This window comes from Panthera leo, chromosome B1 (assembly GCF_018350215.1).
Source record: "Panthera leo isolate Ple1 chromosome B1, P.leo_Ple1_pat1.1, whole genome shotgun sequence".
Taxonomy (NCBI): Eukaryota; Metazoa; Chordata; class Mammalia; order Carnivora; family Felidae; genus Panthera; species Panthera leo.
The window spans coordinates 171,221,175-171,490,452 of NC_056682.1; the positions used below are offsets into that span (position 1 = coordinate 171,221,175).

At 38.4% G+C, this 269,278-nt stretch overlaps 2 protein-coding genes, 1 long non-coding RNA gene and 1 pseudogene across 25 annotated transcripts; 2 read left to right on the forward strand and 2 right to left on the reverse strand.

Moving 5' to 3' along the window:
• Positions 1-41,438: 41,438 nt before the first annotated feature.
• Positions 41,439-43,863, reverse strand: RHOH (ras homolog family member H). Its single transcript, XM_042936568.1, has one exon. The coding sequence runs from the start codon at positions 43,860-43,862 to the stop codon at positions 43,287-43,289; it is 576 nt and encodes a 191-aa protein (XP_042792502.1). The 5' UTR covers position 43,863; the 3' UTR covers positions 41,439-43,286.
• A 538-nt stretch (positions 43,864-44,401) lies between these two features.
• Positions 44,402-198,610, reverse strand: N4BP2 (NEDD4 binding protein 2). Of its 23 annotated transcripts, none has more exons than XM_042936550.1 (21): positions 198,508-198,605; positions 190,196-190,292; positions 175,567-175,649; positions 173,825-173,874; positions 173,532-173,683; positions 171,744-171,773; positions 168,548-169,688; positions 167,842-167,966; positions 160,896-160,984; positions 155,753-155,829; positions 151,232-151,387; positions 147,267-149,656; positions 146,580-146,665; positions 146,015-146,060; positions 144,300-144,496; positions 141,422-141,540; positions 137,024-137,162; positions 131,234-131,422; positions 129,870-130,038; positions 122,429-122,552; positions 91,647-91,858 (listed from the first exon to the last, which is right to left on the reverse strand). In XM_042936550.1, exons 5-21 carry the CDS (start codon positions 173,641-173,643, stop codon positions 91,681-91,683), a joined length of 5,367 nt encoding a protein of 1,788 aa, XP_042792484.1. In that variant the 5' UTR covers positions 173,644-173,683; positions 173,825-173,874; positions 175,567-175,649; positions 190,196-190,292; positions 198,508-198,605; the 3' UTR covers positions 91,647-91,680. The 23 variants fall into 23 exon arrangements, with proteins under 23 accessions (XP_042792493.1, XP_042792477.1, XP_042792478.1 ...); XM_042936558.1 differs by adding an exon at positions 121,113-121,188 and having other exon boundaries at positions 91,778-91,858; positions 173,532-173,874; XM_042936556.1 differs by adding an exon at positions 121,105-121,188 and having other exon boundaries at positions 91,804-91,858; positions 173,532-173,874.
• LOC122218300 lies at positions 44,430-47,872 on the forward strand. The gene is made up of 3 exons (XR_006201981.1): positions 44,430-44,511; positions 44,636-44,819; positions 47,689-47,872. It is a non-coding gene; the product is annotated as an uncharacterized LOC122218300 (long non-coding RNA).
• LOC122218824 lies at positions 139,405-139,499 on the forward strand (annotated as a pseudogene).
• Positions 198,611-269,278: the final 70,668 nt, after the last annotated feature.

Here is a 269,278-nt window from a genome sequence, read left to right on the forward strand (position 1 = left end):
AAGAGTTCTCACCAGAGCTAGGATTTGAGCCAAGTTCTGTTTGACTTAAAAGGCTATAGCCCTTGTTTTCTCCCAGGAGCAGGGAGGCAGAGACCTCCTAAGCTGAAGAAGAGGAGGAATAAGAGTGAAGAGTCCCAATCTCACTTGAAATCCTCCTTTCAGCTCTCCTTCACTTATCCCCATTTCTTCTTTGCTTTCAGTTCTACGAAAGTCTCCTTCTCACTCACCAAGGCAGAACATTCCAGAACGCATCCCTCATAAATAAAGACTGCCAATTCTTCATGAGGAATAAAATGTCTTTTGGAATTTTTTTTTTTTTTTTTTTTTTTTTTTTATCATTTCTAAAATGATGATAAAGAAATTCAGCTGTTTGTAGCTCTGGACACACTGGTAGGGAAGAAGAACTCAAGTCTGTGGAAGGGTCTCACAACACCCCTGTGGGAGGCTGCGGAGCGTGTCCTTGTCACATTGAGCCCAAAGCAGTTCGTACCTGAGAATTACCTAAAGTGGCTACTCACACCTGAGAATTGTGGTGACAGGTGTGGCGGAAGACAAATCCCTAGACTCTGCCACTTACCAGCTGTGTGACCTTGGGCAAGGCCCCGATTGTCTCTGATAAGAGAGGAGAAATTCGGGTCTCAAAGGGTTATGTAGCTTTAAGTGGGGACCCTACCAGTTAGTATGAAAACACTCCATTATCACTGTTAGTATTTTAAATTGCTGTGAAAGTAAAAAGGGCTTTCATGTTCAGAACCCAGTTAGCTTGAAGTAAATTGTAGCACTTAGAGCAAATATTGCCTTTTCTTCTCGGAAACTTCACAGAAAGAAAGAAAGAAAGAACGAAAGAAAGAAAGGGAGAAAGGAAGGAAGGAAGAAAGAAAGAGGAAGGAAGGAAGAAAGAAAAGGTGAGTTGAAAGAGCAATTCCTAAAGCAGAAAAAAAAATTGTTAAATTTGGAAATATCCCGGACCCCACAGTCTCACTTTAGACCTTGTTTCCTCTTTCCTTAATATCCTAGTCCAATATGCGTGACCTTTTGCCTCTGCCCCAGGGCCTCACAGACAGAAGGGACAGGACAAACAGGACATGACTTTGCCCAAATTAGTTTCACTTTCTCCAAACCAGGCCATGGCCACAGCCAGGGAGAACTGTTTTTCACTAGTACCTCATTACATCTTTTTGTCTTCCTTCTCCTCTGGAGAGGACACTCATTCTGTAGAAAAAGCTTGGCTGACCAAGGGGAGAGAACATCATTCTTATCACAGCCTAACTGTAGATATCGAGACCCTAGCCTGTCCCCCGCCCCCACCACAAATATGTAACCGTCTACATCTCAAACACCCTCCCTGTTTCTGAGGGTTTCATCTGTCTAATTGGTTCGATGTTGAGGGAGTTTGGAGCTGTCAGGCACTTGTCAATGGCTGAAGGAGAAAGAAATACATAAAAAGATTTGTTAATAGTCACTTTGTGCCAAACAGAACTCACATTTGTCTTCTGTCTAAAAAGCCGGAAGGAAAATAATAAAAAAAAATTAAAAAATGAAAAGCGGGTCGTCATCGACTTTGAATGTGGTTTCATTGATGCTGTTAGAAAATATTTTACCTCTAAATGAAAATAAAGATGAACTGCCTCTCTGAGGAGGCAGAAGTTAAGTGATAATAGAAAGAAAAGAAAAGTTGGTATAATTTTGTGTGAGGTTTGGTGACATTCAGTGTCCCAGAACAGTGCTTTGGGAATCATCTTCCCTTTTGATCTTGCGGTATGAATGGGCATAGAGGCCAACTATCTAAAGAATCACCTGGGTACATGTGGCAGAACAAAAGAATCTGCCAGGAAGGGGAAAAGCACACATATACAAATAAGCAGAAACATTAACTCCAGTCTGGCTAACTATTAATTTATAATTTCTTCTTCACTCCATAGCATACCAACTAATCACTCAGCAAGGTAAAAAGCGTAGTAAAATTTATTTTTCAGATTTGTCTCACCTTGCTGCCGGCTCAGCCCTCCCAATACACATCTGCCAACTGCCTCTTCCACGACCCCTTCTCCCCCAGGGACCAGGGAGTTGTGCTCATCTTGATTTCTTCTGTAAGCTGTGGGGCCTTAGGATGATCCGATGCAGGTATATAGTCTTTTCAACATCTCTCTCTTCCACTTTCTTTTCTTGCTTTCCTGCATCCATTTTCTGCATCCTCCTCACCCAGATACTTCCATCCCTGGCAGTTTTGTCTGTGATCTCACTTGCCTCCTCCTTCTGATTAGGCCAGTCTTCGAGCATCCATGAGGCTGCATGATATGGAATGAACGTAGATCACCAGAATGTCAAAATCCTGGCTTTTTACCTCCTAGCTGTGTGATCTTTGTCCAGTTACTTAACATACCCGCTTCAAGAAACCAGCAGCTATAATACTACCTCGGAGGAATTTTGAGACGGTGGAATGAGAAAATGTACGTCATGATTATGGCACATTAAACAGCATGGTTTTTTCTTGTATCCCCCCGCAAATAGTCCTGGTTTAATGGATTCTTTGTCACAGGTTACACTAAATAGTCTAGCACGATTATTACTCAGGTTTCATTCAATGTTTTCATTCATCATTCTAGGGAACACAGTAACATTCATTTTTGTCACCTGCCTCTGGGGAGGTAGTGACATCTTTTTTTGGTCATAGATCAATTTCCATAACTGGCCCTTTACCTTCACATAGTGCAGCAGGCTCTGCTCAGTTTGCAACTGTGAAAATCCTCAATGGTTTCACGCTTAGCCCTGGGAAACCTCTGATGGCCCCCTGGGACCCAGAACAGTACCAAACGAGAAGTTTCTACTTCTCTTCCGCTCACAGGGCACTGCCCAGAAAAGGTGGGAGGGCTGCCTGCTCAAGTGTGGCCTTCAAAGACAAGGTGGAGATGAAAAAGAAGTGAGAATGTGGCACAGTAGCCTGTGAACCCGCGACATGTAGCTGTGGGGGAACAGTGGCCCCGAAGGAGCCATTTGCACAAACCAGTTCACGACCGGAAAATGGAACCACCCGCAAACAGAGCCTGTTAAGACAGGGACAGGGTTTTCCGTACTGCTTTTACCCTAGAGAGGATTATGCCTCATCTCAGCTCTCAGTGCAATTTGTTTTGATGCTGCTCACACAGGTTCCTTTTAGGAGGAAAAAATTGCAAAATCACTAATTTTCTTTTCGTTTACACCTCAGTTCCAATTAAGTCCGAGGCCAGACTCAATTGCAAATGGGTATGTATTAGTTAAGATACAGTTAAGGCTGCTGTGTAAAAGGGACACGAAAAGTGGAATTTTATTTTTCTGGTGTAACAGTCTGAGCATAAGCTTTTCAGAGCTGGTACGTGTGCTTTGGTGTTGGACCCCCAGTTTCCTCCTATCTTTTTGCTTTGCTGTTCTCAATATATATGGCTTCCATCTTGTGGTGTCAGATGGCTGCTGTGGCTCCCACCATCACATCCACATTCCAGCTGGCAAGAAGAAGGAAAGAAAGAAGGGAGGGCATCTTGCTTTCTTTTAAAAGAAGTCTGGGGGGCGTCTGGGTGGCTCAGTCAGTTGAGCGTCCGACTTCGGCTCAGGTCATGATCTCACGGTTCGTGAGTTCGAGCCCCGCGTCGGGCTCTGTGCTGACAGCTCGGAGCCTGGAGCCTGTTTCAGATTCTGTGTCTCCCTCTCTCTCTCTGACCCTCCCCCGTTCATGCTCTGTCTCTCTCTGTCTCAAAAATAAATAAAAACGTTAAAAAAAAATAAAAAATAAAAGAAGTCTGGAAGTTCCAAACATCAATTCTGCTTTCATACCATTGGCCAGAACTTAGCAACATGAGCACACTAGCTGCAAGCTGCAAGGAAGACTGGGAAATGTAGTCCTAGATGGGCAACCATGAGTCCAGCTAAAACATTGCTACAGAAGAAGGGTAGAATGTGATATGGGGGCACACTTACCACTCTGCCCAAAGGACCAAGCCAGTGTATAAATAAGTGAAGCCTGCTGGGTACAAGGACATCTGCATATTTTATGTGGGTAGTGAAGCCTACAGGTGGAGCAAACAGGAAAGCCCCACTTTGAGGGGTAGTCGACCTCACCCTACATCATATTGTCATGCTGAAATTCAGGCTCAATGTTCCAGATCTTCTGGCTTTTGAGACCAAAAATAATTTTTTTTTAATATGATATCTCCCAATTTTAAAATGTTGGTTCAATAATATTTTTAACATTGTATGAGCTGAACATACCTGTAGATTGACATTTGGGCCCCTGGGTTAGATTCAATTTGCATGAAAATATCAACTGTGCTTAACTCTCTGACTGAAATGCTAAACCTTAGAAACCCAAAATTAGAGCTAAAAGGCAAATAGGGTTAGTAAAAAAAAAAATGTGATCAAGACAAACTCTACAAAAGTAAATAATTTCTTGGTTTGTTAGCTGGGCATTGAAACAAAAAAATCGTAAGTTGGCCATGAATTTCTTTCATCCTTCAAATATCATATTTCACTTTTAGGTGTGAAGTAATTTCAATCTCTCTCTGGTTTGCAATGACCGGGTACTTAACTAGATAAATGAATTGGAGGAAACTCTCAGGTTGCATTTTTCACATGCAAGATGGAAATGATAGGCATAGCAGCCATGAATGTGCCACTCAGATATCCTCTGGTGGGGAGACCCTTCTAGATCTGCCACCACGTCCACATGAAGACCACATTTCCCGTGAGTTTCTTCCAACCAATGACAGAGTGCAGCAAAGGGATGTCTCCAACGGTCGACTTTGGCTCCCAGACTCCTCAGTGGCTTGTCACTGTACTGCAGTCTGAGGCTTCTCCAACCCTAGCCTCCTTCCTGTTACAGGTGTTAGGACTTCTCTCCCCTTTCCCCTGCTCTCTGGTCCTTTCTCCTTCACAGGTTTTCCCCTTCGTAAGTCCCGTGCTCATCTAATCCCACTTTGACATCTGCTTCAAAGCAGACATGAACCAACACATGATGCTAATGATAACAGAAATTACAGGAGTGGTTATATCTCACTGTGTTAGGTGCCAGGCACGGCACTTACATGGCGTGTAAGGGGGCAGGGGGGTGAGGGGAGGGGCAGACAGGTGAAGGGTAATAAGAGGTACAAACTTCCAGAAAAAATAATAATGGCTAACCTTATTGAGTATGTTCTAGGACCATGCATTACACATGCAAGCTTACGTACGTTGTCTTCACAAAAATCCCAAGGTGGGTAGTGAACGGCCATTCTCCTGATTTTGCAGAGGCGGAACGAAGTTAAATCACTTGCTCTGGGTCAAGTATCCAGTGGTAGATGGCGATTTAAACCCACGTCCGTTCATCTGACTCCAAAACCCAGTTGTTCACGTGTCAGGTGTTTGGGTATTCCCTCTCAATTTCTCTCATAGCCTAAGATCACCATATACTACCCTCATGACTTACATGATTGATGAAGAGCACCTGTGCAATTATTTACTTCATATTTTTCTTTATCATTTTAAAAACTTGAGGATATTTATTTCAAAAGAATAAATGGCAAACAGCTATCCCTGCCGAAAATGAATCCTAAAAATAATCACAGTATAAATGAAACAATAATGTCAAATTTGAGCTAGACAACATAGCATTTAAGTAGACACCACATCTAACTAAGGACTCAAAGTCTGAGATCTGCGCTCATTTTGTTGTTGCTGGGGTTTTTTAAGGGTAGATTAGTAAGTGTTAGATGGTAAGTACTGGCATCAAATGAAGATTTTTTTTTCTTGACAAAACCAGGAAGATTGGAAAAACTAAAAAGGGACTGATTTTCCCAGTCCGTGACTCAATGCTCTTTGATGCTGCATCCGCATCTCTGTAAAATCCTCTTGGGTGGTAGGATTTGGGAAATGATGATCGACAGAATGTGGAGAATGCTCATCTGGATGAGAAAAGCAATTTTATACTATGGTCCTGTGCCCCTAAAAGAAAAGAAAATCAATTCCGTTACTCGTTAGCCTCCGCAGGTTCTCAGTGCTCACGATTATACCCTCTGGTTTATCTGGAGGGTGCGATTTTTCAAAAGTGAAACAAACCGGAGCCTGCAGCATGAGTGAACCCTGCTTTTTGGGCAGGTGTATCCGGTAGAGAAACAAAACACCAGTCTGTGGTTAGGCTGTCTAGTGTGCTGGAGTTCAACACATTCACAAATCAGCCTGCCTGGGAGGGGCCCGAACCACACAGAGCGAGAACACGGGGCCTGTGTAAAAACCTCCCAGCCTCTCTGGGTACAGAAGACAGTGCTGGCCCAGAGCTGAGCCACGTGGACGGTAAAGGGCAGGCCGCAACCCTTGCCACCTCGAGTGGGGCCTTCCAGCCACAGCCCCCGTGTCACTCATGGATGAAGTCGTGTTGCAGAGGGACCACGTCACCTTCCTGCAGCGCAAGCCCTCACCAAGAGAGCATTCCCCACCCCCCAGAGTTTAACGCAGACGCACCAGCATCTGGCCACACTGTGAACTGGATAGAGCTTTGAACACAGCAAGGAGACGGACAGGGCTTGCCACCAGTCCTCCTTTTGGACTCTGGGTTCCTGGATCACTTTTTGCTAGGTGTCATTTGTATTTGGTTTGGTAACTGGCAAATTTAGTTGGACCTGGAAGTAGAGAAAAGACTGGGACGCCACCGTAGAGAAGTGTCACAGAATCCCAGCCTTGTACCCGTTCTGCAGATGGGAACACAGAGTCACTAGAAACTGAAATGAGTGGCTTGAATGCTGAGGTTGGACAGTGGGTCTGTGGCAGATTCCTCATTCTGTGCTTTGTTAGCCCTCTGGATCTTTAGTATATATATATATATATATATATATATATATATTTTTTTTTTTTTTTTTTTTTTTTTTTTTTTAATTAATCCTCATCCTAGAAGACAAAGTAGAGGACGGGGAGGAGGAATAAGTAACATTGTTGAATGCTAAACCCTTAAATGCCTCCTCCTATTAAATGCTAAAACCCCTATGGTGTGTGTGTGTGTGTGTGTGTGTATGCATATATATTTCCCTCTCTACCAAAGAGAAAATTAGAAACACAGAGGTTAATTGCCAAAGATTACCCAAATCTGACCACTGTTTTCTGTAAAGTAAGGATAAAAATCATGTTTATCATTTAAATTTGGAAAAGCAGTTAAATGAGGTTATTCAGGTAACATGCTTTGCATAGTGCCCAGCATAAAGGAAGAGCTCAATAAATGTTGAGTATTATTAGCAACATAATTGTGGCCCAAAGGATTGATCCACTTCCTCTTTACTTCTGTAATGGCTATCCTCTTTCCAGTTACTACCTACCGTTTACCTAAGCAGAGCCTTCCATTTCATGCAAATCACTCCATGCAGCTGTTCTGGGGAGGGGAAATTCACAAAACAGAGAAGAACACGTCCATCCTCCTCATACAGGATTTCCCCTTTCGAGCTGCATGCAGGGGATCATGGCAGGCCCACCAAGCACTTCCAGAACCATGTAGGATTTTTAAAAAATTTTTTTATGCTTATTTATTTTTGAGAGAGAGAGGGAGACAGTACGAGCAGGGGAGGGGCAGAGAGAGGGAGACACAGAATCTGAAACAGGCTCCAGGCTCTGAGCTCTCAGCACAGAGCCCAACACGGGGCGCGAACTCACAGACCGCAAGATCATGACCTGAGCCCAAGTGGGACACTTAACCAACTGAGCCACCCAGGCATCCTCCATCAAGGATTTTTATTGATTAATTAATTAATTAATTAATTTTATTTTTTTCCCATCAAGGATTTTTTGAAGGCAGTGACAAAATCCAGGAGAAAGATGGCATCACAGAGCTGTTTGTCAGAAGAGGTAACGTACCCAAATGGGGGCCACTGCAAACAAGATGCCCATGATCTATGTGTGCCCAGGACATTTCAGAGAATGAGTTCACTGTGTGGAGTGAACTGAGGAATGACCATTCCTTGATGAGAACCATAAAGTTTGCAAAATGTTTTAAAACACGCCTGTGAATTCTTTGACACCCCTCTCACATCAAGAGGTGGAGTCTAATCCCCTTACCCTTGAATATGGGCTGGACCCAGCGACACTACGTGACTTCCAGGGCTGTGTTATAAAGGGTGTTTTGGGGGCGCCTGGGTGGTGCAGTCGGTTAAGCCTCCGACTTCGGCCAGGTCACGATCTCGCGGTCCGTGAGTTCGAGCCCCGCGTCGGGCTCTGGGCTGATGGCTCGGAGCCTGGAGCCTGTTTCCGATTCTGTGTCTCCCTCTCTCTCTGCCCCTCCCCCGTTCATGCTCTGTCTCTCTCTGTCCCAAAAATAAATAAAAAACATTGAAAAAAAAAATTAAAAAAAAAATAAAAAAAAAAATAATAAAGGGTGTTTTGGCCTGGCTCTCTGTCGGGATGCTTGCTCTTCAAACCCAGCTGTCATGCCAGGAGGAAGCCCAGTGACAATGGAGAGGACAGGTACAGGTGTTGTGGTCCTCAGCTCCAGTTGAAGTCCCAGAGAACAAACAGCCTTTGAGATGACTTCAGCCCCAGTCACCATCCATCTGCAAACTGGTGAGAGGCTCCAAGTGAGAACGACCTCCTGAGCCCAGGCAACAAGTAACGATTGTTGTGTTATGCCACTGAGTTTGGAGTGATTCGTTATACTGCAATAAATAATGGGACACTACAATATATTTCACAAAGTTCTGCCTCTGGGTCACTGTTGGCTACTGTGAGCTTTATGTTCCTATTGATTTTAGTTTCTTAGAAACTATTAGTTTAGCACTTATTTTCATGATGCACAATACTTTGGGTTAGGTACTTATCAAATAGTTTCACAATCCACAGTAATCATTCTTATCAATTTATTTCAAAATAACTCTGTAATAAGAACTAGAAATATGAGTCACTTTATATGTTCTCCTGAGGGAGAAGCAGGTAGGAAGCCTTTCCTTGGAATAAACCTGAGAAGAGTTTTTTTTTTAGCTCCCTAAGCCATCAAAAGTGGGAAAGCTTTAGAATGAATTGATCCTTGAAGCCTTCTTTGAAGCAGGACTGGAGCCAACAGAGAATCAGAGCCCTGATCCCTACGTAGCCCCAGCAGGTCGAGCTGTGAAATAATAATGCCGAGGTTTTCTGCAAACCATCAGCCACTGTTGAGTGTTTTCTAGGAGTTACTTTGTTGTCTACACCTGTGGATATAAAACTTCCAACCCTCAGCACCTACAACATAAATGGGTATCTATATAAATATTAATACATATAAATATAAGCCCATATACACACAGGGCCACACTATTTTACCTATTATGTATCTTGAACAAATTACTTAACCTCACTATCTCAGTTTTTTCTGTCTAAAATGGAAATAATAATACTTTCCTCATAGGATTATTGAAAAGTAAATGACTAGAGTGAAGCATGCTCAATGAGTATTGGTAATTATAATAATCCATACATATGCATAACACACATAGAAAAGAGATGGGAGACACTGCACCGAAGAGTTACTATAGTTATCTCTGTGCCGTAGGATTATGGATTCTTTTTATTTTCTTTTTTAAAGTTTATTTGTTTATTTTGAGAGACAGAGAGCACAAGTGGGGGGAGGGGCAGAGAGAGAGGGAGAGACAGTATCCCAAGCAGGCTCCGCACTGTCAGTGTAGAGCCCAGTGTGGGGCTCGAACTCATGAACCATGAGATCATGACCTGAGCTGAAGTCCGATGCTTTAACCTACTGAGCTGCCTAGGTGCCCCTTTATTTTCTTTCTTTTCGTCTTACATGTTTTGAAAACATCCTACGTTTCATTAGCTTTGCCATTAATTTTTTCAAAACATCATTTCAGTAGAAACTATTTTTTTTAAATGAAGGTGGTTACTAGATGATAAGATTATGGATAACTTTTTTAATGTTTTAAATTTATTTTCAGTGTTTCAATTTTCACAAATTGACTTAGTGGAATTTTTAGGTCTAGGCACATGAGGGTGGAGTATGTATTCAGGCTCAACCATGTGGTACAGACTCAAGGTTCATAGAGCTTCGGTAGACTGTTAGATGGAGATCATCAGAGATTTCTTCAGTCATGGCCAGCTTCTCGGGGATGGTGGAGCTCAAGGTAGAAACAGGAGAACGGGGGACCTTTTCCAGAGGACCAGTTCTATTCAGGTCTCATACAGATACAAACTACACACACACACACACACACACACCCTGTTTTGAGCTCCAACTACACCAAGTGCTGAAGGAAACAATCCCTGTTTTCAAGAGTTTATTGACTAATGGGGGAAGTACACACATAAACAAGTAATCTTTCAATTTAACACCGCAAACACTAACATAGCTACGAGCACAGGTTTTGCTGGAAACGCAGGAAAACACGTTAGCCCACCCTGGGGTTCAGATCAACTTGTTAGAAGTCAAGTTTCTTGAGCAAAGGCTTGAGGAATGTCTTAATTCATGCTGCTATAGCAAAACGCCACAGACTGGGTGGCTTGAACAACAGATATTTATTTTTCACGGTTCTGAAAACTGGAAAGTCCAAGGCTAAGTTGCCAGCAGATTCAGTGTCCCGGGAGAGCCCCTCTTCCTGGCTTGCACACAGCTGCCTTCTCCCCACCAAGGAGAGAGAGAGGGCTCTGGTCTGTTTCTCTTCTTCTAAGGGCTCTAATCCCATCATTGGGGGCTCTACCCTCATGATCTCATCCAAAGCTAATCGATTCCCAAAGGCCCCACTTTCAAATACACTGAGGATTATGGCTTTAAGTATATGAATTTGGAGGGAACGGTGACATTCGGTAGCAAGGAAAGAGTCAATCCCAGAGATAGCAAGATGGTGTTCCCAGAGGCAGGAACAGCATAAACAAACAAGCAAAGTGTCAAAGGACATTGGTATGTGCAATAAACTACAAGCAGTTTGGTATTACCAAATAAATACTCTTTTTTTTAAGTGTTTATTTGCTTTTGATACAGACAGAGAGCAAGCAGGAGAGGGGCAGAGAGAAGGAGACAGAGAATCTGAAGCAGGCTCAGCACTGACAGCAGCCAGCCCAATGTGGAGTTCGAACTCACCAACCAGGAGATCATGACCTGAGCCGAAGTCAGATGCTCAACTGACTGAGCCACTCAGGCACCTCAATAAGTACTCTTCAAACTCTCCCTGCCCCACCTCACACACAGATCCTTTCTTCAAAAAAAAAAAAAAAAAAAAAAAAAAAAAAAATCATACGTGGGAGCCCAGGAGATAAAATTGACAAAATTAGGTTGGTTGTGTAGGGCCTGTGATGGATACCTCTCCCCAGAGGTGGTCCCTGAAGCATGTTCTCATAAGGCCTAAGGCTCCAAAGGGGTGGGAGATAGGGCTGGAGATCCTGTAGCAGAGACAGAGAGTGTGACTCTGTTACAGGAACTGGTTGGGACCAGATCTCCGATGGCCTGATTTACTCAGCCTTTGTAGGAATGCAGTGTGGCACCGCTGAGGGTTTTTCCTCTGAGGAGTGTGTGTTCAGAGTTGTACTTTGGAAAAAAGAGTGGCATTATATGAAGGAAGTGCCTTAATCTGGAGGAAAGGTCATAAAGGCTTGAACTAAGGCAGAGGCCATGGCAAGAGGAGGGTAGTCATTGGAGAACTTCACAAATACTATTTTTCAGAAGATTGTTTTCCCCTGGGATCTCTCATAGAAGGAGGTTTGGATGTCTAATGTGGATGTCAGCCCCTATCAGCAATCTCATGGCCCATAATTCATACCAACCTCTTTCCAGCAGCCATTTGCCCATGTGATGCCAATAGCCCAGCTGAAAAGATTCCTGTTTTGAACACAAGGACAAAGAGGTATGTAGCTGTAGTGGTGAATTTTGTGTCAACTTGGGCAGGCCAGTATCTAGAGGCATCCAGATATTTAGTCAAACACTAGTCTGGATGTTGCTGTGAGGTATTTTTCAGATGAGATTAACTTTTAAAACAGTGGACTTGAGGAAAACATTACCCCTCATAACGTGGTGGGCCTCATACAATCAGTTGAGGGCCTTAGAGAAAAAAGAATGACTCCCCCAAGGAAGAGGGAGTTCTGCCTGCAGTTTGCCACTTTTTCCTGGATCCTCAACCTACCTGACCATACTGCAGATTTTGGACTTGCCAGACTCAACAATTGCATGAGCCAATTCCTTAAAATAAATCTCTCTCCATATCCATATCCATATCCATATCCATATCCATATCCATATCCGTATCTATCTACTATCTATCTATCTATCTATCTATCTATCTATTAATCCATCTATCTCTATTGGTTCTATTTCTCGGAAGAACCCTGACAAATACAGTGGCTTACCCCATTGTCCAGATGGAGGCAGGAACAAAATGCTGATGTGTAACCTTTTACCAGTTCAGCTTCACCACCCTTCCTTCCACAATAGTGAGTTTGGAAGGTGGAGCAAGTCATGCTCTTACTCAATGTTCCTAAAGCAGAGCTCTGATCACATCACCAGCCTGCTTAAAATCTTTGTAGCTTTCCAATAAAGCCCCAATTACATGGTCTAATGGTCAGAGGTCTCTGTGCCCTAGATTCAATCTCCATTCCTTGTCTTACCTCTCATGCTTGATAAGTTGATTATAATGCACCAGAATTCACTCATTTCCTCCTAATAAGATTGTACATCCACGTCCTTTGTCTTATGACTTGTAGTCCCCCCCACAGGAGGAATACAGAGTCCTGCTCCACTTACTTTTGGGTTTGTCCACATAACTTGTTTTGCCCAATGAAATGTAATCAGACATGACAAATACCCATCCTGGCAGGAACTTTAAATGCTTGTGTGATTTGGCTGAACTGAGGGTAGATAGCCCCTAGGAAGGTGGGGAAGAAGAGTGTGAAACTCTCTCACGAAGATCGTTTTGCTTTTCAAGTAATAAGAATAACAGCTGCTCCTTCTAAAACTTTGTTGGAAGTCCAGATTTTACACTCTGATGTAGTGTGACATTGTTTTATTTTAAGCTTGGGAAGTCTATGTTTCTTGAAGGTTTGTAAAGTCACTTATGATTTGGGATGTTTACATTATAGACCAATAGATTTCTTTGCATCTTCACTCAGTGTTATTGGGGAAAATCCCTTAAAATGATGCCTTGTTTTATTTTTACTGTGTAGCAGGGTAGGAAAAAACATCTTAACACAGGACACCAACTCCCAATTTGAATATATAATGTCTTTGTTTAGGGCAATAGTTTCATAGGTCATTTGGGATGGAAAGGGAGACCCAGAGACATGGGAGAACAGGTGGGGGGGGGATGAGACAGCAAAAATGTTCTGCTTTAGAAATAAATAAGAAGGGGGGGGAAATGGGGAAGGCAGAGAGAGAAAGAGATTAGAGATTAAAGGATAGTGGAAAGAAAGAAGAGAGAGAAGGAGATTAAGCAAAAATCAAGAGGCTGGAACCCAGATTGGCTGAAGCAGAGACCTCCAGTCTCCAAAAACCTGTTCTCCATTTCTTGCGTAGTAATAGAGTTCCAGCTGGGCAGTTGACAGCCTGTTAGAGACTACATTTCCCAGGCTCCATTTGCAGCGAGTATGATCACATGACTATGTCTTGCCAATGAAATGAGAAGCAAGCACTTGCTTACAAAGAAATCCTTAGCCTCCATTTCCTCTTCTTCTCTGTGTCCAATGGGCTACTTGTGGATGTGGTTTAACTCAGCTTTGACCATGCAGATGAGGACACAGCCATCCCCAGGGCATTAGCAAAGCAACAAGATAGAAGGCACTCTGGTTGGAGCGACAGTAGAGAGCAAAGATGCCCTTCATCCTGGATTGTTCCTCCTCTGGGCTAAAGGAAGAGTCTCATCGTTTCAGCAGCTAAGCCTAAACCTTAACTGATACATTGGCAAAATCACTAGGGGACTTAAAAAAAAAATCACTAGGGCACTTTTGAAAAATAGAGATAACTATTATTCAGTTTTTTTAATTTGCATTTTTTCTGTGTTCTAAACCCTCCATCTTTTGACTTTTGGCAAAATGTGTTACACACTCACTGTGTGAGTGAGAGACTTGGTAGAAATCATGGAGAGTAACCAGGTCCCATAGCTGAGTGACAGAGCACAGACAAGAGCGAGAACATCTGCAAGATGGTCCATAGACTGAAATAACCCCACAGAAGTAGGAGCTCTGAGCTAAAGATCAACATAAAAATGTAAGCTCATTTGAACTCACAGACATCTCAGGGAGGATATGGATATGGATATGGATATGGATATGGATATGGATATGGATATGGAATGGAAGGATGTTTCAGTGCAATCTAGATCTTGGGGGCCAGGATAATTCCAGTGAACACCTGGACCAAAACAGTGATTGATCCAAGAAGGCAGGAATATGTAGTGATTAAGAATATAGATTATAGGGGCACTTGGATGGCTCAGTTGGTTAAGCCTCCAACTCTTGATTTCAGTTCAGATCATGATTTCATGGTTCGTGGGATCTAGCCCGCCCCTCCCCTGCTAGTGCTTATGCTTTCTCCCTCTCTCAAAATAAATAAATAAACATTTTTTAAGAAAAAGGAATATAGATTCTAGAGTCTGGCATCATGTACTCCAATTTTTTAAATTTAATTTATTTTTTTTAGAGAGAGAGGGAGTGGAGGAAGGACAGAGAGAATCTTTAGCAGGCTTCACATCCAGTGCAGAGCCCCATGTGGGACTTGATCTCACAACCATGAGATCATGATCTGAACTGAAATCAAGAGTTGGAGGCCTAACCAACTGAGCCACCCAGGTGCTCCATGTGTTCCAATTTCTACTCTACCATCTACAACTATATGACTTGACAGAAGTTACTTATAGTAATAACTACCTCATAGTGTTATCATAGGGAATTAAAAGGAATATTGCATATAAAGCATGCAGCAGATTGTGTGACATATGATGAGTAGTCAATACATACTAACTTTTATTATTAATATATTTTTTTCACAATATTAATATAAGACTCTATTATTCAAGTCTGACAGGCAAAGCATTAACTTTGAGACTCCTTTGGCAAAGTCACAGGCTCAAATGTTTCGGACTTGACCTGAGGAAAGTGGGTGGGAGAAGGGTGTCCCTCCAGCATTCAAGGTGTGTAGCACCAAGTATCAGTAGCTCCATCGTTCAGATGAGAAAACAGAGAAGTTGAGAACAGTCCTTCATTTGAGTTCAAAGGCATTTTAGCAAAGCCCAGGCTGAGAAAATAAGAACACTTTTCTTGTAGTTTCAGCTCCCCTGGAGCCTGCCCTGTACCCCGTCTTCCTTCCCACTGTGTCCCCCTTTCAGAAAGCCACCTACCATCACTCAGGAACTCAGGCAGGAAAGCCACAGTCATTCTGTACTTCCTGTTTTCCCTCACCCCCTACTTCTAATCAGTACTCACAGGGTGTCTGTTTTGTCTCCGGAATTGCTCTCAAATCCATCCACTTCTTTCTACTGGCTCTGCCACCAGCCTACTTCCCACTCACCACAGCTTCTTCAGTGCTGTCCACACTTGCTCTCTTCCTTTTCCTCTCCTATTGGCAGCCATAGAGATTTTTAAAAACCCCAATATAATTACTCCTGTCCCTGTTTCCCGTTGGCTTCCCATTGCCCCAGGATGAGGTTCAACCAGCCTACCGTTTGTGTCAGCTTATAACATGCCTGCAGCTCTCTCAAAGCTCAAACCACCAAACAGTTTTTTCTGTTTCTAGAGCAGGGCTCCCAGCCTTTGAATGCTGTTTCTTCTGCCCAAGACAGTTTCCTTCTCCACCTCCCTTCATCTAACTCATTCACCAAAAAACATTTTTATCAGGCTACTATATACCAAGCCCTGTCCTATGTCTTAGCGGTAAATAACATTTTTTGTACTATGAACCCTATCAGCAATCTGGTGAAACCTATGGGCCGCTTTCTCAGGCTAATGTTTTTTGGTTTTGCTTGTTTTGTTTGTTTTTAGGGATGATGATATTGTATTTAAATGTCACTTTATATCAATTGTTTCCCTATTTCACTTGGAGCTCCCCACAAGCCTATGGTTAGATAAGGTAAATATTATTGTACCCCTTCTTTTCCCGAACATATTACAAACAAGGTTGAAAAGAATATTACAGTGAACACTGGTACAATAGGCAGAATATGCCCACCCCCAAAGATGTTTAGCCACTAGAACCTGTGAATATGCCATGTTATATGGCAGAAAGACTTTACAAACAGAATTAAGGACTTTCATATAGGCAGATTGTCCCGATGGGAAGATTATCCTGGATTATTCAGGTGAGTCTAATATAATCACATAGGCCCTTAACAGTGGAAGAGGAAGGAAGGCAGCAGAGTTAGAGAGGTAAATGGAAGAAGAGATTTGAAACCTGGAGGGACCTGACCCCCCACTGCTGGCTGTGAAGATGGAGAAGAGAGCTGCTATAGTTGAATTGTGTCCCAGGCTGACACTTTTTAAATGCATAAAATAAATATGGAAGATTATAAAAGAAATTAAATGTATTGAAATAGTTACCAAAATCTTTTTAAATTGTGATATAGTAACATGTCTGTTTATTATTGCATTAAGTAAAAAAATCTAGCAGTGGGCCTAAGTAATACTATAACTTCCTGTTAGTGAGCAGCACAAATGATATTTCTTTTTTTCTAATTTTTTTAATGCCTATTTATATTTGAGAGAGAGAGAGCGCGTGTGCAAGTGGGGGAGGGGCAAAGAGAGATGGAGACAGAATCTGAAGTAGGCTCCAAGCTCTGAGCTGTCAGTACAGAGCTTGACGTGAGGCTCAAACTCACAAGACTTGAAATCGTGACCTGAGCCTAAGTCAGATGCTTAACCGACTGAGCCACCCAGGCACCCCACAAATTATATTTCAAGATATCTGCAAAAGGATAGTGTGTGACAAAGTCTCAAGTACAGTTCATACCACTGTGGTTTGTTGCTTACACTCACAGTGGAAGGAAATGTTAAATTTCAGTTAGGTGTTAGTGAAAATCAAGGTGTCATTTTTTTCTATCCAAATTCATAGAGCGCAAATTCTATCCACAGACTCCAGAGGGTCCCCAAGATCACGTTAAATCTGGGGGATATAGTAGGAAACACAGGAGCTTACGTTCTACTTGGGGGAGGCTTCAGATTGTTGTTGAGTTGTTTAAAGACAATAAAATAATTTCAGATTATAATGAATTGTTTAAGGAAAACAATAAAGTGATAGAGATTAACTAGCAATTAGGGTGGTTGATGAGAGTGATTGGAAAAGGCCTTCCTTTTCAGCTGAACCCCAAAGGAAGAAAAGCAGCTGATCTCATGAGAATCCAGGGAAGAGTTCCACAAAGAAAGCAGACAGTGAGAGGCCGCCGGCTTGGCAGCTAAGGAGATGAAGGCAGAGGGGCATGCACACATCAGTCTTACAGGCCAGCTTAGGAAGTCCTTGAGCCCCCGCTTCAATCCCTCCCTTGAAAATCAAGATGGCACTGAGACCAGCATCTGGGAGTTATTCCAGGAGCCCTTGAGATAACTTGAGTAGAAGGACCTGGTGGACCAGCACAACCTGGAAGCTTCCCACAGGCCCCACATTTTCTCAGTCCTGTGAGTGCCTGCAGTTGGGGTCCCCATTGCTCTGAGAGGTTGGTTAGATCATGTGCTCAAGGTCCCGTAGGTGGTTTATGATGAAGCTGGGATTCAGATGAAGCTATCCGACCTTTTTCTACCTTCTGTCTATGGAGAAAGACTAAGTTCTTTCATAGCCACCTCCCCAGTGGCTCCCAAGATGCACCTGTCTGTGATCTTCCCCCACTCCTCCGCCCTTGCCAAGCAGCATCTCCCAGGAGGAGAAATTAAAAATCCAAATGCAGCAGCTAAAAGCTGCCAGACCTGAGGGAAGCCACTTAGCCCTAATTTCCTCACTGTTAAAACCAGCATAACCATGGCAACCCACTGCAGGGTTTTTATTAAAGAGTCTAACCGTGAAAATCAGCCTACGTCAATGTGAGGAAGAATGGTGCTTCATTCTCTCCATGCACCCATCAGCCACAGCACCCTGGGTGCTAAAAGCATGCCCCCCTGCAGAGGGGGTGCCCAACCCACTGGGGCTTCCCATCCTTTTGTAAGAGCAAAAGCCCCAATGAGCACTTCCCAAGAGAAGTTTCTCTCCCAAAGTAGATAAGGGTCCAAATAAGGGTCAGGCGTGTGCTGTATTCACCTTCCTAAACATCCCAAATGCAGCCTGGTAGCTAGCTGTCCGGTTTCAAGAAGGTGAGAAAAAAAGGGAGAGAATCAAGCAGAGAGAGAGTGAGGATTAAGTCAAACTTCCTCTGTTTTCATTCTCTTGTTTTCCTCTCTCTTTTGTCATTTCTCCAACAACTTGACCTCAGAGCCTTCCTCTCATGATACGTCTTGAGATCTCTTTCTGCTTGGTGTTTTGGCCTAAAGTGCTTGGAAAACACGTTCTTCTTGCTTCATCCAGGTGTGTCAGGACAGTGGGAACCCTGTCCCCACCTGCTGCCTCTGGGACGAGAAAAGACATCAGCAGCTCTGTGCCCTAGTTTGTTTTTAAGGTCTTCATCCAATTCAGTGAGACCTTGCTGGACTGGGGAATGTTCCAGTGCCCTGGAACACTGGAGGACAAGTGCATTCCATGCACCTTGGGCAACCTAGTTTACACCAATAGGTGCATCTTCTCATCCCTTTTATTTCACTGTCATCAGCAAGCCAGGGAGTGCCCCAGAAATGACAGAGGTGAACTTTTTACTGAGTCTTCATACGGCCCACCCATGTACTAAGTTCATTACCTCATTTAAATTTAATTTCATTATGAGGTGGGTACTATTATTATCTCATCCAGGACAGACAGCCGATATTAGAAAGTTTAATAACTTGGGGCGCCTGGGTGGCTCAATCGGTTAAGCGTCCTACTCTTGATCTCCGCTCAGGTCATGATCTCACGATTTTGTGAGTTCGAGCCCCACATCAGGCTCTGTGCTGACAGCATGGAGGCTGCCTGGGATTCTCTCTCACCTGTCTCTCTGCCCCTCCTCAAATCGTGCTGTACCCCCCCCCCAATAAATATTTTTTAAAAAGGAAGTTTAATAGTTTGCCCAACGTCACTCAGGATTTTAAACTCAGATCATCTGACTCCATGGTTTTTATTTCCCCAGATATCGTTCCCTGGTCAAAGAATGGGACTAGATCATTACATGGTGATCAGACCAAAGCTTACTTTGGACCTAGCATTGATATGTCAACCCTAGATGACATGGGTAATGTTGTGTCATGGGGACTCTTACACATATACTGTAAAATGGTCACAGATACCTTGGTGAATGGAAAATATTAACTGCCCCTTAGCTTGCTACAGCACCTCATGGAAATGAAGGCTGTGACTGACTCATACGTACTGGAGATACCTAATGGTGGCAGCAGTCTCCTCTTTTGATGTGGCTTTCCTCTCAAACTTATCTTGCCAAACTGCTAGAGAGACATAAAATTCCTTTCATGGACTAGATTTCTACTCATCTTGGCTGTAGCACACAGGGAGGAGGGAAAGCAAAGAAAATTTCAAAAGAGAGCAAGTGGGTGAGTTTGTAGCTGTAGCTCACAAGGAAGCTGGGCTTCCCCAACCCGCACAACCTGACAATCTGCCTCTTATGTTCAACAGATGGAAAATATGTGAGGAGTTGAATGGTTCCCCTCAAGCTGTCTTCACAACACAACAGACCCTGAGCCCTACCAGGAAAAAAAGAAACACTATGAAATAAGAAATTTGTCAGAGTTTGCTTTCTCGGCCTCTCACTGAGGACCTCGGGACCTGAAGTTTTCCTCAGCCTTGGGCCCTTGGCTGCTCACTTCCCTCTCTTGGCTTCCTGTTTCCCTCAGAGATGGCAGCTCCCCATTCCCAACTCCCACCCCAGGGCAGGGATGCAGCGTCCCTTTCTGTTGTTTCCTCTGTACTCAGCACAGCACCCACCACCTAGTAGGCGCCCAGGACCCTTTTGGTGCGTAAACTCCTGAAATTCTGAGACCCAGAATGCAGCCTAAGGAGTCCTTTGAAATCAAACCCATTTTCTCCTGGGAAACATAGGCCCCCAGCTTAAGAAAGTGCAGGTGCTGTAATGTGGGAACAGAAGCTACAGTCTGATCAGAGAAGATGATATTGAGAGAGAGGTTCCTGAAAGAAAATGTAGGTGTCAAAATATAATGGGGAATTTTGTAATGTGATAGAATGTCTTGCTTCACATTATCAACACCAGCTTTTACTTGGGTTAAGAACATGTCTGTCTCCTTTGTTTAACTATGAGACATACACCCCCATTTAGGCACACTCAGACTCAAGCCTGAGTTCTGGGAGGCAGCGTGTCGAGGTCAGGTACTCACAGCACTGTGTGTGTATGCGTGTGTATGTGTACAGAAGGCTGTATGTATGCATATGTGTATACTCTAATCATAATCACAGCACTGTTGAGGCCGCTGAGGCTGTTCGACAATAAGTAACATTTCTCTTCCATAACCAGGCTCTGAACAAAGTTAAGAAATAAAGTAGAAGAGAAAGCCAGAGGCAAAGAGTTCACCTTTATTACTGATAAAGCTAGATAGGAAGACATAGGTTGATATGAGAGCTAAGTGAGCTTGCTTCCTGAAGTCCAGAATCAGGTATGTTTCCTATCCTTTCTCAGCAGTGCTCACCATGGGCAGGGGGTGAGAAAGGCCAGCACGGAAAGGCCTGCTCTGGCAGGACTTCTGGCATGAAATATCAGTGAAGAACATGCTGTCCTTGGTGAGGCCTGGCCCCAAAAGAATAGAGAGAGACCCGGAGTTACACTGATCAAGTTTTCTTCACAGGAAGGGAGCATCAGGAGTGGGCAAGAAGTGTTCCCCACTAAGAAGCATCTGTAGCTTTTTATCACATGAGCTAAATGGTTTTTTACATTTTGTCTCCCACTCGGGACCATAAGCCCCTTAAGGGAAGGGATCACGTTTGATTTATCTTCCTTTGTGGAAGCCTTATACTTAGAAGGCACACAAATGTTTGCTGATCGAATAAGGACCTGGAGTCCAAATAGCCCTATGTGCAAATTTCCTTTTCATCCAATTATTGTGGAACCTGAGCAGATTTCTTACCCAGAAGTTGCAAACTGATGGCCCACATACTACTATGTCTAACAGCTTAGACATGAGTTGTTTGGCCCATACAGTATTGGTCCACCAGTGTCTTAAAAGTTCATAAATTATAGTGAACAATACTTAAAACTCAGGAGATTTCATATAGACAGCTGGATTTCTGGCTTCTCCTAAAAACTTGGAAGACTTGATGTGGTAGATTGATTGCAAAAATGGCCTCAATTCTTCACCCCTCCTCTTGTCTACACACTTTTCAGTGTCACTTTTAGTTCTTCCCATAAAGAGCTGGAGTCTATCCCTACACTTTGTCTCTGGATTAGCCTTGTGACTTACCTTGGTCATAGAATATAGCAGAAATGACAGTGTACCAGTTCTGAGTTTGGACCTAAAAGGACCTGTTTACTGCTTTTTCTTGGAAACCTGCTAAGACCACACGTGAACAAGCTTGGGCCAGCCTAGTGGAGTATGAGCAATCATACTGAACAAAGACAAGTTGTCTCAGTTGCTCCAGCGAAGACCCAAGAATGGAGACAGCCTATCCAAGGTCAGCAAAGCCAGCCCACAGCTAACCCTCCAGCTGACTGATATACATGAGTGACCCCAGCCAAGACTAGAAGAACCACCCACCTGATCCATAGACTGTGGACAATAATAAATGCTTATTATTTTAAGGTACAGAGTTTTGGAGTCCTTTGTTATGTAGCAATAGCTAACTGGTATACCCGGCCACATTGGGCCTGTTGTCCCTCACGGCAACATTTGACTGGGGTGAGCAAGCCCTTGAATGAAGCACGAGTTTTGCAGCTCCCCACTGTTCCTGCCACTGTTCTTTACTGTCTCTCTGACCCAGTAGCTGAGTGATAGATGACATTAATTATCATTCTTGAGGGGTTGTTTTTCTCATAATTGTGATAAGAGCAAACTAACATAGTTCCTACAATCATGACTATCAATAGAGATGGAGAGAGCTATATATTCTAAGCAAAATGAGAGAACAGAGAACAAAATATCCACCAACTCCATATATGAACCTCTCAGTGTAAGCCCTTCTTAACCCCTCTTGGCCTCTGTGTTCTCTGTTAAATGGAATTAAGTACTCTTGCCTCAGAGGATTCTTTAAGAATTGAGTTCAGTTTAGCAGAACAGTATAGTGGTTTAGTGCATAAACTCTGGAACTATATTGCCAGGGTTTAAATCCCAGATTTCCCACTTACTAACTAAATCCTTGCATAGTGCCCAGATGGATGCAAAATACTTCTGACAGATACAGATAAAGTTACTTTAGTCCCTTTCCCCTGTAAAAATTATGTCTAATCTGTACATTGTTCTAGAAAGTTCCTACCAAAGAAAGCCAATTATAAAGGAGATTTTTACTTTAGAACTACCCTGAGAACTGATAGGGACCAAAACAATGTCAATTTGTGGAGTACTAAATAACAACTTTTGTCAGAATTATGAAATATTTATGTCTTTTGATCAAAGTATAAACTCCTTCTGAAAATATCCCAGAGAAATATAATGTAAAGACAAAAACACTTAGATATTTACAGCATCCATTTATGCAATGGAGTATTTAGCCACAGAATAAATATCACCATGGGAAAACATGGAAATTTGTTCAGAAAATTATGTTAAGTAAAAAATATATGTACAAAAAATAGTATATACACATTAATTACAACTCTACAAAAATATAACTATACATTGAAAATAACTGGAAAAGAATATCGGATAAGTGCCATCCCATGTTCATAAGATTTTAACAATAATTAATCATTTTAATTACTTGTTAAAAATTAGCAAGTATACTATAATTTTTAATTTTGGAAAATGTAGATCTTTATACTACACTGTCATAAAAACTGTAAGTATTTGTAAGCCATTACTCAAGATGAAGCATAATATATTATTATATTAGTATTTATCAACAAATTTAAATGATTGTTGGTAGACATAAGAACAAGTTATTATATAAGCAAATAATTTTGTTTTCTTAAAACCTGCAATCTGAATGCTTAGACTCAGGGTATTTCCCTTACTCCTACTCCCAAACCCACACTCATCCCTCATCGTTAAAAACCAAACAGAACAAAACACAATGCCAACACTTCTAGCTCCAGATCAGATTGTATCAGGGGAAATAAACACAGGTTTCATCCTTGCCCCTTACTCTGCAGTGAGGGCAGGATGGTGTGTTCACCCAACCAGGCAGAACAGGATAACCCCAGTTGTCCTGGTTCTGAGTTGTGGGATAGAATATTCACAGCCAGCGTGTCTAGTCACAGTCAGCTCCCAGCATATCCCACACTGGCTCATGTGGAAAGGAAGATCTCCCTCTTTCTGGATGCTACCATTGAGTAGAAGCCCCTCCATCCACTCTGAAATTCTTCCAAAGGAGGTTTAGAATGCTTTTGTGGTTTAACATTATTAACTAATGGAGAAAGGAGCTACTGACTAAAGACAGCTTCATTGACGAGCTTAGTGGGACTCAGTTCTCGTCCTATATCTTGCCAGTTGCATATGAACTCTGGTTTCCCTACCTGTAAAAGAGGTTGATTTTTTTTTGCCCTTTGCTACTTCACAGGTGGTGGAAGTGATGGTGGGGAGAGAGGCTAATGAATGCCTACTATGTCCCAGAGCCTATGCTAAGCTCTTAACACTCATTATCTCACTTAATCCCCACAAAAACCCTTAAGAAATGTATTTGCATAACCCCAATTTATATTTGAAAAAAGAACAGGGATTCTGAGAAGCTACATAATTTGCCTTTTGTCAATAAGCTAACAAATAGCCATGAGAGAACTTAAACTCAGATCTGATGATGCTAAAACCTGGCTTTTAACTTCTATACCATATGCCCTTGATGTAAATTTATAAAACATCAGACTCATAAATATGGAGAACTGGTGAGTGCCAAAAGGGTGTTGGGTGGGGGATGAACAAAATAAATGAAGGGGATTAAGAGGTACAAACTTACAGTTATGAAATACAGAAGTCACAGGGCCATCTGGGTGGCTCAGTCGGTTAAGTGTCCAACTCTTGATTTTGTCTCAGGTCATGATCTCACACGATTCATGGGACTGAGTCCCACATCAGGTTCTGCACTGACAGGGGGGAGCCTGCTTGGGATTCTCTCTCTTCCTCTCTCTCTGCCACTCCACTGCTCTCTCTCTCTCTCTCTCTCAAAATAAATAAATAAACTTGAAAAAATACAGAAGTCACAGAGATGGAAAGTCCAGCATAAAGAATATAGCCAATGATATTGTAATAACATCGTATGGTGATTATACTTAATTGTGGTGAGTTTTGAATTGTGTATAGAATTGTTGCATTGGGGGCACCTGGGTGGCTTTGTTGGTTAAGCACCTGACTCTTGATTTTGGCTCAGGTCCTGAACTCAGGGTGGTGAGATCAAGTCCTGTGTGGAGCTCCAAGTTGATAGCATGCAACCTGCTTGAGAATCTCTCTCTCTCTCTCTCTCTCTCTCTCTCTCTCTCTCTCTGTCTCTGCGCCTCCTCACTCATTCTCTCTAAATAAACAAACAAATAAATAAACTTTTAAAAATCTTTAAAAATAAAGAATTATTGAATCAATATTGTACAACTGAAACTAATATCACATCGTATATCAACTATACTTCAATAGTAAAAATTTAAATATCATAGAATATCATGTTAAATATTCAAAAAGCCTAGAAGAAACATATTAGAAGAGCAATGAAAACACAGTTTCATGTTATTATCCTTTGAATGTAGTATTGGGCTCCAAAATAAACTTCACTTCTGAAATCTTCTTTCTTTCTTGTGGAGAAGAAAAACAAAAAAGGCTTAAAAAAAAATAACTGTTCTTGGGGCACCTGGATGGCTCAGTCGTTTGAATGCCCGACTTCAGCTCAGGTCATGATCTTGCGGTTTGTGAGTTCAAGCCCCCATCCGGCTTGCTGCTGTCAGCGTGGAGCCTGCTTTTGGATCTTCCGTCTCCCTCTTTCTGCCCTCCCCTCCGACTTGTGCTCTCTCAAAACTAAGTAAACATTAAAAAAAAAAAAAAAGTAGTTCTCAACCCATGCAGTGGTATGATACCAGTTCAGAGCACCAGAAGGGACCTTCACCATTATGGAGACCATCACTTTACAATTGAAGACACTGCGGCTGGGAGAGCAGAGGGTCACGGCAAGGCCACATGGGGCTCCAGTTCAAGCCCAATTTTGCCTCACTCAGTTCTTCCCTGGCCCCTTCCACAGAGCTTTAATCTCTGTTCAGATAGTTCTTGGAAGCACTAAAAAATTCACCTGTCCTCTCTCCCTCCTGGTTACCCTCCCTTTCCCCCCCTACCCACCACCAACCACATCCTCAGGCCCTCGGTCATCTCAAGCCGTCTGTACTCACCGGGCTGCCTGTTTTCACAGAGCTCTGCAGGCAGGTGCAGGAAGGGCTGCAGGTGCGAGCTTTGATTACATGGTGAGAGACTCCCCCAGACCCCAGTTATTCTTAGCTCCCCACACTCAAGGCAGTCTTATCACTTTGCCACAGAGCGCTCCCCCCATATGAAGAGAACCACATCTCCAGCCTTTGCATAGATTCATGCAGTAGCAAAGGACAGAACTATAATTGAATAAAAATAGACATCTATGGAAATATAGCTGAAGAAGGCCCCATTCTTTAGCATTTCAGCTAGACCCAAATGGAAAATCCTCTATGGAACACACTCTAGTCAAGCTTTTGCCAACACCCTTTGGATGAAACTGCTCTTAATAAGGTCACTACTACATTAATACATCCAATGGACAATTGTCAGTTCTTTTCCACTCGAATATCAGTAGCATTTGAAACAACTGAAGAAGGATCAGTACCCAGATAATTATGTCATTTGTCTGAGAGATTCATCAATGCCCTAATGACAAAGGTTTGGTAGTTAACGCCAAAGTAGACCAGCATTCTTTGAACCTGTTGAATATATATTTGTGGTTTTTTAAAAATTTTCTTTTGTGTTTATTTATTTCTGAGAGAGAGAGAGAGAGAGAGAGAGAGAGAGAGAGAGAGTGTGAGCGGGGGAGGAGCAGGGAGAGAGGGAAACATAGAATCCGAAGCAGGCTCCAGGCTCCGAGCTGTCAGCACAGACCCTGATGTTGGGCTCATACTCACAAACCATAAGATCATGACCTGAGTCAGTGTTGGATGCTCAACTGACTGAGCCACCTGGGCACCCATGTGTTTTAAAGTTAACTGTGTATAGATTCCTCTATGAAATTGGTTCTGTTCCTCTCAACTTACCTTTTTTTAAAAAATAAAATTTTTTTTTAAGTGATCCCTACACCCAACGTGAGGCTTGAACTCACAACCCTGAGATCAAGAGTTGCACACTCTACCAAGTGAGCCAGACAGGTACCTCTCAGCTTAGCTTTTTTATTGTCTTTAGTAAGTACCAAATCTATCAAATCTGTATAAATCTGTTAGAAAGCTGTTAGCCCTAAGAGGATGTAATATTATCAACTGCTGTCCACATCCCTGCCACTTGGTGGGTCCACTATGCAGCAGGAATTGCATAATCTAGTGGTTAAGGTTACAGCCTTGCTGGAGCGTTTTGGCACTTCACTGCCCAGGCTCAAATTCTGGCTCTGAGGTTTCCAGCTTAGAAAACAAGAGAAATAGAAGACATGCAAAGCTATCAGGAGCAGTCGTGTAAGTTTCTCATTGCATGAAAGTGCTCAGCCGAGTGAGGAAAGGCTGCAATTCTGCCCGTGCAGCTCTCACCAAGCCCTGTGTCCAAGGCAGGGTTACGTCCACCTGAAGGAAGGCACTCTGCTTGCAGAAGTGTGTGCCCAAGACATGCGTCTTTTCAGAGCGAGTGACTTTTTCTAATTTGCACAAAGACGCCAAATGGCCTCACATCAGCCCTGAAACTGGGTTCTCTAGAGGCAACTCTGAAATTGAGCCTCTGCCTTCAATATAATTTGGTCATGAGATCAGTTAGATGCAGAACCCCAATGCCTAGAACACCACTTGGCACATAGCACTCAATAACTATTTGTCGAGTAAATGAATATAAAGCAATCTGAGATCAAGATATAAATGTTGCATGTTATGGAATATAGCAGTGTTTCTCAAAATGTGGTCTAGGAAACCCGGGAGCTTTCCAAGGCACTTTCAGGGGACCAGGAGGTCAAAACTGTTTTCACAGCCAAAGCATAAGAGACTGTTAAAAACTGAGAACAAACTGAGGGTTGATGGGGGGTGGGAGGGAGGGGAGGGTGGGTGATGGGTATTGAGGAGGGCACCTTTTGGGATGAGCACTGGGTGTTGTATGGAAACCAGTTTGACAATAAATTTCATATATTAAAAAAAAACTGTTTTCATAATACTACTAAAGCCTTACTTGCCTATTTCACACATTCTTTACAAGTGTACAGAGTTCACCGATATGGTTTCAGACCATATGCATATAGTGCATCCAAAGTTACACATTGCAAATTGCACCAGCTGCAAATTGAATGCAGAAGCTGATACGAAATCTAGTCAAGTTAGACATTAGAGCCATTTTCAAAACGGTAAAACAATGGTACTCTCCTCATTACAATTTTTTTTAGGAAAATATAGTGAGTTTTCATTTAAGAATGTGTCGTTTACAAAGTTAACATTTAATGTATATGTTATTTTTACTTTGAATGAATTAATAAATGTTTTGTCATTTATCCATTATAATTTTAATTTGTTAATATTAATAGCTACCACTCACATCAACAAAAACTCTTTTGGGTTTTCAATGATTTTTAAGAGTGTAAAATGGTCCCAAGGCCAGAAAATTTGAGAACTGCAGATATGAAGCAAACTAGATTATCAGAATCACTTGAGGAAATTTGTGAAAATACAGATTCTAGGCTCCAGCCTCCTAGATTCTGATTCAGCTAAGTTGGGAAAGAGCTCTAGGAATCTGTATTTTGTAAGAACTTCCCTGGTAATTGTGATCACTGTCACCGGTGGAAATAATACACATAATAGAAGTTCGGGGAAATACGGCCCCTTGGCTGGGTCTGTGCAACAGTTGTCAGAAAAGGCTCCAGTTATCCATCAAACATTTATCTAGCACACATCAGATTCCAGGCAACATTGGGAACATTGGCCGGACACAGGTCCTGTCCTGAAGAAACTCATGAACCAGTGGGGGAGACAGGGCAGGGAGGAGTCCCGGCACACAATCATGGAGTTTATGATGGAGCTAATGGGGTACTGTGACAGGAACACAGAGGCAAAGCACTCCACTTCAGAGAGCTAACCTTCCATGTTGGAAAGGTTCTGGAAAACTGGGGGGAAAGGGTGAAAAGGATCTAGATTATGAGTGATGATCTGGAGGCAGATGGTGATGATGCCAATGTGGTGGGGCAGGAAGTTGACCAGCATGGCTGGCTTGAGGGCTAATTAAAGAACAGAGCAAGATGAGATCAGAGAGTTTGGTTGGGCCAGACAATGGAGAAGGTTAACCCCAATTTGCTGCTTGGAGTCTGGTGAGAGATGACGCAAGACAGGCTTTAGGATTACAACTCTGGTGACATCATGGAGGGTGAGGGACTGGAGAATGGCATGCCTGCTAGTTGACAATTAGAATAATGTGATTCCGGGGCCATCCAAGCCAGGCAGGAAAATAAGCAACAGTGCTCATGACCATGGTCCCAAAGAAATTAGATAATTCGCTGAAAATCAGACAGTGGAATGAAGTTCAATAAACCCTCCCTGAACGTTCTCTGCCCTTTTAGTTTGGATTTCATGAATCATTTTATAACAGCAGCTCTTGAAATTTTAGGGTCATGGACTCTTTTTCAAATCTGATGAAAGCGTTAGACATTCTCCACGTAGAAAAAAATGAAATAAAGCAAAAAATTGCGTGTGACTAAGCAGGATTTTCTCCACTCTCATGTTTTTTTACCTTCTCGTTTTCTCCTTCTTTCTAAAAATAGGTGTCATTTGGTAAGAGGAAAAAAAGAATGCTTTCAGCAGAATAAGGCACTAGAGCTTTCCTCAAAGAGGCAGTGAACAGTAGCAGCAGGAAGCAAGGGGTAGAAATTCCACTCTGAAGTCCAGGAAGCTTCCTCCTGGGGAGCCCAAAGGAAGCAATCCAGGGGGAAACAGGGATAGAGTCCAAGCTTGGTGGAAGAGGAGGGGCTGAACAAGGTCATGCAGTGTTTGACCAATGGCTCAATGGAGAAAGTGAAGAGCCATACTCAATGAGTAGGAGTGGTTGCCTAGAAATAAGGCTTTCTTTCTGGAAATGCACTCTACCTTTACACCCACCAGATATTGTAACCATTACCAAGTGCAGGTTTTGGTTTCACTTATCTCAGTTCCTTGTGACCCCTCACCTTCCACACCACTGGGACTGGTCTTCCCACCATCAGGGCTGCTCGTCACAGTTGTGAAGGCTGTTCACTGAACAAGGCTCTAGGCAAAGGAGATAGGAGAGACAGAAACCAGCCTGTGCTGAGCTTGCCGGGCTCTGTGGGTTGGCACGGGTCCATGTGCACCCAGAGCAAGAGCTGTTTCTAATTCTCACAAGGGTGTCCTGCAGGCTATCAGCACTTTCTATTCTTCTGCTTCCTCCTCTTCCCTTTACTGTAGAGGCCATGGCAGAGAACTGTTAGTTATTGTCTCCACAATATAATGTGAGCTGGAAGCACAGACTCCCTTCTCCCCTCCTCCTTCTCCTTACTCTGCTCCTCCATCCCTCCCTTACCTGTCTCCCAGAGCCTCTTACACATGGACTTCACTTGCTCAAGAAAGTAGATTGAGGTAGAAGGAGAAAAATGACTCACTACTTGACAAGTGTGTTTCCACCAAGCACAGAAAGAAGAAAATCGACCCAGACAGACTACAGCAGCCTCCCTCCTCCCCTTGGCCAAAGCCTTGAGCTAAGAGAAGAGTTGTGAAAAAAAGGCAGCCCATAAATGGTACCTGAGTAACAGCCACAGAATTGAAACCACAGAAGAGCTCTGTGTTCTCCCACTGCTGTGGGGTGAACAGACTTGGCTGGGTTCCAGATCACACACCTGCTGTGGCCCAGGCTCTGGGGTAAGTTTCTTGGCTGGAATCAGCCCCAAGCTCAGCATAGCTTAATTCCCTCCCCTCTACCTTGGGGGAGGGGAGCTTTGAAAGTGTGGGAAATGCAAATGTCTCCACATGCAAGCCCAGATGACTTACCCACTTCAGGCAGCCCTTTCCTCCTCCCAGGGGACTAGGCTCCTGCTGCCACAGATGGTCCCTTTCCTGAGGCCCATAGTGGCTCTGCTCCTCCTCCTCTCATTCCTGTGGGAGCAAGCCAAGACCCGGAGCTTGATTTGGAGCCAAGAAGTAACCTGGTCTTACAAAGCTTTTCACTTCAAGCCTTGACCAAGGTCCATAGTCATCATCATAATAACGGTGAGCATTTATGGTGCACATATTACGTACCAAGCCTTTTCCTTTCCATTCCATACCTCACCTAGTTTACAGCCATCTCCTGAGGAATTATTCTTTCCATTTCATAGATGAGAAAACTGAGACTCAGAAATATTGTAAAGTTTGCAAGGGTCACTAGCTCCCACACACTCTACCAATCCAACCAAAATGGGACCTCCTCCTTCCTCTTTAGATATAGACATCTGTCAAACTGTATTGCAGCCTTTCTCCAAAGGTCGGGGCCATTTCAAAGATCTACACTTGATAAAATGGCCAGATAACCATTATTAGACTAGACACAAAGAAAAGAATGTCTGGTTAAAAGTCAACTAGACTGTTGTCTGACAGTCAACTGGGGATGGAAGGGGAGGGTATACAAGGGTGACTGGTTTCTCAGAACAAGTCAATTCCATTAGAACTCCATCAGAAAATTGCATAAGTGTTTTATCATGAGTATCGATTTTCTTTCCAGGAGGAGGCTTTGAATTACATCACACACAGAAAGGGTCTTGGACATGGTCTGGGACAATTTTTCTTTCAATGCTCTTATGGTGAACATCACATTATATTGATGTGGTACATGACTGCTGCAATCTAATTATGTAGTAATAACACATAAGCATGATGTCACAGTAATTTCAAAAAAGCATCAACCTGTGTGCCTGGCTTATAACTGGCACTTACTGAATGTTTATTCAGAGAATGAATAAGTGAAAGAATGAACTTTTGCAAACAGAGAATAAATTAGTGAACTAAATCAACCCTGCTCAAAGTGTAATCCAAAGACCAGGCAGGGTAGGTCTACAAACTACTACCAGACCATGGCCAGATAAGCACAGAAATCCAGATGACATATTCATGGGGTATCTGGGTGGCTCAGTCCATTAAGCCTCTGACTCTTGGTTTTGGCTCAGTCCATGATCTTAAGGTTTGTGGGATTGAGCCCCACATCAAGCCCCACGTTGAGCCACATGCTGACAGCATGTAGCCTGCTTGGGATTCTCTTTCTCTCTCTCTCTCTCTCTCTCTCTGTGTCCCCCCCCCCATTTGTGCCCACATTCTCTCTCTCTCTCTCAAAATAGATAAATAAACTTAAAAAAAAAAAGAAAGAGGACATATTTGAAGTTTTTTTTAGCAACTGGATAATGTCTATTGAATCTAATAATAAAAAATGGGACTTACATTTTATATGTCCCTTTATGTTTCATTTTTTCCTATTAATTCTTTGTCTTTTCTTCTAGGAATTCAATGTGCTTTTAAACATTATTGGTCTGCAAAGATTGGAAGTTTAAAAAATAGTAATAGAGATCTTTTACTACAGCAGTTTAATCAGACGATCACAGACAGACCCGTTGGAAAAGCCAGATGACTCTATCACATGATAAGTTTCATTCTGAAAAAAATACCCTGGCAGAGAAAGAGACCGTGAGTCTGCCTTACACAAACCTTCAGCCAATGAGGTCTAACATCAGCCTTAACTAAGATGACTAGTCATTTTTCGGAGGGAGAGAAATAGAAGTGTCCATTCTACCTCCTCAACTACAGCTTCTTAGAGCCATGCCATAGCATGGCGACTCAGCAGCGATCACTGTCTCCTCCTTACCCTACCCCCAAACTTCAGACCCAACCAGGGAGAATCAGAGACATTAGCATCAAAGCAGAGCAAAATCTGAGACTCTGTGTTGTGGCAGGATGGGGGTTTTCTTCCTCCACCCCACCTCCCTCTTTTCCTTCCTCTCTAGTCCCCCTCCAGCCCTTCCTGGGCAGAAGTCTGGTAAAATAGAGGAAAGTGACCATGAAAGCCTGACAATGTATACAGGTTCTGTCTGATGGGTGTCAATACTAACAATAGAAATGTGTGTTTGTTTCATAGCTCTTCTGCTTTGAAGGGGTTAAGCCACCTCCAGAGAGCTTCTACATGGATCTCAGCCCTGTGGGAAGGGCAAAGAAGATATAAAAAATTGAGGGACACTGGGAGGAAAATACAGGAGAAAAGACCAGAGAGAGAAGAACTGGATGGATGGCTGTTAATAACAAGACTGTGATGAACTAGACAGGTGACTCTCTAGGAAAGAAATCTCTGGAATTCACATTGGTCATACCAAGACTTTTCTTTTTGGTTCCAGATGTTCCCATAGGCCTTTCCAGTTATGTGACCTAAGAGCTAGAGTGTGGAACCACTGTTGAAAGTGAGGTGGTCGGGAGATGGGCTTGAGCCAGATGCCTGGACTGAAGCTTAACTCAGTGTCTGACCTTGGGTAAGTTTCCTTATCTGTAAAATGGAGATAATAACAGTGACTTTATCTTGGTTATTTACAAGTAAATAAATTAATATATGTAAAGCACATAGGGCTGGATATATCTGTGGTTGTTACTACGGCATTACCCCCCCCCCAACACACACACACATACTCACACACTCTTACCTTTCCAGTGCAAAGTTCAAAAGACGACCACAGATGCAATGAACAAGCATGTGGTAATAGGTTCCTCGGAAAAATCTGGGATAGTTACCACACTGCCTTTATACACAACGTAGGAGTATGTATATTCATTAGTATGCTGACACTGAAAGCTGTTTGCAATATAGTAAGTGCAAAAAAAGCAGATTGGAAATCCGATTATACCATACAATCCTTGTATGGTAAAAATACACACATATGTGTGTAAGAAAAATTCTGGAAGGATAAATATAAAAGATGATGTAATGCTGATTATCCGAGTGATTTTTATTATTGCCTTTTTGCTTTGCTGGTTTTTTTTAATCTTTTCAACAGTAGGCATACATTTGTGGGGGAATTTATATAATATTCATATAGAATGTATATAATAATATTTTTTTACGTTTATTTTTATTTGTTTGGAGAGAGATAGAGAGACAGCAGGGGAGGGGCAGAGAAAGAGAGAAGGGGAGAGAGAATCCCAAGTAGGCTCCATGCTGTCAGCACAGAGTCCAATGCAGGGTTCCGACTCAGGAACCATGACATCATGACCTGAGCTGAAGTCAAGAGATGCTTAACTGACTGAGCCACCCAGATGCCCCTATAATAATCTTTATATATATTCCATTATATCTAAATAGATAGATAGATAAATAGATGTAAAGAATTTGTTTCCTTTATGTTCCTTTAACCTGCCCCAGCCAGCAGGCTGGCTTGCAGATTGCCCTTCTGAGCATTTGCATAGAGGGTTGGGAGAACACCTTCAGGTTTCCCCTGAATCCTTCAAGCTTCAGCCCTGAATTGTGGGCCTGTATTTCTGGCTATTGATCTTGTTAATAACAAGCAAGACAGTGCTGCTGGCAGGTTGTTGTGTCTTGCGTCTTCCTGCTTTTTTGTTGCTGGTTTCATGGAGGTGGGGAGGCTCTCTGTCTCTGACCTTTTCTTTTTTTTTTTTAATCACCTGTCAATGCCCCTGACATTTAAAATAAAGGGTAAATCTTTAAATGTCCATAATTGCGACCTGAAACAAATAGACAGAGTCCATAGCTCAAAGGTAGAGGCTGGAAGGTCGGAGGCCTGACAGAAGAGGCACAAGCTCCCAGGACCAAGTACTCAAGCCCCAACTTTGCCTGAAACAAGCTGTATATTCTTGGACAACTAGGAGAGTCAGTCTCCTCATCTGTAAAGTGATGAAGTTGGGCTCACTCCTCCCTGACATCCCTTTCAACTCCAAAAGTGTGAGTCTGATAATATAACAATAGTAATACTATATAACATATTATAAATATTACATAAATAGTATAATATATACTATATAATAACATATATTATATTATATATTATATATTAATATATTATATATTATATGTATTTTATGTACACACACACACACACACACACATGTAAGGCCCGGACACATCCTCACCTTCCTGGGCCTCATCTCTCTCAGTCTACTTCACAGAGTCACCTTGAGCCCCAGATGAAAGCCTGCTAGAGTGGAAAATGGGAAGTTTGTGCCAAGAGATCTAAGTACAATTCCGATTCTGCCAAGCATCAGTTAAGTGTGTGTAGATGAGGCATTAGCTTTCCCAAACCTTAGCTTCTTTGTCTGTAAAATGAGCCCAGCAATAACCCACGGCATTGCTGTGAGGTCATGCGAGACAATGTCCACAAGGTACTTAATAACCTATAAAGTGCTAGGTAAATACTGGTGATTATTACTGTTAAGATATGGGAAAGCAGCCTGGACGCCTTTTAAGAGCTACGTGAATGAATCTGTGAGATAATGGCAGTGAGGACTGACCCACTCAAGGAATGGAATTCAGTCTCCTATGGCCATGGCACCGTTCCAGATGCTGGAGCACTCAGGGATGGGAGGCGGGTACCCGGCTGCAGAGAGAAAATGACGAAGGGGAGGAGGAGGAAGAGAAGAGAAAGGGGATGTATTCTACAAGTACATCTGAACAGTGATTACTGGGACTCTGCGAAACCTTTTTTGAAAAACACGTTCAGTCAAAACCCTCAGTGAATCTCCAGTTCTCTGAGACCACAGCTCTACCATCTGACAACTGTCGTGGGTTAACTCCGGTGAGTCACTTGTAAATTGTACCCTTGCCTGTTTGCATCAGTGTAATAGCTCCACAGGCAGGTTGGGGCACCTGACTCTGTTCTTTCTAAAAGGGCAATCACGCGCGGCTGTATCAGCAGATGGGCTCCGGTGTGCTGGGACCTTGCTGCTTCTCAGGCCCATGCTGCGTGTACATGCAGATTCTTGGAATCGCTCCAAAGGGCCCCGCAGGAAGGCTCTGGGCTCTACTTTGAGTCCTATCTGCACCCTGCGGTCTAGTCATTTCCTTCCTTGTTTTCAGGATCTGTGGGAAACTTCTTGCCTGTGTAAGCCCCAACACTACCCTGCTTCTGTAAATCATGTCATTTTCCGTTCCAGCCTATGTGCCAATCCAGCCCTTGGAACAGTCCTAACCCAACAGGCGATGGTCTGGAATCCCCAGTGAAGTCAGTCACTTCTGAAGAAAGCTGGGTAGTGAACACTGATTATTGTGAAAAGCATGTGCGTCCCTTTCTTGGGGACAGCAGAGAAAAAGTGAAGTCTGCTTCCTTTTTCAGAGGAGTCGTTTATCGTTAAATAATGTGGTATGCCTACATCATCCTGGCTTCTTCTCGATTAAAAACATAGACTACTGAATATTCTCTCTCCCTTTTCCTAATTTATTTTATATATAGCACCGATCACCCATCCAATTTATCTGGTTTGTTTACATAATAATTATCCACACATACACACCTATCCCTACCCAGCTAGATTCTAAACTCCACAAAAGCAGGAACAGTGGTGCAGTCGTGGTGCTAAGAAGGTCATGGTCCAATGGGAGGTTGGAAACATAAACATGTAATTATGAAACATGGTGACTCCAGTGATGGAGGTGTGCTTGGCCGTTACCTCCTTTAGTGACTGAGTCCACCACTTCCTGTGAATCGCCCCCAACAGAGAGCCTAAGGAGTTTAGTAAATGCTGAATGAATAAATAAATGAAGAGAGATCTGTTTCCACTTGGGGAACTGAGCTTCTGTTGATCCCTTCTGTAAGACTCGAAAGGCACCTGCTTTGTGTTGAGAAATAATACTACAAATTATTAAGTACCGGAAACCCGGATTGAAAAGCAAACTTACAAAAAGTAAACAGGTGAAAAAACAAACAAAACAAAACAAACTCTCTACTCATGAAGCTTAGAAAAAGAGTACCCAAAAGGGTGGTAGGAAGAGTGAGGTGATCTGGTGGTCTGGGTTTGCCACCAATTTGTGGAGCTTTGGCAAATCACTTAACCGTCCCAAGATCTTAGTGTCTTCATCCGCAAAACAGCAGCGTCGTCCCAGCTCTAAAGTATATAATGTGACAGTTAAATGATGCAGCTGCCCTTCGCTGAGCATTTACTATGTGCCAGACATTGTACAGCCTTTACCCATATTTTTTTTTAGTAATGTTTTGTTTATTTAAGTAATCTCTAGGCCCCATGTGGGGCTCATACTCACAACCCCAAGATAAAGAGTCGGATGCTCTTCTGACTAAGCCAGCCAGGTGCCCTCAGCCTTTACCTATATTTATTCCTTTAATCCTCCCTACCTTAAGATACTATTGTCTCCATTTTACAGATGAGGAAACTGATGTCCAGACAAGTTAGTTAACTTGCAGGTGGCTGGGAAGCTGGTGAGTGGCAGAACTGGAATTCAAGTACAAGCAATTTGTAGAATCTGAACTTTTAAAAAACTTTTTAAAAATTATTTTTGAAGTTTATTTATTTATTTTGAGAGACAGAGATCACAAGCAGGGGAGGGGCAGAAAAAGAGGGGGAGAGAAGATCATAAGCAGGTTCTACGCTGTCAGCATGGAGCCCAACATGGGGCTCGAACCCACAAACCGTGAGATCATGACCTGAGCCAAAACCTAGAGTTGGATATTCAACTGACTGAGCCACCCAGGCACCCCTAAAAAACTTTTTAAATTATGAATAATATCAGGCACACAAAACAGTGTGTAAAACACATAAGAATATTTTTTGAAGATTAAATAAAAGAAAAAATTTAATGATCACTCATGTACCAACTTCTCAAACTTAAGAAATGGAACATTACTAATGCCTGTGACACTCCTGGATGATGCTGCTCAACTGTATTTCCTACCCTTCCCAGAAGAGGTAACCACTTATTTAAATGCTGTGTTAATCATTCCCACGCTTTAAATTTTTTTTCACTTTAAAGATTATACTGTTAAGTTTTGCTTGCATTTGAATTCCACTAAATGGAATCATATTGTATATATTATTTTGCTGCTTGCTTTTTTTCAACATTCATCAATATTGATGAACTGATGAATTTCTATATTCATCAATATTGATATATACGCCTACAGTTCATTCATTTTTATTGTTGCATAGTATTCTGTGTGTGATATACCAAAATTTTATTTAGCCACTTTCTGTTGATGACATTGGGTTATTTCTAGTTTTTGTTATTACCTACAGTGATGCTAAGAACATTCTCATACATGCTTCCTGGGAAATCTAAGCATGTGTATTTTTAGGGCATGGAATTTCTGGGTCAAGGATACAGGCTATGCATCACTACTGAGTGTTGCCAAATGTTATACCAATTGACACCCCCACAAACATCATATAAGATTTCCAATAGTTTCATATCCCTGCCAGGCTTAATACTGATACTTTTCAGTTATTTGTCAATGTAGTGGTATGAAAATGATATCTCAATGTGGATTTTGTTTTCATTTCCCTGACTACTCATGAAACTTAACACCTTTTCTATTGTTTATTGGTCATATCATGCATGTTTCCTCTTCTGAGAAATGCCCATTTTTACATTAGGCTGTTTTTCTTATTGATTTGTAGTAGTTTTTTATATATTGTGGATAATAGCAGAGCTTCTTAAATGTAAATATGTCATTAGAAGACACACAATCCTTGAACATTGCTATCTCAAAACTATTCTTTTGCTTATTCAGATTAGTCAACATACTTTTTGTTTCTCTTTCAAGCAAATAGATGTTGAGAGTGATATTTCCTGGGCTTTGAGGCTTACGACAGGGCAGTTAGCCAGCTACCAAATCCATACCCTTCAGTAGAGGTTTCAGTACTCTATGTTAGAACATACAGATGACTTAAAATTTAGTGAGTGTATATTAGAATCCCACAGGAAACCAAATTTATCCCAGGTCATTCAGATGAAGAAACTTGAATGAGGCATAACTTGCAGGTCTGAGTTAAGAGAACATAATGGACAAGGTTGCTGCATCCTCAAACTAGCACCAGCAGGAAGCCATTACTTCCTTTAGGGCTGAGAGGCAAAGTGAGGAAATGTTGTCTTGGAGCCCACTGAAAGCTGGAAATGTGGAGGAGAGGCTGCCCAGAGCTGTAGCCATGAAAGGACTCACAGCTATTGACAGATAAGCGTCACCAAAGCTGGAAAGGAGCAGGGGAAAGAAAACATCCAACCACTTTTTCCTCCTATCCTCTGAGTTCCAACCAGAGTCTCCCGTTGGCCACATCCAAGTGGAAGCCAGTCAGGAAGAGGTCCTGGGTTATAAAGTCCACAGGGTTAGCCTTCAGGCTCAGAGGAGGGCAACAAGAATGGAAAATGGAACTGGGGGGAGTAAAGACAGCCAGCAGCGGCCACCAGGACAGTGGGATATAAACCACCTGAGACTTTGTCACAGGAAAAATGACAAAAGGAAGCTCACACAGAAAGGCAGCAGAGTCCTAATCATCAGTGTGCCCCTACAGTGCGTAACAGGGATCATTCTCACTGTCTTAGCTAAATTAACAAGTGTAATGGACATTAAATACAGTTTATCATAACTGGTTGAGTTTAACACAGTAAAATTACATGGTAAAACTGAGACATTTTGAAAAGTAACTGTACGAGGGAAATGTCTCCATATATCTGTCTGAGCCTCAGGTTCTTGTCAACAGAAAGAGAATAATACCTAATATGAGCATTGGATGAGGATTAAATGAGACGATGCATGTAAAGTTCCTAGCTCAGGGCCTGGAACCAGTAGGCATTCAAATGTAGTTTGTTGCTTTTATCATCGTGTGTCATTTACTCTTCTTGCTCTAGTTAACATTGCTACAAATGGCTCCTAATTCTGCATAGCTATCCCATCATGTGACCCACTATTGACAAGTTCTAGAATATTCTAACCTGATCTAGAATATTCAGCCTATGTATCTACATAGGAATCCACCAAAAACATAATGACACCACCATGTGAACAATAGTTTACAACATAAAGCACTTCCACAATCACTGCTGTGTTAGTTCTTAAAGTAACCCAGGAATAAATATCTTTTTTAAGACAAGGAAACTGAGACTGAAAGACACATGATGCAGACTTTCTAACTCCAAAATAAGTCTGGCTTCTTACTCCCTCCAAATGGCTCTTTATCTACCATTAAGTATTAAGTTCCATGTTAGGATATATTTTAGAATCAACCAAAAAAGTTAATGTGGACTTTAGGTTGAATCAAGTACTTTTAATGAACTTATATCACAAGTAAATTCTAGCGTTCATTTGATCTTTAATGGTGAAAAGCTACTCAACATCTTGATGTTTTACTGTAGTAGCAGGAGAGATACAGCCTGAGCAAAAATAAGGCCCTACCCTTGAGTTGTTCTGATGTGACTCAACCAATAGGGTTGTCTTCTTGGCAGTGAGGATGAATACTCACTGATACCCTGTCCCCTATGTCCTATCATAACCCTACAGATCTCATGCTGGATAGATGCCCTTCCTTGGTACCAAATCCTTAAAAGGAAAGAACCAGGCTTTCCAAATTAACGATGAAATTATCCTTAAAAACCAAGAATTGGAGCAGGGACCTTTTTGCGAATGACGGTGCTCTGTGACTTTGGGGGATCTCGTTCTCATTAGCAGAAAGAAAGATAAAACGGGAGGAGTAAGATCAGATTGGAATATTTTATTAAAAAGAATTTTTAAAATATAAGCCACTAGACTGGTGGGGGTGGGGTCTACAAGGCTGCCTGAGATCGGATGTGGCAAAACCATACATACAACTGGGCTGCTCTGAGAGGAAGTGGAGCACAGTGGTTTTGAGCAGAGCTTTGGAGTCATACAGACCTGCTCAAGACTCCTGGTGTTGGCGCTCACCTGCGGTCTGACCTAAGATTTGTCACATCAGCAGGCTGAGCCTGGTTCCTCGTGCAAGATGTACTTACTAGTGTGCTTACTAGTGTCGACATCTACACACACCATGTGGTAAGATAATGCACACTCAAGTGTTTAGCGCAGTGCCTGGACATCCGGGCACTCAGTGAACTTTAACCATTAGGATGCTTTGGGCTTTCTCATTGCTCAGCCTCAGTTCATCACACTAGATTCTGCTGCCCCATTCAGATAGTCAGTATTAAGTAAGACCGAATGGGATGAATTACTCAAGCACTCAAATCAATTCTTTAATATAAACAAGAGCATACTTAATGTTGCTACTTAGAATAGCTAAGGATCAACATACAATAGTCTACCAAATGGTACCATGAGTTTTGAAATGCAAGAAACATATGCCTAAGTCTAGGCAGGCAAAACAAATATACACACACATAGAACATACACCGCATGGACTCCAACAAAATGACCTATTTTCATTTCTTACCCCCTAGGCTAGCAAGGATCTGCTTCCTTCTCATAACCACCTTGCACCATAGCAACCCAATTCTTGTCTCTCTTTCCAAGTCAGCTCAACACAACCTTGTTTAGCGACGGTTCCTCCCCTGTGCTGGGCCCTGGGGATACTAAGATGCAGAGGAGTTCCCTCTGCCTTCAAGAACTCACAGTCTAGCAGGGAAGACAGACACTAATTGGCCTCAAGTTCTGCCAGGTCTCTGGGGAGGGCTTATACATGGATTCCTGTTCTCAAGTGTGAGCATACCCAGAGGGAGCCTTTGAGCTTGGTTCCTGCCAATAGGCAGAGGGCTTATTATCCGTGCATGTGCCCGGGTGAAGGCAAAGCCATTTGAGTGCCATCTCTGACTTTCCCTTCTTCCTCCCCTTCCACCGTGGAATCACCTCCTCTTCCTTCACTTTGCATCAGGTACCTGGGCCCTCCCGTTTTCAGACAACCCTCCCACCTCCCTTCGACAAGAAAAAAATGAAAAGCCTGGGGACAGCCAATCTTAGGGAGTAGAAATTCATTCCTGCTAACATGTTAAATACCCCTTTACCCTAAAGCCTGTCTCTGAAAAAACACCTGAATGAGTGATTTTAAACTGTTTGTATGTTGGAGGTGCCTGGGTGGCTCAGTTGGTTAAGTATCTGACTCTTGATTTCAGCTTAGGTCATGATCAGCTCAGTCATGATCAGGTTGTGAGACCGAACCAGCATCAGGCTCTGCACTGAGCATGGAGCCTGCTTGGGATTCTCTCTCTCCTTCTCTCTCTCTCTAAAAAAAAATAAAAAATAAAAAATACTGTTTGTATGTTGGAGGAGAGGGTCAGAATCAACAGGGAAATCAGAGGTGAGCTGTGCTCGTCTTCCCTGCCTAGTCAGCTTTCAAGCACTCCAACCCTCTGGACACACAGTGCAGAGAGCTGGATATAGGTGCTCTCAAGCCAGGCACACGGGAGACACAGAGGTGAGGATAAGCCACAGGACTGGGGGACTGGGGATGTCTGGGTGAAGGCAGACCGGGGAACTCCGGTCTCCAGAGACTAAACTCCAGGTCCTGGGCCTTTCCTGGATGTGAATGAGAGAAGAGAAGGAGAAAGGAATCTGGGGACAAGCACAAACCTGATTTTGGTACTGAGCATAGCCGCAGAGGACTGAGCACATAAGGAAACCAGAAGGTTAGGTTGGGTATGCCAATATAAGTTAATCATAGTCATTTATGTCAACTCTCTTACCGTTTGTATGCAGTGGCCATGCTGTATTAAAACAATGGTGTACTTTAACAAACGTGGTTAGGTGAGCAAATGATATACCTGGGTGTCTGCAGTCACAAGTTCTCTCTCAAGTTACGTAGACCTCTATTCCCAACTTCAACAGCTGAATGAGATCATTGCTTTTAAGCCATTAGATAGAATGGGGAGTGGGGGCGGGGTGGGGAAGTATCCTCCTGTATTCAGTACTTCCCCTGATAACTTTTTATTATCGTAACAACTGCTGTGCAGTTTGTCTGTTCCCTATGCTTGGATTCTGCAAATTTTTTTTTTCACACGGGTGCTTCATATTCATGAAATAGTAAAAATTATAAGTTCCTCCATTTTTCCCCTTACCTACATGCACATATAGGTCAACACCTTCCCAATTGCTTGGATTGGGTCCTAAAATTAATACATGATGTTGCCATGCCACCTCAGGTTAGCACTCAAATAACGAATTTGCAAAATTACCATCACACAGAAATTTGGGCCTGCTCTTCTTCCCAAGACCTACAGCCAGCTAGGAACTGTGGTGTTGGAAGAAGCAGGTACCAGTTCCTGAAACGAAAGTGTGATTTCCTCACTTCTGCTCCATGTGAGCCGTCTGATTCCCTACCTGGAAGGTTTTCCTCCCACCTATTTTGGCAAATGAGGGAGGAATGCTTAGTGCATAACTGGAGTTCTTTGGGTGAAAGGTAGTGTCATAAATAAGAAATGCTTTTTTATATAATTACAGAGAAATCGAGTGACAGCTACTGCAAATGTTAATTTTTAATTAGACAGCATTGAAGAATCTTGTTATTGAACTGTATTTTATACACAACGGAGAGTAACAGGTGGATGGAAAATTAATCGCAAGGATAAGGCTATGGTCACTTCAAAATTTGATTACCTGGTAATATCCAGCAGGCAAGTGGTGTTAACAAAATTACTACTTCAGGTGAAAACACTACAGACCTTTGGCAGAGCCCCATAGGGTTACAATTGTGTGTGGGAGCACGTAGGGAAAGACTTTCCAAATGTAAAAACTAATTATATACAAGAGATATACATTTTACTATTATTTAAATAGAATGTGTCTTTAAATATGGAATTCTTTGAAAAACTCACTTCATTGTCCAAAATTATGGAGGCTATTTTGGCTTTTTAATCGAAGATAGAGTCTTCATTATAGGTCCTTCTATTTGGACTGGGCAAGCGGTCCATTTCTAGAGTGTATTTCATAAAAACAGCCAGTGGCCAAGTCTCATCAACAACTGTATCCGAAAGGAGGTGCTGTGCAGTATGTATCTAGAAAGAGCATCAGTTCTTGCCAGCTTGTCCGCTCTCCCTGTCCCTTTAGTCTTTGGGGTGAGTAAATGAGTGTGGGCGAAGTCTCCGGGAAGTTAGAAAATCTTGCACTCGTTAATGGAGAAGAACCTCCTTCTGTTGCGTCTCCTGGCTTGGTTGACAGCAGTTCGGACGGCACACTCAAATACCTGCTGAACCCCTCGGTTGCTAAGGGCTGAGCACTCTAGATAGCCCTTTGCTCTCACTTCCTGGGCCAGTTTCTTTCCTTCTATGGCACTGACGCAGGAGGCCCTGTGGGGCCCCATCTCGCGCTGGTCAGTCTGAGTAGCCACCACCAGCACAGGTGTGCAGGGCAAGTTGCTCCTGATTTCACCAATCCACTTGTTCTTCAGGTTCAGGAAAGAGGTATGGTTGGCTACAGAATAGCACATCAGCACCACGTCTGCCTGCTGGTAGGACAGGGGACGGATGCTTCTGAAGGCATCGTTGCCCGCCGTGTCCCAAAGGCCCAGGCTTATCTGGATGCCATCCATGAAGACGTCCACACCTGTGTTCTCATACACCGTGGGCTTGTAGGCCTCCGGGAAGGTCTCTGAAGTGAAGCGCACCAGCAGAGAAGTTTTCCCCACAGCAGAATCTCCCACCAACACACACTTGATGGAACTCAGCATCTTCCCAGCCTGGATTCTGGGTTACAAGTTCAGAATCCCAAGTAAAAGGGCCCTCAGTGGGTTGCTGAAGCAAATGCCATTCAACACAAGGAATGGAAACCAGATGGGGTTTCTCAGGACCCCTGACAGCAATTCTCCTCGTCCATCTAAGGGAGACACAATCTACGTTGAAAACCTTCAACGGCTAGTCTTCAACTGCAACAGAGAAAACAAGGGGAGGGGGGTGATGGTGGAGGGAATTGAGTCTTTCTTTTTCCCTTTTCAATGACGGGGAACTTCCTCATTGGCAAACTGATTAAACACGCCCACCTCCGTGTAGCCAGTCCAACCCACTGTCCACTCACTCTTCCCTTTGGCAAGAAAAGCTGGGCACATACCCCAGCACAGACACCCACAACCCCGCCCAGTAAGAAGCAGAAGCTGATTTTATCTCTAAATCAGGCTAATGATAAAAATACCAGCAACTGCTCTGATATCAACACGAAAAAGACCTCAATAGCAACCTGATGTGTGAATGTGGCGTCTTCAAACAGCTCTCTCTTGGCTTCTGCTCCAAGAAGTGGAGAAGGCAGCAGACAGCAGCTTCAGTTTCTAACGGACCCCAGCCACTTCGGGAACTGCAAGAAAGAGAAATGTAATGAGTGACGATGTAGGCACTTCTCTTCATTTATTGATTAATCAGCCAGTCCTTGGTTTACGTGGGAATTCATGCTGAGGTCAGAGAAAAGAAATCCACCAGAACTCTAAAATTTTGCTGTGGTTTTTCTTTTCAGGTTTTGTCAAAAACTGGCTACAGATGTAATAGAGAGAGCACTGTCCTTGGCGTTTTCTGCATCTGAAATCAAGCTCCGTAACCAATACGACGACATAGCTTTGAGCATGTGACTTCATCTCCAAGCCTCTGTGTACACATCTGCAAGAATGCGATAAACTGAGGAACCACTTCTCAGAGATGTGGTGAGGATTAAATTAGTTCTTTCTTTCCAACGTTTCGAAACAGCTATGTATGCACCAGGAACACCACTGGGCCCTAGTCATATAAAATAACTGGCTTAAAAGCAAACATATTCAGTGCCTGTCTCTTAAACAGGACTGTACAAATATGACAGCATCTGAATTTCAAGAAAGGGTCAAATAAATTCTCATTCACTGCAGGTGTAAGAGCTCCAGACAATGAGATCAGCTTTGGAGACGGTGTCCCTTCCGCTCAGGGACATCATCACAGGACAGACCAGCTTCAGACGAAGGAAAAATCTTTCAGACCAAAATTCAGAGTAAAGGTTATTAATGCAATATGGGCTTATAACCTCCCCCACAGGCTGTCTTCCTGACTTGTTATATGTAAAGCAATGTAAAACAGACCCATAGGTCTGCTTCAAAACGTAACTTTTTTTCTTAATTTTTTTTTTACATTTATTTATTTTTGAGAAACAGAGTGAGACAAAGCTTGAGCGGGGGAGGGGCAGAGAGAGAAGGAGACACAGAATCTGAAGCAGGCTCCAGGCTCTGAGCAAGCAGTCAGCACGGAGCCTGATGCGGGGCTCGAACCCACGAACTGTGAGATCATGACCTGAGCCAAAGTCGGACGCTCAAATGACTGAGCCACCCAGGCGCCCCAAAACATAATTTTTTAAAAAATCACTCCTCTAAATCCTGACATTCCCTTCCGGGAAATTTTTGTTCTTATCAACCCGTAGTTTCTGTTTGTTTAATTAGACGTAACAGCATTTGCAAATAAGTTAATCAAATACATAATTCACATGATTTTCGCATTTTCATTTTTTTAACGATATGTGAGCTGGGTGACCTTGGCCAAATTACTTAACCTCTCAGAGTCCTGGTTTCTTCATAAAAATGAGAATAAGAAAATTACCTCTTCATGAAATTATTGTGAGTATGCAGCTTGTGGAGAGGCTGTCTTAGCATAGAACCTGGCATGTGGGACCTATAGGGAACCATCATGTTATGTATTTCCACTACAATTTATTTAAAATGCCAAATATTGAATGTCTGTGGCATGGGGGCTGGGATGTCAAATGTTCAGCTGGACTCTGTCTGAAGACTCACACTGGGTCACTCATGCACTATGGTCCTTGACCTCTTCGTCACCAGACCTTTGAGCAAAGTCTCCCCTGGGGGGCTCTGTCAGGTCTCAGACCTTAGCTCTTTAGAACTCTAGATGACTTAAATATACGCGTTTGTGATCCTCTCGTTACTTGGTCCAGAGCCAAGACCTTTTAAGACATTTTTGAGTTTCATTTTGATGCCAATGAGGAACTAGGAAAAATGTGCATGTGTCAGGCTTTTGGTTATTAGATAAAATCTTTCTGATAGATTGATTGAGTAAAAGCCAAATTTCCTAAGTAAGTATCTGCAAAAATAAGTAGATGAGGCGAAATTGTTGAGAACACCACTTTAAAGTTGGGTGGATCTGGAGTTGAATCCGAGCTCCCAACTGACCACCCATGCAACAACCTTAGCAGAGTTTCTTAATGTCCCTCAGCCTCCATTTCCTCCTCTGAAAATTGTTGTAATAATATCTACATCATGGGGTTGCTGAAAGAATTAAGTGCGCTTAGATGTATACACTCCTTAGCACAGAGCAGGACTCCTGGGTGGAGGGTGAGGTATGACTCCGGATTTTGACTCAGGTCATGATATCACAGTTTATGAGATCGAGCCCCACCTTGGGCTTTGTGCTAATTGCAAGGAACCTGTTGGGATTCTCTCTTTCCCTCTCTCTCTGCTCCTCCCCTACTTGAGCTTTCTCTCTCTCTCTCTCTCAAAATAAATAAATAAGCATTTGAAAGAATCCTTAGCAAATGTAAACATATTATTTGTACATAGTCAACACATAGCAAACATACAATAAGTAGTCCTTACTAATAATAGCATTGTTAAATAATAATTACTAAATGTAATGCTAAACAAATGTTAATAATAAGTGAGGAATTTCAAGTGGCACTATAGAGTTTTCTCTGCCAAACAGTGCCCTGTGTATCTTATACCAAGCCATCGTGACCAAAAAGAGGGGGATTTCTTCTTGTAGCATGAAAACAAAAATATCATGTAAACAAAGAAATTTCTGCCTAAGCTGTTCCACCTAGCAAGCGTCAAAGAGTCAGTGACCTTCATTCTTAGCCAGTTCTAACACCCCGAGGCACATCAAATCAGTTCTCAGGGCCTCAGTTTCCCAAATTATAAAGTAATTTGACAAAATTAGCTTTCTCTGTGGTTCTATTAAAATGGAGGCCACGAGGGAAAATGTTATTACCTGCCTCGGTGAAAACAAGAACGTAAACCTCTGTATTACTCCATAGCAGTAAAGGCAGATGATAAACTTTGATGACACACGTAGCCTTCAGCAGATGGCTAAATATGGAGCTGGGAGAGGGGAGGGGAGGGGCTCCAGTCCATGTTAGAGCAATACCCTATATAGACATGAGAGATCATCTCCAGTCGGCGTGTCACATGTACCCACAAAAGAGCCGTTGTGGGTCCCATAGTCAGTGTGGAAGGCTGATGGGCTTGATTTCAGTGGAATTCCTCCCTTTAGGAGAAACTAATGGACCTGTAGGTGAAAAATAGATGTGGGTTTCAGTGGTACTGCACAAGTGGCCAACCGGCAGGGATGACCCACTTATGTGTCTCTCCACACAGAAGAGTAACTGAGAGCGAATTCAGATGGCATCCTGAGTAACGCCACCAAGTGACCCTTTGAGGACTTAAGTCACACTGGAATCCACGACCTTTTAATCTCAGAAGCTCTCAGTTCTCAGTAACTTGATTTTTGCCCCCTTTCTCTTTTTTTTCACCATTTTCACAGAAAGTACACCTTCCACAGGCCCGGATGTTCACACATACAGAGCAAAGAGGGGAGTGAGGCTTCCCCTCGCAAGGGCAACAGTGGAAGGATCTTCTGTCTACTGCAGCAAAAGAACAAAAGCAGACGAGAAGGAGGGCATAGGGACGAGGTGTCCTAATTTGCCTCATCTCCCGGAAAGCTGAGGGACATCCAGTAGGAAATCCTGGTTTCACTTGGGCCTCAATTCCCCATCCCAACTAATGGGTACCTACTCTCCCTTACTGACCTTTCTTCAGACAAACTCAGTGCGTCTCTATTTGCCTGCGAAGACCTGCCCTTCACTCACCCCCCAGCTCCCACCTCTTCTTAAAAACGGTTTCTGATGATCTGACCTACTGCTGGATCAGGCGTTCCCCTCTGTCTTGTCATAATCTGTCCCCATGAACCTCTCACGTAATCTTCATCACACCCCGATAAAGAAGTTGGTCCTCTTACGCTTATCCTCCTCTATAAAACCAGAATAAGATCTGCCTGACCTTCCCTGCAGGAAGCTGATATGCGTCAGGTGGAAATTATAACAACACAGCAACAATTCGTGCTTGTACTTCTACACAACTGTGCATTTAGAAGTCTTCTCTCCTTTATTCTGTGAGACAGCCCCTTAGAACAACAGAGCACTAGATAAAACTAAGGTGAAATCAGGACCACTATTAACTAATGCCAAGTTCTAGGTTATCTGGGCTTGGATTGAGGCGGCTTACTTCAAAATGCTGATGGAATCATCAACTATCTTTTTTGCCAAATGTGAACCAGGGCTGCCATCAGCCAAGAATGGCCTGTCGATTACAGAGAATACGTCTAAATGTCATCCTCCTCAAAAGAGCTTTGGGCAAAGGAACTGCTCTAGCGGCAGCCAATTCATTCATTAAGGAAATTGATTCTACCACGAATCTAACACACTTAGGTGATTAAGAAAGCATCATGTTCTTCAGCAACACATCTCCTGCCAGGGCCTTCCATCAGCGGCCCCTCCACTGCCTAGCAGGGACACCACAGCAAGAACAGGCCTTGCCCTGTATGGGTGAACCCACGGAGAGCTCCTCATCTGGCAACGGAGCTGCGTGCTTCATTTCCTTTCTTTTCCTTGGCAGCGGTGGGGGATGGGGGGCTCAATTCAAAAAATCTTAAGCAACTTAATAGAAAAAAAAGTGTAATTATCTCTAAGTTTTATCACTCCAAATTCTTACTCATTGTCTAATAAATATACACTCGTATCTATGTCTTCTAAACATTTTCTCAGATTGTTTTAAAATGCTGATTTTCAATATAGTCTACACACTTGCCAGGTTTTAGCTAAATTGCTTCCCATTGTTTCAACAATTCCTAATTGCACTGCCATTCTCCGTTGTTAGCAGAGCCTTTGAGTTAGTTCCCCAGTATTTCACTATAACTCACATCTGTGCTTTTTTTTTTTTTTTTAATGTTTATTTATTTGAGAGAGAGAGAGAGAGAGTGCAAGCAGGGCAGGGGCAGAGAGAGAGGGAGACACAGAATCTGAAACAGGCTCCAGGCTCCAAGCTGGCAGTACAGAGCCCCATGAGGGGCTCGAACCCACTAGCTGTGGGTCATGACCCAAGCCGAAGTCGGACATTTAACATACTGAGCCACCCAGGTGCCCCACATCTGTCCTATTTTACATATAAAAAGTATATATGCACATATACATATACATAAGTTACTTTTACGTGGGATGATTTCTTAGGGGATATATTCACAAACATGGTATTACTGGGTCATTGGGTCATTTCGTGGCTTTTATTTACATTATTGAACATCTTTCAGGGACCGTACCAAGCAATTTGTATTATTGATTAGTTGTTTTATTCATTTAAAAAATTTTTGTTTGGGGTTTCCTGGGTGGCAGGCACCATAGTACGTCCCAAGAGCACCCCGGTAAACAAGATCGGTGCTGTCTGCACAGAGATTCACGTTTCACAACCGTAGAGACTTGCCCACAGCCACACAGCAAGCACACGGCAGAGGCAAAGTGAGCCCTAGCTAGAGTCTGACTCCAAGCCACAGCAGCTCCACGTGTCACCCTTCACCCATAATTCCGACCAGCCTGAGCCAAAGGATCTCAGATAAAACTATGCTTTCTACAAAACCCAGTTTCAAGACACTTGTCTTTAGCCACCTCTTCCAATCAGATCCCTATTCTCATCCTACAAATGAACCAGTTTGGTATTTTACAAGTGTGCTGTGTTTTGATGTGGAAGCTAGTTGCCCAAGTGTGTTCACTTTGTGAAAATTCATCAAGCTGTAGATCTACAATGTGTTCATTTCTCTGTATGTAGGTTAAACTTCAAGAAAAAGTATATTTTAAAATAAGGTCACTGCCTTTGCAATGAACATCTTTTCAAGTAGTATTTTATCTTAAGTCTTATCTTGCGAGAGTTCGTTCGTTTCACTCATTCTCAACCCTGCATTAGTAATTCCCCTTGGCATGTTTCTAATTGTTACAAATAATGATTAAATTCCCCTTAAAAATCACAGAAGAAAATCGTTTTTTTTTTTTTTAAGATTTCATTTTTAAGTAATCTCTACACCCAATGTAGGCTCAAACTTACAACCTCGAGATCAAGAATTGCATGCTCTACCGACTAAGCCAGCCAGGCACGCCTCGGTTTATTTTGATACAAAGATCATCTGTCTCAAATGGATTTTTTTCTGAAACTTTGCTTACAAGATGCTGGTTTGCAAGGTTTTTTTTTAAAGCTTACTTATTTATTTTGAGAGAAAGAAAGAGAGAGCAAGGGAGGGGCAGAGAGAAGGAGAGAGAGAATCTCAAGCAGACTCTGCACTGTCAACATGGAACCCAATGTGGGGCTCTATCCCATGAACCACGAGATCATAACCTGAGCCAAAATCAGGAGTCAGACGCTTAACTGACTAAGCCACCACCCAGGCACCTGGTTTGCAACTTTTAACACTTGTTCTCCAAAGTCAAGTTTCTAAGCAGTATTTACGTGTCTAAGCCTAAACCCTATTCCATCTCACCATAACTGAGTTAAAATGGAGCACCATCAAGCACTAAGACTTCCCATTATCTCAGTGCCCTGAGCCTCAAAGCCAAGAGCCAAGAGCCCTGCTCCTCTGACCCTCAGGCCAAGCAGGGAGCATGGCACCCTTCCTCTCCTCTGTTCCAGCCACCCTGCCCAGACTGGTCTCTTCCATCCCCAGGAGCACAATAATCAGATTGCCACCACTGGTCTAGAGTTCTCAGCTTGATCCAAGTAAAGCACAAGGCCAGCCAGCCAGCCAGCTGCCCGGAGCACCATTAGGGAACACCAGAACCTCATCTCAAAACTACAGAGGTGGGAAAATGTAGTTAATGGCTTTTCTCAAAGTAATAGAAGGCATATTCTGAAAAACTGCTTGGAACTCGGTGTGCAATCCACATGGGGCACACTCAAAGAAGGTCACATGCTCTCCTAATGTCTAAGGAACCGTTTACCAAAGGACTCCTATTTTCTCAATTGGGCATGCATGTTTGGGGCCCAGTTTGAATTGTTTGAGGAAAGAGTGAGCAAAGAGGCAGATACATGCATATGTAACCACCCTATGATGTGATGTTGCCTTCAAACAAGACTGTCAAACTATGGCTCCCCTGCAGGTCAAACCCACCATCTGTTTTTGTATGACCCATGAATTAAGAATGGTTTTTACATTTTTTAACGATTAAAAAAAATCAAAAGATTATTTCATGACATGTGAAAATTATATGAAAATCAAACTTCAGTGTCCATAAATAACATTTTATTGGAACACAGTCATGCTCTTTCATTTATGTATGGTCTATGACTGCTCTCTTGCTACAACATAAAGTTGCAACAGAGACCTTATGGCTCACAAGGCCTAAATTATTTACTATTCGGTCCTTTACAGAAAAAGTTTGACAACCTTTGCTATAAAGAGAGGCAGTTCAGAGTTAAGAAAAGAGCAAGACAAGTAAGAAGAAGAAGAAGAAGAAGACTCTGGGGTCAGGCAAGCTTGAGTTTGGCTCCAACATCTGAAACTTACTGTGTGGCTTAGGGGAAATTACTTAATTTCTCTGAGCTTTAGTTCCTTTCTCAATAGAGGCAGTATAGCATAATGACTAAGAGTATGGATTTGGGAAACATATTGCCTCCCGGCTCCACTATCTACTGGCTGTGTGATCTCCTGAAAGTTACTTAATCCCTCTAAGCCTTAGTTTCTTCAGTTGTAAATAGGCAACAGTGAGAGTATCTACCTAACAAAGGTTGTTGTATGGGATTAAATGGGTTAGTGAAGGCAAAGCACACAACGTGGTACCTGGCACAGAGTGAGTACTATAGAAGTATCTACTGTTATAGTTATTGACCTAGGAGGGTTGTTGTAAGATTATTATAACTAGTATACATCATGAGCCTAAAACATTGCCTGGAACAAAATAAGCACTCACAAATAGTAACTGCTGTGATGATGTTGATATGAACCAGTTCTATAAAACCCGGAAGAAGGAGCAATTAATTCTCTGGAGGTGGGAGAAAAGAGTGGTGAGAAAGAAACCCTATGTTTCAAAGGTGACATCTGATGTGTAGGATGAATAAGATTTTGACAAAGAAGAAGAAAGGGCATGGGAAGGAGGGAGGGAAGCACGTACAAAGGCCCAGCAGCATGAAAGTACATGTCTGGTTTGGGGAAGTGGAAAGTAGTTCCAGGAGGCTGCCCTGTGGGTTGCTAGGTGGGGAGAGAGGAGAGGACAGCAGAGGGAATTATGGGAAATGCTCCTGTATTTGTTTTCATATAATCCAAAATTGTTTCAGGCCTGTCAGCACCAACAGCATGTACTATGAGCTCTATAGCCAACTAAAATCCCTGGGGCTTTTTGCACATATACTCTTACTAATCCATTCTCTTTTGATTTAAATAGTACCTATTCACTAGACTTCGAGTACCCATTACGTGTCGGGCATTGTGCCATCCAATGGGGCAGATTCTAAATTGAATAACACACATCCCTTGCCCTCACAAAACTTAGAATCTAAATTAGGCAGTACAAGCCATAAACCTCAACAGTGCCTAAAGAAGGGCCAGATGCCAACAAAGGAAAAAGTGCTGCTTACAATGGGCAGGAATCCAGAAAGGCTTTGTAGAGGCCAGGATATTAGAACATGACCCTTAAAACAATTGAGTTGAGATGCACAAAGATGAAAGAGAAAGAGAAACATGACCAGTGAAAGAAAGAAACTTCGGGCATGTAGAGCTAGGAGGCCAGAAAGGAGGAGAGACACCCCAGCACATCCCTGAGGCAGAACTGACACACCCAGGCCCACAGTGAGAAGACTCCGAAGCCCCAGGCCTGGGGGCCTGGGGGCCTGGGAGGAAGCCATTGGCAAACAGGTCTCTGAGACCAGGAAGAGTTCGGTATTTCAGATGACGGTGCCTGCTGATAAGCCAGAGAGATTTCCAGAGAGCCCAGGGGGCTGTGGCCACATCACAAGGGATGAGAACGACTGGGAAGGGAACAAGTGATGGCAGAAGAATAGTTCTTACACTTCCATGAACTTTGGGGTGAAATATTCAGTTACACACATGTTCTTGTCTACGTAGTTTATAATGGGGGAGAATTATGTAGGAACAGGCGGTTCTTGGATGAATAAGCTAATTCATCAATATCCTTTAAAATAGCAGTGCGCAAGTATGTTGACTGGCCAAGGAAAAGTCTTCCTAAGTTGAATGGGGTGGGGGGGGGGGGAGAAGCAGATTTAAAAACGGTATATACAGCATGATCCCACAGGTATGAAAATTCCAGAACACTATATAACAACATGGTAAGGTAGATTGTCTGCAGTCTTAGGATTGTAGGACTCTCATTTTCTGGTCCTTGTTTATGTGCACCGTAAAACATTTCCACAATATGCTTCTGTTACTTGAGCAATTTTGAAGTGTTTTGTATGTATGACTTTGGTGTTTGTTTGTTTGTTAAGTTTATTTATTTATTCTGAGATAGAGGTAGAGAGAGAGAGAGGGAGAAAATTAATCTCAAACAGGCTCCACACTATCAGCACAGAACCCGACACAGGGCTCTATCTCACAGACTGTGAGATCATGACCTAAACCTAAATCAAGAGTCAGATGCTTAACTGACTGAGCCACCTAGGCGCCCCTATATGGTTTTCTTTTTTAAATTTGGCTTGGAAGGGAAAGAAAAGGCTGATCTGAGTTCCCTTGAGGCTATAGAGAATTTCTCTGGGTCCCCATCAGCGTCCAAAGACAAAACTTTTCTTTATCTAGACAGTTTAAATTGTTGAACATTACTTCTAGGAATGGCTTCTGGTTCCTTTTTAAAGGTCTATCTTGGAGAGAAGACAAGCAAAACTGAGTAATTTAACCTTCTCTTACTGTCTCAAGCCTATCTCTCTTCTTCTTGCTCACAAGAGTTTTTAAGTCCTTTTTTCTGTTTTTTATATGTTCAAAGAAGTTTGAATATGGCCTGGGTATTAGAGGACATTAAGGAACTACTGCTAATTTTGTTAGGTGATAATCATATTGTGGTCATACATATTTTTAAAGTCCTTATCTGACAGGTGAATTGAATATGTTGTCTGGGATTTTAGACTATTCCATAAAAGACAACAACAACAAGAAGTAAGGATGATGGATGAAATAAGAGTGGGAAAATGTTGACAGCTGTTGAATGATGGTTACATGGCAGGTGTGTTAGTCTATTTTCTCTACTTTAATGTATTTTCAAAAATTTTATGATGGAAGTTTTAAACGGTGGAATCTTTTATTTTCTATAGCATTTTGTCCAAGCTGTAGTTTTATTCTCATCTTTAGTTACAGAGAAAATGCAAAAAAAGTATCACCCAAAATTAAAAAGTACAGTTTATGCTACAATGGCTTTTTCAAGTATTTTAAAGAATGTTGGTGCATCGAATAACAAGTGACCTAAAGGTAGACAGAGCAAAGGCTTGGAGCCCGCCTCCCTTTAGGATGGATCTAGAGGAGGAAAAGCCATGGCCCTGGATTAGGATTCCCAGGCAAGTCTTTAAAAGAAAAACGTTAGCTTCAAGTACAAGCTCTACCTGCATCTCAATATATCATCATCTGTCCCTGAGAAGTAAGGGCAACTTCTGGAAAATACACTACCCAAAGGATACTCTTGAAGTTACTTTGAGATTACCTGAAGTCTTAACTTTCTAAACAGCGTAATTACAGTCTCCGACTTCCTTTGGTCTTCCTTACCCCAATTCTGCAGAATTAGCTCTTTGCAAAAAAGCAAAAAAGTCATAATGAAAATTTGAAAGAAACTCAAGAGTGAAAATGTATTACCCACACAAAACCAGATCCCAAACCAAAGTGACTCTGAGAGTCAGGGAGACCGTCTGCCCTGGGAGTCTTTTTTGTCTGCAAAGGTGAGGGGGCAGGCAATGGGAAGTTTATGCTTTAGGATGTTATGTTCTCCCCTTGGACCTAAGTAGCTCTCTTTCGGATGTTTACTTACTGTGAAAATATGAATTCTGCATGACATCTGGATAGACCTCCGCCAAGCCCAAGACCTCCCAGCTCTAAAGCAGCATCTATGGTGAAGAAAACCATCACACCCCAGGGTTTCCCCAGCACCCCAGTGCTGGCACCTCCACTACCGTAACTGAACACACATAGCCAAGCCATGGGTGGTGACCAGCAGCTCTCTTTTTCTTTGCTGATCCAATCAGACTGGAGATGGCCTCACTCTAACTTCTCTCCTCATTTTTTCTGGATCCTTTCTGTAGGCCGTTTTTTTGTTTTGTTTTGTTTTCTGAGTAGTACATACACGTTCTAGAACATTTCAAAATACTGAATAATCTAAAAGACCCAAAGGAGAAAAGGAAAAAAACCAACTGCCAACTAGAACCAAAAGCTACACGATATTAGCGTACCTTTTCCTGTTTCTTTTTTTCAGTGCATCTTTTTTTTTCTTCTGAAACTAATGCCATACTTTATATGGAGCTTAGTATCTTGCTTTTTAAATTTAATATCTACATCATAAATATTTCCTGTATCATTAAGATTCTCCAAACATATTCTAATGACTACATAATGTTTCATTATATGAATGTAGCATTGCTTATTTAATCAATTGTCTGTTGTTAGACGTTTAAACTGCTTCTGATTTTTACTGTAATAACACTGGGTGAACATTCTAAAAATAAATTTGTATAAATACACAATTATTTCTTTAGTATAAATAGATATGAGTGCAACTACTGAAACGAAAGAGAGAAAAAATCAGCCAATGAAACTCCATAAGCAGTGTATGAGAGTATTCATTTCATCACACTACCAACTGCCACTGGGCAGAGCATTGCCCGATTTGATTTGTTCTCATTTGCATTTCATATATGACCAGTAAAAATAAAAATTCGCTCATGTGTTTGTCGACCACTTCTACTTTTTCTTCTAGAAGTCGTCTGTTTTACCAACTTCTCTAGCAAGGTAGCCATTATTTCTTAACAATGTCTTAATATCTCTTTAGATATTAATCCTTTTGATTAAGTAAGCTTGCAAACTTTTTAAAATATATTTTGTGCCCATGTATTCTGGGAATTCCCCTAAATTCCTGGCACTCCCCCATCATTGGGTAACCACTAAACAAAATGTAAAGTAACATATCCCCTGATGGATAAAGAAACTTAGCATGATTAGATGCTCAAAAGGTCATCTAGTTCAACCCACTCATTTCCCCCATGAGGAAGCCAAGGCTGAGAACAGTGGTTTAGCCCCTGGTGGCTGACTCGAGGCCCGGAAATTTGGATCAGCTGACTCAGCACTGTTTCAGTTCACACATATATATGATGTCTGCATTTTACAGCCCATACTTAATTTCCTTAATATTAAAAAAAACTTTTTAATGTTTATTTTTGAGAGACAGAGACACAGAGCACAAGGGGCAGAGAGAGAGACACACACACAGAATCTGAAACAGGCTCCAGGCTCTGAGCTGTTAGCACAGAGCCCAATGTGGGACTTGAACCCAGGAACTGTGAAATCATGACCTGAGCGGAAGTCGGAAGCTTAACGGACAGAGACACTAATGCACCCCAGTATTTTAAATGCAAAGTGCATATAGACGGCTTATAGGTAGATATTCCAAATCAGTGGCTTTTTACTCAACAAATAGCTCCCGGTTTTAATATAAACATCCTTTTTAAACAGATGTTCCCCTTCTCATTAACTTCCTTCGAGATAGATCATCTCTCTTTAGGGGCAACCACTAATTCTAATTCTCTAGAATTAGGATAAACCCTTAACTTACAAATTGCTAAAACTATAAAAGAAGTCAAGGTATTTTGTTCTGAGTATTTAGCCAAGAGCATGGAATGAAGTGAAGATGATTTAGTTTCAGGTTCAACAGAAGAAATTGCTGATTTTTAATTGTTTGCAAAGAGGTGAGATTGCAGTCAGGGTCTCAGATTCTCATCCCCATTGCTGATTAGCAGTATCCTTAGGCAAATCGCATAACCAGAAGAACAAAATATGGATGTTGATGCATAGTTCCTAGGATTTTTAAGGTGATTAAAAAGAATCTATCAAGGGGCGCCTGGGTGGCGCAGTCGGTTAAGCGTCCGACTTCAGCCAGGTCACGATCTCGCGGTCTGTGAGTTCGAGCCCCGCGTCAGGCTCTGGGCTGATGGCTCGGAGCCTGGAGCCTGTTTCCGATTCTGTGTCTCCCTCTCTCTCTGCCCCTCCCCCGTTCATGCTCTCTCTCTGTCCCAAAAATAAAAAGAATCTATCTCCCGTGCTTAGTGGGGTGTCTGACTCTTTGTAGAAAAGGATACCAATAAATACTCATGTGGTACTTAACAACAGCCAGACACTATTTGACATGCTTTATGAAAATTAGCCCATCAATCATGAAACACTATATGGTTAATACCTTTGTTCTCACATTTTACAGCTGGGGAAACCAAGGCACAGAGAAATAAAGTAATTTGCCCAAGACGACAAGCTAGTAAGGAGGGCTGCAGGCACTGGAACCTGGTGGTCTGGCCCCTGAGCCCACTCATAGTGCTGTGTACTTCCCCTCCCACTGCGTCTAATTTGGGGTAAGCCTACCTACCACTGCAATTTTGATGAAACAAAGCAATCTTCTATGGTCTGAATGTTTGTGCCTCCCTATAACTCTTATACTGAAATCTAAACCCCAAGGTGATGGTATTAGGAAGTAGAGACTTTGGAGGTGATAGGTCATGAGGTTGGAGCCCTCATGAATGGATTAATGCCCTTATAAAAGAGACCCCAGAGAGTTCCCTCACCCTTCCACCATGTGAGGACACAGTGAGACGGTGCTCTCTATGAGCCAGGAAGCAGGACCTCACCAGACACCAAGCCTGCTACCACCAGGATCTTGGACTTCCAGGCCTCCAAAACTGCAAGAAATAAAATACTGCGGTATTTTGTCACAGCAGCCTAAACAGACTAAGACATAATCCTAAAATAAAGGTAAAAGAGGAGGAGAAAGAGCTGGCAAAACACTTTTCAGCTGGTAAATGATTTCTTTCTTACTACAATCCTGATTTCTAACAACATTTGAAAGATTTCTCCCTTAAGCGGGCATTCTCACCATTGGGAGGTGTGCCAAAGAGTGATACCTTTGTGGAGGACGACCTGACAGGATCCAGTGCCTGCTCAAGCTATTCGTCATGTGAGGCTGATCCCTTTTTAACCTCTCTAGTCTATATGACAAAATTGGTGTCAGTAATAATGTGTAAGAGTTAGGAACATCATTATTTTCTTGATCCATTCTTCAGCTTTAACACAAGTAACAATTCAAAGAAAAACCTATTTCAATTTTTAAATTATTCAAATGCAGTGAAGTGTTTCATGTATGAAGAAAAACTTGCATTTATTTTTTTAAATAATATTTTTTATTATTTGTTTATTATTATTTATTTATTTATTATTATTTATTATTTATTTATTTATTTTTATTATAAATAAATATATAAATATATTTTTAATATTTATATATTTATATATTTTTATATATTTTTATATATTTATATTTATATTTTATATATATATTTTATATTTTATATATATTATATATATATTTTATATATATTATATATATTTTATATTTATATTTTATATATATTTTTATATATATTTATATATATAAATATATATTTATAATATTTATATATTTAATATATTAAAAATAAATATAATTATTTATTATTATTATTTAATATTTTATTATTTATTATTTATTATTTTATTATTTATTTATTTTTGAGAGAGAGAGAAAGAGAGAGAGAGAGTGAGCAGGAGAGGGGCAGAGAGAGAGAGAGAGAGAGAGAGACTCCCAAGCAGGCTCCGTGCTGTCAGCACAGAGCCTGGTGCAGGGTTCAGTCCTACAAACCATGAGATCAGGACCAGAGCCGAAATCAAGAGTTGGACGTTTAACTTACTGAGCCACCCAGATGCCCCTAAAACTTGCACTTCTTGATCAAAAATATTATACTTTGCAGTTTGTGCTCTGCCTCACTGCTTTAAATTTAAACACAAAACTCCAAGAGGTCACATAGAATGACACAATTGAAGTAAGCCAAGTACTATTTCAGAGTCTCTGTAATCATTGTGCAATCATTCTTTATTCCTCATCTACTATGTAAACTCAGGATTACGTACTACCATAAAAGTGAGAATCGCAATCTGCCTAATGGACTCCATACACACCCCTAAGAACTTACTCTGACTCTATCACTGCCAGCGCATCATGATAATTAAGTTCAGAGCTACACTGGTTTTATTGCTGTTTTTAAATTCTCTACAGGTGATGATCTCCCTTATTACCTGCCCCTGGGGTAGACCCCTTCCACCACCCTGCCTTTGGTATGCCCTGCCACTGGCGACCAAAATTTTAAACACATATACCTTTGAACCTGGCAATTCCAATTCTTTGAATACACTATCCTGTTGTACCTATACAAGTAGTCAAGACGTATGTGCAAGAACTTGCATTGATGCATTATTCATAACAGCAAGAAAAGAACTGGGAATAACTGAACAGTCAATCAAAAGGCAGTGGTTAAGTTAATTCTGCCATATCCATGCAGCGCAATCCAATACAGCATTAAAAAGAATTAGGTCATCCTGTATGTATTGAGAAGGAGGCCTATGATACGTTCGTAACTGAAAAAAGCAAACAGTTGAATAATTTGGTAAAGGGTCCCATTTATGCAGAAAAGTAAATGTACAAGCTTGTTCTGGTGCCCCTAAATGCCCAGAATGCTCAGAGGGGCATTGGTCTAGGCAGCGACAAGGTATCTGTGCAACAAGGAGCAAACCCCGGCTTGCCATGAATTCTCAGCTCCTGTTATACATGACCCTCCATAGACAAAGAGCAGCTATTCCTTAATTATCTAAGGGAGAAAAGGAACAAAGAGGAATAACCTAAGAACACAAGTTTGTATAGCTTTTCCAAAGTGTTTTAAATCCCCTTTTGTAATACAGATGCATGCACTTTTATATGAATTATGCTGCAGACATAATATATAATAGCAGGATTAAATATCCCCCTAGATGCTCAAGTTCTGATCAAGGACTTACAGACAATGGGAGAAACAAGCTTATAATGACCCTGAAACTGTCAGGATACTCCAGAGCAAAATTCTTTTTCACCTGTTCAATTCATCACTTATGCATATATAATGTTCTATTAACATTAAGTTCCAAATTCACAGAAGTCTGAAAAAAATGACAGGATATCTGCCTTTAATTGCCTTTAAACTGGCTACTTTTAAAGAGCCTACTGGGGCCAAAGATAATAAAGAAAATGTTAATATCGTTTAGGCCTAGAGGTTTTTTTAAAAAAACTTTTTTCTTACTTAGTTAATAACGTCTCTGACCCTCCCTTTTTTTTTCTCTATAGAAGAAATGACTTCATGGAAAAAAGTAATGTGTTAGCCATGCAAAGGCAGCATGCTATGGCTGTGCTTCATCATACTAAGGTCCCATAAAACTGAGACCTTAGAGAATAAAATCCTACATTAGAGAGAAAAGAAGCAACATCCTGCATACAAACGACCTCATGCTCAGCTTCATCCCACAGAAAAATTAAAACTTAAGTGGACAAGTGCTATAATAAAGGTAAATTCAAAATGCCAAGAGAGACTGAGGACAGAGCACTTACATCCTCGAGGGTGGTGGGGATGGAGGGAATGGAGAGGAGTGACATTTGAAATGGTCTTGGAGGAGGCAAAGAAAATAGGATGGGAAGACCTGAACCACACAGAGGAAGTAGCTGTTGCCCAGTTATGCATGTGGGAAAGGTCTGTGCGTTTGGAGTGTAGACAGTTGACTTTTGTGGCTGAAACACAGGTGGGAGGTGAGGTGAGGAGGGACCCTGGGGCCAATTTACTCCACATTAAGTATAAAATAACCTCCATCCAGCCGTCTCTCTCTCATTACCTTTTTCCTTGTCACCATCACCATGTCCCCTAGCCATTTCTGTAATCTCTCCAGACTATGTAGCATCCCCCAAACTCTTCCTGCCTTCCCTGCCTCAATAACCTTAAGCACCCTGTTCTCATCTCCTAAAATATGATCTCTCCTGTTCTGACTTTTCCTGGTCAAGTTCTACCTGACCCAGAGCCCAGCTCAAATGCCACCTCTCCATAAAGGCTTCCAGAAACTCCCACTAAGCATTAGCTTTTCCCTTATTTGAGCTCACATGTCATCTTTAAATGTGTTTACATTTTACTTTTTTGAACAGTTAATACATGCCTGTAGTAAAATTCAAAGAGTACAAAAGTGAAAAATATGTCTCCCTCCTATGCCTGCCCTCCATGGCCCTGGGCCATTTTCCCAGAGGCAACCAGTGTATTACGTTTCTCGTGCATTTTTCCAAAACTATTAAATTACGACAGGTATTCACCTGCACACATGCATGAATGCATATGTGTAATTATTCTATAGACACATTCTTTTTTTAATATGCAAACTACAGTCTACTATACTATACTCCCTGCTGCTCTTCTCACCCAATAATATATCATGAAACTTTGTCCTTATCAGCAGGTTTTGAGTTGCCTGATTCTAAATACCTTTAGTAGAGGACTAAGCAGTTCTTCCTCAGCTATGGATCAATCTGAAGACATAAGTGTATACTAAATATAAATGGAGAATCAGTGTGGGGACTTAGACTTTTTCTCACTGTGTTGTATGTAGAGGCTGCTTGCAGCAGACAGAGCCCTGGACTATGAGTCAGGCTCAAATCCTGGCTGTACCACTAACTATGTGACCTTGCTCACACCAGCTAGCATCTCCAGACTTCAACTTCTTTCATCTGTAAAATTAGGCATTGGACTTAAAATGGGCCTCACCATGGGGCGCCTGGGTGGCGCAGTCGGTTAAGCGTCCGACTTCAGCCAGGTCACGATCTCGCGGTCCGTGAGTTCGAGCCCCGCATCAGGCTCTGGGCTGATGGCTCGGAGCCTGGAGCCTGTTTCCCATTCTGTGTCTCCCTCTCTCTCTGCCCCTCCCCCGTTCATGCTCTGTCTCTCTCTGTCCCAAAAATAAATAAAAAACGTTGAAAAAAAAAAAATAAAAAAAAAAAAAAAAAAAAAAAAAAAAAAAAATGGGCCTCACCAGTACTCATATTTCACGTTTCTATGAAAGCACTGATAACATATGGTGCTTGGAGAGCAGATGTTACCAGAGAAGAAGACAAAGGGGCAGATAGCTCAAAGTTCTTGCCATGATGATCTTTCCCTGTTCCCAGGATTTTCCTTTTACGTTGCTTTGCTCGTCCTTCCTCCTCTACCCTCCAACCTTGGCCCAGAGGCATGCATGCTCATAAGGCCTCTCAGCATGGGCACATCAGCCAAGCTAAGCACAAAGGGCCCCAATTATCTGATTTCAGGACCGTGTTCAGCAGCAACTATCTTGGATTTACACAAAATACAAACAGAATTTGAACCTCTTTTCCTGGAAATATGTCTCAGGAAAATTTAGAGTTCACTGGCCTAGTTTGTGACAGAGAGAACTTGCAAACACTGAGTGCCTTAGAGAGTTTTCAGAGACTGGAGAGAGCACCCAGACCATTTACAGACCTCAGCAGCAGAACAACTAGGTGTCCAGGGTGGCCAAAGGCCCAAAGGTGAGGGTCATTTGAGCCCCCCAAAACTCCCTCAGTTCTCTAAGTTATCCTCAGGGCTTTCCTGAACGAAACAAAAACAAAATGTCCCTCCCAAATGTGCATACCAAGGACAAAAATTCTCAAGCCTTATAAAAGCATTGCCTAGAACCTTAAAACAATCAAACCCTGAGGACCAGATGTCCATGGAGGAGCAACTAGTACAAGTCCTAGCAGGGAGAGAGTTGCTGGAAAATCATCTGCTCTTGGCAAGGGACTTGCAGCTCTTTCTAGATCATCCATGGTTCCTACCTGGAGTTCGATGTTCACCCTTTGTGACAACTCTCGTGTCTGTACACATTTATCATCGACGTCTTTGAAACCAAAAGGCATGATCCTAAATCTGTTTCTAGCAGCAGGGACTTTCAGAAAACACACTGATTTCTTATTTCTGCTCATTTTTGCCCTCATTTGTCTCTACTTGTTAAATATATGACAACTTGTCACATAGAATAACTTACCAAAGGGGGAGGGGAAAGGCATACATTCTTATGATCGAGTTCCTTACTATTTTAGAAAAATACTTAATATAGAAAAAGGCATATGACAATATTGTTACGTTTTTTAAAAAGTAAGTTCAAAACACTATGTGTAGCATGACCTTGATTTTTCAATAAAAATAGAATGAAAAGTAATTAACTATATCAAGATGTTAACAATATTCTTATTGGTGCAATTATAGATTTTTTTCCCTTTTTTTGTGCTTATCTGTAGTTTCCAAATTTCCTTCATAAACATATATTGCTTCTGTCACAACAACAAGGAGGTGTAAAATTAGCTCATGATCCTTTGTAGAAGAAAATATAAATGTGTCCTGCAGTTCCTTCCTGGGTAGAAGTAGCATTTGCTAGTATCACTGGATAGTCACTTTTAAGAAAGTGTGGCACAGGAGCCCTGCATCCTGGGTCAGGATCAACCTTGGATTAATGAAATGATCAAAATACAGAAAGTCAATTAGCCAAGATTTTCTCTCTCGACAGTGCACATATGGGCACTGCCTAAGTACAATTCTCAAACATGCTTGTTTTCTGTTTCCATGGATGACCAACCATTTTCTTTCTGATTACTATCTCTTCATATAAATCCAGCTTCTTAGGAGATGATCCTCTAGTCACCTTCATGTACTAGGTTACCCTAGTCTTGTCTTAGTAGTACAAACCCACCTGAAATTAGTTTCAAGAGACAATAGTAAGACACCGAAAGGAACCACTCTGGAAATCATCATTCGCCATCCTTTTTAAATCCGTAATCCCAAAGTCAACTGAAATGCACCAGAAGGTAATCCCCTAACCTCATTTCCATCTTCCTCTAACCACCTCTTCTCTTGCACATTATGTGATATCTTGTAACACAAATAGTATGCAGACATCCATCAGAAAGCTTCCTTCTACTTTATCACCCTACAAGTGCTTACCTGGTAAGAATACATTTGAAAATCTCCCAGTGAACTCTTCAGGGTTCCATATCCCATGAAGCTTTACTAGACTGTCCCAAGGGGTGTATGTGTGTGTATGTGTGTGTGTGTGTGTGTGTGTAATCAGGAATCAAGAAGGAGACTCACACTCGCTATTTTTCTAAAATATGATCCCAAGAAACTTCACTACCATAGAGTCAACCATCAGTGGATAAACCATGTACCCCTCCTTTTTGTATCACTGGGCATATAATGAGATGAGGGCTCCCCTTATCTATCACATGAAAAGTTTGTATCTCATCTTATCTCTTTAATGATATTCTCCTGCCTGAATTCCAGTGTCACTGTTACTCATGCACAGAACTGAGTATTCTGGATGCTTCATTTTGAAGGACTGTAGTTCAGAAGCATCTGATAAGATCCCCAGAGCACAACTTTCAATCTGGGAGACTGAAGACACAGCTCAGGGGAACCTTTCCCACAGGAAGATGGCAAAGAAAGTAGCTCCCCAATCTATAGCAGCAGCTGTCATCCCTGCTGATAAGAATTCCCTGCAAAAACATCAACCCTCAGGATTTCCAGCAAGCTGGCACAGGAGGCATCCAGCATGTTCTCTTCAAGGAACAGTCTTACCAGAAGGTACTTACCTACTTGGGGTGGCATGACATCAGGGTGATGAGAAGTCCCCTCCCTACTGAAACATCTCTCCCACCATTGGAATAACCCTTTCTTTAGAAGCTTGGTGCTTTGGTAAAATGTGAATATCCTTGGAAGGTAAAGCCCTTTTTACCATTTCCACATTTATATGAATGTGTTTCCAGTCTCATTGTCTCCTCAAAGCCAGTTTTGATTGGAAGAAGAGGAAGTTTTACAAGACACAAAAACTGCATATAAAGAAAGGTAAGACATTGGAAGATACATATTATTGGGCATAAATCCCATTTTTTGGGTCTTACCCATCTAAGTCTGGACACCTCCTACATTAGAATAACACTGGTGGCTTACTAGTTTTCTATATTGTCAGTGGATGGGTAATCTGAAGGGTCATTGATCTGAATTCTCAATAATATCATTCATGTGTTCATTCCTCTAATATGTACTGCCCTCCAACTGTGTGCTGGGCACCATACTAGATGTTACACAGGGAACAACATGTGCTGAGGAATTCTAATCCATCCCAAAGTCAAGTGTCCAATGTATGGAAGAGGATCACCTGAAATAATAATACTGATCATGAGTAAGGTGTTAAGGAAGCATTTGGTGTTTATTTGCTGTGTTTGTTATCCACCCACAACTCTGTAACATACCATTAGCCCTGAGACTTGTCATTATTCACAATTGGTAGAGAAAGCAATCAAGGTGCAGGGAGATAAGGTCAGTGATCCCCATATTTGATCAAAATCACAATTACCCTGAGAGGTTGTTTTAAATGTTTCTCTCGGACCTTCATGAGGATATTCTCATTCAGTAGGTCTGGGAAGAACCGGAGAAACTATTTTTAAAGCCCTAGATGACTCAGAAGCACAGTCAGATTGGAGAAATGCTGTACCACAGCTAAACACAGCTTCCTCAGATCACTAGCTTTTCATTTGACCTTCACAATCTAGGAAGTAAGGATTATTATGTTATTATCTCCAGTTTACATATGAATCAGCTTCAACACACAAAACACAATCAACCCAAAAGACAAAATCCCTCTCCATTTTCTTTCTTTTTCATCTATTATAAACAAAGCAATAGAACTATCATAATTGGCCATCTTATAAGCAATCATTTATGACATCCCTATTTACAAAACCTCTTTTGGTTTTTCCATCTACATAAGAGCAATATAACAACTTACTGTCAGCCTAATAGAATTACCCCAATACATCAACCAATGTGTTTCTTCATCAGTTCATTTGTGTGACTAAAAATAATGAATATTAAAGATACTTCAGGGGCGCCTGGGTGGCTCAGTTGGTTAAGCGTCTGACTTCGGCTCAGGTCATGATCTCACGGTCCGGGAGTTCAAGCCCCGCATCGGGCTCTGTGCTAACAGCTCAGAGCCTGGAGCCTGTTTCAGATTCTGTGTCTCCCTCTCTCTCTGCCCCTCCCCTGTTCATGCTCTGTCTCTCTTTGTCTCAAAAATAAATAAACGTTAAAAAAAATTTTTTAAAAAAAGATACTTCAGAGACATAATACCTGTATAATGGATGAACTCTGTTTGCCTACTGAATTAAATAAACCAATTGTTAAAAGGTATTTTTAAGACAATCAGGGAAATATGATTATAAATTGGGTTTTAGAAAATTCCAAAGGATTACTACTAATTTTGTTAGGTGGGATAATGACAGCATTGTAGTGTAAGAAAATACTCTTGATTTTAGAGATGCATACCATAGGTGGGGAAAGTGACATGATGTCTGAGATTTACTTTAAACTATATCAGCAAACAGGGGAAAGAGGATGAAACAAATATGGCAGTATCTTAACAATTGTTGAATTTGGGTGATTGGCATAGGGACTCTTAGATGTATTTAAATTTTTATAATAAAATAGTATAACTTAAAAAAAAATTTCTTCATTCCCCTAATGTGCCATTTTTCCCTCCAAAAGGTAAAGTCTCAATGCCTATTAAAACATCTTCTCAGGGGTGCCTGGGTGGTTCAGTCAGTTAGATGCTTAACTCCAACTGACTGAGATCATGACCTCATAATTTAAGGGTTCAAGCCCCAAGTCAGGCTCTGTGCTGATAGTGTGGAACCTGCTTGGGATTCTTTCTCTCCCCCACCCCACCACTGCCCCTCCCCTGCTTGCACATGCCTGCATACACATATGGGCTCTCTCTCAAAAATAAATAAACTTTAAAAAATAACATTTAAAAAAATCTTTTTTAAAAATTTATTTATTTTGAGAGAGAGAAAGCGTGAGCAGGGGAGAAGCAGAGAGAGAGGAAGAGAGGGAAAGAATCCCAAGAGAGGGGGAATCCCAAGAATCCCTCTGCCAGCACAGAGCCCGCTGGGCGGCTTGAACTCACAAACCGTGAGATCACGACCTTAACAGAAATCAAGAGTTGGTGGCCCAACCGACAGTCACCCAGGTGCCCCCCAAACTAACATTATTAAGAAAAAAAAATCTTGCCAATAAGCATAATTATGTATCAGATATCCCCTGCACATCTATTTTTTTCTCATTTGTTCTCTAAACAGGTATGGTTTTTATTTGGTTTAAGTGATGGGGTCATGGAGCTTCTAGCTCCTAAGTAAGGCCTTTAGATTTTTCCTTATGAATGGATCCCAATGATGCTGGGTATACTTATGTTAAAACACAAATACAGTGGGTTTTAGAACAGGAGGAAACAGAATTGCCAACTGCTTATTGGCTCTCATTTTATTTATTGATATTTATCGATTATATCTATTATTCAACCAAGTTTTATTTATTGTTTCCTGGATGCACAGCACTACACCAGACACTGTAGGAGTTTCCTTGATGTCTCGTGGAGACAGGATTCAGGTGCTTGAGTCAGGAAACAAGTAAAGACATCACATACACCAAATTATTTAATTAGGCACACCCCAGAAAGACACAGACCAGAAACACAATAGGATTCAAACACGTGTGGGCTGGGGGCACTGTCAAGAACCAGGGTGGGGGGTGCTGAACTTAAATGAGGCTGTGAAGGGAAGGGTTTGAAAAAGTTGGAGAGGGAGGGAAAGGCCTTCCAAGCAAGTCGAACCCCCTCAGGACTCCCAGAGGAAGGGACTTCGAATAGAGTCTTGAGGGAAAAGGAGTTTGATGGGTAACAAGAGAGGGAACCACATGTGCAAAAACACAGATGAGTGAGGGGCCCTGGGTGGCTTAGTCAGTTAAGCATCCAACTTCGGTTCAGGTCATGATCTCGTGGTTTGTGGGCTCCAGCCCCGTGTCGGGCTCTGTGCTGACAGCTAAGAGCCTAGAGCCTGCTTTGGATTCTGTGTCTCCCTCTCTCTCTGCCCCACCCCCACTTGCACTCTGTGTGTTTCTCTCTCAAGAATGAATAGACATTTAAAAAAAATTTTTTTTTTTTTAAAACACAGATGAGTGAGACCAAAGATGTGTTTAGGGACCAAGCAGATCAATGTGCAGGGACGTTGAGATAATAGTTGAGAAAGTGGCAGGAAATGAGAATGAGAAGGCGGACCTCATTCCTGTAAGGAATTAGAAGCTGCTGAAGGCTGCTGGGTAAGGAGATATGTTCAAATTAATGTTTGGGGGTAACTGGTCCAGCTGTAAAACATATGTTAGGTTTCATTCAATCTACAAAATACATGTATTGAGGGCCCGGTGTATTAATATACAAAGATGAATAAGACAGTTCCTACTCTTAAGAAATTCACAGTTCAGGGGCGTCTGGGTGGCTCAGTTGGTTAAGTGCCCAACTCTTGATTTCAGCTCAGGTCATGATCTCACAGTTCATCTGTTCGAGCCCCATGTTGGACCCTGTGCTGACAGTGCAGAGCCTGCTTGGGGTTTTCTCTCTTCTTCTGTGCCCCACACTCTCAAAATAAATATTTTTTTAAAAAGGGAATTCACAGTTTAATTACAAGGTGGTGTAAGTTGTTCATTATTTTAATTTATGACGTTGTCTGTGGCAGGCATTGTTAGTTTTCTATTCAATATCTATACCTTTCTTTTTCATTAGTAATAGAATCCAATTTTATTTGTAAGACTATGTGCAAAGCCTCAGGAATGGATCATTTTTGGTCTAGGCCAGTATTTCTCAACCTTTTTTTCATGATCATTCCCCAGAGCATTTTTAGACACTTTTTTCCTAATCGCCTCACCCATGAAATTTTAATACCATGTATATGTCTGTTTATGTATTATATGTATATTGGTGTATATCTGTATATCTTTATACATAAAAAGAGTAAGATTTTTCTCTTCCTCTTCTTTCCACCAAAAAGTCTTATCTTCCACTTTAGGGATGATATCATTAGCACCACCCTATCCCACCCTTACCCTTTCCCCCACCCCCCAACCTGTCCCTCCCTCCCCATTATGAATGCATGGTCTAAGGCAATGAAAACAATTCTATTTCCTGTTTCTCCACCTGCCTCGAAGTTGGGCTGGCCATGTAACCCGGTTCTGGCAATAACACAGAAGGATACCTATTTGAGAGGTCTCTGAACTACTTTTTACTCTCTTAGAACAAGAGATAGCCACTGCCAAGTTAGCTTCCTTTCATCTCCACCCAGCCCTAAACCTCTGGATGGATGACGAATACACAGGGCTCAAAGCGGCAGCAAGGATCTGCATCCATGATGGAAGAGAAGAGAACTGCAGAGACAGTGACACTGAGCCACTGAGCCATTGAGCCCGTGACAGAGAGAGAGACATCTAGACTTCTTGTTATATGGGAGAAATTAATCAGGATTGTTTTTAAGTCACTGTTAGTCAGGTATTGTATAACTTGCAGCTGAAATCATTACTAAGGACAATAGCTGTCCTCACAAGACCATGACTTATTGTTAAACCAAAGCCACAGACAATCACAGACAAAAACAAATGAAAAATGTAATTAAGAATATTACACAAATCAAACACAAAACCTGGCTCATGTTTAAAAGGAAAATTCTCTTTCTTTGCTAAATTAATCAACTTTGAAATAATGTAAAAATATTTCAAGTAATATTTGGCATTTAAAACAAATAAACTTTTATTAGATATATTATTGTGTAGAAAATGGCCATGGAAGGCAACAAGGTAATTTTCTTATACCAGAATGAATACATCTATGATTTGCCTAGTAGGTATGCCTTTCAAGATATTTAAAAGTCAATTATTTCTAAATATTTAGATGCATTAGGAAAATGTGCTTCTTAAAGGATACCTTTGGGAATCTTCTCACATAAAAATTTTTAAGTAGTCATCTGTATTCATCAATTAAATGTTTTATACTTTGCTTAAATTATTCTAGCTAAAGTTCATTCTCTTATTTTAAAACACAAACCACTCACAAACCCATTTAATAACTCCAACATCTCTCTTTAAAAGTGATTTTCTATAGCTTATCAAGTTTCAAGATAGAAGAGACTTGAGATCCCTCTAAGTCTAAAGATCCTCTAAATCTTAAAAGATAGAATGTAATTATAGGCTTAGGGCTCTCAAAGCATTGAGTTGCCTTCAAAATGTCAAAATAATTTTCATATCAAAATCATTTTACTAGTTTCATTATTAATATAATACCACAAATTGACTCTATTTTAATAAGGAATTTGGGCCTTTTATTATAAAAATAATACGTACTAATTATAGAAACTACAAGAAAAATGAAAAACATTTTAAAATTATATGTAATCTTACCATACACTAGATGACAATTTTTAACATATTGGCTTATTTTCACATTCTGAATTCATGTATAAAAACTATATATAGGCCTTGTTAAACAAAAATATATACTATATCCTCTAATTTTTTACTTGTCATTATTCTTCAAAAAATATTTTAGGGGTGCCTGGGTACTCAGACAATTAAGTGTCCAACTCTTGATTTTGGCTCAGGTAATGATCTCAGAGTTTGTGGGATCAAGCCCTTCATCAGGCTTTGCAGTGACAGCACAGAGCCTGCTTGGGATTATCTCTCTCCTTCTCTCTCTATCCCTCCCCCACCCACATCCATACTCTCTCTCTTTCTCAAAATAAACTTTAAAAAAAATTTTAATAAATATTTAATAGGCTTAAATATAATTTATTTCTGTTGGACATTTAAATTGATTTTTAGGTTCCTCTATTGTAAAAAAAAAACACTTTGTGTTGAAAAGCTTTTATTTTATAATAAAATACTTACTGTTTTCTTAGGGATAATTCTCAGAAGGGGTAAAAGGCTATAGACATTTTGAAGCTATTCATTCCTACTGCCCAGTTACTTGCCATTTTTCTGAAAAAAGACCTTTCTATAGCCGTCTAAAATAACTCAAAATAATAATTTAGAACAGAGCCTACTAAATGGTGAGAAGAAAGGATCATTCTACTCTTTTCCCTGACCAGTTGGTGATATTGTTTATAAATTGTATTTTGTTCAATATTTTATAGGAAAAGAGAAAACTTGATAATAATTTAGAAGTTCCTGATCGAACTCAAAAAGAGTTTGTAAAGGCAACTAAATTTGTTTTTGTTATTTATCCTGCATTTTACCTTAGTAATTTATTTGTTAAACATCAAGTATTTAAGAATTGTTAAACATTCTCAAAACCGGCAAAAGAAAGAAAAGTAATCAGTTAGCAGATAAAATAATGAGTTACGTACCTGTTGAGAAATAAAACCAGTCATGATCAAATATATAAAGGAAGGAGCACTAACATTTAAATTCCAAGTAGCATGAATAAATGTAGGAAAAAGTTTAAAATATGATCATTTCAGCACTCCAAAGAAAGGACTAGCTAACCAGGGAAGCTTTAAAATAATATAACTTCAAAAAAATTAAAATAAAATAACTTCGTAAGTTTGGCTGGTCACAGTTCAAAAACAAAATTAAGCATAAACTAAAGCTGAAAGTGCTGGTGATTTTTTTCTTATGAATACAATTGCACAATCTAGTTTCTAAACTGAAAACCACAGGAGGCTAGCCCCTGTTGGAAGAGAAATTTTTATCTTTCCTTCCATATATATGTGTGTTGGGTCTTTCCTGGATGACATACATGTCAGACGGGTAGCCCTTGGGGAAATCCGAAACTACTGGTTTGGGTTTTGAACTTCTGATCCAAGTTTTACATAGAACTCCCCTGCCGGTCTCTTGCAAAAACCATCCATGTGTTCTTATGGCTCTAAAATTTAATAGAAACATTGCCACAATTCACATTTAGAAATTGCCTTTCCTGAGACAGAGAGGATGGAAACAAAGAAAAGACAGCTATAGGACTCAGCAAAGATACCCTAGTTACTTGCCCTTCATTAATTCAAATGATCCATTTAAGCATCAGCTGTATTCCTATTACACTAGGTATACAATGTTTACACTAGGTAAATGCTTCCTATACACTAGGAAGCGATGTTCACTTTTGAGCTTCTTTCTACATATTGTGCACGTTTTGGAGGGAAAGCACTAGCATGATGGCATTTTTAAAATGTAAAAACTAAATTAAATGCTTACAAGTAAAGCATATACACATATATTTAAAGTAAAAGTTATATGCCACATTTGCTATAATGAACATTATTACCATTATATTTTTTTTTTAATTTTTTTTAATGTTTATTTATTTTGGACAGAGAGAGAGACAGAGCATGAGCGGGGGAGGGACAGAGAGAGTGGGAGACACAGAATCCGAAGCAGGCTCTAGGCTCTGAGCTGTCAGCACAGAGCCTGACGCGGGGCTCGAACTCACAGACCGTGAGATCATGACCCGAGCCGAAGTCGGATGCTCAACCGACTGAGCCACCCAGGTGCCCCCCATTATATTTTAAAGCCCACATTACTACAGATACTTCTCTGATATTACCAGACATTCTGTGTGTAGGGATAGAGTGACAATATTATTCTAGAAGATGTAGGAAATTGTGGTACTGTCAACATGTAAGATTTTTCTGCCTTTTCCCCTCCTATTTCCTGTATGTACATCCAACACCCTCTTCTACTCCCTTATCACAAGCAGAAGAAGAGGGAGAGACTACTGATATAAATTTCGGCCAGTTGCTGACCAAAGATATTGGAGCTTAAAGAAAAATCAGGTTTTATCCGAAATAAGTATGCCAAAGGGAATTTCTAAATCCTTTAAAGGTTTTTGTAGTTGATGGCAATGGTTTTACATCATTTAAATTTGAATTCAAATATATGGCTTTCCTTTTCCTTGTTACAAGGAACAATCACAGACATTCTTATACTTCTCGATCATGGTTGAGGTCATTTTCAGTTGGAACAAAGACAGAAAAAAATTTCTGTGGCAGCTGAGAAGAAGGTTCACATTCGGATTTATGTGTTCAGGAGGGCTTAAGGAGACGACAGCTGGAATACCAATGGGGAAAGCAAGGGAAGAGTAGGGGTCCTGCTGCAAAGAATGGATCCTCTGAAAGAAAGCAAAAGCATCAAGGAAGACATGTGTGCCAGTCAGTTCCCTGCATCAGCAACTAGGTTGCTAGGCATGCGGACATAGCAGTGAGAGCAGTCTCCAGGAGACAGGAGAGGTAGAGCGTTTGCTATAAGCCTTTGGCGTACATGACTATTTCTGTCTTGAGGGCTGTAACTGAGTATTCCATGATGCAGTATTATTATTAAAATGCATTAAATGTACTAAATTACAGTAAATTGACTACATTGACTACATTGAATTGAAATTGGCAGGAGACCCAGTCATGGGTGTACAATACTTAAACTGGTTGTAGACGTTGAATTGCACTAATTACTTGAATATATTTGTCATAGATTTTCTTTTTCTACCTGGAAAAAGATGAATAATCCTTACACTATGCTAGACCAAGAGAAGTCTGACTCTATTTCACAATTAATCTAGCCAATTGCACATACTTTTCCTCTGGACGGTTGAAGATGGTGTGCGTTTTCGCTCCCCGTCCTGTATCTGCCCACTCTACGAACATGACACAATAACATGGTCTTATCGCTTTCAGCAGAATTGGCTAATTTAAACAGTTGGGTTTCGGGTAAATCTCCAGACCCTGCCTGAGCCTCTATCACAGTCCAAGCGGACAAGAGATTAACAAAGGCACGACCTTTCCTCCGAAAACACCCAGTTCCCCAAATTGCAAGTGAGGTACCCACTAACAAAAGACAGCCAACTGGGCTTCTGTGGTTTAAGGCTGTACAGGAAAAGGACTTATCTCCAAAGTCATCAGGGCCCAGATGTTCAGCTTCAGATAGGAAAACCTACATTTTACACTCGGAACCAAGCATATTACACACTCGCTACTGCCTTTCACCCCAAAAAACAGCCTGACTGGGCATCCAGTATTCACTGAGGGGCATCAGTTGGCCCCACACCAGTAACCATACTCTGGAGTTGGCCATATCAGTATTTACAACCGGCCTGCAGTTCTTGTACTGTGAAAGGAAACACGTGACTATAAACAAGTATTAAAGTAGAATTTTGAGAGACTGCTTTCCCAAATGGGAACTAACTCTGGCTTCACTTAAGAGAATGCAGCATTAAGGGCTTAGAACAGGAGTCATATATACTCTCCAGCCGCACACGTTTACTCAAGCTGAGGATTCAGTACTATAAAACTACACCCATCTCTGCCATCTTGCCCTCATTTTATCGATCAACTGGAGAGTCAGCATTTCTCTTTGGCAGCTAAATCCAGCATCAGCAATAATCAGAACTTTCTCAACCTCTGCAGGGCCTCCTCTACTGTACTGACAACCTCAGAGGCAAGAGTTCTTAATATGAGGACTCTGGACTACTAGGAGGCCATGGGTGGGTTTTAGAGGGCCCCCAAATCCTCTAAAATTATATGGCAAATGTACACGTTCCTGTATTTCTGTGCTTTTTCTCAAGAAGGCTTTTGGTTCTCAACAGATTCTCAAAGGAATTTGTGAGCAAAAAAATGATTAGGAAACACTGCTCTGAAGTGTAAGCCAATCAGTCCATGAAAAAACCCTGTTAAGTGGGGAATAGGATAGTTGGCAGGTGCACCCTTACACATCCAATAGACCCTGAGTTGTGCCTCCAGTGCTAAGAAGAGTTGTGATTTATTCTTGGTTTATCCTGCTATGTCCCAAGAGACTAGTGACCCTGGTGATAGGGAATGTGAAACATTTTTAAAGTAAAAGAATCACCTTCGGTATACAGAGGGGGCACGTGGCTCACTCAATAGGTTAAGCGTCTGACTTTGGCTCAGGTCATGACCTTGCTGTTCTGGAGTTCGAGTCCCGGTCGGGCTCTGTGCTGACAGCTCAGAGCCTGTAGCCTATTTCAGATTCTGTGTCTCGCTCTCTCTGCCCCTCTCCAACTCACGCTCTCTCTCTCTCTCTCTCTCTTTCAAAAATAAATAAGCATTTAAAAAAATTTTTAAGTTGGAAGAACTCAAGATATTAAAGGCTATTTGAGAGCTTCCTACAATCACTAAAGTCCTTCTAAAGCCAGGTGAAACAGATAATCTCAGTACCATAGCTCCTGTCCCTGTAATATCATTTACTTTTAATATGTTTATTTTGTGATATGTTGTTGTTAATGGCACATGTCTAAGTGTTATTACTATTTTGAGTGATAAAGTCCTATATATAGAGTACTACATTGCATCAAAAATCAGACTTTCTTTCTTTCTTTAATGTAATGTTATCATACACTGGGGCCCAAAATATTTTCCGGACACAGCCCCACTTATTCTACTCACGTTTATTCTTAGTTACCACCTTCCAGTGGTCTGAAATCGAATGTTTGTGGGTCCTAGACTCTCCCTATGACCATTCCTCTCTGTACCACCTGCTTGTAGTTCTCTTGTTCACAGCTGCTTCCAGTTGGTCCAAATGCCTGACAAAAATCGTTTCACAGTGGAAGGGAATTCGGTGGTACAAACTGTATTTCTTTAAGGAGTAGCATAAGTACACCTCCTGTTTTTAGTTTGTTTCTACAGATTCAATACAATAACTTGTCTCTTCTGGGCTTTCTCTGTTGTCATACCCCTTTATGTCATAAGCCCTTAGATCCTAAGCCTCAAGGTAATAGCCTCACCGCCCCCCCAACATACATACACACACACACACACGCACACACACACACATTGGTATACATTCCCTCGGCCAATCCAAACTATTACCTTTAATCTGGCAGTGTTGTTCAAAGTATGATCTGCAGACCATTTGTGTCAGAAGCTTTATGGCGTGGTAAGACTTGTTAAAAATGCATATTCCTGCCAACCCCAGACCAACTGAATCAGAATCCATGGAGGTGGAACCTAGGAAGTTGCATTTGTTAACATGACCCCCACATCCATCCAAGTGACCCTTAAATGAACTACAATTTGAGAACCCACGATTTAGAAGAATCATTTCCTCTCTGACTGGAGTGCTCTTGTTTTCAGATCTACACAGAACTGTTTTCACATCCATCATGTTCATCTCTGAAATCAGCATCTCCCTGTCTTTTCCTAAGAAATGCCCTCTCCTCTCTCTCTGGCCTTTGCCAGTTGGGTTTTTTTCCTCTGGGTTATTTCTCAGCTTCTGCAGTCTATGTTAGCAAGTCTTTAGTACCCATCCAGTCATTCCTTCCTCCTTCATGAGCTGCCCCAAAGAAACACCCTTAGGGGCGCCTGGGTGGCTCAGTCTGTTAAGCATCTGACTTCAGCTCAGGTCACGATCTCATGGTTCGTGGGTTCAAGTCCTGTGCTGGGCTCTGTGCTGACAGTGCAGAGGCTGGAGTCTGCTTTGGATTCTGTCTCTCTCTCTCTCTCTGCCCCTTCCCTACTTGCATGCTCTCTCTCTCTCTCTCTCCCTCTCAAAAATAAATAAACATTAAAAAAATTTTAAATAAAAAAAAAGAAAGCCCTTTAGCATCTACCACTCCAGACTGCCTCATCCAAACTCCCTTTACAATACCCTGCCCAGAGAATCATAGTACACATCTGCATGTCAAAGCCAAACCTCATCTGGTCCACAAAACTGCTCAGCCTTCCAGTTAAATGTTAAAACTACTTAAGATCACTTACTTACAGGCTTTCTCCACATTTTTAAAATGCACACACATCACGACTCCAATAAACAAAATAAAAACAAAATTCTATCATTTCACCATACTAACACACCAAATGCTTGCACTGTTTTACACTCACATTTAATCTTCATTCGTAACAAAATCAGAATGTAAGTGAGATTTTTCATCCTGTTTTTTTTAGTCCTGTTTTTCTAATTTAACACTATACCAATATATTTTCATATAACTACCATAGGTATTACCTTTAATGACTACAAAGTATTCCATGGGGTTAACGCTACCAGAACCATTATTGCTTAGTTAGGTTATTTTCTGATTCTGCTGTTATAAATGGTAATACAGTGAATGTGTTCCTGCATGTTATTTTTTCCTTCTTTGAATTATTTATTTAGAATAAATTCCCAGGGATAGAATTAAGAGATCAAAGTGTATGCGCGTTTTAATGGCTCTTGACACATTGCCAAGTTGCCATATTTGTATTTTACACAGTTCCTTGATGGCATGCTGATAAAATGTTTAACAGCCTCTCCTCAAAAAAAAAAAGTATAGGGAGCCTGATTTACGGTGCTCGCCAATTTTCATGGTGTAAATATTCCTACCATGGCCAGTTTCAAGCTACAAACTTGATGCAGAGTTGGAAAGAGATCCTCAGTAGCACACTATTATTGAAATAAGTTCAAGGACATAAATAATAGTAAAATGTAGTAAATAAAAAGGAAGTAATGAGTTTTGAGTATTTATTGCCTTTATTTTTAACATAACTTGTTTAACTGTGAGTTATAGAATTTAATTTTTCCTGGTGTCTGTGTTCAACAACTGGCTTGCAAAATTTCTGGAAATATTACAGGCAGCTCTTGCAAACAAATGCAGGCAGGCTCCCGCACACAGCTACAAATATCTCACTTGATATTTTGTAAGAGCATGGCTTTTTCTTTTCATCGAAGCCATTGAAAATTCACCCTATTCCCATCTGTTGTCACAAACAATAACCATGCTTTTAGGTTAGCAAGTTATGCAAATATATGATGAATAAAGCATAATGCAAAAAAAAAAAAAAAATAGAGCAGGAGGTCTATCTGAGTCAATTAATTCCACCCACCCTCCCCCAATTGGGACAATACTCTCTTTGTGGACTCATTTACTAGTGTTTTTTCACGGGGTCACCTATAGCAACTACTCAATTATTTATTAACTCGAACAATGACTGACTAGATGACTATACTCAGTTCTCATGGCAAATGTGATGAGAACCATACTGCATGTTACTTAACCACTCTCTTCCTTGGTTTTCTTTTCTACGAAATGGGGAAGAGGTCATTGCTGACTACAGTTTTACAAGAAACTAAATGTAGAGATAAGAAGACTCCAATTTATGCTCTAAGAAGCAATTGAGCGTTCTGTAATACTTTGAAATTTTCTTCCAAACGTAATTCATTAGCGTTGTTTTACTGGAAAAGAGAAATGGAAGAATGATTTGGCACTTTCTCCCTTGAAAGCAAATTCCTTTCTTTGGGCTTTCCCTGAGTAATAATGAACAGCCTCCATGTGTATTTAACACTATAGAATTTTGAAAGTGGCACCCTACCACTTGAGCGTTAAAAATGTAAATATGGTTGATGAAAACTCTAAACATGCTCACACCTTTAACTCTGTCAACCCATCCCCAGGAATTCTCCTAAGAAATAAATTCAAAACAACAGAAATTACTTGTGTCGAGATTAATCACAACAGTGGGAGGATCATTTTGCACCATTTCAGCACTTACGTAACTTACCATCTTGGTGCCTGGTGCCCCAGTAGAAGAGTTCTGGATTAATGATTCTCAGATGCTCACCTATAGAGCAACTGCCTCCAGGCCACCTGGGGGAAAGGGTTTGTATTGATTATCACACAGATTCCTGGACTAAATCTCAGGGCTTCTATGTGATACCTGGGAAGTGCTAGTTTTTTAAAAACTCCCCAAGTGGTTTTGATGTCCAGCCAGCTTTAGGAACTATAATTCCAGGCCAGAACCAAACAAATCACATTATCTCTGAACAACTGTCCACATCCAGGGAACAGTACATCTTCTTAAGCAAAATACCAAGAGGTTGCTTGGGACTTCAAGCAGCTGTTTGAGTCAAATGATTTAAAAGCCACGTAGGAGGAGCCTTTGTTTCTGGCACGAACCTGCCTCTATTCACCCTTTCCATCTCAGATGCCCTCCTTTGCACTCCCCATCCCAGCACCCACCACTGTCATGCTCCCCTTTCGCACCCTATCGTGACTTGGGCCCACCCCTTTGCATACACAAAACCCCAAATCTTCCTCCCTTTTGTTATTAGTGGGGCTCTAGAAGGGAAACAATATTACTATTTGACCAAGGTAATCTGCACATATAATTGAGAAATCCCTTGCATAATGAACATATTGGCCATATTTGCATTTTTTAAAAGGGGGCTTACTAACCTCCCCCCCCCAAAAAAAAACTCTCTAGTTTGGAGAGTGGAACGAGCAAGCAAGACGTTTTTCAATCTTAGCTTTCACCCACACCCAAGCATCTAGAATCCAGATAAGTGCTTTGGGTACTCCTTGTCAAAATGGTCACAACGTTTGAATAGAAATGGTTTTTGGCTATGTCTTGCTAGCACTAAAATTAGAATACAATAAAATTAAAAATAATTTAATTTAAGCTGGCCAAGGAAGGAGAGTCACTCTCTGCCTCTAATGCCAAACACCTCTAAAATTCCACCCAAAGCATTCAGGAAGCAACATCAGCCACAGATGCCCACAAATAACACAGCAGTCACTCAGATAGTTGTCCTATAAGTCTGACAATCAGATATGGAACGGCTTAAAAGATCAGTTTCTGGGGCACCTGGGTGGCTCAGTCGGTTGAGCATCCGACCTAGGCTCAGGTTCATGATCTCACGGTCTGCGGGTTCAAGCCCCGCATCAGGCTCTGTGCTGACAGCTCAGAGCCTGGAGCCTGCTTCGGATTCTGTGTCTCCCTCTCTCTCTGCCCCTCCCCAGTGCTCACACTCTGTCTCTCTCTGTCTTTCAAAAATAAATGAAAACATCAAAAATTTTTTTTTAAAAATCAGTTTCAAATCTTGTTTTCCTTTTTTCATATATATTATTGCTATAAAACAGACTACCCCATGCCTATTCCATACTTGGTGCTCAAAAGATATTAATTTCCAGCCTTCACCCATCAGCCCCATTTTCCTTTGAAAGGAGCACCGGCATTAAAAGAGTTACTTTGCAGTTATCTCGTTCCCAGCCAGACACCATATCATCTTCACTCTCGTGTCCCCAGCCAAGTCTTAGTAACAATCATAATAGCTACATTTCTTCAGAGTTTATTTTATGCCAGGCACTAAGCTAAATGCTGCACACATTTATATTTCATTTTTATCCTTACAACAACTCTGACATAGGTATTTTCAGTTATTGGAGCTACTTTACAGATTTTTGTTTTTAATCTGAGGATTGAAGAAGTGAAGTAAGGTGTCCTAGGTTCCCACAGCTCAGAAGCAATAACACCAGGTTCAGCACAAGATAATCTGGCTCCAAAAGTCTGGATTCTTATTCACCATACTGTAGTTTTGCTATTATATGGATGCAAATATTTCACACTTCAGAAGAAAAAAAAAAGTGCTCCAAATCATTAGGACAAAAACACCAGCAGATCCATAGCATCTCAGTCAGACATGTGAAGGAAGTAACACATATTTCATGGAGTTTTTGGGTTGGCTTTTGAAGACTATAGGCTTGCTTGGTCAACCAAATCATTCTCCTAAGAGGAAGGCCACTTTAATACTTGATGATTGACCTGTAGTAACCAGAAATGGAGGTCTTACAGGATCCCTGAGCCACACAAACCTTTCCTAGCATAAATGGTATGGTAAAGGAAGACAGTAAAAGGAAGGCAAGTAGAAGATAAAAAGTAGTCCCAAAATGAAAAGACTCAGGGATCTCTGGGCTCCCACTCACCTGGAATTCTGTGAGTGCTATGAAAGCTCAGAAAAGGAGCCTAATGGCATAAGAAGACTAGAAAACTATTGAATGGAGTCAGTTCTGTTCAGCAGCCTCTCAAGGTCCTCTATAACTTGTCTACACCTGAATTTTCCAAGCTTATTTCCTGCCAATATGTAAAACAAATTTTCCTCTTTTGAGGGCCAGTCTCCTCAACTGGACTGCTCATCTCGTCAGTCTCACCTCTGTGCCTTTGCCCACACAATCCTCCCATGTGAATTAGCCTCCACATTCTCCATCTACTCAAATCTCATGTTTTTCCAAAGCCATGTCTTCCAGACCATTCTCGCTTACCCTCAAACCCCCTTTCTTGGAACTCTTATAACTTACCACCCATGTAACCCCAGTCATCACTCAATTCCCCTCTGAATTTTACCTCTTGCCATGACTACTAGATTATATGTTCCTTTGGATAGAGACTTCCTTATATTTTTCTTATATCCTCCACAGCACCAGCTCGGAACCAATAAATGATTATTGACTAGTTGTTGCTTGCTTGAATATTTCAATGGCAACTTTCATTTAGTGAAGTACCTTAAACTAGTGATTTCTCTACCTTCATTTAGCTATAACCCAGGCTATTGATGGTACCTCATAGCATGTCCCCAAATCAAACCACCTCAAAAGCTAAATTTAATTTAATTCAATTTAATTTAAAAATAAATACTTATGGCTTCATATACCACTTGTAGGAAGAGGACTCAAGCATTGGCAATAGGTGAAACAGACAAGCTAGAAATTCCAGCTCCAAATCCACATCATCTGGATTTGGGTTGGTTTCTTTTTTGATTTAGAACGTTTTAAAGCTCTTATTTATACAACTGAGAGGATCTTTAAGTTTACTTATCAAACATAGGGTGATATTTCAACTACCCAAATATTTGAACTCAGTCATAGTCAATAATAAACATATGAATTCTCTAAGAGAATATCTGAATAACCAAAAACCAACTATTATAACTTGTAAAGTTTCAAAAATGATATGCATCTTTTTAGGATGGTGCGTGGCGGGGCGGGGGGATTGGATACCAGGGCAAGTCCCCGTTCCCCTATAATATGGTACCATACTTTACAACTATAGAAAAAGATAATTACTGTGTTTAGCCTAGAGTAAAGCTAAATACATTGGAGAGATTTCTTTTGACACCGAGGAACTATTTTTAAAGAAGCAAAAGTCTTACCTGTTGTAGAATGCCAAAGAAATTTCTTTACACCAAAATGACGGACTCCGGAAGTTAATTTGTTCAGTGCAGGTAAGTAAAAGCAAAAGCTGCCCAAGCGCTGTTATAAATTCCTCTGGGATCAACTTTTCCTTCCTCCCCAAGGATATAGCTGATTCACACTGGAAGAACCAAAACTATAAGAGTTGAGCTGATAGAGAATCCAACCCAAGATGGTTGGGTTTAATGTGCGTGGTGACTGAGGTGGCAGGAACAATCCGAATGTGACAATAGAGATTAGCAAGTTCCTGTGCATAAGTCAATTTCCTGTAGCTGGCTCCTCTGAAGAGGGGATTTCATTTGTGTGGGTTTATGAGCGTGTGTGTGTGTGTGTGCGCGCGCGCGCGTGCGCGCGTGCGCGCACATGCATTTCTCTCCATGACAATATGAAAACTTTCCCAGATAAGAGGCTTTTCCATTTCCCACCAACACAACACCTACGTAAAACTGAGGAAAGGAAGAGTGAAAAACCAAGATGATTCCTTAAGGAAATGAAATAAAGCAGAAGAAAGGAGAAAACAAATGTCCACTCCTCTAACCGGTCTTAGTTAATTTAAGCTTAGGAAAAAAGTACCTTAGAACATAAACGTCAACTTGGTGAACATACTAACTGTGGAGGGAAAACAGTAGGTGGATGGTTTGCTTTGATTTATTAATAACTATCAAATAATAATTTAGAAAGAACTGACTCAGCCATATCGAAAGCTCAAGCAGCCCCACAATGAATTTATCCTTTTTTGGACCAGCACCTGTGTTATGAGGTAGGTGACTGAGTTGTTTTCAGACTCCTCACAGTTTCATTATCTGCCTCCAAACACAAATTTACTTGTTTTGTCCTTCTGTGCAATCCAGGTGTTGAGACCATCTGCATTTAGATTATGGTGAAGTTGCCTAGACCAACAAATTTAACTTTCATGATGTGCTCACGATCCCCCATGCCTCCAGTCTCTGGATAGTCATAAATGCTACTGCCCAGGGTGAAATCTTGGTCAGAATATCTACATGCCATAAAGATAAAGTCAACTCCATTCAAGTCAACAAATAGCTATGGAGCCCCGCTATGTGTAAGATTCAGTGCCGGGTGCTGGAGTAGGGTGGGAACACAAAGATGAACAAGTTGGAATCTCTCACTCACAATGGTCAAAATCAAATAAAGGAGGACACAGACATAAAAGAGATGCTCCAAATGAGGATTTATTTATAGATCTCACTTGAAAAAATCCTGGCACACAGGGGTCAGGGAAGAGGAAAGTGTGTGGAACCATTTTGGCAGTAAAATAGCCACTGAGCATCAATATGGATTCTCTCATAATATTCCAGGGAGCCTCACTGGCTTCCAGGAGGCCCCACAGAACAGTAGTATTATTTGAGGGTCATCCTCATCACTGTAGACTCAGAATCCTGTTATGCACCTGACACTGTACAAAGACCAAGAAGAAAAGCACAAAGACCAAGACAGATATATTTTCTGTCCTCACAGCACCTATGTCTTAATTGAGGGGTGGAGGATGAGGGACAAAAACATTCAAATATATGCAACAGTTACAAATTGTAGTGATTATTACAAAGGAATCAGGGAAGAAGGTGAGCTGGAGAGCGTGACAATGTCTGTGTCCTAGAGGTGGCCAAGGAGGGCCTCTGTAAGAAGCTAACATTTAAGCTGAGACCTACAGCCGTGATTCTCCGTCCTGGCTAAAAATTAGAATCATCTGAGAAGCTTTTAAAAAATACCAGTACCTAGGCTCCACCCCTGGAGATTTCAGTTTAATTTGTCTCATTTGGATCCTGGGTATTAATAAGACACACACACACACACACACACACACACACACACACACCCTCAATCATTCTAATGTGCCGCTACTGCTCTAATGATGAGAAAGAGGGGTGTGGAGAGAAAAGGAGGAAGGACATTCCGAGCAGAGATAATTTATATGTCCAAAGTCCCTGATGAAGGAAAGAGTTTGCTGTGTTCAAGGGAGTGGAAGAGGATTAATATGTCTAGTGTTCAGCAGTGGCAGGAATAAACAGTGCAAGACGGGCATTCTCAGAGAGGGACACTAAGCCCATAAGAGACCCTTACATGAACGTAAGTGTCCATTTATTAATGTGCACTAAGAACTCAATCTGCCGGGTGAGATCCTTGAGCTCTCTGATGAGTATATTATCTCCTTCTAGAAAATTCTCCGTGGAAAGCCAGATCACCGCCATGATATTATTAGATAAGTAGAATATATAACTTGTGGATACCTTAGTTACTTACCTCTGGTTTTGTTCATCGAAAGATTTAGGGCAGCTTATAAGGATACATATACCTTAGCAAGATAAAACCAATTGAAAATAAGAAATGAAAAGATGAGGCCAAGAAAAATGAAGACAAAGATTCTAAAACCAGAGGTGAGGTTGATACAGAAACGATATGCCATGTGGTGCTAAGCTTTTAAGCAACCATATGAAATAACAAATTCTTCCACATAAAAAATTGAGTGCCCCTCAATAAAAATGACTATTTCTGAGACTAAAGAGAAACGCAGCCCCTGAATTCTCATAGAGAGGACATAATGGCTGAAATGAAACACCGTCTTTACGCTAAACACAGCCAATGACAAGTTTTGCAAGGTGGTTCCTTACATTGCTTCTCGGTGCAGGCTGATTTCATCTCCTGAAACACTTGACTAAAAGCAATCCCAGGGTGCAAGTAGGGGAGGGTGTGCCGGAAGGGGGTGGTTAATACAGGGTGCACTATCCCCGGGCACTGCTATGAGGTGCCAAATTAGTGCAGAGATGAAGATCAATTTCAGATTTCCTTCAGAAAATTGGGGATAGAAGAGTTTTCTCATCCAAGCTTCTAAAAGAATCGGGGCAGCAGTGACTTCAAAATTGGTCATACTTGCAGCAAGAGACCTAGGGGTTTTCTGTGTCCCCATTTCCTTTGAGAAAGTGGAGGAGTCGGGCAGGGACAGTGGCCTGCATGGACAACCCCCCTCCACCTGCAGGAGAAGGTGAGGCAAGACTCTGCCCTTTGAGACACAAAGCAAGAGGTGCCATAAGCATGAGGCCTCAGGCCTTGTGCATTTTTCCACAAAAGGGCACGCATACTCCCAGGGTCAGGCCACGTGGGGTGTGTCTGCGGGTCCAAGCACTCCCGTCGAATCCTGGACGGTGCTGGGAAGGGCATTGCTGGGTCTGGCTGCAAGACTGCCCTTTCCCGCTTGGCTCCCTGGCTGACCCCTCTTCTTCTGATGGACTGGCTCACTCTGTGTGTGTAATTTGTCGTTTCCGGTGTTCTCATATAGGCGTTGTGCTTCCTCCTGTTCTTGACGTGAGAAACAGTTTCTCCTAATGTCTCTCCCACACCTCTAATCTTCACATAGAGTTTAATCCCAGACGGTATTTTCGTGGTAAGGGTGGGAGGGGGTTGGGGAGAGCTATCTAACTTTCTTCCTTTCCTAGATATCTCTCTTTTTGTTCTGTCCCAATCTCTCTTTTTCTCTCTTTCTCCCCCTCATTCTGTTAATAGACAGGGATACTGTTGGGGGTGGAAGCAAATGACTTAAAATACACATATATACCACACATCCACAGACACACACACATCCAAACCTCTCAGGGCGTCAGTTCTGATGACTTGGGCCCAAGGTGGGGGAAATCCTGGGGAATTCAGCTATGGGTATGGGCCTCCTAGCAGGGAACAGACCCTATTATAAGCCATATTCCAGGAACTCACCTCCCATGAGCTCCCATACCACCCATGTTGACATTGCCAGAGCCCTCACCAACAGTCTTATAAAGTCTAGTACTGAGGCCCTTGAGCCCTATGGCCTGGCCTTGTGCACTGGTGTATCTTAGGCACTGAAAAGTCATGCAAGAACCATTTGCTGAACAATAGACTGATTCTCTCATCTAATCCTCACGATGACTCTATGTGGTAAACATTTTAAAATATGTTTTACAGACAAGGAGACCTCAGCTGGCTAAATGAAACTCTATGGCCTATGAAAAGGTGACAAAAGTTTTACCCCATCCAGGTGTCCTGGCTCTTTACGCCAATAGAGAGAGCTGGGCCACTGAGGGGAGGGAGATTCAGCCAGAGCCCCCAGGCCACGGGTCCATTTTTCCTCTTTTGGGTACCCCTCCTCTGAGATTCCCAGGCAAACACAATCCGCTTAAGGTCAAGACTTGCTTTCTCAAAACACCTTCATTTGAAATGCCCTCTGATATGGCAGAAGAATAGTTTATTTTCTCTTTAACAGTCTCCTAAGAACAAAGGCCTCTTTTATTGAGGATTTTTAAATAATAAGACAAATGTCTGTATACCCTGAACTCAGGCATAAGTGGTATTTTTGCCCATTGCAAACACGTTTTGCCATTTATTCCCAAGAGGACTCTTAATGACAATGGTAATCGTAATGTATAGTAAAATCTTGGAGACCTTGCGATATCAATCATTTACTAAATTATTTCTGCCCTTGGTTAGTAAGATGCCTCTCCTTCTTCTTACTATTAGCTTATTAACTGAAATGATTTAGATGTAGTGGGTAGCTTTTAATGTTTACACAGACCCTCATCTGTGATATGCCACCTAATAAGATAAAATATTTCAGTGGGTTCTGAAGATGGATATAGGTACTAAAACCTTGTCTGAATGCTTTGAAACCCAGGGCATTGGTCATACTGTAATTATTTTTACCCAGCTCCCCACTGCGTGATAACTGTATTAAACCAAAACACGTATCCTTCTGATTGAGAGATTTCATGATGGGGATTGCAAAATGTTAGCCCTTCATAAAATAAAGAGGTTAATTCTGATGTATAATACATCAGTGTAAAATACATTCATAGAAAATACCCTTTAAAATTCTACATATTAAAATATCTTAGGAACGCCACAGGCTAGAAATCACATGAACAATTTCTTCCTTGCACATTTTAACTCGTTATAAACAACAGCCACCTTAACCAGATAAGAATATCGTTTCAAACATCTTCTAGCTTCTCTCTTATTGCCATAACCATAAAGACTATCATTTCCCCGCCGTTCTTCCCATCATCTATCTTCTCTTTAACTGTTTTAATGCAACATGCTGCTTTTTGTGTTAGTGAATATTAGGTTCTCCGGATTCTCAACTGCCATTTTTATCCTGGTCTGTTTGCCCTGTGTAACTGTGTTTATCTAGCAAACATTTACATCCTGGTTCTTTTTATTGCAAAGCCATAATTCATAACAATGCAGGGTCTTGTTGCAGAAGATGATAGCACCCAAAGTAATCATTCAAGCTGTGGCTCTAAAGTTATGGTACTTTTTTTTTTTTTTAACTGTTGGAACAGAGCTAATGTAGTCAAATGACCATTATCCTGCAAAGCAGTCACTTGGTAGTTGATGCACTTTTCCGACATTGCAGGCATTAGTCAAAGCGCTTTTAGAAACGTTTACAATATCCTCCTGACACGGTTTAACAAACTACAAAAGAAAACCAAAATCACTACCCTCTGTTCACAACGTGTTTTTAACTCCAAATATAATCTGGCTTGGTCACCCACCTTATCCACTGGCTGAAGCTCCAAAGGGCTGTCTCCCAAAATCAAATCCACCTGAAAAGGACAAAGATTTGCTATCATTGAAGAAACTTAAAAGAATGTGCCTCGGGTTCAGAGCAAATCCAGAAGAGGAGCTTGAGACATGATGTAAGAGCAGTGTCTTTGGGTCAAGTGCATAAACTCCCATGGGACCCCTGCAAAGGGCGCAACATTCACTCTGATGCAGAAATTCTGGTTTGTTTAAAAAAGAGGAAGAAGGCCATCACTGCTTCTTCTCACATTCATATTTTACTCGTTGCCTTGATAGGGATCTTCAGTTTGGGCACAAACATCACAGGGTAACTGCAACTCAGCACACCTGCTCGGAGCGGGGGTTGCAAACGTTTCAGTTATAAAACAGAGACCAGTGAGTGCTAACTTGCCATCTCTTCAAAATAACAGATCTCCTGCACAGTTCTGGAGGGAACAGGTTGAAGTCTGTACCCAAAGGTAATCTGACATTTTGGAGAAAGTATAAATTTGAATTAAGACAAAGAAAGATTCAAATTCCATCTCCATTTAATTGCAAGGATACGGCCCTAGTTGTCCCAACTGGAAAATAGATATAATAAGAACTATCTTGGAAGGATTTTTATAAAAAAGCTGTAAAGTCCTTGAAATGTAGGAGACACAAATTAACATGGTAGCTATTATTTTTTTTAAAATTTTTTTAACGTTTATTTATTTTTGAGACAGAGAGAGACAGAGCATGAACGGGGGAGGGTCAGAGAGAGGGAGACACAGAATCGGAAGCAGGTTCCAGGCTCTGAGCCATCAGCCCAGAGCCCGTCGCGGGGCTTGAACTCACGGAGTGCGAGATCATGACCTGAGCTGAAGTGGGATGCTTAACTGACTGAGCCACCCAGGCGCCTCAACATGGTGGCTATTATTAGCCACTCTTGTTTTGGACTTTTGCCTTCTGGAATTTTTTCCTCCATCTCTATCCCCTCTTTGAATAACAAGTGTTAATTTTCATAATTTGAGAAGCTTTGCCAGTGCCCAAATTCTGATTGAATAAAGTCATACAAGCTTACACATCATGGATAGGATTCTAATATCATGTGTTTATTGTCTCAACAGTTTAAAAGGATCTAGAATTTTTTAAAAGTAATCTCTGCTCCCAACGTGGGGCTCCCAAGATCGAGTCACATGCTCTACCAGCTGAGCCAATCAGGTGCCCCAAGGATGTAGAAATTTTAAAATCAAGTTGTTAATGGTGCTTTATTTTTTATGTGTAATCAAAACAATCACAGAATCTTCAGACATGCCTTCTGAGGTCATCTGTTCATCCACTACACTGTTCACTCACCTAAGATAAGTGAAATTTTTCCTTTCTTGTCTCATTCAACAAATATTTATTGAACACTAGCTATAATATTCATTAAGCACTGTGCTAGGCCCTCAGAAGACAGCAGGGAACAATAACAACCACAAAAATAGCCTGGTCTTATGAGTTTGCATCTACTGGAGAGACAAGCAATGAACATAATTTAGTAATATAGTATGTTACAGTGTGCTAATTACTAAGAAGAAAAAGCAGGAAAGAGGGATAGAAAGCTTGGGCAAGATGCATATTCAAATAGGAAGGTTAAGAAAGACCTCAGCCAGAAGAAGAGGGAGGTAAAGTCTGTTTTTTAAAATATCCAATAGTGATTTTAATGTTTAATGGTCCTTAACATCAGCATACGTCCTCAGGTTTGATGAGACTTTGCCTTCTGCTCACCGTTGGAAGACTTGCTTCCTCATGTGCCCACTTTGGCAAGGGGGATCTGACTGCCCAGCTCTGGGAGACAGCCCTCCCAGACTGGAAGGGAGGACTTGTGGGTACTCTCCTCTCAGCTCCAACCCTCCACTTTGCTTACTTCTCCTCCTTTCTGCCCTGAGTCTCTCCTCTGAATCCTTGTAAGTCATTTTGTGATGGACTGCTGACATCTAGAGAGAAATATGACCAAAGCCAAACACCTAGTAGAAAAATCCAAGGTGGTAGGAGCTTTTTAAGACAGTGTCACAAAGCTGCCTTGTCCTTCAGCTTGCTATTCTCTGCTCCCATGACCTTTTTAACCAACTCATAATAATAATAATGATGGTCACACTGACCCACCATTTATTGAGCATTTAACATGTGCCAGTTAAGCACTTTATACACATTTTTTTTTTTTTTACTTAATCATCCCAACAAGTATGAGGTAGGTACCATCATTATCCCCATTTGCAGAGGAGGAAACCAAGGCACAGAAAGCTTAAGTATCTGGTTCAAGATTGCTCAGGCAATAAATGGCATGGCCTGATTCTATAAACCATTTTTGCAATGGTAGCCAGTTGAATTTTGCCAATATCTTTAGTACCCTTATCGACAGTATACAGCTATATCATTTAAATGTTGGTTATTAGGAAGGTCTCCCATTCCAGGCGGATATGCCAATCTCCCAGCCTATTTGCCTGAATTTCACATGGCTTACTGAAGAAGACAGATTTTCTTTTTTTTTTTTTATTTTTTTTTAATGTTTATTTATTTTTGACAGAGAGAGAGAGAGACAGAGCGTGAGCGGGGGAAGGGCAGAGAGACAGGGAGACACAGCATCCGAAGCAGGCTCCAGGCTCTGAGCCCGACGCGGGGCTCAAACTTACAGACCACAAGATCATGACCTGAGCTGAAGTTGGACACTCAACCGACTGAGCCACCCAGGCGCCCCAAGAAGACTGATTTTCAAAAGTCATCATTATTCTCATCCCCCCCAAAAAATATCTGAAATATTTTCCTTCACCCTCTCCCTGTGCCTTGTGCTCTTAAAGAATGGTTGTTTCCTTTGTCTTTTTTTTCTAAGATGCCTCTCATTTCCTCTTAGTGTATGGCATGAATGCTAGACATAGTCATTTTTAGATGCTATTTTTATTAGCTATTACCACTATACAAGTAGGCCAGAGGAATTTCAGCCACTATTGAATAATGGTACTGACAATGTGAAGGACAAGTGTAAAAATGGCTCCATATGCACTACTGAATACAGTTCTGGAAGCTGTTAACAGATATATACTGATTTATAGAAGAGGCACATTACTGTCTTCTGAAAATTACACAAAACTAGAATTGATAGGGCTTATCAGTTCATAATTTGATCAGGTGGCTCTCTTAAATGAATAAAATGGATCGTACAGGAACAAATAACAAACACAAGGAATTCAGGGCATGTTATGGGTTGAAAATAAAATGACCAGTGGTATTTTAATTACATAGAGCAGTTTAAAATTTTGTTTGCACAAATGCCCAGTTTGTGTGTAGATTTGGCTTTAGATGAATGTAATTTCATGTTTTCCGTTTTCCTTTTTGTTTTAAGATTCTATGCACACATTAGGGCACGTAGGTGGTTCAGTCGGTGAGCCTCCAACTCTTGACTTCGGCTTGGGTCATGATCCCAAGACCATGGGATCAAGCCCCACTTCCAGCTCCACACTGAGCACGGAGCCTGCTTAGGATTCTCTCTCTCCCCCTCTCCCCTGCTTATGCTCTCTCTCTAAAATAAAAATTAAAAAAAAAAAAAAAAAGATTCCATTCACACATTAAAAATGGTTGAAAAAAATCAGCTGGGGACCTCCTTAACCTCACCAGAAAGTAGCATATTCCTTAAACTGGTGTTTATTTCAACAAAAAAATGTTACATTTGATCTGTTAGCAAATCTGGAATAATTTGGCCAGAGCTTTGGGAAGCCAGATTCAGACTAACATTCCATCTTCCTTACCAATTAACTACTTGTCTTAGAAATATCCACTGCTCAAATGATAAATGTTGAGTCAACTAAGCAAAATTGTGAATTCCATTCACTTTACTACTGATGCAACATTCATGGACAGAACAAGCTCGAAACATCTGTGTGAATGTTTGTACTTATTTATAAAGTGCAATTTGGTCTGTAGATTAAAAAAAAAAAAAAAAAAAAAAGAACATCATGTCATCCAGCTGAGACTTGACACCAGTTGGCCTTGCTTATCAGGAAAAATAGTTATGGGCACAACGAAAGAGACAGGTGTGGGCACTAGAAGCATCAAGTTTCTTCTGGGAGGTCCTGAGGTCATTTCTTTGCTACTAGCGGCTCCATCTGAAGAAGCAGGCCATTTCAGGTCACTGTAAATCAAAAAATATTTAATGATACGGGAAAGTGCTCACAATATACTGTTAAGTGAAGAAAGTACAATACAAAACTTGAATTTGAATTCAACTATTATAGATGCACCTACAAGTGTTAATAGAGGTAACCTCCGGGTGACAGGACACAAGTGATTTTTACATTTTCCTCTTTCCTTTTCTGTATATCCCAAATTTTCTATATTTATGAATAGTATTTATATAAACCAGATAGAAAACTACTGCTGTTGTTTTTATCTGCATTGAGCAAGTCTACCTAAGTTTTCTTCATAAAACCTTGTCACTGCTTCAGCTGCAATGTGTTTTGCATAATAACCAGTGATTTTATAGCAGTTGATTCTCAGAGAACAATTACGGAACCACAGTTGAACCTTGCAAAGTCATCTTCCTCATCACTCAGACTCTATAGTCTTAGACGATTCCAACCAGATGCAAATTCCACTTCCTTGTAGTCTCCAAAAACAAGGGATTCCAGAGGTTTTTGCACTTACGCCCTTAGATGTTCTGTCTTAAATTTCCTTTAAAATGGAAACCGTGGCTGGGAAAGATATCCTAAGCTATCAAATAGCTTTATCTTCTCACGGGAAAGATAAAGGCATACTCAGAAATAAAAGAACAAGGTTTCCGGGAAACTTATGCAGTGTCTGAGCTCAAAAAGAAAGAGGTAGTGGGAAATGCTTGATGCTTTATTAGAGGAAAACATGTTTGTGACAAGTGCAGTCAACGATTGCAAAAGTTGGTTTCAAGTTAAACCTGCTACTTTCTTCCTATTATTAGTATTATTACCTAAATTATTATTGCTGTGCAGTGTTTTAATCATTTAGGAGAAAAGGGAGTAATTTTGTAAATTCTCCTTAATGAGCACTTTCTGTTTAAATGATACTGAAAATTATACATAAAATTTCAAGATTAATCATAAACACCTATTCTTTTTACTTTTTTAACCACAAAAACCTTTTAAAAAGCAAAATTTCTATTAAAACATTTCATAGTAAAAATTTTGAGTTTTCATGTGTTTATCAAAAACAAAATGGTTTACACTAAAATGTTAACATAATTTCTTTCCTCTGGATGATTGGATTATAAAGGATTTTCTTTTCTCCTTTTTTACTTTCCTGTCTACATATTTTTTTAATTTTATCATAGGACTACTTATTGATTTTATTGTAAGAAGAATCAAATATTATTATAAAAGTAAAAAAATGGTTTTTATAATTTTGAGCAAACCTATCTCGATGGTATTTATTTTTTTCCCGTGGTGTTTATTATTCAAAATATAAAGTAAGATTGTTTTTGTTCTCTGTAATTCCTTTCTTTTAAATTAATCTTCTAAATATAAAATAATGAGGCTGTTTTTAATGCTTTGGAAGGAAAACACTAAGTTACAAACTTTTCTTTTAACTTTGAATTTTTATCTTTCAGATTAATTTACAATTTACAAAATACTTGTGTGTATATTATCATTTTTGATCCTCAAAAGATCACTGTAAAATAGCAAAAACCAGTATTATTATTCTCACAACCTCATTTTATATGTAACTGAAGCTCAGAAAGGTTAAGCAACTTATATAAAGCCACACAGCCAGTGAGTGAGAGAACTCTCTAGATCAATTAACTTCTACAGCATTTTCTCCTTCAGATAACAAATTACATTTCAAACTGATTCATTAACACAGTAAAAGGTATACATAGAAGAGAGACATGTAAAAAATCAAGAAAATCTGTTGTTTTAAAAGGATCATAGATTTGTTAATATAAAAAGATACAAAACTAAAGTATCTGTACAATTAAATCCTAATTTTATATGAAAAAATATATTCATGTCTAAAAGGATCGAAAATAATTACATCAAATAATAGTGATTGTCTCTGGTCAAATTGAAGATAATTTTTTCACTTATTTAATAATTCTTTCATTTTGGGTACTCTGCAAATTTTTAACAATCAGAGTTAATTCTATAATCAGAAAGATAAACATTACAAGCTGTTGTTAATAAAGTAATATAAACATACACTTTATTCTCATTAGTGATTGTCTAATGGAATTGGTTTCACTTCCATTTTTGCTTTGCAGCAAATTTTTTATTAAAAAGAAAAGACAGATGTGGTTTCAACGTAAAAAAAAAAAAAAAGTGATGGGAAATCACAGCACTGTATTCTGAGGGCTTGGCTCTCTATTCTAACCCATTTAGCAATACAGGGCAAGTTTCGAGAATGTTACCTGAAAAACTATTTCTGTGGCTTTCCTTGTCTCCACTACAAGTCCCAGTGTTAACTGTTAGCTTGGATGCCTACCTGCCCAACAGCTATTTCCTCTTCCTTGCTAAAAGAACCTCTATTTGGGAATGGGCAAAGTGTCCCAAATCAAGGGATGAATCATGACGTCCAGTCAAAGACGGTGAAAGAAAATCTTTTAGTTCCTGGCTTCCCAGCTTCCCTTGCAGCTCTGGGTAGCCATGTGACCCAGTTCTACCCAATAAAATATTTGGGAAAGTCTTCTTGAGTGCTCCTGGGAAAGATGTTCCTTTCCAGTTAGATCATAGAGACGTGGTCAGAAAGCGCATGCCTTCCTTTCATGTTTGGGTGTTGTCATAGGAGAATACTCTCTTCTGAGAGCTACAGCAGCCATCTTAGGACAAGTAGGAAAGCCAAGAAAACTACAGAGACACAGAACCAGAACATTGTTGACCCACTCATCACCTCTTAACTTTTATTATGTGAGAAAATTATCTGCCTGCATTACTTGCAACTGAATGTCCTCTAATGATGTAGTAACACGTAACAAAAATTTGAAGTTGAAGCTATCAACATCTTACAAAATGTAAAAGAAATTAGCAAATGCCCAGCCTAAATGGCCAACAGTGTAAAGTGTCATACAGAAATGGCTAGGTAGACACAATATTATATGTCAAATAGATCTCAATAAAGCTGGAAAATAAAAAGAAATGATTAGATTATTTTACTGGGATATTATACAGTTACTTTAAAATAATATTTAGGAAGACAGTGTGGCCACATGAGATTCTCATAGTCTAGGATTATGCGAAAATAAAAGAAAAAAGAAAAACAACTTGGGATTATAAACGCACAATGATTACAACAACGTTTTCAAAGACTGTGAGGAAATAAACCCAAACCATTAACAGGAATTGTCTTGGGGAGATAGGGTGCCAATAAATTGTTTTTATCCATTCCTCTATTTTCTAAATATTGGACCTCATAGGTTACAATTTTTACATTAAAAAATATTAAATAACTCATATAGACATGCAATATAAATCCTTGGAAGAATTAATATCAAATATAAGAATATGCTTGGCTCCCTACTGCCAGACTCAAACTTCCCAGCTTGACTTTCAAAGCCCTTCCAAACATGGCTCCTGCTTACCCTGCTAGCCCTGTCCGCCACCACATGTCCAGTTCCAGCCACACTGAGCACTCTCGTGTGCCTCTGTGCATGTTCTTGCCTCAGCCTGAAAAGCCTTTCCTTGTGTGCAAGATAAACATTGGTAGTTGTGCCAAGACTGCTGGTTATTCCCCCAAATCCCTTTCCTGAGTAATAGAAAATAATTTTCAACTGAACACACTGCAGTCCAGGATAAAGGCTATATGTCCCAGCCTTCCTTTCAACCGAATATAGTCCTATGGCTTTGTTCTGGCTACTGAGGTGTGGGCAGCCTTTAGGCAACCTCCAGGAATGTCCTTATTAGGAAAAGGTACTCTCTTCTTCATTCTTTCCTTCTTAGATACTGAAGTTTGAACAGCCAACTTGGACCATGAGATGAAAGCCATGAGATGAACTTGGAGGAACAAGATAGAAGGAAGCTGGGTCTCTGATGGTCAGTCACTGCCACACCAGCCGTGGGGCACCTATCTCTGGATCTCATCCGCATAAGAAGAGAGACGGACTCCTATCTTGCACACCCACTATTGTTTTAGGGTTTTCTGTCCTACATAATTTAAAACTAATGCTAATTGACATATTAATTTATGAGATAAGCTACTGGCAAAAATGTTTTTAGAAGAGGGATGACAATAATATCACTGAATTGCTATCCAGAAGAAATGAGCAGAAAGTTGGGAGTTTGGGGCTGGCATGCAAAGGAAAACAGAAAGGTTGAAGAGAGAAGGTGCTAGCAATATGGTGAGAAGCCACAGCCACCAATGACTATTTGGGGAGGAGAAGGGGGCTAAGATTTGACCAAACAAGTTTTAAGAATAAAGATAATTAATATTAAATATTAATTCACCTATTGTACTCTGCTGCAATGTAATTCCCTGATGTTACTAAATTCCCAGTAAAAATCTAATATACACAATAGCCTGGCATGAGCAGGTTTTTAAAAAAATCAAGGGGAAAGGGTCAAGGCAGAGTAAAAAAACAGCCTAAATGAAACTCCAAAAGGCTGTACATTCAGTGGAAGCTGAAAACAGAGCTTATAATAAGCAAAAGCTTCCTCAAATCCCCAGAAAAGTAGGTAGAAATGCTGTATTTCTCAATATGGAACAAGTTTTAGAAGCAATATTGTACATATATTAGCATGTTTTATGTTATATATATATATATATTGCATATCATTTTTCTTTATACCAGAAATAGAGTCATGCTAGACATATTGTTTTGCAACTTACTTGTGTTTTAACCAATCAATATGTCTGGGACATCTTTACAAGTAAATTAACTTTGTCCTTTAAGAAACAGCATAGTATTCCATTATATGGAAGTACCATAATCATTTTAGTCCATACTGATGCAAATTCACTTTTTTGATATTGCAAATACCAATGTGGTACTGCAAATTGGTATTTATACTTGTGTAAACCAATGTAACACTTGCATGCAATTGTGCATTAGCAATTAAATATTCCTGGAATGACAGGAAGAGAGACTTTGCAAAGTTTCAGAGTAGATATATTTTTTATTGTGGTAGCTCTTATCACACTGCATTCCGGAGAAGACTCCAAGTGATGTATGAGTGCCTATTTGCCTATACACACTAGATGCTATAAGTCTTTTTCCTTTTTGCCAGCTGAAAAGTGCTATCATGTTATTTGGTGAGATTTAACATCTTTTCACATATTTACTGGTCATCTGTATTGTTTCCCTGAGATGCAGATTTATATCTTGTGCCTATTTTTTCTATTAAATTATTTATTTATTTTTTTCATACTTATTTAGAAAAATGTTTATATATTAAAGTTATCAATAACTGGTCTTATATATTTAACAAAAGTATCTCTTGGTCTGTCATTTGTCTTTTAATTTCATCTATGTTGTCTTTTGTCATGCACAAGATTTTAATTTTGGAAATTACTTAGATTTTGCCACTCCAAAGTGTAAACAATATTTTCCAAGCTATCATTCTATCAAAATTATATGGAAATGATGTAATAATTAAGAGTACAATCTCTAGCACCGAACTGCCTGCGTTTAAATCTTAATTATGCTGTATAGCTTCAGGAAAGCTATTTAACTTCTAAGTGCCTTGGTTTCCTCAAATATTAAATGGGGATAAGAATAATATCTATTCCCAGAAGGCAGTTGGGAGGATTAAATGAGTTAGTACATACTAGGTGTTCAGAATACTCCTTGCAACACAGAAAGTTTCAATAACCATTAGCTACAGTTATTTTGCTGTGTCTTAATGACAGTAGGTTTCCAAAGTGTTTTAATATCTGAAATAGCCCACAAATAAACACTCAAGAAATGCATCCAATCCCAATAATGGCCTTAACCTTTCTGCCACCTGCCAGAAAAATGAAACTCAGCACCTGAAGACAGAAAACTGAAGGCTGCAAATAAGAAAGGCAGGGTGCCACAGAGCAAATTAAATAGAAGTACCAGCTGCAAAACTCAACAAGCTATAAGGAAATGGGAGAACATAAGGTAGTAATTATGTTTCATCTGTGAGTCTTCCCCTGACAGGGCTCTCAAACAACAGCTGCACAAACATGTCTCATCCTTTCTGACACAAATGTGCCGTTCACATTCAAAGGAAACTCATTTCCTATACATTGAACCTACTATACATTTAGTAAGTCTCAGGGACTGCCTTGTGTTCAGACCTTTCAAAAGCTTTGTTTAGTCTTGGGCAACTTTATGTTGTTATTTAGAGAGCCTGATCATTGTCCTGTCAGCATTGTGGCTGGAAGACGAAGATTGTTCGTTGTTTTCACGACGATAAAGTGTGCCCACATTTTGTTAATAATCACTGGAATCTCCAGAAAGGCACATGTTGCCCAAGTACCGCTAGTTCTTATTATACTTCTTGAATCTCTTCCATATCTGTGAGTACCTTTTTTGTGCCTAAAGCTGAATGGTGTTTTCTTAATGAGTCTACAAGAGTCTTCTCCATGATATTTACATATAGCTGAAGCAACAGCTTTTGGTTTTACTGACCAACTCTTGTTATATTTGTATTTATTTCTGATTTTTGTCTATTTCATTTGTAATGATACAGGCAACAGAAAGGTAAAGACTACTTTTGAATTTCAGTACTTATTTCTGAGCAAGCAATTCATCCCCCTGTTACTTTCTTTGATTTACTCTTGTTTGTTTTCTGGTTGCTCAAGTGAAATGCTCAGTCTTTTTCTTTTCAGTTGCTCTCATTTCGTAATAGAGGCACTTGGTGATAGCAATTTTATTTGAATTTCAAAGGACAGAGTGATCCAGGAGACATCTAGGCTACAAATGATTTATAAAAATAGAGTTGCTCTCTCAAAAAAGGCCTGTGTGCCAGATGAGTGCCGAGAAAATGGTAGAACATTAGAACCGGGAGCAGCCTCAACAAGAGCCTAAGTCCTAAGCGCTACAAACGGGGACTCTGATCACAGGCAATGAGATAATCTGTCTGATATCAAAAAGTCACATATCCTCACACTGACCTGTGCTCTTGTTGAGCAAGAAGTCTTAAAAAGCCAAGCCAAGTCACCTCTTTCCTTCCCTTCCTTCCCTCTGCATGATACCAGATCACCTTCTATCGCATGAAGAACCCAGTTGACTCTTTCATCATCAACCCACATTCAAAATACTGTGCAAATTCTGTTTTCAAAGTTGAGCTTCAGCCAGATACTGCCCCGGGCTTCTCTCTCCCCTCCAGATTAGAAACTGGAGGAAACTTGTGGAAGGCAGAAGAATAAAGTTGGCTGCTTTGACTGTGAATTCTACATGCAAACACTGGGAGCTTAGATGATTAAGTTAACTCAGTGAAAAAAAGATATGTCACAATTATTTGGGCCTCTGTCATGGTTCTACCCTTCTCACATTTTCTCCCACTCGCCACAGAGTGACCTCATTGCCTTAATCCTGCAGATCTTCTCCCCCTCCTCCTTCTCCTTCTCCTTCTCCTTTCTTCTTCTTCTTCTTCTTCTTCTTCTTCTTCTTCTTCTTCTTCTTCTTCTTTTCTTCTTCTTCTTCTTCTTCTTCTTCTTCTTCTTCTTCTTCTTCTTCTTCTTCATCTTCTTTTTTAATGTTTATTTATTTTTGAGAGGTGGAGGGGAGGCAGAGAGAGAGGGAGATACAGAATCTGAAGCAGGCCTCAGGCTCTGAGCTGTCAGCACTGAGCCTGATGCAGGGCTCTAACCCACAAACGGTGAGATCATGACCTGAGCTGAGGTTGAATGCTTAACCGACTGAGCCACCCAGTCACCCCAATCCTGCAGTTCTTAACCAAAGTTGGGGGAGACAGGGGTATGCCTGACAGAATCACCTCGGAAGTTATTTTGTTGAAATTATATACTCTCTGCTCCTTGAATCATAAACAAGGATCTAATCAAAGAAGAGGGGAGATAACAAAAGATGAAAAGGAATCTAGGAATCTAGTTTGGAAATAATTAGAAATTAGGACAGATGTTCATCACAGTATCAGTGATGAAAACTGATCAACGTGAATGTAAGACGACAGGAAAATAAATTACATTATAGTAATCCACATTATGGAGTATGTTTATAACTATTGTAACTAATATTTTCAATAACATGAGAAAAGACACATGGTTTAACTTTCATTGCAAAGTGCAGGATACAAAAATATATATAAAATATGATTCTAACTATTTATATGTTTAATGTGTATATGTAGCAAAAAGTTTGGACAGGAAGACACCAAAATGCTAGGAGATTTTTGTTTTGAATGGGATTAATGGAGAATTTTAAAATTCTTTTCTCTTTATAAATGTTTTTGTGTTTTCACTATTTTTCTCACAAACATTATTGCATTTATAATCAGAAACAAATCAAGAAAGGTTTATAGGTAAGAACTTCAAATATGTACCTTCTATATCTTATAATCAGTTCTGCAGAAAGAAAAGAAATAAGGAAGATGGGGAAGGGAGGAGAAAGTTCTAACTCAGAGAAAAGGAAGTATTGGTTTACCAATACTGGTGATATTCAAAATACTTATTGAGAGTCTGGCCGAGGCTCCACGCAATGAGAACACAGGATGCCTGTAGCTAACTGGTTCACTCACACCATGTATTCTCACTGAACGTCAGCTTTTCAGGCTCACTTTACAAGGGAAGGTGTTAGGAATATCCTGACCACTACTCTGAGGATTTGAATCTGTGCATGGTCTCCTTGCACAGAACAGGTCTCCCTCCATCTCCCTCTGTCAAAACTCTGTTTAGGAGTTTCCTCTTTCCTGGCTGTCCCAGCCAAAATAAGCTTCCTCTGCTTCCTGGTAGCCTTTTCCCCTATATCTCTAATGTAGTACTCATCATAAATGCTGCCTCATACTATAGCAATCATGTGTCCTACTGTCTTTTCTGCTATTCTGCAAGTCCTTGAGGGCAGGGGCTATATCCCCATAGTACCTAACATGGGAGAAGTCACATCTGAGTCCTCATACAACTATATAAAAAGCAGGCTCCTTGACATCATGGTGTACCTTCCAGAAAGTCCATGGGATTAAGGTAGCCAATCGCCTTTTGCAACTTTGGATGAAGGTTTGTTCACATCCAGGATCTGAGCAATTTACTGAGATGGAAACACAGACACGTTTCCTAAACCAGCCCCTCTGAGATGAGGGAAGTTGGCCTGACTGGAAGAGAAGCCTCTACTGATGGTGAAAGTAGAACCAGATATAGGTGGGGTCCCTCCTTTATTCTGGGGTAGGGGGAGACTAGGGGAGCAAATAGGCAACATCAAGGAGGCGTCACCTGGACATACTCTGAGATACCTCTACAGGGAATACTGGGTGGTGCTTTTGCAAAATGACTAAAAAGTTCTCAGCTTTGGAACATCATAGATTTGATATAATCATTCACTCAGTCAACAAACATTAATACTACATGGTTAGACCTTGTGCTGGATATTGGGTGGTTATAATATATGATAATACATGCTGTTGGGAAGGGTACATGAAATGACACTCACAGATTTAAACACACACAGCTGAGTGAACTGATTTATACCCACTGTATTGATTTACTAGGGCTGCTCTAACAAAGTACCACAGACTGGGTGGTTTAAAAAAAATTTTTTTTAACATTTATTTATTTTGACAGAGAGAGAGAGAGAGAGAGAGAGAGAGAGAGAATGAGCAGGGTAAGGGCAGAGAGAGAGGGAGACACAGAATCCAAAGCAGGCTCCAGATTCTGAGCTGTTAGCACAGAGCCTGACGCGGGACTCAAACCTACGAACCGTAGGTTGTACACTTAGCCGACTGAGCCACCCAGGCGCCCCCAGACTGAGTGGTTTAAACAACAGAAATTTATTGTCTCCATTCTGGAGGCTAGAAGTCCTGAGATCAAGGAAGGTATCTAGGGTTGTTTCCTTCCGCAGGCTGTGAGAGAGGGATCTGTTCCAGGCCCCTCTCTTCTTAGCTTGTGGATGGTATCTTCATCCTGAGTCTCTTCACATTGTCTTCCCTCTATGCACAGCTCTGTGTCCAAATTTCCCTTTTTGATAAGGACACCAGTGTATTAGGTTAGGATCCATTCCCTCTGTAAAGATGGTATCTCCAAGTAAGATCACATTCTGAGGTACTAGGAATTAGGTCTTAAACATATGAATTTTGAAAGGATACAGTTCAACCCATAATACCCACCTAACAGATAATTCAAAGCTAAACCTATATGTCATCAGACAGCCTTGAACAGCTTCTCTGGCCATGTTGCATGAGGACTATCACTCAGCACCATCCCTGGGAGCAAAGATATCAGAGACACCAATCACAGCAACAATAGGTAACGTACAAGATGGCACTCTCCTCCTTCCAAGGAGATTGGCAGCCTTCTCCTTGAGCTTGGCTCCTGTTTTCCTGTCTCGTTCCTGGCAGCAGGTTTAGTCCAACAACAAACAATATGATAGCATGTCCTGGCACTTCACTTTGGAGGGCTTTTGCCAAGGGCAAAAGACAGCCTGAGAAAAGGAGAAGCCCAGTCCTTTAAATACGCAACCCAGCAAGATAGGCTAAACATACCTAAATGCCTCTCTCAACCCCCCACATATCTGGTAAAATCACTAAGTTCGACACCACCAAATAAAATGACAATCTGCTTTTCTGAAATATTAAACCTGAATTCTCAAATACCAAAAAATATTTAAACCTCTCAACTGTAAACATGTGAAAAATATATTTTATATCACTTGTTCCCTAGTTTCAATCACTTTCCAATACACCAAAGAGGAACTAAAGTAGAAAAGACATCACTGAACAAAATGAGGATACTTTAAATCAGATGTACTGTCTTAAATGGCTCATGACACATTAACTCAATCACTTAAGTTAATGCATAACTTGGTATAGCTATTGAACAGGAAATTATCTCATTTGGTAGCATCTGGTCAAAAAGATACAGCTGAAAAAATATATATAGTCAACAATTTCCAGAGGCACCTGGATGGCTCAGTCAGGTAAGCATCCAACTTTGGCTCAGGTCATGATCTCGCGATTCGTGAGTTTGAGCCCCACATTCGGCTCTGTACTGACAGCTCAAAGCCTGGAGCCTGCTTCTGATTCTGTGTCTCCCTCTCTCTCTGTCCCTCCCCACTCACACTCTGTCTGTCTCTCTGTCTCAAAAATAAAGAAACGTTTAAAAAAAAAATTTCCTATAGAGCACAAAAACAGATGAGGTCTGCTGAGCTCATGTTCATATCCTTACTAGAAGTTCACCTGGTTCATTTTCTGTTTTATTTGTGATCTTTAAATATATTACCACAGTGAACACTTATGTTGGCATGGTATGTGTGTTCAGTGAGTAAGTAGGCAAAAATAAATTAATAAATTAATTAATTAATTAATAATTTAAGGTTATGATTGAGGGTGGATTAAAGACTCCAAGAAATCCAGTTATTAAAATTTGGTATGAAAAAGATACAGGAGTTCCCTTTAAACCTCAAATGTATCTGGTTAGTATTCTGAATCTCCTCAGAAGTATGAACCAAATGAAAAATGCTTAAAACATTAACTACCAGTGTGCTCTTGATAAGTTGTAAAGGATTCATGGGCTAATTTCTGACCTCTAGTGGTAAATAGGATTCTCAAATATATTATACTCCATCCTGAATTACTGCTACCATTATGGAGAGAATCCATCTATAAAGTATTAAAAGGAAGACAGTCACCCACAATTTCAGAGGGCACTCATTAATTAATTAATGTATATATAACATTTATTATTTCATTAATTATATCTAGTGTGTGTGTGTGTGTGTGTGTGTGTATACACATATATACACACTGAGTTTATTGTTTGTTTAACAACAGTATATCATGGAATGCTCTTGAAGTTAACTGGTATAGATCTGTGGCAAATTGTACTTTCCAAAAATAGCCACAACAATATACCCTGTCCCACATGCTGTTCCAGAACGTGGCCACTCTCCCACAAAAATGTGGAGTCAAAAAAATAAAAAATAAAATAAAATAAAAATATGGAGTCTATTTCCCTCCTCTTGAACTTTGGTGAGCCTGTGACTATCTTGACAAATAGAATGTGGCAGAAGTGATGCTATCTGACTTCTAAGACTTGGTTAGTAAAGATGATATAGCTTTAACCTATTTCTCTTTCTTCTTCTCCTCCCTCTCCCCCCTCCCTTCTTCTTCCCCTTTCTCTTTTCCTCCTCTTCCTTCTTGCTCACTCCTCCTCCTCTTCCTCCCTCCCTCTCTCAGCTACCATGTTATGAGGACGCCCAAGTTACACTGGGAGCCCATGTTCTAGTAGACGGCTCTAGTTAAGGTCTCAGCCAACAAGCCAGACTGCCATACATGTAAGTGAATGAGCCTCCAGATAATTCCAGATCTCTTCCATGAAGCACACTTCTGCTTTCCACATGAGGCCTCAGACACCACGGAGATTGGACAAACCATCCCCATGGTTTCTCTCTACTCTGCCTCATCCAAATCCCTGACCCACAGAATGCATGAGCATAATAAAATTCTTGTTTTACGTCAGTAAGTTTGGGGGAAACTTTGTTACAATAGATTACTGGAACAGAATTGACTTGTCCTTTCTAGTAGCTGTATAGTGTTTTACAGCATGGCTATAATGCTGCTTGTTTTATCCTTACATTTGCAAAGGTATTCACTTTGTTTCCAATTTTTCCTACTACAAGCATTACTACAATAACTATCTTTGAATATATATCTTGAGAATTGTAGAGCAGAATTGCCACGTATTTTTATTTTTACTAGTTTTTTACCCTCTGGTTCATAAGGGGTTTATTTGGAGGGGGGGGGGCTCTTGATTCATTTATTTTTGCTACTATTTTCTACATTTCGTTAATATAAGACTTTTTTTTATTAATTTTTCTCTTCTGTCTTTTATGATTATTTTTCTAATTTATTAAGATGAACACGGGTTCTTATATTTTTCATCTTTGCTTACAGCTTTCATGGGTCTTGTAGGTTTGGTTATGCTGGGTTTTCCTTTTTTTGCTTTAAAGAGCTTACAATTTCAATTTCAGTTTCTAATTTGATCAAGAAATTATTTCAGAGGGTAGTTTTAAGTTTCAAATAATTGGTTAAATTATCTTTTAAAAATTTGTTTCTAATTTCATTAATTTTCTTCTAATTTCATCAGATAATGTCACCTGTAGAAGTCTCTACTTTTAAATTTTTAGTGTGTGTGTGTAAAAGTTTATGATTGGTTTTGTAAGAAGTCAATGGCCATTTGGAAATACATATTAATCTTTGTTTAAAGAATGTAAGATTCTCTATATATTTACTAAAGTTACATGTGTTGATTATATGCCTTTGTATATTTCTTAATTTTTTGTCTACTAGATCTACTTCTGAAAACAGTATAGTACAAATCCACTCTAATTTCATTTTTATGAAATTATCTTTACATTACTAACATTTTGGTTTACATATATTTAGCAATTATGTTGTTTGATGCATATCTTCATATGCTATGTCCTTCATAGGAAATGTTCTTCCTGTTCATTAATAGTTCCACCCGTCTGGTGTTAATATTGCCTCTCCTAGTTTTATTTACTTGCATTTGTGTGGTATTCCTTTTCCAATTTCTGTATTTTAGAACATTTCTTTATTATGTTAAGTGTTCCCTATGGACAACATATAGCTAGGTTTGCTTTTAATCTAATATGACAGTCTCTGTCTTTTGATACGAAAACTGTGCTCATTTGCATTTAATAAAATCTCTGACATTCTTGATTTTATTCCTTCTCTCTTGCTTTTGCTTACTATTGAACTATAATAACTATACTATTGAACTATAAATTTCCCTATTGCCTTAGTTTATATTTACTAGTATGATCAAGTTATAATTCATTGGGGCACCTGGGTGCTTCAGTCAGTTAAGCATCCGACTTCATCTCAGGTCATGATCCCACGGTTCGTGGGATCTCACGGTCCGCGTCGGGCTCTGTGTTGACAGCTCAGAGCCTGGAGCCTGCTTCAGATTGTGTGTTTCCCTCTCCCTCTACCTCTCCCCCATTTGCACTCTCTCTCTCTCTCTCTCTCAAAAATAAACAATAAAAAAATTTAAAAATTTTTAAAAAGCTATAATTTATTCTTTTTCCCCTTATTAATTTCAAAATGATATCATACTTTCCTATTCCATTAGTAGTTATCTTCCTTTTTATTCTCTGAAAAGATACAATTTCCCCATCATGTCAGTCTATCTCTGGATACTTTCCCTCCACTTTAGTAAGATAATACTTCTATAATGCTTTTGCTTTCCACTCTCCTTCTCCCAACCTTACCTTTTGGGTTTTGGTGAAAATTTTTACAACTTTTGCTTCCAGGCTTTTATTAGTGGAGTCCCATTTATCTTAAGAGTCTTTATTTAACACATATAATACATAGTCCCAGTCATTCCATTATTATCCATGTATATTGCAAGGCTCAGTGTTCACTCACCACTTTTTCCTCTCTACTTCACCTTCTCTTTCTTGGGATCTCTATTCTCATTAATTTGTTGTTTAGTTACAGCTCTTTTTTCACAGTTTCCTTGGGTGGGGGTTGAGGATATATTCTTGGAATCATTACATTTCTGCGTTCCTTTCCCCTTGGCAAGTGAATGGTGCTAGGCTGGAAAGATACCAACCTCTTGGGTTACATTCCTTTTCTCTTAATAGGGATAGACATTATTCCACGGTCTGATGCTAGTCTGACTCTTTTCCCTTTGTAAATAATTTCTTCTTTCTGTCTAGAAACTTACAAGATTTTTCTCTTCAACTGTGGGAATCAGGAATTCTGTCAGAATATGTTTAAGTGTGGGGCACCTGGGTGGCTCAGTGGGTTAAGCATCTGACTTTGGCTCAGGTCATGATCTCACAGTTTGTGTTGACAGCTCAAGCCTGGAGCCTGCTTTGGATTCTGGGTGTCCCTCTCCCTCTCTGCCCCTGGCCTGCTCATGCTCTCTTTAAAAATATTTTTTTAAAAATTTAAAAATTTTTTTTTTCAAAGAATATGTTTAAGTGTGTGCCCTTGGCACTTTCAATGGCAAAAACAAGTCTTCATTCGGCTCAGGAAAATTTGCATCTATTAAATTTTGTTTTTCCCTTGTCATTTACTCTGGAACTCCTATTAGATCTCTAGATTTGTCCTCTTTCTTCCAGCAGCTAAAGAAACCATTTAAGAATTTGAAAGGTATATTAATGTCTTTCCTAATAATACTGGATCATCATCGACATCGGCTAAACTATCTGATTATAACATCTGGTACTAGAATGCAACCTAAAGTGAAATATAATAATATGCATATCATTTGCACACTAGATAATCCACTCTATCAAGCTTGGCTTTTTGTACTGTATTTTAAAATATGCATCTATTAATTGAATTATGCCTATTTTAAAAAATATTTTATGTCTATTTATTTTTGAGAGAGAGGGAGAAACAGAGCGTGAGCAGGGGAGGGGCAGAGAGAGAGGGAGACACAGAATCCGAAGCAGGCTCCAGGCTCTGAGCTGTCAGCACAGAGCCCGACACGGGGCTCGAACCCACGAACCGCAAGATCATGACCTGAGCCAAAGTCGGACGCTCAGCCGACTGAGCCACCCAGGTGCCCCTGAAAAATATTTAAAAAGCAATATATACACAGGTTTTGTTTTTTTTTTTAATCTGTTCGGGTAATGAAAGTAAAATCTCCCTCTCCTATCTCTGACTCCCCAGGCCCACTCCTAAGGTAACCTGCTCTTCACACTTCCTCACAAAACCTTTCAGAAATTCTTCATGTATAACAGGGACAAAAATTATTGCTGTGGAAGTATCCATAACTTCTTTCCATCCTCCTACCTACCAGAAAAAAAATTTTGACATTTGCACCCTGATGCCTTCCCACCTCCCATTGCCTCATTACACAGATGGGATAAATAGGATCGGGGGACTTATAAATGAAGAAGCAAAGAAGTTGGAGATTTACATCCAAAAAGCGCAGGCTTACTCACTACAGGGAGAAAAAAAAGAAAAAAGAAATGGAAAGAAAGGTAGAGAGGTGGTAGATGAGGCCTAGCACTGGCAAAGATGAGAGAGGATTTTGGTAAAAGGGGGAAACAGAGGCTTTGGGGTATCTATAGGATATGAGAGGGTGGGAGACAGAAAGACTGTGGAAATGCAGACTTAAAGAGATGTTTGTGAAAGTTATGTTTTATATAATTTATGTTGTATAAAATACAAGTGTTTCATATAAGTTTTTTGATGTGTGTGTGTGTGTGTGTGTGTGTGTGTGTGTTTAGAAAGAGATGTATAGTATATAGGTAGATGTATCTACATGTATCTTTAAAAAAATTTTTTTTTACTGTTTTTTAAGTAAGCTCTACATCCAATGTGAGGCTTAAACTCACGACCCTGAGATCAAGAGTCACATGCTCCACTGACTGAGCCAGCCAGGCACCACTATATATATCCTTTTTGAAAAACACAAAAATGTAAATACACTTTTGCACCTTACTTCTTTTCCCCTTAAATATATAGACAGATTTATTTATATCCTGCCTACTTCCTAAAAAGATGTGATTAGCTTACAATAAAAATTTTTAACATGACTCCAAGAACAAGAACCAAAAAGTAAAAAGGCCACAAGAGAAACTATATTCAGAAATTCTAGCTAATAGTTTCATTTCATGAATGTCAGAAAAAGTTAATGTTACTTTAAAAATAGGAATCCTAAGTAGCCAATTTTTTGAAAGAAATTAATTTTACCTAAGAAAAGACTGAACAATGAAAAGAAACACTTAGCCCAGATCCTAAAAAGACAGTGAGAGCTTCCTGCTACACAACCCCATCCATTTCAGAATCTTAGCAAAGAGATTCAGGCAAGGGCCATCAATTCTCAATTGTTTATACAAACAGAGATATACAAGCCAAGATAATCAAAAATAGTGGATAACTTTTAAAGTATATTTCATTGGTTTTTATATATCCAGATGGGTAAATGATCAGGAAAGAAGTGGCTTCTAACAAAACAATGAAATCCTACTGCAAATTGTTTCAGAAAGACCTGGGAAAGTATTCATTTCCCATAATCCTCTCAGCTCCTCCTGATGACCCCATCCATCTCTTCCCTCCAATATGTGCAAAACAGTAGATTAAAGCAAAATAATCCTTATAAATCTTTCCTCGAAGTGGAGCTGTGTTGAGTCAGATCCTATCAGTGTGAAGGATGGGGACCATGCAAATAAAGAAAACATGTTTTAATCCATCCATACTTTAGGCAGATGGCTTTCAATCTTCCCTTCCACTTCATTGCCTGTCACCTTCCTGTCCTAGTATGTACACAAAATAGATGATCCGGAAATTTGATATCACTTCTGTGACCTTCTCCACTCTGATAATCATCATCTCCATGCTCAGCCACAAATCAAACTATGTTGGGAACAAATATCCACACCCTAATATCTTGAACTCTGGTATTCTTTCCCTTCCTACAACCTCCTTCTACCTTCCCTCTCCCCAGCACTTTCTGAATCTTTTACCTCCATGATACCTTCACTATTCACCTCCATTTCCTCAATCTATCAGCCCCTCTAGATTCCACTTGACTCCTTACCCAGTCTGTACCTCACAATCAACCATTTCAACTTTATACATACAGCACCCTCAATTCCTTCTCCCTTCCTTTCCACACTGACTCCCTGCCATACCTGTTTGACAATCACTAACCTTGCATAACCCAACTGGTGTCTCTGTTTCTCCTCCCTTCTGAAAATTGTTGGAGAAAAATCACTTGATACAATAAACAAGTACCAGGTGTTTAGGATGTGCAGCTCTCGATCTAAAACCTGGCTCTGCTATTTACTAGCTGGGAAAGTTTGGGCAGGCAACGTAATCTCTCTGAGCATCTGTTTCCTTATCCATAGAAAGGGGTATATCCATTAGGACACTTGCAGCTGTAACAGAAAATCCAATTAAAAGTAGCTTACTGTCTCCTTTAATAAGATGGCTAAAAATCAGTTCCAGGGTTAATTCAGTGACTCAACGATGTCATCAGGAACAAAGATTCTTTCCTCTTTCTGCTCCACCATCCTTAGCACATTGACTTGGGCCTTACGTGTATTTCTTCATGTTACAACATCAGTGACTGCAATTCCAGGCATCACATACAGACACCAAGTCTTGCTGAAGAAGAGTGCACTTCCTCCCATGTGCCTTGCTGTAATAGTGAAGAAAATCTTTCTAGAATCTTTCTAGAATTCTCCTTAGGTTCCTTTGTCTTGGTCATATATCCACCCTTTAGCCAATCATTGGCAAAGGGAAATGGGATTACCATGATTGCCTTTTTGACCAATCATAATTCACTTTCTGGGGCTAGAGAGGAGGCAAGCTTTCCTAAGCACATTGCCACTGGATACCTAAACAAAAAAAAGCATGATAATAAGAATATGTGTTGCATAGGCCAACAACCTCTGTCATTTGTGCAATAATACCTACTCCACAGGGTGGTTATAAGATTATATTGGATACATTCGCTAAGTACCTAGTGGTGCCTGGCACATGAGAGACATGATGATTTTTAAAGACATCCACAAATTGTTTAATATTCTTTCCCTCAAAAAGTAGAACTAATCCCCCCTACCCTTGAAAGTAGACTGCACTTAGCGACTGGGTTCTAACAAATAGAATTTGGCAAAAATAGTGGTGTAAGATTTCCAACACTAGGTCCAACCCTAGGACACTCAAGCAGCCTATGGAGAAACCCACACAGGAAGAAACTGAAGATAACCAACAACCAGAACCAATTTACAAGCCATGTGAATGAGCCATCACCATGGAAGTGAGTTTCTCAGGCCCAGTCAAGCCTTCAACAGACAGATGCCCTGAGTCACATCTCGGCTACAACCTCATGAGAGACTTCAGCCCAGAATGACCCCAGCTAGGCCACTCCAAGAATCCTGGGAAACTGAGAATAATCATTTTTGTTGTTTTAAGCCACAAAATTTTGAAATGATTTTTTAACGTATCAATAGGTGCTTAATACAGATTTTGGTAGCAAAGAGGGGTTCTGCTATAACAAAAAAGTTTTAATGCAAGAGTAGCTTTGTAACTTGGCAGTGGACAGAAGCTGGAAGAACTTTGAGGAGATAATTAGTGAAGGCTTAAAGGGCCTTGAAGAGACTGCCAGTGAGGGCAGTAAGGTTCATTAGTTTACTGTGACAGACCAGGTAAAATGTATCTTGGTTTTCTCCTTGATAAATTTTAAGTCTGACCATTGCTGAGAGCTAATAAGCATCACTAAATGCACAGGCTTTGGAGCCTGATTGCCTTGATTTGAATCCTGGTTCCATCATGTCATTATATATATATATATATATATATATATATATATATATATATATATATGGTGCCTCAATGTCCCTTGATGGATTTTGATGAGGATCACCTAAGTTGCTGCATGTAAACTAAAAAATGTGCAGGTTTCTTTCTGTGTCCCTGGCAGACTTGATTACAGTTGAGGACCTGCAAAACAGGATTGGGGTAGAAACCAAGGAACATTAGAGTAGCCAAAAAAGAATAAAATTTTTGTGATGGGTTATCCTGCCAGAGTAGCATTTCTTTCTTCTTCTTCTTCTTTTTTTTTTTTTTTTTTTTTTTTAACATTTATTTATGAGACAGAGAGAGAGCATGAACAGGGGAGGGTCAGAGAAAGAGGGAGACACAGAATCTGAAACAGGCTCCAGGCTCTGAGTTGTCAGCACAGAGCCCGACGTGGGGCTTGAACCCACTGACCGCAAGATCATGACCTGAGCCGAAGTCGGACGCTCAACCGACTGAGCCACCCAGGTGCCCCCAGAGTAGCATTTCTTAAGGTGTGGCCCACCTGCATTAGAACCATTGGAGTATTTATTGAAAATATGGGGCCCTACCTTCTGAGATTGATTTAGGAAGTTTAAAGCAAGGCAGAAATCTGTATTTTCACTGAGCCCTTTGTGGATGATTCTTATGTACACTAAAGTTTGAAAGCCATTACCCTAAGGAATGGAAGTCCAAGTAAAAAGCATAAAGGTTCATCTCCTTGACCCTACTGTTTTATCTTAAAAATGAATGCAAAATTTCCCATTCTTATCCACAATTTATCCATTTTGTTTTAATAATATACAAATAAGGTACATTAAATAATAATGTGCATAATTTGTCACTGAATACAATCAATGCTCCTGAAAATAGGCTATGTTTATCCTGAACCTGTGGTAACCCCTGGCATACACTTACCCCAGCTGACATACAAGGGTTTCGTGATAACTGTATTAACCCATTTTATTTCTAGTGCCTGATTTGACAAGTACCATCAGCGTTGTAAATATGGACGTTTGATAATTGATCCTCTGGCTCCAGTTTCTTCTAATGAGGCTTTTTGTGCTGTAGAGACTGGGAAGTCTAGAGCTACATTTCCTAGACCCCTTTGGCAGGTAAAATCTGGATACAAAATAATTTGCAGCAATTAGATATACTCATGAAATGTGGGAGGCAGAAGTAAGTAAGAAGTGAGGCATCTATCCACTGCTACGTCTCATTCTGATAAAAAGTCAAGTCACGGTGAGGTCAGGGTTTTAAGCAAGTTTTCTGGTGTGTAGCCACCAGCTCTGAGTATGCTGAGAGTGGTGGTACTGGTGCCATGGTGGCCTTTCAATTACGGCAGACGTGGCAGGCAGTTAATTGCACAGTGTTCTGGAAGTCATTCCCTAAGCCAAGTCTAGAATTCATTTCTCTAGCTCTTCTACCAACTTTTTAAAAACTTTTTATTGGGGCACCTGGGTGGCTCAGTTGGTTAAGCGTTGAACTTTGGCTCAGGTCATGAACTCACAGTTCGTGAGTTCAAGCCCTGCATCAGGCTCTCCTGCTTCAGATCCTCTGTCCCCCTCTCTCTCTGCCCCTCCCCCACTCACAGACCCACAGTCTCTCAAAAATAAACATTAAAAGATAACTAAAATAAATAAAATACTTTTTATTATTGAGTTTTGAATATATGTTAAAAGTAGAACCGCAGACTAATAAACTCCAACTTCTTCAACATTAACCAACTTAGGCCAATCTTCTAAGTACCTTCCACCCACTTCATCTTATTTTCAAGTAAGTCCTAGATACCACATCATTTTATGTATTTCAACATAAAAAATATAATCACTGAGATAATAGAAAACATATTGGTCTCTGCCCCCAGTTCCTGGCACAGAGCTCCTGAAACCCTTTTAATAATTTAAGTGATAAAAACACTAGGAGCATCTCTTGTTCTAATACTTGTCTCTGACTCCATTCCTGACATAGGGCTCCTAAAACCCCTATTTCTGAGTGATAAGAGCACTAGGAACATTTATTCTACTGAGGTGACTCTGGGGTAGGATCCTGGATAGGGGTCGGTCACCAGAAAGACCAAACCATGATCAGAAGCTTGGAATTTTCAGTCCCAGCCCTCATCCTTAGAGACAGGAGAGGGGGTGGAAATGGGAGTTAATAACTGATCATGCTTACATGAGAAAGTCTCCACAAAATTCCAATATTGGAGAGATTTCAGGTAGATGAATACATTCAAACAAGGAGGGTGATGCACCCCAACTCCATGGGGACAGAAGCTCCTACACTCAGGACCCTTCCAGAACTCACCTTATGTATCTCTTCATCTGGCTGTTCACCTGTCTCCTTTATCATATCCTTTAATAAACTAGTAAACATAAGGAACTGTTACCCTGAATTCTGTAAGCCACTTTAGCAAATTTATAAAACTGTGAGGAGGTTATGGGGACCCCCGATTAATAGCCAAGTCAGACAGAAGTTGAGGGTAACCTAGGGACCTACTACCTGTGACTAGCACCTGAAGTGGGGGAGACAGTCTTGTGGGACTGAACCCTTAATTTGTAGAATCTGATGTTATCTCTGGGTAGATAGTGTAAGAATTAATTGAACTGTAGACACCCAACTTGTGTCACAGAGAATTGCTTGGTATGGGGAAAAAACTCCAATGTTTGGTGACCAGAAAGGTGTTTTGTGTGAATTATAAAGAGACACGGAAAAGAAACACACAGGAGGAAGGATTGGGTTTTTCTCTATACAAGAGAGAAAAAGGTAGGAGGGGGAGAAACTGGGTTTTCCTAATATGACCACAATATCATCATCCAATAAATAAGTAAATAAATAAATCTTTTAATATAATTAAGTGTCCAGTGTTCACATTGCCGATCGTCGTGTTACTGTCATAAAAAAAAAAACTTAGTTTTTTGGCTGAACAAATAAAGTCCACAAATTGGTTGATATGCCTCTTCCGTCTTAATAGTATAGGTTCCCTTTCCATCTGTGTTTTTGTTTTCCTTGGCAATTTACTTGAAGAAACTGTGTTGTAAGAGCATCCCACAGTCTGTATTTGGTGGTTACATCCCATGGTGTTGGCATATTCCTCTGTTCTCTGTAATTCATATAAGTTGGTTGTTAGGTCTACAGGCTTGATCAGATGTAGGTTCAACTGGTTTTGATTCCACTGATTTTTGAGTACCCAATTCTATATATTAGATCCTTTTCTGGGATATAGAAACTACCAAAAAAAAAAACCCAAAGCATTATATTGTGCATTCAGGCAGATAGACAACTACAAGGCATACCTCATTTCATTGCATTTTGTTTTATTGCACTTCACAGATTGTATTTTTTACAAAATGAAGGTTTGTGCCAACTCTGCATCAGGCAAGTCTATTGGTGCCATTTTTCCAACAGCATTTGTTCATTTCGTATCTGTCGCATTTTGGCAATTCTTCTAATATTTCAAGTTTTTGCATTATTATTATTATATTTGTTATGGTGGTCTGTGATCAGTGATCTTTGATGTTACTATTGTAATTGTTTGGTTTGGGGGGGGCACAGACTGTGCTTGGTAAATGTTGTATGTGTTCTGACTGTCCCCACTGGCTGCTCCCCTCTCTCTTTCCCTCTCCTTGGGCCTCTCTATTCTGAGACACAATAATATCAAAATTAGGCCAATTAATAACCCTACAATGGCCTCTAAGTGTTTAAGTGAAGGGAAGAGTCACATATGTCACCTTAAATCAAAAACTAAAAATGATTAGATTTAGTGAGGAAGACCTGTCGAAAGCCAAGAAAGGCCGAAAGCTGGACCTCTTGTGACAGTTAGCCACGTTGTGAATGCAAAGGAAAAGTTGTTGAAGGAAATTAAAAGTGCTACTTCAGTGAACATATGAATAAGATAGTGAAACAGCCTTATCGCTGACACAGAGAAAGTTTCAGTGGTCCAGATAGAAGATCAAACCAACCACATAATTCCCTTAAGCAAAGCCCAATCCAGAACAAGATCCCAAATCTCTTCACTACTGTTAAAGCTGAGAGAGGTGAGGAAGCTGCAGAATAAAAGTATGGAGGTGGCAGAGACTGGTTCGTGAGGTTTAGGGAAAGAAGCCACCACCGTAACATCAAAGTGCAAGGTGAAGCAGCACGGGCTGATGTTGGAGAAGTTGTAGCAAATTATCCAGAAGATCCAGTTGAGATCAATAACAAAGGTGGCTACACTAAACAGATTTTTGATATAGATGAAACAGGCTTCTAACTGCTAATGTAGCTGGTGTCTTTAAGATGAGGCTCATTTACCATTCCAAAAACCCTAGAGCCCTTAACAATTATGCTAAATCTATTCTCCCTATGCTCGATACAAGGAACAAAGCCAGAATGACAGCACAGCTCTTATAACATGGTTTACTGACCTACTGCTCCGAAAATAAAAGATTCCTTTCAAAATATGACTACTCATCAACAATACCTTGTCACCCAAGAGTTCTGATGGAGATATACAAGATTATTGTTGTTTTCATGTCTGCTCACACAACATCCATTCTGCAACCCATGGATCAAGGAGTCATTTTGACTTTCCAGTCTTATTATTTAAAAAATGTATTTCATAAGGCTATAGCTGCCATAGATAGTAATTGCTCTGACGGATATGAAAGCCTTCTGGAAAGGAGTCACCATTCTCAATGCCATTAAGAACATTCCTGATTCATGAGCAGAGGTCAAAATATCAATGTTAACAGGAGTTGGGAGGTAATTCCAACCCTCATGGATGACGTGGAGTTACTCAAGACTTCAGTGGAAGAAGTAACCGCAGATGTGGATGAAATACAAGAGAACTAGAATTAGAAGTGGAACCTGAAGATGTGACTGAATTGCTGCAATCTCACAAAACTTTCACAGATGAGAAATTGCTTCTTACAGATGAGCAAAGAAAGTGGTTTCTTTAGATGGAAACTACTCCTGGCGAAGAAGCTGTGAAGACTGTTGAAATGACAACAAAGGATTTGCACTATCAAAAAAAAAAATTCATTGATAAAGCAGTGGCAGAGTTTGAGAGGATGGACTCCAATTCTGAAAAATCAGCTGTGGGTAAAATGCTATCCAACAGGATCACATGCTACAAAGAAATCATCACAAAATAAGAGTCAATCGATGTAGCAAACTTTGTTTTTGTCTCATTTTAAATTTTGCTACAACCACTCCAACCTTCAGCAACCACCATCCTGATCAGCCATGTTGGTTAGTGGTATCATTTGAATACTTAAGTTAAAATGCATACAACTGTGATTTCCTTTTTATTATTCCTAGCACAGAGTAATCATCAACAAAGATATGTTGACAGAATCCATCAAGAACTAATTTTCACATTATTTACATTCAGTGATGAAAAATGTGGCAGAAACTGCTATTAATTCCCCTAATATACATGCTCTTTCCTCCAAGAGAATGTCCATGTTTTAGTTGAACATACAGTACACTGAAATAAAGATAATTTTCCAGCTCTCTTGCAGCTAGATGTGACCACATGACTAAGTTCCAGCCAATAAGATATAAGTGGAAGTGTTGAATGCCAACTTCCAAATATCTTCTATTAAAAAAAAAAAAAAAAAAATTGCTGGCACTTGCCCATTGCTCCTTTCTTTTTTGTCCTTCCTCACAACAGAATGCAGGTTTGATTATTAGAGCTCTAGCTACCCACCCTGGTTTAGGAAATGAAGGCCACAGCTTGGGTATGATAAGGGTAGTAAGCTAAAAATTAAAGGATCCTAGATCTCCAAAAAATTCATGGAAATGAGCACACCCATCAGACCTTGAGTTTGTATTATATTAAGAGAGAAATAAACTTTTATTTTTGTCCCTGGAAAACCCATGATACCAGCTTCCTTTAGATATAGGAGGAAGGCAGATTTGTAAGTAGCAGTTTTTCATAGACTTATACAGTAGAGCCACATATCTCTCTCTTTTACTTGGCGGTCATGGAATATTATTTTTAAGTAATTATTCTTACTTGTATGAAAAAAGTAGTTGTTCTTAGTAGAAGTTGGAGAACCTAGGTTGCAGTCTTACCTCTGCCACTAACTAGGCAAATGAGTCGACTTCTCTAAGCCTCTGTAAGATAACTATGTAGTAAGATTCTCTTGAGTCTTAAAATATAACATACATGGAAGTGCTTCATAGCATAAATAACTATGCACAGAGAGTTGATGAGAATTATAAGACACCTGTAGAGAGAAGCTCTGTCTCAGATTGTATCCCCAGTGACAAGTGCTTAACTAATATTTGTTAAATAAAAAATTTTAAGTCGATGCTAACTGAGTGAATTATTCTGCTGTGGGCTGAATAAAGTTCAAAGGTCTTTAATATTAATTAAAGTATTACTTGAGTTCTTTAGAGCCACTATTCTTAATTTTGCCATCAAAAAGATAATTTATCTGGTTCAAAAGTGGACCCCTATTTGCTATAGCAAAGAATAAAAGCTGTGGTACAGAAATAAAAATTTTATGACCCTTTTCTTTCCCTTGAAATTACAAAGTTACACATAAAGATATATTTTAATATTTAAACCACTAACCCTACCACATCAAATGAAGGATTTCCTCACAGTGGACTGTGGCTAAAGTATTTTATTAAATTAAGTATGTAATCTGCAAATGGTTTCATAAGAAATTTTAAAAGCAAAGTTATAAAACATTTTCAATAAAAAAGTACAGAGTTAACAGCAAAATTACATTTTCTTTATAGTACAAATAAAAACATCTCATTTCTGATATACTGTCTGAAAATTTTATAATATATTCTCCAACTGATAGCTGCAATATTGTATTTTAATGAGAAGTTTCATGGTTAAATCAATCATTTGTTAATAACAGGTTCATCATTTGGACCATAAAAGTCAACTGCTCAACTTTAAGGAAAATAATAAAATTTGTCGTTCTATAATGTTAAGTTATAAAAGGCTCTTCGGGATGTACATGTCTTCCAGCCTTGTTTCTCTACTAAATTCTATAAAGAGGCTTTAATAATACTGTAAACTTGAATTACATTTTAAAAATAAGCACCATTAACATACATTCTACATAAATTCACTTAACCTTTTAAATGACACTTCTTTTTGGCCACACAAACATTTAAATTTGTTTTCTTTACCATGTAAATAAAAATAAGCAATATTTAACCACTACACAGAAAATTATCAAACTTCACCTCATTGCACAATGGAAAAGCACTTAGGAAAGCACTTGGAAAAAACAGCACACATTATTTTTGTGTCTTTTTTATACATTTTGTCATTTTCTTAAATTGAGAGCAGTTAAAACATTGTCAGAGCAATTTCCTGAGTCTCAAAGTTTCCGATTTCCAGCTCAGAAATAACCAATCTCGCTGTTACATATGTCCTCTTTCTAAGCACACAAAATACTTGAATTTAAAAAGAAAAAGACTGAAATAAGGACTGGAAACAACCCAACAGAATTATTTAAACTTTCTTCTCAAAATGTATTGAATAAACAAGACACTTTAAAGTATAAGTCAGAATTTCTACTACATAATATGCCACATACTTAAGGCCATAGAATTGCAAATAGTATGGAAACACTAATAAATTGAAAAAAACCTCAACTTGAAAATAATATGAGTTATATGAACAGCCAATAAACCTAAGACAACATGCTTCCATAACTCATGTTGAAGTAAGGAAGTGGATGAATTGAAAACACTGTTGAAGAGTTTCCTAAGTCTAACCCCTCGTTCCCTGTGGTTTCCACATTAGTTCTCTTTTTTCTCCTGGTAGACACAGATGAGAGACTAGTGAAAAGACAGAACAGTTACTAAAACCTTCCAAACTACAGAAGTGTTGTACTTTTAAAATATTAATACATTTGCAAAGAGCCATTCTAATTAGACCTGTATTATTAGCACTAATATACCAATACCTGAAGATGTTGATAATCCACACACTCTCCTTACTTTTGACACACAGGGCTTGGAAAAGAGCAAGAGAAAAATTTGATAATCCCCAAACTATGTTTACCTTTGGCATATAGGATTTAGAAATGGGCAAAACAAGAAAGGAGAAACTACAAAATTTTTCTTTCATAATTATGTGTTGTTTAAACTATGCTAGACAGTGAGGTGGGAGGCAGTTTAGGATTAAAACAACTTCATAAAAGCACATATCATGCTCAAAATTTGCCTACATACTTATGAATGATATGACGAAGAAAAAATACCTCAGATTTACCAAAATAAAGTCTAACATTAAAGTTGATACAGCAGAAAACATAGCTTCTTTCATTTGGTTTCTGCCCACAAAACACTTCATCCCTTGTTCTTTTTGACTGCTCCCACACTAATCATAATTACAATAATACTGAAATAAATCTAGCTGAAGTGCTCAAAAGCAATGCTTTTTTAAACTGGGTGAGGAAATATAAAATCATGGAAAATGAGTATGCAGCTGCACACCCTCAAGTAACCCCAGGTTTTAGTACTATTATTCACATTTCTTAAATCATATTAATTTATACATAAAAACATTTTACTTCATTAACAGTTGTAGTTTTATAGTAAGTTCTTGAAACGAATTGCTTTATTTTTAATGTATACAACTCCTCTAGACATTACAAAAAACATATGCTAAACTGGTGGCATTTTTTCTTTTTTAAACAAATTATTACAACCATGAGAAAATATTTCAATACCACTCACTAATCATTTCTAAATAATAAACATTTTATTTTCGTGGAAATAAATTTAATGATACAGGTCTTCTTTTAAAAGCATGCTTTCGTGATATGCAAAAATGTGTTTTTGAGTTTTATTTTCATTAAAATGTCTGTTCTTTTGAGAAACCATTCTGTAGTTCAGGATTCTTTCAGTAATAGCTCAACCCTATAATTCCTGATCCAAATGATGTTTAAGCTTATCAAAATCCAACACAACTGTTTGTTAAATTACATATGTTGGAAATATTCTCCATATCCAAAGACAAATTTATTTAAGCCATTGTTTTATACTGAAAAACTACACTTTACCACATTAAACGTGTATAAATGAAATTTACATTTTATAGTTGACATACTAACAGGACTTTTTAGCTCACACAAAACAAGGTCAATGAAAGTTTCCTTTCAGAAAGTTGGCTCTTTTTTAAAAAAACAAAGGTAAAAAACTTTTAAATTGTAAGGATTCCTTTAAAGATTATATCAAAAATGTCTTCTACATTTAAGTTAATAGGCTCTTGACCCACTACTGTTTAGAAATTATATGACTCAAATATAAAATATAGCTCTTTAGTACTGTCTTAAATACCACTTACACAGACAGCTCTAGAAGCAGTTCTATTAAGACACTGATACTTGTAGATATCTAACAATTTCATCTTCTCTAAAAACTTTACTGCCTACAGAAGGCATAAAACTGCAATATAATCTCAGGCTCCAACTTTCCTCCTAGAAAATGCACACATACAGAACAAACGAACAAAAGGTAAGAGATCAAGATCATATACAAAACAGAAGAAAGTACAAACAGCATGTCTTTCTTCCTGCAGGATATGGCAAAACGAAATGATTTTTTGTATTTAGCTTTGATATCAAAAAGCATTCAAGTGCTTTTGTTACATTTCCTTTCTTTCATTACTACTACCACTACTTCTCCTTCTTTTAATACAAGCCTTTGATGGGCATGAACCAGGCCTCAAAGCACTATAAATGCCTCTCAAAGATGCCTTTTGGATTTTACTAAATGTTAACAACAATTAACACAAAGGTAACATTTTCTCTCTGAAAAAGAATCAGAGCACTTCAAACTTTAAAACCACAGCTGATAATTTTCTTGGACACTTTATAATCAATAAAAATTCTCTTCAGTATTTTTAACAGACAACGTATTTGGCATTTGATTCAGTAAAAAATTAAACTTCTCTTGAATTCTGAAAAACATCATTATAATGTTTTTGTTATAATTGGACATTTCTAATAAAATACATGTGTACAGTAAAATTGACTAAATTACTGTAAATAAAACTAACCTACAAACCTTCACACTTCTAAGTCAAGGATGTTTATTTTACTTTAGCATGACTTTCAAGCACCCTGGTTTAATTTCAGAGAACCTATAGAAATGAGAAAACAGTTATTTTAGGTAAAAATTTCAAACTGGTTAAGGAATATATCATGTAATCAATTCCAAATATCTACGCTAAATGAAATAGTTACTATCAAAGTACTCTCCTTTATTATTAAGTCAGTATCCAGGACTGATATCTATGCTTATGTACTTTTAATCCGTTGTAAAAATAAACAATCCTAAAGCTAGAGGGATAACTCCTAACTTAGTAGTTATTTAAGATTTTTCAAAAATCTCAAGCCTGAACTCAACTTTCATGAAGAACAGCATGGTGTGTGAAGGATAAGATGATGTCTGTTACATTATTTCTATGCATTAAGTCGGTACTAAAAAGAAATCTCTAACATAAGTCTGATTCATCAGGCCATGAAATGCTTCCAAGTGCCTCAGTGTGAAATTTAAAAAACACTAGTCTCTACAATAGATCATTAATCCCAACATGATAATGCTCCAGCCCAACTACTCCTTTTGTAAGAGTAACTCTAAAACTTCATCTGTTTTTGTGCTCAGAATTAATGCTACTATTTTCTATAATGTAGCCAAACAACATTTTATTACATGGCATAAACAAAATATGCCACACTAACTAAAACTAGAGCTAGGGGGAGGTAGGTACCTAATGGTATACATCCTCAGTGAATCTATCCATCAACAGATCTTTCTTCTTAGACTTCTCTTGTCATTTTCTGTTACTGAATAATAATCACTTAAAAAAAAGTTCATTTCATGTTTGTCACAGCTAAGATTATTAATGGCATTTAATTTATGAAGATGTGTAAATTCTTACTGACTGGTGTATTTCTGCTAAAGTTTAAACAAATCCCTTATAACCACATTTCAGCAGAAATTCCTTCCAAAATCCACAAATACGTATATCCTTTCAAATAAATAATTAGCAACCTTAGATGATGATACACATAATCTAACTATCTTGAATAATACATTATCAAAGAAACACAATCATATTACTTTCTGTTAGATTTTAAATTTATGAGACAGTTTTGTCAGATGATTACTTCAAAAACAAAATATATTTTTCCTTCATTTCTGGTTTTCTGAATATCATTAAGACCAGCAGGAAAAGTTATAATTTAAGCATGAATTTGTGGCTAATATCAGATGGTTAAATTTAGTTAACTATTCTAATAACTCATTTGAGCATACTATTAGTGTTTATTATCTGTATATGGACATTGCCATTATCAATAACAGAAATCTCTACTCACCTGAAGCTATGGCTTGTGAGGTATTTAATGACGGCTGGTTTGATGCGAGCAACTCCTCCTTGGCTGTGGTTTCCTCTCCCCGTAATCACAGAGAGATAGGACTTACCACCATTCTGCTTAAATTCTGTTACAACAGGAATTGGACCAGTTAAAATTCATTTGTCTTACATTCTCAATAGAAAACAAGCTTTAACTACTCAAATACATATAAAATTACTTTCATGGGGATTTACAGATTTATAACTTTAAAAAGCACCAAAATTGATGTTTTAAAATGGATATTTCATCTACATTGTTTAAGTATGGAAGTCTCAAAGCAATTCATCTGCCTAAACATAAGTGAAATTTCTTCCCCTGTGGGGAGGGAGATTTCTATGTGCTACCAGAATTTCTCTCTAAAATAATGATAATGACAACAGTAATATTAATGCCATCTAACAATTATTACATAGTTGGAGTCAGGAATTTCTTTAAGCTACTTATATTTATTAACTAAGAATCTTCACAATGACTCTTTTAATTAAATACTCTGAAGCCAGCCAGCCAGCTTTGGTCTGATTAGGAGCTCTGCCACCAAATGACTGGGCAGTATGACCATGGACAAGTTACTTGCCTATCTGTGCCTGTTTCCTTATCAGTAAAATGGGATCTAAAGCAACTACTTTATAGGATATCACCCTTCAGGAATCGCTATTAGCAAATCCACTAATTACAGCATGGACTATAGTCTTATTGTTAAAGATAGACAATTGTTAAGAAACTCTTCCAAAGGCACCTGCCTGGCTCAGTCGGAAGAGCATGCAACTCTCAATCTCAGGGTCATGAGTTTGAGCCCCACATTGGGTGTAGAGATTACTAAAAAATAAATAAATAAAACTTTAAAAAAAAAAAAAAAAGAAGAAGAAGAAAAGAAGAAACTCTTCCAAAGAGATGATTTTTAAATATCAAATGAATCTAGGCCTCTTACAAGAATGTAGCTCTTGCTTTGGATATGATCTTGTGAAAATTAAGTACATAAACCCTGAAAGTCAATAACTGCTGCAATAAAATAACAAAAACTCTGTTAATAATAAGAGTTGATTTAATTAACTAAATATCTTCTTCCTTTGTGATAAATAGCACAAGTTTTGATCATTAGCATAAAATACATACATATACATATATATATATAATATAAATATTCTATATTCTGCTCACTAAGTTGCCCTAAGACTCCAGCAGATCCACAAACAGTTTTTCGAGTGTCACATCTCCAAGGCAATATTTGGCCTGGAATTTTAAGAGGGTATGTTGCTTATATTTCTAATTCCTTCTTTGCTTAAGATCTCCATTTCTACACTAGTCCATTACCCATTATTTCAAGCAATATTTTGTTCAAAATTCAACTCTTCCTGGGTGCTGGCTACACAGGGTATTCACTTTGTAAAAAAGTTTTTATGCTATATAATTATTACCTGTACATTGTTCTTTATAGATGTGACATTACAAAGTTTACTTAAAAGAAACCTTACATATCTTAACTATCCATAAGTCACTCTCATCATTCCTTCACCGCTGCTCCCCTTATCAGGGCAGTCATGTGTAACACCTCGTTTTTATTTATATATTTTTAATGTTTATTTATTTTGAGAGAAAGTGTGAGAGAGAGAGGGGCAGAGAGACAGGGAGAGAGAGAATCCCAAGCAGGCCCCATACAGTCAACACAGAGCCAGATGCAGGGCTCACTCCCTTGAACCATGAGATCATTTACCTGAGCCAAAATCAAGAGTCAGACGCTCAACCAACTGAGCCACCCAAGCACCCCATAACACTTCATTTTTAAATTCTCTGCTCTGAAAATGTTCAACCGTTGAATCACATGCTTCAAATAAAGTAGGTGTTCAAAGGATGTTTGTTGCATGAATTCAGGTATATGTTTAGGTCCCCAAATTTCAGGCTATTCCTGTCACTTATCACCTTTAAAAAAAACTACTTAACTCATTTTTAAGCCTATCTCAAATTTCTTACCATTTCTACTGTAAATATTTCATTATATATTTCAAAAAGGACTCTTACAAAATAAAAAGAACCACGATACTACCATCACATCTTAAAAACAGTTCCTTAATATCATGTTTCTAAAAATGGCTGAAAGTCTCCCTCAAAAAAATGGTTTTACAGTGACTTACTTAAATCAGGGTTGAAACAAGACCACACATTGCATTTGGTTGATATATCTCTGAAGTAACTTTTAATCTAAATGTTCCCCCTCCCCCTGGGCTTTTCTCTACAACTGGTTGAAAAACTTGGATCATTTATCCTAGATTTTCACAGTCTAAATATTGTTGATTATATCCCCATGGTGCCATTTAACCTGTTCCTCTGTTCCCTGTAAATCCCTATAAAGTAGTAAAAACATCATTGGTGGTAGTGATGTATATTCCAATCAGAAGGCACTTAAGGGTCAGATATCTTTTTTGTTGTTGTTCATCCCCAAGTTTGACAATCATCTTTTATAACTAAAAGCAGTGGAGGGCAGAATCACAGATTCATTTCTATTCAACAATACTACCATCTAGTGGTGACTAACAGTACCTACAGACTACCACAGGTGTCAACATGCACAACAGTGGGCCTGGCTTCAGAAAGGATTTGTATATTGGGTCTGACCAAGCATCACCTTATACAAGTTATTTAGCTCTTTTTTTTCTTGTAATTTTTTTAATTGAGATATAATTCATAAAACATAAAATTCATGATTTTAAAATGTATAATTCAGTGGATTTTAGTATATCAAAACACTGTTCAACTATCAATACTAATTCCAGAACACTCCGTTGTCTCAGAAAGAAATTCTGTACTTGTTAGCAGTTACTCCCCATTCCCTACTTTCTAGCCACAGTAACCACTAATATACTTTGTTTCTATTGGTTTGTCTATTGTGAACATTTCATATAAATGGGAACCATATAATAAAGTGGCCCTTTTGTACCTGGCTTCTTTCACAAAGCATGTTTACAAGGTTCATCCATGTTGTAGCATGTATCACTACCTGACTCCTTTTTGTGGCTGAATAATATTCCATTGTATGGATATACCAAATTTTGTTTGTCCTTTCATCAGTTGATGGACATCTGGTTGTTTCCATTTTTCGGCTATTATGAACATTCATGTACAAGTCTGCGTGTGGATGAATTGTGTTTTCAATTTTCTTGTATACATAACTAGAACTGCTAGGTCATATGGTAACTCTGTGTTTAATCTTTTGAGGAATGCCAACCTTTTCCACTGTGGCTGTACCATTTAATACTCCCACTAGCAATATAAAGGGTTCCAATTCTCCACATCCTTACCAACACTTATTATTTTCCATTTTACTAAACTTTTCAAATTATTAATTTCCTCATATATGAAATGAAAGGAATGCTTACCCTTTATTCAATCATTTATTTAAAAGTTGCTGTTGGGTGTTGAATGAAAGGTTCTATAAACAATGATGACTCAATAATCATTGCTGACTCAATTCCTGGCCATAAAGACAGATTTTAATCTTCAACTATATAATAAGCTTTTTATAAATACTGTGATACACAGGAGTACTGCAAGAGGCTATTAATGGGAAGCCTAGATGGCAAGAAATGACAGTGTAGATAAAACAGAAAGAGGAGCAAAACATAAGATGAGAATAGGGAGGCAGGCAAGGAACAGATTACATAGGGATTTAGGAGTTTATGCTAAATGAAACATGGCAACCTATACTTTCTTATCACGGTGCTTATTATTATGTAACTATTTGCTCACTGTCACCTACCCTACTAGACACCAAACCCCATAAAAATAAGGACTGTGTATCTTTTTCACTGCTTTATTCTTGATACCTAGAATATACAATAATCAAATTTTTATTGAGTAAATGATGTATTCACCCTCTATAGACAGAATATTCTCTTATAATACTTCTACGTAAGTTTTTTCCTCCAGACTAAATAATATATTTAAAATGCTCTTAAATTTTCTCTTTTCAAATCTTTATTATTGTTTTCTAGATTTTCTCAAAGATTTCCAAAATTCTATTTAAAAAACAACTAGAGGAGGAGAATTCTTTACTTTACCAAAGAATGTCTAATAGACATAGTACAAACACAAATTCTAAAACACCATTATCCAACCACCAATATAATAATTCATTCAGTCAAGCATCATCAATGGAGGCTAAAATTACTAGGTGAAATATTGCAAGAGAATAGTTATTCACATAGTTGCAAAGTATCAATTGCCAAAAAATTACTAGTTAATTATAAAGAAAGAAAAGATACATTTACATTGAGAAACCTAACAGAGTCCCACCTCAGCTAAGAAATCAAACTTAACATCATCAATAATGGGGCAATCTGACCATATTATGTCTCCTGATATGTGCACCAAGGATGACTAACATCACCTATGCAGCATTTTTTACCAAAAAAAAAAAAAAAAATCTTTAACTAAATCTAATCACAAGGAAACAATCAGAGAAATTATAATTGTAGGTCAATCTACCAAAGGCTTGGAGTCTTCAAAAATGTCAATAACACAGAAGAAAAAAATAGGCTGAGGAACTATTTATATATATATATTTTAAGTAATCTCTACATCCAATGTGGAGCCCAAATTCACAACCCTGAGATCAAGGGTCACACTCTACAACTGAGCCAGCCAGGCATCCCGGAACTATTTCTACATTCTGAAGGCTATAGCCATGGGACAGTCAACTGGAGAATGTGATGTCTGACTGGATCCTGAGTTGAGAGGGAAAAAATGGCACAGCTAAACAAGACATTTCCATACACTGGAGAAATGTGAATGTGGCCTGTATACCAGACAATATTATAACAATGTTAAATATCTTAAAAGTGACAATGGTACTGCAATTATGTAGAATGGATTTGTTTCCGAGAGATAAACATGCTGAGGTATATAGAGGGAAGGTACCACAATGTTTAACATTTTATTTCCAAATGGTTCAGCAAGGGGCTCCTGGGTGGCTCAGTTGGTTAAGCGTCCGACTTCAGCTCAGGTCATGATCTCACAGTCCGTGAGTTCGAGCCCCGCATCGGGCTCTGTACTGACAGCTCAGAGCCTGGAGCCTGCTTCAGATTCTGTGTCTCCCTCTCTCTCTGCCCCTCTCCTGTTCATGCTCTGTCTCTCTCTGTCTCAAAAATAAATAAAAACATTAAAAAAATTTTTTTTCAAATGGTTCAGCAAAAAGCAATTTTAAAGACATTAGGCAATATGGCCAAATGTTAACAACTGATCGATCTAGGTAAAAGATATATGAATTTTTATTATACAATTACTTCAACTCCTCTACGGGTTCTTAATTTTTCAGTATAAAAAGCCAGGAAAGAAGACAGCAGTGAGAGTACACATGCTGATATGTTGATATTGTGACATAACTACATGCCTGTGAGTAAAGAAATGGATACATTATGACATGACACTTGAATACTGTACAGCAGTTACAGAAAAAAAATCAGACCATCAACATAAGTGTATCTTGAAAACTGTACTGGGTGAAAACAAATGGCTTGGTTGAAAAGTATAGTGTGAAATCATGTACATTCATTTTTTTAAATGCACAAAAGAAATACTACAGACTGATTATTGATGAAAATACATATACTAAAGTACTTATTTTTAAAAACTAGTTAGGAACCAACCTGAAAGATGTTGATTTCCACTAGAAAGAGAAGGAAGAAAGAGAAAACGATTGGGAAGAATAGGGGTGCCTGGCTGACTCAGTCGGTAGAGCATTCAACTCTTGATCTCAGGGTTGTGGGTCCAAACCCCACGTTGGGTATACAGATTACTTAAAAAAATAAAATCTTAAAAAAAAAGTCTGGGAAGAACACAAAGGGGAGAATAAAAATAAAATATGAAGTATATATGGTAAAATATTATCACTCACTTAGATTCATGGGTACGCAAGTGTTTTATTACATTATTGCAAGTATTTCAACATGGTGTTCATGGTAAACGGATCAGTTTTCAACCTCTGCATCAGTCATATTTAATCAAGTATTTAATTAATTATAAATAATACATGTTGAATTGATAAACCTATATAAAGTATAGTTTAAAGCTTTCATATATATATTAACCAGAACAATACAACTATTAATAACAGGCAGGATTATGGAGCTACAGGGTCACAGCTGAAGCATGGGACTCCATGTCTCCACAATAAAATGGAAGATAAAGGCAAGTTGAGAATTCAAAACTACTCTAGTAGTGGTAAAGGAGATGACTTCTAGTATTAGAGCATGGGGGAACTAAAACAGACTGAACTTAGTTCTAAGTGCTACCATCTGATAATGAAAAAGAAACAAGATACGTTAATGTATATGAAGTACATGATACTGCATGGAAAAAGATCCTTATCCAAAGCCCTGGGAAGAGGTAGAATTTAGAGAAGAAGCAGGTAGTGTCCTTTCCATGACCTGCAAAGACATATACAAGCAGAAAGGGAGAGAGAGGGAGCACTTCCGTAATGCAAACACTCAGAAAGTCTGCCTTTTGTGATAATTCTGTAAAAATCTTCACACCTTATTTATTTCTGCATTTTATTAAATATCTACTGAACAAGTGACATCTAACATCTATTAGCTTTAATAAATGTCTACTGAATAAAGATGTATGATATTCCTGAAAAGTCTCATTTATAAGTCACAGAAGATTTCCAGATTATACCATGCTCTCCCTTTATTTTTTTTTTTCAAATTTTTATTTAAATTCTAGTTAGTAAACATATCGTGTAATATCGGTTTCAGGAGTAGAATTCAGTGATTCATCACTTACATATAACCCCCAGTGCTCATCACAAGTACCCTCCTTAATGCCCATCACCCATTTAGCCCATCCTCTGCCCACCTTCCCTCCATCAACCCTTGGTTTGTTCTCTACACCATGCCCTCTCTTTAATAAATACAACAAGAGAATACAAATATAACTAAAATAGGAAAATAAAGGGGCACCTGGGTGGCTCAGTCGGTTAAGCATCCGACTTCGGCTCAGGTCATGATCTCACGGTCTGTGAGTTCGAGCCCCGCGTCGGGCTCTGTGCTGACCGCTCAGAGCCTGGAGCCTATTTCAAATTCTGTGTCTCCCTCTCTCTCTGACCCTCCCCCGTTCATGCTCTGTCTCTCTCTGTCTCAAAAATAAATAAACGTTAAAAAAAATTTTTTTTTAATAAAAAATAAATAAAATAGGAAAATAAAAACAAAATGTTAATGACCAGGCTAATGAGGATTCTTTTCCAAGAACGTCCCCTTGAAGAATGTGAAGAATGAACCTAATACAAACATCTATAAATGTGACACAGATATCCTGAGCCTGAAAATTCACATTCTCCTGAATTGGTAAATTTACCAATATAAGCAAAAACATATCTTCTACTGATAATTTGTCATTACCACAGTCCTACCTTCAGTTTTCTGCTGTAAAACTGTCATCAAATGTTCTATAGCTTCATCCACATGCAGCCCATGGAGGTCTAAAACGTTCTGTGGCAGCAAGGAGGCATTGACTTTCTCAAAGATCTCCACGGCAGCAAGGTGATTGGCTTCTTTCATCTTCTGCTCATGGAGACTACCCTTTAATTATAAAAAGATCACCAGTAAACACTTTTGATATTTGCTACTTAGAAGGCAACGAAGAAACAAAAATTGTCCCAAATAAAATGTAGAACAAAAAAGGGAACAGCAAATCTAAAATTTTAAATAATGCAATGGGCTAATATGCAAGAATGCACCACAGTTTAGGTGAATTTCAGTGAATTAATAACATATTTCTTACAATATTAAATCATCATTTCTAACATATTTCCTGATCCAAAAATCATAGATGAGGAAAACTTAAATAAACCCTTCTCAAGAAGGAATCCATTAGTTTATCCTTTGATAATCCTGGCCTCATCCCTTTCAACACCCTGTGGTTACCCCTGAAGCCATCTCTCAAGGTTTGTTATTGGGACTCACGCGGTTATACCAGTTTGATGTCTTTCTTTACACAATCACAAAAAGTAAGCCATATGGAACCACAAAGCTAAAAAGGAAATCAGACAGGTTTCTTGTAATACCATGTCCAATAAGCCTGAGTAGAAATTTTACTTCCCTGAAAGATATTAATATAATTTTCTTTTTCAGACCATAAAAGTGATACATTACTGGGATGCCTGGATGGCTCAGTCGGTTAAGTGTCCAACTTCAGCTCAGGTCATGAGCTCATGGTCCGCGGGTTCAAGCCCCGCATCAGGCTCTGTGCTGACAGGTCAGAGCCTGGAGCCTGCTTCAGATTCTGTGTCTCCCTCTCTCTGTCCCTCCCCTGCTCGCTTTCTCTGTCTCTCAAAAATAAATAAAAATTAAAAAAAAATTTTTTTAAGTGATAACATTACTAAAAATTCAAACATGATAGAAAGCACAAGGTCTCTGTAATTCCACCCTGAGGTGGTCAATATTAACATTCTGCTGTCTTTCCTTCAGAAAACCTGTATCTGTTTAGAAGTAGTACTGAATGACAGAATTTAACCCAGAAGAAAATATGGACTGTCAGAATAAAAATTCATGTAAGTCATAAATGCAAAAGGAACCATAGAAATTGAGCATTTCAAAGGAGACATAATTCTCAGAACCATACATTTCTTATATATCAGGATACCTTATGTCACCTATATAATCTACATTCCCCAGAATAACTTGATCTAGTCACAATACGAGTATCACCTGCTTTAAGATTATTCAGACATCGTAAGGGACAAAGAAAGAAACAGTAATCAGTTTTCCTCTTTACCTGCTGGGCATAAAACGTGGCAACGTGTTTTTTCCCCATCCGATAAGCTTCTTTTGCTTTGCTGTAGCATTCCATTCTCTTCTGCTGATGAAGGAAAGCCTCTGCCCTGTAGTCATTATACTCTGGATACTCAAAATCCTGGAAAGATGGTTCACTTGGTATATCTTCAGTCTCTTTCGATTTCTTGGCCTGTAAGATGTTACACAATGAGTAAAATACAAAGAAAGTAGAAAAATACAGGCTTTACCTTCAGAAAATGTATGTGAAAATTGGGCTCTACTATTTTTTTTTAAGATTTTAATTTTAAGTAATCTCTATACCCAAAGTGGGGCTCTAACCCACAACTCTGAGATCAAGAGTCACATGCTCTACTAACTGAGCCAGCCAGGCGCCCCTCTATCATTTTTTGTCTTTCTTCTCAGAAAACAGACTCTCCCCAGAGTCTAGCTAGTAAGTCATGCATTTCGTGGCTATCATTTTTTCATGCTATAGGGTACCTCTCCTTTAACCACTCTTATCTTAGAAGATGTTGAAAAGTTCTCTAAAATTATCAAAATATAATTAGGTCACAAAATCAAGCCAAAAGAGAAAACACACACTATTCAAAGAATAACACTCATTTATCAAATGCAAAATTTACCAAATTCTAGTTTGCAAACCCATTCAAAAAGTCTAATCATTGAAGGTAGTAATGGCATATTTCAATTTATGTGTTTTAAAAAACAATCAATAAAATAATTAAATAGTATTCTTTTTAAAACAGAAGGGCATATAGAGTGACCATAGCTAACAGTAAAAATTATAAGTAGGTTTATGGGGCAGGTCACTACCAACTAGCCACTATGGTAGTGTTGACTTCTGAGCCTTTTGAAAAATCATCTATCAAGTAATTGTCATCCAAAATACACCCTTAAATTATACAAGCAAAAGTAACTCTAAAACACAAAGTACTGAAAATAATTATGCCTCAAATACTCCCCACCAAATAGAAAATTGCATGTTTCTGAAGATGTGTCTAAAATATCAAAAGTCAGTGTTTAAAAAACAGCAAAATATAGTGACTTCTATGTCCAGTTTGGTTTTTCATTTATCACATACTTTAAAGTGCTATTTGCAGACAACTGCTCACAAACGGGATCTATGTTTAGATCCCTGTTAATGGATTTTTTTTAAATCTTAAAAGAATTCCAAGTATCAGGTGCCATACGAAGTAATTTAATGAACATTTTATATAAACTCAATCCCAAAATCCCCCCAAAAAATATAATCTTCAATATCTTAAACAAATCATGCTTTTCTGATATAACTGAAAGTAAATTAAATGGTATAGGCTGTTAAATTTCTAAAAACTGAAAATTGTCATTAAATTAGAAATATTATCAAAGATTATAATTATAAGGTACTGTACAATCTTTAAGAAAATGCCACTTTAATTTTTTAAGGTAATATCATTTAATATATATTAAATATTACATTTAAATTATATGTATATATTATATAATACACATATTACCAATTGACCATTTTTTCAAATTTCCTGCCTGTGAGTAGAGTCAGAAGTCACAAAAGGTTGGGGGGGGGGGGGCGGGGAGAACTGGTCTAAAATATAGTAATTGATTGTATACTCTTTTTACTCATTACACTTTGCTTATTTAGCCCCTAGAATTCTAGAGGTTTAAAACAAGTTAAAGAATAAAGATATCATCATCCTCCAACTCATTACCGAAGTCAAAAATCTGTAAATACACAGTTGATTTACTTTTGCAACAAATACCCAACTTATTTTATGAAAGAACACAAGGCTCTCTCTCACATCAGAATATTCATAGGACCTACACACATCCTTTTGTCCCTCTTGCCCGTACTTAATCACAAGCTTGTTTCATATTAATGTTTAAATATTCCATGAGTAGATGGCTTGAATCTCTGGTAAAAATCAAACATTTTAAAGGAGGGGTTAATAAAAATGCTTTCCATAACTTTTGAAAAGCCACGTCTCTGTTGGTGTTCATACAAAAAAATGCAAATCACATTTGGTTCTCTGGGAAGAGACCCTTTATTTCTTATTCTTTTAAAAAGAAAAAAAAAACAGTATATAATGAGAGATACTTTCTCAAATAGCTACCCTTTTTCAAAATAAAACTATGATTTTTTTATATCCACTTTATACTGATATGGTTTATTATAACCTCACTAACAAGGGCCAAGTGAAATATATGCTTCCTAAGAATTCACCTCATTAGTGCCACTTATGTACTACAATACCAAAACCATCTCCCATGGTTAACAAACTTATAAATTTTATTAAAGGGTAAAAGGAAAAATAGTAGTATTAATAAAACACAGTTTTAAATGCTAGTTCCTTGAAAATAGATAAGCCAAAATATTACTGATACCAGGATACTCCCCTTTAGTATCTGTGGTCCCTTCAGGTCCTAGGATATCAAAGACAGAGTATTCTGCTCACAAATGTTAAAATATTTTTATCAGCATTATGATGCCTGCCTATATTTTGTGAAAAAAAGCTAAGAATAATCCTCAGAATAACTTAAAGTCTACCTTTTGGCCAATGTCTACATAACTCACAAAATCTACTTTTCTTATTTGAACATCTGCCATTTTGAGCAGGCACACCTTCTTCTCATCACCTCCTCTATCACCATAATGACCCAAAGTGCCTTGCTCTATTATCAGGTGAAAGAAGAAATAATCTTCATTCCCACTTGGCCTTGACAGTCTCATCATCAACTTGTATCCTCTCTGCATCTTATGAAATACTATACCTATCTATCCATGATGAACACAGGCATATTTAGCACTAACAGATCACATGAATACAAAAATTAACTGAATCCTATATATCAATAAAGTGATGGTGATATATTGAACACAAGTTATCCCTGGTGGTCTTAATTAATAAGAATAACAGATGATAAAAAAAAAAAGCCTGAAGCTAACACAAAATTTATATACAAAATCAATTATATTTCTATGCACTTATAATGTTCAATCCAAAAATAAAATTAAGAAAACAACTTAATTTATAACTGCATCAAAAAGAATAAACTTAGAAATAAATTTAACAAAACACATGCAAAATTTACACTCAAAACTACAATACAATGTTGAAGAAATTAAGACCTAAGTAAATTGAAAGATACTCCATGTTCATGGATTGAACACAATATTGTTAAGATGGCAACACACCTCAAGTTAATCTACAGACTCAATACATTTCACATAAAAATTCCAGCTGGCTCAGTTGGAAGAGCATGCTCTTGATAAGAGGGTCATAAATTCAAGCCCCATATTGGGTGTAGAGATTACTAAAAATAAATAAATAAATAAACTAAAAAAAAACAAAAACAAAAAAACAAAACAAAACAAAACCTCTTTGCAGAAAATGGCAAGTTGAGAACTACAAAGGGACCAGAAGAGGCAAAACAATCTTGAGAAAAGAACACAGTTGGAAACTCACATTTCCTTATTTATTTTTTTTTTAATTTTTTTTTTTTTAACGTTTATTTTTGAGACAGAGAGAGACAGAGCATGAACGGGGGAGGGTCGGAGAGAGAGGGAGACACAGAATCGGAAGCAGGCTCCAGGCTCTGGGCCATCATCAGCCCAGAGCCCGACGCGGGGCTCGAACTCACGGACCGTGAGATCGTGACCTGAGCTGCAGTCGGACGCTTAACCGACTGAGCCACCCAGGCGCCCCTCATTTCCCTATTTAAATCTTAACTACTAACCTACAGTAATCAAGGCAGTGTGAAACTGGTATGATGACAGACATACAGATCAATGGAACAGAAATGACGGTCTAGCAATAAACTTATAGTCAATTCATTTTCAACTAGGATGCTAAGAAAACTAAATGGGGCAAGAACAATCTTTGCTACAAGCGGTGCTGTGACAACTGGATATCCGCATGCAAAAGAATGAACTTGGATACCTATCTACATACACCATATACAAAATTAACTCAGGGCAGCCTGGGTGGTTCAGTTGGTTAAGTATTCGACTTCGGCTCAGGTCATGATCTCACAGTTCGTGAGTTCAAGCTCCACATCAGGCTCTGTGCTGACAGCTCAGAGCCTGGAGCCTGCTTCAGAATCTGTGTGTGTGTGTGTGTGTCTCTCTCTCTCTGCCCCTCCCCTGCTCACGCTCAGTCTCTCTCTCTCTTTCTCTCCCTCCCTCCCCTCTCAAAAATAGACATTAAAAGAAATTTTTTTTAAAGAATTAACTCAAAATGGATCAAAGATCTAAACATGACAAGCACTAAAACTATAAAACTGTATTTTAGAAGAAAATATAAAAACAAACACAAAAAAATTACTATATAACATGAAAAACAAAAACACTTCATGACCTTGGATTAGGCAATGGTTTCTTAAATATGACACCAAAAGTACAAGCAACAAAAGAAAAAAAGATAAACTGCACATCATCAAAATTAAAACTCTTGTGCTTTAAATAAAAGACACCATCAAGAGCAAAAAGACAACACTCAACATGGGAGAAATTTTACAAATCATATGTCTGGTAAGGGACTCGTATCTAGAATATATAAAGAACTCATACAACTCAAAAATAAAAAAAACTTTTTTTAATGGGCAAGGAATATAAATAGACATTTCTTCAAAGAAGATATACAAATGTCCAATAAGCACATGAGAAAGTGTTCAACATCACTAGTCTTCTCTGAAGACTAGTGCAGATCAAAATGACAAGAAGATTCTTTATTAACCATTTCTTTTATTTCCTGTTTTCTGATGCTTTGACATCCAGGGCCTTGCTAACCCCTAGAGAGGCAGTACCCCCAACCCTGGGGTTAGCCAATTCTGAGAGATAGCAAACAATTCATCTGCTAGCATACCTTACATATGTAAACCCACCAACCTAGAGTTCATACCCTCAACTACTTCCTTTATGGGGTTCTCAACCTCAGGGTCACCATCCACATTGTCTAATCACCCATGCCAGATACCAGAACACCAGGGACAGTCCCTACTCCCCAGAGCCCGCTGAAACTGTTCAAACTAGCCAATCTTAAACCTGTTTACCCTGCCTCACCTATTCCTCCCCACAGAAACGACAAAAAAGGCTCTTGCCCACATTTCCACTCTGCTCCCTGTCTCCTGACTGACCCTGGTTCTTCTCCAGGTGGCCCTGGATGGCAGGCCATGCCTACTGTTTCTAGAGATCTGTGAGTATAATAAATTTCTTCCTTCATAACATTTCCATGTCTAGGTATCTTACCATATCTGATTAAAACAAATCCCATGTACCCTTAGGACAACTTCACAGCCACTAAGATGGCTATAATAAAAAAGACAGATATTAACAAGTGTCAGAGATGATGTGGGTAAATTGTAACCCTCATACATTGCTGGTGGGAACATAAAATGGTAGAGCCACTTTGGATAAAAATTTGGCAGATTCTCAAATAGTTAAAATTTTCTGCCTAGATATTTAACATATTTACATCCTAAAACCCACCATAGTACCACCCCACCATTATTCAATTAAGCCCCATATGCTACTGTGTAGAGTCTATACAGAAAGTTATAGAAATTCAAGTGCTTACCATATACAATGACATTGAATAAAAAATCATAATCGGCTACAAATTCATTATTTTGAACAGATATCCCACCTAAATGAAATATGCTACTGGTGGTTAAATTTCCAATCTAGTTAAAATGTGAGAAATAATCATTAAATTACATCAACAAACCAATTACATTTTCATATGAATTTATTTATAATAAAAAATAAGTAACTCTATACCTTTTTCTCCTTAGACTTCTGTGTAGCATGAGAAGTGACATTCTCATTTTGATGAACAAACTCTTGCGCTACAACTGTTTTCACAGGGTCTCCTTCAAGAACACAGTTTAGAAACTGGACTGTGTGTTCTAATGAATAGCTGTAGAGAGTTATAAATATGATGTCAATAAAAAAAAGTTATATGAAACATTAACATAAGCAACACTTCAAACATTTTAAAATATGAAAAATTGGCTCATTTCTAAGTTTTAAACACTAACTTTATGTATCTCAAAGACTCAAGAGTGATAAGAAGGAAAAAATAAGCCCCCCAAAACTAATTTCTGTAAATTAATACCAAATGGTAACATATTGATAATTAATTCACTGTCTGATCTTTTATTACAGATTGATTATCCACAGCAAATCTTACTTTCATTTTATCACCTATACTTCTTAGGTCCCTTGCTGGATTCACACATGGTTTCAGTTTCCTTCAAACATCAAACACAGACAAAAGATCTTTAAACTGCCATTTTTATTGTGTCAAATTTTACTTTTTACTTAAACCGTAAGGGTCTAGTCAGAGAAACTCTAAGCAGGGACACAGAAAGGAAAAAGTAAAACACTATCCTACCTCTCACCCCTAATTATTCATGCATATTTTCACAGTGATTCTATATTGCAGGCAGTATCAAATTCTACAAATTGACAAAGACTTGAAACACTCATGTTCCAATATCTAAAGAAACTCATTTCAAAGCAAATTATAAATGATTTTATACTGCTCATTATTTCAGGCTATATGCCTCTGATCTCTTCCAATGACCAGGTAATTAAGAGCTGACAAGAAAGGAATATTTGTGAAATGTGATAGTTCCCCTAAGTAGTGTGACATGTTGTTCTTCTTCAATTTAGTGAAGACAACCTTTGATGGAGAACCATTTTAGACTACCAATTCCACTTTAGCCCTGATCTTGCTGCCTCAGATATGCTCAACAAAACAAACAGAGGTTCCTAGGGGTAGAAGCTACCAGCAACTATCCACATCCTAAATAGCCCTTAAAATTACGGGCTTGTTTACTCATGGGGCTGGAAGGCAGTATCTTCCATTAGTGATGCTAGAGGAGTATGGCCCTGGAACATTGTACTGTAGGCATATTCTCAGTAACTGAACCCACTTACCCTTCTTACCAGGATGATGGTGAAGCTACTGCTAACTGAAAAAATTATACAGCTGCTGGAAAACAAATGGAGGCAATTGACCATCTACCCTGATGGGCCGGACTAACCCATCACTCTGGGCATCCCCAGGAAGGACTCACTCCGTCCCCCTTACCTTGTCTGGGGACCCACAATTCTAGGTTTTTTACAACTGGCCTTCTTGCCCCAGGTCCCTATAAAGGAGAGTTGCCATATACCAGTGCCACTCCCCTAATCCCCATGTCCACCCCGCACCCCACCCCCTGGGGAGATTTTAATACATAACTCTAAGAAAACAGCAAGTTAGGTAGCAAAAATAAATAGGGAAATTGTGGATTGGAATAATGACATTAAAAACTTGATTTAAGTGACATGTTTAGAACTCTACATACTCAGCAGAGAATATTCTTTTTCAAAAGCACTTTCATGTAATATTTATAAAAACTGATCATGTATTAAACCACAAAGAAAATCTTAAATTTCAAAAAGAACTCTTCCAGGCCACATTCTTGTACCTCAATAAAACAAAACAAAATAAGCAATAACCCTCACCCCACTCACCACCAAAGCCATTAAACCATTTAGAAAATTAAAAAGCCTTGGGTAAATGAGAAAATCAATCTGAATTAGAGATTATTTTTAAAATAATAAAAATGAAAATACTACATATCAAAATCAAAGTATTACATATATATCGAAGACATGATAGAAAGAAAAAATTAATGCCCTTAAGTGTATTTGTTATTAAAGACTGAAAGGAAACAAAGTAGCCAAAAAGTTGAAAATACATCAACAAATTTAATTTAAGAGAAAGGAATTATCAAAAATAGAAAGGAATTGCCAAAAATTAAAAACAAAAATAAATGATTAGAAATATAAAATAGACTTTGATCAATAAAAGAAGAGCTTGTTCTTTAAAAGGATCAATCTGGTGCTCGCTCCAGCAGCACATATACTAACATTAGAAAGATACAGAGAGGGCGCCTGGGTGGCGCAGTCGGTTAAGCGTCCGACTTCAGCCAGGTCACGATCTCGCGGTCCGTGAGTTCGAGCCCCGCGTCAGGCTCTGGGCTGATGGCTCGGAGCCTGGAGCCTGTTTCCGATTCTGTGTCTCCCTCTCTCTCTGCCCCTCCCCCGTTCATGCTCTGTCTCTCTCTGTCCCAAAAATAAAAAAAAACGTTGAAAAAAAAAAAAAAAAATTTAAAAAAAAAAAAAAAAAAGAAAGATACAGAGAAGATTTGCATGTCCCCTGCACAAGGGTAACATGCAAATTCGTAAAAGGGCCAATCTGATAAAGAGCAAAAACAGAACACAGAAAAATAAAAACATTAGGAAAAGAAAAAGGAATACAATCAAATACACAACAGTGTTTTTAATTATCAAAGAATATTACCTATAACTTAACAATAATAAGATTGAAAACTAAGGTAAAACTGATTTTCTAACAAAATACCAGAACAGACTCATGAAAAAAGCAATCTGAATAAAGCAATAATCTTAAGATAGTGAAAGATTCTGAAGACCTTCTCTCTGAAAAGGTACAACTCCAGAACCTTCAAAGTACTAATTTACTTAAACTTTCTAGAGCATACAGAAAAACAGCAGTCTTTCCAGATTATTTTATTAAGTCTAATACTAAATAAAACTCTGAAACCAAAATATGCCAAAGAAAACACAAGAACAGAAAATCACAGACCAATCTCATTTAATTGCTGGTGCAAAAATCCTGAAATCAATTCTTAAACTGCATTTAAAGAAAAAAAATCAAAAATAAAAATCTGAAGCTAAAATAGGTTTTATTCTAGAAATCTATTGTGATTGAAATACACTAATAAACTACAGAAAAATCCATATTAGATTCTCAGTTATAAAAAGGCATCTATTCAAAACATCTCTTGCCAAAATACAAATTTAAGAAATATACTAAGGGGCGCCTGGGTGGCTCAGTCGGTTAAGCGGCCGACTTCAGCTCAGGTCACAATCTCGTTGTCCGTGAGTTCGAGCCCCGCATCAGGCTCTGGGCTGATGGCTCAGAGCCTGGAGCCTGCTTCCAATTCTGTGTCTCCCTCTCTCTCTGCCCCTCCCCCGTTCATGCTCTGTCTCTCTCTGTCTCAAAAATAAATAAACGTTAAAAAAAAAATTAAAAAAAAAAAAAGAAATATATTAAGATTGAAATATATATTATTCAAACCAGAAGTATTCCTAACATGCCAAACATCAAACATTGTGTGTAACACTACAATAATTAAAACAATATGGTGGAAACCCAGGACCAAACGAAGAGCTCAACAGAACTGAAAAGTCTTTAAAGGAAAATGTATATTTTGGAATTTAGCAAATAATAGTGGTTGTATTTTATATCAGTGGGTGAAGATAATCTATTCATCCAGTTGCTTATTTGGAAAAACAATTAAGTTAAATCTCTACCTCATACCATACACATAAAATTTAGAGGACTTTGAAAACTTAAAACTCCTGGATAAATGGGAAATGCTAGATTATTTAAAACTTTTTAACTATTAAAAACACTGAAGAAAATATTTTTATAATATTGGGGAAGGACAGACTTCCTAAAATGACATTAAACTCGGAAACAATAAAGGAAATGATTTTCTGATAAAACATATGAATTAAAACATGTATATGCCCAAAGTGACTATATGCCAGGTTAAGAGCTAAGTATCAGAGTAAAATAATAATTATAATCTATAGAAACAAAGATAACTACATATAACATATAAAATGAGCTCTCACAAATGAAGAAATACAAAGAACCAAATGGAAAACAGGCAAAGGTAAGCAATAAATAGAAAAATAAATTAATGGAAAAGGTTCAACCTTCCTAGTAATCCACAAAATTAAAATTTAAACAACAATGAAATATTTTACCCATCACGATCCCAAAACTTTTAGAGATTATTAATATCCAGGGTGGATTACACTATCAGTACATATAACACAGAAAGCCTTTATCCAAAAAAAAAAAAAAAAAAAAAAAAAAAATTTGGCTTACACATACAAAACACACACACATTAGTATATATATGAGAAAAAAACTGAGGCCTATAAACCAATTTCCAAAACCTGCTCACTTTCTGCATTATGTACATTGCATTTAATTGTTTATAATATACTGATTACTTGTTATCAGAAAAATTAAAATGATACACTTTCAATGACATCACAATAGAAATTATAGATAATCCTATCACTCACTTGTGGTCCTTGAAAATGTCCACCAGAAAATTTTGGTTAATAGCTGGAAATATCTTAAAAAGCTGCTTCTCCTTTAGTTTAGTGGCACAATCTTTTTCAAACATAAGTGCCTCCCTTTTCTAAAACAAACAAAAAAGACAAAAATCATCCTTCAGATGGAATTTATAACACTAATCATGCTGATCCAAAAGCATGGTTATTTTGTTGCAAAAAGATTAATCATTTAAAAGCAATCACAGACTTTCTTCACTGATTAAAGACTGAAATTAGTAATATAAGTATTCTTGCACTATTTATTTATATCCCATTTTTTGCAAAGTATTTGAAGCTGTTCTTTGATATACACACACAATCACACAAGTACATATACGTGTGCAAGTGTATATAAATATATACATACTCTCACATAACATACCCAGCATATTCAGACATATTATATAAAACAGATGAAGATATATGTACACATATATAAACAGGATATAAATAAATGAAGAAGTCAGAGAGTAAAGTAAGAATATAGGATAAAGCTAGCAAATAAAATTAGTATATAAATGCATGCCATAAAATCCTGTACAATTGCTAAAGATGGGCCACAAATTCAGTTCTGAGCTTCTTAGTGGCCAAAGCAAAGGGGGAAACAAAGATTCTCAGTGTCCATAAAATAAAAACAAACCAGTTGCTCAGGAGAAGTACAGCTTTTTCTGGTACTGAGACCTGAGAGAAATTTCTCCCATGGGTCCTCATAAAAGGGACACTGTGTGATGCTGTGAACAACGTCCTCAAAAACATATTCTCCTCAATGGGCAGAAACTACAATGTACAAATAAGTTGCAAATTCAGGTTGACAGAAAATCTTAAAATTCACAATTTTAAAAATTTTCACAAACATATTTACTCCAAAATAACTGTATGAGACCTGTCACTAATTGTTGTTTTCTCACAAGTTATAATTGGATCCATTTAAATTGCCAAACTAAGGAACTTTCTTAAAAATGTGCTTTTTAAATTCTAACCTAGGAATATGGTAAACATTCTTAAAGTGATTTCTAACTCTGAGACAATTTGTTGACGTTGTGATGTAGGTACAGAATATTTTTGTTTGCTAGCAAGATGCTAATATCTGAAAAATAACTTCCTATAAAATTTCAAAGGTGACTCTGAAAATATAAAAATTGTAATAATCTAGGACAACCTTAACATATTTAGGTCATTTATAACACCAAACAACAATAAAAGAGGATTCACAACAGGTGACAATCTGACCAGTAAAAGGGACTGGTAAAGCTGAACACATCACACATCACAAGAGTAACGGAAACAAGCCACCTCAAGAATTAAAAATATTTCATGTTTTATTTAAGATACACATTATAATCTGAATTTACTAAAAAATTCAGTGATCAGATTTACTAGCACCCTACCAGGTCACAGAGTTTCTAAACTACAAATTCTAAGGTCTCATCAATGAACTGAAAACTCATGACCTTATTCTACTCATATATTATGCCTAATGTTTATTTTATATTCTTTGCTTAAAAAAATACAAAGTGTATTTCTGCTTTGGAGATGAAGAGTGAAAAGAAAGCATTAAGTAAGAAATTCTCTTACTGAGGCTCTACCTAAGGAGAAGTATCCTTGGGACCAAATAAGCTCAGCTTCTATTTACCCAACCCATAGAAAGATAAGCAAAATTCACTGATAGAAAAAAGAAAAATGCATTAAGTTGGGAAGTGAAGGTACTCATTTGTTCACTATTACACTGAGAAATTAATTAAAAGACAGATTAGAACCATAGTTTCAGCATTAAAAATGGAGTTTCAGGTAAAGGTGTCACACTATTTGGGCATAAGTTATAAGATTTCCTTATTTTTAAGAAAATACATTTCTCCAATTTATTACATATATAAATGAAGAGGATATTTGAAAGAACATTACAAGACGTTACCAAAGAGACTGCTTCTTGGACTATGTAAACATGCAACAATGGTAACAAATTTCCAATTTAATTCACAAAATAACTGGGAAAAATAAATACGAAGGTAGAAGAATCCCATCATTCTTCCTATGCCCCAATTCTATGTATTTCAGCCAAATATAAAGGTGCTCCTTTTGAAGAGTCAAATGAGTAAGAAAGTAAGTAAAATGTTTTAGATACATCTAAGAATTATTTCTTTACTTTGAGAACTGGACTAAATAACCTCTAAGTTCTTTTCCTTTTTGATTTTGAAATTTTCTAATACTAATTTTCAGAATTCCAAAAAAGGCTGAGAAGAAATGCAAAAGAAACCAAATTCACTTATGGCCTCGTAAAATCTGATATGCTGAATAAGGAACAAAAATAAAATTCAAAATAAAGTTTCTGTTTGAACTTGTTTGACTGAAAGTTAGAAAGAGTATTCAATTTCTTAATTCAAATTCATAAGTTTCTAAAATGACTCTCTAAAAAATTTTGTTTTGAAGTTGGGATAGTTCTTTAATAGCAAGACAAACATTTCTTTTTACTGATTTATGAATAAAATTATCTTTAAATGAAAGATTTCTTTCTTGTTTTTCTAAAATTAAAGAATTATAGAAGTAAATACTAAAAGCCAAAAAAATGCAGCTTAATCACCTGCAAAATTAAATCTAAAATAACAGTTTCATACAGACAGGCTTTTTTTTTTTTTTTTTTATAGAATATCAACTAATCTCCCAAAGGCAAAAACCTCCAGCTTCAAACTTCAAAACAATTTTCAATTTTAACATTAACTTCAATCAGGTTAAATACAGATTCCAGACTAGAAAATTCAGAATTAAATGAAAATCACAAAGTAAACATACAATCAACCTAGAGTCAGAGACAAAGGCTTAATGGTTAAGGCTTAATACTAACTCATACCAAATCATGTTTTTCCTGTAAGGCAATTTCTTCTGACATTATTTCTCTGAGTGACACTTTTTTAGTTTGAGTGTTCCAATGATCCAATAAGGGTAGCATTTCAGGTGCTGCTAAAGTCTTCAGTAATTTTTTGCCTGTTCTCTGAGATGACTTTTGTTCAGGATTATCAAGACCAATACTCCCAACCAGGGAAGGATCTACAAAAGCAGTATAAATAGTGTCAGACCCTCAACAATAAATATACAAATTAAGCATTACTCATTCTGTTACAACTACCTCAGAAAGACCAAAGAAACATGATTTTTTATTTCTAGCTTATATAACATAACTCTGAGGTTTCAAAATAGATAGTCACATAATTGCAAACGAGACATATGTATAAATGTAGAAACGTTTCAAATGAGCAAGGATGTGGGTATCATTGTAAATCAACTCAATAGTTTCTACTTTTTCTAATATTTATTTTGAGAGAGAGAGAGTGACAGAGAGAGAGAGAGAGAGAGAGAGCACAAGAGCGAGTGTGTGCAGGCTGGGGGAGAGGGGCAGAGAGAGAGAGGAGAAAGAATCCCAAGCAGGCTCCGTGCTGTCAGCATGGAGCCCGACAAAGGGCTCAATCCCAAGAACCGGGAGATCATGATCTGAGCTGAAATCAAGATCAAACCAACTGAGCTACCCAAGTGCCCCCCCGCCCCCAACTCCTTTTTTTTTTTTTTTTTTTTTTTAATCACATCAACACAGAAAAAATGACACACACATACATTGGTAAACAAAGGGAGTTGTAGCCCGGTGGTAGTGACCAGCTAGAGTAGCTCTGGTCAGCTCTGCTCAGCCACTCCAAGGACTGAAAGGACCAATATTCTGGCAAACCTGCAACCCACTAGAGGCACACAACAAATAAATACTGAACAAATGATATATTCAACACAAGGAAGAAACTGAACATTCTAAGAAGTTCACAATAACAAGATTTAATGTATAATATTTCAGCATCTCTAAGGGTAGCAGCATATTTTATACATTCCTTTGCTTTCCCAGAGAATAAAGAAACAGCAGATACTGCCATCCACATAAACTCTGATACCCTTCCAGTACCTCTAGCTCTCAAATAGCTTTAGCTCTTGAAGCTACAACTAAAGAACACCCAAAGAATCTTCAACCTGGAGTCCTAGTGTGAGGCGTATAAAAGAGGCATCTGAAGGAAACGTGCACAAAAGTAGGCCCGTTAACAGGTCCGCCACCCTGCACTAATCACTGACAACACTACCTAAGAAGTTGTCTGGAATCAAATATTGTCAATTTGGCAGATGTTACAAAAGCAGGCTGACTTTTGTGCTCTAATAATATTAACATCAGTAAAAATTTTGAATAACCAAGTAACAACTGAATGATGCTCTCAATCAAACACATGAACATGTTAGTGCTCTCGAACCAGAACAAAATCTTAAACAGGCAATACCCTGACTATACGTATTAGAGCACACCACAGGTGGTCCACTGCACTCATGAAAGTTAATTACAGGTGCTTTTTAGTTCTTCTAGCTTTATTTTATTTCAATATTAAATGTTAAATATTTTAAAAGAACTTTAATTTCAAATCAAAATTCCTGGGTAACACATTTTGTGGAAGTATATTTAATAATGCATTAAAATTCGTACACATACACCAAGTTTCAACATCATGACAAGAACATTAGAAGTAAAAGTATGTGTTTTACCTCGCATAAACTTGCCAGAGGATACTTCTTCTTGTCTTTGTCGCTCCTAAACACAAATGCAGGACAGGGGATTGGCAAAGGAGGGTGCATTATAAAATAAGATTATATTATTTTTCTCTAGAAATCACTTCTCCTTGTAAAACTATCAATTGTCCTTGCCAAATCTAAGTAAAACAATAAAATTAGATATGATTATGAAGTAGGACTATATTAATATATTTTTGCCACTTACAGAGCTCTTAGGCTGGTTTTGTTTTGGTTTTTTTTTAGCAGTTTTTGAAATTTAATCAATCAGTGCTACAAGTCTTTAGAGTAAAAACTATTTATGACTTTTTCTCTTAAAAAAAGTCAACAATCATATTGAGCTCCATCATTAGTTATATAATTTGGCCCATCTGGAAATAACCAAAAATACTAGAAAGAGGAAAAATATCAGTAACCTATTTACTGATAAAAATTCATTCTCTCTCAAAGTCAAAATTCAATAGAAATCTTTCATACAACAGATTCTATTAAGAGCAAAGTGAACACAAAAGGAGCTCTTTATAAAAAGAAGCCTACCAACCATTACAGATTCTTTCCATTTCTCATGAATCACTTTAGCCAGATTCAGATCTATATGAACCACACAATCCTCAACTGTTAGAGACCCTTGTGAGGAGGAAAAAAAGAAAAGAAAATATGATCATTACTCATTATACATTTTGAGAAAACATACTCAACCACCTTATTCATCATAAAACTAATTCATATTATTACTAACCTGTATTTCTAGTTCTAAAGCTCCTAGAATAATTTTTTTATGTGCTATGTCACTGTTTTCACACTTCTTGGTGGGTGCAATTATACAATGCTTCATATATTTAAGTTATTCCTGTCCATCAGTTTACCTGAATATATTTAAGATATTCATTTCCATTACTCGAGACTTTTCAAGAAGTGTGTTCTAAGAAATTAGTCTTGCCTTAAGTATATCTGGAGTAGCACCACAGATTCAAAAAGGTTCAACTGTGCAAATAAGTATGAGGTAAATACCCAGAAAACTTTCAACATATGCATGGGATGAACACAAACTCCATATAAATACTCTCTATTTCTTTAAATTACATTTTTTTGAAATACTCTATAAACAAATGTGTCAAAAATAAGGTATATTTCAGTTAACATAGAACATAATTTCAAAATGGAGATAGAACCCTGAATCTGTTTCTATTCACACAAAGATACATATTTAGGTAATCTTTTTCTTTACCTGAATCAATACCAACAGGGCCAAATAATTCATTGAGCTGAAAAGCCAGCTCAGGAGGTAATGCCAATTCCAAACAGTCTATGGTCAGAGATTTGGCCATCATTGGCATGGGATTCAACATCTCAGTTTTATCTTCTTCACTAACTCCAGCTGACAAAGTACTCTCAGCCATTAGAATTTTTTCCATTTCCTGTTCATCTTCATTCATAAATTCTTCAGTGTTTGGAAATTTCACATAAGTCTTAGGAAGATTTTCATTTTTCTTTATTTCAAAAGAGTCAGTAAAATCAACTTCTTCATTTAACTCCAGATTTGAAGTGCTCGATACAGAGTTTAAAACATCAGACAAATTCAAAGAAGAATGTATACTGTCTCCAATCTCTGTGACTTCTAGGTTCTTCTCCATGTCCCTCACATCTTTAGCAGTAGTAGCTTTTAGAGTCCCTGGAAAAGGCTGCTTAATGTTATATAAACCTGGAAGTTCTGCCTGACTACCAGGAAGTACTTCATTAGTATTCTTTAGATCTGTAGTGGCATTAGGAAATAAATCTGTTATGAATCCTGGTTTTTCAGTAGTGATAGCTCTTATTTCTGCCTGCTCTGAGTCTCCCTTTTCTGAATCACAGGTAGACTGCACATTAGTGTTACTGACAACAGTGCCATGGCCAAATTCTGGCACAGAAGAAATAGAATCCTCCAAGGTTCCTCTTTGGCTAATAATTTCCTTCAAATTTAATCCCAGAGAAAACGGCCCAATTTGTGCTTCGTCGTATGATTTTTGGATATTCTCAAATTCAGTATCCTCACATAATTTAGTTTCAGAGTCCAACAAAAGGCTTGTAGCCCAAATAATATCTTTGTTACACCTCTCATATAAGTCTTTTAGGGCTTCTAATGAAAAGGACCCAAAGAGTTTACAAAGAATGTTAAGATTTTCAGATTCATCAGCACTGGTGAGCTCACTTTCTTCAACATATGTGCTTTTATCATACATTACCCTGTATGGAATTGTTTCCTGAATGTCTAATTTTGTGTTAATATTGAAAGCTTTTGGTTTAAATCCATCTAATCGTCCGGTTAATACTCTCACAGAATCTGAAACACTAATTTTATTCTTTTCTATTTTCCATAAGAGAGCAAAATCCTGTGGTTCAGTCTGGGTACACATGTCTTCTTCTATTCCAGGGACTTTCTTAAGTTTTCCGTCTGGAAATTCTGCTAAAGTTTGTGGTCCTACTACTCCAGGAATAGTTGGCCCACTATTGGTAAAAGTAAGAGACAATGTGTTTTGTCTATGAATCTTTTTACTTGGACAAGTTTTATTCTCACAGGCCATTTCACTGGATAGCGATTCAGAACTTCCTAGAGTAGAACTGGAACTACCCAGTGTTTTTAGTTCTTCAGGGCTTGTGCCCCAACAGGCCTCATGTGCTGTGTAGAAGGCTATTTCATTCAAACTGTCATTAGTTCCAAATTCTAGGTTGGGTTCCTTTAAGCTGTCTTTTGGCATTCTTGATCTGTGCTCTCTCTGAGCTAAAGAATCAGATGAAGGCCAGTCACCCACAATGCTGAATGATTGTTTTTCAGTATTTTTATACAGATCAAACTGAGAGTGACTGAAAGATTCTGAAGCATCATCATACTGTGATTTCTTGTCCTCCTCTGTACTTTCAGGTGGAGATTCTCGCTGCTGGATGTGATCAATATTCACAGATAGACTATTATCTAATACTTTGCGTGTCTGAGGACGATTATACTTTTTGTCACTTTGTACAGATGAAGTTTTTTCAGTTTTTCGGTTCCTTTTTGTCCTCTGACCAATAGTCTTATCAACTGGCCAATCACCAACAAAATTTGATAGCTCATGTCTTGGGAACTTTTCCAAAGTTGATTTGCTTTTTGGTTTTCCAAAGGCTTTTTTCTTTACCATGGCTCTTTCTTCCAATATTTCACCAGGTGAAGATTTTTCATTTTGAAATGGTATAGTATTTGAAAGATCATAGTCTTGATTATTTTCACCATAGCAAATACTTGGTGACACTCTCTCTACAAAACTATCAGCATCAGTTTTACTATATTCTTTTTCAGAAGCCATTTCTACTTGCTCTTCTTTCTCACTTTTTTCTGTTGCTTGTCCTTTGCTTTCAGAATCAGAAAAATACATGTCTGAAACTTCCTGAATGAAAGCACTCTGAATGTTAGGATTCATACCACTTATTTCTCTTCTTCCTTTGTTTAAATCTGCATTAGACAGATATGTAACATTCTCAGGTAATATAGTTTCTTTGGTCCCTTCAAGTTTCTTCACTTCAGTTAACTCTAGATGCTTCAAAGATGAGGATAAAACATTTTCTTCTTTTTCAGAGGTAATATCTTCATTGTCTCTTGGGCTGTAAGATTTTTTTTACAGTATTATAAGGAAGTCTCTTAATGTTGCTATTAACATTATGATTTAAATTAAAAAAGCATTTCACCGAAAGACAAGACACTTAACATTTCTTCTAAAACTTCTATAAATAAACTACATTAATTAAAATTATAAAAGCTAATCGTGATCTTTTCCTAGTACATAATGAACACATCCTTTCATTGTAACCCTAACACCTAACACAATGCTTGGCATATAGGAAGCACTCAAACTTTTTTCGAATAAAAAACATGAGATTTTCAGTTAAGGTGTTCATATGCATTAAATATTAAAGGTTCTAAATTTGTTCCCAGAAGAGGACACCTGGCTTCTCTCAGAACCATTTAAGCTTAATATGTGTGAAACTAGGTCTGCCTCTATTAACATCTGTCATTTGCTACAGAGGGAAATACTTAAGCTTCATTTACAAAGTCACGAAGAGTCAACATGATTTGCACAACTAAGAAAAATGAGAGAAAGGGAGGAGAGCTGTCATTTGAAATGTCACCTGCTAAATTTTTTAAAACCATCCTCAATGTTAATTTCAGACTCAACAGCACTTTTGCCTAATCATTACACTTTCAACTTCAATACTTTTTCCTTAGTCAATTTATCAACTCATCTTCCTTTCTTTCTTTATTCCAGGAGCTCTCAAAGTCCCACCTCTCTCATGAAGCTTCCTAAGTGAAATCACATCTAACACTGAGTTTTCTACATGCCAGATGCTATTCTAAGTCCCTTTTAAGTATTAATTCATAATCCTTATGAAATTCTTATGAACAAAGTGTTATGATTGCCATTTTAGAAATGAAGAGCTGAAGTATAGAGAGATTCTATAATTTGTCAAAGATTACAAAGCCTTGGAATTTGAAGCCAGGAAACAGCTCAGGAGCCATGCTCTAAACCACTTTGCAACACTGCTCCTCAATAAAAGAGCATTTATGAATTTTCTCTTCCCATCTCCTTTTTTTATAGAGATTCACCAGCCCTTATCATCAAAAAGTATGGGCGATTTAGACTTCTATCTATATTTAAGGTTATTCTTTAACTCACCTACTTATTCAATTGTTCATATGTCCTAAATGTTTAACAGATTCAGTACCATGCTAGATTGCAAACTTTCAAAAGGCTATGACTTGTATTACTTATTCAAAGCATTTCATTAATAATCAATTTTTATAATACTAACTTGAAAGAGTATTTTCACTAATACCTGAAGAAACACAAAATAATGACAGGCAATAACCAATAAATATTGGAATAGTGGGAAGTTACACAAAGAAAGCAGGAGTATTCACAGTATAAACATGGACCCACAAAACCCTGAGGACCCACAAAACCCTGGGACCCACAAAATCCCATGTCATTGCTTACATAAATTTACTTCTCTTGCTAACCATATACATCTTGTTTCAGGTAAGACAATGATCTAAACTCAACAAATAACAAACATCTATTTTTATTTTTAAAGTTATTTGGCAGTGATTTCACAAGCTACAAAATTATTTTTTAAATTATATTTCAAATTGAATTTTTGTACACAGGGACTTTAACCTACCTAGTACTTCTGTCCTCACAAGAATATGCACACAACTCAATACGTTCAATTTTCTCTGGAACTGAAGAACTCATGATTATTGGCACTGAAACAAAACGCTGATAGTGTTCCAACATTCTTGTTATTTTTTCTTTGCTTACCCCATGAATATTACGCCTAAAAATTCCAGGGCAGAAAAGGGTAGAAGAAATATTGGTAATTAAAGTTTAAAAAAAATGGAACACATAACACCAAGAAAAACAATGATATATTTTTCATTTTTTTTAACGTATACAAAATAATGCTCTATTTCTAATATGTAAAAATATCTAAGCTGGTTTGTCATGACACAATATATACAGACTCTAATTTTCATCTTATTCAACATGTCTTAAATAACCATTTTTTAAATCATTCCATATAATCTTTTCCAAACATCTTTTATCAACTTGGAAAAAAACAACAGATCCTAATAACTTTAAAAGAAGCTATTCTCAAGCTCTGCAAAAAAAACTTCATAAGAGTATGACCATTACTTCCAGACTTTAATTATTAACTAGTAAGTAAAAAAAATTCTACTAGTCTTCCACTTAGGCCACTATGGCAGACTAGATGTCCAAAGGGCCCTCCTGTTACAATAAAACTGAATCCCAAGTCAATTTAAGCAAATGTATATACATTTTAAGTTCAAGAAAAGAAAAAAATTCCTTGTATCTTAAGTCTCTGGATATCCAAATATGAAATTTGTTGTATTTGTGCTTTCACTCATGGTAGCTTATTTCTTTATTTTTGTTTATGAACTCATATTCCGTTGAAACTAATACTAAAGGATCCTTAGGCCTTAAACTGGGGGTGCTTTTCTTCATACAACGTCTGGATTTGCATCTGCCAGGAGGCCAGATGGTATGCTTTAGTCTCTCAAGGATCTTAATCTTCATGAAGACATCTCAGTTGCAACACTGCTATCTTGGGTTGGATCCAAGGCTCAGTGTCTGGATCCCAGGGCTAAAATTAGTATTTGCCATGTTGGCAAATCTGGGTTTCATATTTACCTACCTCAATCTTGTCTGGTTTCAGATCACAGAGAAGCAAAGAGATAGAAAATATGAAAGAGAAGTTAAGAGACATAGACATAGAGGACAGAACAAAAAGGCAGTATACATCTAATCCAAGTCCCAGAAAGAGAGTACATGGGACAGAAGCAATTTAAAGAAAAATGGCTGAGAATTTTCCAGAACTGATCAAAGACACAAATACCCTGATCTCTGAAGCCCAACAAATCCCAAACAAGATAAATAAGGAATCCACTAGAAACATGGTGCTGAAGCTGTCATTCACCAAAGGTAAAGAGATGATGTTGAAAGTAACCAGAAATTAAAGAAAGAAAGAAAGAAAGAAAGAAAGAAAGAAAAAAAAAAAAAAAAAAACTAGTTACTGACAAAGAAACCAAGTATTAGAATCACAGCTGACTTAACAGTAATGGAAGGCAAAAGAGAATTAAACGTTATCTTCAATAACAGAAACTGTCAATCTAGAATCTATACACCCAGTGAAAGTATCTTACAAGAATGAAGGCAATAAAAGAATTTTCAGATTAAAAAAAAAAATGAGTTTGACATGAAACAGAACTATACTGTAAAGAAATTCCTAAAAGATTGATGTCAGACAGAAGGAAATTCCCAGGTGAAAGATCTATGATGCAAGAAAAATTAAGGACAAAGCAATAACCATATGAGTGAAAACACACATTGTCTGTACACTGTACAATCATAGCACGTAAGTTGGAAGGCAGGTAAGTATCAGAGTTAAAATGTTTGAAAATATTTTTATTTTTGAGAAGGCTAAGAAAATGGTTTAACCTTAAATTTAAAGTTTGCATGATAAAAGTTTTAATGTCACCATTAAAAGAATAAAAATAGTGTATATAATTTCCAAATTAATAGAGAAAGAACAAATAAATAAGAAATTTGCATTCAGTGAAAAAAAATCCAAAATAAGGCATAATAAGAGGGAAAGAAGTCAAATATATAATTTTCTGCGACAGGAGAAAAACAATCACAGGAAAGGTGAGATAAAGAGAAAGTGCAGAGTGAGACAGTAAGAAGCAAGACCAATTATATGAATAACCAAAATAACTATAAAAGAACTAAGGTTAGCAACAAAAAGCCAAAGATGGACAGAGGTTTTCTGAAAACCTAATTATACTAGTTATAAGAGATATGCCTAAATGTAAAGACACTGAAAAGTTCAAAAGTAAAAGTATGGAAAAAGAAATAACACCCAAATCCTAAAAGGAAGCTGGTGTAGTTCTATTAATATTAGACAAATTAGACTTTATAACTAAAATTAACATTAAGGATAAAAGAAAATCACTTGACAAGGATAAATGGTTCAATTAGACAGATATAAAAATTTTAAGCTTCTAAGCACTTTAAAAAATATCCTCAGAATAAAGTGAAAATAGGCAGAATTATATAAGAAGAAATGAATATACTCAACATAACAGAGAGAGAGTTCACCACACCCTCTCATGCAGATTTCCTCATTCCTCCCTTAAACATTAATCCATCAAGCAAATTTTTTTAAAAAGATGTGAGCAACAGAATAGGCATGATTTAATAATATATTAGCATACTATAACATACTATATATAACAAAGCATATATTTTTATCAAGCAAACAGGAAACATTTATAAAACACTGACAATATACTAGGTCACAAAATGTATCTTTTATACTATCAGAGAATTAGTAATCATACAAATCGTACAATCTTACCTACTACAGTTAAACTGAAAATGAATTTTTTAAAAAAGATGAATTTAAAAATAACCTTTTCAGAAATTTTAAAACATAGTTCTAAATAACCCAAGGGTTAAAAAGTAAAATTAATCAAAATGCAAATAAGGGGGTAAATGATAAAAAGAAAGTATTCTATATTAAAATTCTAGGAGCATTAAACATAGTACCTAGGGAAATTCATAGCATCAAATGCTCATATAAAATAACCTAAACTTTCAAGTGAAATCTTATAAAAATAACAGAATAAACAAAATAGATTTTTTTAAAAAGCAAACGAAGTAGAATAAAAGAGAAGCAGAAGTGAATTGAACATAAAACAAACTTATAATAGAAAGATTAAGCAAGCAAAGTGATGTTTATTTGAAAAGGCTAATAAAAAATCTGATCTCTGGTGAGAATAATCAAGAAAAAAAGAAGACACACATAAATACATTCAGATTAAAAAGAGGAACGTAAGTATGGATGCAGCAGAAATGTAAAGGTAAGAGAATACTATAATTATTTTAATAAAGTCTAAATAAATTTGAAAACTTTTAGTGTAATGACAAATTCTAACTGAACCTTCTTACAAAGAAATCACCAGATCCAGACAGTTTCATAAGTAAATTCTATCAAACTTTCAAACTCACATAAACTCAGAAAAGAGAAACAGAAGAAACACCTTCTAATTAATTTTATCAACCCAAAACCATGATATCAAAACCAGGCAAAGAAAGGGCAAGGAAGAAAAAATTACTGGTCACTCATTTATACAGATGCAAAAATCCTTAACAAAATATTAGAAAACCAAATCTAGTAATGTATCAAAAGCATATAAAAAGGAATGGAAGTACTGATACATGTTACAATAGGGATAAAACCTGGAAACATTATGCTAAGTGAAAGATGTCAGACACAAAAGGCCACATATTGTATGATTCCATTTATGGGCAATGTCCAGTACAGGCAAATCCACAGAGACAGAAAAGCAAATTAACATTTGCCAAAGGAAAGGGAGAATTGGGAGTGACTAATAGCAGGTACAGGGTTTCTTTGTGAGGTGATGGAAATGTTCACTAATCAGAGAGTGGTGATGGTTGCACAACATTATGAATACAGTAAAATTAGGTTACCCTTTAGTTAGTATTAAAAGTAGTTAAAATTACCAAGAAGAAAATACCCTGACCAAACTCCAGTTATGCCTATCTCTAAGGGAATACAGAGCACAAAGCAAAACACATGATGTATCCATGTCGTAGGGTAACATTTTTATTCAAGTCAAACAATCACATAAAAAAGCATAAGTTTTGGGAGACGGGCAAGGAGTGGGGAGGGTAGTGCAATACTTGGATAGTTTGACATCTGCTACCTTTTCCACCTATACCTCCCTCACTTCCTTTCAGTATTCTAAGTCACCAGGCAGCTACAATGATTTACTCCTCCCATAGCACAAGGTTCAGGTATGCCAATCCCCAGGGTCTATTCTAATTTCAAATATTGACATTATATTATTAATAAGCAATAAAGTACTGACTATATAAGACAATTGTAATTTTTCTGTTAATTAACTCAGTATTAGGAATAAGGTACAAACTCTTCAAAAACTGAAAAAGAAAGTCTATAGGAAATACAAAATTTGTTACAAAAGCTGCAATCCAATCTATTTTGTTTCATTGATTATTTATAGAGAGAAAAAATCTAGATGGACTTTCTATCACTGCCATAAAATTAAAAACGTGTTAGATGGTCTCTACATTTTACCTTGCAAGTTCCTTTGGTTTGAACTTCCACCATGTGTCCGGTTCCCGGAAAAGAACTTTATATTTATGTTTTTGAGACTATGTACAAAAAAGACAAATGTATTTAAAAATAATTACTTCCATGAAATTAAAGGAATTGTTTCCAAATTCATAGCATGTTAACTGAAAGAACCTAAAGATTATCTAATTGTGACAGGTTTGTTAAATCGGCAAAATGCACAATCTCATTGACCCAGCAATTAACTTCCAGAAATTTATGCTACTAATAAATTATTATATGACTGCAAATACACACACACACACACACACACACACACACACACACACACACCCCTAAGATATCCAGTTCATTATTATTTGTAATAGCAAAAGGAGACAACACAGTGACTATTAATGTGCAACTGACTAAATAAATGAAGGTACAACCATACAATGAAAATACTTACAGAAATTTTGAAAGTTCTATATGTGTTAAAAAGAAAAGGCCCCAATATAAACTGTTAAGAAAGACACAGAATTTTCACTTGGGTAAAAAAGAATTAATCACACATTTTTACACAATATAGAAAACTTCTGGAAAGATTCTAAAAAATACTATTAAAGACTTTTTGGCACTCTTTTTTATAATTTGAATATTTATCATACATGCATTACTTTTATAATTTTGAAGCTATTTCAAATAATAGCTCATTCAATTTTTCAAAACTCTAATAGGACTATTATCTAAAAGCTATGCCCTACACTTCTGCACTAGATCCTATCTCCTCTCTCCACCTCAAGAATAACCAAGTTCAGCAATTCTCCCCTCTGAGTTATCATCAATTTTTCCCTCCATCTTGAATCAATCTTATCACATTCAATTATTTCTCCCATTTTACTCTTAATCCCCTTTCCTCTGCCAGCTCCCCATTTTCCTGCTTCCCTTTGCAGGAAAATGCCTTCAAAAGAATTACTACACTCTATCTTCAATTCCTCTCATCACTTCTCTTAAACCCACTCCAATTGGCTACTCCACTGAAACTGCCCATCAAGACCACAAATTACCTCCACATTGAAAAATGCTACAGTTAATTCTCAGTCCTCTCCTACTTGACTCTCAGCAGCATTTATCACAGCTCACCACTTCTTTCTCCTGACACTTTGTTCCTGCATACTTGCTTTTCCTCCAGCTCCACTAAAATGTGTCCTCAGTCTTTTTTGCTAGTCCTTCTTTTCCACCCACAACTCTTCCCACAGTGGAATGCTTAGTCCTTGACTTAGTCCTTGGTCCTCTATTCTTAATCTATACTCACTTCTTTAGTAATATCATCCCATTCCTTGGCTTTGAATATCACCCATATGTTAATGACTCTAATACCTATTTTTAGCTCAGAATTCACTCCTGACCTCTGGACTCGTAGATCCAGCTACCTATTCACCAAACTTCACATATTCAAACCTAAACTTTTGAAATCCATTACTCCAAAACTATTCTATCTAAACCCTTTGCCATCATTCTCAGCTCATGGCAACCTCCAACTACACAGGCCAAAAACCAACCCTAATGTCACACTGAATTCACATCCATATCAATCCAACAAGAAATTCAGTTGGTTTTACTTTCAAAAATATATCCAGAATCTAATCACTACTCATCATCACTTTCACTGCCACCATGTTGGTCTAAGCTATATGATCTCTTACATTAATTACAACTACAGCCCTCTAACTAGTCTCTCTGCTTCCATGCTTGCCACTCCAGCCCCAACCCCAAGTCTATTCTCAGCACTGGGCTACAGCAATCCTGTTAACTGTCATGGATCACGTCACTACTCTGCTTAAAACCTGGTTATGGACTGAATGTTTGTGTCCCTTCAAACCTCACTCACCCCATGTGACTATATTTGGAGATAGGGCATTTATGGAAGTAATCAAGATTAAATGAGGATATCAGGGTAAGGCTCTGATCTGATAGGATTAGTATGCATACAAGAAGATACACCAAAGAACTCACTATATACAATAAGAGAACATGCAAGAAGGCAGCCATGTGCAAGCCCAGAAAACAACTCTCACCCAGAGAACTATGCCATATCTTGACCTGGGATTTTTAGCCTCCAGAACTGTGAAAAAAAAGCAAACAAACTACTTTTGTTGTTTCAGACACCCAATCGTGGTATCTTATTATGACAGCCTGAGCAGATTAACACATCTTCCATGTCACTCACAGTAAAATCTAAAATTCTTACAGTGATCTATGAGCCCTTATATAATCTGCCCTACCATCTCCACAACCACCATTACATCTCTGACCTCATCTCCCACTACTGATCCCCTCCCCCTCAGTTTTATGACAAGATGCCAAAAGTACTCACTGCTATTTTCTGCCATTCTGACAGAAAAGTCCCAAAATCAACCAAGACATCACAGTAGGAAGTGACATAATACCCTGTAATGACTCTATTCACTTCTATCTCCTCACCTCAATACCAAATTTCATACACTTTATTCAGGGCCTGGCAACAGCCCTGGTCTCTAATGACCTAAAGGAGTGTCATATAGCTCTCAGGATCAAATTAATTTTAAATGCATACACACAGAGAGAAAAAAAGAGACTGAATTTAAAGACTTCTTCAACTCCCATATCAATAGGTAAATCTTAATGATGTTACATTACTTGGGATGATTCTGATTTACGTTAAGCTATATGATAACTCACAAGGGAAACTACATATGTATATGTGTATACATATATACACAAAACTACATATATACACGTATATATATGTTGTATATATATATATATATATATTTAACTACATATATGTACATATAACCACATATATATATATATATATATATACACACACATATATACGTAGAACAAAGTAATAAGTTTTGCCAGATGCCACTAAGCATACCTGACTGCTCGCTACTTATTCAACTCACTACTTAACTACTTTTGTAAATGACAGTCAAGATAGTATTAGACTGTTATCTCCAATCTACTCCACTCCCCCACAGCTCTCATTATCTTGTTACCAAAAGAAGCAAAAAGGGATCCTCCTTCTCTACAGTAATTCCTATAACTACTTCTTTTTGAAGAAAAAATGAATTTGGCATTCTATGATAAGCAGCAGTCACTTATACTTTTTTAATTTTTTTTTAATGTTTATTTGTTTTTGAGAGAGAGAAAGAGTGCAAGCAGGGGAACGGCAGAGAGAGAAGGAGACACAGAATCCAAAGCAGGCTCCAAGCTCTGAGCTGTTAGCACAGAGCCTGATTCAGGGCTCAAACTGACAAACTGCAAGATCATGACCTGAGCAGAAGTTGGAAGTTAAACCAACTGAGCTACCCCAGCGCCCCTTGTCATTCATACTTCTAAGTAGAGTTGGGAATAGCCAAGGAATCAATAATGGAAAAACAGCTTTATAATTTCAATTATTATATAAGAAAAAAGAGAAAGAAAAATATTATGGAAGTCTGAAGGCTAAATGAAAACCAGTAACTCAGTAATGCAGAGCCTTCTTTATTTTCTATGTAGGAAAATGAAGTGTTAAAGAACTTTCTAAGATGATAGCAGGAAGCTAAGGAAAACATACAGAGAAGTAAGGGTAAGGGGGAAAGCATTTCCCATGATAAATACGTTAGACTAGAAATTAGGAATTCCTGAGGCCAGAAAGCAAACTGAATTTCAACTTCCAATGGACTAAAATTGAGTCTTTGTTCCCTCTACTGCCCCTGCACAGAAGTAAAATCTCATTTGCTCTCAAATGACATTAATTTTCTTCAGAAAATGAAGAGTCACACCTTCAAAATAGTACAAGTGCACTAAACACAGCAAAGGAGGCAGAGGCTGGACGTGCTGAGAACACAAAAGAAGCAGCACAACATTCATTAACTGAAGAAACATAAAGTGAGCTTTAAAGTGCCAGACGTGCTAATATTGAGGGAGTAAAATAAAGAATACCCCATAATCACAAAAGCTTCGTTCATTCATCATTTTAAGCCAACAAATACATATTTACTATATGCCAAACCCAGTGCTATATCCTAGAGAGTCAACGATGAATAAAACAGACCTACCTGCAAGAATATATAGATAGCTTAAGAGCCAAATTCGGCCCATTAGCCAGTATTTGTACAGCCTAGGAGCTAAGGATAGTTTTGTTTTGTTTACATTTATTTATTTTTGAGAGACAAAGTGTGAGCAGGGGAGGGGCAGAGAGAGAGAGGGAGACACAGAATCAGAAGCAGGCTCCAGGTTCCAAGCTGTCAGCACAGAGCCCAACGCGGGGCTCAAACCCATGAACTGTGAGATCATGACTGAGCCGAAGTCGGATGCTTAACCGACTGAGCCACCCAGGTGCCCCAATTTTTATATCTTTAAAGGATCATTTGAAAAGAAAAGAAAAAAAAAGAATATACGACAGAGACTGTATGTGGCTCACAAAACCTAAAATATTTACCATCTGGCGCTTTATAGAAAAAAGTTAGCCAACCCAATGACCTACTGATAAGAGCAGTGTGCTTAAGGCTATCACAAAAGTAAGCCAGGATGCCAGGAAAGCAGAAAGAGTACTCTATTCAGCTTTTTAGTAAGTTAATGAATGCTAACTTCCTGAAAAAGGTGACATCAAAGCTTGGAAAAAAAAAAAAAAAGAATATGGCAAATTTGGAGAACTGAAAATAGTTGAATTTATAAAATTCTGAATTTATCCGAAGAGCAAACTTTCAAAAGAAATTTAAGGACTAACAAAGGACCACCAACTTTGATTCTGCCAAGTAATAGCAATAAGGAAAAAAGATTTTGTGTGTATACACACGTGCGCACACACACACACACACACACACACACCCCTAAATTATAATTATGCATATGTACACAAACATAAAATTATAATTTAATACCACTACCTTTTCATAAAAGACATCAAAAACAAAAACTATCTCAGAGTTTAAAAACTGAATCTCAGAATTTGAAAACTGAATAAATTCAGTTTTACGCAAAAATGATTCCTATTTTTCTCATTTTGCTTAAGTACACAGAAAGCTCAGTTATAGACAGTCCAAGGGCTGTTTGCTTGAGATTCACTTGTGTAATTAACATCCCCCAATAATTTCAAACTTACTACTACTGACTTATGATAATTTATGATACAAACCAAAGAAACATATGGCTTCATTTCCCATGCCTGTAGGTTTGTATTGTCTATTATTATAGGAGACACCTTCTTCTCAAATGCTTCTTTTGCTGAAAAACACAAACAGAAAATGAAAAATCACTTTTTATAACAGTATTAAGTATTCTCTTGAAATTCTGAAATCTGACCTTGTTTTCATAATTTGAAAATCATGGATATGTGCTAATTTTACTCACAACTCAACTTCTAAATATCACTTTTGAGTATATAAAAATTAAAGTACAGATAAGTGTTGGATAATAAATACTAAAGTTATAATCAGAATATTTTTTAAAAAACTGACCTAAGTTTTATGTGTGTTACATGTATAAACAGCATATATGGGGGAAAAGCTATCCTTAATATCATCCTAAAAGCAACATTGTATCTTGGATAAGATTCTAGAAGGAATAAGAACTTTAGTAGAAAAACTAATATCAAAATAAAGCCTAGAGTTTAGTTAATGATAATGTACCTCTGTTGGGGCGCCTGGGTGGCTCAGTTGGGTAAAGAACGGACTCTTGATATCAGCTCAGGTTGATCTCAAGGTTTATGAGATCGAGCCCCATGTCAGGCTCTGCACTGCACTGATAGTACAGAGCCTGCTTGGCATTCTCTCTCTCCCTCTCTCTCTGTCCCTCCCCTGCTTGTGTGCTTTCTCTCTCTCTCAAAATAAATACATAAACATTTAAAAGTAATAACAATAATAATAATAATAATAATAATAATAATAATGTACCATTGTTAATCTCTTAGTCTTGACAAAGGTACCATGGTTATATAAAATGTTAACAGAAGAGGCAAATGGGGGAGGAGTATACAGAAACTCTATACTGCCTTTGCAACCTTTCCATAAATCAAAAATTATTCCAAACATGAGTTTTAAAACAAACAAGCATAATATATAAACAAAAAAACACACACAAAGATGTAATGATTTGAAATAAAGAAAACATTATTAAACACTGTATAAGAGATTTTCTTATAAAACTACCTTTTCCCCCCAGGAATTAGACCTATTCAGGAAATTAATGATGAAGCACAATAAGTACGCCTTACGAGGAAATTAGCTGAAAGTTTTATTTTTTTTTTAATGTTTATTTATTTTTGAGAGAGAGAGAGCGTGCACACGTGCGTGCGTGCGAGCATGAGCAGAGGAGGGGCAGTGAGAAAGGGAGACACAGAATCTGAAGCAGGCTCCAGGTCCGGAGGGCTTGTCAGCGCACAGCCCAATACAGGCTCAAAGCAGGGTTCAAACTCAAAAACCAGGAGAGCATGACCTGAGCCGAAGTCAGAAGCTTAACTGACTGAGCCACCCAGGTGCCCCTATTTGGAAGTTTTAAAAGTTTCATGTACTCTCTTACAACTCAGTAATAAAAAGGCAAATAATCCAATTTAAAAATAACAAAAGACTAAGGAGCTAGAAAAAGAAGACAAACAAAACCCAAACCCAGCAAAAGGAAAGAAATAATAAAGATTAGAACAGAAATAAATGATATAGAAACTAAAAAGACAATGGAAGAAATCAATGAAACCAGAAGCTGATTCTTAGAAAAGATCAACAGAACTGACAAACCTCTAGCCAGACTTATTAAAAAAAGAGGACCCAAATAAACAAAATCACTAATGAAAGAGGAGATAAAACAACCAACACCACAGAAATACAAATAATGGTAACAGAATATTATGAAAACCTATATGCCAACAAACTGCACAACTTAGAGAAAATGAATAAATTCCTAGAAACGTATAACTACCAAAACTAAAGCAGGAAGAAATAGAAATTTTGAACACACCAACTACCACCAATGAAATTGAATCACTAATCAAAAAACTCCCAAAAAACAAAAGTCCAGGACCAGATGGCTTCACAAGCAAATTCTACCAAACATTTAAAGAAGAGTTAATACCTATTCTTCTCAAACTATTCCAAAAAAATAGCTGAAGGAAAACTTCCAAATTCATTCTATGAGGCCAGCATTACCCTCATACAAAACAAGATAAACAGCACAAAAAGAGAGAGACAGAGAAAGAACACTACAGGCCATGAATATAAACGTAAAAATACAGATGTAAGAATCCTCAACAAAATATTAGCAAGCCAAATCCAACAATACATTTAAAAAATCATGCACCACGATCAAACAGAATCTATTCCTGGGTTGCCAGGGTGGTTCAATATTTGCAAAACAATCATGACATATCACATCAATAAGAGAAAGGATAAAAATCATAGGATCATTTCAACAGACGCAGAAAAAGCATTTGACAAAGTATGACATCCATTCCTGATAAAAACTCTCTACAAAGTAGGTCTAGAGGGAACATACCTCATCATAATAAAGGCCGTATTTGAAAAACCCACAGCCAATATCATACTCAATGCTAAAAAATTGAGAGCTTTTGCCCTAAGATCAGTAACAAGACAAGGAGGTCAACTCTCATGACTTTTATTCAACATAGTGCTGAAAGTCCTAGACACAGTAATTAGTCAACATAAAGAAATAAAAGACATCCACATTGATAAGGAAAAAGTAAAACTCTCACTATCTGCAGATGACATGAGATACTATATGTAGAAAATCCTGAAGACTTCACCAAAAAACTACTAGAACTGATCAATTAATTCAGTAAAATTGTAGGAAACAAAATCAGTGTACAGAAAGCGGATGCATTCCTATACACTGATAATGAAGCAGCAGAAAGTGAAATTAAGAAAACAGTCCTATTTACAATTGCACCAAAAACAATAAAATATCTAGGAATAAACAACCAAAGAGTTGTGAAAGACCTGTACTTTGAAAACTATAAAACTGATGAAAGAATTGAAGACAACACAAACAAATGGGAAGATATTCCATGCTCGTGGGTTGGAAGGAAAACATTGTTAAAATGTCCATACTACCCAAAGCAATTTACACATTTAATGCAATCCCTACCAAAATACTAACAGTATTTTTCACAGAACTAGAACAAAAAAGAAAAAAAAATACTAAAATTTGCATGGAACCACAAAAGACGAACAGCCAAAGCAATCTTGAAAAATAAAACCGGAGGTATCACAATTTTAGATTTTAAGTTCTTTTACAAAGCAGTAGTAATTAAAATCACATGGCTCTAGCATAAAAAGAAACACATAGATCAAATGAACAGAATAGAAAACCCAGAAATAAACCTATAATTATATGGTCAATTAATATTCAACAAAGGAGGAATGAATATGTCATGGGAAAAAAACAGTCTCTTCAACAAATGGTGTTGGAAAAACTGGACAGCTTCATGCAAAAGAATGAAACTGGGCCACTTTCTTTCACCATCCCCAAAAACAAACTCAAAATGGATTAAAGACCTAATTGTGAGACCTGAAACCATAAAAATCCTGAAGCAGGACATAGGCAATAATTTCTCTGTCATCCACTATAGCAACATTTTTCTAGTTATGTCTCCTGAAGCAAATTAAAAGCAAAAATAAACTACTGGGATTGCATCAAAATAAAAGGTGTCTGAACAGCAAAGGAAACAATCAACAAAACTAAAAGGCAACCTATTGAATGGGAAAAGATATTTGCAAATGATTTATCTGATAAAGGGTTAGTATCCACAATATATAAAGAATTTATACAATTCAACACCCAAAACACAAATAATACAATTAAAAAATGGGCAGGAGATATGAATAGACATTTCTCCAAAGAAGACATACAGATGGGCAATGGACACATGAAATGATGTTCAACATCACTCATCATCAGGGAAATGCAAATCAAAACTACAATGAGGTATCACCTCACACCTGTCAGAATGACTAAAATCAAAAACACAAGAAACAACAAGTGTTGGCGAGGATGTGGAGATAAAGGTGACACACATACACATACACATACATACACACACACGCACGCACACACATATGAAAAATGTTATATATTATATATACATATATCATATATACACACACATAGGATATTATTCAGCCATAAAAAATAATGAAATCTTGCCATTTTGCAACAACATGGATAGAGCTAGGGAGTGTAATGCTAAGTGAAATAATTCAGAGAGATAAACACCATGTGATCTCACTTATATATGGAATTTATAAAACAAAACAAACAAGGGAAAAAAATAAGAGAGAGAGAGATAAACCAAGGAACAGACTCTTCACTATACAGAACAAAGTTACCAGAGCGGGGGATAGGTGGGAAGATGGGTGAAATAGATGATGGGGATTAAAGAGTACACTTATGATGAAAAAAATAATAATTTTTTTAATTTTTTTAATGTTTATTTATTTTTGAGAGAGAGTGCAAGTTGGGGAGGGGCAGAGAGAGACACACACAGAATCAGAAGCAGGCTCCAGACTCTGAACTGTCAGCACAGAGCCTGACACGGGACTTGAACTCATAAACCACAAGATCATGACCTGAGCCCAAGTCAGACGCTTAACCGACTGAGCCACCCAGGTGCCCCAATAAAAAAATAATTTTTTAAAAAACAACACAAGATACTTAGGAAAAAATGCATTTTTTTCAAGGAAATTTTTTCCCATTTATTTTTTAAGGGAAAAATTGTACCTGAATATAATTAATGTATTGAAAATCTTTTAATTACACCTTCAGGGGAAAAAAAAATTAAACAGACAACTTTCCAAAGAAGATAAACTAATAGGCAAAAGGACACACCAAAGAATGCTCAACAGCCTCAATCACCAGGAAAATGCAATCAAAACCACAATGAGCTGGGGCGCCTGGGTGGCTCAGTCGGTTGGGTGTCCAACTTCGGCTCAGGTCATGATCTCGCAGTCCGTGAGTTCGAGCCCCACGTCAGGCTCTGTGCTGACAACTCAGAGCCTGGAGCCTGTTTCAGATTCTGTGTCTCCCTCTCTCTCTGACCTTCCCCCATTCATGCTCTGTCTCTCTCTGTCTCAAAAATAAATAAATGTAAAAAAAAATTTTAAAAAACTTAAAAAAAACACAATGAGCTACCACTTCACATCCACCAGGATAGTTATAATCAAAAAGACAGACAATAACAACTATTGGTGGCAATATGGAGAAGTTGGGACCCTCATAAACTCCTAGCAGGATTGTAAAATGGTGCAGTTGCCTTGGAAAACCAGTTGGCAATTCCTAAATAGGTTAGACATAGACATACATGTTCATAGCAATATTATGCATAATAGGCAAAAGTGGAAACAATTCAAATGTTCACCAACTGATGAATGAATAAATAAAATGTGGCATATCAATAAACTGGAGTATTATTCAGCCATATAAAGGAATGAATTACTGACACATGCTACAACATGAACCTTGAAAATATTATACTAAGTGAAAAGAAGGCTTTCTTTCACAAAAGACCACATATTATAGGATTCCGTTTATTTATTTATTAGAATTTGGTATCTTTAATCTCTTTTATTTTTTTGTATTTTTTAAATATAATTTATTGTCAAATTGGCTTATATGATTCCATTAAATGAAATGCCCAGAATAGGCAAACCTAGAGACAGAAAGTAAATTAGTGGTTGCCTAATTAGTGGCTGGGAGAGATTGGGGAGAAATGAGGAGTGAATATTAAGGGTGTAGGATATTTTGGGGGTGATAAAAATGTTCTAAAAGTGTAGTGATGGTTGTAGAACTCTGAATATGCTTAAAACCATGTGATTACTATCCCAATAAAGCTGTTTAACATAGAGTTCTGCCTACTGAGGCTCGGTGGGTCAGTCAGTCAAGCGTCCCGACTTCAACTCAGATCACGATCTCACAGTTCATGACTTCTGTGCTGACATCTCAGAGCTGGGAGACTGCTTCAGATTCTGTGTCTCCCTCTCTCTGCCCCTTGCCTGCTCTCTCTCTCAAAAGTAAATAAACATTAAGAAAATTTTTTAATAAATAAGAGAGTTCTGCCTATTAATTTAATATTATTATTGCTAGGACTATTACAGTAGTAAGGGCATGTTCAACTGCTGCTCGGCCCTTCTTTCTCATTTAACCTTAACAACAATCATGAAGGTTAAGTATTATTAAGCCCTTTTACAGCTGAAGACAATAGGCCTTGGAGAGTGTAGATAACTTGTAAAACATCACATAGCTAGCAACTGCCATATCCAAGACTATTCACCACATCATATTGTTTTCTTTATTTTTTGTTGTGTTAGTATTTTCACATTCCTGAGTTCTCACTTTAATATTCAGTTCAAGAAAAAAACACAGAAAAATTTAATGTCTTCAGATAGCAAATTCAAGAATCACTTATACAGTGCATTTACCATAAAATAAAGGTGAAAATATTGTCGATGTGTATCACAAATTCTTCATATGAAATTCAAACTATTCATAACATAAAATATAACATTTCATGATAAAACTGTCTTCAGTGAACAGACAGTTGCACTAATAAAAATAGTAAGGTTTTATCTCTGACTTCTCTACAAATTCAGTTTGAGGAGAGCCACTTTTACTCTCACACTGCCTCCCTTAACAAGTAAATCAATCTAGGAAAAAGTAGCAGTTAACAACACCAATCCATTTCAGGAAACAGGAACCAGAGCATAGGAGACAACTGGAACCATCTTGAGCTCTTCTGAGACCCATATAGAAAATCTGGTACACTTGTGACAAGATTCCCATTCATTAAATAAAACTTAAACATGTCATGCAATGTTCTAAGCATTTTACAAAAACTAACTCCTTTAATCCTCATAACAACTCTGTGAGATATGATGACCTCCTTCACTTCTTACTATGTAACATAACAATTATTATAATTTTACATATTATATATAGTTGAATAATTCACTTTATTTTTTAAGTTTAATTAAAAACTTTAATTAAAGGGAATCATAACTTCCTAAAAATTATATATCTATCAAAATACAAATACTTTATATTGCTCTTAATATTACCCAGAATCTAATGTCTATTCTTACCACGATTCTGGTTCCATTCATGTGCTTCTCCTAAGTATTTTACATCAAACTGGTACTGTCCATTTATGTAAAAATAATCATCAGTACTAAGAATGACTCCACTAGGATTATCCTCTTGCAAAGTCCTGTGAATGATAAATGGAATTGTTTTCATTAATTTTTCTTCTAAATTCTCTCTCCTAATTTTCACAAGGTCATAATCCAAATAAAGAACTCAAGCATGGTTATTTAAAAGTGAGAATATAATAATATTCAAACAAATCACATTGGAAATGCTCTAAGCAGAAGATTGACTCCCAAGAAAACTGACCTAAAACAAACCTATTTTGTTCCTTGAATTCAAAACCAATTATGGCTTTTTAACTCTATAATCAAAGTTGAACTTATTTTTCTCCTACCCAAATTAGTTCTCTTCCATAAAGCTATTTCTACTGACTTCAAAAGCTCACAATCTTGAAACCATCTTTAAATTTTTCTTCTATTCTGTCTCCCAAAATGACATGCTAAGATAAAATAAAAAACTCCTGGAGAAAAGAGTGCTGCTATCAGCCACAAAGTAAGAAAAAATTAGTGAAAAGAAAAGATTTCAGTGGTTACTAAACATATCTATTAAGCAAAAGCATTTCACATATTCATATTCTCTATCTGTTATAAATGCTCAGGTTCATGCATCATACTTTTTTAAAAACTCAATTAAACCTCATACCTTGCCAAAAAAGATTTTCCTGATCCTGGAAGCCCTCTGAGAAGAACAAGAACTAGTCCAACATAAGATGATGTCTTCTTTCTTACAACCTGAGAAACTGGGGTTTCTTGTACTTGATAAGCACTTGCTCCCTCTTTATTTCTCCATACCTTTGTCGGGGAAGTGTGCGAAATAACCGGAGGGGGAAAAGTGTAGTTGACAGGTCTCCAGTGTGTAGCGGTGGTTACGACAGGAGCTACAAAGCCATGGTTTCCTTGAAAGAGGTCAAAAGCAGGAATCATTGGATTCCACATTGGTGGAGGTGGAGGAGGAGGCAGCAGTAGAGGGAGAGGGGTAAGTACTGGGCAGTAATTCACATCTTTCCCCTTTGACGGCAGTTCAGTATGTTTGTGCGGTTTGAAATTGAACTCTTCGGAAGGTAGGAACATATCAGGGACAGAAGCAGATTTCTGATCCCCACCTGTGCCTAGTAAATCAAGCCCCAGATTTTGCACAGTAAGGCTTAAAGCCTGAGGTTCACTGTCATCCAAATCTACAGGGGCTTGAGAGAACGGAGTCTCAACATACTCAGTTTCTAAAAGCTCTTTAGGTCTTTGACCACGATTGCTACCACCCACCATACTGTCACTTGCTACATTTAAAGAACCACTGAGAAGAGAATCTTCCAATGCCAATGTATCATCCTTTATAAAACTTTTGGACTCATCTGAAACAGAATGTGAAGTTACGGTGTTTGAACTTAATGCAGAGGCAGAATTCTCTACATTTTCACTGTTCAAATCCACATTTTCTGTAGAAAGAATGGAAGTCATGCTACTTGCATCTGAATTTACAAATGCACTTGGGTCACTAAAACTATTAACACTTTGCAAAGGCAAAAATGAGTATACTTGGTCATCAGAAGAGTTCAATTTCTCAAAAGCATTCTGTATTAAGGAATCCAAGTCTTCGGTTAGCTGCATGTCCAAAAATGAATCCATTTTTGAATCTTCACTCTCTTCTTCAGGAGGATACTTTTCCATTATTTCACGTCCCACAGCACTTACTTGGCTCTCAGAAGCAATGAAGCTTTTTGAAGATGATTCTTCTACCTTGGCATCAGAGGCAGATAATTCTAATAGACAATCCATTGCATTTTCAACTGTACAACAAGGACAACAATATAAATGTGTATTGAAAATAGTAAAATACAATTTGATTAAAATCCATGTAAAATTATACTTTTTGCACTGAATGGAATATAGAAATTTATAAATATTCAAGTAATTTTTTTATTTAATATTTTACTAATATACCAGTCTGTATTAGTGAAAGGTTTGAATGATGGAGTCATACAATGTTGTTACTTTCAGACAAGCTGTAATAAACTAGGCTAATAAATTACCATCAAGTAGAAGGTCTCTGATAAATGTGAATTAACAAAATATTTATAAATTGTATCTAAAGATATCTATAATTATATACATTACAGTTATTTATAAAGACCCTAAAACCAGTTAATTTATTCAATACTGAGCAACTGCATGTCCTTTTAAGTACAAAGTATTTTCAGTACTCTCCTGTAAATCTAATCTGTTTATATGGTTAATGCTATAAATTTCACTTAATACAAAAAATAAGTATCAGCATATACTATATATCGGACATACATTGTACAAAGATAAATAAGACATAGTTTTTACTACACTTAAGAGATTTTTGCAATCTAATGGAGGCAATTAAAGATAATCAAATTAGAAAACAATTATATTATAATATAGATTAAATAATGCACATTTTTAGTAATACACAAATGCTATAACAGCCTTATAAGAGCGTAAGGAAAGATTTCACGTAAGGTAATATGTGAACTGGGACTTGAAGATTAAAAAGAAACTTGTCAGACACAGGAAGGAAAGGCAAAGCTGGTCTTGAAAACACAAAGTATGTTTAAGGTATTAAGAGAAGTTAGTTGGAGTATGGGTATACAGTACTATGGTGGATAAAAGGAGACAAAACTGGAAAAGATCAAGTGAAATTGGGAAGAGTCTTGTATGTCAAGGTAAGAAATATCAATTTTATTTTCTAAAGAAACTATCTGTCACCACATTTGAACTAGGAGCTTTATATATATCACCGATATGAACCCTCAAATAATACTATGAGGGTTAGTATATCTAGCAAATAGATGAAGAAAATAAAGTTCAAAAAGTATATTAACTTGGCCCAAATCACACAGATACTAAGTGACAGAGCCAGGCCTGGTATGTCTGACTCCAATGCTGAGCTCTTTCCCTTATAACACAAATACAGAGCCTTTTGCTTATTTTTGTGCTTTGTCTTAAGGAAATATGAAAATGAAGCACAGCACAGTAGGTAACAGCTCTGGTCTGGAGTCAGAAAACCAACATTTAAATTCCTACTTGTTGGCTATGACCCTCGAACAAGTTACTTAACTTGCGTAAGCCTTGATTTTCTCATTTGCAATATGGGGATAATAAAAGTACCTACCTCATAGGGTTGTTGTGAGGATTAAATGAGATAATCCGTGAAAAAGTGCTGTGCATAAGGACTGGCACCTAGTAAGCACCCAATTAATGTTCCCTTAAGAAGAAAAACAAAGAGGGATTGGAGGGGCAAGCCCGGCAGAGAGACCAGTTAGGAGATTATAGCAATAGTACAAAGGTTAGAAGCCCTAAACATGAAGAAAAAAAAAAAAAAAAAAAGAAAGAAAAGAAAAGAAAAAAAAAAAAAAAGGAAGAAAGCAAACACAAAAGGTATTTCTATGAAGAAAATGTACATGATAGAAAAACCACAAGATCAACCCAAAAAATTAATGTGTATATAATAAAAACACAGTATTATGTAAAAGTAAGTAAAAGATCAGGATATTTGTATCACGCAAGAGATACACAGGGTGTTGGAAAAATTAAAACAATGGTATAAAATAATAAAAACACATAAAAATTCACACAAGAATATAATAATTAATAAGCCATATGCAAAAAAGTTCAATAATCCTGTTTATTTAAAGAAAAAACAAATTAAGACAAAGCAAAATTTTATTCCTATTAAAATCGTGAAGTCATACTACACAGTGCTGAAACAGCTGTGGTGAAACCACGGTACTTATACAGTCCTGGAGGGATGGCAACTGGGCACACCTCTTGTAGGCAAATTCAGCAGCACGTTTCCAAGAGCTGAAAACTGTTCTTACCTTGTGACATGAGGAAATAAAACGTTGGGACTAAGAAAAAAAGCCAAAAGAAGGGAAAGGCGATTTGTACCAAGATGTCCTGTGCTGTATTAATTATTCATGAAAAACTTAGTTACAATTAAATAAACTAGAGCACAACATTTCAGTGGAATATTTGAAGCTATTAAAAATAAGTATAAAGATCATAGCAACACTGAAAAAATGCTTGTTACGCTTAAAAAGCAAAATACACAATTTCATCAATGTTATCATTTCAAAATGCTCAAAATATCAGTATTTATGAACAAGATGTAGAGAAGATCCTTGAAAAGAGAAACATTTTTTGTTAGGATGTAAGGGCAATATATTTTTCTTGTAATTCCTCATTGCTTATGTTAGTGTATGTGAAACAAATAAATTTTAAACACATCAACATTAAGAAATAAATGTTGAAGTCACACATAAAACTCTATACACTGTCATTTCTGAGCATTATGCAGACTGCTGAAAACTGTTTTTCTGCATACATAACAGAATACTTAAGCTCACATCACAGACTGCATAAAGAATAAAAGTGAAGTTTATCATGCATTACCAAAACTTCCCCAATCCAGAATAATTTTATCTTATACTAATCATAGCCAATAGCAATACTGAGCATCAACATTTGAAGTACTAAAGTATTAAAGCAATATTTAATTTACTCATTCAGTCAACTTTGATAGTTTCTTGTCTGTCAACATACTTCTAAACAATTTATTACAAGTTATTAATAATAATACTATACTGAAGACTTGACCAAACAAACAAACAAACAAACCTCGGTTCTCACCAAAAGTCCTATGAAGTACATACTTTTATTTTTCTCATTAACAAATAAGAAAACAGAGCCAGAGAGGTTAGTGGCAGAGCTGGAAACCTAACCCAGATTTCCTGATTCCAAAGCCAATATTGTGAAGTACTACTCTATTAGCATCAACTCTTAATAAGCTCTCATTCCCACAATTACAATCTTTTCCCTCAGAAAACCTGGATGGCTCAGTTGGTTGTGTCTGACTCTTGATTTCAGCTCAGGTCATGATCCCAGGGTTGTGGGATCGAGCCCCACATCAGGCTCCCCTGCTTAAGATTCTCTCTCTCTTTCTCTCCCTCCCTCTCCCCCTCATCTCCTCCCTCCTCTCTCTAAAAAAATAAAAATATCTTTTCACTCAATAAATATTTACTGAGGTCCTAATATGAGTCATTAGCCATTTTAGGGGCTGGGGATACAGCAATAAAAATATTTTATGAGATCTGTCTTTATGGAGCTTACATCCTAAGACAGTGGTTTTCAGCTGGGGATGATTCTGCTCCCCAAGGGAAATATGACAATAGGTGGAGCCATTTTTAATTTGTCAAAAGGGCTGCTGAAGGTTGCTACTGGCATCTACAAAGTACAGGCCAGGGATGCTGCTAAACATCCTACTATGCACAGGAAAGCCACTCACAACAAAGAATTATCCAGTCCAAAATGTTGGTAGCTCCAACCTGTTCTAGAGGGAAGATAAAAAGAAATAAAACATAGAATATGGTATCTATACATACATCTTATATTTAGAACTATACGTATCTTGAAAGCAGAAAAAACTATGCTTTCTTCTTCCTCATATCCTTCACAATACCAAACTTAATAACTTGCCCATAGCAGATGCTCAATAAATTAACCAAAGAGAAAGAAGGCAATCATTTTTCTATATTACTGCTGGTCATGGCATAGTACATGAAGTCTTCTTACATGATGCAAAGGATTCAAACTAAACTTTTTCTCACCTTTGAAATCACATTCAGAAAGCATCAAATACACTACATCGGGATCCAGATCAGAAAACATCTCTGAGATACTGGTGAAGAGTTCTTCCTGATCAACTTTTGTCTCACACATGGAAGGAAGAGTAGTGGTTGGCTCCTCATGACTAGCAACACTGGATACGACAACTTCCTTAGAGCTTGCGGTCTTCCGAAAAGGATTTCCCCCAAGATTTTTCCTTCTCCTTGGCATTCTGACTTCCAAAACTAAAATGTTTCCCTTTTCTTATTTAAGATGTTTGATATTTAAGTCATACCTCAAAGAAAACACGGTTAAATATCTTGCACAATCCAGCAGTAATAGGACCTAAAATAGAAAGTAAGTAAAGACACTCAGACTATAAAATCAGAATGGTATCTTTATTTGACTCTAAGAAAGTACCATCAACTCTGGCAGCAAAGCCAAAAAGCAGTCAAACAACTTTTCTCTCCAAAATATTCAAGTTTTGCCAGGATTGAACATGTTAAAAATTTAAGATATTAACAAATATAATGTATCTTCACAACAGCGAGTATACTGTTTTAATTAGCATTTCATTTCAAAAAACAAAAAACAATATTCATAATGACAATGTCTACTGAACATCTACATTTGGATGTCTAATAGGCATCATCAACTTAACATGTCCAAAACTGAGCTCCTGATCACCTACTTCACACCTGCTCTTCTCAGTCTTTCCCATCTTAATTAATGCAACTCTATCCTTCCAATTGCTTGGGTCAAAAATCTTGTATTCCTAACTCTTCTCATCCCACATCCAAACTGTAAGCCAATTTTGTCAATACTACCCTCAAAATGCATCCAGAATATGACCTTTCCTCACTATCTCACCACTACCACAGCCTGTTGCCTAGATTACTTACAAAAGTCTCCAAACCAATCTCTTTGCTTCCATCCTTGCCCCTTCACAGTCTATTTATATTTAGCACAGCAATCAGAGTGACTCAGTTAAACCATTAAGTCAGATCATACATCTCTTCTGCTTAACTATTTACTGGCTTCCCATCTCATTCAGGGTAAAAGCCAGAACTCTTAAAATAGCCTATAACCCAGACACTGGTTACTTCAGTGCTGTCATCCCCAGACCTTGCTCAGTGCCACTCCAGCCACATTTTACCTCCTTGTTCTTCTTTAACCACACCAGCCATGCTCTTCCCAGGAACCTTTAGATTTGGTTCCCTCTACCTAAACTACTACTCTCTCAAGTATCTATCACATTTATTTCCTCACCACCTTCCTATCATTACTCAAATGTTACCTACTCAGGAAGTCAGTCCCAACAACACTTATCCTTTCCTAACTTGAATTTCCCCATAAGACTTAATCATCTTCTAACACAGTACATGTTTCATTTCGGGTTTTTTTGTTTTCTTTTTTTATATTTACTACCCATACTCAAGTAAAGTGTAAGCTCCACAAGGGCAGAGACTCATTGATCTGAAGAACCCCAGATAGTCTATTTGCTCTCTTCACCTGGATGTATCTAATAGCCATTTCAAATTTAACATATGCAAAACTAAATGATATTTTCCCCCAAATCTGCTCTAACCATTTGATCTAGCTACTTTCATCATTTACTCGTATTCTGGTGTCCTAAATGTTCTTTCTGCTTCCAACTCTTGTCTCCTACAGTCTATTTTCAACACACCAGCCAGAATGATGTTCATACAGCAACATAAAACATACATACATACATGCATACATACGACACATAACAAGTCAGAATCAGGGCCTGCTCTAAATCTTCAAGTGGTTCACCATGCCACTCAGTAAAACCTAAGTTCTTACAGTGGCTCACCTCCCTGATGGCCTTTGATATATTCTTCCCCAAAATATTTGCATTGGTAATCTCACTCCTCCAAACCTTTATTCAAGTGTCAGTTAATGATTTCTTCTTTGATTACCCAATTTAAAATCATCTCCCCCAATCCCTCTGCCCCAATCAATCTCCCTTCCCTGACTTCCCACTGCCCATAATACCCATACTATAAAATTTACCTTTTAATTAAACTTATTGTGTCATAGTTCTCTCCATCTTCCAGAACGGCACTGTCAATATGGCAGCCACCAGCCACATGTGCCTATTTAAATTTAAATTAATTAAAATTAAATAAAATTACACCTTTATATATTAATAGCACATAAAGTAGAATTCAGAGGGGGGAAAAATTACCAGGGACAGAGAAGGGCCTTATATAATCATAAAGTTTCAGACCACCAAGGCAACCCTAAATGTATATGCACCAAACAACAGAGTCACTAAATAAGTGAAACAGAAACTGACAATTGAAATGAGACATGGACAAATCCACAATTACAGAAACTTCAAAAGCCCTCTCTCAACAATTGGTAGAATAACTAGACAGAAGATCATCTAGGATACAGAACACCAATGATACAGAACACAATTAACACTATCAATTAAGGATAATCAACATTTATAGAACACTCCATCCAACAGAATACATTATTTTCAAGTGCCCACTGAATATGTACCAAGATAGATCATAGCCTAGATTTTAAAACAAACCCCAACAAATTTAAAAGAACTGAAATCACACAACGGAATCAAGCTAGAAATCAATTAACAGAAAGATAACCAATACATCTCCAAACACTTGGAACCTAAGCAATATACTAAATAATCCATGGGCCACAGAGAAAGTCTCAAGAAAACTTTTTAAATACACTGAAATGAATGAAAATGAAAATATACCATATCAAAATTTGTAGGACACAGCTAAAGCAGCAATGGTGGACATTTATAGCAAATTTACAACCAAATGCATACAACATTACAAAAGAGGAAAAGTCTCAAATTGATCAATAACCTAAGCCCCATCACAATTACCTAGAAAAAGAGCAAAACAAACCCAAACTCAAACCCAACAGAAGGAAAGGAATAATAAAAATAAGAGCAAAAATTAATGAAACTGAAAACAGAAAAGCAAAAGAGAAAAATAAGTGAAACAAACTGATAGTTTTTTTTAAATTTATTTACTTATTTTAAGAGTGCACACACACACACACACACACACACACACACTCACACGGGGGGAGGGGCAGAGAGAGAGAGAGAGAGAGAGAGAGAGAGAGAGAAAGAGGAAGAGAGAGAGAGAGAGAGAGAGAGAGAGAGAGAATCTTAAGCCGGTTCTGCACTGTCAGCGCAGAACTTGAAATGGGGGCTCAAACTCACAAACCATGAGATCATGACCTGAGCCAAAACCAAGAATCAGACATTTAACAACTGAGCCACCAAGGTACCCCACAAATTGACAGTTCTTTAAAAAGATCTTTAGGGGCGCCTGGGTGGCGCAGTCGGTTAAGCGTCCGACTTCAGCCAGGTCACGATCTCGCGGTCCGTGAGTTCGAGCCCCGCGTCGGGCTCTGGGCTGATGGCTCGGAGCCTGGAGCCTGTTTCAGATTCTGTGTCTCCCTCTCTCTCTGCCCCTCCCCCGTTCATGCTCTGTCTCTCTCTGTCCCAAAAATAAATTAAAAACGTTGAAAAAAAAAAAAATAAAAAAAATAAAAAGATCTTTAAAAAATGACAAATCTCTAGCATGAGTAACAAAGAAGAAAAGAGAGAAGACACAAATTACCAATGTCAGGAATGTAAAAAGGGTATCACTACAGAACCCTGTATGCTGAAAGCTTTATATAAAACACTGATGAAAGAAATCAAAGATCTAAATAAATGGAAAGACATAGCATGTTCATGGACTAGAAGACTGAACATAGTAAAGATGTCAATTCTCCCCAAATTGAGATACAGAATTCCTACCAAAACCCCAGCAAGATTTTTTGTGGATAAGGACAAGATTATTCTACAATTAAATGGGAAAGACAAAGGAACTAGAATAGCTAAAACAATTCTGAAAGAGAAGAATCAATCAACTGAACTTCAAGATTTGTTATATCACTACACTAATCAAGCCTGTATGGTATCAGTGGAGGGACAGACATGTAGATATGAAAACAGAATATAGAGCTGGAAACAGAAGAGAGAACCCAGAAATACACCAACATAAATATGCCCAACTAACTTTTAACGAAAGTACAAATGACAATTTAATGGAGAAAAGATAGTCTGTTCCAACAAATGAAACTGCAGCCAGTGGACATCCACAGATAAAAAAAAAAAACTTTGACCTAAGTCTCACACTTCACAGAAAAATTAACTCAAAATGGATCAAGAACTGAAATCCATAAAACTATAAACATTTTAGAAAAAAAAAAAACAAAAAAAAAACCAGGAGAAAATCTCCATGACCTAGAGCTAAACAGAAACACCAAAAGCATGACCCATAGGAAAAACTGGTAAACTGTACTTCATCAAAATTAAAAAGTTTTGCTCCGTGAAAGACCGTGTTAAGAAGATGAAAAGACAAGCTACAGATTGGAGAAAATATTTGCATACCATGTATCCAACAAAAGATTAACATCTGAAATATATAAAGAACTTATCAAACTCCACAATAAAAAACAATTCAACTAGAAAATGGGCAAAAAGCGTAACACCAAAAGGATGTACAAATGGCAAATAGGCACATAAAAGATGTTCAACACCTTGAGGCATTAGGTAAATACAAATTAAAACTACATACAAGGAGATATTACTTACACATCTATCAAACTGGCTAACATAAAAACTAATGACAACACCACATGCTGGCAAGGATACAGAGAAACTGGATGGCCCATACGCTCTGATGGGAATGTAAAATAGTACAGCCACAGTGGAAAACGGTTTGGTAGTTTCTTTAAAAACTAAACATGTGGGGCACCTGGGTGGCTCAGTTAGTCATGCAACCAATTCTTGATTTCGGTTTAGGTCATGATCTCTCAGTTTGTGAGATGGAGCCCCATGTTGGGCTCCGCACTGACAGCACGGAGCCTGCTTGGGATTCTCTCTCTCCTCCTCCCTGTTCTTCCCCTGCTTGTGCATGTATGTGTGCACAACACCATACAACAATTCAGCAATTGCATTCCTGGGCATTTATCTAAGAGAAATGAAAAATTATGTTCACCCAAAAACCTGTACACAATGTTTATAGCAGCTCTATTCATTAAACCAAAAACTAGAAAACAATTCAGATGTCCTTCAATGGGTGAACAGTTAAACAAATTATGGTACTTCCATTCCATGAAATACTAGTCAGCAATAAAAAGGAACATACTAATGATATATAAAACAACCTAGATGAAATTCCAGACAGTTGTGCTGAGTGGAAAAAAGCCAATCCCCAAAAGCTATATATTGAATAATCTCATTAATGTAACATTTTTGAAATGACAAAATTACAGAAATAGGTTAATGATTGCCAAAGGTTAAGGAAGGGATGGGAGGAAGGGGCAAGTGGGTGTGGCTATAAATGGGTAAGTTGAGAGATTCTTATAGTGATGGAAATATTCTGTACTAATGACAATATCTCGGTTGTGATACCATAATAAAGTTGTGCAAAGGTGTTTCATTGGGGGAACTGGGTAAAAGCACAGGAGACTTCTCTATATTATTTATCAGAACTTCATGTGAATCTACAATCTCAAAATAAAAAGTTTAATTTTGAAAAAAAGCATGTTAAATTAAAAATTCGTTTCCTCATATGAGTCACATTTCAAATGTCCAATTACTACATGTGGTTAATGACTATCATACTGGACAGCAGAAATAGTAAACTTTCCTATCAGTGTAGAAAGTTCTATTGGACAACACTGTTCAGGAATATAAGTTTCATGGAGCAAGTGAATATCCCATCTTAGGAAGATAAGAAACTTTATAAGCAAAAAAGTACAAAGAGGAAGTCTTAAAAGAAAAAAGTACTAACACATCTAGCCACATTAAATGTAAAATACCTATATATCAAAAACAAAATTAAGGAAAAACATGTATAACATACAGCAATGGTTTCCCATTTCTCTTCTTCCATTCTTTCATAAACAGGGTTTTGCCGCCACCATTTCTACAACTACACTAAAATTGCTCTATCTACCAACAATGCACAAGGGTTCCTTTTTCTCCACATCCTCGCCAACACTTGTTTCTTCTTGCATTTTTAATTTTGGCCATTCTAACAGGTGTAACGTGATATCTTGGGGCCCCTCGGTGGCTCAGTCAGTTAAGCATCCAACTTCAGCTCAGGTCATGATCTCATTGTTCGTGAGTTCAAGCCCCGCATCAGGCTTTCTGCTGTCAGCCAGAGCCTGCTTCCAATCCTGTCTCCCTCTCTCTCTGTCATCTCCCACTCCCATGTGTACTTTCTCTCTCAAAAATAAACATGTTAAGAAAAAAACATGCGGTATCTCATTATTGTTTTAATTTGCATTTCCCCAATGATTAGTGATGTTGAGCATCTTTTCATTTGTCTGTTGCCCATCTGTATGTCTTCTTTAGAAAAATGTCTATTCAGGTCCTCTGCCCATTTTTTTTTCAAATGTTTATTTTTGAGAGAAAGAAAGAGACAGAGCACGAACAGGGAAGGGACAGAGAAAGGGAAACAGAATCCAAAACAGGCTCCATGCTTTGAGCTTTCAGCACAAAGCCTGACGCAGGGCTTAAACCCACACAACATGAAATCATGACCTGAGCCGAAGTCAACCGCTTAACTGACTGAGCCACCCAGGCAGCCCCTCTGCCCATTTTTAATCAGATTATTTGGGGTTTTTGGTATTGAGCTGTATGGAAGGTCCTCAAAAAATTAAAGATATAATTTCCATATGATCCAGTAATTCCACTATTGGGTACTATCCCAAAGAAAATGAGAATACTAATTCAAAAAGATTAGCATTATTTTCAACAGCCAAGATATGGAAGCAACTCAAGTGTCCACTGATAGATGATTAGATAAAGAGGATGTGGTATGTGTACATACACATACACAGTGGAATATTATTCAGCCATAAAAATGAATGAAATTTTGCTACTTGCAACAACATGGATGAGCCCAGAAGGTATAATGCTAAGTAAAACAAGCCAATCAGAGAAAGACAAATATCATATTATTTCACACATATGTGGAACTTAACAAACAAAACGAATGAAGAAAGGAAAAAAAAGACCAAAAAAAAGCCAGACTCTTAAATACACAGAACAAACTGGTGGTTGCCAGAGGGAAGGTGAGTAGGGGGACGGGTGAAATAAAGAGGATTAAGAGTATACTTATCTTAATGAGCACTGAGAAATACACAGAATTGTTAAATCATTATATTATATACCTGAAACTAATATAACATCACATGTTAATTATACTTGGAAAAAAATACAAAAATTTTAAAAAGGGAAAAAAAGAGTCTTAGAAATCTAAGCAACCAAAAGGTTCTGGTACATTCTCCCATATTCATTTCAACTACAAGCCATTCTAACTTACTAAAGTAAGTGAAAAGGAAGCCCAGTAAGGTTCTGATTTTCCACCTGATTTTGATTTATGTTGTACTTTTTATGTCAAATATTAACTTGTTTTCAAAAAAAATAAAATAAAATTGCTCTTATCTAAATCACCATTGACATACTTGTCAATGATAAAAGTCAATGATAAAAAGTCCAATTCAGCAGGAAGATGTAGTGATTCTAAGTTTGCATTCAGCTTGTAAAACCGCTCCCTCTATAGCTATTAGAAAAAGGAGCACCCCCAACAAAAAGAAAAAAAAAGGAACAATAAGGACATAGAAGATTTGAGCCATGCACTATATAACTTAACTTAATATCTATACAACAATGGACCCAATAACCACAAAATATACTTTATTTTCAAATACATAAGCAATTATACTAGAAATGAATAACTAAAATATAACTAGAAAACACAATTGTTTCAAAATTAAGAACTACACTTCTACAGTTGAGTCAAAGAATTCCACTATGCTAATTAGTGAAATGTTAACATTAATTTAAAATAACTAATAACTAAAATTAATATTATTTAGAAAATATTTTAACTAAATAAAAATATATATCCAAGCTTCGTGAGATACAATTAAAATCATGCACAGTAAAAGATGCATACAAGCGCATATGTTAGAAAAAAAAAAGAAAGGCTGAAAAACCAACCATCTAAGCATTTAATAAGCAGTTGGGGGAAAAAATAGTGAATCAAACCCAAAGAAACTAGAAAGGAAGTAACAAATAGCAAATACAAAATAGAAAACAAATACGCAGTAAAGGGGATCAAAAATGTCAAAACACAGTTCTTTCAAATTTAAACAATTTTTTTAAAAAAACACTGTTAAGAATGACACATCCCTGGAATGCCTGGGTGGCTCTGTCGGTTAAGCATCTGAGTTCCGCTCAGGTCATGATCTCATGGTTCCTGAGTTTGAGCCCCACATGGAGCTCTGGGCTCTGCACTGACAGTGCAGAGCCTGCTTGGGATTCTCTCTTTCTTTCTCTCCCCCTCCCCACCTGGAACTCTCTATCTCAAAATAAATTAAAAAAAATAATACATAAATAATGACAAATCCCTGGCATGATCAAAAAAGAGAAGGCACAAATAACCAGTATCAAAAATGAAAAAAGGGACATCATTATCTAGTCCACAGACATATTTTAAAAAGACAGATAACAAGATACCATAAATAATTTTATGCCAATACATTTTAAACTTCAAGTGAAATGCACATATTTTTTTAAATACACATCATACTATATCTGATATAACAAGATCTGACAGTCCTGTATCTATTAAAGAAATGGAATGACTTAAAACCTTCCCACAAAGAAAACCCTAGGTCTAGGTGGCTTCATAAGTAAATTCCACTAAATCATCTCTAATACCAATCTTAAACTCTTCTAGAGACTAGGAAAAAAACTTCCCAACGCATTTTATGAGGTCAACATAATCCAGATACCAAAACCTTACAAGGATATTACATGAAAAAAATTACAGGCCTATTTCACTCATGCAAATAGATGCAGGGGCACCTGGGTGGCTCAGTCAGTTAAGCGTCTGATTTCAGCTCAGGTCATGATCAGGTTCATGAGTTTGAGCCCTATGTCAGTCTCTATGTTCGAGCCCTATGTCAGCCCTATGACAGCTCAGAGAGCCTGGAGCCTGCTTCAGTCTCCCTCTCTCTCTGCCCCTCCTCTGTTTGTGCTCTCTCCCTCTCTCAAAAAATAAAACAAACATTAAAAAAAAAAGTGTTTTTAATAAAGAAAAAGAAATTACATGCAAAATTCCTAAGCAAAGTATTTAAGTAATACATAAATTATGAGTGATATCATACAAAATATAAAAATTATGTTATAAAAGTAATGTATCACAACTAACCTGAATTTATTTTTAGATTACAAAACTTGTTTTAATACTTTAAAATTAATCAATGCAATTCCTGACATTACCAAAATAAAGAAAAGTCATCTAATCAACTCAACGTATGCGGAAAAAATATTTGAAAAAAGTCAACATCCACTCATGATAAAAACTCTACACAAATTAGAAACTGCACGCATTTACAAAAAAAACCCACAACTCATAATTATGAAATGCTGAAAGTTTACCTTCTGCAATCAAAAATAAGACAAGATGACTGCTATCATCATTTTTATTCTATAGTGCCACACTGTGCCAGAGGTCATAGCCAGTGCATTAAGACTTAAAAAGGAAATAAAAGTTGTAAGGATTAGAAAAAAAGAAATAGAACTATCATTATTCACAAACAATACAACTGAGTGTACAAATTATCTTTTGGGATACCCAGATAATTTAACAAGATTGCTGGACTGTATTTATCTACACAAGCAATTAGAAAATAAAAATTAAATCTGGGGTGGCTGGGTGGCTCAGATGGTTAAGCCTCTGATTCTTGGTTACAGCTCAGGTCATTATCTCAACAGTTTCTCCAGTTCGAGCCCCATGCTGGGCTCTGCACTGGCAGCATGGAGCCTGCTCAGGATTCTCTCTCTCCATCTCTGCCCCTCCCCTACTCGTGCTGTCTCTTTCCCAAGTAAATAAATAAACTTTAAAAAAAAATTAAAATTAAAAAAAGAAAATAAAAATTAAAGCTAATGGTCTAGACCTATCAGCAGCATTTACAGAGCTGATATATCCCTCCTCCACAGAACACGCTAAGGACATTATCTTCTTTTAAGAACAGGGCCACTATTAGAATTTTCCCACCACTCAACTTGGAAAAAATGAAGTGTTCCAGGACTTACCCCTAGGTTCTCTTCTTTTCTCTTCTTTTCCCTGAATTACCTACTTCTTTGGTGACCTCACCTAGTCTCACCTAGTCTCATGGCTTGGATCTTCCACTGCAGACCTGTCCTAACTACAATCTTCTCAATCTCAGCCAATGGCAATTTCCAGTTGCTGAGGCCAAAAAACTCATTTTTGCCTCCTCTTTCCTTCATACTTCATGTGATCACTCAGCAAATCTTGCCAGTTCTAAATTCAAAATATATTCATGTCATATGACAACTCTCTGTTTAACATTTGAGTAACTGTAAGACTATTATCCAAAGGGACCGCACCATTTTCAATTTCCACCAGCAATGTATAAGGTCCCCATTTCTCTGTATCTTCGTCAATACCTATTATTCTCCATCTTTTTGAGTATGGCCATCCTAACAGTATCTCATTATAGTTTTGACTGCATTTCCCTAATGATTAATGTTGTTGACCATCATTAGGTGTGGTTTTTTGTCACTTAAACTTTTGGTGTCCTAAGAAACCACTGCTAAAGCCAAGGTCACAAAGATTTATGCCAATGTTTTCCTCAAAAAGATTTACAGTTTTAGCTTTTACATTTAGGTCTTTAATCCATTTTGATTTAATTGTTGTATATGGTGTGAGACAGGGGTCCAAGCTAATTCTTTTCCATGTAGATATCCAATTGTCCCAGTACCATTTGTTGAAAAAGACTGTTATTTCTAGGGTGCCTGGGTGGCTCAGTCGGTTAAGTATCCGACTTCAGTTCAGGTTTGTGAGTCCAAGCCCCGCATCAGGCTCTGATCTGCGAGCTCAGAGCCTGGAGCCTACTTCAGATTCTGTGTCTTCCTCTCTCCCTCTGCCCCTCCCCTGTTTATCCTCTATCTCTCTCTCTCTCTCAAAAATAAATAAACATTAAAGGAAAATTTTTTTAATTAAAAAAAAAAGACTATTCTTTCTCCACTGAATGGTCTTGGCACCCTTGTCAAAAATCAATTGGCTGTAAGTGTAAGGGTTTATTGCTGGACTCTCAATTCTATTTCACTGATCTTTATGTCTACTCTTATGCCAGTATCATATCATGTTGATTTGTAGTAACTTTTAATATCAGGAAAAGTAAGTCTCCAAATTTTGCTCTTCTTTTCCAAGACTTTTGACTATTCTGGGCCCCTTGCCTTTCCATGTGAAATTCAGAGTTAGTTTATCGATTTCTGCAAAGAAACCGGATGGTATATTGACAGGGACTATGTTGAATCAGTAGATCCTAAGTCAAAGGTTTACTTTAAAACCTCCAAAATCTCTGCATTTCATATGGAGTAAAAGCTCAAGTTCTTAAAATAGCTTATTTAAGATACTAAACAGTCTGGTTCCCTAATAACTCTTCCCAATCATTTCTTGCTACTCTCCCTCTTGCTCTTTCTTAAATTCACCCAGTATTCTCCTGCTTCACTGCCCTTATACTTAATTTGTAGCCTGAAATGCACTTTCCCTAGATATCTGACTCATTTCTTTGGAAATTTTTTTTTGTTAACGTTTATTTATTTTTGAGACAGAGAGAAACAGAGTTTGGGCAGGGAAGGGGCAGAGAGAGAGATGAAGACACAGAATCCAAAGTAGGTCCAGGCCCTGAGCTGTCAGCACAGAGCCCGACGCAGGGCTAGAACCCACGTACAGAGAGATCATGACCTGAGCCAAAGTCGGCAGCTCAACTGACTGAGCCACCCAGGCGCCCCTCCTGACTCATTTCTTACAAGACTTTACTTAAGGCACTTTTGCAGTGACCTAACCACCCTACATAAAACTGTGCACACACACGTTCTCTCCATCTCCCTTTCATTATCACTCTATAATTTAGATGTTCATTTTGTTTAACGTCTGTATACCCTAACGCTAGAAAGTGAACTCTTTGAAGGCAAATGTTATTGCCAATTCTGTTTACTTTTGCATTGCTATCACTAAACTAAATAAGTACCAAAACTACATATCAATACCAAAACAATGTCTAGCACATAGTAAGCACTCAATAAACTTCTGCTAGATAAGTGAAGGATTAAGGTAAGGAAAAAGAAACAAGAAGAACAGGAAAGCAATAAGTACAAGATTCTAAAAAGAAATAGTAATACAATACTCAATAAAATTTATAAGTTTAACTGCACTGAGGCACCTGGGTGGTTCAGTCAGTTAAGCGTCCGACTCTTGATCTCAGCTCAGGTTTTGATCTGAGGGTCATGAGTTCAAGCCCTACATTGGGCTGAGCATGAAGCCTACTTAAACAACAAGAAAAAAAAGTTTAACCCTATTAATAAAATGGAATTAAAAGAGAATATTATTGGGGCGCCTGGTAGTTCAGTCGGTTAAGCGTCCAACTTCAGCTTAGGTCATGATCTCATGGTTTGCGGGTTCGAGTCCCACATCAGGTTCTGCGCAGACAGTTCAGAGCCTGGAGCCTGCTTCAAATTCTATGCCTCCCTCTCTCTCTCTGCCCCTCCCCCACTCACACTCATGCTCTCTCTCTCAAAAATAAATTAATGTTAAAAAAAGAGAGCATTATTATGTTGCCTAGTAGATAAAAAATACTTTTTAAATAATAATAGCCATCGTTGGCAAAGTTATAGTGAAATAGGAATTTTCATATATTGTGATAAGAATGAACTAGTATAACCTTTCTAGAAAGCAAATTGGCACTATGTATCAAGAAATCTTAAATTACAGCTGATCCCAACAACGTTGGGAGTGGTTAGGAGTGCCGACCACCCACACAGTCAAAAATCCCCATATAGCTTTTGACTTAACTACTAATAGCCTACTGTTGACTGGAAGCCTTACTGAGAACATATAGTCAATTAACACAAATTTTGTATTATATACTGTTTTGTTACAATAAAGTAAGCTATAGAAAAGAAAATGTTATTAAGAAAAATATAAAGAGGAGAAAATACATTTACAGAACAGTAAAAAATCTGCACATGAATGGATCCAGGCAGTTTAAACCTGTGATGTTCAAGGGTCAACTGTATTTATATTCTTTGATATAGTAATTCCACTTTTAGGAATTCATCATTAAAAAAATCAGATTTACAGAGATATTTATTTAGAAATGTTCAAAATACAGTAATTTTTTACAAAGAAAAACTAAAAAACAACTAAATAATGAGAAAAGAAAGATAAAATAATTTCTGGTAATAGTAAGTATAATTTATTAAATACTTAACACATGCCAGCTAGAATGTTAAATCATGAATTTACTTAACTCTTAAACTAGTAAGTATTATTATGCCTATTTTGCAAATAAGAAAACTAAGGACTAGAAAAGTATCAAGCACAATATCTCTTTAGATTCCTAAAATGGAATCTATACAGTCATTCAAGACTGTATTTTGGATAATATTTCACTGAGAGTTGGTTTTTGTTTTTTTTTTTTAACTTTTATTCATTTCTGAGAGACAGAGACAGAGCGCAAGCAGGGGTGGGGCAGAGAGAGAGGGAGACACAGAATCCGAAGCAGGCTCCAGGCTCTGAGCTGTCAGCACAGAGCCTGACACAGGGCTGGAACCCAGGAACCATGAGATCATGACCTGAGCCAAAGTCCGACGCTTAACCCACCGAGCCACTCAGGCACCCGAGGGTTTTTTGTAAGACAATGTTAGAAAAGAAGGCAAGACACAAAACTTAACATAATTTAATGGGACTAGATCAGACTGTAATATTAGACTAGAAATCTCTGGATAATTTGAGATTACAAGTAATTTTATTTTTAACATGCTACTCTTTTTACATACTACATTTGCATTTTCCAAATGATCTGTAATATATACGTATTTTAACAATCAGGGAAAAAACAACAATTACTATTAGTAAAGCTAAATCTTAGACTTCCCTCTATACTTGTTCCTCTACCTATTAAACCATGTATCCCTTCCACCTCTTTTTTCATTGTGTCTACTTATATGGAAAAAGATCTAAATATGTAGGCAGTTTAAGTGTCTAATATTTAATACAGTGAAGAACATCATATACATAAAAACATACACTACCACCCAAATACTAGTTTTACTTTATATATCCATATTATTTCAATCCCATTTATTCACTTGAGTAATGTTCAACATTTTTATCAACTGATCTTATGCATCTTCCTTTTTCCATAAAGAGAGACTTATTAATAAACTAGTTTAAACAAGGTTATGTAGCTTCTTCACATACATACCTGACCTAAATAGAGAGTGTATTCTAAAAGGATATGCTATATAAGAATGGGTAAGATTTGATATATAATGGAGAAATGTGAAAGAAGTGGCTCAAATGAAGAACATAAAAACAAATAATATAAATTTTTGTTAACAATGAGACCATGAATATATAAATTTCATATACACATTTTCAAACTCTTCTCCCTCTATTATTTAATTTTAACCTGATAGAGAATCTAACCAACCAATACATACTTGCTCACTGATTATCATCAAAAATATTCCAGCATGGTAAGCAGAAGTCTTATCAACTCGAGTTTGTTGTTTGTTTTTTTAATAGATAAGGATGTATATGTTCTTTTAAACATTAAAAAAAAAAAAAAAATTCTAGGTTAATATTTAGAGTGAACATGAACTTTAACAATGGTATGGCAACGGTCAGTACTGTCATTAAAGTGAATATACCAGTAAATACCACTTCAAAAAAACCCCCTTCCTATTGAAAACTACATCATCAACACAATACTGACACTAAAAAAACTCCCATGTCATTTTATAAATAAATAATAAATTTATATAAGGACAACTAATTTTAGACAATTTACCTTTACAGAAAAATAAACAGAAAATAGTAAGTTTCTATGACAATCAAGAAATATATTCTATTTAATATGCAATATCATCTACAAAGAACAGGCCTAAGAAAACTGATACTAAGAATCAAATGTATTAATAACACCTTAGCTCCTTAAAACCATCAAAAAAGGAAGAAAAAACAAAAGCATCTCTCTAGGGGTGCCTGGGTGGCTCAGTAGGTTAAGCGTCCTTGGTTCAGGCTCAGGTCATGATCTCAGGGTTCATGAGTTCAGTTTGTGAGTTGGAGCCCCATGTTGAACTTTCCACTATCAGAGCAGAGCCTGCTTGGGATTCTTTCTCTCCCTCTCTCTCTGTCCCTCCCCTGCTTGCGTGCACTCACACGTGCACCTCTCTCTGTATATTTCAAAATAAATAAATAAAATTTTTAAAAAATGGTAATGTTTAAAAAAAAAGCATCTCTCTATAAGGAATATATATGGCAGTCATAGGACTCAAAACATCTCTCTATAAGGAATATATATGGCAGCATAGCAAAAAAGATCAAGAAACATCTCTCTCAGGGTGCCTGGGTGGCTCAGTGGGTTCAGCATCCAACTCAACTCTTGATTTTGGCCCAGGCCATGATCCCAGGCTTCTGGCATCCAGTCCTGTATCAATCGGGCTTGCACTAGGAGTGGGATCTGCTTAAGATTCTCTCTCTCCCGGTGCCCCTTCTCCCCACCCACCCCCCTCACTCATGCTCTTGCTTTCTCTAAAATGAGAAAATAAAGAAACATCTCTCTCATGAACAAATGCTACCAAAACCAATCAATCCATCTTAACTGGAGATTAAGTTTCCTACAAAATGATTTTAAGTGTGCTACTGCGATAAGGGTAAGATAAGTACTAAATCTCATCAAAGTACCAAAGAGTGTGTCACTGAAAAAGACAGCATTTACAGAAAACGTAACTAATAATCTTAAAATGTATTTATCTATGCCCTAAGAACTATTATACTTGATCACTGAAGACATTCTAAATATCAATGGATAAGAGTATGGCTAAATAAATGATGATAAAAATCACCTTTTAGAATACTAGGCAATTGTTATAAAATTTAAGGTAGAATGAAGAAAGCATATGTGTGCAGAAACCAGAAAGATCTCTTAGACATATTCTTAAAGAAAAAAGCCAGTTGCTGAACAATATACACTTTTAGCTAAAGAATCCAGGAAGGTGTGTTTCTATAGACTTCTTCAATACTTTCTATAATCCTTCATTACATACTGCCAGTCCTAGTCTTGCTTGGTTATTTTAGAGTCTCACATTGTTGGTTTTACCAACATATTTTCATCTGTATGTGCTTATTTTCCCATTAGCCATGTTCCTTGATTATACAGATTATGATATATACTTCAATCTGGCAGTTAGCCATAGTCCCATATAGAAAATGGGTGCACAGATAATATATGCAGATGGCTAACAATATATGAAATATGAAGAAGCAGTTTAGAAGCAGAGAAATGAAAACACACATTAAAGGGGAAAACCAGGACTACAATACAGTTGTTTTATGCAACCACAAACTCTTCGAGAAATTCTAGTAACGAAATTTGTAACTACATTTTCCTTCTGAGAGATTTTTTTTTTAATCACTCAAATAAAAAGGCTTGAGAACCTATGTGTAAAATACTCATACTCTATGACTTTGGTTATACTTACCATCTGCCTGGCATTGATGCTACCAACATGCTCTTTAAGGCCACAGTTGATATCTGCAAACTCTATAGCTCTTCCTATTACCTAACATGTCTTCTTACTATAAATAAAAAAAAATAGTAAGTTACATATTTTACATATATAATAAAGATAAATTTATATCAAACTACAATCCTAAATGATATCAAAGTTCAAAACATATATAATATTTATAATACAAATATATGAGATTCCACACAGAAAGCCATAAAAGTAGAAAAAAAAAAAAAAAAAGGAAGAAAAAGAAAAAAGACCAAACTCATTTGCCACCACTGGAGGTAACTACTACACTTGGAAATGGTTATATTAAAGGAACAAACTAAGCATTTATTTTTCAAAAAGAACATTTTTTTCAAGGTAACAAATAGCCCTAACTGATAAGGGAAAAGTCTTCATAGAAGAGGACAATGCAACAGCAATGTACAAGGAACAATATAATTTTAATATTTATAATGAATAACTGAACAGGAATCAATAATCATCAATGAAGGCTAAAATCATTAGGTGAAAGGTTGATAGTGATTTACCTGGTGTCAAAGTAGCAGGTACAGATGATTTACTAGATGCAAAAAAGAAAAGATAACTTTACAATAAAATGATCTGGTTGTCACCACCTTAGCCTGGTGATCAAACACAGAATCAAAATGATAGGACAACTAAATGTTATGTGCCTCTTAATATGAAACAATAGGAGTACAAAGCATTACAAAATATTCTTCCAAAAATCTTTAACCTGAATCTGAAACACGTTTAGATTTAACACCCAGTTCATACAAAATACAGGGTATAAAGAGGTTATACTACACCATGAGTAAATAAATGATCAGCAATACAAAAAACATAGACATTCTCAACAGACCTACCAAGTCTGTATCACGGGGTAAGAGAGGGAGGGTGGTGTAGACAGGTAAGAAAGGCAGTGCTACAATAAAAAAGACTCAAAGAGATAACTAAATGCAATGGGTAGCTCTTAATGTGAATTTGGTATTTAAAAAAAAAAAAAAATGTTTGGGGAACTGAAGAAATATATGGTATGAGTATGTTAGGGAATTATTGTTATCTTGCTAGAAATAATGGTTTTATAGTTATAGTGGAGAATATCCTTTTTCTGGAAGATATATGCTAAAGATAATGTCTTCTCATAATTTAAAAGAGCAAATTTCAAGCTAAATCCTTAAATGAAATTTAGGAAAGTCCAAAATATACACATATGTAACATAAATGTATAATACTCAAAAAATATTATTATATCTGTTTATCTATCCATATGTACTCTGAGAAGAAAAATCCAATCATGCTATAAGGAAAGGAAGAAAATGAAAGAAGAAATTCTAATGGATAAAACTTAAGAAAAGGAGGGGCTCCTGGCTGGCTCAGTCAGTGGATCATGACTCTTGATCTCAGGGTCATGAATTCAAGCCCCCTATTGAGAGTGGAGCCTACTCTAACAAAAAATCATCATCATCATCATATATATAAATGTATGTATATGTATACACACACACATGTATATATATATACACACATACATACACATACAGTAAAACCTTGGATTGCAAGTAACTTGCTCTGCTAGTGTTCTGCAAGATGAGCAAACACTTCTAATAAATTTTAACTTGATAAACGAGTGATGTCTTGCAATACGATGTCTTGCAGTGTGAGTAACACATGATGCTGATGGTTTCTCTCTCTTCTTCTCTCTCTTTCTCTCTCTCTCTCTCTGCAGGATTGTGGGCGATCCCAAGCTCAGATGCTCGGTCTCAGGCCATGGTGTTTGGCAGAAATCAATGATTTTTCAGAACATTGCAAGGTGCCTACAATAGGCACTAGTGTATCTTTTGTCACTTCAAAGCACCTATGGACAGTCCTTTGCTTTTCCATGCTGAGAGTAAGCTTAGAAATGCTTTGCTTCATTCTAGGTCAGGGTACCTGCAGATACAGACCCTTTTCTCTGCTGCCTTATTGCCAGTTACATTAAATACAATATATGACAAGAGTTTATTAATACTGTAGTCAACAATTGTGTGAGCATATACAATGGCCCCCATGCAGAAAAAGGTTGAAAAGAAAGGCAGTAAGAAAGAGATGATTATGGTGGAAGCTAAGAAGGAAATCATCAAGAAGAACGAACAAGGTGTCCAAGCAGCCAAAATGGCAAGATTTGTAAGAAGTCTGCATCAGCATCTCATCTATAGAAGAGAAAAAGATGAAATCTCACTTCAAATGAGATTAGGGAGATGAGTAAATGTGAGAAATGGTACAAAATTTTGTAGGAAAGCACCATCAGAAAAGGATGTAGAAGTGCAAGCAACGAATGTGTTTAATGACAATGCAATGTCACATTTCCACAAAATCCTCAAAGGAGACAAAAACCAAGTGTCACTGGATAGGTTCCTTGTTAAAGTTGCACAAAAAGAGAAAGATTCCACTGGGCCAATAGATTGCAGTGATTCCATTAGTGATAGTGAAAGTCGTCCTACACAATAACCTTCCTCACTCTTGTCTCCCTCATACCAGCCACAAAGGTTTTTAAAGGTAAGTGCTTTTACCTTAGGTTGTTTCTTTTTCTTTATATATTTTCTTTATTATTTTGTACTATGTTACAGTATTGTAATCATTTTTATATGAACATTTTGGGGTTGTGGAATGAATTATCTGACTTCTCATTATTTCTTATGGGGAAATCCACTTTGATATACAAGTGCTTTGGATTACAAGCATGTTTCTGGAACTAATTATGCTCATGAACCAAAGTTTTACTGTATATATGTATTTTTTTCAGTGAAGAAAAGGACTCCGAATAGCCAAACAACCTTGAGAAATTAAAACAAATCTAGAGGCTTCACACTTCCTGATTTCAAAACATATTAACAAAGCTACAGTAATCAAAACAGTATGGTACCAGCATAAAGAGACCTAAGAACAGGGGCACCTGGGTGGCTCAGTAGGTTGAGCATCAGACTTCAGCTCAAGTCATGATCTCATGGCTTGTGGGTTCAAGCCCTGTGTCGGGCTCTGTACTGACAGCTCAGAGCCTGGAGCCTGTTTCAGATTCTGTGTGTCCCTCTCCTGCTCGCACTCTCTCTCTCTCTCTCTCAACATATTAAAAAAGAGAGAGAGAGAGAGAGAGAGAGAGAAACCTAAGAACAGTTGGAACAGAATATAGAGCCCAGAAATAAATCTTCACATACATGGTCAAGTTATCTTTGACAAGGATGCCAAGGCTACACAAGAGGGGATAGTCTTTTCAACAAATGGTACTTGGAAAACTGGATATCCACAAGCAAAAGAATGAACTTGGACCCTTACCTGACACCATATACAAAAATTAATTCAAAAGGAGTTGAAGACCTAAACATGAAACCATAAAACTCTTAGGAAAAAACACAGGAGAAAACTTCATGACCTTAGACTGGCAATGACTTCTTGGATATGGCACCAAAAGCACAGGAGACAAAAGCAAAAATACACAAATGGGACTACATCAAACTTAAAAACTTCTGCACAGCAAAGGAAACAATCCACAGAGTGAAAAGGCAAATCTACAAAACAGGAGAAAGTATTTGCAAACCATGTATCTGATAAGGTATTAATATCCAAAATGTACAAGTAATTCCTACAAGTCAATAACAAACAAAAAAAATCTCAAATTTTAAAATGGGGAAAGGACTTGAATAGATATTTCTCCACTGATGATTGATATACAAATGGCCTACAAGCACATGCGAAGATGTTCAACATCACTAATCATCAAGGAAATGTTAATCAAAACCATGAGATATCACCTCACACCTGACAGGATGACCACCTTAAAAAAAGGCGGGGGGGGGGGGGGGGGGGGGGGGGGGGGGAGACAAGATAGGCTTTCCAAAACAAGATTAAAGTTTTAAATAGTGATAAAAAGATTTAATAGTAATTCCTGAAACAATTAAGGTGGTATCACCTTAGAATTATGAATTTATGCTTAGAATTTATCCTAAATTCTGATTACAAAGTTAATTTTAGAAATATTAGATGGGCACCTGGCTGGCTCAGTCAGATCTCTCACTCTTCATCTCAAGGTCATGATTTTGAGCCCCACATTGGGCACAGAGATTATTTAATAAAATAAACTTAAAAAAATATTAGAAAAAACTGATTATCACATCCGTAGAACAATGAAATTTCTTAATTTGGAAATATGAAGCAATGACAAAGGAAAAGAACAACGGATTCATGGATGAACATTTTAAACCTCAGACAAATAAAAGTAACCAGAAACAGCAAGAAAAAGATTTTTAAGAAAAAACACTATAAAGAAGATGTGGTATATATATACAATGGAGTATTACTCAGCAATCAAAAAGAATGAAATCTTGCCACTTGTAACTACGTGGATGGAACTAGAGGGTATTATGCTAAGCAAAATTAGTCAGTTGGAGAAAGACAAATATCGTATGACTTCACTCATATGAGACCTTTAAGAAACAGAACAGATGAACATAAGGGAAGGGAAGCAAAAATAATATAAAAACAGGGAGGGGGACAAAACAGAAGAGACTCATAAATATGGACAGAAAACAGAGGGTTACTGGAAGGATTGTGGGAGGGGGGATGAGCTAAATGGGTAAGGGGCATTAAGGAATCTACTCCTGAAATCACTGTTGCACTATATGCTAACTAATTTGGATGTAAATTAAAAAAAAGAAAAAAAAACACTAAAAACCATATATTTGGACCATTCTCAAAATTTTAAGAGAAATAGACCTATTAGGTAATCAAAGGACATGAACAATCCATGTTTAGAAAAAGTGTCCACCATCAGTCTAATGAGGTTTAGTGAAACTGGTACACCCAGAACCAGTGCTCAGCCAAGTGCAACATATGGGTTCTTCCAGCCAGTAATTCCACTGATGGTCATAAAAACCTAGCTGGCCTAGCCACTTTCTTCCCCCACGGAAATTAATGAAATGTTGGTGGTGTTTGTTTGTTTTTTTTAAATTCTTGAAGTTATGTGAATTTGGATAGCACAAATTCATTAACCTGAATCCAGATGTACCAATGAAATAATTTCTGGAAGACAAGGCTTAGATTCTTCCAACAGCCTGCCCAATCTAGACATATTTTAAAACTATAGTACAGTGGGTAGGAGGGTAGTTAAAACCAAAATTCAGAGTAATGTTATCATCTGTCTATATTTTAAAAGCAAAGTGAACTACTCACTATAATGTAAAGGGAAAAAATGTTTATGTGACAAACCAATATATCTTATTTCAACAATTTTAAGACATATTTTTACATTTCTGCAGTAACGATACATCCTAAAATCAATGATACATCACCGCTACCTGGAGCTGTTTTTTGTTTTAATTTCATAGAGGTACATAAAACATCCCATCTTATAACTGATGGGATGAATGATAGATATTTGGAAATGTCATGATTTACTTGATATCAAAGGTTTTGTTTCAGAGGGCCACAAAAAGAATATGTTAAGAGTAAAGTTTCAGGTCACAAAGATTCAGGTTTGCCTGAATCCTGGCTCTACCAAATACCAATTGGGTAATGTTGGACAACATTCTTCACATTTCTCATGTTTTCTGTTTACTCATTTGTGAAACAGTATGAATAACAGTGCAAATCTCATACAACTGTGAGAATTAAACATAGTAGCATACGTAAAGTGCTTAAAACAGTGCCGGGCATATACATATACACTCTTGGATATGTGGTAGCCATTTTTATTACTATGAGGATGAAGGTGATAAGGCTGATAATGACTTTCGGCTAATTCAATGGTAGGCATGGTAAATATTTTTTTAAATGCTCACTCTCTTGGGGCACCTGGGTGGCTCAGTCGGTTGAGCGTCCGACTGCAGCTCAGGTCATGATCTCATGGTTTGGTTCATGAGTTCGACCCCCGAGTCGGTCTCTGTGCTGGCAGCTGAGAGCCTGGAGCCTGTTTCGGATTCTACGTCTCCCTCTCTGTCTCTGCCCCTTCCCCACTCGTGCTCTGTCTCTCAAAAATAAACAAACATTAAAATGTTCAATCTCTTCTTTAATTCTTAATAAAACTGCTTCTAAAGGCATTTAATAGAGATCTGTTAAGATTCAATATTTGGCCTGCCTTATTCTTCACAAGACTTACACCATGAGTCTGCATATAAAAAGCTGAAGGGAAGGAAGGCAAAGATGACAGCCGTTTTCTAAAATTCACATTGACTAATACATGGTTACTGCTTTGCATATTAAAAGACATGCAAAACCATGGATAATCGTGAAGACAGAAAAGGAGATTTTTTTTATCAGTAATTATTTTTTTCAATATATGAAATTTATTGTCAAATTGGTTTCCATACAACACCCAGTGCTCATCCCAAAAGGTGCCCTCCTCAATACCCCTAACCCACCCTCCTCTCCCTCCCAGCCCCCATCAACCCTGTTTGTTCTCAGTTTTTAAGAGTCTCTTATGGAAAAGGAGATTTTAAAAGAAGGAAAATCCTCAGATACTGTTAAAAAATATGCACCTACGCTGATATTTATTTACTCTCTACTGTGTACACGATACTATGCCTCCTTCAATAAAGAAAAAATACTCTTGTAATAACTTAAGCGTACTTTTTGTATGCAGTCCAATACGTGGTCCTCTTTACTCTTCCCTTCAAAGTTATTAAAGTCAACAGGTACACAAACTGACATTCCTCAGTACTGTATGCTGGGTTTCTGCACTGGGATTTTGAACTGGGTTGTTGTTGTTGTTGTTTTTTTAATTGTTCATTAGTCTTTTTCATGAACTAAACTGTAGCCTCCTTGTACAAAAGCAGCCATTTCTTTCCTATTCTTCCCACCATTTCCAGCACCGCAACCCCCCCATCCAGGCACAGTCGCTTAAATTAATAAAGGCTCTATCTAGCTTAGGAACTAAAAAATTGTTGATTTAATTTCTGACCTTTAAAAATGAGCAATGTTAGAAAACTGAACCACGCGATTATCAAAACACAAAACGCATGACGTTTACATTTCTTAAAGCGTGCAAGGGTTCTTTCATTGAAAACTGAATGATGGTTAAAACAAGTTACAAAACAGCTGGGTGTTTGAGAGAAAAACCACAGAAATAATAAAAACGGAACAAAAGACTGATATTAGAATGAAAAGACATTTTTTTTTTTAAGTGAGAAAAAAGAGGCGGCTGCAAATCAGTCATTGTTTTCGGTGAGAGACCAGGTTGATCTCCAGGATTTTCTTCCCTGCGCTCAACCAATCCCCACCTTTTCTGAGTTAACCAGTCTCCAGGCAAGCAGCGCTTCTTGATTGGCTTAAAGATATCGAGTAGAAAAACCAGCCAATCCTGCCTTCAAGTCGGAACTGTGCTATGGAGACATTACAACCACTGCATGGCGAGAATGTGTACAAACCTGTCCCTGCCACAAATATCAGATCCTAGTTCTAAAGACTGTTGCCGAAAGGAAGATTCTTTAAAGCCAACACCAAGCGTGATCTGGCATCTGGCATCTACACTTTATTACTCTAGCTCTCGGGGACGGGGGAGCCGGGGGGAGGGGGGGTAAGGACTGTTTTAACCAAAAGAGCCTACGGTATAAACTGTCCCGGTCAGATGACTCCCTTTATCAAAGACAGATTTCCAAATGGGTATCTCGGAGAGGGTCCGGTTGACAGCAGGGTTTAAGAAGGGTCCCAGTGAGGATCAAAGTTGCGGTGGGGGAGGGGGGTGCGGACGAGGGTCAAAGGGGCACAAATACCAGGGACTGGGGATGTCTCTGCACAGTATCCAAAATCGGAACGCGTGGAGCGAGAGGCTGTCTTTGGATATGAAGAAGTGAGTAAATAAACGGCTTTGCTAAGACTACGTGCTCTAGAGGGTGGCCCAAAGTTCCAAGAACGCTCCGCCTGGGAAACGCCGAAGGCGCTCGAAGGGGCAAGAGGTCAAGTCCCGGCGGGAACCGACGAAGCCTGGGGGGGTCGAGAGGGGTGTGTCTGGGGCCTGGAGGCCCGCCCGAGAGTGAGAGGCCGAGGAAGGGGCCGCGGCCCCCGCCTTCGCCCGGCCTCGGGCGGCGTGCCAGGGCCCGCCTCTCGCCGACGCCTCACTTCCCCTCCGTCCAGGCGGCCAGGCCCGCGGGCCGGGCTGGAAGTGGCCCGCGCTGGCCCACCACGTCCGGGGATTTAGGTTTCGGTGGCAACGCCGCCCGCCGCTGCCTCAGGCCCTCCGCTTCGGCTCGGGGTCCCAGGGTCCCTTCCCTCCCGGACCCGCCACCCCGCCTACCACCCGCCGCCTTTACCTGCTCCGGGAGCGGGTGGAGGGCGTCGAGGCCGGGGCCGCGTCGTCGAGTGCGCGACGCGGCGCCGCGGGTCCGCAGCCCTTTCCCGCCGCCGCCACTGCGCTCTCCGGCGCGGCGCAGGGCTGGCGAGCAGCGGCGACCGCGGGGGGGAGACGCGCCGCGAGCGCCGGGCGGGGAGACACTGCCGCTCTCTGTCCGGCCGGGGAAGAGCAGCCTCGCAGCAGCCAGCCGCGAGAGGGCGGGTGGGCGGCCGAATGGGGAGGAGGGGTCTCGGGGAATAGGGAATGGCTGCCACGTCGCTCAGGTGGCTCGCCGCCCTCCGCCTCCCCCACCCTCTCCAGCTCCCCGGCGCGACCTCTGGTTCGTCCCCGAGCTCCGCCATGGCGCGTCGGCCCGCCCCGCGGGGCCGGCTCCGGGGACCCGGCCCGCGGGCGCTCCCGCCTCTCACACTCCTAGAGTGAGTCCCGGCCTGGCCGGTTCTGCCGCATCGGACCCGTCTCTCCACCGCCATCCCCACTACCAAAAAGCTCGCCCGAAATCCTGTTTCCCCCCCCTTTCCCTGGTCGTAGTGGTCACATGGAGGAGAAAGCCCTTTTCAGTGTGGCGGGTTTTCGGGGAAGGCGGGAGCTGTTTTGAGCCCGTGAACGTATCAATAAGGGGCCCCTTTGCCGAAGTAAAAGGGCGCGGTAAACCACAGCTGTCTCTCGCCCTCTTCACTCTCCCAACCTAAAAGGCAAAACAGAAACAAGGTCGTACTCGCTGGTCGAGGCGGGGGAGGAAACGAGAGCCGGGGCGGGCCAGTCAAGGCGCGGGTCCCAGCGGCAAGTTGGGAGGGACCGCGCGGCGAGCCAGACCGCCTCGGCGTTCCCTAACTGGGCTGTTGACTCGGGGCGTGTAGGGCGACGGGCGCGTGAACGCCACCCATGCGCGCGCGGCGCTGCCCGCGAAGGTTTCAGGGCCCACCGGCCCCCTCGCAGCCGGGAGACAAAGAAGTCGACGGCGGCCTCCGCCCGGACGGAGACTGCCGGCCCCCAACCTGCTCTGCCCGACGTCTGTCTGAACGCGCTGGCGGAAGCACCAAAACGTGGGCTTGTTTGCGATGCAGAACTGTGGGCCCTGACCTTTGCCCTCCAGTTAGAGCTTCAGTTTTCAGGTGCCGAGAAAAAGCAAGAGGCTTTCTTTCCTTTTTCGATCACTGCTCGTCTCCTACGCCTGCTCCATTTTCCCCCGTAAACTCTGCTTTCTTTGGTTTGTTTCTTCTGTGTTCTGACGTGTAATGTTCAATGTTTTAAGGTACACGATTTTTTTTTTACCCTTGCTTTCTGGTGGTGGTTTTGCTTATCCATGTGTTTTCCCTCTGTTCGACTCCCTTTGCAGTTACTTTTTATTCCACCTTCATTATTTTTCATAGGGAAACAAAATAGCCTCGTGACAAAGTATTCCTTTGCATCGAAGAGACTGTCAATGTTGTAGTAATTGCTTTAAACTGAGTGGAAATTTGGGAACAGTTCAAGTGGATTTTTATCTTCATCTGAGTCTAAATACTCACACTCAATGGGAACATTCTAATGGGTTTTTTTTAGACTCAAATATTTGAGCAGAGACCTCGGATGGTAAATTTTCTAATGAAGCCAACTACACACAAAAATACAAAGGAAAAAAAAGGATTTTTCCTTTTGTATGTTTTTTTGTATTAGAGATCCTTGAGTCCCAGTGTTAAGAAAATTACAACAAAAATCTTTATTAATGCTTTTATTAAATTTCAAAACAGCAAACATTTTAATCAAGTACATAGAATCTCAAGCTATAAACAGCTGTTGCTGAGAACCTAACATTAACTCTGCCTCTGAACAGCCATTAAAAAAGACTAATAACAGTGATATATGCCACTTTAGAAATGAAAGAACCCTAGTAATTATCAACTTCAAACAAATCTAGCAAATTAATATCAATTTTGTTCGTATGATATATGTCACCACGATAATAAAAGCAGACATTTAAATTTTTGATTTTCCTTTGAACATTGTTAAAGATTCATCGCATCTTGTCTGAACAATAAGAAAGTGTTCTTAACATTGGAAAATATTTTTCAAGCCAAGACATCGGCCAGCCTGAATTTTTTAGAAACAAATGCTTACTACTCCAGTAAAAGGAAAGCATTGATATTACAAAGTTCTGAAAATCAGACTCAAAGAACAGAACAATCTTTACTCAACACTCACAAAGCCAGCCTTCCTTTGTGAATAGTTATAAAATTTTTCTCCTTCCTTATTGGTTTAAATTCTAAACCAATAGGAAAAGAACAACACATCTTTCAAAGGATGAGACATCAGCATTGGATAAAACTTTGGATAAATAGATTGTTTATCATGCTCATTCTCATTCAAGATCATATACCTTTCAATTTCAAAGAAGAAATTTAAGAATCTTTGAATGATAAGTATCTTGATATACCTTAAATACCAAAGTGCTATTCCTGATCACATTCTGCTCTCTGTAATCTTCCAATTGGTACATTAAAATTAATTATGTTAAAATATTTAATTCTCTGAACTGTCAGATGAACCTGAAGAATGATAAAATGCCTACAACCTAACACTTTAAATAAGATGAACCCTGTTGTTTCTTCATATGAAAGACTGGCCTTTAAGGAAATGATAAAGTTTCTGTTTTAGAAAATGTCTTAAGTTTTTATACATAGAATGACCAATGCATCATAAATAAATCTTTTATATTTGTCTAAAGCCATGTTTGGCCTGCTTAATGGCTAAATTCTAAACCTGCTTGTTTGTTTATATTTATGTTTAGAACGTAAGTATGATTTCCTCCCAATCAAAAATAATCTCTGCCTTCACATTCCTATACTTTGATTTTGACTCAGAGCATTCCACTTAATTATAATTACTTACATATTTATAATTTGCCATAGTAGTTCATCAGTTCCTTGAAGATAAGTTCCATAACCCATTCAATCTTTATTCCTCACTGCCAAATGCAGAGCCTTGTACAAAATAAATACTCTATGGATATTTGCTGAGTGAAAGAATGAGTGAGCATTACTCTGTAACACAGCATATGGCAAATCAAAGAAAATCTGTCTCGGGATTTTTTTCTTCCTCTACATAATAGCTAATAAATACTTGTTTTCATTCCCAATTAAACTTAGAATAGCATTGTTGCAAGAACTTTAGTAAAAGAAAGTAGGACCAACATATGCTGGAACTCCTGTGCTTTTCAATTCTGAATCTGGTAGAAACTGGATAGTGGGTAATATTGCTATTATCGAAAGTAAATAAGTATCAATGAGCTTATCTTTATAAAGGATTGCTTTACCGTACTCAACAAGAACTGCAAACCCTGTGACTTTGGGAAAATTGCTTTAAGCGCTCTAAAACCCAGTTCTCTCATCTCTCAAATGCATTCATTATACCTACTTTTTGATTAATAAAAGCATGTAAAAGTAAAAGCCCAATAGATGGTAGTTATTATTACTTACAGATGTTAGTGGACTCAGTCAGGAAGAAGAATAATTTTTCTGCAGTTATTTATCTGTAAGAGGCAGGTATAAAGTGCTGTTTAAAAAAAAATGTTTAATGAGGAAATAAATACCCTGAGGGAATGAATAGAATACTAAGAACATCTACCAAGAGGAGATAACATTGGAGAATTGAACTTTGCTAAGAGACTAGATCTTAAGTTTTCTAGATACATATGCACCCACAAGATAACCATGTAAGGTAGCAGATGTGTTAATCATTTCACAATATATATTATCTTGTACACATAAGTATATATAATTGTATCTATTATACCTCAGGAAGGGGGGAGGGGCAGAACGAAGAGGAGAAAAAAGTCAACCTACTGGAAAACCAAACAATACAAAAAATAAGCAAGCAAACAACAAAAACAAGCAAACTAAAACAAGAAAAAATAAGGAGAATGGATGTCATTCCAGGCTGAGTGAAAACTTCACGAAAAACCAAATCTATGTTTCAGAAAGTTCACAGCTCCCCACTATTTCTATTGGCTTTTCTCAAACTGTAAGAAACTATGTAAATGAAGGGTAAATAAATTATACATTTCTTTTAAACTAGAAGGCTTCTCATTGTACTCTGCTTTTCCTTTGAATAAATTCTCATGAGTTTTTAATATGACAATATGCATTATAAAGGAGAGGAATAGTATTACGTAGTTCCAAACTTACTTGACCAAAAATCTTTATCCACGGAGAGTATCTCAGGACCCAGGATTTTATATCACATTTGTGAAGAAACATTTATGTTTGAAGATAAAATCCCAACTCCTTAGCCCACGCTTCCAAATCCTGTCATTAACCCTACAGAAATGGACTTCAAATAGACTGAAAGCCTAGAAACACCGAGGAATGCTCTTGAAAATTTTATCTTCATTTTACCCAATTTCTCCATAAATGGGTAGGCAGGCATGAGGCAGCCTCCAAACTTGACAGAGAAGGGTGGAGATGGGATTGGCAAAGAGAGCATTAAAAACAAAAGCAAACAAACAAACAAAAAAAACAAAAACAAAAACAAACAAAAGCCCTAAGAGAACTAGAACTGCAGAATAGCAAGGATAACTTTCTCATGCCTGGGATAATCCTGAGGATATGATAGCAACCACAATTCTGTGCCTATGTGGAGGACTTTTACAGGAAGCCACACTTCAGTCCAGAAGCATATTATGGTAGCTCCAGCTCTATATAACCGTTAAAATTTCATATTGTTTACCAATAAGAAAACATAACATCCAGTAACCATTCCTGTTGACATCTTCCTGTCAAATACTCTCTCATCTGTAACAATCATACGCTTCCCAATATAACCTACTATCAAGGATGTTGAGCACTGGCCAACAATCATTTATTTTCATTTATATTTGTCTTTACAAACCCAGTTCAAATTCCTTTTCTCCTGTAAAGTTATCCAGTTACCCCAAACTTAATGAACTGCTTCTTCTTCTATGCCCACAGCAATTCATATATAGTCTCTTACCCTGTTGCAGTGGTGACTATTTATTGTTGTGTATCTTCACTAAGCTGTGAGCTCTCTTCCCCTAGGCAAAGAAATGTATCCCAGTAACTAGAAAATGTTCTTTAGCCATTGAAATGTAGTAGGCCCTTTGTAGGGTACCTTCCTTGCTCACAATTTCCCCTTTAATTTTACTTACCCCAATTCCATAGAGTGTACTCCAGAATTTAAAAAAAAATGACTCCACCTCCCCAGCCACAGTGAATTAACCAAGAGTAAGTGTCTTTATTCAATTAGCCCTTCCTGGGAAATTTTAGAATTAGAACAAAGATGAAAAGCATCATTAGTAAAATCAAAAGACAGATGGTAAGCAAAAAATGCAATTCATATCAGAGACAAATGACTGATTTCTCTAATATACAAATACCTAGAAATAAGAAAAAGACCAATAATCCAATAGGAAAAAATAGACAAAGCATACAAAAGATTACTCACAGAAAAAGGAAAATTACTCTTATGTGTATGTGTGTTCCAGCTTTTATTGCAGCATTATTTGTAACAGCAAAAAATTGGGGAAAATCTAGATGTTTATTGATAGGGAACTGGTGAAATATGTGATATCAAAATGTGGAATCATATGGCATTCTCTCAAGGCTGATACAGTACAGTTTCCAGAATAAATTGCTCATTAAAAATGTATATATGCTATACTGCCATTACTGGAAAAAAAAAATGGAGAAGGAGAATACCTAGGTAGGTAAGTAGGTAGGTAGGTAGATGTATTTTCTCACATATACATAAAATAGCTTTGGTAGGAGATGGAACAAAGCGGTATCACTGGTTGCCTTGGAGAAATGGAAATAGGTAACTAGAGGGAAAAGCCTGGAGAGAATTTTCACTGTACATTTTTGAACCAAAAGAATCTATTTACTATTTTTTTTAAATATCATTTAAGTAAGAATAAAATATTCAGGATTCTAGAGAGATTCAGTTTCTCTGTTCAACTAAGCCTGTATGAGGTTAACTCAAGAGTTGGGGGCAGCTATATTCTGCAAGAAGCCTGGGAAGCAAAGGAATCCATCCTAGAAAGAATGAAGCAGACAAAGCGAAGACACATTGAGAGTTGGGAAGAAAATACTATCTGGCTCTCAGTGATTTGGTTGTAGTCTTTCCCCAGGCTAGCTGCATCCCTCTCCTTGGTTTCTTTAAAACACTCCTATTGTTGTAAGAAACCTCCCCTCTTTCAGGCTAACTTAAGGTGTTTTCTAATAGTGGTGTCCAAGAGTTTATTTTAGTAGGTTTTTGTAAATGCTTGTTAAAATGAAATGTGAAGTCCTTCTAATGAAATCCATTTCAGTTCTCAAAATGTGATTTGTACTATTTAAAAATTTAAAAAACAAAATTAAAAAAACTCACTTTTTTCAAGTTGAGAGAGGGCAAGGTCAACAGGAATTCTAAAATATTCACCCTAAGCAAAAGTAGTATTTGCTGATGGAAAATATAAACTGGGCGTAGGGCCAAGTAGCACCTTCCACCTAACACACCTTCCTTTCAGATCCTGCCCAAGACCCAAGACTTCTCCGTTAATGTTTGGTGAGGGCATGCCTGAAAGATGAATTCTTGAATTGTGCTAATTAGGATGGAGCTTGAGGATTGGAGGACCCGTTTGTCGGTTTGGTTTAAGCTGATTTGTATTTTGATAGGAAAAGCATTAGGGAGCAGAGCAAAAAAAGCACCAATCCCAGTGCAAAAAGCCCCTGGGTGGTTATTATTTGAGCATATTCAAATATAAATTTTCAAGACCTAGAACTAGTTAACACTTTGAGGCTAAAACTTTCTGAAGGCAGTGTCTTATTTCTTTTTCCATGTTTTCAAATCCATAGATAGTACTACTTATTTTATATCATCCTTCCCAGTATTGAAAAGATAGAAAGTACTTGGGAAATTCCTAGACGGTCCAGAAAGGTATTTGTTTTTTGTTTGTTTGTTTGTTTTTTTGGTTTTTTAATGTTTGTTTATTTTTGAGAGAGAGAGAGAGAGGGAGACACAGAATCTGAAGCAGGCTCCAGGCTCTGAACTGTCAGCGCAGAGCCTGATGTGGGGCTCAAACTCACAGACCGTGAGATCATGACCTGAGCTGAAGTCGGACACTTAATGGACTGAGTCACTCAGGCACCCCCAGAAAGGTATTTGTAAAGCAGCTCTTAAAACAGCCTACAAATGAAGTTAAATATATTTTGTATGAGCCTGGTATTGTAATGCACATTCCAAGAATTATAGCATAAAAGCTGCATTTGCATTTATACACCTTTTATATAAAGTAAGTTTAAACAGGATGATGAAATTAGTCTGCTGTGAAATAAGTCAGAATAATTGCATTTAAGCACTAAGGGGTAGAAGAGCACAATTTATTTCTATCATTGAAATCCTGTTGAGGAGCTATTCTTTTTTTAACCAATATTTCTTGAGAATTTAGGGATATTGCATAACTAAAAGACACAATGCCTGACCTTAAGGAGACTGTGGCAATTTTCCTGAGATAAGACATATGCATACAAAGCATCATCATTGTCATCTTTACTAAGAGGAGTAGGATGGTGAAATGGAAAATAATACTGGCTTTTAAACAGGTATAGTGTTCACATTTTTAGTTCTGCCATGTCATTAATCTATGAGCTCTGTGAAGGCAATTAATTGCTCCTAGCCTCAATTTTCTCAATTATAAAGCAAGGATAAGGATGCTAACTTGAGAGAACCATGTAAGAATTACATAGGACAATGTAGATGAAACTAAGGAAATGCATACATATCAGGTGCTTGATAAATATTAGTTTACTCTCTAACTGAACTGAAAGGATTATATGTGTTTTCAAACTCATTTTTATTCATTTGTAAATAATAATGCATTAGTTCTATCATTGGTGAATTTTTAAATTGAAGTTAGCTAAAAATTTCAATCATTTTGAGAATCAAAACTGTAACTGCTTTAAAATTAAAACTCAAAGAAACACACAGGGTTTTGTTGTTGTTTTTTTTAACGTTTATTTATTTTTGAGAGACAGAGAGACAGATTGCGAGTGGGGGAGGGGCAGAGATAGAGGGAGAAACAGAATCTGAAGCAGGCTCCAGGCTCTGAGCTGTCACCACAGAGCCCAATGTGGGGCTCAAACCCACGAACCATGAGATCACAACCTAAGTGGAAATTGAATGCCCAACCAACTGGGCTACCTAGGCGCCCCCCAAAATAGACAGGGTTTTAATCAAGTAAACTAGGTAGGGGAAAAAACTAAGAATATAATTATTTTCATAGAAAAATGTTATTTATAATTCCAACTTGCTCTTTGAATATAATAATATCACCTAACATAAGTGCTTTTCCAATATGTAAAAATATTTACAAACCAAATATGCAGGTTTTGCTTTGTGTTCCCTACAGATGTAGGTGTTCCAAATTATGTCCTATATTGGACATTTGTTCATGATAGAGCATAGAAATTTCTCATTGTTTTGGTGGGTTGCTGGGGGAAAAAAAAAGTGTTCCAATAGGTGAAAGTCCTATACTCTGAAAACGTTGATGAAAGAAATTCAAGATGACACAAAGAAATGGAAAGACATTCCATGCTATGGATTGGAAGAGCAAATACTGTTAAAATGTCTATACTACACAAAGCAATCTATACATTTAATGTATTCCCTATCAAAATACCAACAGCATTTTCACAGAACTAGAACAAACAATCCTAAAATGCATATGGAATCACAACAGACCTGGAATGGCCAAAGTAATCTTAAAAAAGAAAAGCAAAGCTGGAGGCATCGCAATTCCAAACTCCAAGTTATATTAGAAAGCTGTAGTAATCAAAACAGTACGGTACTAGCATAAAAATAGACACCTTGATCAATGAAACAGAATAGAAAATCGAGAAATAAACCCACAACTATATGGTCAATTAATCTTTGACAAAGCAGGAAAGAATATCCAATGGGAAAAAGATGCTCTCTTCAACCAAATGGTGTTGGGAAAACCAGACAGCAACATGCAAAAGAATGAAACCAGACCACTTTCTTACACCAGACACAAATATAAATTCAAAATGGATTAAGGGCTTAAATGTGAGACCTGAAACCATAAAAGTCCTAGAAGAGAACACAGGCAATAACTTCTTTGACATCAGCCACAGCAACTTCTTTCAAGATATGTCTTTTGAGGCAAAGGAAACAAAAGCAAAAATAAACTATTGGGACTACATCAAAATAAAAAGCTTCTGCACAGCCAAGGAAACAGTCAACAAAACTAAAAGGCAACCTATGGAATGGGGGAAGATATTTGCAAATGACAGATCTGATAAAAGGCTAGTATCCAAAATATATAGAGAACTTTTAAGATTCAACACCCCAAAAAAATCTAACTAAAAAATTGGCAGAAGACATGAACAGACGTTTCTCCAAAGAAGATATCCAGATGGCCAAAAGACACATAAAAAGATGCTCATAATCACTGATCAACAGGGAAATGTAAATCAAAACTACAATGAGGTATACCTCACACCTGTCAAAATGGCTAAACTCAAAAACACAAGTAACAATAGGTGTTGGTGAGGATGTGGAGAAGGGAGAATCAATCCTCTTACACTGTTGGTGGAAATGCAAACTGGTGCAGCCACCATCGAAAACAATATAAACATTCCTCAAAAAGTTAAAAATGAAACTACTTTATGATCCAGCAATTACACTACAGAATATGTATCCAAAGAACACAAGAACATTAATTCTAAGGGATACATGCACCCCCTATGTTTATAGCAGCATTATATACCATAGCCAAGATAGGGAAGCACCCCAAGTGTCCATCGATTGGTGAATGGGTAAAGAAGATGTGCCATGTATATATATATATGTATATGTACACACACACATATACATATATGTATATGTATATGAATATATGTGTATATATACATACACACATTCAGCCGTAAAAAAGAATGAAATCTTACCATTTGCAACAACATGGATGGAGCTAAAGAGTATAATGCTAAACAAAATAAGTCAGTCATAAAAAAATGAATACTACATGATTGCACTCATATGTGGAATTTAATAAGCAATGCGAACAAGCAAAGGGGAAAAACATAAGAGAAAGAGAAAGAAACAGACTCTTAATATTCTTTTTTTTAAGATTTAATTTTTAAATACTCTCTCCATCCAATGTGGGACTCCAGCTTAAAACCCCAAGATCGAGAGTCACATGTTCTACTGAGTGAGCCAACCAGGTACTCTTAATATTCTTCATAGAGAACAATCTGATAGTTACCAGAGAGGAAAAGGGTGGAGGGATGGGTGAAATAGGCTATGGGGATTAAGGTGTTCATTTATCATGATAAGCACAGGGTGATGTAACTAACGGTTGAATTACTATATTGTACACCTGAAACAAATATAACACAGATGTTATATGTATGTTAACTAACTGGAATTAAAATAAAAACTTAAAAACAAAAGCAACAACAAAAACCTGTTCCAAAGCAGAAGTCAATCATGATTTGTAGGATGATGTCAATGCATTTCCTCATTTTTCTTTTGGCTGATTCCAAAATATAGAAGGATTTGATCTGCATGGAACATAAAAGAGGGAAATTAAATAAGAATATTTTTGCAAAGTTGACTGGCATTGATCAGGGTAGCCCTACTCACTACACAAATTTTCCAGTCTTCATTTCAATTCACTAAATATATATTCCTTTGATGTATGTTGGGGTCCTGAGGGAACCTAGTGAATAGCCTCTCTCTTCTCTACCCAAACTGAGAGTAAAGAGCAAAAGTAAGTTAAATGAAGGGTCAGATATCACCTTGAACTGATGAGGGCTAACTGGAGGATGTAGCTCATGAGAACCAAACTGACCTGTCACCTAAACCCCAGAATACATTGTGTCCTGCATGGGGTTATAGGCACTTCTGCCTTTTTGGGTACCCTCTTCCATTTAAAAAAAAAAAAAATGTGTTTAATTATATTTTACAACACTGATATAAATATATCAATGTTATATTTTAAACATTTTCTTTGACCTTAAAGTTCATTTTTTTCCTTCTGATTTTAAATTAAACCATTAGGGACCTCTGAAAATATGCTAGACCCTAGACATTGCATCTTCTGTGTCCAATGGAGAAGATGGCCCTGGACAACACACTGGACCAAGTAAGTCTTAAATCCTGAAAAAAGTGTGTGCTCTCTGAGAGCAGCCTTACTCAAGAAAAAGAGAAGAAATGAGGCAAGATGCCTAGTCATTCTTCCCAAATTTACCAATTAGATGTCATTCATTCTTCCCTGGGATGGGTAAAGGGATAGTGAGAAGCTAGGAGTTATACCATCCTAGCTTAATCCACATAAAAGAAAATATCAGTAGAGAAAAAGCAACCTTCCCTTAGCAAGTCTGTCCTTACTACTGAAATGTTTGCTTTCAGTTATCATAATCTGATAATTCTGACCTTTCAGATTACGCATCTAGGGGTGCCTGGATGGCAGTCAGCTGAGCATCCGACTCTTGATTTCAGCTCAGTCACGATCCCAGGATTATGGGATCGAGTCCCGCATTGGGCTTCACACTGACCGTGGAGTCTGCTGAAGATCTTTTCTCCCTCCCTCTGCCCTTCTCCCCTGCTCGCTCGCTCTCTCTTTCTCTCTCTCAAGTTAAAAAAAAAAATCACACATCTAACTCTTCTTGCTCCAGTTTCTTGTTTGCCAGAAACCTTTCTGATTATAACTATATGGCTTTCCATATAGATTTTCCTACAAAGTAAGTATATCAAGCAGTTGATAAAACATACAATCTGCTCTTTGGTTTCATTTATCATTGTAAATTAATAAATTAGCGCTCTGATTTAATATTATTCTTACAAGAAATTGGTTGGCATGAGAATCCATGGATTTGTTTAACTCATTCATTTAAGTGATTTGACCATGTTACCAAACCAGGAAAATTGAGATTCGAAATCTAAACCATTGATGGCTTAATCTAAGGTACTATAACCCCAGAGGACCTCACCTCAGCAATCTGCAAATTTTTGTTAGCTGCAATTCATCTTTCCCATTCTGTAACCACAACATCCCTCTGCCCTCTCAGTTTCTAATAATAGTCTACCCTCAAATTAGACGGGTAGTGGGGGGGAAAAAAGGAAGAAACACTCTGTAAATTTTTTCCACAACTGTTATTGCTTTCCAGTTCTATCCAATATCAGGGAATTATAAATACATGACTTTTTTTCCATGTCTCATAATTAGGGAAGAATTAATCATTATCAGTTAGATCTGTGTAAAAAATCATATTCTTTGCCTTTATTTTTCTTTTTAATTTTTTTTAATGTTTGTTTATTTCTGAGAGAGAGAGAGACAGAGCACCAGCAGGAGAGGGGCAGAGAGAGAGAGAGACACAGAATCTGAAGCAGGCTTCAGGCTCCGAGCTGTCAGCACAGAGCCCGATGTGGGGCTTGAACCCATGAACTGTGAGATCATGACCTGAGCTAAAGTTGGAAGCTCAACCAACTGAGCCACCAAGGGGCCCCTCTTTGCCTTTATTTTTTTAAGTTTATTTATTCATTTTTAGAGATAGAGCATGCACACAAGTGGGGAAGGGCAGAGAGAAGGGAGAGAGAGAGAATCCCTGGCAGGCTTTGCACTGTCAGCGCAGAGCCTGATGTGGGGCTCGAACTCACAAACCATGAGATCGTGAACAGAGCTGAAGTCAGATGCTTAACTGACTGAGCCACCTAAGCGCCCCAAAAATCATATTCTTTACAACAAATTATCCATTGGAAATTTTCATTTAGTCTTACCTACTTCCCTGGGCAGACAAGATGTCATCTTGGATCAAGATGAAGAGTAACTGGTAACACAACCAAGTTTATAATGGAACATGCCGATACTTATTCTTCGTTAAATATATATGGAGAGCCAATGTGCCACTCAGTAAGCTTCTAACATAACTGGAGACCAGGAAGCATTATCTAGCTGTGTGCCCAGGAAGAAAAGGAAATAGATTTTGGTAAATATATATTAATTTCTGGCTCAACAACTGGGATTATTATCCCTAATTTCAGAGAAAATGGAGGCACAGAGAGAGTAAATAACTTTCCTAAGGTCATATCTAGAGATCATAGACCTAAATCCAAGCCTGTTCAGTTCAATAGACATTTGTTGCATCCCTACTCTCTGGCAGGCCCTAAGGTGGACATTGAGGGTACAGCCCTGGTCTTTTCTTTAAAAACTCCATTAGTTTCCTGACATCAATTCAGTAAACCTACCTCCATGGCCACTCATGCTTTCTGCCAGCCCTCTTGGTTGCATAGGAGAGGCATAGCTCCTCCTAACCAGGAGTGTTTTTACCCTATGATCTAGATGCCACCTTTCACCTTTATTCCTTTTTAAAAATATTTGTAATATGTTTTGTTTTTGTCTTTTGAAACAGAGTGTGAACAGAGGAGGGATAGAGACAGAAGAAGACACAGAATCTGAAGCAGGCTCTAGGCCGTGAGCTGTCAGCACAGAGCCGGACATGGGGTGGGGCTGGAACTCACAACTCTGAGATCGTGACCTGAGCCAAAGTTGGAAGCTTAACCACCTGAGCCACCCAGGCACCTCAATGTCTTTTTTAACTTTTTGTTCTGAAAAATAGTTTTAGGTTTACAGAAAAGTTATAAAAATAGTACTGAGTTCATGTATACCCCTCACCCAAGCTTCCTCTAAGATTAACAATTTGCATAACCATAGTTCAATGATCAAAAGCAGAAAGTTAGCATGCTATAATGCTATAGACATTATTGAGATTTTACTGGTTTTTGCCTTAATGTCTCTTTTTTATTGGCAGGTATTTTGCAGAATGTCTCTCAGTTTGGTTTCTCTGATATTTTCTAATCATCAGATTGAAGTTATGCATTTTGGGCAAAAATACCATGGAAGTGATAGTGTATTCTCAAAGTATCATATCAGAGGGTAAATGATATCAATACATCTTACTGGTGGTATTAATCTTGTTCACTTAGTTAGGCCAGTATCTACCAGGTAGTAAAGTTACTTTCTTTTTTTTCCTTTGTATTGATAAAAATCTCAAGGGAGTTACTTTGAGACTATGCAAAAATCCTGTTACTCCTCAAATTGTCACTCACTGATTCCACCATGCATCAGTGGATCTTGTCTGCAACAATGATTTCTGTTGCATTTGCCTAATAGAGATTGTATATTTCCCTTATTCATTCTATACTTACTAAATGGAATTTTTCTGTGAGGAACAGTAATTCTTTCTCCCTAATTTTTTTGCTTAATTATATCTATGTCAATATGGACTTACGGATATTCTATGGGTTATAATTCAATATTACTATTTTGTTTCTCAAATTGTTCAACTTTAGCCATCGGGAGTTCCTTCAGGCTAGTTTCTGTATACTTTTGACCTGTCTACTTCCTTTTTTAAGCACTTCCTTATTTTCTCCTACCACAAGATATTCCAGTCTCCTTGGAATCAACAATTTCTCTCAGGAGCCCCTGGTTCCCTTTATTAAGGGATGGCATTTAGGAACCAACCTGGGTGCTAGATGGGCTCATTGCTTCTAGGGTATCTTAGTGAACAGAGCTAAGGGATTACATGTATGTATATTAGTGCACATATGCACCACACACATTTATATTTATTTCTATCTGTGTGTGTGTGTGCATAACCATGAGTTTTTCTGACACCATTGATTTCAGATCACAAAGTTTGTTCTAGCCTTTTCTCTTCCTTTGTTTTTTTTTTTTCAATTTTATTTATTTATTTTGAAAGAGAGAGAGAGAGTGCATGCACACTCAGACTCAAGAAAGGGGCAGAAAGAAAGGGAGAGAGAGAATCCCAAGCAGGTTCTGAGCTGTCAGCACAGAGCCCAACACGGGGCTCGATCTAACAAACCATGAGCTCATGACCTGAGCCAAAATCAAGAGTGGGACACTTAACTGACTGAGCCACCTAGCACCCTTCTCTTCCTTTATTTGTAACTTTCTTTCTCCAACAATAAGAAACCTGGCACTCGTTATCTACAATTATGTTAAATCCTAGTATACACATAGAGAATGCTAACTCATACCAATGTGAGAAACAGATTTATTAAGCACAGTATTTGTGTAGGTTTTTTTGTCTTCAGTCTACAGTATCTAGTCCATACACTGTTCACTTGTATTTTTAGTATCTTTTTTTCCCAACTAACATCTTCATTTACTAAAGTGTAAGTAGATTTAATCCTTTTTTTAAGTTTTTATTTAAATTCCAGTTAGTTAACTTACAGCGTAATATTAGTTTCAAGCGTACACTATCACTCAGAATAGAAGGGGAAATAAAGAATTACCCAAACAAAAACTAAAGTTCGTGACCACTAAACCAGTGCTGCAAGAAATATTAAAGAGGACTCTTTGAATGGAAAGGAAAGCCCCAAAGTTACAAAGACAAGAAAGGAATGGAGAAAATCTCCAGAAACAGTAACAAAACAAGTAATAAAATGGCACTAAATACATTTAATACCTTTTTAATGCCTTCTTCTTATCAGCATTTAAAGAGTAAGCCCTCTCCCAAATGAAAACCACTGTTCTCTCACGCCACATCCATTGTTCACAGTCCCCAGGGCTGAAGGCAGTTGAGTAGTACTGTATTCACCATCTCCACTTCCTCTGCTTATATTCATTCTTGAACTCATTGCCCTCAGACTTCCATCTTCACTACTCCCCCGAAACTACTCTTATTAAGATCACTTCTAATCTCTGTATTCCTATAATCAGCGGACAAATTTTTGCTTGACCTCTCAAAAAAATATTTCACTGTCCAGCTGTCTCGTCCCTTGACACCTAGGGCAGAGATTAGTTTTCCTGCTTCTTCTCTGGCTAATCCTCTCTGTTCTTTTTATCCCTTAACTGGTGATGCTTCCCTGATTCTTTTCAGCACCCTCGTCCATTCTTACTGTCCAACTCCCTGAATAATATCAACATATCTGATGGTTTTCATTACCATCTGTATGAAGGACTCAAAATCTATAACTGCAATTTAGCTATTTCCAGCAGATGCCAGAATCATATAACCAAATGCCATTTAGCCAATCTTCACTTGAATATCTCAGAGAAATTTCAGAGGTTCAGAGGTAACATGTTCAATTGTTAACCTGTCATCAGATCTGATTCTCCTCAATAAGCCTATTTTCAAACACTTTTTAAAACTCTCTTTCCCTTCACTTAGTCTAAGACTTCAGGTATAAATGAATTAATCCTTTTTCATACTTAGTTTCATATTTCATTAATAATTCTGAAATGTGATACCTATTGCTGAAAACAACACACTTTCTAGTATTTAAATCATACTTGCCTAAAATCAAATAGAAATTTACTCTATAACACTTTCAGAGCAGGAAAACTTTTTTTTTTTTTTTTTTTTTTTGGTAGCAATGAACTCCTTGCATACAAACATCATCTCCTGGCTTCTCTCAATAAAAAATAATTAAATATTTCTATGTTCCATTTACATTGCATTCATTTCAGTTCCAGAAGTTTGAAATGTATATATTTAAATTTTGTTTAAAGTACCAAGTAATGAGGAAAATCCATATTTAGTGTTCCTTTAATTACACTTGCAATGTGTCCTGAAGTTTCCAAAAACAAAGATTCCTGAGTTTCCTTCATGATTTTTCGTATTACACCCTTTGCTCACCTACACACAATTAGCTGTACTGCAAATGGAATATTCTTCCTAAAATGTAAATCTGATTAGGTCACTTTCCTATCAAAACTCTCTCTTTGTGCTTCAAAAGATACCATCAGGAAAATGAAAAAACAATCCACAGAAGAGAATTGTTTTGCAAATCATATATCTGATATGGGACCTGTAGCTAGAATGTATAAAGAACTATTGCAACTCAACATCAAAAAAAAACAAATAACCCAATTTTAAAAATGGGCAAAAGATGGGGCACCTGGGGGGCTCAGTGGGTTGAGTGTCTGACTCTTGATTTCTGCTCAGGTCATGATCTCAGGGTTGCCAGATTGAGCCCCCTGCTGGGTGTGGAGCCTGGAGCCTGCTTAAGGTTCTCTCACTGTCTCCCCCTCTGCCTCTCTCCCTTTCTCTCACACAAGCAAGCCCTCTCTCTCTCTCTCTCTCTCTCTCTCTCTCTCTCTCCCTTTCTCTCTCTCTCAAATAAAAATAAATAAATGAAAAAGTTTAAAATATAAATAAATAAAAAGTAAAATGGGCAAAGGATCTGAGCAGATACTTCTCCAAAGAAGATATACAAATGGCCAATAAGCACATGAAAAGATACTCAATGTTGTTAACCATCAAGGGAATTTTATTAACCATGTGCTGATGCTGAAGCACCAGTCCCTCCAGGGCTATCCAATAAATACTTAGATAGTAAAGGACTTGCCTGCATGTGCCTTTCATATGCCAAACCAACCAACCTAGAGCCCATATCCCTAAACACTCCCTTATCACTCTTATACTCCAGGCTAGTATTTCCCTACCCCAATTACCCCAAGGCCAGGTACCAGACAACTGGAGCAGCCCCTTTACCCCAGGGCCTGTAGAAATTATTCAGCCTAGCCAATTCTAAACCTGCTTACCTGCCTTGCCTATTTCTTCCCACAGAAACCACAGTAAAAGCTCTGGCCCTCCCCTCTTTACCTAACTTGGTGCCTCCCCTTTGGCTTCCTCAGCCATGGCTTGGTGTACCCCTTCCTCTTGAAATCTGTGAGTATGACAGCTGTCTTTTCAATGGCAATCTGATCTGTTGGCCTTGCCATACTTGAATGATAACAAAACATACATTTTAAAACAGAAATGCAAATTAAAAATACAATGAGATGCCACATCACACCCACTAGGATAAGGGTTATCAAAAAGATGAATAACAAGTGTTAGCAAGGATGTGAAGAAATTGAAAACCCTCATTCATTACTAGCAGAAATGTAAAATGTTGTACCTGATTGGAAAACAGTCTATAAATTTCTCAAAAAAAATAAGTATATGGTTATCATATGACCCAGCACTTCCACTCTTAGGTATATGTCCAAGAAAAATGAAAACATGTACACACAGAATCTTGTATGTGAATGTTTATAGCAACATTATTCATAATAGCCAAAAAGTAGGAACAGTCCTAATGTCTATCAACTGATAGATAAAATGTGATATATCCATGCAATGGAGTATTATTCAGCCATAAAAAGGAATGAAGTATTGACACATGTTGCAACATGGATGAAACTTGAAATCATGGTAAGTGAAAGAAGCCAGTCACAAAGGACCACATAACGTACGATTCCATTTATGTGAAGGGCCCAGAATAGGCAAATCTATAGAGACAAAAAGTAGATTAGCTGTTGCCTAGGAACAGGTGGGATGAGGGATAAAACTAAGGAGTACAGGTTTCTTTTGGGAGTAACAAAAATGTTCTAAAATTGATTTTGATGATAGATGCACAATTCTGTGAATATACTAAAAGCCATTGGATTAAACACTTTCAATGGATGAATTATATGGTTCATGAATTATATCTCAATAAAGCTATTTTAAAAAAACAAACTAAAACTCTTCAATGGCTTCTCACTGCCCTTAAGATATAACCTAAATCACTAAGATTAATAGGGCAATAAGAAATCTGGCTCCTGAGGCACCTGACTGGCTCAGTCTGTGGAGCTTGTGACTCTTGATCTGAGGTTTATTAGTTTGAGTTCCATGTTGAGTGTAGAGATTATTTAAAAATAAAATCTTAAGAAAGAAAAGAAAAAGAAAAGAAGGAAGGAAGGAAGGAAGGAAGAAGGAAAGGAAGAAAGAAAGAAAAATATGGCCCAACTCACTTTTCCAATGTCATCATTCACTAGTCTTCTCTTCATCAGTCATTACTTTCCTCCTTTAATTCTGGCCATGCTGGACTTTTTTTGCTCATTTCCCCAAACATGTGTAGCAGTTTTAAAATATGTTGACTGGGCACCTGGGTGTCTCAGTCGATTAAGTGTCTGACTTCGGCTCAGATCATGATCTCATGGCTCATGGGTTTGAGCCCGGCATCGGGCTCTGTGCTGACAGCTCAGAGCCTGGAGCCTGCTTCAAATTCTGTCTCCATCTCTCTCTCTGCCCCTCCCCTGCTCATGCACTCTCTATCTCTCTCTCAAATATAAATAAACATTAAAACATTAAAAATAATAAAATAATAAAATATTAAAAATTTAAAAATGTAAAAATTACTGATTTCTGGAAAAAAAGAATATTTCTAAAAAGAATATATCTTAAAAGAATATAAATTGTTTTGAGTTGAGAGAAAACATAAGGTAACATTTGTATGTACGATGTTTATTGCTACAAAAAAAATTTTCTTGCTCTTAAAGTATTGTAATCAATTTTTATTTAATTTTAGAAAATATTGTTTAAATACTAGAAAGAATATTATTTTAGCAGTATGTGTCATATTTCAGAAATATCATTAAATAAATATGGAAGAAGATATAATTAATTTATATCTGAAATTGTAAACCAATCCAACAAAAAATATTTTTTTAAGTTTAAAAAGTGTCTCCATGGGGCACCTGGGTGGCTCAGACAGTTAAGTATCTGACTTTGGCTCAGGGCATGGTCTGTCTCACAGTTCATGAGTTCAAGCCCTGCATCAGGCTCTGTGCTGACATCTCAGAGCCTGGGGCCTGCTTTGGATTCTGTGTGTGTGTCTCTCTCTACCCCTCCCTTGCTTGCACTCTGTCTTTCTATCAAAAATAAATAAATAAACTTAAAAAAAAAAAGTGTCTCCTTGCTCATAGAAAACATTTAAAAATATATGTAATGCTTGAAAGGAGACCAAATAAATAATATGAAATATACTTAATTTTTAAGTGGGCCAAACCAACCTATTCCCTTTTATTTCTCCCCCCAGGAAACTTGAATATACCACCCTATTCTTATTATGTCCAATTAAAAAGATAAACATCATCACACAAATTTTTTTCCCCATTCCAAGTTTATTTTATGACACAAGTCCTGATAGGTATTTGATGACTTTCAACAAAAGGGAGAAGTTTTGGTAAGCAGAATTCTAAGACGGCCCTAAAGATTCCTGCTCTTCGATGTATATGCCTTGCATATAATCCCCTCCCCTTGAGCGTGAGCCCAGTGAATGATAGAGTATCATTCCCATGATTAGATAACTAAACTGGACTTCGAATTAATCAAAAAGGAGATTATCTTGGGTGAGCCTGCCCTAATCAGGTGAGCCTGTTAAAAGAAAGTGAATGTCAGATTTTCCTCATCCCTTGAAGAAAAAGTAAACTATCATTGTAACATATCATATCATTCCTTTATCTCGGGAAGGACCTGAGAGCAACCTCTAGGAACTAAGAATAGTCCTCAGCCAATAGCAAGCAAGAAACAGGAACTTGAATCACATAACCACAAGGAATTAAATTCTGTCAACATCCACAGTGAGCTTGAAAGAGGACCCTAAGTGTCAGATGAGATTGTAGCCATGGCCAACACTGATCTCTGCCTTAGGAGACCCTGAGCAGAGGACCCAGCTAATCGAAGACAGACTCCTGACTAATGTGAACTGTGAGATAATAAAATGTGTGTTGTTTTAAACTATAAGTTTGTGATAATTTTTTATGCAGCAAAAATAACTAATACAAAGGAGACAAGAGACAAGCCTGCTCCCCATAGATTCTTTTTATTATTATTATTATTATTATTATTATTGTGGTCAAAACACAGAGCATAAAATTCACCATCTTGTCTATTTGTAAGAATGTAGTTCACTAGTGTTGTTTATTCACATAGTTTGAAACACATCTACAGAACTTTTTCATCTTGCAAATCTGAAACTTTATACCTATTAAACAACTCTCCTTATCCCCTGCCTTCAGCCCTAATACCCTCTTCCTACCTTCTGTTTCAATGAATTTGTCTACTTTAGATATCTTGCATAAGTGGAATCATACATTATTTGTTTTTTGTGACTAGCTCATTTCACTTAGCATGATGTCTTCAAGGTTCATACATGTTCAAGAACATGGCAGGATTTCCTTTCTTTTTAAAGCTGAATAATATTTCACTGTGTACATATCTATACCACATTTTGTTTATACATTCATCTGTCGATGTATATTTAAGTTTCTTCTACTTCCTGGCTATTGTGAATAATGTTGCAATGAACATGGATGTGAAAAATATCTCTTTGAGATCCTGTTTTCAATTATTTGGGGATGTATACCCAGAAGTGGGATTGCTGAGTAATTCTATTTTTAATTCTTTGAGAAAGTGTCATACTGTTTTCCATAGTGGTTGTACTATTTTATATTCCCACCAACAGTGCACAGGGTTCCATTTTCTCCACATCCCTGCCAACACTGTCATTTTTTTTTTAATGTTTATTAATTTCTTTTGAGAGAGAGAGCAAGCAAGGCAGGGACAGAGAGAGAGGGAGAGAGAGAATCCCAAGCAACTCTGCACTGTATATCATCTTTGATGATATACATTTGTATATCATCTTTGTATATACATTTTGTATATACATTTGTATATACAAATTGTATATCATCTTTGTATATCATTTGTATATCATCTTTGGAGAAATGTCTAGTCAAATCCTTTGCCCATTTTTTAATTGGGTTCTTTGATATTTTTATTGTTGATTTAGAGTTTGTTATATATTCAGGACATTAATCTCTTATCAGATATATCAAATATATGATATGCAAATATTATTTCCCATTTAGTAGGTTGCCTTTTCACTCTGTTGACTACATCCTTTGATGCAAAAAAGTGTTCGTTTGAAGTAGTCCCATTTGTCTATTTTTGCCACTTGTCTGTGCTTTTGATGTCATATCCAAGACTATTGTCAAGTTCAATGTCATGACTTTGACTCTTTCAAATCTCAAGGAAGAATGCTCGGGGCACCTGGGTGGCTCAGTCAGTTGGGCGTCTGACTTCAACTCAGGTCATGATCTCCCAGTCTGTGACTTCGAGCCCTGCATCGGTCTCTCTGCTGACAGCGCAGAGCCTGGAGCCTGCTTCGGATTCTGTGTCTCCCTCTCTCTGCTCCTCCCCTGCTCACGCCTCTATCTCTCTCTCTCTCTCTCTCTCTCTGTCTCTCAAAAGTAAATACATATTAACAACAAAAAAACTTTTTTAAAAGAAAAAAAAAAAGAAAGAATGCTCTCCAGATCCAAATTCTTCAAATTATCTATGGTGAAAGCCTAGTTTTTTTACTTTCCAATCCATTGTCAACTAACACTTTTATAAAGTCTGATAAACATTAATTATGAGAAAATGAATTTAAAAAACAGACATCAGGGGCACCTGGGTGGTTCATTCAGTTTAGCACCTCACTTTGGCTCAGGTCATGATCTTGTGGCTCATGGGTTTGAGTCCCAAGTCGGGCTCTGCACTGACAGCTTGGAGCCTGCTCCAGGTTCTCTGCCTCCCTCCTTCTTTCTGCCCCTCCCCTGCTCACACTCTCTTTCTCTCAAAAATAAATAAATAAACATTAAAATAAAAAAACAGACATCAAAATACAAGCTGACATTTAAAAAATTAGTGTTTATTTTTGAGAGAGAGAGATTGTGCACATGAGTGGGGGAGGGGCAGAGAGAGGGAGACAGAGAATCTGAAGTAGGCTCTGCACTGTCAGTGCCAAGACATGGGGCTCGAACCCACCAACCTCCATCATGATCTGAGCCGAAACGGGTCGCTTAACTGACTGAGCCACCCAGGCACCCCCAAGCTGACATTTTCATTATTAAATTAAACAGACATAAGTTATTCTGTCAAACTGCTATAACAATCTCTAAATGCTTGCTCTCAGTTTCTACAATTATGTGGACACAGACAGGTAACACTAATTTAAGAACGAATTCTAGCCCACAGTGCAGACTCTAAGACTTTGAGTAGCACTTCTCTAGATCTTCTTCAAGGTGTAATACGCAAAGGTGAAGTGACCACCGTCTCAGCGCTGGTGCCTATATGGCTTGCAGACAGAGCATCCCAAATAGTTATAATTTCCTATAACCACACAAAAACTGAGAATGCCTTTAAAGGAGCCACTCCAAAATGTGCCACTATGGCATGTGGATCATTTTGAGCTGAAGTCAATCAAGGCCCAGCAGACTCAAGGAATACTTACCTCTCCTTTAACTACCAAAAAGAATTTAAATAGGGGGCTTGGCCCAGAAAGAGACCTATTCAGAGACAACTTTTATCTGTGTGGCAGGACAACAACGAATTACCAAACAGGCTTTTGTTATCTCCTGAGAATCACCCTCCTCCTCTTTGAAGCCCCAGGCCATCATCCCATTCCTTAGCTGAGGATGGCATATAAGCCTCAACTACCTGACATGCCCTTGAGTCTCATACCTTTGGGGCTCTGGTATATAGGAAATTTAATTTGTTTTTGTACTGTTAATCTATCTTATGTCAATTTATTTATTAGACCAGCCAAAGAACCTAAAAGGGAAGAAGGGGAAATTTTTCCACCTCTGCAGTTGGCTACCATAAAGGTACTTTCACTGATTGGACCTTGCTGACTCTAGGACTGCTCAGCTGAGAGATCCTGAGACCTCTGAAAAAAGCCAGCAGAAGGTTAGAATTCTTAAATGTCAGTCTCCCAAATCTCTACCTGCAGGATCTGATGGAAGCAAGGGTGGTGAGAGTCCTTTCCTTTTTCTAAACATAGATTAGCAGGATGGGAGCCTGGGTGGCTCAATTTGTTGAGCATCTGATTCTTGATTTCGGCTCAGGTTATGATATCACAGTTCATGGGATCCAGCCCTGTGTCAGGCTCCACCTAGCAGCACGGAGCCTGCCTCGGATTCTACCTCCCTCTCTCTCTGTCCCTCCCCCATTCACATACATTCTCTTTCTCCCTCTCTGTCTCAAAATAGATAAACTTTAAATTAAAAAAAAAAAAAAAGATAAGCAGGAGAAAATATTTGTGTAAACTAAGTTCCTTGGGTAGCAACACTGGTAAAGATTTGGTATCAGTACTCTTGATCCCTATTGATCCCTTTCCTCCCAGAGATGGTCATTGTTTTCTTTTGTTTCTGCCATTGTGGGCTTGGCTTTATGACCAATGAGACTATTCTGTCTGGTCTCCATCAATTACAGGATGCATGTACCAGTATGCATCTGGCAGACAGCCAAATAGGCTGTGGATCCAATATGAAAAACCATACTGGGTCCAATTTGAACTGGACTAGGTCCAGTGTGAGGCAGCATTCCCTTTGTCTGACTGTGCCAGCTCTCAGAAGACTTTTTTATAAGGAGTCCGGTCTGTAAGGGGCCTTTCTCGTCTCAACCTTCATTGTCTTGGTAGTGCTAAAAGTCCCATTCTGGGGGCGCCTGGGTGGCTCAGTCGGTTAAGCGGCCAACTTCGGCTCAGGCCATGATCTCGCGGTCTGTGAGTTCGAGCCCCGCGTCAGGCTCTGTGCTGACAGCTCAGAACCTGGAGCCTGTTTCGGATTCTGTGTCTCCCTCTCTCTGATCCTCCCCCGTTCATGCTCTGTCTCTCTCTGTCTCAAAAATAAATAAACGTTAAAAAAAAACAAAAAAAGTCCCATTCTGGCAGCATCTGCCTGGTGTCACAGAGAGCAAATCTGTGACTGGGGGCATCTCATGTTCTTGTAGGAAACCAGAGAACAGTTTTCACTATATCATTCTTGCCACCTGTGACAATGGATGCCTCTGCTTTCTTAGGCTAACTCTGGGAGTGAACTTATTGGATCTTGTGAGGGCTGCATCTTTTGCACTGTCCTTTGAAATGCCTCTTTTGTTCTTGGTTGAGCCGTGAAAAGGCATATTGGTTGAATCACTATTGAGATTAATATAAGATTCTATTTGTCAATGGCCATATGATGGATCCTTTGAATTGGCTATTTTTGAAAGAAAAAAAAATTTAGAGAGCTCCCATCCTAAGCAATTGTCTTATTGGTACTAATGGAAGCACCAAATTAAAGAGAGGACACAAAGGAGTATTATAGCTGGCCTTAGAGACTCCCTTAACAAGATGAAAGAACAGAGATTAGACTTAGAACAAAAATGAATGTCCACATCCAATGTAAATTCCCCTTCTTAAAATCTGGCCCCATTTGCTTATTTTAACATCCCTCTTCCTACAAGACTTGCAGAGAGCACTCCAGACTAATCTTCAGGCCCAGTGCATATAGGTTACTCATGTAAATGCTGAGAGCCTAGAATTGAATTTAGCAGAAATACCTGAAACAGGCAATAGGGCTCACTTTGCTGTTCCTACAAATTCTACTTCCCAGGGCTCTATAATCTTGCTCTTCCAGCTTCAGGCCTTCCTATGCAATGTCCTCTGTGGATTTATCCTGGACCCTGCTACAAAAGAATTCATGTCCTGTCTACAGCAGCAGACCTTTTAAATTATAAAGCCACATTATCTCCACTTTCAAAAGCTCGTACCAAATTTAGAGAAGAGTTAGAAAGATCAGTGGCCACTCACAATTCCACTCACAGGGAACTTGATTATCTGTTAAGGGGTGTTCTTCCCGCCCACAGTTATGTGTAGTTAAAAGAAACCAGACAGCTCCCTGAGGAAACCACCCACCCTCACCATTAACAGAGGAAACATAACCAGAATTTCCCCTAGGCCTTCCTACAAGTGATCAGCTGAAGGCCGATGTTTAGGGGCTGATAGAAGCAATAGTAGAGGCTTTTCCTGCTAAGGTAAAGTGGTCCAAGGTTGACTTGTGAAGCAAATCAAAGGTAACATAGTTGGATGGATAAATCAATCTACAGTGCCATTTAGGCTGCAGTCCAATTGTTTGAAGAGTTGACAGCAACTGTGCTTCTCTTACAAAACTTTGCAAAACTACAAATGCAGCTCTAGAAGCAATTCAAAGTTCACCTATTCCTTTTTACCAACTCCCAAATCTCCCCAATTTATGTCAAAGGCTTATAAATATGGGCCTTAGAAAACCAAAGTCCTTCTCGGAGAAGTGTGTACTCTTTCTCTATGCCTTTGTGATGTAAGCGTTAATTTATCTAGGCCATTTCTATAAAGTACAAACTTCAGGGAAGTATTTCTTACTAGACGAAGAATGAAAAAGAGAAAGGTCATTTGAAACTTAAGACAAATGAAAAAATTCTTAAGTGTCTTCTCCAGAAATATTGGGTTTTTTTAAATGTTTATTTATTTTTGAGAGAGAGAGAGAGAGAGAGAGAGAGAGAGAATCTCAAGCAGGCTCCAGGCTCAGCACGGAGCCCGATGCGGTGTTTGATCTCACCACCCTGAGTTCAGGACCTGAGCCAAAATCAAGAGTCGGATGCTTAACTGACTGAGCCATCCAGGCTCTCCTCATGGCAGTAATTTTAAAACAGAAGCTATAACATCTCTGTTTCTGTCTGTTTGTCTATATATATATACATGTGTTATAAATATATGGCATTTTCCTACCTCCAGATGGTATACTAAAATTAATTTGTAAAAGAGATCTAATTGACTTAAAGAAATTTGTTTATATAAATTAAGTATTCCTAAAAATTTCAGAAATAGAATAGAAATGAGCCCTAACACTTTCAGGTTCATGTAGTCTGAGAAAATAAATTTAAGTCAGTTTAAGTTGATTGGTTTAGTTAAAATATGTACATCTTTAGAGTTACCAACATTAAATAAAATATTTTTATTCTACCTAGGGTTACTAAAGTTCAAATGAGTTCATGTTATCTGTTACAAAATTTATCAGCAAGAAAAATAAGTTAGTATGATGGCTGACTTTTGTCTAATGTCTCAAGAAGTTTGTGTGGGTAGCCTAAGCATTATTGTTAGGAAAAGTAAATTAAATGGATATGAGTAGGATAAAAAGGTTTTAGGTGAACTTTTTAAGTAGTTTCCCCAAATATTTTTGGTAAGTTGAAGCCTTAAATTTTGCTACAATAAGTTAAAGAATGAGTTACATTCATTAACTATCCAGTTCATTTCCAAATAAGATAAAATATTGAAATATTAATTACTGAGCATAGGCTTATACACTTTTTGCTTCCTTATACAGAGGAACTGAAGATATTTGGATGTATTAGTAAACATGTTTTGTGTCATGCTGAGAAATTTACCATGAGAAATCACATGTTTCAAAAAATTATAAGTGTTCGTTAATTTACCAAGCCGCAGAATGCTAATATAAAAGGAAGTTCATAATAGTTTAATTCCTTATTTTCACTAAAAATGATGGTTATTAGGGGTTAAAATTTTTCTTTTTTTTTTTTTTATGTTTATTTTTTAGAGAGAGAGAGACAGCACATGCAGGGGAGGAGCAGAGAGAGGAAGACACAGAATCTGAAGCAGGCTCCACGCTCTGAGCTGTCAGGACAGAGCCCAATGTGGGGCTTAAACTCATGAACTATGAGATCATGACCTGAGCCGAAGTCAGACACTTAACCAACTGAGCCACCCAGGTGCCCCAAAGTTTTAAAAAAATTCCAATGTATGTATTCTACCAAACATTTAAGGAAGATTTAATAACTATTCTCAAACTATTACAAAACTAGAAGAGAAAGGAAAGCTTCCAAATTCATTCTATGAAGCCAACATTACCCTGATACCAAAAGAAGGTAAAAACACTACAAAAAAAGACAACTACAGGCTAACATCCCTGATGAACATAGATATCCTCAACAAAACTCTCAACAAAATATTGACAAACTGAAAAAAAAATATTGGCAAACTGAATCCAATAATACATTAAAAAAATCATTCACCATGATCAAGTAGGAATTATTCCCAGGATGCAAGTGTGGTTCAATATTCAAAATCAATCAATGTGATACATCACATCAACAAGAGAAAGGATAAAAAACATATGATCATTTCAATTGTGCATAAAAAGCATTTTACAGATGGCACAAAAATAGACACTCAGTTCAATGGAACAGAATAGAGAACCCAGAAATGGACCCACAAATGTATGGCCAACTAATCTTTGACAAAGCAAGAAAGAATATCCAATGGAATAAAGACAGTCTCTTCAGCAAGTGGTGCTGGGAAAACTGGACAGTGACATGCAGAAAAATGAACCTGGACCACTTTCTTACACCATACACAAAAATAAACTCAAAATGGTTGAAAAACCTAAATGTAAGACAGTGAGCCATCAAAATCCTTGAAGAGAAAGCAGGCAAAAACCCCTTTGATCACTGCCGCAGCAACTTCTTACTCAACACATCTCTGGAGGCAAGGGAAACAAAAGCAAAAATGAACTACTGGGACCTCATCAAAATAAAAACTTGTGCACAGCGAAGGAAACAATCAGCAAAACTAAAAGGCAACCGACAGAATGGGAGAAGATATTTGCAAATGACATATCAGATAAAGGGTTAGTATCCAAAATCTATAAAGAACTTATCAAAGTCGGGGTGCCTGGGTGGCTCAGTCAGTTGAGCATCTGACTTCAGCTCAGGTCATGATCTCACAGCTCGTGAGTTCGAGCCCCACGTCAGGCTCTGTGCTGACAGCTAAGAGCCTGGAGCCTGCTACAGATTCTGTGTCTCCCTCTCTCTTTACCCCTAACCCACTTGCATTCTGTCTCTGTCTCTCTCAAAAATAAATAAACCTTAAAAAATTTTTTTTAAAAAATAACTTAATCAAACTCAACACCCAAAAAACAAATAATCCAGTGAAGAAATGGGGAAAACACATGAATAGACACTTCTCCAAAGAAGACATCCAGATGACCAACTGGCACATGAAAAAATGTTCAACATCATTCATCATCAGGGAAATACAAATTAAAACCACAATGAGATACCACCTTACACCTGTCAGAATGGCTAACATTAACAACTCAGGCAACAACAGATGTTGGCAAGGATGTGGAGAAAGAGGATCTCTTTTGCATTGTTGGTGGCAAGGCAAGGTGGTGCAGCCACTCTGGAAAACAGTATGGAAAAAACTAAAAACAGAACTACCCTATCACCCAGCAATTGCATTACTAGGCATTTATCCAAGGGACACAGGTGTGCTGTTTCGAAGGGACACATGCACCCCCATGTTTATAGCAGCACTATCAACAATAGCCAAAGTATGGAAAGAGTCCAAATGTGCATCGATGGATGAATGGATAAAGAAGATGTGGTATATACACACAATGGAGTATTACTTGGCAATCAAAAAGAATGAAATCTTGCCATTTGCAACTACGTGGATGGAACTGGAAGGTATTATGCTAAGCGAAATTAGTCACAGAAAGACAAATATATGATTTCACTCATGTGAGGACTTTAAGACACAGAACAGATGAACATAAGGGAAGGGAAGCAAAAATAATATAAAAACAGGGAGGGGGACAAACCGTAAGAGAGTCTTTAATATAGAGAACAGAGGGTTACTGGAGGGGTTGTGGGAGGGGGGTATGGGTAAGGGGCATTAAGGAATCTACTCCTGAAATCATTGTTGCACTATATGCTAACTAATTTGGATGTAAATTTAAAAAATAAAATTAAAAAAAAATTAAATGGGTTTAATTTTAAAAAAGGCATTCTTATAGAATACAATGTCCATTCATGATAAAAACCCTCAACAAAGTAGTTTAGAGGGAACATACTTCAACATAATAAAGGCCATATATGAAAACCCACAGCTAACATCATACTCAATGGTGAAAAACTGAGAGCGTTTGCCCTAAGATCAGGAACAAGGCAAGGATGTCCACTTCTACCTTCTATTCAACGTAGTGCTGGAAATCCTAGCCACAGCAATCAGACAAGGGAAAAATGGCATCCAAATTGGTATCCATTAGTGAGAAGTAAAACTCTCACTATTTACAGATGACATGATACTATATATAGAAAACCCTGAAGACTCCACCCAAAAACTACTAGAACTGATAAATGAATTCAGTAAAGTTGCAGGATACAAAATTAATGTAGAGAAATCTGCTGCATTTCTATATACTAATAATGAAGTAGCAGAAAGTGAAATTAAGAAAACAATCCATTTAGGGGCACTTGGGTGGTTCAGTCGGTTAAGCATCCAACTCTTGATTTCAGCTCAAGTCATAATCTTGCAGTCATAAGATTAAGCCCTGCATCGGGCTCCCTGCTGAGCGTGAGCAGGCTTGGGATTCTCTCTCCCTCTTTCTCTCTGCCCTTTCTCCACTGGTGCCCTCTCTCCCTCTCAAAATAAATAAGTTAACTTAAAAAAAAGAAAGAAAGAAAACAATCCCATTTACAATTGTATCAAAAATTAATACAATACCTAGGAATAAATAAAAGAGATGAAAACCCTGTACTATGAAAACTGCAAAATACTGAGGAAAGAAATTCAAGACAATACAAATAAGTGGAAAGATACTCCATGCTCATGAATTCAAAGAACAAATATTGTTAAAATGTCCATAGTACCCAAAGCAATCTATACATTTAATGCAATCCCCATCAAAATACCAACAGCATTTTCACAGAACCAGAGCAAACGATCCTAAAATTTGTATAGAACCACAAAAGACCCTGAATAGCCAAAGCAATCTTGAAAAAGAAAAACAAAACTGGAGATATCACAATCTCAGATTTCAAGTTATACTACAAAGCTGTAGTAATCAAAACAGTATGGTATTGGCACAAAAGTGGACACATAAATCAATAGAACAGGATAGAGAGCCCAGAACAGAGAGTCCATGAATATATGGACAATTAATCTTCAATAAAAGAGGCAAGAATACGTAATGGGGAAAAAGAAAGTCTCTTCAACAAATGGTGTTGAGAAACTGGACAGCTACGTGCAAAAGAATGAAACTGGACCACTTTCTTACACCATACACAAAAATGAACTCAAAATGGAATAAAGACCTAAATGTGAGACTCAAAACCATAAAAATCCTAGAAGACAACCCAGACAGTAATTTCTCTGACATTAGCCATACAAATATTTTTCTAGATATATCTCCTGAGTGAGAAAAAGAAAAACAAAAATAAACTATTGGGATTACATCAAAATAAAAAGCTTCTGCACAACAAAACAAAACAAACAAAAAACAATCAACAAAACTAAAGGACCACCTATTGAATGGGAGAAAATATTTGCAAATGACTTACCTGATAAAAGATTATAATCCAAAATGTATAAAGAATTTATACAACTCAACACCCAAAAAAACAAATAATCCAATTAAAAAATGAGCAGAAGACATGAACAGACATTTTTTCCATAGAGGATATACAGATAGCCAGCAGGAACATGAAAAGATCACTCATCATCAGGGAAATGCAAATCAAAACTACAATGAGGTATCACCTCACACCTGTCAGAATGGCGAAAATCAAAAACACAAGAAATAACAAGTGTTGGGAAGGATGTGGAGAAAAAAGAGCCCTCATGCACTGTTAGGGAGAATGCAAACTGGTGCAGCCACTGCGGAAAACAGAATGGTGGTTTCCCAAGAAATTAAAAATAGAACTACCATATGACCCAGTAATTCCACTACTGGGAATTAACCCAAAGAATTTGAGAACAGTAATCCAAAAAGATATATGCACCCCTATATTTATTGCAGCATTATTTACAATAGCCAAGATATGGAAGCAGCCCAATGTCCATCAATAGATAAACAGATAAAAAGGAGCTAGTATACATATACAAGGGAATATTACTCAGCCATATAAAAGAATATAATTTTGCCATTTGCAACAACATGGATGGATCTAAAGAGTATAATGCTAAGCAAAATAAGTCAGTCAGAGACAAATATCATGATTTCACTCATATGTGGAATTTAAGAAATGAAACAAATGAACAAAGAAAAAAAAGACAAACAAAAAAAAAACCCAGACTCTTAAATATGTATATACGGAACAAACTGGGGAGGGGTGAAATAGGTGATGGGGATTAAAGAGTATACTTACTATGATAAGCACTGAGTAATGTATAGAATTGTTGAATCACTATATTGTGCACCTGAAACTAACATAACACCCTATGTAAACTATACTGGACTTAAAACTTTTTTTAATGTTATCTCTTCATACAAAAAAGTATATTCTAATATATGTAATTAAACCTACTCGAAATAATAGGGCAAACATCTAAGAATGCAGGGAAGGTAGAATGTGTGTTTTCAAAAAAAGAAGTATGAGGAAAAGAAATGCATTTTTGTTAAGGGAAAGGAAGGTAATTTTGTCCTAAAGAGAGACTGGTTATTTCAAAATGGGAAAGAGGGAAAACCATAAGACAAAATCTGAAAATTATGCGAGGTTTGTAGAAAAGGAATCTTTAGAAAGAAATTTTATGCATGGTCAGGACTGACTGAGATTGAAATGAATTTAATTAGATGAATGAGTTTTAATATGAAAAGTAAGCTGGTGCAAAATTAGAATTTAGTTTTCTATCTGTACAAAGGGCAAAGTTTTCTTAGACTATTGGTCTGCTCTTAATAGATTATAAAATGTTTTTTCTTTACCTGTTAAAGTAATCGCCTAGAAAACAAAGATTCTTTTTGCCAAAATAACTTTCTTGTGCTGCCTTTATCCGATCTTTGCTTAAGAAAGCTGAATCTTGGGGCACCTGGCTGGCTCAGTCGGGAAAGCGTGCAACTCTTGCTCTTGGGGTTGTGAGTTTGAGCCCCTCACTGGGTATAGAGATTACTTACAAATAAAATCTTTAAAAAAAAGAAAAAGAAGAAAGCTGAATCTCCTCTATTAAAAGATTTAAGCTTTTTTTTTTTTTTGACAACTATTTAAGTTTTTATATTTGCCTATAGAATCTTTAATTGTCACTGTGGTAAAGTGGATAACCAAGTATTGCTTCACAGTAACCTATAATCCTATTTGACCAAATGTTTTAAAACTTTTTGAGAGGTGCCTGGGTGGCTCAGTCGGTTAAGCGTCCCACTTTGGCTCAGGTCACGATCTCGCGGTCCGTGAGTTCGAGCCCCGCGTCGGGCTCTGTGCTAACTGCTCAGAGCCTGGAGCCTGTTTCAGATTCTGTGTCTCCCTCTCTCTCTGACCCTCCCTCGTTCATGCTCTGTCTCTGTCTCAAAAATAAGTAAACGTTAAAAAAAATTTAAAAAAAAATTTTTTTTTGATATTTTTTTTACAAACTTCCAAAAATCAAATTCTAAACGAAGTCTTTTTGACCTCCAACTTTAGGATTTTCCACTGGGTTCCTGGAACATCTCAAAGGTTTGTTCTCTCGTTACAGAAGGAGAGATGTTACACGAATTAGGCTTATTTGCCATGTTAAATTTAATGGGAAGCATCGTCAAATAATTGATCCTAAAGCTTCTCAGAGTAGATTTGTATGGATATGTTATTAATATAAGTGTTCTTGATATTGTATGAAATGCCTAGAAAAATTGATATGTCCTGGTACAATGGTATCAGTCATAATTCTAACTATTCCCTTAAAATGTATGTCACATAAACAGATTTCCTTGTCAATTGCATTATAATGAAATCTCATCAGATCTTTAACCATGGCCATTTTTGGTGTTTTGTCATTGACAGTTATTGTTTTACCCCTGATCCTTTTATAAAAGTCTTCCTGCATGTGCTTCAACTTCAAGGAGATTCACGGCAAGAACTTGGACAAGTACAAGTTTCTGATAACTTTTTGGTCATAAAATGAATTGGATGAGAATTTCCAGAACTGACGAAAAAACTAGATTCAAGCAGAACAAATATTAGTTCAATGGGACTGAATGAACTGGGGAGAATGATTATAATTTTTTATGGCTTTTTGTTTGAAACATTGCTGTTTCCTTAATGTTTTGTTTTTCCAGATTTAAGGAAACCTTTTCTCTTAAGGTATCTATGACTTACAGCAATTCGGTAAAATACACCTTTGTAAACAAACATGAAACATTTACCTTTTCTCCCTAACTGATCCCCCCACCCCCACCAGAAGTCAGAAACTCTTGACTCCTCTTTTCATGGCAATATAGTTATTTGCATAAGTTCAGTAAGAGTCTGTTGTCCTTGTACCAGGACACAATTGGACACATATTGCTTACATTACCAAGGCTTTGGCTGGAATGTCTATTTGGAGAATGTGCATATGACCAGACAGCTTTAAGGGACTAAGGTTGGCTTCATGGAGCCAAGAAAGACCCTTGGAAAGATTGGCCTGGTAACTTGCTTACAGAGTTCCTGATAGCCTTACCAGGTGAGTAAGGAAGGCCACTTCCTGGCAGGCTCAGAAACCTCAGTCTATTTTTGGGGACCTTGAAAAGAAAGAAATTTACTCAAATCTGTAAGTACTGCAAGCAAAGTCAGATGCTGAGTACTTGGCTTGACTTCCTAGCCTCAAGAGGCTTTTAAAGTCCAATCTGAGATTCCTTATGAAAAGTCTCAGCAAAGCAGATTTAAAAGAGCCTATTTTATCAATCACTATTCTTGCTGTACTTATATAAACAATCAGGCCAACTTTTTTTTTTTTTTTCCCTTAACAGAGATTTTTTTTTTTTTTTTTTTATTTTTTAATATATGAAATTTACTGTCAAATTGGTTTCCATACAACACCCAGTGCTCATCCCAAAAGGTGCCCTCCTCAATACCCATCACCCACCCTGCCCTCCCTCCCACCCCCCATCAACCCTCAGTTTGTTCTCAGTTTTTAACAGTCTCTTATGCTTTGGCTCTCTCCCACTCTAACCTCTTTTTTTTTTTTTTTTTCCTTCCCCTCCCTCATGGGTTTCTGTTATGTTTCTCAGGATCCGCATAAGAGTGAAACCATATGGTATCTGTCTTTCTCTGTATGGCTTATTTCACTTAGCATCACACTCTCCAGTTCCATCCACGTTGCTACAAAAGGCCATATTTCATTTTTTCTCATTGCCACGTAGTATTCCATTGTGTATATAAACCACAACTTCTTTATCCATTCATCAGTTGATGGACATTTCGGCTCTTTCCATAATTTGGCTATTGTTGAGAGTGCTGCTATAAACATTGGGGTACAAGTGCCCCTATGCATCAGTACTCCTGTATCCCTCGGATAAATTCCTAGCAGTGCTATTGCTGGGTCATAGGGTAGGTCTATTTTTAATTTTCTGAGGAACCTCCACACTGCTTTCCAGATCGGCTGCACCAATTTGCATTCCCACCAACAGTGCAAGAGGGTTCCTGTTTCTCCACATCCTCTCCAGCATCTATAGTCTCCTGATTTCTTCATTTTGGCCACTCTGACTGGCGTGAGGTGGTATCTGAGTGTGGTTTTGATTTGTATTTCCCTGATAAGGAGCGACGTTGAACATCTTTTCATGTGCCTGTTGGCCATCCGGATGTCTTCTTTAGAGAAGTGTCTATTCATGTTTTCTGCCCATTTCTTCACTGGGTTATTTGTTTTTCGGGTGTGGAGTTTGGTGAGCTCTTTATAGATTTTGGATACTAGCCCTTTGTCCGATATGTCATTTGCAAATATCTTTTCCCATTCCGTTGGTTGCCTTTTAGTTTTGTTGGTTGTTTCCTTTGCTGTGCAGAAGCTTTTTATCTTCATAAGGTCCCAGTAATTCACTTTTGCTTTTAATTCCCTTGCCTTTGGGGATGTGCCGAGTAAGAGATTGCTACGGCTGAGGTCAGAGAGGTCTTTTCCTACTTTCTCCTCTAAGGTTTTGATGGTTTCCTGTCTCACATTCAGGTCCTTTATCCATTTTGAGTTTATTTTTGTGAATGGTGTGAGAAAGTGGTCTAGTTTCAACCTTCTGCATGTTGCTGTCCAGTTCTCCCAGCACCATTTGTTAAAGAGACTGTCTTTTTTCCATTGGATGTTCTTTCCTGCTTTGTCAAAGATTAGTTGGCCATATGTTTGTGGGTCTAGTTCTGGGGTTTCTATTCTATTCCATTGGTCTATGTGTCTGTTTTTATGCCAATACCATGCTGTCTTGATGATTACAGCTTTGTAGTAGAGGCTAAAGTCTGGGATTGTGATGCCTCCTGCTTTGGTCTTCTTCAAAATGACTTTGGCTATTCGGGGCCTTTTGTGGTTCCATATGAATTTTAGGATTGCTTGTTCTAGTTTCGAGAAGAATGCTGGTGCAATTTTGATTGGGATTGCATTGAATGTGTAGATAGCTTTGGGTAGTATTGACATTTTGACAATATTTATTCTTCCAATCCATGAGCAGGGAATGTCTTTCCATTTCTTTATATCTTCTTCAATTACCTGCATAAGCTTTCTATAGTTTTCAGCATACAGATCTTTTACATCTTTGGTTAGATTTATTCCTAGGTATTTGATGCTTCTTGGTGCAATTGTGAATGGGATCAGTTTCTTTATTTGTCTTTCTGTTGCTTCATTGTTAGTGTATAAGAATGCAACTGATTTCTGTACATCGATTTTGTATCCTGCAACTTTGCTGAATTCATGTATCAGTTCTAGCAGACTTTTGGTGGAGTCTATCGGATTTTCCATGTATAATATCATGTCATCTGCAAAAAGCGAAAGCTTGACTTCATCTTTGCCAATTTTGATACCTTTGATTTCCTTTTGTTGTCTGATTGCTGATGCTAGAACTTCCAGCACTATGTTAAACAACAGCGGTGAGAGTGGGCATCCCTGTCGTGTTCCTGATCTCAGGGAAAAAGCTCTCAGTTTTTCCCCGTTGAGGATGATGTTAGCTGTGGGCTTTTCATAAATGGCCTTTATGATCTTTAAGTATGTTCCTTCTATCCCGACTTTCTCAAGGGTTTTTATTAAGAAAGGGTGCTGGATTTTGTCAAAGGCCTTTTCTGCATCGATTGACAGGATCATATGGTTCTTCTCTTTTTTTTTGTTAATGTGATGTATCACGTTGATCGATTTGCAAATGTTGAACCAGCCCTGCATCCCAGGAATGAATCCCACTTGATCATGGTGAATAATTCTTTTTATATGCCATTGAATTCGATTTGCTAGTATCTTATTGAGAATTTTTGCATCCATATTCATCAGAGATATTGGCCTGTAGTTCTCTTTTTTTACTGGGTCTCTGTCTGGTTTAGGAATCAAAGTAATACTGGCTTCATAGAATGAGTCTGGAAGTTTTCCTTCCCTTTCTATTTCTTGGAATAGCTTGAGAAGGATAGGTATTATCTCTGCTTTAAAGGTCTGGTAGAACTCCCCTGGGAAGCCATCTGGTCCTGGACTCTTATTTGGTGGGAGATTTTTGATAACCGATTCAATTTCTTCGCTGGTTATGGGTCTGTTCAAGCTTTCTATTTCCTCCCGATTGAGTTTTGGAAGAGTGTGGGTGTTTAGGAATTTGTCCATTTCTTCCAGGTTGTCCAATTTGTTGGCATATAATTCTTCATAGTATTCCCTGATAATTGTTTGTATCTCTGAGGGATTGGTTGTAATAATTCCATTTTCATTCATGATTTTATTTGGGTCATCTCCCTTTTCTTTTTGAGAAGCCTGGCTAGAGGTTTGTCAATTTTGTTTATTTTTTCAAAAAACCAACTCTTGGTTTCATTGATCTGCTCTATAGTTTTTTTAGATTCTATATTGTTTATTTCTGCTCTGATCTTTATTATTTCTCTTCTTCTGCTGGGTTTAGGCTGCCTTTGCTGTTCTGCTTCTATTTCCTTTAGGTGTGCTGTTAGATTTTGTATTTGGGATTTTTCTTGTTTCTTGAGATAGGCCTGGATTGCGATGTATTTTCCTCTCAGGACTGCCTTCACTGCGTCCCAAAGCATTTGGATTGTTGTATTTTCATTTTCGTTTGTTTCCATATATTTTTTAATTTCTTCTCTAATTGCCTGGTTGACCCACTCATTCGTTAGTAGGGTGTTCTTTAACCTCCATGCTTTTGGAGGTTTTCCAGACTTTTTCCTGTGGTTGATTTCAAGCTTCATAGCATTGTGGTCTGAAAGTATGCATGGTATAATTTCAATTCTTGTAAACTTATGAAGGGCTGTTTTGTGACCCAGTATATGATCTATCTTGGAGAATGTTCCATGTGCACTCGAGAAGAAAGTATATTCTGTTGCTTTGGGATGCAGAGTTCTAAATATATCTGTCAAGTCCATCTGATCCAATGTATCATTCAGGGCCCTTGTTTCTTTATTGACTGTGTGTCTAGATGATCTATCCATTTCTGTAAGTGGGGTGTTAAAGTCCCCTGCAATGACCACATTCTTATCAATAAGGTTGCTTATGTTTATGAGTAATTGTTTTATATATCTGGGGGCTCCTGTATTTGGCACATAGACATTTATAATTGTTAGCTCTTCCTGATGGATAGACCCTGTAATTATTATATAATGCCCTTCTTCATCTCTTGTTACAGCCTTTAATTTAAAGTCTAGTTTGTCTGATATAAGTATGGCTACTCCAGCTTTCTTTTGGCTTCCAGTAGCATGATAAACAGTTCTCCATCCCCTCACTCTCAATCTAAAGGTGTCCTCAGATCTAAAATGAGTCTCTTGTAGACAGCAAATAGATGGGTCTTGTTTTTTTTATCCATTCTGATACCCTATGTCTTTTGGTTGGCGCATTTAATCCATTTACATTCAGTGTTATTATAGAAAGATACGGGTTTAGAGTCTTTGCGATGTCTGTATGTTTTATGCTTGTAGTGATGTCTCTGGTACTTTGTCTCACAGGATCCCCCTTAGGATCTCTTGTAGGGCTGGTTTAGTGGTGACAAATTCCTTCATTTTTTGTTTGTTTGGGAAGACCTTTATCTCTCCTTCTATTCTAAATGACAGACTTGCTGGATAAAGAATTCTCGGCTGCATATTTTTTCTGTTTAGCACACTGAAGATATCATGCCAAGCCTTTCTGGCCTGCCAAGTTTCAAAGGAGAGATCAGTCACGAGTCTTATAGGTCTCCCTTTATATGTGAGGGCATGTTTATCCCTTGCTGCTTTCAGAATTTTCTCCTTATCCTTGTATTTTGCCAGTTTCACTATGATATGTCGTGCAGAAGATCGATTCAAGTTACGCCTGAAGGGAGTTCTCTGTGCCTCTTGGATTTCAATGCCTTTTTCCTTCCCCAGTTCAGGGAAGTTCTCAGCTATAATTTCTTCAAGTACCCCTTCAGCACCTTTCCCTCTCTCTTCCTCCTCTGGGATACCAATTATGTGTACATTATTTCTTTTTAGTGTATCACTTAGTTCTCTAATTTTTCCCTCATACTCCTGGATTTTTTTTATCTCTCTTTCTCTCAGCTTCCTCTTTTTCCATAACTTTATCTTCTAGTTCACCTATTCTCTCCTCTGCCTCTTCAATCCGAGCTGTCGTCGTTTCCATTTTGTTTTGCATTTCGTTTAAAGCACTTTTCAGCTCCTCGTGACTGTTCCTTAGTCCCTTGATCTCTGTGGCAAGAGATTCTCTGCTGTCCTGTATACTGTTTTCAAGCCCAGCGATTAATTTTATGACTATTATTCTAAATTCACTTTCTGTTATATTATTTAAATCCTTTTTGATCAGTTCATTAGCTGTTGTTATTTCCTGGAGATTCTTCTGAGGGGAATTCTTCCGTTTGGTCATTTTGGATAGTCCCTGGAGTGGTGGGGACCTGCAGGGCACTTCCCCTGTGCTGTGGTGTATAACTGGAGTTGGTGGGCGGGGCCGCAGTCCGACCTGATGTCTGCCCCCAGCCCACCGCTGGGGCCACAGTCAGACTGGTGTGTGCCTTCTCTTCCCCTCTCCTAGGGGCGGGATTCCCTGTGGGTTGGCGTGGCCCGTCTGGGCTACTTGCACACTGCCAGGCTTGTGGTGCTGGGGATCTGGCGTATTAGCTGGGGTGGGTAGGCAAGGTGCACGGGGGCAGGAGGGGCAGGCTTAGCTCGCTTCTCCTTAGGTGATCCACTTCAGGAGGGGCCCTGTGGCAGCGGGAGGGAGTCAGATCCGCTGCCGGAGGTTTGGCTCCGCAGAAGCACAGAGTTGGGTGTTTGTGCAGAGCAAGTTCCCTGGCAGGAACTGGTTCCCTTTAGGATTTTGGCTGGGGGATGGGCGGGGGAGATGGCGCTGGCGAGCGCCTTTGTTCCCCACCAAACTGAGCTCTGCCGTCCTGGGGCTCAGCAGCTCTCCCTCCCTTTGTCCTCCAGCCTTCCCGCTTTCTGAGCAGAGCTGTTCACTTATGACCTCCCAGACGCTAGGTCGCGCTTGCTGTGGAACACAGTCCGTCCGGCCCCTCTGCTTTTGCCAGCCAGACTCGGGGGCTCTGCTTGGCCAGTGAGCCGCCCCTCCACCCCGGCTCCCTCCCGCCAGTCCGTGGAGCGGGCACCGCCTCGCCGCCCTTCCTACCCTCTTCCGTGGGCCTCTCGTCTGCGCTTGGCTCCGGAGACTCCGTTCTGCTAATCCTCTGGCGGTTTTCTGGGTTCTTTAGGCAGGTGTAGGTGGAATCTAAGTGATCGGCAGGACGCACGGTGAGCCCAGCGTCCTCCTACGCCGCCATCTTCCCTCCCTCCCAATCGGGCCAACTTTATTGAAACCAGACTTAATTTGCAAACAAATCAGTCTTACTGTGGTTATCTTTGATAAAAGTGGGAGTGATTATAGACAGAAAAATTATGTTTCAGTAATACACCTTTGTGGATATAAAATTCTAAGGCTATTAATTGTCTTTGAGGTTTTGTTTTCTACCTGTATACTGGACTAGATACTTAATTCTTTTAGTTTCCTCCAATATGTGGCTACAACTCTCCAAACTCACATTTTCAAATTTCTCTCACCCTTCTGACTTGGAATCATTGAAAACTAAAACTGCCCTTTATCTGAAGCCACGTACACTAACGCTGGACAACTTGTTACAAACTTTAAAGAAATCACCACAATAGCTCACGTATGGACAATCTCCATGAGCTGTGTGGCTACTCAGAGAAATCACTAGAGACATTCAAAGTACAAACCAGCAAAGTCTATCAGATTGCCACTGCCAGCCCTCACTCCATCTGAAGATGTTTCAAGCCTGGCATCTAGAAAGCTTCTTGATTGGCTGCCTTCAGAACCCAGAAACAAATTATAATCTGCTCCAACTTTTTTTCATGTTTATTTATTTTTGAGAGAGAGACAGAGCGCGATCAGGGGAGGGGCAGAGAGAGAGGGAGACACAGAATCTGAAGCAGGCTCCAGGCTCCAAGCTGTCAGCACAGAGTCCTCCGTGGGGCTTAACTTCACATACCCCGAGATCATGACCTGAGCTGAAGTTGGACGCTTAACCAACTGAGCCACCAAGGTGCCCCTATTCAGGTATTCCTATACCTACTATTAAATAGAGGCGAGTATCAGAAAAGGATCCTCCCTTCTTAATTACAAGATTTTTGTTGGCTAAGTGGGAGGTGGAGGAGGAAAGTATTTTGGCTGCTATGGGGCACTATGATGCAATGAGAGTAAATTTTTTTATCCCTTTGAATTCTTGTTTTAATTAGCTATCGTGATGTAGGTGCTTCTTATAGACCACTGTGCATTACCACATGAAGAAGAGTTGTGTTAAAGGTGTAGGGACTGAAAAATTTTCCCTTCTTCCTTTTTATATTCTTTGGCTGGTCTATTAATTAAGTTGACATAAGACAGATTAACAGTACAAAAACAAATTAAATTTCCTACATACCAGAGCCCCAAAGGTATGAGACTCAAGGGCATGTCAGGTAGTTGAGGCTTATATGCCATCCTCAGCTAAGGAATGGGATAGTGGCCTGGGGTTTCAAAGGGGAGGAGGGTGATTCTCAGGAGATTAAAAAAAAAAAAAAAATGCTTGGTAATTAGCTGTTGTCCTGCCACACAGATAAAAGTTGTTTCTGGTAATAGGTCTCTTTCTGGGCCAAGCCCCCTATTTAAACTCTTTTTGGTAGTTAAGGAAGAGGTAAAAGTTTTCCTTGAGTCTGCTGGGCCTCGACTGACTTCAGCTCAAAATGATCCACATGCCAAAGTGGCACATTTTGGGATAGCATATTCTGCTCCCTTTAGTCCTGCCCTTGAAATTTCCACAAGAAGTTGCATGGTCTAGGAGCTGAGTTGGTAGATTGCTCCGTCTCGTTGAACTAGTCTTTTAGTCCTAAGGGTGGGTCAGTTCACTTAAAAAGTTGTGTTTCGGGGCGCCTGGGTGGCGCAGTCGGTTAAGCGTCCGACTTCAGCCAGGTCACGATCTCGCGGCCCGTGAGTTCGAGCCCCGCGTCAGGCTCTGGGCTGATGGCTCGGAGCCTGGAGCCTGTTTCCGATTCTGTGTCTCCCTCTCTCTCTGCCCCTCCCCCATTCATGCTCTGTCTCTCTCTGTCCCAAAAATAAATAAAAAACGTTGAAAAAAAAAAAAAAAAAAAGTTGTGTTTCATTTCTGGAAGTGGAGATGTGGGGGGCTCCTGAAGTTCGATCTATGGTTCAAATGATTAGGTATTTAATAAAAAGCATTTCTGGGTCCCCTGGGTGGCTCAGTTGGTTAAGCATCTGACTCTTGATTTTGGCTCAGGTCATGATCTCGCAGTTCATGGGATCGGGCCCCTCTCGGGCTCTGTACTGTCAGAGTGTGCTGGGGATTCTCTCTCTCCCTCTCTCTCTGCCTCTCCCCTAATTGCACACATATGCGCACACTCTATCTTAAAATACATAAATAAACATGAACAATTAAAAAAAGAAACACCTGAAGAATTTATTTCTTTTACTTCATCTCAAGGTTTTTAGCAAAAGAAAATCAACTGCAGAAAAATTGAGAGGATGTGTTTCTGATTTTGTTGATGCCATGGCCTCTTACTAAAAAAAAGCTGTGGACCTGATTATATAGGCAGTCCCATATCTGTCCTTTTACATTTTGCAACATGTATCAATAAAACTCTGAAATCTCAGGGTGCCTGGGTGGCTCAGTTGGTTGAGCATCTGACTTCAGCTCAGGTCATGATCTCGAGGTTCATGAGTTTGAGCCCCACATGGGACTCACTGGTGTCAGTGCAGAGCCCGCTTGGGATCCTCTGTCCCCCAGTATGTCCCTCCCCTGCTTATACTCTCTGTCTCTCAAAAATAAATTAACACTAAAAAAAATGAAGTTTTAAAAGTCTGATATCTCAATTACACTGGGAAGAACCCGCTTTGACACATCCTATATTTCCTAGAAGAGACCAACTACTGCTATGAACAGAGGAGAAGACTCAAGAATATGTAGGAGCTCTTAGGAAGGCAAACTGATTGGAAGGGTAATTGGGATTGGTCTCAAAGCTTAAAGTTTGCATAGCAAGCAGGCTGCTTTTACTTAGATTATATGTTTATTTGTAGTGGTTTATGGTGGGGAAGGCAGTTGATGAAGAATGTGATTCCCGTCTGTCCTTGCACCCTGGGATTAGATTAGAATGAAGCAAGTAAATTACTCAGCTAGGCTGTAAAATTTAAAAACTTCATAATCGGGGGCACCTGGGTGGCTCAGTCGGTTAAGTGTCCGACTTCGGCTCAGGTCACGATCTCGCGGTCCGTGAGTTCGAGCCTCGCGTCAGGCTCTGGGCTGATGGCTCAGAGCCTGGAGCTGTTTCCAATTCTGTGTCTCCCTCTCTGTCTGCCCCTCCCCCGTTCATGCTCTGTCTCTCTCTGTCCCAAAAATAAATAAACGTTAAAAAAAATTTTTTTTTTTTTAAATAAACAAAAACTTCATCATCAAGGGGTGCCTGGGCGGCTCAGTCAGGTAAGTGTCTGACTTCCGCTCAGGTCATGATCTTGAGGTCTGTGAGTTCCAGCCCCCTGTCGGGCTCTGTGCTGATGGCTTGGAGCCTGGAGCCAGTTTCAGATTCTGTGTCTCCCTGTCTCTCTGCCCCTTCCCTGCTCACACTCTGTCTCTCTCTCTCTCAAAATAATAAACAAACATTAAAAAAAATTTTAATAAAAAAATAAAAACTCCATAATCAAGACAAATAATGCTTTAATGCAATTTTTTAAAAATTCAAATTTGGCACAAAACCCCCCATAATGAACAAAATATCAAAGCTTAAAAAAAATAGGATCAGTATTATTAATTTTCTCCTTTGTCTTGGGCACAACACTGGCACTGTCACTGAGCAAGGAGTACATGCAGACAGGACACGAAAGTTTGGACAGTGGTGATCAAGGCAGATGCTGGGATGTCACCTCCACAATTTCCAGAATTAAGATGGCGAGCATTGACCTTTCTAAACTCTTCTTTTGAAACTCTCCTCCAAACACAAATCCGAATGAGAAACAGAAACACCAACCCCATCTTCAACAAAACTAGAAAATATCTGCACCCTGAACCGAGTCTTTATGAAGACAAAAAGGCAGTTGGAGGAATGGTAACTAAATAAGCAGAGCAGAAAAAGGCCAAACTTGGGAGAATGCTCACGAGTAGCAAGACCACTCACCCCAGAAAGGTTTAGCAGTTGAAGCCCATACCCTGGAAGGCAGTGGTAGGAATGGGGCACTGAAAGCAATGAAGGGTGTCCAAAAAGATTGAAAAAAAGCAGTTAGCCCTACAAGCCCTTCCTCCACTCCCATCAGCCAGGCACCCACCCCTCCCCCACTCCCACAAGTACTTTATTGGGGGGAAACAATCTGAGAGGCCTTGGGGAGCACCAGGCAGGAAGAGGGCGGAGGTGAGGATTTAATAAAAGTCTGCATACTGAACTGTGAGATTCCTCAGTCCCTTACCTCACCCTGTGGTACAGCACCAACAGCCAGGCTTATCCTTCTCAGGCAGCAGATTAGAGGCTCTCTCTAGATAAACTAAGTTGTTACAGAGAAAACACCTACATATACTGACATTTGGGGGACCACACCCACACCCACACCCACAAGCTGGCTGACTACCTCCTCAATCTAAAAATAAGCCCACAAACTGACAAGACCTGCCCACTCACACAGAGTTTCCAATCAGCTTTGCAGTGATTCATTTAAGAACCTGAACAAACATCCAAGGATCACCAGATCTTAGAGGAAAGCTTCCAACAGTAAAGACAGAGGCCAAAACAAATAAACCAAAGGGGGAGAAAAAGAATTCAGAGGAAACAGATAATGCAGATGGTAGAAGAAAATTTCAAAAAGTAAATTAATATTCTCAGGGAGATTAGATTTTAAGCCTATGAAATAAGACTGAAATCCTCTCAGAAGGAAGGAAATAAAGAAAGAAAGAAAGAAAGAAAGAAAGAAAGAAAGAAAGAAAGAAAGAAAGAAAGGAAAAGGGGAGAGAAAAATTGGAAACAAAAGGTGCTTTGGGAAATAAAAAATAAGGGTAAAGTTAAAATAATAAAATTAAAGTATTAATCCAAGAGTTTCAGTATCTAACTATAAAAAGAGTTCTCAAAAAAAAAAAAAAAAAAAAGAACATTGGGAACAAAATTATCAAGGAAATAACACAAGAATATTTCCCAGAAATAAAGGCCAAGTTTCTAGTTTAAAAGAGCAGATTGATTCTCTCTCTCTCTCTCTCTCTCTCTCTGTGCCTTTCCCCTGGTTGTACCCTCACTTTCTCTCTCTCAAAATAAATAAATAAACTTTAAAATAATAATAAAATAAAAGAGCATATTGAATATGCAATTATGTAATCATTATACCTAAAGCTAACATAATGTTATGTGTCCGTTGTATCTCAATTAGAAAGAGCATACTGAGTGCTAAATATAATAAATTTTAAAAATACCAACACTAAGACATGTCAACTTGAAATTTCAGAACACCAGAAAAGAGATGATTGCTAGAAGTTTCAAAGAAAGAAGATAGATCACATAAAGAAATTGAGAGTTAGAATAGTATTGAATTTCTCCACAACACTGGATGCCAGAAGACAATGGATGATTGCCCTCAAAATTCAGAATTAAAAATTGTTTTTAACTTAGATATATTTAGACATGCATATCTCAAAATGTTAAACTTCCTTCCGCTCTTCATCAAGATATCATTAGAGGATACACTCCAGCAAAGTACGACATAAACCAAGAAAGAGTAAGTCATCAGATCCAGGAAACTGGGTAGTCCAAGGATAACTGTTGTGCAGTAGGTCTAGAAAGAAATCAGTACAGATCCAAGTAGGAAGACAAACACCTCCAGGAGGGAGGTCTACATGGGGAAGAAATGGCAATGATACCATGGAAAATGGAATTTATAGGCATTTTACAGAGGTCAGAGATTCAAAGAAAACTAAGCGGGGGCGGGAAGGAAGGCAGGGATTAAACATCATTATTCTATACTTTCAGGTTTAGCAGTAAACAATATTTACATGCTAGTGGTATTGAAAACTCTGGAAAGTTAAGGAGGAATCCCATGTTTTCCTAAATACAGAAAAACTTGTATGCAGAAAAATATCCTTTACAGGATATAAAATCAGATATCAAACATAACCTAAATGTCCAATAAGAGGAGAATAGTTAAGTAAATTATGATATATCACTTGATAGAATTTAAACTAATAACATTACAGTCTTTTCTGTATACCAAGGACTCATTTTAGAGCCTGCCTGGAGAGCAGCTTGTTACATTGAAAGAAGGAATTGAGAAAAGGAGATTGAAAGTTGCTTGTGTGTTACTGTTGTGGGAAACTAAAACTAAATGCCTTGTAGAAATGTCAACCAAATACATCCAAAAACAGGCAACCTCAGAGCCCCATGTTGTTAGTGTTTAGTATCATCAGGATGAAGTAGGAAAAAGAAGGTCTAAACCTAAATGTTTAGGTAGACCTGTCTCTGATGGCTTTGGGAAGAAAGATGCAAGGATTAGTGACATGATCTCAAAATGGTAGAGCCTAGAAAGAGACAGATGACTATGGCATTGGTGACCTACCACAAGAGTGACTGATTCACTGTGCAATAGGAAATAAGGAAAGATCTTGGATATAACCAGGAACAGAGGGCTCACGTTCTCCTTTTCCCAAAACAAGATCCTGGGCCAAAGAAACTGCCCTTCTACCCCAGCAGCTCCAGGCATGAAGTCCTGGCTGCTTCTGAACAGGATCAGTGAGGCAAGGAGGCAGGGATCCCTGGAAAATCTACTGGTGACTCCAAGTCCCAGAGGCTCCAAAATATCTGCCAGAACTCTGAGCCTTTTATGCAATACACCTATTAGATAATATCAACAGAAATGCCCCAAGTGCTTGAAAATCTGATCAACTTTGCCTTTACATTAACTCCAAACCCACAAACAAGACAAATAAAAACACAGTATGAGAGGTACAAGAGTCTATATTACATTTTCTTAGTTAAGACTGTTTTGAAACAGAAACTGTTCCAACTCCCTTCAGACAAAAAAAAAAAAAAAAAAAATTGCCATAATGATACAGGGGAATCTCTTGAACCCACGGGTTGGAAAGGTAGCTGGTAAACCAGGAATAGAAAACTGTCACAGTGACAAATGCCCTTTTATTTTTTTTTTTATTTTTTTTTTAACGTTTATTTATTTTTGAGACAGAGAGAGACACAGCATGAACGGGGGAGGGGCAGAGAGAGAGGGAGACACAGAATCGGAAGCAAGCTCCAGGCTCTGAGCCATCAGCCCAGAGCCCGACGCGGGGCTCGAACTCGCGGACCGCGAGATCGTGACCTGAGCTGAAGTGACCTGAAGTCGAACATTTAACCGACTGAGCCACCCAGGCGCCCCAAATGCCCTTTTAGTCTGTAGTCTGTTTCTCTGCCTCTCTCCCTTTCTTCCCTTTCCCTCCCTTTTTCTTTCCCAGCTTCCTCCATCTCTCCCTCACCCTCCCTCTTTTTCTGCCTCCCCTTCCCTTTGCCCTCCTCCTCTCACAGATTCTCCCTCTCCTTGGGTCTGCCTCATTCTTTTCCCTCTCCCACCCGTTGGCAAACCCTGAAAGGTAGTCTATCTTGAGCTCAGGCTGCTTTAAGAGAAACGTACCCCTTCCACATGCTCTCCCCAACTCTGTTGAATAAAATTCTCTGTGGTTTATCTTATCAGTCACTTTTGACCAATATTTTGAACTCACTGATTCAATTGTCCTTCTCTGACACCAGTGTGGCAAAAATCCCAGCTCTGGATCAATCCAACATTTCATATTATCTGTGCTGCTATGGATACCTGGAGAAAACCATTCTGTGCAGATTGGTATGATCGGAACTATGAATTCATGGTCTCCAATATCCACTGGGCCCTCAACACTGCCCAGGGTTTCTTTGATTCCCCTATTTGTTCACATACCTATTCTTCACAACTCTTCTCTGATCTTCTCCCATCTCTAATCCTGCTGTCTCTCCCTCATGAGTACCAAGTCCCCTCATCTCTTACTTTAGAAAGAAAGGGAAAGGGTGCCTGGGTGGCCCAGTTGGTTAAGTGTCTGACTCTTGATTTTGTCTCAGGTCATGATCTCGTGGTTTGTGGATGGAGCCCCACATCAGGCCTCACACTGTCAGCATGGAGCCTGCTTGGGATTCTCTCTCTCCCTCTCTCTCTCTCTCTCTCCCTACTCCCCTCCTCTCTCTTGAAATAAACAAACTTAAAAAAAAAAAAGAAAAGGAAAGTATAGTAATAATACAAGATCACTAGAAATAATACTTGAAGAATAATATAATAACAATAGAACTCTGTTAACTCTCACCAACTAACCATTCTTTCATCTTTCTCCCATTAATTTTTTAAAATATTTATTTATTTTTGAGAGAGAGAGAGAGACAGGGTGAAAGCAGGGGAGGGGCAGACACACACACACACACACACACACACACACACACACACACACACAGAATCCAAAGCAGGCTCCAGGCTCTGGGCTGTCAGCACAGAGCCCGACATGGGGCTCAATGGGGCTCAGACTCAAGAAACGCGAGTTCATGACCTGGGTTGAAGTCTGACACTTAACCAGCTGAGCCACCCAGGCGCCCCTCATCTTTCTCCTATTAAATAGATAAGGCACTTTTTCCCCTACCTGAGGCTAACCCCTTTAGAGTGTTTCTTCAATCTCCTCAGGGATCTCACTCCACTGATAATCTGTCTTACATAGTATATGCTGAAAACTCACACCCTCAGCCCTTCAACTCCTACCAGCTAACGCCCTTTCACATTTTTAGCTTCAATTTTTTTGAAGTATGGCTTAAGCACAAACTATTTTAGACTGTGTGCTGGAGGACATTATGGTGACCTAGACAGATGTGGTCCATGTGAACTTTCCAGCCCAGGAGACAGTCTTTGAGTAAAGAATTCTAAGTCTGATTTGTGTTATTTAATGGGAAGTACAGGAGGATGTGGAAATATATAGCAAGGAAATTTCACCTTGTCTGGGCAGTCAGGAAAGACCTTCTTGAGGAAGGTAAAATTTAAAGCTGTTGCTTAAGAAATGTATAACAATTCAATAAGAATAAAGAGGGTTAAATTCCATGCAGACCCAACCAAATCCTATCAGATTTTCATGAAACTTGACAAGTGTATTCTAAAATTGAAATGAAAACTGGGGCTCCTGGCTGGCTCATCCAGTAGACCGGGGCAACTCTTGATCTGGGCATGGTGAGTTTGGGCCCCATGTTGGGCATAAGCTCATAAATAAATAAACAAACAAGCAAACAAACAAATAAATGAATAAATAAATGAGAGAATAAGGTTAAGAAGCACCAACACAATCTGAAGAGGAAAAAAGATGGAGGAACTTGTCCTATCAAGACCTATGATAAAGCTGTAGTCATTGAGACAGTATGGACTTGGTGCAGATATAAAGTTAGAGCAATGAAATTCTCTCTATGTTTGTACTTGCCTACTCATCGTTTAGGGCACAATATGAATTATTACTGCCTCCAGGAAATCTCTAGCTGTCCCCACTTTCAAAATCTTGACTAGGTTCCATCTCACGGTGCTTCCATAGCCCCCTTACTTCCCCAATGTAGAACTTAACACATTTACTCTAATATCTGCCTCCCCCACTCACCGTTAGTACAGAGATCGTTACTCTTTTTCACTGCATACTGGCATTCCTTTAAGGGAAGACTGAAAGTACTACCTTAAAAGCAGTATGAAGATAGTGCTATCCCACCCCACCTCTGCCCATTTCTTGCTACTGTTGTCTCCCCAGCTACTTTCCCTCATTTATTGAAGACTTTAATAATTTTTACCAGAGTCATATTCTCATAAAGCCAGCCAGTTTTCTGGGTTTTAACCTCTACAAAGACAATCCATTCAAAATTTGTCTTTGCAGTTTCTTGACATTCTCATATTTCAGTAGATTCACCCTACCTTGGCTTCTCACTTGAAGGGTCATTAAGTCTATCTTCAAAATCATGAATTCAGCCTTTTACTGTGGCCATAAAGGAAGGTCACCCAAATGAGAACAGAGGTTATTTATTCAGAGCTTCCTATAGCAAAAGAGTCAGCCACCATCACTTGCTTTTGAGACTCAAAGGCAAGTGGGAAAGCTTTATAGTAAAACAAAGAGAGAGAGAGAGAGAGAGGGAGAGAGAAGGCTCCAGGTATGCTATGATTGATGGTTGTTGGCATGAGGAAGCTGGAGGTATGCTAGCTAGAAGTGAGACGTCTTATATGATTGCTTTCAGAAGCACATTTAGCTCTCTCTTGTTCTGAGTTGGAAGGGAGGGTGAATGAATGAATGAATGAGACCAGCAGTCATTGGCCAACTCCTGATCATTCCATGCCCATTGCTGCAGAAGTTGTGGTCAGAATTCTATTGCCATATATGGTTTGGCCACCATCCATTTCTATATTCTGTCTTTTGCTACTCATTAAGCATAACCTTCAGTCTTTCCAGTTTATCTGTCATTATTCTCTCTTCGATGATTCCTCACCTTAAATTTATACTAGTTGCTGTCTCTTACTGGATTTTCAACTTCTCTCTACTGGATATTTTCCTTCAATATCCAAGTAAGTTGTAGTCTTTACCAACATAAAAAATAAACAACAAACCATCTGAACTCCATCTTTCCATCTACCAACATTCTACTACCTTTTGCAAACAAAAACCTTTTGAGAAGTTTGCAAACTTCTCAATTTCTCTTAATTTTTGGATTCACCAAAAGCCTCATTCCCACCTCTTCTCTCCACTTTCCTTGAGGCAGTCATAATTCTAAAATTGATGTGTGTCAGTACCATCCTTGTATGTATTTGAATTTTACCATTTACAAAGTTTTCATATTTGATCCTTTTGAAGTACAAAATAAACTCATTTCATTCAAGTAAATGTAAATGTACATAGACCTACACATTATGTACTATGGGTTTTTTGCCAAAACTTCACAGAAATATATCTTTAAAAGCTTGCTTCTGGGGCACCTGGGTGGCTCAGTCGGTTAAGCGTCCGACTTCGGCTCAGGTCACGAACTCGCGGTCTGTGGGTTCGAGCCCCGCGTCAGGCTCTGGGCTGATGGCTCAGAGCCTGGAGCCTGCTTCTGATTCTGTGTCTCCCTCTCTCTCGGCCCCTCCCCGTTCATGCTCTGTCTCTCTCTGTCTCAAAAATAAAATAAATTTAAAAAAAAAGTTTGCTTCTTATGAATAATTCTATTTAATTTTTTTAATTTTGAAATAATTATAGAATCACTGGAGGTTGCAAAGACAGTACAGAGAGATCTTGGGAGCCCTTCATCCAGTTCCCCCAACAGTTACATTTTATATAACTATAGCACAATTTCAAAACCAGAAAATTGACATTGTTACAATGTATGTGTATAGTTTTATACCACTTTATTATGTGTAACCACCACTGCAATTGAAACACAGAACTATTCCATTACCATAGCCATACGTACACACTCTACAAACTCTGACAACCACTAATTTATTTTTCATTTCTATAATTTTGTCAGTTGTAGAAAGTTATATACATGGAATCATACAGTATCCTTTCGGGATTGACTTTTGCACTCATGAATATGCCCTTGGGATCCATCTAAGTTGTTACATGTATCACCAGCTTGCTCCTTTTTATTACTAAGTGTTTCATGGTATGGATATTCCACAGTTTATTTTTATTTGTTTTTGTTTGTTTGTTTGTTTGTTTGTTTGTTTTAGAGGGAGAGTAAGAAGGAGTGGGTCAGAGAGAGAGAGAAAGTAGGCTCCACACTCAGGGCAGAGCCCGATGTGGTACTCAAACCCGTGACCTTGGCTGGGATCATGACCTGAACCAAAATCAAGAGTCAGACACTCAATGGACTGAGCCACCCAGGTCCCCTGGATATTCCCCTGGATAGTTTATTTAACCATTCACCTATTGAGGAACATTTTGGTGACTTTTAGGTTAGAATAACTACAAATAAAGCTACTATGAGCATTCATATACAGTTTATATGTGGACATAAATTTTCATTTCTTCAGGATAAATGCCTAGTGTGCAAGTGCTGAGTTGTGTGGTTAGTTTATGTATATTTAGGGTTTTTTAAGTTTGTTTATTTATTTTGAGAGAGAGTGTGGGGGGGGGGGAGGGAAGGGCAGAGAGAGAGGAATTGAGAGAATCCCAAGCAGACCTCACACTGTCAGCACAGAGTCCAATGTGGGGCTCAATTTCATAAACCCTGAGATCATGACCTGAGCTGATACCAAAAGTCAGACACTTAACCAAATGAGCCACCTAGGCACCTCTATGTATGTTTAATTTTTAAGAAATTGTTGGGATGCCTGGGTGGCTCAGTTGGTTGAGCGTCCGACTTTGACTCAGGTCATGATCTCACAGCTCGTGAGTTCCAGCCCCGCATTAGGCTCTGTGCTGACAGCTCAGAGCCTAGAGCCTGCTTCAGATTCTGTGTCTCCCTCTCTCTGCCCCTCCCCTGCTCATGCTCTCTCTCTCTGTCTCAAAAATAAATAAATAAATAAATAAATAAATAAATAAATAAATAAATAAATAAAACATTTAAAAAATTTTAAATAGAAAAAGAAATTGCCAAGTTTTTTTCCAGTGTGCTTATACCATCGTACATTCCCACAAGCTGTGTATGAGCGATCTAGTTTCTCTACATTCTCCCTATCATTAGCTATTGTCACTACATTTTATTTATTATGGCTTTTCTAATAGATGTGTAGTAATATCTCACTATGACCTTAATTTTTATATCACTAATGGCTGGTGAAGTTGAACATCTCATTTGCATCAGTCATTGTATATTTTCTTTGACAAAAAGCCTCTTCGTGTCCTTTACCCATTTTCTAATTGGATGTTTTTAATGTTGAGGGTTCTTTTTATACCCTAGACATAAGTCCTTCATCAGTTTATAGTTTTACATTTTACTTTTTTTTTCATTTTGCTTTTGAATCTATAATCTGTTTTAAGTTAATAATTACATTTATCCATGTTGATACCTGTAGTTTAGTCCATTTATTTTAACAACATTTTAGAATCCCATTGTATGTCTAAATCACAGAGTATCTGTCCTTTCCTATAAACGGGACAGTCAAGTTATTCCATAAACAGTGATCATCCCTGTTCATTTTATTTGATGGGATATCATTTTGTGTACACTATTCACTTCTCAACTCATCTCAAGAACTTATTTTGCTAATTTTAATCATTGCTTTTCATTGGTCATCTTACTTGATCACTCAAAAACGTTTTATTTTTTTGACAGCTTTCCAGCGAAACATTTTTTCCCTTGAATTTCTGTTACAACGCACATTTCTGGTTTTCCTCCTACTTCTTGGGTCACTACGTTTCAGCTTTTCTTTGGAATTTCTTTACCCAGTCTTTCAACATTGGAGTCTTGGGGCACCTGGGTGGTTCAGTCAGTGAAGTGTCCAACTTTGGCTCAGGTCATGATATCGAGGTTTGTGAGTTCAAGCCCCGTTTAGGCCACTCCGCTGTCAGTGCGGAGCCCTCTTCAGATCCTCTGTGTGTGTCTCTCTCTCTCTTTCTCTGTCCCTCCCTCTTTCTTCCTCTCTCTCTCTCAAAAATAAATAAACATTAACACACACACACACACACACACACACACACACACATGCACATTGAGGTCTCCCAGGCTCAGTCATTAGCCTTCTCTTCTTGACACTATACATCCTTCCTTTCCACTGTACATTCTGTCCATTTCCATGATTTCAAATACCAAATTAATTTCTTTATAGAAGACTTCTGAGCTCCAGATCTCTATCTCTGACTCCCAATTCAAGTCTCCACTCAGATGTCACACATTTGGTTATCTCAAAACTTAACATTGCCAAGACCTCAGTACATCCATAGCCTTTTTCTTATAACTTAAATCTAATTTTATGTAAATTTTATGTAACTTTCCAAGCTCCCTCACAACCTTTGAGCCTCTGTATATGTCACTTTTCTCTGCCCAGAATACCCTCTCCTTTTTCTTAAGAAATTTTTTTAATCTTTTTAAAAGTTTTTATTTATTTTTGAGACAGGGAGAGACAGAGCATGAGCAGGGGAGGGGCAGAGAGAGAGGGAGACACAGAATCTGAAGCAGGCTCCAGGCTCTGAGCTGTCAGCACAGAGCCCGACACGGGGCTCACACTTGCAGATGGTGAGATCATGACCTGAGCTGAAGTTGGACACTTAACCAACTGAGTCACCCAGGCGCCCCTCTCCTTTTTCTTTACATAGCTAATTTTTCTATTTATTCATCAAGTCTCATTTTATTTTATTTTTTAATGTTTATTTGTTTTTGAGAGAGAGAGAGCAGGAACAGGCGAAGGGCAGAGAGCAAGAGGGAGACAGAGGATCCCAAGCGGGCTCTGTGCTGACAGCAGAGATCCTGATGCAGGACTCAGATTCAAGAACCGGGGGATCATGATCTGAGCTGAAGTTGGATGCTCAACTGACTGAGCCACCCAGGCGCCCCTCGTCAAGCCTCGATTTAAATATCATTTCCTCTGCAATATCTTCACTAATCATCTCCAAATCAGGGTCATATTCCCCTTTACTTTTCCTTCATAGACACTCTCACAGTTATAACTTAAGTATTTTGTTTATGTAATTATTAATATCCATCTCCCCCACTGTGTATTTTTTAAATTTATTTTTTTAATTTATTTATTTTTTAAGTTTATTTATTTATTTTGAGAGAGAGAGAGCACAAGCAGGGGAGGGGCAGAGAGAAGGAAAGACAGAATCCCAAGCAGGCTCCAAGCTATCAGTGCAGAACCCAATGTGGGGCTCAAACCCACAAACTGTGAGATCATGACCTGAGCCAAGATCAAGAGTCAGATGCTTAACTGACTGCACCACCCAGGCACCCCCCACTATATATCTTGCTTACTGTTATATTTCAAACATTTAGCACAGTGCTTGGCACATGACAAATGTCTAATAAATATTTGTAGAAAGATGCATAATTTTTAGGGCCACCTGTGTGGCTCAGTCAGTTAAGCGTCCAACTCTTGATTTTGGCTCAAGTCATGATCTTACAGTGTGGTGAGATTGAGCCCTGTGTTGGGCTCTGTACTGAGCATGGAGCATGCTTGGGATTCCCTCTCTCTCTCTCTCTCTCTCTCTCTCAAGGAAAAGAGAGAAGAAAGGAAGAAGGAAAGAGAAGAAAGAAAGAAAGAAAGAAAGAAAGAAAGAAAGAAAGAAAGAAAGAAAAAATCATTTTTATATGAATATTTGAGTAGCTGAATGAGGAAATATTTGAATGAAATATTTCAGGAATCTTAAAAATATTTACATTATTGACTCCAAATTTACTTATTTCCAAATCTAGTTGGTTATCAGAATCCCCTGAGAAACTTCTATAAAAATAGAGATTTCTGGGTCTCACTCTGGACCTACAAAATTAAGCTCTCTGTGAAAGGACACAGGAAAAAATTCCTTAGATTCTTCTGATGATTAGCCGGGTTTTGGAACCACTGGGTTTAGTGGGAAGAATATAGGTTCTGAAGTAAGACTATCCTTGCTGTTTATCAGCTCTATAACCTTAGGGAAGTAAATTTTGAGACTTCCATCAGGCACAGTCTCCTCATCTATAAAATACCAATCCCTGGTGCAGAAGAATAAATACAATGATGTATATAATGTATTTGACATGCATGTTAAGTAATTTGCAGTTAGTGCTAAGGTACATTGGCAGTATAGAATATTCTACAGCTGTCAAAATAATCGTCTTAAAAATTCTTATCCTCCTATGTCTGAGTCAAAGCCCTAGAAGAAAGGACATTATTATGCTTTATGCTTCTTTATGCTAAAGAATAATTATTATTGTTTTTGCCTACTTTTAAGTTGTATATGATTTATATAAATGACATAAATTTCTTGGATTTTTCTGCATCTGGGTTTAAAAAAATTTTTTTTGCTTATTATAATATTTCTGAGACATATTCATGTTGGCTCATGTAGCTATACTTCATGCCACTTACCCGTATTTTTAAAATTCCTAGCGCCCCAGAACTATATTATAGTGATAGAAATCAGAAGAGTGGCTGCCTCTGGTAGGCTGGAGCAGACTAGACTAGACATAAGGGAATTTGAAGATGAACGAAATGTTCTATGTCTTGTTTCAGGGAGTGATTACTGAGTGTATGTAATTGTCAAAATGTATTTGAGCCAAACGTTTAAGATCTATGAATTTCATTGTATGCAAATTTTATCTACATAACGTGATTAAAAGCAAACAAACAAAAACAACAAAAAGAAACTGTAGTCTCAGGCATTCTAATTCAGTAGGTCTGTGCTGGGGACCAATGCGTATTTTTTTAAATAAAGTTCTAGATAATTCTGAGGGGCACCCTCAACTGAGCAGAACTGAGCCAGAATAACACAAAATTGGGGCAGGAATTAGGAAGAAAAGTCACCTGTCAAAGATCTAGAAAACATCTCATGGCACTGTATGACCTCCCTAGACTTCTTATAGTATAGCTGGCATATTTTACAATAGCAGAAATAGCAGTGTTTGACCCCAAATCAAGCATTAATGGCAGCTAGGCCTGACTGCAATAAAGCTAAGATTTTTACAACTTAGTAACAAACAACATAATTGAATTGAAAAATTTCTTAATATTTTTGAGAGAGTCAGAATGTGAGCAGGGGAGGAGCAGAGAGAGGAGACACAGAATCTGAAGCAGACTCAAGTCCCGGAGCTGTCAGCACACAGCCTGGTGCAGGGTTCTAACCCACGAACTGTGAGATCATGACCTGAGCCTAAGTCAGATGCTTACCCTACTGGGTCACCCAGGCACCCCTTAACCAAATTTTTTTTTATAAAAAAAATTTTTAGAGATTTTTTTTTAATGTTTATTTATTTTAGAGAGAGAGAGAAAGACAAGAGTGCGAGTGGGGGAGGGGCACAGAGAGAGGGAGACACAGAATCTGAAGCAGGCTCCAGGCTCTGAGCTGTCAGCACAGAGCGGGATGCAGGACTTGAGCTCACAACTGTGAGATCATGACCTGAGCCAAAGTCAGATGCTTAACCAACTGAGCCACCCAGACACCCCTCTTACCTGAATTTTTTTAAGTTTATTTATTTTAACTTTTTTTCTTAACGTTTATTTATTTTTGAGACAGAGAGAGACAGAGTATGAACAGGGGAAGGTCAGAAGGGAGGAAGACACAGAATCTGAAACAGGCTCCAGGCTCTGAGCTGTCAGCACAGAGCCTGACACAGGGCTTGAACTCACAGACCGCAAGATCATGACCTGAGCAGAAGTCGGATGTTTAACCGATTGAGCCACCCAGGCACCTCAGTTTATTTATTCATTTTAAAGTAATCCCTACACCCAATGTGGGGCTCACACTCACAACCCTGAGATCAAGAGTCACTTACTCTTCTGACCAAGCTAACCAGTTGCCCCACAACTTAATTGAATTAATTCTTTCTCACACATTGATAGAGGCACTACTAGGAATATATCTACACCTTACATATGTAGGTGCTCAGCCTCTTTAAATTATCTAGTCTCCCTCCCACCTCCTTTTTTACCCTTTATTTTTTTTCTCCTATCTTATGTTCCTCTCAGAGTCAAGTCAAGGAAGGGATCTCTCAGTTCATTCTTTGCATACGCCTTGATTTTTTTAAATATAATTTTCAGTAGACATTTTAAGAAGCTCTTTCGTGCAGAGTACCATTTTAAAGATGATGTGCATACTCATAAATTTAGAGAGAGTTACCTCTCCAATGATGCCAATTGAGGGATTAAATTCAACTTCAGTTGGATGTACTCTCTGGAGAGGCCCCTAACATGGCATTCCTTGTGTGCATTTTGCCAGTGTCCTGGCCAGAGTTTTCTGTCTCTTATCTTTCACGTTCTCACTGCATTATTGAAAATCCTCTTCAAATTTCAGTTCTCCTATAATAGGTAAATGTGAAAATTCTCACTGTGCTCAAAAACAGTTGGGCAAAGAACAATTGATTAAATTGGAATCTATTTATATTTCCACTGTAGAAAACATTTTTTCTCATTATAAAAGCAATACATGTGTGCATCAATTAGGCGTCTATTGTTGCAAGCAGCAAAACACAAATTTGGGTAACTTAAGCAAAAAAAAAAAGTTATCAGAAATTTGTCAGAGTAGTTCACAAAATAAAAAAAATAATAAAAATAAACTAAAAATCTGAGAAGATGCGTACAAGGGCAGGGCCAGGAATCCAGAAGAAATGACCAGTCTTTTCATGGGCTGCCTTTCCACAAATATTTGCTGAGCTCCAACCACATGTCTGGTACCACCCTGGGCCCAGTTTGATCAGACATGGGAGTAAAAGAAAAGGGGAGGGCCAAGCAAGGGTTTACCAAAGAAGAAATGTTTAAAACAGGTCTGAGAGTTTCCAGGTGGCCAAAGGAGAAAACAGCATGGATAAACATACAAAGATGTCAAAAAGGACAGATGGCAAGTAAGGGGAGGGAAAATGGTGAAGAAAGCAGGGAAGGATACCAGAGGACTTTATGTCTAGTCCCAAATTTTATGTGGAACTGAGGGTGTAGAGATGGGGCTCAGGAGAAGGGAGAGGAATTCTATCTAAATTGTACCCAGACAGTATTGATTGATAAGAATGCCTCTATCTGAAGCTTCAACTACACCAAAATCACATAAGAATGTGAAATTGGACACAGGGGCACCTGGGTGGCTCAGTCGATTGAGTGTCCAGCTTCGGCTCAGGTCATGATCTTGTGGTTCATGAGTTCAAGCCTCACATCAAGCTTGCTGCTGCCAGTGCAGAGCCTGCTTCAGATCTTCTGTCCCCCTCTCTCTCTGTCTTTACTCTGCTTGCACTCTCTCAAAAAGAAATAAACAGTTGTTTTTTTTTTTTTTAATGTGAAATTAGTGTGCCAAGGTGGCTCAGTTGGTTGAGCATCCAGCTCTTGATTTCAGCTCAGGTCATGATCTCACAGTCGTGAAGTTGAGCCCCATGTTGGGCTCCTCCCTGAGTGTGGAGCCTGCTTGGCATTCTCTCTCTCTCTCTCTCTCTCTCTCTCTCTCTCTCTCTCTCCCTCTGCCCCTCCCCCCCTTGTGCTCTCGCTCTCTCTCTCTCTCTCTCAGATTAAAAAAAAAAAAAAAGGAATGTGAAATTAAAATCAAATGGGGCTGGCCTGAGACTAATCGGGTGGTGAGATGATTCCAAATTGGTTAGAAAGACCCAAAAGTCTGATATCAATTTGGTATGTAAAAAGTCAAATGATCAAAATGCTTGGACAACAGGAACAAGAATGTTCTGGGTAAATACGAGAGACAGGAGCTTAATGCTCATAGGCAAACTATGCGTGAGACAGCCAGTTCTACTTTAAGAGCTAGGGATGTTATAGACCCGTTTATTCATGAAATATTCAGACTTAATCATAGGTAATTAGGAAGAAGAAAGGAAGAAAAGGAGACACCAATATGTTTAGTATTTACTAATGCCAGGCCTTGTTTTAGGAGTTTTATAAACATTATATAATTTAATCCTCAAAATAATAAGATAGAAGCTATTATTTATATATGTTTTATGGCAGAGGAAACTAAAGGTCAGAAATCCTAAGTAGTTAGTAAGCTATGGAACCAGAGTTTGCTGGCCTTAAAACTCAGACTCTAACTCACTCTGAAATGACTTTAATCAGGGGAACATTATCATTTTTGAAATGTAGAAAGGCCCCTCTGGTAACAGCTAAAAGGAATTCAGGAGAGTAAGGGTATGGCAGTGGCAAGGAGGTAAGCAGGGCAGTGTGAATGATGCATGAAGCCTGGAAGACTAATTAGGAGTCTATTGTGGTAGTCTGGATAAGAGATGTTTAGGATCAGAGCCATGGTGGTTGCAGACAGGATGAAACACAGAGCACAAATTAAAAGGGGGAAAAAAGGAAATAGAATTATTAGGATTTGGTGACCAAAATCCTGGCTCTGGGGGCATGTCATGGAGAGAGGGGCTGGCTCTGTGCTCTGTGTGTGTTTGAAGAACTAAGTGTTGGGATTCTGGGTGTGTGGTGATTTGGGTCAAGTACAGTGAAGCTCCAAAGAGACGTCTCATTTTGTGGCCAACCTTTATATATGCAGGGTCACTCAGGAAATGCACAGGGAGTTTGTGGGGAGCAGCCATTGAGATTGTGGGAGGACAGGTAGTGGTGGCACATCCTTGGGCACAGGCCCAGACAAACGCCATGCTGAGCCTCCAGTGTCTAACTGCTATGGTGGTAGAGAGGTAGCTATGGCAGTGGTAGCATACTCTCAGTTTCAAAGGTAGACATTTGAGCTTTAGCCCCCAAGGTTCCTTGGAAAATTCAGTGGTCAGGGTCTTGCCATGGCTGACCCAGCAATCCATAAAGAGCAAATGGAACAGACTCTCTGATTTCTTTGAGGTCATTATCTACAGGCCTGAGTAAACACCTGGGGTTATTGGATTTATTATGAGTAAAGAAACTCTTGGAAGAAAATAACCTGTCCTTTAACCACGAAATGGAGGCTCCAGCTACTTAATTAGAATAGTGGGGGAAAAAATGTGACCTGATGTGTAGTGGCACATCAATTAAACATTATATTTTAGGTAGAGGACAGCATGCATGAAGTTCAGGGTGCAAGATAAAAAACCCTGATTTGAACTGGATTACACGAACAACATTCTGCTATTTCCACAAGCAAGCTGCTCATCCTCTTGTATTGTTTATCCTAGCTAATGAGTGAAATGTAAAACTAGAGGAGTGATGACAAAAAACAAAAATTAAAAAGCTTAAGAAGGGCTATCATTTGGGGTCTCGTAAGACATGTTACTCTTTATTCACTGTCATCCATTGATTTTGGAAAAGTCTGAGTCATTAACTCTTTGGATATTCCATTTCATGCTATTATCTGCTTCTGAACCACTATTAGGAATATTTTAGATCTTCTTGCTCTATTCTCAATGTCTCTTAACTTGTTATATTTTTCATTTCTTAATCTCTGTATACTATATTCTATGTATTTTTCCTAGATAAAATTTCCAATTCCTTAACTCTCTCTTTAGCTTGTTTGATAAGCTATTAGTTCTGACCATAATTTCTAAAATTTCAATGATTGCATTTTCCTTTTTAGAAATTATATTTGTGAAGTAATTATATTTCTTCTTCCTCTTCTTGGAGGAAAGAGTGTTTTCAAAGCTCTGGACTTCTTTATGTTCTGAAATTTTCAATTCCTTATTATATGTCTTAATTAGTGTATGTGTATTTTAAGTATATATCATTAAGTCTATATTAAATAATTATATTTTATACTCTCTACTGAATAGTTATCTGTCATCCTTGGGTGTCTCATTTGGATGATTATTATGTCTCTTTTGATGGACGCTAGAGTTTCCTTTTACATTTTGAAATTTCTGTATCGTAACCTCATATTCGGCTAAGTTTTACTTTGGGAATCTTGTGAAGCTGGAGTTAAGAGTATGTCTCTCCAGAGAAGTTTTTACTGACACTAAGCCATTTTTTTTCACCAGCTTTGTTAGTGAATTTCAATAAAATTCACTAACTTTAAGTGTACAATTCAATGAGTTTTGATAAATATAAACAGATATGGAACTGCCACCATAATTAAGATATGGCCTATTTCAGGGCACCTGGATGGCTCAGTTGGTTAAGTGTCCAACTCTTAATTTCAGCTCAGGACATGATCTTGTGGTTCAAGAGATTGAACTGTGCCTACAGTGCAGGGCCTGCTTGGGATTCTCTCTCTCTGCCTCTCACCCATTCGTGGCTTGCTGTCTCTCTCTCTCTCTCTTTCTCTCTCTGTCTCTCAAAATAAATAAATAAACTTTAAAGCTTTTTTTATGTTTTATTTATTTTTGAGAGCAAGAGAGACAGAACACAAGCGAGAAAGGAGCAGAAAGAGAGGGAGACACAGAATCTGAAGCAGCCTTCAGGCTCAGAGCTGTCAGCAGAAAGCCCGACATGGGGCTCAAACTCACAATCCATGAGATCATTACCTGAGTTGAAGTCGGACGCTTAACCGACTGAGCCACCCAGGTCCCCCTAAATAAATAAACTTTAAAAAAAAGATACAGAACATTTCTATCAGCCTAAAAAGTTCCTTTATGCTTTCTTGTAGCTAATCCTCTTCTCTTATCCCAGGTAAATGTTGATTTGCTTTATGTCATTATACTCAATTCCTGTAGAATTTCATATAAATGGAATTACACAATATGTAGTCTTGTTTCTGATCCTTCCATTTGGCATAATCCTTCTGGTATTCTCTATGTTAAGTGTATCAATGATTTACTCATTCTATTGCTATACCACAATCAATATAACTTATTCATCAATCAGTGGACATTTAGGTTTTTTCCAGTTTTTGAATACTGTGAATAAAACTGCCATGAACATAGGGCAGCTGGGTGGCTCAGTTGGTTAAGCATCCAACTTCGGCTCAGATCATGATCATAGTTGGTGAGTTCCAGTCCCGCATCTAGCTCTGTGCTGACAGCTTGGAGCCTGGAGCCTGCTCAAGATTCTGTGTCTCCCTCTCTCTGCCCTACACTTGCTTTCACTCTCTCTCTCTCTCTCTCTCTCTCTCTCTCTCTCTCAAAAATAAACATTAAAAAAAATTTTTTTTAACTGCCACGAATATTTGTGTACAAGTGTTTGTGTAGACTTTTGTTGTCACTTCTCTCAGGTAAACACCTAGAAGTGGGATCCTGGGTTATATGATAAATGCATGTTTACCTTTATAAGAAATTGTCAAATTTTTCCAAAGTAGCTATTTGGAAACTGCCAAACTTTTCCAATATGAGCACTTATTTGCACTCCCGCCAGCAATATATGTGAGTTCAGTTGGTCCATAATCTTACTACCACTTGGTATTATCACTCTTTAATTTTAGCCAATCTAGTACAATGGTATCTAATTTTGATTTTAATTTGCTTTTCCCTAAAGATTAATGATGTTAGGCATATTTTCATACATTCATATATATTCTTTCATGAACTTACAGCTCCCACCTTTTGCCTATCTTTTTTTAAATCATACTGCTTGTTTTCTTTTTATTGAGTTGTAAGAGGTTTTTTTTAATGTATTCTAGGGGCGCCTGGGTGGCTCAGTCAGTTAAGCAACCAACTCTTGATTTCAGCTCAGGTCATGATCTCATAGTTCATGAGATTGAGCCCTGCGCTGTCAACACAGAGCCTGCCTGGGATTCTCTCTTCCCTCGACTGCTCACAGGCACACGCATGTGCTCTCCCTCTCTCTCTCAAAATAAATAAACATTAAAAAAAAATATGGGGTGCCTGGGTGCCTCAGTTAAATGACCAACTCTTGGTTTCAGCTCAGGTCATGATCTCATGGTTTGTGGGTTCGAGCCTCGCGTTGGGATTCAGGGAGACAGCTTAAGATTCTCTCTCTCCTTCTCTCATTCTGACCCTCACCTGCTAGCTCTCTGTCTCTTTCTCAAAAATAATAATAATAGGGGCGCCTGGGTGGCTCAGTCGGTTAAGCGTCCGACTTCAGCTCAGGTGACGATCTCACGTTCCGTGGGTTCGAGCCCCGCCTCAGGCTCTGGGCTGATGGCTCAGAGCCTGGAGCCTGCTTCCGGTTCTGTGTCTCCCTCTCTCTCTGCCCCTCCCCCGTTCATGCTCTGTTTCTCTCTGTCTCAAAAATAAATAAACGATAAAAAAATATAAAAAAAAAAATAATAATAATAATAAACTTTGAAAAATAAAAAAATAAAAAATGTATTCTAGATACACGTTCTTTGTCAGACAAGTGTTTTGCAAATATTTTCTCTCACTACGTGGTTTGTCTTTCATTTTCTTGACAGTGTTCTTCAAAGAGTAATCATATTTAATTTTTTCTAATGTTTATTTATTTTTGAGGTGGGGGAAGGGCAGAGAGAGACTGAGACACAGAATCCGAAGCAGGCTCCAGGCTCTGAGCTGTCAGCACAGAGCCCGACGTGGGGCTCGAACTCACGAACTGTGAGATCATGACCTGAGCCGAAGTCAGACACCCAACCGAGCCACCCAGACACCCCTCAAATGTAATTTTTATAACAATTTTTTTTCTTTCTTGGTTTGTGCTTTTTGTGGCCTATGTGAGAATTTTCTTCCCCAGCCCAGCCTTGTTTTTGGAAAAACTTAGGTTTAGGTCTATGCTCCATTTCAAGGTAAAATATTTTTATGATATAAGGATAAAGCTTTATTTTTGCTTATGGATATCCAAACATTCCAACACCCTTTGTTGAGAAGGTTATCCTGTCTCCCATTAAATTATCTTGGGACATTGACCATATATTTGTGGGTCTACCCCTGGACTCTCTATTCTGTTCTATTGATCTGTATATGTCAATCCTATGCCAATATCACACTCTCTTGATTACTGTAGCTTTATAGTAAATCTTAAAATTAGGTTGCATGCATTCTTCCAACTTTGTTCTCTTATAAGATTGTTTTCACTATTATGGGCCCTTTGCATAAAATATAAATTTTAAAACCTGTTTGTCAGTTTATACAAAAATTCTGCTGAGATTTTCTTTAGTATTACATTGAATCCATAGAACAATCTGGGGAGAATTAACATCTTAACAATATTGAGTTTTCTGATCTCTTAATGCAATATCTGTCTCTATTTACTCAGGTAGTAAATTTTTCTCAGAATAGTTTTATAATTTTCAGTGTACAGGTCTTGCACATACTTTGTTAAATTTATCCCTAAGCATTTCATGCTTTTTGGTTCTATTGTAAATGGTGTTTAAATTTTTTAATTTCCAATTGTTCATTGCTAAAATGAAATACAACTGACTTTATGTATTGACCTTATATCTTGAGAGTTTGTTGAAATCACTTACAGAATTAGAACTTCTTTGTAGATTCCTTAGGATTTTCTGTATAGACGATTGTGTCATCCACAGACCATTTTTTTATGTTAAATTCTAACTGGGAGTTCCCAGACTGATAGTAATACACTGATGGTATATATTCAAACTCCAAATTTAAGTGTGAACATATTAGGTTAGTAGCTATAAATTCAAACAGAATACTTCCATTTTACTGTCTGGATCCCAGACCAAAACAGACAAGCTTTCCTGTCCTTTCCCTATGCCAGGAAGCAGAGTTTTTCTTTGCCCACTGTCACCTAGAGTTATAAGTCTTGACTTTATTTTTTTTTAATGTTTATTTATTTTGACAGAGAGAGAGAGAGAGAGAGAGAGAGTGTGTGTGTGTGTGTGTGTACGTGTGTGTGTGTGTGTGTAAGAGAGAGAGAGAGAGAGAGAGAGAGAGAGAAGAGGGGAGGGGCAGAGAGAGAGGGAGAGAGAGAATCACAGTCTCTATGCTCAGCAAAGAGCCTGACATGGGGCTCGATCTCATGACCATGAGACCGTGACCTGAGCTGAAATCAAGAGTCAGATGCTTAACCAACTGAGTCACCCAGGAGCCCTGAAAATCTTGACTTTGTTAAGGGGACTTTATCCCAGCTTCCTACCTCATGAGATGTCAAAGCCTTGTTAAAACCTAAGCCCCATGGTTACCAAGATGGAAAAACCCCACCTAGGTCCAGGGGTACCTGAGAGAGAGCCCACTTGCCTACTGCTCTGGTTTTACCTTCTTTGGTTTTGGCTCTCAGGTAACAGTTACCCATTACTATAAATGAACTAATGTGTCTCTTCATTTGGCTGGTCCTGATTAGTATCCTTTATAACAAAACTGTCATTGTAAATTCACCACTTTCCTGAGTTCCATAGTCATATTAATGAATTGCTGAACCTGATAGGGAGAAGGGGTCATGGGAAACCTCCCCCCTCCAATTGGTAGCTAGTTGGTCAGAAGTACAGGAAGCTGGAGGACTTCACTTGCAACTAGCACCCACTTTAGAAAGTGGGGCAGTCTTGTTGGAGATTGTGTCCTTTAATCAGTGGATTTAACTCCAGATAGTTAACATTAGAATCAAATGGTATTGCAGTACATCAGTTGGTGTTAGAAGTCAAGGGAAGTCCAGGTTTAAAGGTTGAGGGAAATAGACTATTTCTTGAGACAAGCAGGAGCAAAGTCACACTGCAAAGAGACATGCATACTGGGATGGGAGGAATTTGTGGCCATTACACAGGTTTATTACACCTACCTTCTTGCTGGCTTAGCTCTTCATTTCAAATAATGTTTGGGGGCACCTAGGTGGCTCAGTTGGTTAAGCATCCAACTTTGGCTCAGGTCATGATCTCATGTTCCATAGGTTCCAGCCCTGTGTCCAGCTTTGTGCTGACAGCTTAGACCCTGAAGCCTGCTTCAGATTCTGTGTCTCCCTCTCTCTCTGCCCCTCCCCTGCTCATGCTCTGTCTCTCTCTCTCTCTCTCTCTGTCTCTCAAAAATGAATAAACATAAAAAAAAATCTTTTTTAGGGGTACCTAGGGGTTCAGTCGGTTGAGTGTCCAACTTTGGCTCAGGTTACAGTCTCACGGTTCCTGAGTTCAAGCCCCAGATCGGGCTCACTGCTGTCAGCATAGAGCCAGCTTCAGATCCTGTCTCCCTCTCTTTCTGCCCCTCCCTGCTTGTGCTCTCTCAAAAATAAATAAAGCATTAAAAAAAATTTTTTTTTTAAATAATGTTTGTTAGGGGCACCTGTGTGGCTCAGTTGCTTGAGCTACTGACTCTTCATTTCCGCTCAGATCATGATCATCTCAGGGTCATGGGATCCAGTCCTGTATCAGCCTTCATGCTGAGCATGGAGCCTGTTTAAGACTCTCTCTCTCTCTCTCTCTCTCTCTCTCTCCCCTCTCTGTTCCTCTCCCCCTCTGCTCCTCTCCCCAGCTCTGTGCTCTCTCTAAAAAAAAATTAAAAATTAAAAAATTAATTTAAAAAATTAATTTATTGTTTATTTTTCAATAGTTTTTATTTATTTATTATAATTTTATTTTTAATAAAATAAAATAATGTTTGTTATATTTTATGCATCACTTCTAGATGTTTTGTAGGGAGGTTCTCCTGGTTATCAGTTCACAGTATTACCAGATAAAGAAGCTCCCCGTATTACTTAGTATACTCAAGTGGGTAGTTAGAGACTAAGAAGGAAAGGCTGAAAGGAAAAACACTGCCAGTACCACAGAAAGATCCACTTAAGAGGAATCTAGAGAATAGAGAAGATGAGGGGATAGGCACCACTAGTTAAATGTGTAAAAACAATGAATTATCTAGGAAGCTGGGGTGGGATGTTGACTTTGAGCTAAAAAAAGTATAAAATATAGAAGAAATCTAGCAGAAACAAAAAGAATGTAAAATATTAAAATGGCGTAGAAATCCTCTCTGGAAAGAAAATTCCTGCAAGAAAGGTAAGTTTCTTTCAAAGGAAAAAAACAATGCTTCAAAATACCATCTTTGTTTACCTACAGAAATAAAAAATTACCCAAAGCTGATATTCTTATTACTGTTGTGCTTGTACAGTGTCGTCCTTCCATTTAAAGTCACAGATACAGCGGCTAACATTGGAGCAATCAGACAGAGAAGCACAAGGAAGTAGCAGTTGACTTTCCTTAGCAGAGCTCAGCACAGGAATTGTTTTATTGCTGGCACTGCTTCTGTTGAATATGCAGATACACTAAAAGTACCACTGGGTTATACAGAAAAGCTAGAGTTACAGAGCATGGCTATCAGGCCAGTCCTTTAGGGGAAGTAGGAAAGGGACAAGGGGAAGTAAGATTAAATCACTTGACAGGGGATAAATAGTCTCTCAGGTAGTAATGGATTCCTGTTTAGACTGGAGGGTGTGTAGACAAGATAGGTACTCCACCTTCAGGCATCAGCAAGAATACTTTCCTATCTGGACATTTTCCCTCTCAAAGTATGGTTCATGTATCAGATGTCGTAAATGTGGAACTCAGGCTAGGCTGCTGCCATGTCCGTGTTGAATTACCTGAACCAGATCTTCTTATCTGTAGACTCTAGAACCCAAATACCTTCATGAGGTCAACAAAAGGAACAGGTGGGTATTGAACCGTTCTTTGCACTTTCACTAAAACTTTTGCGCAGCACACAGCATATTCTTGGGTCTATACTGCAGTGAGGTGGGAAAAACAGGAGACTAAAAATATCACATCTCTTTTACAAAAATGTTCAGAGCAGCTCTCTTCTTAATGACCAAAACCCATAAATAACTCAAATGTCCATCAAGAGGTAAATGGATAACTTGTAGTATATCCTTACAACAGAATAATGTTCAGCAACAAACACAAATATAAGTGACAGCATGGATTAAATTTAAAAACAGCATGCTGGGGGGCGCCTGGGTGGCGCAGTCGGTTAAGCGTCCGACTTCAGCCAGGTCACGATCTCGCGGTCCGTGAGTTCGAGCCCCGCGTCAGGCTCTGGGCTGATGGCTCGGAGCCTGGAGCCTGTTTCCGATTCTGTGTCTCCCTCTCTCTCTGCCCCTCCCCCGTTCATGCTCTGTCTCTCTCTGTCCCAAAAATAAAAAAAAATAAAAAAAAAAAAAAACCAGCATGCTGAGTTAAAGAAGCCATATATGAAAACATATATGTTATATACTCTAAATTTCACTCCTGCGAAGTTTTAGAATAGGCAAACTAATCTGGTGGATTCATTCACCACTCTCCCCACTATTATGACAAGCTAGCTACACTGGCATTCTTTTTGTTCTTTGACATCAACAAGTACTATACCTTTCCACCTCAGAACCCTTGTTCCTATTCTGCCCCCTGAGTAGAATATTGTCTTCCTCTTTTAATCTGGATGATTCCCACAGTTTACATATTCTTTTTTTTTTTTCCTAAGGAAACCTACCCTAAAACCCAGACTTAGGTCAACTTTCAGAACATCTGGCCCTTCTCTTTATCACAATCATCCTAATTATAAATAAATAATTATTGATATTAGTACTTGTTAGGGACTTTTCCACCTTCAACTATGACTATCTCAATGTCAGGAACAATTTATGTGTGCTCTCTGTTCTATTCCCAGCCCCTATCACCATTCTTGAAAATATAGTGAGAAAATAATAAATATTTGTGGATCAAATAAACAGCCAAATGAATGAATCTCTCCATATTTCCACGTTCTCATTTTCAAAAAATGAGACTTTTTTTTATATGACAATGGTTTTGTAATATTATTTTCCTTTTTTTCAAGTTTTTATTTTATTTCAGTTAGTGAACATTAAGTGTTATATTAGTTTCAGGTGTAAAATATAGTGATTTAACAAGTCCTTACATCACCTGGTGTTCATCATGTTTGTAATATTATTTTCTTTTTTTTAATATTTTTTTAAGTTTGGGGCACGTGGCTCAGTCGGTTGAGCATTCGACTTCGGCTCAGGTCATGATCTTGGGGTTTATGAGTTCAAGTCCCACATTGGGCTCTGTGCTGACACCTCGGAGCCTGGAGCCTGCTTCGGATCCTGTGTCTCCCTCTCTCTCTGCCCCTCCCCCGCTCATGCTTTGTCTCTCTCTCTCTCAAAAATAAAAATAAAACATTTAAAAAAATATTTTTTAAGTTTATTTATTTATTTTTGAGAGAGAGAGAGCGCGCACACACACACAAGTGGGGCAGGGAGGGGAGGCAGAGAGAGAGAGGGAGCCGGAGAATCAAAGCAGGCTCCAGGCTCTGTGCTATCAGCAGAGAGTCTGACTTGGGGCTCAAACTCACAAACTATGAGATCATGACCTGAGCCAGGGTGTCACTTAACCGACTGAGTCACCCAGACACCCCTATAATATTACTTTCTACACAGGAAATGAAAAAGTAATCTAGTCTTCTCTCTAATTTGGTTATTCAACTTTTTTTCCTATGCTAGTTTTAAAACATTTATTTTGGCTCTACAACTTCTTCTGGTAATGACATATAGAGTTTTAGAATCGTTGTTACATTTGAGAAACCCCTGTCAAGTTTCTTTCGTGTATGAGATACAAGATTACATGGCATCTGAAGATCTCTTGTGCAGTGACAAACCTTAAATGCTCTGCATTGTCAACATTCATTAACAGTGTGCAGTAGGAGAATTCCTGGAAGCCATTTCTACATTGAGACAACTGGCAATAACTTAACACAAAAGTGATTTCAAACTACATAAATGCATTCCACTAAATCCAAACTAAATGTATCCAAACTCAGCTGGATTCCAAAAATGCCTAAGGACACACCAATGCCTCCCCACATGAGGGAGGTACTGAGGAGGGGAGTCAGAGTGGATAGTAAAGTAGTCTTAATCTATGGTTAAAAATTTTGCAACAAAGTCTTATAACTGTATGACTCTGCTAAGGTCCTTCTCAGGCGGTGCTGAAACTTGAACTTCGTTAGCTTCAAGGTAAATCCATCTCTGCCTACCTCACTGGGTTGTAGATAGCATTAAACAATATACTGGATGTGAAAGTACTTTTTAAACTATAAAGAATTACACAGAGGTAAGATGGTGATAATGATGATGGGCTCCCAGCCTCAGTCCAAGTTTTGTCCACTGTACATATGTGTGGGAGCTCCTGGTGAGAAGGTTTATCCTAAGAGGACAGACAGGATTGACACATCTCACTCAGTGACAAACCCTTGGTAGATACAGTAAGAGATGATTTCTTTTCCAGTCAGGCCCTCCATGAACCATGTCTCTCATCCTTTTGTGGGAGTCACGTGAGGGGTGCACTATGAACAAACACTAAAATAACTATTTCATTG

Bases quoted from the DNA above. Each gene is read 5' to 3' on its own strand.
- RHOH (XM_042936568.1), bottom strand. From the start codon at position 43,862: ATGCTGAGTTCCATCAAGTGTGTGTTGGTGGGAGATTCTGCTGTGGGG.
- N4BP2 (XM_042936543.1), bottom strand. From the start codon at position 173,760: ATGCCAAGGAGAAGGAAAAATCTTGGGGGAAATCCTTTTCGGAAGACC. The intron at 149,657-151,231 runs GTAGGTTAAAGT...AAAATCTTACAG, and splicing joins TGTGAGGACAGAAGTACTAG to CCCAAGAGACAATGAAGATA. The intron at 146,061-146,579 runs GTTGGTAGGCTT...ATTTGTGTTTAG, and splicing joins AATGGAAAGAATCTGTAATG to GAGCGACAAAGACAAGAAGA.